The sequence below is a fragment of the Mauremys reevesii genome, linkage group 3 (assembly GCF_016161935.1).
Source record: "Mauremys reevesii isolate NIE-2019 linkage group 3, ASM1616193v1, whole genome shotgun sequence".
NCBI lineage: Eukaryota > Metazoa > Chordata > Testudines > Geoemydidae > Mauremys > Mauremys reevesii.
The window spans coordinates 188,187,481-188,475,838 of record NC_052625.1 but is presented as its reverse complement, the minus strand read 5'-3'; the positions used below and the strand labels follow the sequence as shown (position 1 = coordinate 188,475,838).

Sequence of the window (288,358 nt, the reverse complement as noted above, 5' to 3'; positions counted from 1 at the left end):
GCTTAGGAAAAAACACAGGCAAATCACCTGGTTTAAATTAAACTGAGAGACCACTTCAGACACACATTTTAGGTGCGGCCGCAACATCACTTTGTCTTTGGAGAATTGAATGTAAGGAGGCTCTGCCATCAAAGCCTGCAACTCACACTCTCTTCTCGCAAATGTTATTGCCACAAGAAATGCAGTTTTTGACATGAGAGGAAAGGGAGAGGAGAGGCCAGTGGCTCAAATGGAGGTCCCACCAGAGCCGCTCAGACCATATTAAGGTCCCACAAGGAAACTTGTTCTCTCACTGGTGGGCGGAGATGCGGGATTCCTTTTAAGAATCTCACCCCCATGGCATTGGAAAATACCAGTCTTCCATAAATGGGTAGATGAAAGGCTGAAATCACTGCTAGATGCACCCTCAACCAGCTAAGCATAAGACCCGATGACTGAAGGTGCAACAAACACTCTAAGATGTTTTAGATAGTGGCCATTGTCTGCTGAACTCCTCAAGCCAATGACCACATTGATAAACGCTTTCATTTTGCCAAATAGGCCATTTTGTTAAAGTGGTTTTTGCTACTGAGTAGGACTTGGTTTGAACAGCCACCAAACATTACTCTTCCCCCTCATTCTACCATGGAGCAGCCATGCCAATCTGATGAGGGCCTCAGTGCCGAAGCAGGCCACATGGCTTTTTCAAGCAGGTGCTGCTTTAGGCAATGGTCCCTAGCCACCTAGGTCTGTTTTGTGAATCATCTACAAATCGAACACCACTCCTTGACATGGCCTTAACCTAAGCAAAGCAAGCACTACATGTGGGGATCACTGTTGGGGATCGCTCCCCCACACGATGGACAATGTATGAATCCCAGTGAGGGCACCAGAGGGGAATATTTAACTACATGCAACTAAGATTAAATCTAACTAACACTAAGGGTACTAACTATATACAACTAGAAAAAACACAATAAAATAGTGAGAGATTGTGATACTAAGACCACATAGAGCTTTGACTCCAGCCATGAGACAGTAAGAAGGAAGTGAGGAGGTCAGGGCAGCGCCCAGTCATATAACCAGTTATGGGGCTATGGCCACAAGGCACAAGCATTGCCACTCTACAGGTACTGGTAGGTAAAATTCTCCAACTCCAGTGCATTGGGCTCACATACACCTAGGAGGATTACATGGCTGCATCTACTTGAAGAAGTAAAGGCTAATGTAAAAGGGGGGAAGGTTATTCAGAGGGTATCAGTGAATAGACCAACAATTGAAAAGAGAGAAATATATATGTGATACTGGATGGAGTTGGTTGATATTTTGTGTATGAAACTTTTTACATCAAAAAAGGCTTTTTGCAAAACGTTGACATTATCAAAACTTTCCATGACATTTTATCACAATTTTTATTGCAATTTTTTTAAAATCTTTATTGAAATTTTTCATTTACCAAATCCCTGGTTTTCCTTAAGTAAGTGGGAGAGAGGATGGTAATGGAGAATTGGTAAACAAAAGGCTTCTAAAATAATTTTTAAAACATGTTGATATAAATATCCTACAATTTCAATTTAAAAAATCAGCTAAATAATCACAAAAACCAGAAAATAGATAAATTTTGCATTTTCCCATTTTCACCCAGCTCTAATACTGGACTTGAGTCTCCTCTTAGTCTTGTTTTACATTGCTGTAACTCCAGTCATTTTGATGGACTTACTCGTTCATACCACTGGGAAGAAAATCAGAACCATTGCATTAAATTCTTTACTTTATGCAATTTGATTTTTTTTGCTTTGCCATGGTTGATCATTCCAAAGAGAGAGAGAGAAATTGTCTAATGTGTCCTTAATAATATGATAAAGGTTTTCTTTTTGGGAAGAGAGTCAATATTTGTCCTCTTTGGTTTGGTTTGTTTCACTTTAAAAATCAATATTTCTGGTTAAAATTGTTTGGAAATGATAAAGAACACAGTCAGGGGTTCTCTTCTTTGTTGGCATTAGTTTTGATTGGATTGTAAAAGATGGTACAAAAGATTTTGAGTTCATATAACTGAAAAAATACACTCCTACACTATGCTGTCTCGAAAAAAAATCTTTTTGAGAGGTTTCATTTATTTATTTTGGTTATTCGTGATTGAAAATCAAAAGAGGCACAATCATTAGTCATTCTATCAGTCATTCCAGTTTGCACTGGTCACAAATGAAGGTAAAAATGTAATCACAAAATAACACAAATTTGTTCCTCCATTTATTAAGCATCTCACAAACATCTGTTTGTCTTCCAGGCCTCTGAGAAAGGCTCATTTTTTATTTTAGCTTATCTAGCTAAGTCACTTGTAATAGTTTGTAAGCTATTTAACCTACTAATATTTTCGTAACAGCATGTCAAAGCTGGAGAAAATAAAATTGGTTGGTTTGGGGCTACAGACAAGAAGAAAATGAGGTTAGCCATTTTCAATATTTTATGTTGTGTTCCTTTTTCCTTTAAACAAAAGTAATTGTTCAGGCTGTTCATGCATTATGTGAACTAGTAGCTTATATTTATTACAAAACAAATGTAAAATAATCTGTTGCACCTATTGTTATGGAATTCAGTCCTTTGTGTTTGGAAAAGAAAGAGGAACTACAGCGCACAGACCCATATCCAATGCCCATTGAGAGCAGTGGGAATCTTTCCATTGACTTCAGTGGGTGTTGGATTGGATCTTATATTGGCACTGCAGCTGAGATTTTCAAAACCGCCTAAAGGAATCATTGGACACCCAATTCCCCATTAAAAGTTAAGGGAATTGGGTGTCCAAAACTTCTAAGTGGCTTTGAAAATCATAGCCTAAGTTTTTCTAAAGTCTTCTATAAATTAAGTCTGGGTGTGGTGCAGAGTGCAGTAAGGGGTGAACATTAATAGATCCTTGGCTCCAATCCACACGCACACACACTTGTTGGCCAGACTGAACGGGAGATCTAAACTGCATCATATCAAGGATGGCAGTGTCTTACTTTCTTTTCCCCACTAATAGTAAGAAGGGAATCACAATTCCTTCTCAAGGTCATTCTTGGGGTAGAACTGCTACACTAGCCCTTGTTCTGGGCTAGACTGTGCCTTAAAGGTCTGCCCTTAGTGTCCAATGAGTTAGATATTCTCCGACTAGTATAGTCAATGGAGTTTGTCCATCTGATAGCTCCAGAGCAAGCAGTTTGCAAGTTTTACCAGCCTTTTTTTCTTGTTTACTTAATTACCTCCCAGCCTCTTTTTTAACACTTTTTACTTTTTAAAAGATTAGGAAATTAAATGGAGAAAAATGCATTATTTAGCCAATAGACTCACACAGTTAAAAATCACAAACAATAGGGAAATGGAAGTGTTATGGTTCCAACAGTAACACTGACTTGGCTGAATTTTGCTAAACTTTGCATTAATTAAGTCTTTTGAATTTGACTAAAATAAATTAGCCTGCTCATTTAGAGCAGCATTTGCTTGCATCCAACCATTTGGAAATCCACGTAGAAGAAGAGATTCCAGCTTCCTAAAAGGATTGGGGGAAAGACAGGGTGAGAAAATTGTTACTGCCTGCCTCATTCTTTTCCTTGAAATTTCCTCCATATTTTTTAGCTATCCTGCAGTTTAAAAGCACTGATGATGTTACTCCCATCTGAACCCTGAATTCAAATTAGATCTAACACATTATTATTTTAGAAAGCACTTAATTATTTTACTAACTCTGGAAATAGCAGATAAACACCGTAGGTTACAGTTACTGATGCTTTATCCCCATAGTTTTGTTGGATCTTTGAGCAGCACCTTACACTCCAGATCAGAGGCTACTCTTTAAACTTTTGAAAAATCAGTTTATACAGGGTTTGATGTCAACCATACTAATCAAAGCTCTATCAGCCCATAACCATAACTTGTACTGGACTTATTCAGGTATGCATGGTAAACCCCTGCGGGACAGATAGGTCAATACTCTTCTACATTACTTTATTTTCTTGGCAATTTATTTGGAAAAAATATTAGTTCAGTTACTAGGTCTGTTTAGTTTTTCCTCCAAAAAAGAGATTGGTCAATTTCTGATAATGTGCATGTAACTCACTGTTCAGTATGTGTTACATTTCCCCCTCTATTCCTAATCCCCAGAGGAAATGATTCTGCTGTAGAAGCCAGTTAGGTGAGTTAGTCCTTTATCCCATTGTGCAGATACTCATGACCTCAACTCTGGAGGTATTCAGTTATGTGTACAGACGGGCTCTTTCGTAGTAGGGTATGCAGTCTTCGGAAACCATATTTTATGCTTAACTGATCCCTGTTTCTTATGCCACTTAGTAGTAACATGATTGTTTAGTCTTTTGAATCAGATGATCTAATTTCAAGGTTTTGTTTGTTACTTTGCAATGTGTCCTTTGCATCCCCAAATCACTTGCTGGGATTTCTACTTCAGCAATTTTAAAAGTTTGAGATCATTACTGCCTCAGCAGGAACTAGGGATCCTGGTTCTTGCCTCAACAGCAAGAGTAGATTGCCACAATCCTGTTTTATTTATAGGCCTCCTCTGCTAGACCTTTGTGAAGCCTTCAGAAAACACTAGGTTTAGCATCTATATCAGTGGTTCTCAAAGCCAGTCCGCCGCTTCTTCAGGGAAAGGACCTGCCGATGGCGGCTCCCACTGGCCGTGGTTCACCGCTCCGGGCCATTGGGGGCTGCAGGAAGTGGCGCAGTCCAAGGGATGTGCTGGCTGCCCTTCCCGCAGCCCCCATTGACCTGGAGCAATGAACCACGGCCAGTGGGAGCTGCCATTGGCTGAACCTGTGGATGCGGCAGGTAAACAAACCAGCCCAGCCCGGCAGGGGCTTTCCCTGAACAAGCTGCGGACCAGCTTTGAGAACCACTGATCTATATCATTCCCTACAGTTACAATGTTTTAACACATCGTGTCAGTAGTCAAGTATCTGTGGCACCTTATAGACTAACAGATGTATTGGAGCATAAGCTTTCATGGGTAAATACCCACTTCGTCAGACGCAACGGAGTGGGTATTCACCCATGAAAGCTTATGCTCCAATACATCTGTTAGTCTATAAGGTGCCAGAGGACTCTTTGTTGCTTTTTACATGACAGTGTGATATAAACATAATTGTGTGCCCTGTGTGTCTTGCCATTACTGAGGCCTGTGTATGAACACAGCCACATTCTACTCAATAAGATTTGACTGGATGTAACTTATTAGAATTTTGTTTGAAATACGAACCATGCAAACCCTACAGTCTCACTCATCTGTATTACGTTACGTGGTTGATAATTTGCTAAACAAAGAGGAAACATGGTCTTTGTCTGAAATTTAAAATGAGTCATCCTAGAAATACAATAGAGAACAAGATGGTTTTGTGCTCTCTGTTACATAGTCATAGAATTTTGTTTCCACACAATGTTTTCCATGTTGCATACAAAAAACTTGACAGTGGCCTAGGCTGCTAGTGAGGTGAGACCACTTCCTTTCATGCTGGCCAATGTTGTTTCACTATTTCCTTGCATTCCTCCATCTGGCTGGCTGGCCATCCGTTGTCTCTTGTCTTATACTTAGATTGTGTGCTCTTTGGGGAAGTGACTCTCCTTTGTTCTGTGTCTGTACAGTACAATGTGGTCCTGGCCTACATCTGGGACTCCTATGTGCTTAGATAATACAAACAAATCAATAAATATTGAGACTTCCCCTCATGTTCAGTATGATGGGATATATTACCAGACTCAGGGAAGAAAAACTATTACTGTAGATCATCTTTTCCATCCCATTTCTATACAGAATTGTTCCTTACAGTTCATAGAAGAACATAGAAATGGAAGGAACCTCCTGGGTCACCAAGTCCAGGCCCCTGCTATGGCAGACAACCATGTCATATAGTCCCATCCACAAACTTATTCAGTCCCATCTTAAAACTATTTAGATTTCGTTCCCCTACTACTCCTATTAAGAACCTCCCTCCTCTGGTAGTTAGAAACCACCTTCGAAATTCCATGCTAAATTAATTCATGGTCAATGTATACCCATTAGCTTTTGGGCCAACATTGCCCTTTAGCTTAAATAGCTCTTCTCCCTCCCTAATGTTTACTCCCCTGATTTATTTACATAGAGCAATCATATCTCCACTCAGCCTTTGTTTTGCTAAGGTAACCAAGCCAAGCTCTATAAAGGCCAGATTGCTTCTGGCCCTGGCATGAGGGTGCGGGGGTGATAGGGTGCAAGGAACGTTGTCCCACTCTTTTGCCTGCTGTGCAGAGCTCAAAACAGTAGTAGGCACTGCTCCCTCACTATGGGGCAGGGAGAAGGTGGGGCATGGCCCTTCCTACCTATTCTACACTGGTCCTAGCTTAGCTGTCACATAACAGTTTATTATTTCACCATATAAGAATGTCCATCTGAGAGAAAGTTTTAAAACATACATAGGTTGTATATAATGAGGCCACCCAGCTCAGAAAATACAGAAAAATACCACAGAGAATAGTCTGCCTTCTATGTGAGTCACATTAGTGGTTCCAAGAACTTGATTTTTAAAATGGCCCTCCTAAGTAATACAAAAGGGGAAACAACTGAAAAAAATCCTACCCCAGCGCTCCATTTCACTTTTGCTTCCCTATTTTCCCTCAGATTTTAGCCCATATGTTAAAAACCAAAATAGATTTCTTGAGTTATGCTGTTTAGATATAAACACATGGAAATAATAAATACCTAGGACATTAGCTTGCATACTTCCTTAATGTATGCATATTTCTCCCCAATTTTCCACATGAAATGAGACTAATTCACTTAATTTTCTTGGGATCCACCCTCTGTCAGATTTTCCACAACTTTCTATTAATTCAGCAGTTGATTAATACCTTCAAGAGAAATTGTGGACTCAGAAATCTCATAGGTCATCTGTTCATCTTACACAAACCAGCATATGTCCATGGAAGACAATGAAAATGTGCTGATTTACACCAGCTAGGGATCTGAAACCCTGGCTCTAATGGCATGTCTGTGAATGTTTATCTCTTCAAAGAAATATTTCATATATATAATATATAATGGCCCATATTCTAAACTCAGTAACACCTTTGTAAATGTAAAGTAACCCCATTGATGACAAAAGATTTTCTCTAGATTCACAACAGTAGCAGAATTTGGCCCAATATATATTGTCTTTCTTTTGGATTTATGGAGCAAAAGCCAATATGACCTTTCTGGTTGCCAAAACATGACCTGTGGTGGTTCAGTTCCTGCACAGCTTACTCCTGCAAAACTTCCACTGACTTGCAGTATTCTCTGTAAGTATTAGGCCTTCCGGGCCAGACCCAGCACATCACTGATAGCAGAATAGTGTTGGTAACAGGATTTGTTAAGCTGTGCTCATGTTGCTGCCCCAGTGGTTTCCTCTAGAAATGTAGGATGAAAATATTATAGGGTTATGCATTAAATTCTAGCTCCTGATATCATTACTTGTGTGAGAGCATCATTCACTTCTATGGCACTACTTGCATGAATTAATCAAGCAAGTTTGGTCCATGGAGTGGTCCAGGGTGGGAAACAGGTTTACTATCCCAAGAATATTTTAGAGTTCAAAAAATTTTACTATCCCGAATCAGGACAAAAATTCAAAATCTCAGAAATGCTGATGAATCAAAAACTGAAAAAAAAACCAATTCAGTTCTGGTCAATCAAACCATTTATTTCAATTTTGAATAGTTTTGTTTCTATTTCAACCTTTTTTAAACCTTTGTTTCAGTCTGATTGATTCATATTTTGAAACAACATTTTGAACCAGAAAACTGGAATTTTTTGTTTCAAAAATATCAAAACAAAACCTTTCAACAATTTCAAATCCTTTTTCTTCATATTTCTTTGATTTGGGAAATTCATCACAACTGACACTGTTTTCTTTTGACAAATCAGCACTTTTCTATGCAAAAATTATTCATCGAAAAATTCCCAACCATGTGATCGAGTATTCCTTCTTTGTTTGTTTTAGTTTTAATTTTTTAGCCCTGGTCTACACTACGAGTTTAGGTCAAATTTAGCAGCATTACATCGATTTAACCCTGCACCCGTCCACACGACAAAGCCCTTTTTTTTACTTAAAGGGCTCTTAAAATCGATTTCTGTACTCCTCCTTTAGCACTGAAATTGACCTTGCCAGGTTGAATTTGGGGTAGTGTGGGGTAGTGTGGTCGCAATTTGACAGTATTGGCCTCTGGGAGCTATCCCAGAGTGCTCCATTGTGACCGCTCTAGACAGCACTCTCAACTCCGATGCACTGGCCAGGTAGACAGGAAAAGCCCCGCGAACTTTTGAATCTTATTTCCTGTTTGGCCAGCGTGGCAATCTGCAGTTGAGTACAGATCTCATCAGTAAAGGTGACCATGATGGAGTCCCAGAAGCACAAAAGAGCCCCAACATGGACCGAATGGGAGGTACTGGATCTGATCAGAACTCCGTTCCAAAAGACGAAATGCCCAAACATTTGAAAAAATCTCCAAGGGCATGAAGGACAGATGCTATAACAGGGACCCACAGCAGTGCCGTGTGAAACAAGGAGCTGAGGAAAGCCTATTAAAAATCCAGAGAGGCAAACGGCAGCTTCTATGATGAGCTGCATGCCATTCTAGGAGGTGCCCCTACAACTACCTCATCCCTGTGCTTTGATTCCATCAATGGAGTTGCATGCAACAGGGATGTGGGTTTTGGGGATGAGGAAGATGAGGAGGAGGAGGTTGAAGATACCTCACAGCAAGCAAACGGAGAAACCATTTTCCCTGACAGCCAGGAACTGTTTCTCACCCTGGACCTGGAGTCAGTACCTCCCAAACCCACCCAAGGCTGCCTCCCGGAACCAACAGGTGGAGAAGGGACCTCTGGTGAGTGTACCTTTGTAAATATTATACATGGTTTAAAAGCAAGTGTGTTTAATTATTAATTTGCCCTGGAATTTGTGGCCAGTACAGCTACTGGAAAAGTTTGTTAATGTGTCTGGGGATGGAGCGGAAATCCTCCAGGGACATCTCCATAAAGCTCTCCTGGATATACTCCCAAAGCCTTTGCAAAAGGTTTTCTGGGGAGGGCAGCCTTATTCTGTCCTCCATGGTAGGACATTTTACCACGCCTGGCCAGTAGCACATAGTCTGGAATCATTGCATAACACAGCATATGGTCCCGGTGATTGCTGGCATTCAAACAACATCCGTTCTTTATCTCTCTGTGTTATCCTCAGGAGAGTGATATCATTCCTTGTCACCTGGTTGAAATAGGGTGATTTTATTAAGGGGACATTCAGAGATGCCCGTTCCCGCTGGGCTGTTTGCCTGTGGCTGAACAGAAGTGTTCCCCGCTATTAGCCACGCGGTGGGGGGAGGGGTGAAGCGATGATCCCAGAGAATTGGGTGTGGGGGGTTAGTTGGGTTTGTGCTGCATGTTAACCCGAAAACCGCAGCCCCTTCAAATTGCCAACCCATTTTAAATAAAGAGTCTACCCATTGTTCTCTAAAATGTGTCTTTTTAACTACCACTCTTCCTTTTTTTTCCTCCACCAGCTGCAAATGTTTCAACGCTCACACTATCTTCTCCTTCCCAGAAGCTAGCGAAGATTAGAAGGCGAAAAAAATGCACTCGCGATTAAATGTTCTCTGAGCTCATGCAGTCCTCCCACACTGAAAGACCCCAGCAGAATGTGTGGAAGCAGACAATGTCAGAGTCCATGAAAGCACAATATGAACGCAAGGACAGGTGGCGGGCTGATGATAATAAGGGGCGGGCTGAAGAGGATAGGTGGCGTCAGCTTGGTGACGGAAGGCAAGAGGCAATGCTGAGGCTACTGGAGGAACAAACTGATATGCTCCGGCGTATGGCTGAGGTTCAGGAAAGGCAGCTTGAGCACAGAGCGCCGCTACAGCCCCTGTGTAACCAACCGCCCTCCTCCCCAAGTTCCATAGCCTCCTCACCCAGACGCTCAAGAATGCGGTGGGGGGGGTCTCTGGGCACCCAACCACTCCACCCCAAGCAACAGAAGGCTGGCATTCAGTAAGTTTTGAAATGCAGTGTGGCCTTGTCTTTCCCTCCTCCCCCACCCCACCTGGTACTTCCCTCTTCTCCCACCCCTCCCGGGCTACCTTGACAGTTATCAATGTCCCCAATAGTTATTTCCTGGTCTGGGAAGATAGTCCCTTGTTGCAGCTTTTGAAACAGACCAGAGTTCCTGAATATGCGAGCGTCATGTACCTTTCCCGGCGATCCCAGGTTGATGTTGGTGAAACGTCCCTTGTGATCCACCAGTGCTTGCAGCACCATTGAAAAGTACCCCTTTCGATTTACGTTCTTGCTGGCTTGGTGCCAGATCATTGGTGCTTGGGAAAGCAAGTCACAAAGTTCCATGAAAGTGCCCTTACGCATGCGAAAGATTTGCAGCCACTGGGAATCGTCCCAAACATGCAACACTATGTGGTCCCACTAGTCTGTGCTTGTTTCCTGGGCCCAGAATCAGCATTCCACGGCATGAACCTGCCCCATTATCACCACGATGTCCACATTACCAGGGCCCGTGCTTTGAGAGAACTCTGTGTCCATGTCCTCATCACTCTCATCATCGCGCTGCCATTGCCTCCTCGCCTGCTTTTGCTTTTTGCAGGTTCTGGTTCTGCATATACTGTAGGATAATGCGCATGGTGTTTACAGTGCTCATAACTGCGGCAGTGATCTGAGCAGGCGCCATGCTTGCCGTGCTATGGCGTCTGTGCTGAAAAAAGTTGCAAAACAATTGTCTGCTGTTGCTCTGACGGAGGGAGGGGTGACTTGCACCGTCTGCTGCCAAAAGGCAATGAGCTGCTGCTGTGTAGCAATGCAGTGCCACATCTGCTAGCACCCAGGAGACGTATGGTGATGGTGAGCTGAGCAGGCTCCATGTTTGCCGTGGTATGGCATCTGCATGGGTAACCCAGGAAATAAGGCTCAAAATGATTGTCTGCCATTGCTTTCACAAAGGGAGGGAGGGAGGGGGGCCTGACGACATGTACCCAGAACCACCCATGACAATGTTTTTGACCCATCAGCAGGGGCGGCTCCAGGAACCCAGCACACCAAGCGCATGCTTGGGGCAGCAAGCCGCAGGGGGTGCTCTGCCAGTCCCCGCGAGGGTGGCAGGCAGGCTGCCTTCGGCAGCATGCCTGTGGAGGGTCCGCTGGTCCCGCGGCTTCGGCGGACCTCAAGCAGGCTGCCACCAAATTCGCGGGACCGGGGACCTCCTGCAGGAAAGCCGCCGAAGGCAGCCTGTCTGCCATGCTTGGGGCAGGAAAATGCCTAGAGCCGCCCCTGCCCATCAGGCATTGGGAGCTCAACCCAGAATTCCAGTGGGTGGCAGAGACTGCAGGAACTGTGGGATAGCTACCCACAGTGCAATGCTCCTGAAGTCAACGCTAGCCTCGGTACTCTGGATGCACTCCGCCAAGTTAATGGTCTTAATGATCTTGGAGTGGGGACACACACAATCAACTGTATAAAATAAATTTCTAAAAATCAACTTCTATAAATTTGACCTAATTTCATACTCTTAGTAACAAAGTAATAGATTTTTTTTAGTTGGGCTGGGGAAAGTGGGATCAATCAGAACCGGATGCAGAAGAGCGGGGAGGAATAAGGGGGAGGCCATGTGAATGAAGCACTATGTATTCCAGCTATCCTGGGCCAAGAGAGTAGCCCATAGGCAGCGTTGGGAAGCTACCATCAATTAGAGTAGTCTGACAGGCTACTCTAACTTATGCTGGGGATCAGGCAGATCCTCAGTAAAGTCCAGAATCTGGTAGATAAAAAAGTACCTTAAAGCCACCTTTGCCACACACACACACTCTGGGCTGTGCCTTCTAAGAAGCAGAGTTCAGAATTGCAGCCACAAGCCCTGATACCACTAAGCCGCTGCAGCTCTTTGCATTCAGCTTCCATTTTCAGTCATAGATTGTATGGAAAGCAGGGACCATTATGATCTTCTAGTCTGATCTCCTCCATAGCACAGGCCTTAGAATTTCACTCAGCAATTCCTACATTGGGCCTAGTAACATCGGAACTAGAACATATTCCCTTACTAACCTGTTTCATTTGTTAATTGCCTCATTGTTAAAAAAGTGAAATTTCCTGTTTTAATTTTCCCACCTTCAACATCCTCTCAGCAGCTCTTGTTATCCCTTTTTCTGCTAGATTAAAGAGCCCTGAAATATCAAATATTGTCCTACTTTGTATGTACTGATAGACTGTAATCAAATCACCTCTTAATCTAGTCTCTGAGAAGCTAATTAGAATGAATTCCTTTATTTGCTTACTCTCGGGCATATTTTCCAGAGCTTGAATCATTCTTATGGTGCTTTTTTGAGCTCGAATTTTTCACCGCCCTTTTTAAAGCGCAGATATCAGGACTGAACACAATATTCCAGCAGCGGTCTCATTAACACTAAAGTAATATCACCAAAACAAATAATATCCCTTTGGTGCTCCTACTTGATATTCACCTGTTTACACACCGAAACAGTTGGCACCAGTTCAATCCTGGAAGCTGCATCTGTTCAGCTTAGCTAGCCCTGCAGTATTTGGTGTTTGCCACCATGGATTCATCATTACGCATATTACTTTACTAGAGATTTTTCCATGTAGGAGATTCCCCTTGATGTTTGTTTTTAGGCATTTAGCTAGGTTTAAACTAGTATTTTCTTCATATGATACCTCCTTTTTTCTGTGATCAACTGCCAACGGTCCTCCCCTAGAGTCTTATCTCTCTTCCCCACCATAACCTTGAAGGTTGTTTCATGTAAAAGTCTATAAAAATGTTAGCATGGATTAGCTGCATCAAGGCCTTAAATAACCAATCAGTTACAAAGGACCTGCTTTCAGCTGAATGGCTTTCCAATTGCTTCAGTCTCTTCTCTCATTACATTTATTAAAAACAACACTGCACAGTCTGTTTGGCCACCATAAATTAATCACACAGGTAGTAGACAATGAATTAACAGATTGCCACTCGGGTGTTTTGACATCTTCCCTCCATATGTATATCTTTGGAATTATAGTTATGACTTGTAGGGCATCTGCGGCACAACCAAGTTGGTTGGATTATGTTTCTTCTGCTGCTGCTCAGCAATGGGAAAAGTGAATGGGAAAAGTGATTCTGGTCTACTTGATGTTCACTTACTGGATTTTAAGATGCACAGAAAGCAACTTTCAATAACTGTGATCCACAGGGACCTAGTAAGGACTTCCCAATAATATTTATGTGGCTGAAAACAAAGTGTTTTATTATTATTTTAACCCACTTCTGTGGAGCAACTACCTCAAACGGTAACATTTTCAAAAGTGACTTGGGCACTTAGTACTCCCAGCGCCCTCAAAGAGCCAGCTCACCCTATGAAAATACCCCTCCCAGCAAGTAAAACCTCAAGCCACACAAGTTCAAATGTGAAATAAGGCACCCTCTTTTTACCAGAGAGGGTGATTAATGATTTGGAAAAGAAACTAACAAGGAAAGTGATGGATTATCTTGAAGTCGTCAAATCAAGACTGGATGCTTTTCTGGAAGATGTACTTATCCAAACACAAGTTACTGGGCTCAATACAGGAGTAACTGTGAAAATGTAATGGTCTGTTATTTATAGGAGGTCAGGCTAGATGATATAATGGTGCCCTCAAGTCTTAAACTCTGTGACTAGGAGGGTAGGACAAATATATCCATCACCACTGGACAAGGGCATCAATTAGATATTATCAATGTAAAGATCAACAATGACGTGATGAACAACTTAAGCACTTTTAATTAGGTTTCATGGTTCACTTGGCCCATCCCCCTTTAAAATAAATAGGGGAAGTTTCCACCCCTCATGATTCTACTGCATGCATTCATGTACTACAGACAATAATTAACTACATAAATCAACACACAGAATTTAGGACTAGCATTCACAAGGCAGTGGTGTTTAACACGCCAAATGATTGTTAAATCTATGAACAAATTCCTCAAAAAGAGCAATTTACTTTATGCCGGTCCTGATTCTGCCATGCTTGAAGTAGAATGTGCATTCTGCATATGTATTCAGAGAAAGTCACTTATTTTGAGCCTTAGAAATATTTTGTACTTCACTAGACTCATGCCAATTGTAGCAGGGTGGACCCCTGCTCCTGCCCTGAAGGGGTTAAAAACAGCCCCGGGGAAGGGGCCGTGGCTGGAGAAAGCAGCTTTTAAGCTGGGATGATTGGGAAGTGGCTGCAGCTAAGCCATGCCCCAATCAGGCCCAGCTGGCCCCTATAAAAGAAGCTGTGAGCCAGAAGCCAAAGCAGACAGTCTTCCTCTGCCTGAAGAGGGAGAAGGGCCTGGCTGCAGGGAGCTACAGACAAAGTACCTGAGGGGAGCAGGGCTGGGGAAAGGCTGAGGAGCTGGGGAGCTCCAGCCTGGAAAGCCCCAGGCTGTGGCCTAGCATTGGGCTAACAGGTACTGGGGGTTCCAGAGGCAGCCATGGGGTAGGCCAAAGCAGCAGATCCAAACCCTCCTTGCCAGTGATGAGTAGGCTGATACTGCAGTCTGCCCCAGGGTGTGGGGCTAGACAATGACTGGCAGTGGCCATACACTGAGGCAAGGTGGGGATAGAGGGTGGGGGGTTCCCTGAGAGGGGAGACCCTGAGAGAAAGGGGTTACTGCCGGGGGGGCAGCACCCCATGTAAAAGGGCACCGGGGTCCAGGGAGGGACTCGGGGCCAGAGAACAGGTGGATCATTGGCCTGCAGAGGGCGCTCTGTGCTGGAAACCAAGCTAATTCCCCGGAGTCACCAGCAGGAGGCGCCGCAGGGGTGAGTCCGACCCATTACACCAATGAAAAATGTTTTGGAAGGTCAGGCACCTTTATTTTTATTTTATTTATTTATTTGTGTATTTTTGCATCAGAAATTTGAATCTCTTGACATAGCCTGATAATGTTCCACCAAAATTTTAACAAAGGTGCTCCCTCAAAACTTTTTATGTGGTCATCAGCGCACTCAACATTCTCAGAACCAACTATTCTTTCATTCTAAACTATTTTAAAAAGAATCCACCAATGACAACTTTCACCATTGGTTCTTACATTTTAAAAAAGTCAGTTTTATAGTCTTCTCCCAAAGTCCCCCAAATTCATTGATTACATATTCTTCCCCTCCCAAGTTTATCAGTCCTTCTGCTCCACCACCCAGTACCTCCTCATATCTCACTGAGCCTTATTTAGGTGGATCCTTTAGTTGGCAGATGCTCCTCAAAGCAGCAGCCAAAGTGGATGAGGAGTTGTCCTGGCCAGTACTGGTAATACTGGGAGCAGATGGGTTACTAGCTGAGAAGTGGTTGAGGGGATGGGGAGTAGGTCTCCTTTTGGTGGTTGGTTGGGTGGTCAGGTGGAGAATAGTACTCCTTTAATTCTTGTAGTGGGCATATCTCCCCTGACTGCTGGAGTTTGTGAGGGGGATTTGGGGACAGCAAGTCTCCCCTGACTGTTGGAAATAGGGCCCCAGGATTCCTAGCAATACCAGGTCTTCAGACACCAGGCTAGGGCAGGGTGAGGTGACAGACAAGCTACAATGGTTATAGAATTACTACTGGGAGACTCAGGCCCCTCCCCTCTCCTCCTTCTCATGTGTTAGAGCAGCTCATGAGGAGTCAGGAGGTGGGGAGGAATATATGGTGTATTTCTGTACACACCTGGAGGCAAAGGCAAAAAATATTCGGTGAAGGATGAAAATTTTAACAAGCAGAGCACTTAGGTTTGGACCGTGAAGTTAATTTTTTGCCACCTGCTCACAGATGTAATGGATTCCTGTTCAACATGGTTACAACACTGTGAACAGGGCCAGTCTAAGGATTGTGGGGAAGGTTACTTAGTTCTTGGTTGGACACCCCAAATTTAACCAACTCATTTTGCATGAAAAGCGTGTGAGCTGGGAGTATTGTTAGTTCTCACCATCCCAAATGCATGTTCCTTTCACTCTAGCAAAGAATCTTGCCTTAGTTTGGCTGAGAAGGATATATGACTAGGTTTTCATGGCTATCTTCACATTCATACACCCTTCAGTGTTCAGTAATACAACTGAATTCTTCAGACTTCCAGCATCTATCAAGTACCTGATCTTGCCAATATTTCATCAGAACTGCTAAAGAGTGGAGGCCCCAATTTCATTCACTGACTTCCCAGAGTTATCTTACAAGTTTGGGGAAACAGTCACATTCTAGAAACCTGGAAAAGGGCAACAACATCCCTTTTTTCAAAACAGGAGAACAATCACCTGGCTCAAATTATAGGGGAATAATGCTGCTGTCAGTCCCAGGGACCATTCTACTGAACCAACTGAAATACTGTCTCAATCCAAAAATGAGAAACAACCAGTTCTGCACAGATCAATCTACAATCATGCTACATATGCTCTGCAGAATGTCACTGAAAAATGACTAGATTGACAAAACAAAATTAACACAACATATATAAGGGGATAGAACTTACATCGCTCAGGGGTGTGAAAAAGTTGCCTCCCCCTCCCCTGAGAAACACAAGTTTTGCGCTGTCCACACCAGCCCTTTGTTGATGGAAGACTCTCTCCCGCCGACATAGCTTCCGCTTCTTGCCGAGGTAGAGTAATTATGCCGACAGAAGAGCGCTGTCCCATCGGCATAGCATGTCTTCACCACATGCGCTACAGAGGCGCAGCTGCATCGGTGGAGCGACACTGATAGCTCTATAGTGTAGACTTGCCCAAATGCTTTGCGGCTGCTGTTGTCTGAGTGCATCAATCAGTGTCGCGAGTACTGCTACACTGGTATGGGATGCCTGAGAACTTAGTGAGCCTAGCAGAGGAACTATACCATGGTACATTAGCTGTGTGAGGGTCAATGGTTGTATTACTGCCTGGTTATCACTAGAATCAGGAGTATCCGAGATTCAGTCTCTCGCCTATGTTATTCCATGTTCTAATAGACTATCTGATGACAAAGCTGATTGAGGCCAAAGTGGGAGGTGTGAAATTTAAAGATTTATCTTTAGAGCATCTCAAGCAGGGCCGGCTCTAGACCCCAGCGCGCCAAGCGTGTGCTTGGGGTGGCATGCCGCCAGGAGGGCAGCAGGCGGCTCCGGTGGACCTCCCGCAGGCGTGTCTGTGGAGGGTCCGGTCTGGCGGTTCTGGTGGAGCATCCGCAGGCGGAACGCCGCGGGGGGCGCTCTGCCGGTTGCCGGTCCCGTGGCTCTGGTGGACCTCCCGCAGACGTGCCTGCGGATGCTTCACCGGAGCCGCGGGACCAGCGGACCCTCCGCAGGCACGTCTGCAGGAGGTCCACCGGAGCCACGGGACTGGCGACCGCCAGAGCGCCCCCCGCGGCGTGCCGCCCTGCTTGGGGCGGCGCAATTGCTAGAGCTGCCCCTGATCTCAAGTATGCATATGAGAGACTACTGACCAACTAAAAAGACTACTGATCAACTAAAGCTAATGCTGGAAGAGACACAAAAAAGGCAGAATCTATGGGACTTCAGATCAATGGTTATAAAACCAAAGCTAAGCATGCCCCCTATAAAAACAAAACATGTAGATGGCAATGATATTGAATGGGAGAATAGTTTTAAGTATCTGGGCAATCTTTTGACAGCAGAAGGTTCTGTACGCGAAGAAGTCACACGTCAGATCAGTCTTGCATCAATGGCATTTCGGCATCTTCAAAGGCCTCAGTTTGGGCAGCAGGATATCTGTGTGACAGCTGACAGACAAGTGTTCAGCACGGTAGTGATGACTTTTCTGATACATGGAGCATAAACATGGCTGTTAAAAGCAGCTGAGGAGAGGAAAGTAAACAGTTTTCATTGCCAAAAGGTATAGCATATTTTTAACATCCATTGGTTTGATTTTGTCACAAAGGAGGAGATACTTGCATGATCCCAGCAAGTGGCAGTCTTGCATCAATTGAGAACAAAACGACTGAAATGGTGGGGTTATGTCCAATGTGCAGAAGAAGCTATGCTTTTACAGAAGGTTTCTAGAGCTGAGGTTGAAGGAAATAGAGCATGAATGAGGTTGGAACATGCAATTTTGAGGGATTTAAGAAACCCAAATCCTCCCATCCTGACTCTTGCCAAATGAATACTTGCAAGGGACTATTCAAGAAAGAAATCCATTCTACACACCACCAGAGCTACATCATAGCCATGTGAATTTGCTGCTGCTGCTGCAGCTGCTAGCGTCCAGCCATAACTATTCTCTCTCTGGAACAAGGCATGATGTATTCCCATTGGTGACTAAGGTCATTCAAATGGAAGCTAGGCTAAATCTGATCTATACTGAATAGTAATAATACTGGAACTCTCACCAAACATTTTTTCACCTCCAAACCACTGTGCAAACATTAAAACAAGTTGCTGAGGGCCTCCTTTAAGGTTCTGGGTGTCCCATGAACTTGGTGGGATTGCTCACTGACTTAAAGGAGCACTAGCTCTAATGATTTAAGCCCCAAAGTGCCCACTAGTTATGGGTGCCCAACTGGCAATATCTATCACTAAAATTTAAAAAATGGGCTTCAATCATGGGTGCCTTTTTTCCTTGAGACACCTAACGAATATAGAGCAAAATCTATAGGAAGCCAGATCAGTAGAATGCATGAATTTCCATATGTGCTGTTATGTTCAAGCACAACAGATCTGGGGCAACACCTGTCACTCAAACAGATCATCCTATCTTTGCTATAGATAAACCACTCAGATTTCTCTTATCTCTATCTGCAGTTCCTCCATTGTATTACAATGCAGTTGAATGGGTGCTATCCAGATAAATGCTCTGCTATTTTCATGTGACCCAGGACTTATTGATACCAGCCTGTTATCTGTAAGTAACATTATGTTTTTAAATTGGACATTATGGAAACCATGAATGTAACTCAAAAGATGATTAACAATTTAACAAAATATAAACAACTGACTTCTAGGCTAAATAGCTACAATCAGACATGGTTAATCAAAACCAGTTTGTAAACTTCATTTTTATTCAGGTCAGCCAGTCAACAGTACATGTAATGCATACTATAAAACTGATTTAGGGCTTTTGGACACCCATGCATCTACATAAACCAAGTAAGGATTAAACAGGTCTGTCTACTCATAAATTACAGCACATTGTTTTTAACTGAACAGGACAAAAAGCAACATGCCGTGAACCATCTACATCATGCTTTTCATCCTTTGACCGATTTCCCAGTTACTCTCTCAAATTATCACTCCAATTCCTTCTTTGTTCATCCTTGTATTGTTTCCATATTACTGTCCAAATCTGCCTCCAAAGCTACTAATCAAAAAAGGCTGAAGCAAGGAACATTGACCATTTGATAATTTGCCCAACATATTAAAAATATGAGTTTGACATCTTGCAGCGTGTTTTAACAATTGGTTTACAAAATTAAATTCATTCCGTTGTACACAATAACAGCTTAACATATGCTGTGAATCTTGTACACAGATCAGAACTTTGGACTGTTTTTTCTACAGCTGTTAGTTTGGAGTCTTACTGCTTTGTGTTACAATCCCATCAGATCTCATAAAATAAACAGGGATGGGCGAGGTCATTGCTTGGTTGGGATACTTACAAAATACACCTAGAAGTTTTAGGAAGTGATGATATAACATAGGTAGTAGTCTTCCTTTTTCAGCCAGTAGTGAAGATCAGCACACCAATATGGACATTATGATTTCAGAGATACTATCTTTCTGCTCCATCAACATGCTGTAAGTCCCAGAAAAACTGTTTAGCACGTATTGAATACTAAGCACCAGTAATTTTGTTGAAATCAGTGGGAGGGCTTAAGTGAATAACTTCTCACCTGCATAAGGGGTTCACAGTCTGACCCTATATCAGTAGCATACATTTTATATATTGAACTTGTACAAGATAATATATTCACTCACATGAACTAACATGAAAGTGGTCTCTCCCATATATTACATCACTTTACATAGGTACCATATATGAAGAGTGTGTGATATACAACTCTCTAGGTACATGAAACACATATGGATCTGATTTTCCACTTTGTTACATCAATGTTACACCACTGCAACTCTAATGAAGTTACACCAGCATAAAACTGGTGTAATGAAGTGGAGAATCAAGCCCATATGTCTTTTCCATATGTGCCAATTTATGGACCAAAGTGGTTTGAATAAGTTCACTAAATATCCAAACTCCTTCAGAGTTCTATGCATATTGTACCTCTGGAAGGACCTTCTCCTACTTCAGTACAACTTTTCTTCTTAAAGACAACAACTGTTATTTGTTAAAGACATGTCAATAAAAATCTATACTATTAAAAACAAAAGAAAGAGTGAGAACATTTGTGACCTACTGCACACTTGAAACAAAATGGAACTTCCCCAAACTTACTCAGCTGAGATTAAAACCCCTTTTGCCTGTCTAAATAAATGGCTCTTTATGTAATTAAAAGTGTGACCTATGGTCTTTTGTGAATTCTTTGTTATTTCACTGCACTAGGTTTCAATTATTTTTGCTGGCTTCTTTCCATCTAGTACACCTGTGTGTTAGCAGAACAATATTTTATTGCAATATGAAGTTAGTTAATTTTGTTTGATTTGGATCTGGTGTAAATTTCTGAAAACATATAAAGTGTATATTTATGTGCTGACCCAGATACATTGATTGAAGTAATTCCACTGGTGGATACAACATTTTCATCAGCTAAAGATAGGGCCTAATCTCTAAACCCTTTCTCACAAGGGTAGATCCACTGACCTCAGAGTTTTTGTATGAGTTAAGTTTCTGTGTGTGTCATATATGTGTAGGTTGTAAGATCAAGTCTTTATACAACCTACTGGAATATTTCACTAATAAAACACTTCAATGATGTTTGCTTTTCTGACAAGAGAAAACATTCAAGATGAAATTATGTTCACTTTGTGTCTTGTAGTTTTAGACTGTAACCCAATTCTAGCTATACTTTATACATTTATTCACTCATACTCTTTTTGGCACAGTTGCCTTTGAAAAAATCTTCGTTTGCTTTGATGAAATGTTGATTTCAAAAAGTGGAGGTTAAAATGTTTCCAAGTCATCTTTTTATATTCAAAATTAAAAGCCAGTGGATGAAAAATGAAAAATGCAGCCAGCTAGCAACTTTTATTTTGAAAAAGAGCTGTTTGGATTTTATATAGTTCCACAATCAGGAATAAATGGTCACAATTGCAAAGTAATTTAAAAATAAGTTTCATATATAACTATTTACATTTGTGATGGGAATACCTATGATTACCAAAAATTCATCTATAGAGCCACATTATCAGCTGATGTAAATTAATCTTACACCATGGGAGACAAAGAGCAATGCCAATTTAAACCAACAGAGAATCTGGGTCACAATGGCATCTCCTAGAAATTTTACTTATAAAGCAAACAAAACAAATCATGTTGAGGTTTCCCCCAAAGGAATACCTAAATACCAAAATTGCCATGACATGAAAGCAATAGGCCAAATCAGAGATTTTATGGAAAATTAATTTTCCGGTTGCATATGGCATGATCTTCAACTACTTACTAATAGACAAGGAAGAGTTTGCATGTAATCACCCGCATCCTCAAATCAGACATCCCACATGCCAAACTCTTTGGAGAAGGGATCACATCTGTCTCTGCATTTTTAAAGCACCTCACACTCTCAGCCTCATTTGGAGTCTCTGACACTTATAAACACTGCAGAACCCAAGCCAATTCTATGGGTGTAGCAGAAGGCAGGATTTGGCACATAATATATTCATCCTTCCTCATTACATTCAAGATTCTTGTCTTCACTTTCAAAGTTCTGCACAACTCTACCTTTGCCAACATCTTGGTCTCATACTCATAGATTCACAGATTCAAAGGCCAGAAGGGCCTTTCCTGTAACACAGGTCATAGAACTTCCCCAGAATAATTCCTCTTTGAATTAGAGCAGATCCTTTAGAAAAACATCTCATCTTGATTTAAAAATTGCTAGTGATGGAGAAAACACCACAATCCTTGGCAAATTTGTCCAACACCACATTTCACTCCCTGCTTGGAACCTGATTCAAAGCCCATCAATGAAAAGACTCCTATTGACTTCAGTGGGCTTTGGATCAAGCCACCAGTGGGGGCTTTGAAGTGAGGGGATATAGTCCACATATTTTATCACCGACCTCCCACACCGCAATGCTACCTTACTCATTGGGATTATTCATGTTTCTCACACAAGCAATCTTCCTCATGGCTCTGTGGGAGTTAAGTGAGCACTTCCAATATGTACAGAATATGATTCCAATATAAGGCCGGTTTTGCAATTTTATGTTGTTCTCATTTGAAGAGCCAAAGAGGAAAGAGTCTTAATACCAGTGCTTCTGGTAATAATAGGTTGCATTTACATAGCCCTGTACATTTTCAAAACATCCTACAAATACTAATTATTCTGGCCTCAGATTTTCCTCAACTATACAGGTGCCACCAAATATCTTATAAGATACTATTCAGTAACATAGCAAAATAACAAAAGCCTAACAAGAGGTCAGTGAATTAAATAAAGATGGCAGCCCACCCCGAAAGAACAAAGAAAATGGAAGGAAATATGACATACGCTTTGCAGAACACAGGATGTTTTGATTGAAGTAATTTTGATTTAATGGAGGCTCATGTTACATGTCATTTTAATAGTGCTGCATACAGCACAGACACTATACAATACAAAATATATCGTATGGTAATGGAAAGAATTCAGAATTTAAATAAGAGAAGTAACAGACATCTTTAAATTCATTCCTTTCTCTTTTCCTTTTAGTCACAGCTTGAGACTCATTGTCCAGATCCTCAGCTGGTATAAATCAGTATTGCTCCCTTTACTGGTGTAAATTAGCAGAACTTTGTCCAAGTCAATGTTTATGCTACCATATACAGTGTATATGCTACCATATACAAACTGAGAATCTGGCTTATTGTATAAAAACTGTAGCAACAACACCAGTTATGTCTAATAATGGATGTAGCAGATGTTTCCTTCCTACTTACAATTTTCACTTGACCATTTTTCTGATTTTTATTAATAAATTCAAATATGACATCAAATGTTATAAAAAACAGCATGGGAACGTGTCTTGTTTCCCTAAGACATTCTAATATCTCTTTCTTATTTTAATTTATTTCTGAGAAGTACACAACATCTTATTGTCATAAATAGGAGCAACATCTGTTCATTGGCTGGGATCACTGATGAAAGCCATTGGTGTTCACCAAAACACTTCACTGCAGTCAATTTAAAGCAAAAAACTACAAAAAAAAGTTTATTTTTTTAAGGAAATACTGGGAAAAATTTCCAAGGCAAATAGGCAAGAAAAATTTGTGACTAGATGTCATAGGATCTCAGTTAGATAATCCAAGCAATTTTGTTACATGAATAGATTCTGTATCACAGCCAGCAGAGACCCACTTGGTGTTCTAAAACATGGCCTTTAATTGCAGACCCCTGAGAAAGAAATAAGTTCTGCATAACATGACTTTTCCCACCAGGACACCTGTAGAGAAGAGGGATTACTTTCTACGCAAGAGAAGAGCATGTTTTTTTTAAAAAGTTACTGGTACCAGCCTCTTGTCCTGCATGGCTCAGCATGGTGCCCTGCCTGCTGTTAATTATTATAATTCATTATTTGGATGGCAGTAGCTTCTAGAGGCAGCAATTGGGGATTTTGTACTACTCCACTATCTGCTTCATCTAACCCCAATTCCTAGATCCTCATCATCTAGGCAATCCTCCCTCTCCCTTCTTGCAGAAAGCACCAAGCTGTTCATAATTCCTTTTAATTTTAGGCAACTCTCCCCCATCCCATCACTCCTCAAAGCCTTGTCTGATCCTATTGTACCTACTATTTGGCAACCACCGTTCTTCCATTGACCAAAGACTTAGACTGCTCTGGCTTGCATTTATGGGAACCCTCCTCAGTCCCTTTCCCCAAAGCATCAGTACAACCTCCACTATTATAGGCATATCGTATTTTCCAGGGCTAGACATTTTTCAGCCCTGGAGGCCATCAGGAAAGCAAATACAAGACAGCTAGTATGGGACACCTCCTCTGCATCCTCGCACTGTCTATCTCCACTACAATTTCTGCACCACTGTGCTGCACAGCTAGGCACAGGGGAGGTGAGGAAGCTTTGCTAGCATGGTGGGGCCGGGAGGTTGGCGGGTAGCACAGAAGGATAAGAAAAAAGCTTGGGCAACCTGCTCAGCAGCCCCTGGAGGCCAGGAGGAAGAACTGCAAGAGAAATCTTTTCCCCTCCCAACAGCACCACCTGGCTTATGAATTACATGTCAGCAGGGCTGAGTGATAGAGAAACAGCAAGGACATATATGAGAGAGTCGTCATCATCACAGATGAGTGACACTTAGCAAGGTGAGACCCTGTTAGACATTTCCCTGCTCCCAGATTTCATACATTTCTGTGTATCATTTTCATCTACTTAATGGTCCTTCAAACAGTTTTCTATCCACATTCTAAACACTGTTCATTTCCAGGCCAACTGAAATGAATTTTGAGAGTGAGATTAACAATTGTTCCTTCCCTTTAAATTAACCAGTCCTCTTGTCTACCCGCACTCATTCCTTTTTGTATTCTTCACGTTGCACTTCTTAATTGTCTTCTTTTTTAATGCACATAATTTCTTCTCTTTTCCTCTTCAGGTCTAACATTTCTTTCCTCCCTCCATGAAATTCAAGTCTCTCCATTTCCCTTTGTCCTCTTGTTCCCCTTCTGGAATTTTTCTCTCTCACATTCCCCCTACCCCTCGTTTGCCATTCTGCTGTGATTCTCTATTCCAGTCCTTTGCCCTCTCCATTCCTCATTCTCGCACTATTCTTTTATCTCTCTTCTTTATACTGTTTTCTCTCTAGCACCTACTACATTCATTTCCTTCTATTCTCCATTTCCTTTCATGTCTTCTTTTTTCCTCAGTGCCCATCCTCTCTCACTCTTTTTCTTATGTCTGAGCACAGCCCAATGTGGAATGAAATGAAGAATATTGGTCCAGGGGTTGGGGAAGTGATCATCTCTCATGCATTCCTTTCCCACTTTCTTCATTTACTTGTTATCCATCTGTATTACTCCTCCTCATCCTTCCCATTTTCTTTGTATCACACATTTTATTTGCTGCAGCTCAGTGCTGTTTATCTATCTCCACTCAAAGTGCTTCATCTCTGTATATACTCCCATTGAAGAGGCAGGAAATACACCCCAAGTATCAACCATAGCTGAGATGATAGGCTTAGCTTTGCCTTTTTTGTGCCAAATTTCATAATTCCAAGGTTCAGAGGTTTATGACTTGTTTCTTGTAGTTCCAGACTCACGGTCAGGATGCCCTAGCGTTGAGTTGGCAAGATCTATGGCTTTTTAAAATATTTTCCCATTTCTGCTATTTATTTCAGACAACTTCTGCAAAGTTCATATATATATCAATTACATGGGAAGCTGTTTCAATAAATCCATGGTGACCATCAAGAGCTTCTTTTTAACCTTTTATACTAAACTAAAGGTGCTAGCAGTCTCCTTCAAAAGGGCTGCAGAATAATGTATTTAGAAGGCTGCTAGAGAGGGAAAGCTAAGTGATTTGCAGTAGAGTCTTTAAAAGTCGTGGTTCACCAAGGTTAGTGGCTAATATTTTGTAGGTACTTCAGCTTGAGCTAGGGCTTTGACCAGCTTGTTAGCATGGGCAACATCAGAGCTTTCATGACAGAAATTTTAGGTGTGTGTGGTGTTTAGATGTTGCTTGTAATTATTAGAACTCGGAGCACTGGCTGTTGGGAGTCTGAAAGGACAGGAAACAGGAAGGAGGAGGGAGGAGTTGAGGAGGCAGAGTGAGAGTTACAGAGGGTGCAGCAGCAGCAGCTTGGTAAAGAGGTTTCCACTTTAAAAATAAAGTCCTGTTGAAGTTTGTTAGTACCTTGCCTGGTTGATACAACATTTTGACAATGAGGATGGATCTTCTGCCTCTGAACCCACCTGCGCTCTTCCTGCAAAGTCCAGGTGAGCCTCCAGTTGCTTTTAGTGCCTGGATCCATATGTTTGAGACTTATCTGCTTGCAATCAGTGCTACAGAGATTTCTGAAGTAAGAAAGCGTGCTCTGCTAATCCACCGCCTTGGAGCAGAAGGGCAGCGTATATTTTACACTTTTCCCCTTGCAGATGATAAATATGAGACTGCACTGACTGCATTAAAGAACTTTTTTGTGCCAAAAGTGAATGTAGTAGCTAATCGCTACAGATTTCACCAGCGTGAGCAGAAACCAGGGGAGACTATAATGCAGTATATTGCTTCCCTGAGGAGTCTGATTGTAACTTGTGACTTTGGGAATATGGCAGATGAGATTATTAGAGACCAGCTCATTGAGAAAACAACCATGCTTCGTGTAAGAAAACGCTTACTTCTAGAACCACAACTTACACTAGAAAAAGCAATAACCATTGCTACTCAGATTGAGTCAGGTACAGCTGAAGCCAAAATAATGAGCAAAGATACAGGAGGCACAGTCCAGGCTGTGACTCCTTTGCAGAAAAGTTCACTATCGCTGCAGACAAACAATTGCAGGAGGAAAACTAATGAAAAGCCACTGAATCAGCAAATTCAAAATAGAGTAAAAGCTTTCGCTGTGAATCCCACAACACCTTGCAAACTACACAGGATGTCCAGCAAAAGTAGCTCAGTGCAATCATTGCAAAAAGATTGGGCATTTTGCTAAAGTATGTTGCAGTAGCCAGTTCAATCAACAGGTGCATGCAGTTACAATACCAGATGTTACTGAGCTGAGCGTGGACAAAACCACTACTGCACATATTCCAGAACAGATAAAGTGCACTGTAAACATTTCCGCCATATCCTCAGGCAAATCACACTCTATTCAGCTAATGCTGGACACTGGCTCAGCAGTATCTATACTACCTGATTCCATCTATTTGCATTACTTTAAAGATGTGCCTCTTACTGAACCCAAACTTCAGTTGGTGCGCTATTTGAAAAACCATATTCCAGTACATGGCTGCCTGCCAGCAATAGTTACTTTTGGTGATTGCTGTGTAACTGCAGAGTTCTACATTGTCCACAAAGGCACTCCTATCCTTGGCAGAGATTTATTGGCTGCTTTAAATCTCAGGGTGGCTAATGGATGAATTGATCTTCCTCAGCAAAGCACTCTTGCATCACACACACCAGTTTCAGTTGGGACTCAGCACCAAGTTGAGGAGAAACTCGGCTGTGCTTATGGGTTTCTGCATAAAGTTAAAATGCGGAATAATATGATTCCTGTATGACAGAAATTACGGTGCTTACCATTTTCAGTCAGGGAAACTGTTTCAGAGGAACTTAGAAAACTTGTTCAAAAGGACATTATTATAGAGATTAACTCCTCAGAATGGGTTTCACCTATAGTAGTGACGCAGAAGAAGGGTAGAGGCATTTGCCTGTGTGTGGACTTAAGGGAGGCAAATAAAGCTATTGTGATTGACTGCCATCCTCTTCCTCACATAGAAGAAGTATTTGCAGAACTCTGTGTAGAAAAGATGTTTTCTACTCTTGATTTGCAGAGCACATACCACCAGGTTATGTTGCATGAAGATAGCAGAGACCTCACAGCATTTATTACACATGAGGGACTATTTTGTTTTAAACGTGTTCCATATGGTCTCGCATCAGCCCCAACTGCCTTCCAAAAAATGATGTCACTGATTCTGAAGAATCAACATGGAGTTCAGTGCTATTTGGATGATATTATCGTTTTTGGAAATACTACTGAAGAGCATGACAATAACCTGCAGTCTGTACTAAACTGCATCAGCAAAGCAGGCCTCAAACTCAATAGGTCCAAATGCAAATTTAGACAAACTGAACTCTCCTTTCTGGGGCATACAATTTCACAGGCTGGATTAAAACCTGATCCAGATCATATCCTGGCAATTTCAAATGCTCCTCCTCCAACAGATTTGCAAACCTTATGTTCCTTCTTGGGTCTTACCTCCTGGTATGCAAAATTCATTCCCAATTATGCTTCTGTCATTGAACTGTTATGAGAATTACTACAGAGAAGTTCAACCTTAGTGTGGACAGCGGATGCACAAGCTAGATTTGAAACGGTGAAAGACTTGATTGTACATAGTCCAGTACTGCACTATTCAGTCCTGCATTTCCCACAATTGTAACTACTGATGCTTCTGATTATGGACTTGGGGCTGTCCTCATACAACTCCATGAGAACAACACGGAGAGGACTGTTGCATTTGCTTCAAGGACACTAAGTAATGCTGAGAGAAAATATTCTACAGTAGAAAAAGAAGCACTTGCTTGTGTCTGGGCTACTGAAAAATGGAGCACTTACCTGTGTGGCCGCACGTTCAAGTTGAGCACAGACCACAGCCCTTTGACGACATTGCTCACCACGAAAGGACTGGGAAGAGCAGGATATTGTATTGCTAGATGGTCTGCAAGACTACTCTCTTTCAGTTATGAACTGAAATATAAGCCTGGAAACAAAAATGTGGTAGCTGATTGCCTTTCTCGCCTGCCTTTGCCTTCACCAGATGGTCCACCAGAGGATGAGGATGTAGTAGTTGTGCTTATTACAAGCATTCTTACTGCAGTTACAAGAGAACAATTTCAAGCTGCTTCTTCAGCGTGTCCAATTCAATAAAAACTACGGGAATTTCTGACAAAGAGATGGCCCAGTAACCCTAAAAACCTTGATCCAGTTTTGATTCCTTATTTTAGAGTTTGGGATGAACTTTCTTTGCTCGATGGCTGTGTGCTATGAGGTTCACACCAGCTACTTGTGCCAGAAGAATTACAGGCAAAACTCATACACCTGGCACATGATACTCATCAAGGAATTGTCAGAACCAAACAACGACTATGGGATCTGTATTGGTGGCCAGGGATGGACTCTCAAACTGAAGCATTCATAAAATCCTGCGTCACTTGCTAAATGCATAAGACAGCAGTAAGAAGAACAGGAGTACTTGTGGCACCTTAAGCTGTGGCTACACTTATCACTTCAAAGCGCTGCCGCGGTAGCGCTGCCGCGGCAGTGCTTTGAAGCGCTAAGTGTAGTCAAAGCACCAGCGCTGGGAGAAAGCTCTCCCAGCGCTGTCCATACTCCACCTCCCTGTGGGGAATAACGGACAGCACTGGGAGCCACGCTCCCAGCGCTGGGGCTTTGACCACACTGGCGCTTTGCAGCGCCGCAATTTGCAGCGCTGGAGAGGGTGTGTTTTCACACCCTGCTGCAGCGCTGCAAATTTGTAAGGGTAGCCAAGCCCTTAGAGACTAACAAATTTATTTCAGCATGAGCTTTCGTGAGCTATAGTTCACTTCTTCGGATGCATAGAATGGAACACACAGACAGGAGATATTTATACATACAGAGAACATGAAAAGGTGGAAGTATGCATACCAACAGGAAGAGTCTAATCAATTGAGATGTGCTATCATCAGCAGGAGAAAAAAAACCTTTTGAAGTGATAATTAAGATGACCCATAGAAGGTGTGAGGAGAACTTAACATAGGGAAATAGATTCAATTAGTGTAATGACCCAACCATTCCCAGTCTCTGTTTAAGCCTGAATTAATTGTATCTAATTGGCATATTAATTCGAGTTCAGCAGTCTCTCTTTGGAGTCTGTTTTTGAAGTTTTTTTGTTGCAAAATTGCCACCTTCAAGTCTGTCACTGAGTGGTTAGAGAGGTGACATGTACCCCTCCATTATAGCCTGTTCCTCTTTCTGAATCTGCATGAGAAAAAGTGGCGACTGACATTGTAGGACCCTTTGATACTGCTCCAATTGACTGTCGTTATGCCATCGCTTTAATAGACTAGTTCAGTAAATGGCCTGAGGTAGCGTTTACATCGCAAATCTCTTCTGCTACAGTAATTAAGTTCCTCTCTTCAGTTTTTAGCAGGGAAGGTAACCCCACAGAACTGGTTTCAGATAATGGTTGTCAATTTATTTCCCTGGAGTCTGAAACTTTTCTAGCAGAGAGGAACATTTTACAAAGAAGATCATCCCTATATTACCCTCAAGCCAATGGGGAAATCGAACGGTTTAACAGAAGTTTGAAAGAGAGTTTGCAAACGGCTAAACTGGAAGGGCGATTTTGGATACCCTTCATTACTGATTTCTTGCAAGCATACCGGGCTACATGACATGCCACAACGCAAAGATCACCTGCAGAGTTACTGCATGGGAAACAGATGAATACTAAACTGAACATTGCTGGATTGTTACAGGCACGACCTGAGGCCCCAACCGAGGATGATGTGGGAAAAACAGTTGAACAGAACCAAGCAAAGTATAAGGCTTTCACAGACAAGTGGTGGGGTGCTAAGGAACCAAAGTTTGAGTGTGGTTTCTTCATTAGAATATGAAAACCTGGAATTTTATGCAAAGGGGACCATAAATTCACAGCTCCTCTTAAAATCATAGAGAAGAAGGGACCTTCTGATGCGTGGGTATGGAATGCTTCTTGTCTTGCACCTGCCTATGCACCAAGAAGAGATTATGCCAACACCCAGTCTGCATTGGATGACTTCATCGTAGTATCAAAACAACAAGACATTGCATTGGAACCGGGGCTTAAGAGACGGCCTGTCAGACCCAGACGACCACCTGTCTGGACTAGATACTATGTTATGTAGTATCTACAGTGTTTTCAGTGTAATATTTCTGCCAATAGTATAGTGTCTTGTTTCCTATTTGCTCCTGTGGTTAGAACAACATTTATTTTAATTGGGAGCGTTTCTTAAGAGAGGAGGGAATGTGGTGTTTAGATGTTGCTTGTGGTTATTAGAACTGGGAGCACTGGCTGTTGGGAGTCTGAAAGGACAGGAAACAGGAAGAAGGGGGGAGGAGTTGAGGAGGCAGAGTGAGAGTTACAGAGGGTGCAGCAGCAGCTTGGTAAAGAGGTTTCCACTTTGAAAATAAAGTCCTGTTGAAGTTTGTTAGTACCTTGCCTGGTTGATACAACAGTGTGTTGGGGTCTTAGGTGGTACCAGGTTAGGCAGCAGCTGAATAACAATTTTCAGAATGACAATGGTTCCAAAATGGTGGAATTGGACACCTGAAGAGGTGGCTAGGCACCTAAATACCTTTGAGGATCTGGACATATATGCCTAAGTCACTTTTGAAAATAGGACTTAAGCACTTAAGCCAGTTAGGTGGTTTTGAAAGTTTCAGTCTAAATGTAGTTGTGATATAATGTGTGGGAAGGGAATAAATACTATGAAGGGAATGGAGTGAGGAATATGATAGTTATAGCAATAATATCATATGTTTGGTTTCTCTACTTCAGTTGTCAAGAGTAATTTATCATATCAAATGATGGGCATGTATTCTGAGATTTTTTGCTTTTGGTTGGAGTTTATACATACAAACTTTTAAAAATAAGTAGGTTTTTAAGAAAAATTTTAATAAATGAACATATTAAAACAAAGTACAAGCTTCACTCATAAGTACATTTTATAGGACATGTGTATATGTAAACATACATTGTCCTTATACCTTGTGCCCTGCAAAGATATTCTTTAGTATGGAGCAGTGAAAACATATAGAAAACAAAACCAGAAAAAGAAAGACCAGACAAGGAGAAGGAAGTGATACCAACTAAGACCAATGCAATCAGCAGTATATTAGTCTACCACCCATTATTCAACCTAGGAGCATATTCCACTATCGAGTTATAAATGGCTGGCATATTCTATGTCTAGGGTGATATGATTGGAATAAGTGGGTAGAACTCGGTCAGTGTATGTATAGAGGGCTAGTCATATGTATAAATATTTGCCTTGAAGAGTTCAGTGTGCAACATTTCCTGTTTTCAATAGCAAGCTATAATATTGTACTATGCTATAGGTTTTTAACCATAGATTTTATCCAGAATGTTGTGTTTAATGTTCCTCATGATAGGGAGAGCAATGTAGGTACAATATTTTAGCAATGTTTCAACTATTCTTTTTAAGGAAATACAGGTGCTGTTTCCTGTATTTAATATTCTTGCACCATAACATCTTCTGGAAAAAAATATGTCTCTCTTAGCTGTTAGCTTTCCCATTCCCAAGAAAATTATTGGTTTTTAAAGTCTGTCTGGCTTAAGTCACAAGACAAAGGAGGCTAAGTGCCCATGTCACTTTTGAAAATAGAATTCAGATGCATTTGCTGGTCTCAGTAGAGCCTCTGGTGGATGTTTTTTCACACCACAGAAACACTGTGCAGCTGCATCCTCTGCACAAGACAGTCCTGCCACTCTTTGTAGACCACGAGGGAAGCTCTATAGTCTGGGTCCAGCTAATAATTTTTATTTCTCCCTTCCATGAACACTTCAAATGTTATTCTCTATGTGGTACAATCTCCACGCACTGTGTACATGTACTCCTCTCCTGTTATCCAAGTATTGAAAGAATATGTCTTTGTCTTACATTTTAAGGTGTTGATAATGAACCTGGATCTTGTTCATGATAGATGTAGGAAGGAACCTTTGTTTTAGCATAACTATAGCTCTGCTAATATTTGGAATTATTTTTCTCACTTGTGAGAAGTCACATCCCAAGTCAGATAGCTAATTAAGGCTCCACTCCTGCAATGAGCTCTGAAGAAGTCAATATAAGTTGGGTGCCTGGTGCATCTTTAGACGGTGATATACATTGAAAAATCTGTCCCTTACTGTTTCCTATGGCTGTGGGTGATGGCCTTGAATAACCTTGTGAAAGTGAAAGTAAAGATTTGCAAGATTAGGTCTTTAAAATGTTTAGGGGATCCTTCTGGATGAAAAGAGTTTTATAAAAGTAAATAAATCTGCATCATTAGATGGTTTTCATAAAATACCTAGAAGTTTATAGCTAAGAATAATGATGAAATGTTGGTGTGTTGTGTTCTATTTGGTATTGTTGTGAGGTGGTGCAATTATATGCCAGATGCACAGAAAACCTTTTTTGGTTATTATATTCAATGAACAAAGTTTATTTTCTAAACTGTTCAATATATGTGAAAAGAATTAATTAATCCTTTCTTGCTATGAGTCAGATTTTCCTTAGCAGATATCTATTGCCAGCTGTGCATGCTCCAAAACTTCTTTCGTAAGAAGTCTTTCATACCTAAAAACAGAAGATTAATATGGTAATTTCTATTCTATTTTACTACCTCTTATTCTCTTTCATTCATCTGTAACTGGCCAGTCATGCAGTCTCTGCACAGGTAAAGGCAAGAGCATCTAGAAATCACGACAAGATCATGCTTGTAATTAGAAAATAAGAATTAGTGAGAATTCACTGGCAACTAAGAAAATACAGTCAATCATTTTTTGTTGAATACATTTTTGGCGGTTTTTTGTTTGTTTTTTTGTTTTGTTTTTGCATATCTACATTCTGGCATTTCAGCTCTAAATTTTTCTAAAATTCAAGCAACCTTTAAAACAAATAATTATGATTTTCAATACACTATTTATTTTACTTTGCATCATAATTAGGATCTTTTATTAATGATTGCACATTTACCAAGTGGAATTTTTTCCCATGCAAATCAACTGATGCAGATCCAAGCATCCCCTGCACAGAGCCTGCAGAAAATCTTTTGCACTTTATGTACAAGACCTACTCAAACTCAAAGTAACGTGTGCAATGCTGAATTCAAAGGCACAAATGCCAGGAACAACAACTGCACTTCATCAAACCCAGGAAGAAGTAATGAGACTAGAAAGGGAGATTTTCCAAAAAAGAGTTTTTATTTCATCTGTAATATTGTTGATAAATTGAAATGCTACCATGTGAAATCCCAAAACTTTTTTGGCTAGAAAGGCAATCATACTTATATAGCAAGCCTGGGTTATAGTGGCTTGCCAAGCTTAGATCTTGTACAGATTAGTAAGGATATCTTTTAATGTCCTAATGATCTCTTAATGAAATACGCTTATAATCTTATGATTTGGTAAGAACTCACTGAACATCTTTCATATCATAACATACTGTTTGAAGCATGTTTCTTAACAATAATTAGTGCATACACAGTGCTTTTCTTCTTCGAGGAACTTTACAAACATTAACCAGTTGGTTAACTATCTAAGCACCCATCTGATGGCATGTACTATTTGTCTGGGTTCCAAGACACCCCTGGCAGCTTAGCTGAGGCCTGCCAGATAGAGTCCAGAACAGAAAACTCATTTTACCTACACATTCTAGAGCATCTTACAACAAGGCAGGAAGGAGATGCCATGGAGTACATTACACCAAGGTTATGGCCACTTTGTACAAAGAATGTTTTACATGACATACAAAAATAGAATATACTTTTAAAACTTATCCAGAACTTTATACCTACATGAGTTCCTCTGCAGTGGGGGGAGATGGGGCAGCGTACCAAATAAGAACAAAACTAGAGATCATCCCTTCTTGACAAAGGCCCAGATCCACAAAAGCACTTAGGAGCCTACATTGCAGTTTTAGACTCCACTGCGATCCACAAACCCCACATTCAGCTGCCACCAAATCCTGTAGACACCTAAACTTGCTCAGAGACTAATTTTTTGCTGTTAAAGTTTCCTAGGTGTCTAAGTTTCTGCCTCTGGGCAAGTACACTGCTGTCTAATGCTAGGCACCTGGGCACTATTTCACGCCTAAACTGTAGTGTGATTCACAAACCAAGGGAAGATAGATGGACAAACTCCTATCTTCCCTGCAGGGACTGATCTAGGAGGTGGCCTGTGTGCACAACCTACTGGACTGGGGCCCATTCAAAATCCAGGAGGAGAAGTAGATGGTGGTGGTGTCACTGCCCATCTTATAACTTCTAGCCCAGTGGTTAGAGCATTCATCTGGGATGTGGGACACCTGTAGACCTCATTCCCCCTCTTCCTAAGAGGTGAAAGGCTTCCAACAGGTGTCTCTCCTCTCAGAAGAATGATCTAACCACTGAGCATTGGAATGTGGGGCTCCCTTAATCTCTTCCATTGAAACTGTTCCACTATGGATAAACAATTGAGAATCATTGGAGCAGGGGGGCTGGACCTCTGGTGGGTGCCCTAATCACTTGGCTATAGAGTCTCTCTCTCTCTCTTTCTCTCTCTGGAACAATGACTATTTATACACAGTGGAATAACTTCAACAGAAAAGACTGAGGATGCCCCACATCAGAATATTCCATAACTCAGCGGTGTTGGGGTACCCTTAAAATTAACTAAAAACCAAAGCCTGAAAACCAGAGCACCTCAAAATTTGTAACAGGAAAAGCATTGATCAAACCTGGCTATAGAAAATTACAAAGGTTTTGGACTTGAAGTAAAATAAAAATTCCCTGATAAATTTGTGTTTGCAGAAGATAAGAAATGTTGAGATTAATCATAGTGTGCTCTCCAAAATACCACTACTAATAGATGAAGGGGGAGGATAATATACACATAGTAATCTTTAGCATTAAAATGAAGGATTGCTAATGATAAGATTACAAGCTTTGTTAACTATATTTTTAATAAATTGTGGTTATGGATAGTGAGTAAGTGATTAGATAAGGTAACACACAGGCCAAGGCTTTGCCTTGCATGAGTGTATTTTTGTTAATTTCTCTTTGATATAATTTGTTGATTTGTTTAAAATGATATTGCTGGCAAGATAAGTAATGTGCCGTGTTGGAAGATTTAAGCAAGAGACACAAACATGCAATGGTGAACTGCAAATTCAGCAGGGAAAATGTGTACATTAGGTAATTGAAGCTTGCACAAGGGTAATGGATGGGTTATGTAAAAATCAATAGATAATGTGCTCAATGCTGATTGGAGGAAAATTGAGTAATGGCGAATGTGAAAATCTATGAGAATACAAATGAAAACAAGCCCAAAGCTGGCAATATGCTGGACCAGAAACTGCAGAACACGGCTGAAGTGCCAGACCATGAGATCAGGTGAAATGACAGCCATCAAGAAGGAAGGAAGGTCTTTTTGGTACCCCAGAATGTGGTAACTTGGGCCTATTTATCTGTTCTGTCTTGTCTGTTAGTACCTGTTTACCATAAATGTATGTCCAGTTACTGTAAGTGACAATTATTCTATCTGAAATTGTATTCAATGCAAAATCTGCTTAATCCTAAATTGGGTAAACTGTGACACAGTTTCCCACTCTACACTCCCCACAGTGGTTAAAGCACTCTCCTGAGAGGTATGGGGGAATCCCAGTTCCAACCCTTTCTTCCCATCAGGCAGAGGGAAACTGAACCTGGGTCTCCCACTCCTAGGTGAGTGTTCTAACCACTGGGCTAAAAGTTATGAGACACTATCACCTTCTGCCATTGTGGGTGGAGTGAAGCAGGTGCCTAACTTATTCTCATAAGAAACAACCTGACTCCAGGAGAGGGTTCCTGGTTGTGGTTTGCAAGCAGGGATAAGTGCCTCCCTCCAGCCTTCAGAACCTAGGTGACAAACTCAATGGGAGAGACAAGGCTTGGACACACCCCATCTCATCAGCATTTCCCATTGGCTAGCTTCAACAGCTTCCAGCCTAGCATGCAGGCTTTTGTGGATCCCATTTTTGGGTGCCTACCTCCGTGACTGTATAGAAGCCCAGGCTCCCACCCCAGACTTTGTGGATACCAGTGAATCCTAGTATTGTCCCAATGATCTTTTAGGTGTCTAAAAGTTAGGCATTGCAAAGCTCAGCGTCACAATGCCTAAGTCTCTTTGTGAATCTGGCCAAAAACCCTACTATTTTCATTTCTACCGGAACATCCAGAGTGAGGCCTTTTCTACTTGAAAGCAGAGCCAAAACTGCTCGCAGCTGAAACAAGTCCTCTCATTACTCCACACCAATGAGCCACTAGATCCCATTCTGTGACAGACATGCCACATCTCGATCAGATGCAGGTTTGAGCATTTATGACTGAAGGATCCCAGGAAAAGGGCTGAGCTGAATTGCTCTGCTTATGAAGTGAGACAAAGTCTGGGCCTGTATAAGAGAAGGAGAAAGGGCACAAGATGTTATCCATTACAGAGAGGACACTCTGCCAGCGTGAAAGTCTTGTGAAATCTCTTTGGACTGAACAGGTATGGCATGGACTGACCACTGGGTGAAAAACACCTTATTAGACAGGAAAGGAACTTATTAACAAGTATAACCTGTAGATTGTGTTTTATATTTTTTCTTTTATCTGTCGCTATGTTTCCATATCCCTATATTTGCTTTTATATGAATTTTTATCTGAAGCTTTGTTAAATAAACTTCAATTTTGTTTCACTAGAAACACATGTTAGTACCTCATGTTAATGAAAGCATTGAACTGAGATGAAAGCAGTTAATTGGGGTGCACTGCTTCGGTGTACATTGCAGGTGACCAGAAGCCAAGGCACTGGGCATTCGAGTGTAACAATGTTGGGTGTCTAAATCGCTAGCCTGTACATGGAAAAAGCAGGACTCACAATAGCCCAGTGTGGTTTGTTTGTGTTTCCTGCTGCTGGTAGTTCAGGGCAAGTTTCCCCTGGTAGGCAGACAGGACTCCTTCATGCTGTAAGCAGGTGGTAACAATTCACTCTAGATACCATAGATATCCCCAAAAAGTGGGGATACCCAAATAAAAATGGACACATATGCTCTTGTAGTTTCATTATAGTTGATACTTAGCCTTAGAGGGATGAAGAGAGGCTGTTGCTGGGGCTGGCTAATCCATTCGGCCTCATTGGCTGGCAGACATAAAACAGAAGGGGGCTGCTATAGCTTGGAAAAACTCAAGTTGAATCAGAGTGTACAGAGAATATATTCTGGAAAGGGAGGTTTTCAAAACTGGGACCTGTTTATACCAGAAAATGTGGAGAACTTTCTTTGTGTTGTGGAGTTACTCCTTGCCAACATAAGTCTGTGGTAGGAGGAAAGGCTAACTAACTCACAGGAAGGTGAGTTAAGGGACTTGGATTAGATTTCTGGCCATGCCACAAAATTTTTGTGACCTTGGATGAGTTGTCAAAGGTGGTAATTAATTTTGGAGGACTTGTGCCTTTAGTGTGTTTATAGGGAGGAAATAGCGAGCATTTAAAATAGGTGATATAAAATTTTTATATTCTAAACTTTGGCTAAAAAGCCCATCCTGGTTCTGTGATTTAAAAAAAGCAATTTAACAAATGGAAAAAAAGGGGAAATAGATAGCAATGAATATAAATGAGAAGTTATGAAGTGTGGAAAACCAATAAAGGAAGCAAAAACATCAGGATAAGATCCGTTGCTGGCAGGACTAAAGTGTAAAGGACCAGGGCGTAGGCAGTCTTGCCTAGTGGTCACAGCTGGGCTGGTGTCACTAAGCCAAGGACAGCCAGGAGTCCGTAGTCAGTGAGCAGGTATCAAAGCAATTGTAAGTACAGAGATTGAGAATCAGGGTCAGAGTCAGGCTGGAATTGAAGACTGGAAATCAGGAGTAGCTATCACACTGGTGTCAGGAGGCAAAAGTCTGGGCAGGGTCAGAGACTGGAAAGCAAAGTGAGGTTTGGTGCTGCAGCAAGCCAGAAGTCTGTGTGGTTGCCCAGACAGCTTCCCGGAGCACCATCAATGTTAAATAATTAGTGTGGGCCAAATCAGAGGGCTGCAGGATGCTGTCACTCTGGCTCCTTCAGGCAGTACCTCCTGTAGCACCTAACAGCCAGAGTGCTCTTTGGCTGTGGCTCTACATAGCTTCCCAGTGAGGATGTAAGGTGACCCAGGTTCTAGACCTATAGATCCTTAAATTATCCTCTTCCCTTCAGGTGCACCCTTCTTCTGGGTTGGCACCAAGCCCCACTGATCTTGATGAAATCCTTTTACTGAGTCAGAGGCATGGACATGGGGAGTAGGTTCCCAGGAGTACTCTTTGGGACCATAGCCTTTCCATTATATGAAGTAGGGCAGTTTCCCCCTCTACAATCTAGAGTAGAGGATAGCATGGACTATGTATCTCTCATGACCTTGGACCTGGACCAGTGGGGGCAGCTGTTGGGACCAGTTGGGAAAATGGTCCTTTGTGTAAAACTTCTAGAGTGATATGTGGAAAACAGGGTGTACCTTAAGGAAACAGGAAAGCTGTAATCTGAAAGTGATGGGACTGATTTCCTGACAAATCCAGAAAGGTCTGAAGAACTGATGGTCTAGCTTGTGGGACAACCTGTTCGTATGGAAATGCTTTGAGATGAACCAGACCTTTTGGCCCAGTGCAAAAGGTTGGCCTTCCTGGTGTCAATGGCTCACATATCATTTGTAGTCCTTTTTTTCATGTTCAACGTGGTCCTTAAACTCCTCCTGGACGCACTGAATCCACTGGATCCAGTCAGTGACTGTTGGGTTCAAGGAGGCTGCTGGTAAAGCCAGATGGAAACAAGGGTGGAACCTATGATTTGAAAAAAAGGGACTCTGCCCCATGAGGTGTGGTCAGCATTATACAAGAATACAGCACAGGGTAGGAGGGAGGACCTTAGGTATTGCTCCCTATTTGGTTCACCCTCTGAGTCTGCCCATCTGCCTAGAGATCATACACAGGGGAGGTAAAAGCATGAACGTGCACTGACCACAGCATTTTGTGCCAAAAGCCTCAGACAAACTGGGGGCCTCAGTAAAAGGTGATATGGTCCGGAAGCCCACGGAGACAGATAACATACACCACCAGGATTTGATTGTTTCAGAAGAGGGCAGGTGGTCTCAGGAGATAAAGTGCAGAATTTTCATCGATTGGTCTACAATGGTCAAGACCACTGTGTGGCTAGAGTCTGGGAGTTCCACTATGAAATCCAGGATAATCAAGGCCCAACGATACCAGAGTACAGAGGAGCTTAGCAAATGGCATCTTGGTGTGTACACATGGGTCACAAGTGTCAACATTGTCCTGGATTTTGCCTCACATACGAGATCACCAGAACAAACAGGAAGCTGTGCAGAAAGTGTTAAGTCAGCCAATGGAGTATCAAGGTAGAGGGGAAGCACCTCCAACCAGGGATGCCCCGATTGAACGTATATGCACCTGACAACATATGTGATTCCATCCTGTATGGAGCATTGCATTTTGGTTCTGGTTTGCTCAGGTTGTTCCATCACTTCCTGGGCTAAAGGGTCATCCCACCAGGTGGATCAGATTAGATCCATCAGCTCTTGGTGTACCATGGCACTAAGGAAGTTCCAAGGTTTTAGGAGATTGGGTGATTCTTGGTTAGGCTCCTCACTGTCTTGGTAGCATTCCCCCTTTTGGGATAAGGCATCACCTTTCCCATATTTGAGTGATAGGTGATGATGAAGTCAAACAGAGACGAACAATGCCCACCTCAGCTGTCTTTGCTTCAAGCCTTGAGCCTTACACAGACATTAAAGGTTTTTATGATCAGCCTTTAGTGAAGGGCTCCCCTGAGGTAATGGCACCACTTTTCTAGTATTTTATAATTCTATTCTGTGTGGATGAGTTTTCAAGAGTAGTACACTCAGGGTATGTCTACACTATGAAATTAGGTCTAATATATAGAAGTCGATTTTTTAGGAAGCAATTTTATACAGTCAATTGTGTGTGTCCCCACTAAGCACATTAAGTCGGCGGAGTACGTCCACAGTACTGTGGCTAGCGTCGACTTCCAGAGCGTTGCACTGTGGGTAGCTATCCCATAGTTCCCGCAGTCTCTGCCACCCATTGGAATTCTGGGTTGAGCTCGCAATGCCTGATGGGGCAAAAACATTGTCGCAGGTGGTTTTCGGTACATGTCGTCAGTCACCCTTCCCTCCGTGAAAGCAACGGCAGACAATTGTTTCATGCCTTTTTTCAGTGTGGGCGCTATTGCTTTCAGCAGACGGTCCAGTAGGACTGCTAACTGTCGTCATCGAATGACCACTTCCGCTGCCACTCTGCTCTCCTGCTCTGGCCGCACACGGAGCAATAAGTTGGAAAAACTGGCATTCCAACCACTGCTTCCACTGCCACTCTGCTCTCTTGTCTCGATCAATAGCAAATTTCTCCATGTTCGCTGTCATGGGCTCCCACTTCTGCTGCAACTCTGCTCTCCTCCTCTCATGAAACCACCTCGCAGGTCCTCTCATCGTTATCTATAAATATCTATTCTCGTGGCATCTCTCTATAAATATCTATTCCATCATCCACCGCTTCTACTGCAACTCTGCTCTCCTGCAGACGCCATACCACAGCAAGCATGGAGCCTGCTCAGATTACCGCGGCAGTTATCACCGTTGTAAACACCTCACGCATTATCCTGCAATATATGCAGAACCAGAACCTGCAAAAGCAGGTGAGGAGGCGATGGCAGCACGGTGATGAGAGTGATGAGGACATGGACACAGACTTCTCTCAAAGCACGGGCCCTGGCAATGTCAACAACATGGTGGTAATGGGGCAGGTTCATGCCGGCCAACACCAATTCTGGGCCCGGGAAACAAGCACAGACTGGTGGGACCGCATAGTTTTGCAGGTCTGGGATGATTCCCAGTGGCTGCGAAACTTTTGCATGCGTAACGACCCTTTCATGGAACTTTGTGACTTGCTTTCCCCTGCCCTGAAGCACCAGAATACCAAGATGAGAGCAGCCCTCACAGTTCACAAGCGAGTGGCGATAGCCCTCTGGAAGCTTGCAATGCCAGACAGCGACCAGTCAGTCAGGAATCAATTTGGAGTGGGCAAATATACTGTGGGGGCTGCTGTGATCCAAGTAGCCAATGCAATCACTGAGCTGCTGCTATCAAGGGTAGTGACTCTGGGAAATGTGCAGGCCATAGTGGATGGCTTTGCTGCAATGGGATTCCCTAACTGTGGTGGGGTGATAGACGGAACGCATATCCCTATCTTGGGGATGGAGCACCAAGGCAGCGAGTACATAAACCGAAAGGGGTACTTTTCAATGGTGCCGCAAGCACTGGTGGATCACAAGGGACGTTTCACCAACATCAACGTGGGATGGCCGGGAAAGGTACATGACGCTCGCATCTTCAGAAACTCTGATCTAACTGAACAACTGCAGCAAGAGACTTACCTTCCAGACCAGAAAATAACCATTGGGGATGTTGAAATGCCTATAGTTATCCTTGGGGACCCAACCTACCCCTTAATGCCATGGCTCATGAAGCCATACACAGGCACCCTGGACACTAGTCAGGAGCTGTTCAACTATAGCAAGTGCAGAATGGTGGTAGAATGTGCCTTTGGACGTTTAAAAGCACACTGGCGCATTTTACTGACTCGGTTTGACCTCAGCGAAACCAATATTCCCATCGTTATTACTGCTTGCTGTGTGCTCCACAATATCTGTGAGAGTAAGGGGGAGACATTTATGGCGGGGTGGGAGGTTGAGGCAAATTGCCTGGCCACTGATTATGCACAGCCAGACACCAGGGCAGTTAGAAGAGCACAGCAGGGTGCTCTGCACATCAGAGAAGCTTTGAAAACTAGTTTCATGACTGGCCAGGCTACGGTGTGAGAGTTCTGTTTGTTTCTCCTTGATGAAAACCCACTCCGTTGGTTCAATCTACTTCCCTGTAAAACAACTGCCCTCCTCTCCCCCTTTCGATCACCGCTTGCAGAGGCAAGAAAGTCATTGTTGCTTCACATTCATGCATTCTTTATTAATTCATCACACAAATAGGGGGATAACTGCCAAGGTAGCCTGGGAGGGGTTGGGGAGGAGGGAAGCACCGGGTGGGGTGGGGGAGGAGGGGAGGAGGGAAGGACAAGGTCAAACTGAACTTCACAACTTATTGAATGCCAGCCTTCTGTTGCTTAGGCAGTCCTTTGGGGTTGAGTGGTTGGGTGCCCGCAGGCCCCCTCCCCGCGTTCTTGGGCATCTGGGTGAGGAGGCTATGGAACTTGTGGAGGAGGGTGGTCAGTTACACGGGGATGAAGCGGCAGTCTATGCTCCTGCAGCCTTTCCTGCAGCTCAACCATACACCAAAGCATATCAGTTTGATCCTCCAGTAGCCTCAGCATTGCCTCCTGCCTCCTCTCATCATGCTGCCACCACCTCTCCTCTTGGTCCAGCCATCTATCCTCTCGCACGTCCCTCTTGTCCTTGTGTTCATTTTGTGCTTTCCTGGACTCTGACATTGTCTGCCTCCACGCATTTTGCTAGGCTCTTTCAGTGCAGGAGGACTGCATGAGCTCAGAAAACATTTCATCGCAAGTGAGTTTTTTTCGCCTTCTTATCTGCACTGGCCTCTGGGACGGAGATGATAGAGGGAGCATTGAAACATTTGCAGCTGCGGTAGGAAAAAAAAGGAAGAGTAGTATTTAAAAAGACACATTTTAGAGAATAAGGTCACATTTTGCCTCTTATATTGAGGGCCTGCTGGTTTGGTGTGAGAGATCACACACGCAGGGCCGGGCAACAGAATTAGGCTTGCAGGCAGCCATGGTAAGCCACAGGCTTTTGGTTTCTTTAAGTCTTCAGAGCAAATTAATCATTAAACACGCTTGCTTTTAAACCATGGATTATATTTACAAAGGTACACTCACCGGAGGTCCCTTCTCCACATTCAAGGTACAGGAGCCCGCCTTGGGAGGGTTGGGAGGGTATTGGCTCCACGGTGATAAACAGTTCCTGTCTGTAGGGGAAAACGGTTTCTCCGCTTTTTGCTTGCTGTGCACTATTTTCAACCTCCTCCACCTCATCATCATCCTCATCCCCAAAATCCTCATCCCTGTTGCGTGAGACTCCCCACTTGCAGGACTCCATGAACATGGGGTGTGTGGGGTGGTGGTGGGGCACCTAGAATGGCATCATCATCATAGCAGCAAGCAGGGGGGGGGGTGACCCACCACAGTCATTTGCCTCTTTGGTTTTTTGGTAGGCTTGCCTCAGCTCCTTAAGTTTCATGAGGCACTGCTGTGGGTTCCTGCTATAGCCTCTGTCCTTCATGCCCTTGGAGATTTTTTCAAATATTCCGGCATTTCATCTTTTGGAACAGAGTTTGGATAGCACGGATTCGTCTCTCCATAGGGCGATCAGAACCAGTAACACCTGTTCAGTCCATGCAGGAGCTCTTTTGCGATTCTGGGACTCCATGGTCACCTCTGCTGATGAGATCTGCATGGTCACCTGTGCTGATCAGCTTGCTACACTAACCAAACAGGAAATGAAATTCAAAAGTTCCCGGGGCTTTTCCTGTGTACCTGGCCAGTGCATCTGAGTTGAAAGTGCTGTCCAGAGTGGTCACAATGGAGCACTCTGGGATAGTTCCCGGAGGCCAATACCATCTAATTGCGTCCACACTACCCCAAATTCGACCCGGCGATGTTGATTTTAGCGCTAATCCTCTCATCAGGGAGGAGTACAGAAATCGATTTTAAGCACCCTTTAAGTCGACAAAAATGGCTTCGTCGTGTGGACGTGTGCAGGGATAAATCTATCTAAGGCTGCTAAATTTGACCTAAACTTGTAGTGTAGACCAGGGCTCAGGGTACTGCACTTGTTCTGGCCCATGCCTCTGAGAAAGTATAATCCCAATGGGTACATTGGATGCATCAGCTTCCGCTGTGAATGCCTGGCATTAAGGGTGTGCTTCCGTAGTCTTTCCAGGATGAAACAGACATGGTCACAATGCTGCTCGGGATTCTCTGAAAACACAAGAATGTCATCAAAATAAATGACTACATACAGGTCCAGGATGTCTCTAAACACATTGTTCACAAAGTGTTGAAAGGTTTCAGGGGCCTTGGTCAGACCAAATGACATTACTTAGTAGTCAACATGCACGTAGGGGGTTTGGAAGGCAGACTTCCATTTGTCTCCTGCACTAAAGGGCACTAAGTTGTAAGCCCGGAGAGAGCCAGTTTGGTAAAAATTCTAGCAGATAACGCATAATCTAGCAACTCCAAGGTTAGGCAGGGATACCGTGTTAGCAGTCCATTGTTTTTCTTAATGAAAAGGACCAGAGATCCTTCTGAGGGAAAGGAGCATCAGATAAAGCCTTTGGCCAGGTTTTCCTGGATGTATGCCACAAAGGGCTGCCAGGTATGGCGTGGACATTGCATAGATTAGTCCAGCGGTTCTAAAACTGGGGGTTGGGAGCCCAGAGTGAGTCAAAACCCCATTTTAAAGGGGTCGCCAGTGCTGGTTTAGACTTGCTGGGGCTCGGGGCCCAAGCCAAAGCCCACGGGATTCAGTCCTGAGCAGCGGGGCTCAGGTTACAGGCCCCCTGGTTGGGGCTGACGCCATTGGGCTTCAGTTTTGACCCCTTCCCCACTCGAGGCGGTGGGGCTGAGGCTTTGGCCCCCTACCCAGGGTGGTAGGACTCGCCTGGGCTCAAGCTTCGGTCTCCCCTTCTGGAGTCATGTAGTAATTTCTGGTGTCAGAAGGGGGCCGCAATGAAGTTTGAGAATCCCTGGATTAGTTCATAAGAGGCAGTGGTAGTGTTGGTACAGAGATAACATGTCCTCATTCCCCCCCACCCCCCCACCCCCCAGCATTCACATAATCCTGGTACTTATCAGGGAAATGGGGACTGACATGGGAATGGTTCCTTTTGGCTAGCTGCCGCCATCCAGGGTTCCCTCACAGGTGGTGCCATCTCTGATCAGGTGCAGGAGCTTGGGTCCGGAGGGCTGGGACCAGCAGCATGCATGCAGACCCTTTGGCAACATTCAGAGGGGAAGCCGATTCTCTTCTCGCTAGGAGATGCAAGGGTTGTGCAGGTGAAGTTGAGAATCAGGGGTGTAATGTAATGTTAAACCTAGTTCAGCCACTAGGTGGCGCTGTGGTTAAAAGATCTTATTTAAACAAACCTCAGTCATACCTAGTAGAGCATTAAAGGATCTTATGATGAACACATCTGGTATGTATAAGCAAGCTCTGTCGCCAATCCATATATCCATTTCTGCTGCAGAAGCACATAACCAGGGGAAAGTGTAGAGAACAAATCACACTGAATTGCAGCACTTCCCAGCATCCCTGGAGTATGGCCTCTAGGAGTACTGTTTCCCGTGTCACTAGCCCAGAGGATAGAACTGACCCATCTATCTTCTTCACAAGAACTGACATAGGCTTTAACCAGAGGGATTGGTTTTGGTGTCTATGAAATTATTGGTGGCCCCAGAATAGATCGTGGCCCACTGAGGAGGGAAAACCACTTGGCCCTATCCATGGTACATATAGCTCTGAATAGTGTTCAACACAATGAGACAACTGCTTGCTTTTATCTGTTATGATTTCACTGTTGTGTGATTTGAGAGGGCAACCTTGCTGACAGTGGGACCAAGAGCTTTCTTCAGGCCGTCATACATGACTTTGAGGTTTCCTGTGTCTGAGGCTGTTTGTATCTCTTCACAGAGATTGATCAAGTGACGACTTGCACAGCATCTGCTTGCTCACTGTACCTTGGTTTTTGTATGTCAAAGTCTCACATTGATACTCTCTGCTGGCTTCTTGTTGTGTTCCAGCTAGGCTGTGTTCTTAATGTTGATGAGAGGTAATAGTTCCGCTTCATTTTCTTCAAACCAGTCTTTTTTTGATGGTCTCTTTCCCCCAAATGTAGCTAAAGCTGTTTCATGGATTGTTGTTCTTAAATCTTCCCAAAATTCCTCTGCCTTCTCTGGTAACGACTTCCCATGCATGCTAAGTTCAAAAGCCTTCACAAACTCCGGGCATTTCCTCTGGTTTTCAGTGTTAATAACATTGATTTTGGGCTTGCTCGTAGGTTTTGTTCTATGTAGTTTCTTGGCTGGGATCATAGAATCATAGACTATCAGGTGTTGGAAGGGACCTCAAGAGGTCATCTAGTCCAACCTCCTGCTCAAAGCAGGACCAATTCCCAACTAAATCATCCCAGCCAGGGCTTTGTCAAGCCTGACCTTAAAAACCTCTAAGGAAGGGGCATTTCCAGCAGATCGAGGGAAGTGATCATTCCCCTCTATTCAGCACTGGTGAGGCCTCGTCTGGAGTACTGTGTCCAGTTTTGGGCCCCACACTGCAAGAAGGATGTGGATAAATTGGAGAGAGTCCAGCGGAGGGCAACAAAAATGATTAGGGGGCTGGAACACATGACTTATGAGGAGAGGCTGAGGGAACTGGGATTGTTTAGCCTGCAGAAGAGAAGAATGAGGGGGGATTTGATAGCTGCTTTCAACTACCTGAAAGGGGGTTCCAAAGAGGATGGATCTAGACTGTTCTCAGTGGTAGAAGATGACAGAACAAGGAGTAATGGTCTCAAGTTGCAGAGGGGGAGGTTTAGGTTGGATATTAGGAAAAACTTTTTCACTAGTAGGGTGGTGAAGAACTGGAATGGGTTACCTAGGGAGGTGGTGGAATCTCCTTCCTTAGAGGTTTTTAAGGTCAGGCTTGACAAAGCCCTGGCTGGGATGATTTAGTTGGGTTTGGTCCTGCTTTGAGCAGGGGGTTGGACTAGATGACCTCCTGAGGTCCCTTCCAACCCTGAGATTCTATGATTCTATGAAGGAGATTCCACCACCTCCCTAGGTAACCCATTCCAGTGCTTCACCACCCTCCTAGAGAAAAAGTTTTTCCTAATATCCATCCTAAACCTCCCCCACTGCAGCTTGAGACCATTACTCCTTTTTCTGTCATCTGCTACCACCGAGACCAGTCTAGATCCGTCCTCTTTGGAATCCCCTTTCAGGTAGCTGAAAGCAGCTATCAAATCCCCCCTTCATTTTTCTCTTCTACAGACAAAACAATCCCAGTTCCCTCAGCCTCTCCTCATAAATCATGTGCTCCAGCCCCCTAATCATTTTTGTTGCCCTCCACTGGACTCACTATCTGCCCTCCACTGGACTCTTTCCAATTTTTCCACATGACCCTGTTTGAGGGGCAGTAGCCCAACTTGAGCCTGGAGTACAACCTTCTCTTCCTGAGACCGTGCTAGCTGCTCACAAAGTGTCTGATTTTCTGCTAAGAGCTGCATCACTTGGGCCCACAGCATGTGGTTCTCAGTTTGGAATTGGGCTACTTGCTCCTGCAGATCCAGTACCCTAAAGGGTTCAGTGGGTGATGACAGACCCAACCCTTTCCATATCTCTGTTAAGGGGCTTCCACTGAGGGGATTGAAAAGGGTCTGGGCCAAACTGTAAGGAAAGGGGGCATAGGGGTCTGGTCTTGTGGTTACTGCTAGTCTGGTGTCACAGAGTTAAGGATAGTAAAGAGGCAGTAGTCAGCGAACAGGAATCAGAATAATTTCTAGAGCCGGGATGAAAAGACAAGGGTCAGGGTCAGAGTCGGGCCAGGGTCAGAGATTGGAGATCAGAAAACTAGGTCTAGACCAAGCCAGAAGTCACAGTTGCCCTGACAGCTTTCTGGGACACTCTCCAGGGTTAAACAGTAAACATGGGCCAAATTTGAGTGCAGGGTACTCCCCTTCAAGCAGGCATCCTGTGGCATCTAATCTCCAAAGTGCTCTTTAGCTGCAGCTCTGCATGGCCTCCTGGTGGTGATGTGGAGATGTAAGTTACCCCAGGTTTCACAAACTCAGATTCTAGTCCCATGGACCCTTACATAAGGACATCTACAAGGAGTTTTAGATCTGTTAGGAACAAAAAGAAATCCTAATAATGATATGGGCACATTACTAACTGCAGATGGTAAAATAATTAATGATAGAGAAAAGACAAAAATGTTCAAGGTAGTATTTCTGTTCTATATTTGGAAAGAAGCATGATGATGTACTTATATCGTATGAGAACAATGACATACATTCCAGTCTATTAGTAACAGAAGATGATGTTGGCCATCATATACTGAGGATAAATATTTTTAAATCAGCAGGCCTGGATAACTTGTACCCAAGAGTCCTAAAGAGTTGGCTGAGAAGCTCTCTGACCCGCTGATGTTAATTTTTAAATAAATCTTGGAATATTAGGGCAATTCCAGAAGACTGGAAGAGTGCTAATGTGCCAATATTCAGAAAAGGTTGGTGGAATGATTACCTGGTATGGGGTTCAACTGACAAAGAATCAAAGCATAAAAATATAATACATGCCAGTCAACATGGTTTTATGAAAAATAAGTCTTGTCATATAAAAATGATTTCATTCTTTGATGAGAGTACAAGTTTGGTTGATAAAGGTAACTGTATAGATGTAATCTTCTTCTACTTTAAGTTGTTTTGCATTTAGTATTGCAATATTGTCCATGGGAATCATTATCAAAAAGGGTATTACAGGTGGGGTTCTGCAGAGCCTAGTTCTAGGCTTGATGCTCTTCAACATTTTCAAATAATGATCTGGAAATAAATATAAAATCAGTGCTGATAAAATCTGTAGCGGACACAAAGATTGGCAAAATGGTAAATAAGGACAGGGCAGTCATAATGAGCTATCTGGATCACTTGGTAAACTGGGCCTATTCAAACAACATGTGATTTACTATAGCCAAATGAAGATTTAGGAACAAGGAGTAAGGGGCATGCCAACAGAATGGGAGATTGTATCCTGGAAAGCAATGACTCTGGAATGGATTTAAGGGTCATTGTGGACAAGCAACTCAAACTGAGCTCCCCATCTGATGCGGTCGCAAAAAAGGCTAATGAAATCCTTGGATGTATAAACAAGGGAAGTGATTTTACCTGTGTGTACAGCATTGGTGAGACCAATACTGGAATACTGAATCCACATTTTTAAAAGGAAGTTGAAAAATTGTAGAGGGGCTAGAAAAGAACCACAAAAATTTGAGTGCTGGAGATTCATAGATTCCAAAGCTAGAAGGAACCATTTTGATCATTTAGTCTGACCTGTTGTATACAGGCCATAGAACTTTTCCAAAATAATTCCTAGAGCATATCTTTTAGAAAAACAGCCAATCTTGATTTAAAAGTTGTCAGTGATGGAGAATCTACCATGACCCTTAGTGAATTGATCTAATGGCTAAATATGCTCAGTGTTAAAAACATATGCCTTGGTTCCAGTCTGAATTTGTCTAGATTCATGTTCTAGTGAATGGATCATGTTCTACCTTTTTCTGTTTGATTGAAGGGTTTGTTATTAAATATTTGTTCCTCATATAGCTCATTGGAGGGGAGGGATAGCTCAGTGGTTTGCGTATTGATCTGCTAAACCCCAGGGTTGTGAGTTCAATTGTTGAGGGGGGCCATCTAGAACAAAAATCAATACTTGGTCCTGCTTTTAAGGTGCCTTCCAGCTCTATAAGATAGGTATATCCCCTATTTTTTTTTTACTTATAGACTGTAATTAGGGCCAGCTCCAGGCACCATCTTAGCAAGCAGGTGCTTGGGGTGGCCTCTCTGGAGAGGGGTGGCACGTCCAGGTATTCAGCGGCAATTTGGCAGAGGGTCCCTTGCTCCTCAGAGTGAAGGTCCTCCCACTGAATTGCTGCAGACCGCGATCGTGGCTGCTTTTTTTTTTTTTTTTGGCTGCTTGGGGCAGCAAAACCCCTGGAGCCAGCCCTGACTGTAATCATGTCATCCCTTAACCTTTATGTTGTTAAGCTACATGATTGAGCTCCAAGTCTATCACTCTAAATCAGATGAATTAAGAAAATGCCTTAAAGTGAGAAACTCAGATTGTTTAGATTATCAAAAAAGATTGAGGTGACTTGATTAGTGTCTAAGTACATTCATAGTGTGAAAATACTGGGTACTAAAGGGCTCTGTAATATAACAAGAACCAGTAGTAGAAAGTTGAAGCCAGACAAATTCAAATTAGAAATTAGGTACTATATTTAGCAGTGAGGGTGATTAACCATTGGAACAAGCAATCAAGTGACTGGGTGGATTTTCCATCTCTTCAAGTCAAGATGGAAGATATTCTTTAGCTCAACGCAAGTTTTTGGCTCAGCACAGGAGTGCCTGGGTGAAACATAATGGCTTGGATATACTGGAAGTCAGATTAGATGATCTAATAATCCCCACAGGCCTTTAACTTTATAAACTATAGACCATTGACAACTCTGGACTTTGCTGCATCAGTTATTGGGCTCAATGAAGTTGGTGGCACTGGGATTGGAGAGTATTTAGGGACAAGAAAATGTGTAGGGGATGGAATTGGAGACACCATGTTTCTACCTAACTCTATTACATAATTATTTTAATGATTTGGGTAGTAAGATTTTGAATCCTTAAATGTTATCGCAATGCTCACGATGCTTCTGCACTGATGTCTAAAATGGATGAAAATAATCTTTGAAATCCTCTTAGACACTTCTCATTTTCCAACCAAAATAGCAAATCAGAGCGATTAAAAGTGGTTCCAGAAGAACCATGTTAAAAATAAGTCATTACTAATCTAGGGAAATATCTTGAGAAAGACTGGGCTTTTACGCAACATGTGATGATTTCTGGCAGGTCCGACCCTACTGGGAGGCAAAAGGAGCAGCTACACCCCCAAACAATCTTCAGGAGCCCCCAAATTATTTTTAGAGAGGCCAAAATATGTACAAACTTATCGAATATTAAGCTGTGGAAGTGACAATGATGGGGCTATATATACCCATCTGTCTGCTAAGTCATTTTTGCAATTGACAACTCCATGCTTTCATGTTTGTTTTTTAAATAGCAACATCCAGGACCCCCAAAATACCCACTTGCCAGCCCAATAAGGAGACTCTAGAACCAGTGCTAATACCCAATACAGAATAGATGATCAGCATCAAGAGAAAATTGCATCAGAGTCTCTCTACTGGCAAAATATTCTGAAAAGGCTCATTGCCATTGTGAGAATGCTTGCTACCCAAAACCTAGCACTCTTGGCACTTCAGATCAGCTATATGTGCCAAACAATGGAAACTTCCTTAAAATTGTGGCGCTGATGGCTGAGTTTGATGCTGTACTCCAAGAGCATCTAAGAAGAGTCACCACCCAAGAGATGTACACACACGACTATCTTGGAAAAACAATTCAAAATGAGATCATACAGTTACTGGCAACAAAAGTTAAACAGAAGATTGTGGCAGATCTGAAGTCAGCAAGATATTACTCTGTTATTCTAGACTGCACACCTGACATCAGCCATACGGAACAAATGACTTTAATGGTGCGTTTTGTAACAACAACAGAACCTAGTGAAAATGTCCCTGCAATGGTGACTGTCAGAGAGCATTTTCTAGAATTTATTGACATTGATGATACTACAGGAGCTGGTATGACAAATGTGCTGCTTAAAAATCTGAAAGATATGTGAATTGCGATAGTTGACATGGGAGGTCAGGGCTACGATAATGGTGCCAACTGAGAGGAAAGAACAGAGGAGTGCAGACATGGATCCAAGAGTTAAACCCTCAAGCTTTTTTTGTCCTATGCAGTTCTCATTCATTGAACTTGGTGGTCAGTTATGCAGCATCAGCTTCTAGTGAGGCTGCTGAATTTTTTTTATGTAATTCAAAGCATCTATGTATTTTTCTCTGCATTAACTCATCAATTACAAATTTTGAAGCAACATCTGGGAACATCCTCTCTGACACTGAAACCACTGAGTGCCACATGATGGGAAAGTTGAGTGGAGGCGATAAAGCCTATCAAACACCAAATTGGGAAAATAGATGGTGCAAGAGTTGCCATTATGGAGGATAATGCTATGACAGGAACTGTTCATGGGAGAACTGTGGCAGAGGGAAGAGGGAAATGGAATCAGCAGAAACATACATAACTTCAAATTTCTGCGTGACTTAGTGTTGTGGCATGACATACTGTTTGAAATAAATGTTGTAAGCAAGAAACTCCAAGGTGTTGACCTTGATATATCTGGAGCAATGGAACAACTGGACAAAGCAAAGTCATACCTACAGTCTTACCAGTCAGATGAGGGATTTCAAAACGTTCTGAAGAGTGCACAGAAGTTGGCAGAGGAACTTCACACTGAAGCTATTTTCCTACCCATTCAAGAATACAAGAGTCACCGAAGAAGAAGACATTTTGATTACGAGGCACAGGATAATCCCATAAGAGACCCCAAACAACAATTTAAAGTTGAATTCTTTAACCAGGTGCTAGATTGTGCAATACAGTCAGTTGAAGAACATTTCATGAAGCTCAAGGAACACAGCAATATATTTGGGATGTTGTATGATATTCCAAAACTCCTCACTATACCTGAAGAAGACCTACACCAGCAATGCAGGCCACTAGAGACAGTGTTGACACATAATGACATGCGCGATATTGATGCGAGTGATTTAGGTGATGAACTGAAAGCCCTTTCAAGATACATTTCAGCAGGATCAACTCCAAAGGCTGTTCTGGAATATATGTGCACAAATAAGATGACCACTCTCTTTCCAAACGCTTTTGCTGCTCTGCGCATACTTCTAACACTTCCTGTAACAGTTGCCAGTGGAGAACACAGCTTCTCCAAGCTGAAGTTAATAAAAACACATCTACGCTCCACAATGACACAGGAGAGGCTGGTCAACCTTGCAATCATCTCAACAGAGCATGAGCTGGCCCAGACTGTTGACCTTTAGGAAGTAGTTCGAATCTTTGCAACCAAGAAGGCACAGAAAGCACCACTTTGATTATTCAAACAGATAAAAATGCCAGTGTTTACTATGGAGACAAGAAAAGTTATATTTGCTGTTCAGGCATTTGAAAGTTAAGTGTTACTTGAAATTTTTGAACAAGGCATTTTAAGTTGTTAGTTATTCTTTATTGGGGTAAGTAGCAGAGCAGTACCATGAGAGGAGTAGAACAGGAAGAAGGCAGAATTGAGACCTTTCAAAGTTTTGGCCCAAGCGAGGGGGCATGAGGGCATCATTTGAGCTCCCTGCCTCAGGTGCCAAAATGTTGTGGGTCATCCCTGGCTAGATGGACCTTTGATCTGACCCAGTATGGCCATTGTTATGTCAAGCATACTGACAAGTGGATCTGGGAAGCATGTGTGATGGCTTTAAATATACTTCTTTCTGCCTCTGAAGATGGCAATTGTCTGCCCTGTATTCAGACAAAGTGTCTGTCCTAGGAGAAGTCTGCAAAAATCACACGTCTCCTAAACTGAATTCTTCAATATATGAAAATAGGGTAATGACAATATCTACCCACCAGATAGTTAAAGACTTGGAACTTCTGTATATTACGCCACGACCACTAGGAAAGGTTTGTTTCCTGTTCCTTGGGATTCAAATGACTAAGAAAAGCCCAGTAATCTATTAAGTTAATGGACCAAATTTATTCTTGCTGTTACATGATGTAATTGATGGAACTAGAAACAGAATGTTACTGTTATATTACATATTAGCTTTATATACACTTAAAACTGAAGATGTTATGATTAAAAACAATAGGTAAATTGCAACCAAATTACTTTTTTTGAATAGCTACACTGGTTATAAATTTTACACCTGCTTCCATAACTTCTTCACACAACTTCAAATTCTAGCTTTTCATTTTAGCTCAATCACCTCATTTATGTCAGCAATTGATCAACAGATTTTGATACCATTTTTTTAGAGACTGCTGGAAGGGTGTTTGTCTATTTTGTTTATCACTCCTGAAACCCAGCTATGATTCACTAGTTCAGCATTCTTTATATTGTATTAGACTTTTAAGACATTGCGCTAGGAATACATATGATGCTGAATGGTACAGTATACTCTTTATACTTCTATATAACAAGTGGATTAGTAATATATTTTAAGAGCAAGAGCAAGCAGCTCTCCAATTCCAATCCTGATTCACTCTGGCGTTGGTTAGCCCAATTTATCTTCTTGCCTCAGCTTTCTCAGACTGTAAAGTAACGGTAGTATCCTACTGGACAGCATTGTCCAGAGGATTTTATAGCTTGGTACAAAGAAGAAACATCTGCATAACTGCTAAATATGATAGCCAATATTTTCAAAAGTTAGTTATAAAGCTAATCTCCCAAATCCATCTGATAATGTGACTTGATTTTCAAAACTGCTTAGCACCAAACAGTTCTCATGGATCTCTGATGTTCCCCATTTTAAAAATTTTGTCTCATTCTGCTTACTGAGCAAACTTAGCTATCAGAAAATAAAACTCTGACATTGTTTACACAAACTGCACTTGCATTTATGAGCATCAAGAATGAACTGCAGCTGCACATTTTTCCTGTAAAAGGGAGACAACCCTTCTGAAAATTTACCCCTTACATTAAGGCATTGTTATATCACAGGGGTTGGCTACCTTCGGCATGCGGCCCATCAGGGTAATCCACTGGCGGGCCGTGATATATTTTGTTTACGTTGACTGTCCACAGGCACGGTCCCTCACAGCTCCCAGTGGCCGCAGTTCACCGTTCCCAGCCAATGAGAGCTGCAGGCAGCAGCAGCCAGCATGTCCCTGCATCCTGCACCACTTCCTGCAGCTCCCATTGGCCGGGAATGATAAACCAAAGCCACTGGGAGCTGCAGGAGCCGTGCCTGCGGACGGTGAATATAAACAAAATGCCTCGCGACCTGCCAGCGGACCCTGATGGTCCGCATGCCCAAGGTTGCTGACCCCTGTTATATGAAGACTAGTGCCACTTGCTATGATCAGAAAAGTGCTTACACTAAACCAGCACCTTTCTACTCTGATCTTCTCCATACGTGCTGGGTCATATGTATTTTGTTTACTGCTCTCTCCTATTAGTGTTAGTGTTGCTAATTCTTGTGATGTTTGGTGGTAGTCTCCAAGCTGCTGGAACTGTATAACTATATGAGAACTTCAGCTTTCTTTGAAAAATCAGAGTTTCTAACTCTCATGGTTGGAGAGAAACATTTAACTGTGAACGTTAGAAGACTTGAAAACTATAAGGAAAATACAAACCTATAGTTATTTATAATCTCATGATCTGGGGGGGCCTGACTCATTTTCAAATGCTTGGGGTTGGCAATGATGTAGTGTGCAAGAGAGGCAACACAGCTGTGAGAAAGGGAGAAATTATTTCCGGTCTTGTTCATCAGAAGAACTGTTGTCAACTGCCTGAATGCAAAATCTTTAGTGCTGGTGCTGAACGGCCCAAAAGAATTGGCTGTCAGATTGTAGGTCATTCTGCATCAAGCAAGGGGTGTGCTTAAGTTTACTACTGGTGTTCAGTGTTTTCCAAGATATTGTTAATGCCCTTGGGAGCCCTTGAGATTTGAGTTTATTTCCTGCTCTCTTTGGAAAGTTGCCAAGCACACCTATCTGCATCTTCTTTTCCTCTTATAATAAAAAAAAAATTAAACCCCTTAGTGTCTTGTCTTTGTTTCTCCACTTTGAAAAAAAAAAAAATGCTACACAGGACTGTAGCAGGGATAACTACATTAAAGAATAGGAGGCATTCACAGACTATGGTGATGGGAGTCATATCAGTACTCAAAATAAGCAGGTAGATTCATTGAACTGGAATCATGGAAGATGAGGTGGTGTGCTCATTAGTACTTTCACTTTCCACAAGCTAAAATAGTATGGAAGAGACCTGCTGCTGTATTACTTCCAGCATTTTAAATGGCTTCATGGAATTAGGTGGGTGGAAACTCAAGGGGGGGAAAAAACAGCCAAATAACCCAAGCCTCTTGGAATTTGTTAGCTGAGTTTTGTATGTAAATGCATGGTCCAAATAAAAAAGTTTAATATTAATTGATCCTACCTTTCTTGCCATTTTTCACCACTGCACAATGTTAAACACAAAGATTGCCAGTTCAGTTTATATAATGTTGTACAGATAAAATCTAAATCATAGTACTATGTTTTGAGTAAAGCAATTTTCCTCTCTCAGCTGACAAAATGAGGAGGTTGTGGTGGGTGGGGAATTGCATAGTCAAAAGAAAGGCACATCATATTTCAAATCTTCAATGAAGAATTGGTTGAAGCAAAAGGAAATGCCTCCAGCAAAGAGCACAAGCAGAAAACATGCTGATTTACACCTTGCATACCCCTGGACCCAGTGCTTAATTTGTGCCATGGCACCTCTAAGCTTGGCAGTTCACAGCCCTGGCTCCTGACCAGCAGCCACCAGTCTCCCGTCGCCCAGCTCTGCAGGCAGTGCCACCACCATGATGCCACCTTTACTTTTGCGCTGTTGGTGGCGGCGGCGGTGCTGCCTTCAAAGCTGGGTGGCTAGCCAGCAGCTGCTGCTCTCCAGCTGCCAGCTTGAGCCCTGGCACCTCTTTCATTACAAATTAAGCACGACCTGGGCCTCTTCCAGCCATGTGTTGGGACCTCGCTGTATTGTGCATTAAACTACAGGCAATATATAGTTTGATACCAATGAAGGACTGGGAAATCTGATAAAATTCTTGAATACCCACATTTTATTAATATACAAGTTGCATATCAAAAATGGTGGGGAAGGAGCGTCCAATGTGAGGTTACCCAATACGAAGCTGCTGATTTCTGAGTCTGAAGTAAGGAGTGCTCAGTTTCCATTCTTTTTCTTGGAAGCTTCAGCAGGGCAGAATTTCATAGAACTGACCCTGCCTTACTTTAGCCATCTCCCTCATGTCTGTTGAACGAGTCTCCCCAATGAAGTGAGCAATTCCAGGAGATCTGCTAGCAGGAAATTCCTTTCAGCAGAGTTGTCAGCAATGGAATGATTTGTCAAAATATCCTCCCAGAGGATTTCATGGGCAGGAACTCTGTATCAGTGGATTTGAGAAACTTCTGGGCTTGTACGTGCACAAGACCTGTAATCGCACCTCAGGTTATATACAGGGTCATCTTCAGACATTCATTCGTATGGAACCCTAAGTAGGCTCAACACATCAAATACAGGCCTTCCAGTTCAACAATACATACATATATTACATATAAGAATCAACTTTATCTATCAGACACATTCTAATTTGTAAATTGAATTAAATTCATTGTTAACCAAGGACATTCTCTTCTGTCGCATACTTACATAAACTTCTTATTCAAGTTGCAGAGCCTTTATTCAAATAAGCTGAATTTTTAGGATTATTTCCCTGTCACAAAACCCATTGTATCCTGAATCCAAATGGTAAAATTAGGGTTAAAAATAGAAAGTGATTTTTTTTTTAGCCTTCCACATGCAGCAGCCACAATCTCACCTAAGGGGTTCGCTGATGTTCTACTACATACTAGAAGCTCAGATCAGCAATGATTCCTGACAGCCAGCAACTTTGCAAATAAAAGGCCTTCAGACATGGAGGATAGGTCCATCATGGGCTATTGGTCAATGTGGTCAGGGATGCGACCCCATTCTCTGGGTGTCCCTAAACCTCCAGCTGCCAGAAGCTGGGACTGGATGACAGAGAATAGGTCACTCAAAATAGCCCTGTTCCTTTCACTCCTTCTAAAGTATCTGGCACTGGCCACCAGTGTTCCCTCTAATTTTTCGCACACGTGGGTGGAATGAATTTTGTTATGTGCACCAATATGGAGGAGATGTGTAACACATCACCTTCCTATTGTGCACATAACAAAATTCATGTGGTGAAGGTGGGGCCGAGGGATTCAGAGTGTGGGTGGGGGCTTATGGCTGAGGCAGAGGGTTGGGGTGCATGGCTGGGAGTGTGGGCTCTGAGGTGGGGCTGGGGATGAGAGGTTTGGGGTACAGAAGGGTGCTCCGTGGCTACAGCAGGGACAGAGAATGCCCCCCAGCTCTCTCTCCCCGCAGCAGCACCTGGGCTTGGGGGGAGAGGCACCTCTCCCCACCGCGGCAGCTCCAGGGCTGGAGATGCGGGATAGGTGCTCCTCCCCCAGCTGCGGCAGGTCTGGGCTGGGACTGGGTTTGGGCTGGGGGAAGGGGCACCCCCACCCCAGCTGCAGCAGATTGGGGGCTGGGCTAGGTTGGGGCTGGGGGAGGAGTGCCTCTCCCCCAGTCACAGCAGGTCCCTGTTCGCCTCTGTGGTGCTAAATAGGCTGCTGCACAGCTGCGCAACCGCGCAGCTTACAGGGAACTTAGCTGGCCACTGTCAGAGAGAAGTTACGGGGCTAGATGGACCACTGGCCTGACCCAATATGGCCATGTCATATTGTAAACACTGTTGTTGTTTTTTAAAAAATCACTGTGGATCTTAAATGAAGAAGCTTTTCAAAATGTTTGTGGAAGAAGGGTTCTCATAAAGGGATTCTGAAGTGAAGATCAAAGACTCCATAAGGTAGAATAGTATTGCTGAAATAGATTTTGTCTGCATCTGTCTCAGGGTGATTCCCAATACACTAGGACCCCATTTAGAGTGAGACCGATGTGGACCATAACAAGTACAGAGCTGTTAGGCTATTTTCTTAATTCTTAAAACTGAAACATATCTCTGGCGAGGGAGTATGCAATCAGAGTTCCAAAACTGAAAATTGCACCTGCCACTGAGTAGACCAGTAAGATCAGTTTACCTTAAAAAGAGAGCTCATCATGCTGGAGGGGCCATAACCCAGCTTCGAGGAAATGACTGGAGAAAGCCAGAGGGAAAGCCTACCATCTTCTGAAGTTTGTCCAGGACAAAGAAGGATAATGTTCTAATAAGATGGGGAACTTATGCTCCTCTGAAAAATACCTGCACAGAGAGAATTCTGAAGGAAGCCATGTAGCAAAAGTCAGTCAGCATTGCTAACCTGGAGGGAATACAAGAACCCCGATGAAATGAGAATGTCATACTGATCCTGTCAAAAGTTGGAGGCAGTACTGCAATCCAGAGGGAAAGACAGAAGTCCTGTGAAGTCAGACGACAAATAAAAGAAAAACGGTAGAAATCAGCTGGACAGAGCTAGACAAAGTGAACCAGTTAGTCTACATGTCCTAACTGACGCTATACAAGAACCAGAAGTTCCACATAAGAGCAAACTCTTAGAGAAGATCAAGAGACAGAATTAACCAGAGGGAGCACTTGCGACTCTTGTGGAAGAAAGCAGTTCAGTGCTCAGAGGAAGCAAATGACATACAAAGAGAAATTGAAAAAGCAAATTTACTGCTTTTCTGAGCTCTGCATGCCTAGGCACTTATACTGTGCCCATCACAGGGTCATGTAACTTCACTCAATATCTTTCTCATCTCTGAGTTGAATTCATGCTCTTAACAAACCTCTTTTCTGAATTGTTCCATTTCTTTGTGGACCCTTGACTAATATGGTCTGATTATTTAAGGTGAAAAATTGTTCCCTGTAACCATAGAAAAAAACAAATATTGGTTTTGGAAACAACACAAGGGGTTGCATGTTTTAATCACTGAAATCACATTGCAGTCTGGCAGTAAAAAAAGTCTGAATTCACAAGAGCAAGGACACACTGTGGTGGGTTATATAACCCCCAAACAGGCTGAGGAGGTTTAATAAGGCACCGTGGGTCCAATCAACCCCACCCGGCTACACCTGTCATGTAGCATGTGTCAGGAGTGGTGAGAACTAAAAAGAGAGGGCTTAGGTCAGTTGAGGGATCATCAGGAAACAGAGCAGACCTCTGCTTCTCCCTGTGTGCGGGAAGCCTGGTTGCAGCCAGGAATCTGAGACAGCTCACCTGCCTCTCTGACAAGGTGAAGATGACTAAGTGACCCGTTGTTCACAAGCTATGAAGAGAAAGGTGAGGTCCTGCTGAATGACCCTCTTGAGGTCCATATTCTTTCCTATTTTAGGACTTTGATACCCTGGAAGGAGTGGAAGTGGAACGTGTCTTAGCTGGAGGGCTAAGGCACTGGTCCTTGTGGTGGCTAATTATCAGAGACCCTGAGGTGGGGGTATAATGACATGTTGAACTACAATGGGGTGCTGCAGAAGCTGAGCTTGCCACCTACAGCCAAGCCTTTAGTCTATTTCTGATGGATGGGAGTGGCAAGAGCTAAAAATACATTTAAAGGGGTGAAATTTGGGTCCCAGTAGGAATATTAATAGGCTTATTCACATAAGAGAAGTCAATCTGCTGTCAATTTTGCATTAAATGCTGAAAGGTACAGTTTACAAATACCAAAATAAAGACTTGCTTCCTCCACATTTAAGCTGTTAAGATCAATGCTTATGTCCCATATCTCTGCATAAGGTAAATGGATGTTCAGTTCAACTTGACCTATTTTTTCTTATGTATGCCTAATCTTTGCATTTGTTTTGGCCAAAACTCACTAAAATAGCATCATTTCCCTAAATTATCATTTTCTAAATTAGAAAAGACAAGCCAAAAAAAATAAAATAAAAATCAAAGCTATCAATTCAGCACTGATAAACAATTGCATTGTAACAAACTAACATTAATATAACCAGAAAAAAACAATTATGCTATATCTGACTCATATAGCTCCTTTAATTATCAGATGCTTGAACTGAAAATTGTAGGACTAAACCTGCAGACCTTGTTCTAGCAGAACTCCCATTGGCTCAGACCTTATCTCTTCATCACTATTGAAATGCAGCCATCCTTGCCGTGAGAAAAGATTAAGTAGGGTACATCATAGGATAGAAGGGGTTTTGGCTGAAGAAGCTAGTGCAAACCCCCTTATTAGAAAAATGCTACTGTGATCATTGTGCCTGCTTCATACTTTATGAATAAGGCTGCAAATCTTCCACAGAGGTCACGGATTCCATGACTTTCTGGGACTTCTGGAGCGGCTGGTGTGGCTGACCTCAGGGCTGCCTGAACAGCTGGAGTACCAGGTGAGGTTACCACAACACTCCAACTCCTTTTAACCCCTTCTGGACCCAAGTGGGGTTAATACATCCCATCATACAAATAAAAAAATATAGAGAATACATTCATAAGTTTAAGACATGACTGGAAGAGAGAGAGGTTATTTTGACTTTAAGTCTACTGGGAAACTTGAACCAAAGTTTTATTACAGGAGGCCTTTGCTGCATATTTGTCAGGACCAGTGTAACGATGCGGTTCTGGCGGGACCCAACTGAGAGTGCCAGTTCAGGACAAATTGCTTAAAACACGGCAGTTACAGCCCAAGGCTGGGGTTTTTCCACCTCTAAGGCAAACCAAACCAGCCAGACAAAGGCTAACCACTGGCTAACCACAAGTCACACAAGCAATTCCCTTAGACACTCCAGTTTCCCAGTATCACCACCAGTGCCACTCGTTATGGATACAAATAGTTATGAAAACCAATACCCCAATAAAGAAAAAAAAGGGTTCTCTCGATCCCAAAGAATCAAAGCCCCAGGTCAATATACAAATCAGATCTTACCCACAAATCATGCTGTTACCAATCCTTTAGAATCTAAAATCTAAAGGTTTATTCATAAAAGGAAAAAGATATAAATGAGAGTTAGAATTGGTTAAATGGAAACAGTTACATACAGTAATGGCAAAGTTCTTGGATCAGGGTTGTAGCAGTGATAGAATAAACTGCAGGTTCAAATCAAGTCTCTGGAGTACATCCCCAGCTGGGATGGGTCATTCAGTCCTTTGGGTAGGGCAGGGGTCAGCAACCTTTCAGAAGTGCTGTGCCGAGTCTTCATTTATTCACTCTCATTTAAGGTTTTGCGTGCCAGTAATACATTTTAACGTTTTTAGAAGGTCTCTTTCTATAAGTCTATAATATATAACTAAACTATTGTAGTATGTAAAGTAAATAAGTTTTTTTAAATGTTTAAGAAGCTTCATTTAAAATTAAATTAAAATGCAGAGCCCCCCCAGACTAGTGGCCAGGACCCGGGCAGTGTGAGTGCCACTGAAAATCAGCTCGTGTGCTGCCTTTGGCACGTGTGCCAGAGGTTGCCTACCCCTGGTGTAGAGCTTCCATTTGTAGCAAAGTCCCTCCAGAGGTAAGAAGCAGGATTAAAGACCAGATGGAGATGAGGCATCAGCCTTTTATAGTCTTTTCCAGGGGTAAGAACACCTCTTTGTTCATACTGTGGGAAAATTACAGCAAAATGGAGTCTAGAGACACATGGACAAGTTTCTGCATACTTTGCTGAGTTACAAGGAGTATCTGCCTTCTCTCAATGGGTCAGTTGTATAGCTGATGGTCCTTAATGGGCCATCAAGCAAGCTAGGCAGAGCTAATACCAACTTGTCGGGGATGTCACCCAGAAGCATAGCATAAGTTTGAAGTACAGACAGTATAGAGCCAATATTCATAACTTCAACTACAAAAATGATACATGCATACAGGCATCATAACCAGCAACCTATAACCTGGTCTTAGACACCTCATTTGACCCCCTTTATACAAGATTTGGTGCCACTACAGGACTTTAGTTGCAACCATGTTCTATATGGTCCCAGATTATGTCAATAACGTCACAATCAGGATATAGGCTGCCTGTGTACACTGAGTTTTTGGCCTCAGGAGAGGAGTAGCAGGGTCAGAATCAAGCAGGATCAGGCTACCAGGAAGTCAGAGTCAAGCACCAAGTTGCAGGCAGCAGGCAAATAGAGTCAGGGACAAACCAGGATCAGAAGCCAGAGTCTAAGGTCTACTGCAAAGCAAGATCTGGAGTAGAAGCGAGCAAGCAGTCTGCATTATTGCTCAGACATGACCACTCTCTGGCTTCCTGGTTTATATACCAGCATAAGCGAATCAGTGGGCCATGCAAGCGCCACCACTGAGGCCCTGCTGGGTGGGACTTCCTGCAGAGCCTAGTTTCTCAGGGTCCTCCAGCAGAAATCCACTCTAGGCTTCCAGTGGTAATGCAGAAGTGTCCACTTCTCCTCCCCTCCTCATAGCTTAGGTTCTAGTCCTGAAGGGGTTTTACAATATTGATCTTAAGGGAAAAAATGTTGTCCTAGTCAATCACATGACTGATTGGGTTAATAGAAGTGTTTGGAACATATCTAGTTTTTCAGTAGTATAGAATTTCACTGTCACACAGGCAGGGATCAAGATTAGAGCCAGAATGGTTGCCAGGAGCTTTACCTTCCTGTGTCTATGCACAGTCACCACAATAACAGTCCGTGAATACAAAACTTTATAACATGAGCAAAGTTAAGCAGCACATGTTCTCAGGATGAACTCCATGGGTGAAATTCACCATTGTGCAGAGGTTCAACATAAAGCTTATTCAACACTTAAGCATTCAAAGTGTGACTTAAGCAATGCTTGGGTCTTGTGCTGGCCCTCCACATAGAGGTCATGTCAGCACCTGAGCTCAAACCTGCACTTAATCAGAACATCTCTGATGAGAACTCCTGATTGTGGGGAGCACTTCTGCCCACACCCGAATGTGATTTATGGTTTCAATCTCACAGTATGATCCTCATTGTTCAGTTTTAGATAACAATGTGTTGGGGCAGGGAAGAAAATAGATCACTATTTGGATAGTTCTCAAACCTGTTTAAAAGTAGAGTTGTTTTCAAGACATGCAGTAATTCAATGTCCTATTTCATTCTGTAGTTCTCAGTTATTAAATACAGAGCAGTTAAAGTGTGAGTTATTCCAGTGCATGCAGCTGCATGAACAGTCATCTCCAGATATGTTTTATGCTGCTGGGTGCTTTGAAGAACCAAATGTCTCTCCAGTAAGTTTTACCAGCTATTTTCTCATGTGTTTAGTCAGTTCTAGCTAATTCTGTCTGTTGCTCTCCATGTATGTGCACTTTTTTTCCTTGTCTATGCTGTTTTAAAACTTATTTCCACTCATCTATGGGGCAAGATTAACAAAGACACTGCCATCTGTTCCTAGACAGAGTTTTCTGTCATACAACTGTTGACATATAGAGGGTATTTTATATTTTAGTTGGACACTAATTGTGCTTTCTTTGGATTAAATATTTTAAACTGAACTATGAAAATAGAGTTAAATGTATAGGTCACAGCAATTATTGCATTATTTACATTGCTAAACTACAAACACGCAGCCTCTGGCCCCCAGGGCCCTGGCCAGAAGAACCCATCTCCCATAGATTTATTTGGTGCTTTGAGATACTACCAACAAACTTCTAAAACTTTTCTGTATGCCACTGTGCCTGTGGTTCATTGCCAGGAAAAATATTCAAGGCCTATTTGTTTGGACGCTAATATTTCTCATGCCTTCCTTGGTATCGGAGCACATAAAACGTACATATTTAGGGCCTGGTCCCAGTGAAGTCATGCAAAACACTTAGCAAACAGGATTGAACCCTTAAATAACTACACTGTTTTCATAGCATAAATTTTGTTCTATCGTTGTGCTAAATAAATGTGTTCATTTTGGAACCAATCCAACAAAGCACTTAAGCATGTGATTAACTTTAAGCATGTGAATAGTATTACTGGTTTCAATGGAACTATTCACACTTAGATGTAAGCTGTTTTGGCAAGGACCATCTTTTTGTTCTGTATTTGAGGAGCCCCTGTGGATCAGAGCTTTAAATATTTTAAAATGACAAGCAAATGAAAGTGATATTACGTATATTAAAGTTCAAAATCCCCTAACTTTCATTTCAAAAATTCCTGGAGCTAACTTTAACTTCATGTTAATGTAGAAAAACACACTAAAATATTGTTAGTGCCATTATTTGTATAAAATGAAATACTCATTTCAGTGCATACTTGTGGTGTACTCACGTATTGATATTGTGTAGAGAAAGCTAACGTCATTGCATCAAATTCTGTTTTCTCCACAATGATGTGGAATAAGAGGTCATTCCCACTTAATGTTTCCTTTTTTTATTTTAAATTTCTGAATTTTTGTCCTGTGAAGAGTTTTGGCCTTATATAATTCCTGCACGTTCCATCATTGGGACTGTCAGACTTGTGTTGGGAAATTGGGCAATACATTTTTGAATCTTTCCACTGCCTCTAAGACAGCATTGGCAACCTTTGGCACGCAGCCCATCAGGGAAATCCGCTGGCAGGCCGGGCCAGTCTGTTTACCTGCAGTGTTCACAGGTTTGGCTCCCACTGGCTGCAGTTCGCTGTTCCAGGCCAATGGGGGCTGCAAGAAGCAGCGTGGGCCGAGGAATGTGCTGGCCGCCACTTCCTACAGCCCCCATTGGCCTGGAACAGTGAACCACGGCCAGTGGAAGCTGCGATCGGCAGAACCTGCGGATGCTGCAGGTTAAATTTTGAGCAATGGTATGCACAGGTAGACTTTTTCAAATAGATTTGTGTTCTGTAACAGATGCCATTCATTTATCATTAGAGAGACAAGATGGGGTGAGGTAATATCTTTTACTGGATCAACTTCTGTTTTTGAGAGAGACAAGCTTTTGAGCTACAAGGAACTCTTCTTCAGGTCTCAGAAAACTACTCAGAGTGCCACACCTACATACAAGATTGAATAGATAGTTTAGCATAAGTAAGGAACATTCAAAGATGAAGTGGCCCTTTAACACCTCTGTAGTCATAAGACAAAAAGGAGGGTTTGCGGGTTACGGATTATGGATTGTTGTAATAAACCATAAATCCAGTGTCTTCATTAAGACCATGATTTTTAATGTCTAGCAAAGTCATGAATTTAAGCTTCCAGGATCATCTTTTGAAGGTGTTGAGCAGGTTTCCTTTGACAATGAGAACGGATAGGTCAGATATAGAGTGATCACTTTGTGAAAGGTTTTCACCCACAGGCGACATGGTGTTTTTGTCTTTGATCCTTTTTTGAGTTCATTCAAGAATATAGTGATTGTCTAATTTAACCCACATAGTTATGGGGCATTTAGTGCACTGGATGAGGTACACCACATGTTGTGATAGGCATGTGTAGGACCGATGAATCTTGAAAGGTGTGCACTACAAGTGCAGCCTGCTGGCTGTCACCCTTATATACAATTTCCAGCCTACCCAGTTGTCTCTGATTGGTCGCTTTTCAGTGGTGTGACTTTCTCTCAGCCTCTGATTGGTTGGTCTTTCAATGGGGTGATATTCTCTGAGCCAATCAGCTACCAGCTACCTAGCTCACATGTACCTACATGTGCTTGGTGACACATACTTACATGTGCCTTCACCTGTTATGATGCCATCTTGGCTTCTAGGAGTTTCTAGAAGGTCCTAGGAAGTTCTAGAAGATCCTTCCCCACTCCTATGTCATCCTTATATATGCCATTTTGATCCACTATATTGGATTTTCTAAATTTAAACTATCATCAATTTCTACCTAACCAAAGCCTCAATTTTACAGCCAATTACTGTTCCATACAAAACAAAGTGTCCTGATACTGTCATCATCTTAATTATTTCAAATTGAGATATGTATTTTATGATTTTTAAACCCTTTTGTGATGCTTTTCTCTGTAAGGTGCTGTAAGATTTTTCAAAGCATAGATTCATAGGACTGCAGGGGATTGCGAGAGGTCATCTAGCCCAGTCCCCTGCACTCATGGCAGGACTAAGTATTATCCAGACCACTAACAGGTGTTTTCTAACCTGCTCTTAAAAATCTCCAATGATAGAGATTCCACAACCCCCCTAGGCAATTTATTCCAGTGCCTAACCAGGCTGACAATTAGGAAGTTTTTCCTTATGTCCTACCTAAAGCTCCTTTGCAGCTATTTATGCCCATTCCTTCTTCTCCTATTCTCAAGGTTAAGAAGAACAATTCTTCTCCTTCCTCCTTGCAGCAACCTTTTATGTGCTTGAAAACTGTTATCACGTCCCCTCTGTCTTCTCCTTTCCATACTAAACAAACTCAATTTTTTCAATCTTCCCTCATGGGTCATGTTTTCTAGACCTCTAATCATTTTTGTTGCATTTCTCTGGACTTTCTCCAATTTGTCCACATCTTTCCTGAAATGTGGCACTCAGAACTGGACACAATACTCCAGCTGAGGACTAATCAGTGTGGAGTAAGCGGAAGAATTACTTCTTGTGTCTTGCTTACACAACTCCTAATACATCCCAGAATGATGTTCATTTTTTTTGCAATAGTCGTACATTATTGATTCATATTTAGCTTGTGGTCCACTATGACCCCCAGATCCCTTTCTGCAGTACTCTTTCCTAGGTAGTCATTTCCCATTTTGTATGTGTGCAACTGATTGTTCCTTCCTAAATGCAGTACTTTGCATTTGTCGTTATTGACTTTCATCCTATTTACTTCAATTTCTCCAGTTTGTCCAGAGCATTTTGAATTTTAATCCTATCCTCCAAAGCACTTGCAACTCCTCCCAGCTTGGAATGATCTAAAAACTTTGTGTACTCTCTATTAGCTAAATCGTTGATGAAGTTATAGAACAGAACTGGAACCAGAACTGATCCCTGTGGGACCCCACTCATTATGCCCTTCCCACATGACTGAAAACCACTGATAACCACTCTCTGGGAATGGTTTTCCAAACAGTCATGCACCCACCTTATAGTAGCTCCAACTAGGTTGCATTTCCCTATTTTTTTTATGAGAAGGTGATAAGAGACAGTATCAAAAGCTTCGCTAAATTCAAGATATACTATGTCTACCACTTCCCCCCATCCACAAGGCTTGTTACCATGTCAAAGAAAGCTATCAGATTGGTTTGACACAATTTGTTCTTGACAAATTCATGCTGACTGTTACTTATCACCTTATTATCTTCTAGATGTTCGGAAACTGATTAATCATTTGCTCCATTTTCTTTCCAGGTACAGAAGTTAAGATGACTGATCTGTAATTCCCCAGGTTGTCCTTATTTCCCTTTTTATAGATTGCCACTATGTTTGTCCTTTTCCAGTCTTCTGGAATTTCTCACGTCTTCCATGTCTTTTAAAAGATAATCGCTAACGGCTCAGATATCTCCTCAGTCAGCTCCTTGAGTATTCCAGGATGCATTTCATGAGGCCCTGGTGACTTGAAGACATTTAACTTGTCTAAGTAATTTTAACTTGTTCTTTCCCTATTTTAGCCTCTGATCCCACCTCATTTTCACTGGTATTCACTATGTCAAAATAGCAGAGACAGGGATGATGTAGTTTAGTTAGAATAGAAAATTCCAGAAGGTTCCAACAACGTATGTTTCTCTGACAGAATCTTTCATTTCTATTTCCCAGTAGAAAAAGTGTTATCTTAAATGAAAAACATATACTGTCTTGAAATGTGGCCACCGTATAACAGTGATTGGGCCATTATTTGGGCTGAGGGTGAAGAGGTAGATGGTGTGTGTGCGCTGGGGACTGAACTAGGGTGGCCAGAGATTTTGTTAAATTAAAAGCGCTATCATAGATTAATGTAATTGGCATCTACGTTTTAGGGTAACAATGCCATGCAATTTTAAAGTCCTGTACCATATTTACAAAGTACACCCATGCAATAGCACAGGCTTTTAACTGATAGTGTTTTCAATGTATATCACTGCATCTAGCTTTCTGATGACAGTCAAGATTTGTAACCCGGGGACTACAAGATAGTATTTTGATCAGCAATACACTAGGGCCCAGGCTGCCCTTTGAACTTTTTGATAAAAAAGGAAGCAAGGTAATGCCAGTCATCACACTATGGATTCCAGAAAGGGAAACTTTAGTCAATGCTGCTCATAATTCTCAAATCATTGAGCTATATTGAGAAATAATGATAAGAAGAAATAATCCCTCATTTGAAGGAATGTTATTAATTATAATCCCAAGATTACTCCAAATTTTGTGTCCACTCTCTTTTATTGCTAAAAATAATTAACAATGAATAACAAATTACGAAACTGAGGCTATAGAAAGAGGTCCTCATATTAAAGGAAGGAATCCCACAACATTTTAAGTTCCCTGCATGAATAATTTTTGTGTTCCTCTTTTTGAGTCTGTCACACAGCGTTTTTGGGCCTTGACAGCTTAAAAAGTACTGCCAGTCACCCTGGGGCAGGTCCCAGCCAGACCGGACACCTTCGTGCACTGCTAGTCACTGGAAAGGGGCATGCAGGTTGCCCCAGTGCGGTTTCTTTTCCCCTGTGAGGAGATGCAGGCAGTCAGGCCATGCTGCCAAGGGCTCTTTGCAGGGGGGCAGCAGGATCATGCCTTGGGGTGCCAGTGTCCCTGTGCGGGGTATGCAGGAGGGTGCCAGGTGCCTGCTGCTGTCCCCGAGGGCTACGCCAGCCACCCTGAGCGCAGCCTGCTGCCACCATGGGGGCCCTATCCCAGGGACCCAACTCCAGCTGGCACCAGGGCGCCCTGGTGGGGGGAGGGGGAGGCGCTGGCGCCATCATGTCCCTGGGCGCCGATCCCGCCCAAAGAGCCTCTGGAGACACGCTGCGCGCGCCAGGCTCCCCCGCCCCGGTCTCTGAGCTTCCGCTGCCGGGCGGAAGAAGCCGGGACGCACCCTCCTTCCGCCCGGCCTGGCAGACGCCGCTCGGCTGCCGGCGCGTGCAGCCCAATGACCGCGGACATGCGGGGCGCCGGGGAAGGTACGTGCCGGGGGGGTCCGGCCCGGGGCTTTCCATCCCCGCTCGGCGGCTGCTGCCCAGCGCTTTCCTACTAGGGCGGGGCCCTGACCCCGGCCTCCCGCGCCGTGCCTGGGGATAAGGCAATGGGAGGTGCCGTGCAGGAGGGGACCCTGCTGCCTGCAGGGTGGTCAGTGCAGGGCTCCGGAGCTGTGCCCGGGATAACGCTGCTGCTGCTCTCCTGATAGCGGATCAATTCCACTTCCAGATAATAGCCAAAGAACGGCGCGCGCAAAGCACTGCTCGTGCAAAGAGCAGCGCTTTTTTGCAGGCTGGTGCTGCAAGTAGACTATTATCATAGCGCCAGAAGCAACACTGCCTTACCGAATGATGTTGCATGCAGTGTATTCTCATACAACAATAGTACAAGAAAAAATATTAATTGTAGCAATGTATTGCGTGCAATAATAGTGCTGGAATAATACATTATAGAGTAATATTGTGTACAGTAATTCTTACACAATGATGATGCAGCTATACTAATTGTAGAATAACAGTGCATTAAATTTCTCATGTTATAACAATATTGCAAGAACTAATTTTATGCAGTTAGGCAAAATCAATGTAGTAATAATGTTACCAGTTGTAATATTTTTTCTGTTTATATTACTAATTCTAAAGGTAAAATCTCTCAGAATATTTGTTATGTAAGTAGTCTCTTAAATGTACATGATGCCTCTATAAAACAAGAAGAAAAACTCCATGGCCCAGGTCCCTGTAAACAAAAGGTGGGACTGACAAAGGGACTTAGGCGTTGCAGTGCTGAGCATCACCCAGCATTTTACTTTTAGATGCCTAGAAAATCACAGGATCAGCACTGGGATTCACTAAGCCGGGGGTCTCAAACATGTGGGCTGCGGCCTGCCATAGGTGCTGACTCCACCAGCAGCCAAGCTCTCCTCCCCTCCTCCACCTATCCTCCAGAGCTTCCTGCCACCAAACAGCTATTTGGCAGCACTTAGGACTTTCCAGGAGGGAGTGGGGAGGAGGTGGAGAAGGGGTGGGGCTGGGGCGGGGATTTGGGGAAGGGGTTGGAATAGGGGCAGAGAGGGCCTGGAGTTGGGGCAGGGCCTCATGGAAGGGGTGGAGTGGGGGCAGAGTGGGGGGCTTTAACCGAAGTAATTGTAAAAGAAAATGAATGTTTTGTCATTTGAGTGAGGTGCATTATTGAGTGTTTATATTTTATTAAACCCCCTCTTCACATTACACTTTTTAAAAAGTTAATACATTGACTTTTAATAGCATACTATATTATCTTCATTTTTTACTATACTTTTGTATCATTGTATGAAAAGCTTTTAGTGATGCAGCCCTCAGGCCAATGTGGTAGTCCTCATGTGGCCCTCGTGGTGATTTGAGTTTGAGATCCCTCCACTAAGCCAAGTCAGGAGCTCAGGCTCCCTATACAATGCTCAGGGAGAGAGAGGCAACTTAGAATGCAATGCACAAAAGCTTCCTCACTAGGTGTGGAGTCCTAAGCCAGTAGTTTTCAACCACGGGTATGTGTTCCCCTGGAGGCTACTCAGAGGTCTTCCAGGGGCTTTCAACTTATCTAGATATTTGCCTAGTTTTACAACAGGCTACATAAAAAGCATAGCTAAGATGATCTCCCTTGGCCCACACCGCTTCCCGCAGCCCCCATTGGCCTGGAACGGCGAACCGCGGCCAGTGGGAGCTGCGATCGGCCGAACCTGCGGACGCTGCAGGTAAACAAACCATCCCGGCCTGCCAGCAGATTTCCCTGATGGGCCACGTGCCAAAGGTTGCTGATCCCTGAATTAGTGCATGAATCCTGAAGCGGGGGTGAGTTTGTGCTCAAAGAGAAGGGCAGGGAGTGGAACGTGTAGTAAATGAGAGAGGGAGGAAGGCTTCAGCTATAGGATAATTTAGAGAGAAGGAATGAAAACTAAGGTTGAGAATGAGGGCCACATTCTCTTTTCCTGAGATAGGAGAGATTGATTTGCCACCAGGAAAATAATTGCTAATGAAGAGGGATGGAAGTTAGGCCCAAAGTATGAGTTAAATTGAAGCATCTATAACTCTTCAGTATGATAAATGCTTCCCCTCCTGATACTCCTTGTAAACCACCATCCCCTCTTAAGACAGAGTGAGAGAAGAATTGTCTTCTATCCTTTGTGCTCTGAACTTCCTCTGTTAAAGCATTGACCACTCTTTCACTCAGCTCTCTCCATCAAACACATTTTTCTTTGATAGAAACTTTCATTTCTGTTTCCCTGTAGAAAAAGTGTTATCTTAAATGAAAAACATGCACTGTCTTGAAATGTGGCCATCGTATGACGGTGATTGGGGCATTATTTGGGCCGAGGGTGAAGAGGTAGAGGTGTGTGCGTGCTGGGGACTGAACTGGGGTGGCCAGAGCTTTGTAGGGTCCCTGTAACGGGAGGAGCCCAGTGGTTGTGCCAAGAAATTGGTACTGAAAGGGCTCTCCATCAGTGCAGCTGGCTTGGTGTGCTGGGAAGTTGATCATCAGCTTCAAGTATGGATGCCTGGGCTTGAATATATCGCACCCAGGAGCAAAGTCCTAGGAGTTGAGAGTCTCGTTGCCAAGGTAGCGGCATGTCAACCACTCCCAGTGACATTACTGTCTTGAAGTGCGAAGGAAACCCTTCAAGCAACAGTACCTTAGTACAGAAGCACTGAACTACTCTCTACTTCAGGCCACCTGCTCAGCCTCAGTATTCCCACATACAGTCTCCCTTTACCCCCACCCATGGATCATCAGAGCAGATAACTTCTCTCCTCCACCTCTCATATACACCGCCCTCTTCAACTCATATCCCATTTTCCTCCCATCTCTGTCATGCACGTCCCTGTTTGTTATCTGTATAGTGGTAGTACCTAAAAGCTACAGTCATGGACCAAGACCCCATTGTGCTAGGTGCTGTGCGCCCTCACAGATCCACTTGCACATCATGTTTCCTCTTCCCATAATTCCAACACAGGTGGTTTCCATGCTTCTCTCAGGGCCCACAGCAACCCCACATGCTCCCTGTCACAGGGTGGCTGGCCCCTCTCTATGAAGTAGGTCCAGCATCCCTGTACCAGAACAGTTCTCCCATTTGGCCAGATAAGAGGGCGGGCTAGCACCTGGGGTCTATGGAGTATCAGAGACACAGCTAGTGAATAGAATCAGTGAGGAAAGGGCAGCTGAGAGCTTCCAGAGACTGTATGTTTGGGACCTAGGAAAAGGCTGAAGGTAGGAGAGCAGCAAGAGGGGTTTGCTGAGTGGTGGTCCCCAAGTCAGAGAACTAGAGATAGAAGGATGAAGGCAGGAGGACCAGTAGCCGAGGGAGGTGCCTGCTGGTTCTAAGCCAGAGAGCTGGAACCGAGGGCCAGAGAGGGCTGAATGCAGAGCAGCAGCAGAAGAGTTCACCTGCTGATCTCTTCAGGGGCGGAGAGCTGAATCCAGAGGAGCTATGAGAGGGCAAGGAGGCTCCCCAGCAGAGAGGCTGTGAGGGTTCTCACTGGGAAAAGTGAGGTTGCAGTCCAGTTGGAAGGGTGAGGGTGGCTGTTCTGGTACAAGGACAGAGGAGGATTGACAGAGAGTGTGAGCATGTTTGAAGATGCCAATGTGTGATGTATGGGGTGTTACTGGATGAGATGTTGGGTGATCTTAATGACTGTTTGCACTGGGGTGAGAAATGAACTATATGTGTTGAGACTTCATTCAGGATTAAATGAACTGTGTCTGGTAATAAACCGTGCTGATGGACTACTCGTGGATAAGCTTGCATGGAGTTATTGGGTTATCTGAGAAGGGAAACTGAGGCACAGATGCCTGTCGGGCTGTGTTCTGCCACAGAAGGGTGCTCCAGATGGGACTGCCAAGTCACACTCCTCTCCCATGTTTAGCACTTAGTACATACCAGAATCGATTGGTTTAAATGTTTAAGTCTGGGAGGGAAGTAGGAGGGGCATGGTAAGCAGCAAGAATATGCCCATGTTTGGGATGAGAGTGGAAATTTGTGGGTGGTGGAAGGGGAGTTATTTGAGGCTTATGAGAGGGGTGTTGGATGCGTTTACTGCTTATTTCCTTGCTTCTTATGGTGTATTTGGTTGATATGTGGGATACAACATAATTTGACACCACGCACAAACAAATACAATAAAAATGGTTAACTTTCAAGGCTTTCTTCATAAGTACAGCTCCTCTTGTAGTTGTGGGACTGAAAGATGTGCAGAAAGAAATCCCCTATTTGTCCACAGGCAGCAACAATGTGAGCTTTCCTGCTCTGCTTTGTCAAAGTGCTTTTGTGCTCATTCAAACATTGGCCTCTGCTGAGACTGCCCAAAGAGAACCACTGGTAGTTTTTTTTCACATGGACATTTGTTCACAAGAACTGGAGTGAGACCAGCTACTCATTATGGCCCTGATAGTAATGGCTTTATTTCATTCATCGCTGATCTTGGTTGGATGTGAACCAATAACTGAAAGGTGAAGAATCTGTATTTGGTTGAAAATCCTCTGAGTGATTCTTGCAAGTTAAGTCTGCAGCCAAGTAATGGCATTACATAGCAGCTTGACTGTAATTAGGGTGACCAGACACCAAGTGTGAAAAATCGGGATGGGGTGGGGAGGTAATAGGAACCTATATAAGAAAAAGACCCCAAAATTGGGACTGTCCCTATAAAATCGGGACATCTGGTTACCCTAACTGTAATACAGAAATGCCAGATAGAGGGGCAGTTACTATATGTGGAAAGGGAGATTGTTAGGGCATAATTCTTATTTCACTTACACTATTGTAATTTGGACTAGATTAAAGGTGCATCAGTGTAAATGGGAGAAAACTGGGTAGATAGTAAAAATGACAATCTCCTCCCAGTGGGTAACTGGATGCACTGATTCCCCTAAATACTATAATCTGTCATCTAGAGACAGTGGAGCAATCCTGATTTATGTCAGGTTTGTTTTTTGTTTTTGTTTTCTTTGTTACAGGACCAGGTTAAAAAAAAACACCCAAATTTCTTCGCTGACAATATTCAGCAGCCTGGAGCTAAAACCCTGGGCTCATGCAATATTATTACTGAGGATTGTTTCACAGGCAGTTTTTATTAGATACTAATTACAAGCGTTTGGTATACGTTCTTATCTGCTTCATTGTCTTTCCTTCTACCAGGAGTACCAGGAGTGGAAAATGGGAGGGATCAGCAAGGAAACCTACCTTATTGAGGTCAGAGGGTGCAGGGAAGCTGTGAGAAAGGCAAAGCGACGAGTGGAGATGGACCTAGCGAAGGGGATTAAAACCAATAGCAAACGGTTTTTTAGCCATATAAATAGGAAGAAAACCAAGAAAGAAGAAGTGGGACCGCTTAAAACTTTAAACGGAGTGGAGATTAGGGATAATCTTGGAATGGCACAATATCTGAACGAATACTTTGCCTCGGTCTTTAATGAGGCTAATGAAGGGCTAAGGAATAGTGATAGAGGGACCGATGGGAATGAAGATATGGGGGTAGACATTACGGTATCTGAGGTAGAAGCCAAACTTGAACAGCTTAACGGAAGTAAATCGGGGGGCCCAGATAATCTTCATCCTAGAATATTAAGGGAATTGGCGAGGGATATTGCTAGCCCGTTAGCGATAATCTTTAATAAATCACTAAATTCGGGGATTGTACCGACTGACTGGAGAGTAGCTAATGTAGTTCCTATATTCAAGAAGGGAAAAAAGTGACCCGGGAACTATAGGCCTGTTAGTCTAACATCTGTAGTATGCAAAGTCATGGAAAAATCTTAAAAGAGAGAGTGGTTCCGAGCATGAGGCGATGGCAACTGGGATAGATTACAGCATGGATTTACGAAAGGTAGATCGTGCCAAACCAACCTGATCTCCTTCTTTGAGAAAGTAACAGATTTTTTAGACAAGGGAAATGCGGTGGATCTAATATATCTGGATTTCAGTAAGGCGTTTGATACGGTACCGCATGAAGAATTACTGGTTAAATTGGAAAAGATGGGGATCGAAATGAAAATCCAGAGGTGGATAAGGAGCTGGTTAAAGGAGACTGCAGAGGGTAGTATGGAAGGGGGAACTGTCCGGTTGGAGGGGGGTTACCAGTGGAGTTCCTCAAGGCTCGGTTTTGGGTCCGATTTTATTCAATCTATTTATTGCTGATCTGGGAACCAAGAGTAGGAGTGGGCTGATAAAGTTTGCGGATGACACCAAGTTGGGGGGTATTGCCAATTTGGAAGAGGATCGGGATATTCTCCAGGGAGATTTAGATGACCTTGTAAACTGGAGTATTAGTAACAGGATGAAATTCAATAGTGAGAAGTGTAAGGTTATGCATTTAGGGATGTCTAACAAGAACTTTAGTTATAAGCTGGGGACGCACCAGTTGGAAGTAACGGAGGAGGAGAAGGACCTAGGAGTCCTGGTTGATCGAGGATGACTATGAGTAGGCAATGTGATGTGGCCGTAAAAGCTAATGCGGTCTTGGGTTGCATTAGGCGAGGTATTTCTAGTAGGGATAAGGAGGTGCTAGTCCCGTTATATAAGGCGTTGGTGAGACCTCATTTGGAGTATTGTGTGCAGTTTTGGTCTCCCATGTTTAAGAAGGATGAATTCAAACTGGAACGGGTACAAAGAAGGGCCACTAGAATGATCCGAGGAATGGAAGGCCTTTCGTATGAAAGGAGACTTGAGGAGCTCGGTTTGTTTTCCTTAACCAAAAGAAGGATAAGAGGAGATATGATTACACTCTTCAAATATATCAGAGGGATAAATACCAGGGAAGGAGAGGAATTATTTCAGCTCAGTGCTAATGTGGACACGAGGACAAACGGATATAAATTGTCAGTCAGGAAATTCAGGCTTGAAATTAGACGAAGGTTTCTAACCATCAGGGGAGTGCAATACTGGAACAGCCTACCGAGGGAAACAGTGGGGGCAAAGGACCTCCATGACTTTAAGATTAAGCTAGATAAGTTTATGGAGGGGATGGTATGATAGGATAACGGGCTTAGTCAATAGGTCAATTAAGTGCCACACTGGTAAATAGTACAATGGGTCAATGGTATGATATAACCTTTTCCAGAGGGTTTGGCTGGAGAGTCTTGCCCGCATGCTCGGGGTTCAGCTGACCGCCATATTTGGGGTCGGGAAGGAATTTTCCTCCAGGGAAGATTGGCAATGGCCCTGGAGGTTTTTCGCCTTCCTCCGAAGCATGGGGCAGGGGTCGCTTGCTAAGGAGTGGGTGGATCGGCTTATGTGGCCTGCATCTTGCAGGAGGTCAGACTAGATGATCATAATGGTCCCTTCTGATCTTGAATTCTATGATTCTATGAATTCTTCTAGCATCCATTTTTGCTTCCAAGCTGATACCACAGCACGCATGTGCTATAAAATCAAAGTCTTGCTGTATTAAAACTGTAGCAAAAAAAGGCACTGTAAGCAACAAGACATGTTTCTGGCATAACAATCCAAACTAAATTTGTTGCATTCCTTCATTTTTGGTCTGATTTATGGACTGATCCCTCAAATCCTGTTCATGTCAGTGGTCCTCATTCATGTCCCATTGGAGTTCTCAAGTGAAATTCCAGTCCCAGTGAAGTCAAAAGGAGTATTGCAATTGAATTCACTGGGTCCAGAATTTCACTGCTCCTGTGAGACTTGCTTCTGTGAATAAGATATTGTAGGATCAGATTATATGTAAACTCTTCAGAACAAGGCAGTTAGACCAGATTTTGAACTCTGTTGCCCAAGTGTAAAGCCCAGCTAATACCACTGACTCTCTAACAAAGCAACTACAATTTACTGAAGTTTGTAGATTTGTGAGTATTGAGCAATTTAATAAAGCAAGGGTAATGCATCCTTTATTTTGACAATCATTAGGTTTAATTATTTAGTTACTATTTCTATTTGCATATTTGCCAAATGTTGATTAGCAAGGGTCTGCTGTAATTAAAACATTTGTCAAAATAAATGAACAAAGTTATAGTGCAATATCCTTGTTCCACTTGCCCCATTTTTTCACAGATTTTGCAAAATTCAATAATTTGCAAAGGGACTTCCAATCATTACTGTGAATTTGTAAGATCTGTTTTATTTCTTAATGATTAAGTCAAACCCAGAAAGTTTTAAACTGAACCATTTTTTAAAACAAATAGTTTTTCTTCACTCAAACTCTTTTGGTCTTATGCAGTTGCTTATTGTGTCTTGCAACTTTATTTTAGAAAAATGTGTATTGACACAGTTGTTCATTTTAAAATAAGTACGTGCAAAGCATTGCATTAACTCTCACTATAGAGGAGATGTAAGAACATGACTGGGAAAATCAGGTTTTGGTCCTACCAAATCTGTTAGGGTTCCTTAAAGTAAACTGTGAAACAAAAACCAAAAAGTGTTGACTGTGCCTTTCACTGCACCTTGGATACTTAAAATCAACTTCATTATCTTTTGTGGGTAAATCAGGGCCTGGTGTTGGGAACTCTGGGTTCTATTTGTGTCTTTTAATGTAGGATTCTTCTGCCCTTTAGAAAGTCATGTCTGCCTTCTATTTTACAGAGAGAGAAACTAACACCACTCACCTCCTATGGTTCCTATGAGGCTTCATTCATTCATATTTGTAGAATGCTTTGAGATCCTAATATAGAAGATGCTGTATGAGAGTAAAATGTACAATGAATCTGTAACCCCTTGGGCCTTCATGCTTATCGCTGTGCTGCTTCACACACCCACACAGAAATTCAGGACAGCAGTGGGGAACAGAGCTCAGATGCTATTGCTGAAAAAGTATGCAGGCCATCCATACCCCTTGAGCTATCAGAAACTCTTGATTAATGCTATTTAAAAGAAAACATCGCATCCCCTCCCCCCATTCACTGCAATGAAAATTTAATTTGCTTACAGTCTAGTTCTGGTGGAACTCTGGACCTCATATGATCTGTATTGCTGACTCATTGTTTCAATTTAAATTGGAGCCTACAATCTGTTTTTCTACTTATTACCCTCATTTTCTTTTGATATTATGCTTTATATACAGTACTTAAGTACTCTAAAACAGCACTTTGTGAACATTTCAGTACGTTTACATTTCTGTATCACTTACACCTGAAAGTAGAAAAAAAAAGTATTTTTTTCCTCCATCCAGATCTTGGCCTTCTCTACACACAGTTTGAACTGTGATTTTAATTAAAATCCAGTTCAGAAATTGATGTAGTTAAATTGGTGCAATGCCCCTGGGTATAGATATTCTTATTTCAAATTAAAAGTGTCCATACAAAGGGCGGCTGCACCAATTTCACATAAATTGATTTAGTGCTCCAACTGTGTTTAGACCTGTCCTTAATGTTTTAAGAAAGGCCTGAGATCTGGATCTTAGACTGGAAGAATGGAAGGCCTAAACTAATGCCCATTGAAGCTAATGATAATTTGCTCATTGATTTTGGTGAAGCCTTGACTGGTTCTGTTGTATTTCAATGGAATGTATAGGACCAGCATTAAAGGTATTAACATGACTCTGTAACTGTCCAACATTAAACAGTTTTAACCAAGGTTCAGCATTTGGTATACAGAAACCTCAGCCTGCTCAGTGTCATGGCAAATACACCATTAAAAATATTTAAAACTCTTTATTAAGGTTACAAAAAAAAGAGGGAGGGGAGAGAAAAGGTTAAAGCAGTGATCCCCAAACTTTTCGTCTAGCGGAGGCCAGACGAAGGACCGTGGCGGCAGTGGAGCATCCGCCGAAATGCCGCAGAATTTCTGTGGCGTTTCGGTGGCGATGCCTCTCGGTGACGCCACTTGCCGCCGACAAGTGACGTCATCGAGAGGCATCGGTACCGAAACGCTGCAGAAATTCGGCGGCATTTCGGCAGATGCTCCACCGCCGGCCAGGATGCGGGAGCATTTAGATGCCCCTGTGGGCGCCGGGTTGGGGTCCCCTGGGTTAAAGCATTTGAAATACAGAGTATTAAAAGCAAAGCTTTTATTTTAACAACATCACTTGTTTCCTTTCTCTTTAGCTGGAGAGAGTCTTCAGATGGGAAAAAACCCTTAGCTGGTAATAACTGTCCTTTTTTGGGGAAAAAGAGAAAAAGTTAGTTGAGATGGGCTGAAACTGTTATCGCTATTGTTTAAAGTCTGATTCCATTTCCTAGAGGATAGAACAAGGCAAACACGCATAAGAGGGGAGAGAAAAGAGCAAAACAGCAAAGATAGAAAATGCAGCTTCTGCCTCTGGTGTTGACTTTTTGTAGCAGCGAAGGTGTAGTCAGATACAGGCACGGTGCAAGGTTTTATCAGCCATTCTGATACCTGGCAAACTTGTACCATTATCGAGCTATTTAAGACATTGCTTTTAACTGCCTCTTTGGTCATAGGCTTACAGCAATATTGCAAAATATACAGGCTGTTTTGGCTAAACCGGATTTCTGTTAAACAGGAGGCAAAAGGAGAGAGATAGGAAAGAGAAGAAATAAGGTGGGGAAGGAAAAGGACACAAGGGGGGAGGGTGGGGAGAGTGACTAAACCTCACATGTGAGATGGTGTTTGGGATTTAGCCAGAGCTGGTGATGTCAATTGAGTTCTCTCTTTATCTCGATCTGGTCAAGACATCTCCTGGGATTAGGATGATGAAGGCCCAATGATGTTATGTTGGATCCTGTGGTCCCAGGAAATGTTGAGGGGATGAGGTGGGCCGTCATAATGGAAAGCTCACTCCTTTCTGTTCTTTCAGTTGATAATAGTTGCATTCACCTCCCAAAGTCTCTCTTTTTTAAAGGACCCCAAAAGGGAGTGATGGCTGGAATTGCCCGTCCCTTCATTATTTTGTTCACCAGTTAGGCCTCATTTCCGACTCATCATATTTGGTTCCTGGATTTCCATTTCCACACTTCTTTTGTTTATCAGACATCATCTGAACACAGTCCTTGAGTTATCTCAATAGGCCTTTTCATTTGGATTAATTCAGTCTTTGTCTCACTTTTGCACCTTTTCCCATCAACATTCATTGTTATAAGTAATTGTGACACTTTATGAACTTTCACTTGTTTTTCACAGTTGAGCTTACGTTTAGGGTAAACTTGTAGGCCCATTTATCACAGTAGCCCCTGTGATGGTTCTCAGGGAACCCAAGATTCAGAGTCACCTTGTTACCCCTCTGCCTATAGTATAAGAAGGTCTTGCTTTTGCTTACCTGGGTGTTGGCTCCTTGACCCAAGCACACTCTTCTGAGCTATGCCAGCTCTTTCTTTGCCTTTTGGATTAACAGTGGGTGCACCCCAGTCCCTGAGTTCTTTTGAAGTGTTTCCCTGTAGTGTTCAGCCCTTTCTCCACTGAACAAAAATACCAGGTCTGCTGTCCCCAAAAGACCACTATACACACCAGCTTGTAGAATTCAACTCAGGATCAGCACCTTGCTTAATGTTACAGCACATAGATATATGAACGGGGAAAACAAGAATAGGTTTATTATCAAAGATTTAAATGTTAGTGAGTCAGAATATTGGCAGTAAAAGGTTGCATATGAAACAAAATCATAACATGCTTTCTAGAGACTAAACTTTAACAGGTTTAAAAGGAAGTATTTCTTCACACAACGCACAGTCAACCTGTGGAACTCCTTGCCAGAGGGTGTTGTGAAAGCCAAGACCATAAAAGTGTTCAAAAAAGAACTAGATAAATTCATGGAGGATAGGTCCATCAATGGCTATTAGCCAGGATGGGCACGGATGGTGTCCCTAGCCTCTGTTTGCCAGAAGCTGGGAATGGGCAACAGGGAATGATGGATCACTTGATGGTCACCTGTTCTGTTCATTCCCTCTGTGGCACTGGCATTGGCCACTGTCGGAAGACAGGATACTGGGCTAGATGGACCTTTGGTCTGACCCAGTAGGGCTGTTCTTATGTTAGGTTAACCTCCTATCTCAAGAAATTTATCTCACCCCCAAAAGTCCTCTGCAGCATTTCGACCAAGGTTGGCTGATATCCCATTTTCATCAATGTAAACGCATTACCTATGTAAGTGTAGGAAAAGAGCGTGTCTTCTTTGCCTTCTCCTTATACTCCCCAAAGTTTGTCTGTGCATAGAGACAGTATAACCCCCCAGGGCTTCTTTTTCCTGAGTGCTCCTTCTCTGTTGACTTCATCTGTAAATGGGTATCCATTATGTTAGTTTTCAGTGTTTGATTTACTTCTGACACAGAGAGAGGTGAATAAAGATCTCTTTTCTGACAGAAAACCTGTTTGTTTTTTTAATTCTTGTGGTGGCTCATACCTTGATACATTTAAGACCTCACATGGCATTCTTTGGTGAATCAGAATATACATACCAGAATCAGGACATTGCTGTAACCTCTTTGCCAGTTGGCATTAAGGGTTTCTTGGGTAACAGCCCCCAGTGATGATAGATGTATAAAATAACATTGAAACAGGGCCAAGCTTATGACTTTACAAGTCTTTTGGTTTGACAAATGCACCTGCCACTTCTTGATAAATGAACCTTCTGGCAAACATTCATGTGTGTCATAGTTCATGTTGATGACAATTTTATTCATCTTAATTATCACTTCAAAAGTTTTTTTTTCTCCTGCTGATGATAGCTCATCTCAATTGATTAGACTCTTCCTGTTGGTATGCATACTTCCACCTTTTCATGTTCTCTGTATGTATAAATATCTCCTGTCTGTGTGTTCCATTCTATGCATCCGAAGAAGTGAGCTGTAGCTCATGAAAGCTCATGCTGAAATAAATTTGTTAGTCTCTAAGGTGCCACAAGCACTCCTGTTCTTTTTGCGGATACAGACTAACACGGCTGCTACTCTGAAACTTATTCATAACTAGTGAGTTAATGAACACACACATCTTTTTAACTAATATTACAGATGTGTCTAGAGGTGAACAAAAGCTCCTGGTTAACAAAATTATCCAGTTCCCAGGTGACAGCCACTTGGATACTAGAAAGTGTCTAAATGATGAATATACATATTGGTTGTTATGTTTGTATGGCCCTTATATTTTCATATTATAGTGCATTGTTTTCTTTTCTATTGCTGTATTCAGACAATTAAAGAATTAAGAAAACACATTCAAATTAAATTTTGACACAGATATATAATTTGAACAAGCCAACGTAGCTTTAGATGATGAAGACCTTTCCTTGCATCCTATAAATATTCCCAGACAAAAACGACATTATAGTGGAAGTGAGGTTGAGGGTACACACAAGGGTGGGAGGCAGGGTACTGGACTGTGGCCTAAGAAATGTGGATTCTATTTCCAGTTTGACCACTGACTGGCTGTGATGTTGGGCAAGTAACTTCTTTGATGCTTTCCTCTGCCACCCGTTATCTGACTTGTCTATTTAGATCAGAAGGTCTTCAGGGTAGAGACTGTCTTTTACTATCTGTTTGGACAGCACCTACCACAACGAGGGCTCTGATCTCAGTTGGGCCTTACTTGAATACAAATTAGGGATGATGATGGTAACACACATCATTATATCATGCTGATATCCCCTCCCATTCCGTGTTTAGTAAAACTGGTATGTTAGTCTTGTTGAGCCTGTCATGGGTTCCACTCACTGCAGGTGGAGCGCTGGGGATTATCTCTTTGCAGATGTGAGGCCCCCCTTCTGTTGCTCACCGCACGCCTGGCTGCTGCTTTCTCTCTCACTCTCTGAGGCTCAGTGTGACTTGGCTCTGCAGTCACTTCACTGTGCATGTTTCCACCTTCTGGGGTCACAAAGCCTTTCCTTACCAGCTGTCTTCCCATTCACTGCCCCATGGTGCCGCTTCCCCAGCGGCTGGTAGGGCAACCCAGGCCCACCCTCTATTCCGGGTTCCAGCTCAAAGACCCTCTAATGAGCAACTGAGGTCTGTCCCATTCTGGACCTTACTGCCTTTCACCTGAGCCTTTTCTAACCTTCTGGCTTCCCTCCTTTCCTGCGTTTGCCAGACCCAAAACTCCCTCTTCCCTGTAGGCTACTTGTTTCTGTAGCCCCAAACAGACCTCCCTTCTCCCATGGAGTGATTGCAGAATACTTCCCTGCAGCCCCTCTGTGCTATCAGCTCCCTGGCTTTATAGAAGCCCTGACTGTTGCTGCACAGGTGAGCTTCCCCTAATTAGGGCCTTTCTCTTCACCTAAATTCTTCCAGTTTGTAGCCTAATAGGTTAATTGGCCTAACTGGCTTCCATGAACCCCATCAGGGTAAGTGTGGGGTGAGCACCCCATCTCAGAGATGCAGAGAGTAATTGTTATTCATACATAGTGAGATTAAAGGGGGGAACATAATTTTTACTACCTTACCATTGTTTCATGTAATGCCTAAGGGGGAAAATATTCTCTCTCCTTTTTTTTTTTCCTTCCAGTTTGTTTTTAGTGTGCAGTTGTGCCTAATCAATGCACTGTTTCTTTCCTTTTAGACAAGGATCTGCCCATTATAGCCACCTGGGTAGAACCTTGCTCCCACACAGAGCTCCCTGGATTTCCATGGCCTGCTTGCTTGGATCTGAATACAGGACCTGATTCTTAGCTAGTCAGTTTTCCACTGTTAGTTTTGTTTTGGGTCTTTGCATTCAGTTTCAGGGGAGAGGAAAACATTCTTTAAAAAGTTAGGAATATGTCATGTAAAATCCATAATAACTGACAAAGGGAACTCGGAGACAGAATCAGTAACTTAAAGTACTTAAGACCAGATTTGATGCTGACAGCTTCACTTAAACGGTGATGCTGTGTTACGTCTGTTCCTTGGTCAGTAGTGTCCACTTGCAGTGATGTCTTGTCTTGTCTTATACAACATGTAGCATCTTCAGTATTAGTGTCTTCCACTTGTGGCTCTCAAAGCACTTTATAAACATTGTCATTTGCCACAGCTCTCCTTAACTTTCCTTATCACCATTTTATGGTGTGAGAAACTGAGGCACAGAAGTTATTGAGTGATTTGTCCAAGAAGTCACACAGGAAGTTTGGAGCAAAGCATCTTTTGTGCATTAGCATAGAACCCAGTTGTCTTACTATGGCCACAGTTCAGCAAGGTACTTAAGCACATGCCTGGCTTTAAGCATCTGAGTCAGTGGGGTTACTCACATTGTTGAAAGTTTATCTTGTTGAATGAGGACCTCCTTGTCCTGTTTTAGTAAATATGAAGTAATCCTTCTCTGTTATGTTTCTCCTGCTATTGGACCAAAAGTAAAAACTGTAAATATATAGCTTTGGGGGTGATTTCTCCTTGTCCAGAACCCCCCCCTGTCAGTCTTTGCACTAGCAGCTTTACAATATGAGATGTATTGCAAGATGGAAGGACCCAGAGGTGTAGCAGGTGTAACAGCTGTACTGTGTTATAGCCTGATTGGGGGTGCATGACTCTAACATACACACTGATCAATTTAATGGCCTCTGTATCTTTATACAAATGTCTACAGTATACTAAAGCAGCTCTCACTGAATCAGGCCATTGTTTAGTTGAACACTGGACATGGGAACTGGGTTTCTTTGGTTATTTATGGTTTAATGATGGTGTATAGTGCTGTGGTGCTAATCATACATAGATAATTACTGATATGTTATAACAGCCTCTTGTTCTGTTTAGCAGAGAGCACAAGACCAGGATCAGAAGAGCAGGTCCCTCTGTATGAAGAATTTATTTACTGTTGTGGAGCTGCTACTCAGGTCTTAAAGTGTGGGCCCTGGAAAGACCTCTTGGAAACTGAAAGTAAAACTCTCCCCAGGCTCTTATTTCTGATTATTCCAGGTAAGTTTAGAAAAAATGCAAAGCTCTAATTAAAAGGACACTGTCAGGTTAAAATTAAATATGACAAAATTACTCAATTTGTCACACAGGGAGTTTGAGGTAGAGGCAGGAATAGAACCCAAACTCCTGATGCTTTAATCACAAAAACATCCTTCATCTGGTTTCTTATGATCTATATTACAAGTAGTGCTTTACATGAATAAAACTGAAAATTTACGAAGTCTGATGTGCTCCTTATGCTATTTATTTGCTTTCTGCATCATATTTATCTTGAACAGCTGAAGCAGGCAGGCCAGTTTTGCTTCTCTTCCTGGTCTTTTTCACTTTGCAGATCTTGTCCTTTAGGGTAATACTGCCTTGTCAGCCTTGCACACATGTCCAGTGGATGATTAAATTCACAGGGAAGAGTTTCAGTTGCAATTTAAAAGAAAATAATTGATTACAACTTCTTCTTATGTGAGCTTTGTAATATTTTTCTTTAAGAAATCCTAGATTTTGAGCCTAAACTACCCTTTAAATCAACTGATATAACAAATATCCAAGATTATTACTTAAATTACATTATTAAATTTTGTACAGACAAAACTGTTAACACTTGCCAGATTAAATAGAGTTAAGATTTAAGAGGCGAAAACTAGCTTCATTGAAACCAACGGGAGTTTTGCCATTGACTTCAGTGGAAGCAAGAGTTGTCCTCCAGTGATCCAGTATAGCACAACAATTATAATTATGTTGAGTGACTTCAATAAAGAGGATTTTAGTCAAACACATGAAAAGGAAACTGGAAAACCAGAAGGGTCATTCATTGCTTCACTGTTTCTCAGGCAATTGACATTATCTCTAAAATACAGTACTGTGATAGAGAGAAGAGAGTTAAAAGTACCAAAATAGTTGCCCCCTCAAGCCCAATATACGCAATCACTATCCTCCTGAATTCAACAGAAACCCTCTTTATCTGGTGCTATAAATAACTACTCAGGGGCAAGTCCAAAAAATTAATTGTTTGGGGTATGGTGTATTTGGAAACAAGTTGCATCATTAAAAATAGATGCTCTGATCTTACTTCAGTGGTAGTTGGCCTCTTAGCATCAGGCCTATAAATGTTAATTGTGTGAAAATACATTAAACGTGTATTAATTCTGGACTGTGATTGGCAAAACCCACCCAATGCCTTAAAAACATTGTGTCCATTTCTATAGCAAAAAAGCATGCTGTTTCCATTGTTGGATTCTTATGCAAGGTTTTGGAAGCCTCCCCAAAAGTTGTGTGTATTTGATATTTCTGGGCATATCTCTTTGGGACTTGGGCACTACATTTTGTGTGGTACCTACTGGCGTTGGATAATCATGTCATTTTAACACATCAGCTAATGTTAAAACTATCACTATTTAACTGATAGTTGAGAAATAATGCTCCTAATTAATTAATAAAAATCAGACAGCCACCTTTTCAAGGGTGAAGTAAGCACCAGCTAACACAAGTAAGGGTGGCAGAATCTGTTCCTGCAATGACCTCTGTATGGGCAGACCCCCACCGAAGTCAGCAGAGCTCTTCAAATGAGCAGGATTGGGACCAAAGTCTGTAGCATGCAGTCTGCTTTCAGTGGATATACTTCTGGAAGGCCAAAACAGATCTGCTGAATTAAATAAGTGTTGTCCCATCTTGTAGATGCTTTCCTGAACATTGCTCCTGCATTCAAGTGGTGAAGACGGGAAAAGAATTGTTATGTGTGAGGCAGTGGAGTGGCAGCAGTACATTGATATAGTTTCCGAGAGAACCATTCTGCAAAAACTTTGTAAACATCTTTTGGCCAAAGGAGCAGAAGTGAAATGTTCATAGCAACATTTGTCCTTGCGGTCTGGGAGGCTTTACTAACAGCTGATTCACGTTTTTACCATTTATTTTCAGTACAAATTGGAAGTTCCCCTGACTGTGAAAACAATTTTTTTTAAAAAGAAACAGGTTGCTAAACAAAATTTTGGACTAAGGAATAATGAATGATGGTGAGGGCATTTCCTGGCAGTCAGTAACCAGCTGGAGGAGCTGAGAGCCCTTGGCTCTCCCCCAGTCCCATAACCAGATGATTGTTTTTTCCGTTTTCACAGTTTATAGTAGCAATAATGACCTCCTGGTTCCTAGCAGTTAACAAAGTACCTTCTTACGTGTTAAAAAGTTAAAAATTGAATGACACTTTACCATGGATACAGTGATCTGTTTACAGGGCTAATCTTTGCTGTAGCAGTTAGCAGCTGTAGAGTAACCAACCAAGATTTGATTCTGATTAAGTATATACTGTATGTATTGTGGCAGAGCTCTGACCTTGCTCCCGTGGGTCCTGCGCTTTTAGGCAGTTTATGCTAGCGTCAGTGGCTTACTGTGACCTTCCACGTAGCCCTTCTCTCTCTAAGGCCAAGGTTACAGTCTACTGAGCCCTTTTCATCGTAGGCCTGCAAGGAGGTTGGTGAGAGAACTCCCACAGTCTCTGTTGTCCCTGGGAGCTTATTTCAGAACAGTTTAGCCTCCTGTCCTGACAGGGGCCTGACTTCCCCTCCCAGGAGATGTTCCTGTAGTGGTGGGTTGGGGGGAACTCGGGCCCGCCCTCTACTCCGGGTTCCAACCCAGGGACCCTAATGGTAGCAGCTGTTGGCAGCCAACCTTCCACTGCCAGAGTTGCTACATTTCCCTGGGCCACTTCCCCACAGCTCTCCTGCTTCTCCCTTCTTCACCCTTACCTTAGGGCTCCCTTAACGATGGTTTGAGGGTGTGTTCATTAACCAGCCCTTCAGCCGTACTCCCTCTCCCCTGCCTGACTGGAGTGAGCCCTTTTTATAGTATCAGCAGGGCCTTAATTAGAGTCAGGTGGTCACATTAACTTAATGGCCTCACCTGACTCTTTGCAGGTTAATTAGAGTTAGGTGTTCTCATTAGCCTGGAGCAGCCCCTGCTCTGGTCAGTCAGGGAGCAGAAAACTGTTAATCCAGTGGCCAGTATATCGGCCTTCTGCTATTCTGCTGTACCCAACTGGCCTGGGTCTATCACAGTATTAATTTCTCTTCAGGTGATTGCTAATATTTTTTTGACCTGAGATGTTAAATATTGACTGAAGCAAAGCAGATGTCGAGTTTTTCCTCCAAGCACTCAAAAGTTAGGAAATGCTGGAACTAAGGTTTCCTGTGTAACCTTCTTTTTGTCCTCTTGTGAGTAGTATTATGACAGTCTTTAATTATGTGTTAGATACTATTTTTCCAAGCCCCTTTTCACCCCTGCTTCTCCATTCCCCTTCAGCACTAGCCTTAGCCTGTCTCATGCACCCCTTGTTCCCATCCGTGTTCCTTGCCCTTTCCCAGCTCCTAGCTAGATCAGGAAAAAGTTTTCCCCTCCCATGAAATGTTTAGATTTTTCAGAAATGTTCCCATTCCACATCAGAATGAAACCAAGACCTTTCAATGTTTTTCATGAAAAACCAGAGAGAGATCTGCCCTAAAATAGCTGATAGCCAGTGGTTAGGGCACTCACCTGGGATGTGGGACATTTAGGCTGTGCTGCTCTCCTCCATCCCAGGCTATTCTGGGGTGGGTTTTAACCAGCAATTACATCCTGCATCCTGCCTTTCCCAATGGAAGTTTTTCGGTACATTCCCATGAAGAGTTTGGGGTTTTGACAAATTAGTATTTTATGACCCCCCCCCCACCCCCCCAAAAAAGCTTTGTCTGAAAATTTCCAACCAGCTCTATTCTTGACTCCTTTCCCCACCAACTCCAATTCTCCTCCTGTGCCATTCTCTCACCCCTCTGCATACAAGTCAAGGTGTTTCCTCTTCTCTGCCTGGGCACTAGCAGGGGGAGCACTGAGTGCACAGAGGAGACAGTCAGCCTGCGCTCAGTTCTGGCACCTAGCCCCACTCTGGCACACAGCAGCGGAGAGGAGCAATTGCAGGAGAAGCCCTGCTCAGTCTTGGGATGGGACATGTTCATTTGGTCTGTGGGGATGGTGCATGCACCGTCTGGTTAGTATATAGAGGCTGTGAGGGGGAGAGCGTATGCTTGATGCAGACAGAATCTTTAGAGAAACTGTCCTCCAGATTCTTAATACTGAGCATATGCAAAGTGCTTTTTTTTCAGAGATTTATAACTAGGAATGATTTGGGCTTTTTTTTTTTTGTAGGACAGAAAAAGGCACATCGCTAACACCGGCATGACCCTCCTGCCAAATTTTAAGTCCCTGCTGCAAAGCATGGAGGCTCTAGAGTTTCTTGCCAAAACAATTGTAAGGTAGTTTTAACATGGGCAAAACAACGCATTTCCCCCTCACCTCGTTCTCAGAAGCAGCTGAACTGTTTTAGCTGAAACTTTCCAAAAAGTGTGGAAAGTGCCTTAGGCCGATGACCAACATAAAACATTTCGGCCTCAACAGTTTGACAAAATTTTATATGTATACAACTGAAAACAGTCTTACAATTGAAAGTGTCTGGCAACTTTAACTATAGATATTGCTGCGTGAGGTGCCTATAATAGGACTCCGCATTATGTAGATTATTATATTCTGAATGTCTACCTGTTGACTCTTGTTTGTACCTCCGCTAGCACAGTGGCCCTTCATCCATGATTTACTGCAATACCAGACTTGCCAATCCCCAGTAATCAAAACTCATGTCAGCCCTCCTTCCCCCCCCCCCCCCAGGCCCTCAAATCATGAGATCAACTTAAAAAAAATAGATTTTTTTTTTAATGAGGTCTTTTGATTTGCCTTCTGATTCTTGGTCTTTGAGGTTTCACACTGTCAAGCATTTCTCTCCAACCATAAGATTATTTTTTTTAATGAGCTGAGATTCATCCCTCCAGGATCTAACACCAAACATTCTGAGAGACATGGTAAAAACATGAGAGTTGGTATAACTGCAGAAATAATAATCTGAAATATCTAGAAATCTTTCCATTATCGCTGTAAGCTTTTAAGAAATGTAACAGTTTTCCATTTGTAATTAACAGTAACAAGCTGGCATTGTTAGCATGAAATGTCCCAGTCTAGTAGCAGGGGCTGATACTGGGCTGACCTACTGAGGCATGTGAATTCCTTTTGGGATCCAGGAGGTGGGCGGGCTCTGGGACCTCCCCCCAGTCTAAAGGAAGGATCCACTGGGCCTGGAAACCGAATGATTCTGGGCGACAACTAATGAGATAACAGGGACAGGAGTGAGGTCAAAGGGTCAAATGAAGGGAGCCTGATGGGGACACCAAGCAGAGAACCCCGGACAGCGCCCACTGCTCCTCAAAGGCAAGGCATCAAGGGAGCCAATGGACGCCGCCCAGAGGAACTCTGCCCGGATGCGTGAATGGACAGAGGATCGGAAATAGGCCCCACAGTCATAGGAGACCCCATCGGCCAACCGCCTCTCCCTGGTTTTATAAATTGCCGTTTTAGCCAGGACCAGGAGGAGGTTGACCAGGAGGTCCCGTGGCAGTGTGGGGCCACGGATAGGGGTGCATATATAAATAGGTGAGGGGAAAAGTGCAACTAAAATCATAACAAATATTTGTGAGGAGCCGGAATAGGGGCTGCAGCCTGGCACACTCCACGTAAATGTGTGCCAGGGTTTTCCTCACGCCGCAAAAGGGGCAGGTGTCCAGGATAGGGGTAAACCGCGCTGGGGAGGACGAGACCTGAAGAGCCCGGAGAGCCTCATGCTCTGAGCGAGCGTCAGGGGATCTAGCCAGTCTCCCCGGTCGTAGTCCAGGAGGTCTCCAATTCTGGTGACTTCTGCCGGGACCAACCTCTGGCGCACCGCGGGGGACTCCGCCACCTGCACACAGAGCTGGGGGGTTGTATAGCAGGGGCTCTGCGAGGAGATCTGCCCCCTCGGTGGCCGCCACGGACCTGGTCTCTGAGCACAGCTTTCAGGTTCGGAGGAGGTCCTGGTAGAAGACCTGCAGCCCAGAGAGGTCTCGTGGAAGACCCCTTGGGTCGAGATAAAGGAGCTGCCAGTCGTATCGGAGCCCTCGGAAGCGGCGCAGGAAGGCGTGCGCCAATACTGTCCACACCAGACTTCCTGCACCATACAGGAACCTCTGCAGGACCTGGAGGCGGAAGACATGGGCCTGAGTGTGTAGACACTGCTTCCCACCCCCCCCAGGGGCAGGTGGAGGACACCTGCAGGGACCCAGTGCAGCCCTGGCCAAAAGAACTCCAGAATCACCATCCGGAGGTTGGCCAGGAAGGTCGGGTCCGGGACCAGGGTGTTGAGCCTGTACTAGAGCATGGACAGGACTAGTTGATTAAGCACCAGTGCCCTCCCTCGGAGGGAGAGGCGCCGTAGTAGTCCTGTCCACTTCCGGAGCAGCTCCGTCACCCTGCCCATTAAACCGTACCAGTTTTCCGGTGGAGACGGATGCGTGGCAGAAAGGTAAACGCCGAGATAGAGCAGTGGACCAGTGCTCCACTGGATGGCCTGAAGTGCAGGTGGGAGGGAGCTTGCCTGCCACCCATCCCCAACCACCAGGCTAGAGCTGTTGACCCAGGAGAAGGAGGCTGCCAAGTAGACGGCCTGGCAAACCTCCACTCGTGCCAAGTCGCTCGAGTCCTGGACTACGAGGAGCATTAATCAAATGCTAAAAGCATTAAGAATGGTAAGAAAATCTTATATAGTAGTCACAAGATTCAAAATAAATACTGATCTTCAAAAAAAAAAAAAAAAAAGTTGATTCCTCCTCCTTACAGCACGTGGGACCTGTATATGTATTTTGGACAAAACATGAAGTGTTCCACGGAACACAGAGCATTTGAGGTGTGGATGTCAGATAAGGTGGCTACATTCCATAGACGTTAAAGTAGTAACTCTTCGAAATCTAAAGGCATGTGAGTTGTTAGGCAGCTGTTTCTCTCTGGGGGAAGGAAGATCTAGGGCAGCGGTGGGCAAACTTTTTGCCTGAGGGCCGCATCGGGTTTTGTAAGTTGTATTGAGGGCAGGTTAGGAGATGGGGTCATGTCCCGGCCTATCTGCCGCCGCTCCCTCCCGGGACTCCTACCACTGACTGCCCCATCCAACCCCTCCTCTCATTCCTGATGGCCCTCCCGGACCCCTGCCCCATCCAACCACCCCTTCTCCCTGTCCCTTGAGTGCCCCTCGCTCCCTCATCCAACCCCCCCGTCCTTTCTGACTGCCCCCTGGGACCCCTGCCCCCATTCAACCCTCTATTCCCTCCCCTGACCGCCCCAACCCCTATCCACCCTCCCTCCCCATGACCACTACCCCGAACTCCCCTGCCCTCTAACCAACCCTCCTCTGCTCCCTGCCCCCTTACTGCACTGCTTGGAGAACTGGTGGATGACGACGCTACAGCCGCACCGCCCGGCTGGAGCCAGGCCACGCCGTCGCCGCTGCTGCCACGCAGCACAGAGACCGGGTCAGGCCGGGCTCCGCAGCTGCGCTGCCCCAGGATCTCAAAGCCCCGCCTCCCAGAGCATGCGCCGGTGGTGGAGCAAGCGAGCTCAGGCTGCGGGGGAGAGGCAACAGTGGGGGAGGGGCCAGGGCTAGCGTCCCGGGCCAGGAGCTCGGGGGCTGGGTAGGACGGTCCCGCGGGCCGGATGTGGTCCACAGGCCGTAGTTTGCCCACCTCTGATCTAGGTCTGAGTAGTCCTGAGAGAGGATCCCTGGGAAGAGAATTTATTGTTTTTTGTTTAATAAAGCAAAACCCCAGGAAAGGAGTGCTTAAGAACATAAGAACATAAGAAAGGCCGTACCGGGTCAGACCAAAGGTCCATCTAGCCCAGTATCTGTCTACCGACAGTGGCCAATGCCAGGTGCCCCTGAGGGAGTGAACCTAACAGGCAATGATCAAGTGATCTCTCTCCTGCCATCCATCTCCATCCTCTGACGAACAGAGGCTAGGGACACCATTCTTACCCATCCTGGCTAATAGCCATTTATGGACTTAGCCACCATGAATTTATCCAGTCCCCTTTTAAACATTGTTATAGTCCTAGCCTTCACAACCTCCTCAGGTAAGGAGTTCCACAAGTTGACTGTGCGTTGCGTGAAGAAGAACTTCCTTTTATTTGTTTTAAACCTGCTGCCTATTAATTTCATTTGGTGACCCCTAGTTCTTGTATTATGGGAATAAGTAAATAACTTTTCCTTATCCACTTTCTCAACATCACTCATGATTTTATATACCTCTATCATGTCCCCCCTTAGTCTTCTCTTTTCCAAACTGAAGAGTCCTAGCCTCTTTAATCTTTCCTCATATGGGACCCTCTCTAAACCCCTAATCATTTTAGTTGCTCTTTTCTGAACCTTTTCTAGTGTTAGAATATCTTTTTTGAGGTGAGGAGACCACATCTGTACACAGTATTCGAGATGTGGGCGTACCATGGATTTATATAAGGGCAATAATATATTCTCAGTCTTATTCTCTATCCCCTTTTAATGATTCCTAACATCCTGTTTGCTTTTTGACCGCCTCTGCACACTGCGTGACATCTTCAGAGAACTATCCACGATAACTCCAAGATCTTTTCCTGACTCATTGTAGCTAAATTAGCCCCCATCATGTTGTATGTATAGTTGGGGTTATTTTTTCCAATGTGCATTACTTTACATTTATCCACATTAAATTTCATTTGCCATTTTGTTGCCCAATCTCTTAGTTTTGTGAGCTCTTTGTGAAGGTCTTCACAGTCTGCTTTGGTCTTAACTAACTTGAGTAGATTAGAATCATCTGCAAACTTTGCCACCTCACTGTTTACCCTTTCTCAAGATCATTTATGAATAAATTGAATAGGATTGGTCCCAGGACAGACCCTAGGGGAACACCACTAGTTACCCTCTCCATTCTGAGAATTTACCATTTATTCCTACCCTTTGTTCCCTGTCCTTTAACCAGTTCTCAATCCATGAAAGGACCTTTTCTTTTATCCCATGACAGCTTAATTTACCTAAGAGCCTTTGGTGAGGGACCTTGTCAAAGGCTTTCTGGAAATCTAAGTACACTATGTCCACCGGATCCCCCTTGTCCACATGTTTGTTGACCCCTTCAAAGAACTCTAATAGATTAGTAAGACACGATTTCCCTTTACAGAAACCATGTTGACTATTGCTCAAGAGTTTATGTTTTTCTATGTGTCTGACAATTTTATTCTTTACTATTGTTTCAACTAATTTGCCCGGTACCGACGTTAGACTTACCGGTCTGTAATTGCCGGGATCACCCCTAGAGCCCTTTTTAAATATTGGCGTTACATTAGCTAACTTCCAGTCATTGGGTACCGAAGCCGATTTAAAGGACAGGTTACAAACCTTAGTTAATAGTTCCAAGACTCACATTTGAGTTCTTTCAGAACTCTTGGGTGAATGCCATCTGGTCCCGGTGACTTGTTAATGTTGAGTTTATCAATTAATTCCAAAACCTCCTCTAGTGACACTTCAATCTGTGACCGTTCCTCAGATTTGTCACCTACAAAAGCCAGCTCAGGTTTGGGAATCTCCCTAACATCCTCAGCCGTGAAGACTGAAGCAAAGAATCCATTTAGTTTCTCCGCAATGACTTTATCCTCTTTAAGCACTCCTTTTGTATTTTCATCGTCAAGGGGCCCCACTGGTTGTTTAGCAGGCTTCCTGCTTCTGATGTACTTAAAAAACATTTTGTTATTACCTTTGGAGTTTTTGGCTAGCCGTTCTTCAAACTCCTCTTTGGCTTTTCTTATTACACTCTTGCACTTAAGTTGGCAGTGTTTGTGCTCCTTTCTATTTGCCTCACTAGGATTTGACTTCCACTTTTTAAAGGAAGTCTTTTTATCTCTCACTGCTTCTTTTACATGGTTGTTAAGCCACGGTGGCTCTTTTTTAGTTCTTTTACTGTTTTTCTTAATTTGGGGTATACATTGAAGTTGGGCCTCTATTATGGTGTCTTTAAAAAGGGCCCACGCAACTTGCAGGGATTTCACTTTAGTCACTGTACCTTGCGGTACTTGCCCACACTGTTATTCCAAAGGAGAGCTCTTATCCTGCTGAACATGCAAATTGGATCAGGAAGGGTAGTCTGCTTTTTAAGGCATTTACCTGGGGTTTGGGAGACCTGGATTCAGTCCCCTGCTCTACTACAGACTTTCTGCATGATTTTGGCCAAGTCACTTAAATTGAGATCTTCAGAAGGTGGTTATGAGCCTAATTTCCATTGATTTCAATAGGCATTAGGCACCTAAATACCTTTGAGGATTTGGGCATTAGTCTTACTTATAACTTTTTCTTGTAGTTCACAGTACACTAATAATAGTAATTATTATTAGCCTCCATTCACCACCTGTAAAATGGGGATAAAGGCATTTCCCTGCCTCACAGGGCTCCAGTGAAGATACACTGAAGGCTGAGAAGTGCTAAGATGCTACAGTATTGGGATCATATGCATATCTGAGAGCAAGATGAGAATTCCCCTAAAGTTGGGAAAGCTTTACTTTGAATCTGAAATATAGCATGTGGTCCTATCTATGATTAATTTTTAGGATGGTTTTCATTCTTCGTTTCCATTAGCTACAGACTGGAGCAGGTCGAAAAATGAAAAAAATTGGCAGTATATGTTGAAATCATCTTTGTTCCATGGATTTAGAAATGGAATGATGTTTTGGTGCCTAAAACTTTTCTTGAAGATTTTTCTCAAAATGTTTATATCTTTTGATCTTTCAGTTTTGTTTTGTTTTATTTTATTTTTTTCAACTCCCCAATGCTTTTCCTCTTTCCTTCTTTTTAATTTTACTGTTGGATACAATAGAATAAATGATGTCCAGGGTTTTTTTCTTTCTTTTTTTAACAAGCTGCAGGTTGTCCAAAGTTGAAGAAACTTTCAAAAACTGCAAAGCTGCAAAAGGAAGAAAGAAAATGAAACAAACAAAATTCCCCAACATCATTCATTCTGTTGAATTCAGCAGGAAAACCAGAGGGTGGGGGGAAGGGCAGAGAGGAGAAAGGATGGGAGGAAAGAAAAAAAGTGTGCGTGCAGGGCAATGGGTACTGTAACAGTGTACTGGCCTAAGAGGCACTGAACCAGCCCCTGTTAGCTTAGAACCTGCTAGTACACCTGCCATCAAGGGGAACAGGAGGAGTGAGGAACTGCTGCTCCTAGCTAGCAGTAGGAACAAGCTGTCCCCTGGGTGGCTACTGAACTCCTATTGAATTGTACAGAGTTGTATATAGATGGTGGTGGGAATGAACACAGGGAAATAAAAGGACACTGGGGTTTGCAAAGTAAGAGGTCTCTGGCTGATTTGTACCGCGAGCGATGAAGCGCTCATCTACAGGTACATTTTTCATTTCCAATTTATTGAAAAAAATTTTTAATCTAAATTTTTTTTTTTGACCAGCTCTACTTATAACTTTTCCTCCTTGGATTATTTTCTTTACTTTGTAGTTTATAATGTTCCAATAGCAGTAATTTACAATTCTCTACCTTTCTTCCAAGGTTTTAAAAACATAAATTAACATCACAAAATTCCTGTGGGAAGTTTATAAAATGGTATTATATCCGTATCATAGATGGGTAAACCGAGACATGGAGAAGTAAGTCAGTGGCAAAGCCAAGAACAGGAGACACACCCCTTGCTCTGACCACCTGTTCAATGTAGTTTAGCTGATTTAATGTAATATCAATTTTATTTTTCATAATTCAACCTTTCTGTCACTGTAAGTTTTCTGCTTTAGTGTTGGCCTATGTATATAATTCAACAAAATCTCTATTAACTGTGGAACATCTAAGACACTGGAGCAGGCCTTGAAAAAATCTGGGATCTCTGATCACCTTGCAATATATTCACAGACATAAACATTCAGAATTAGGTGAGTTCCCCCGTCCACCCTGTTCTCCCACTAGCTTTTGTAAACTGTTTGAGCCACAAAATGATAAATAATTATTTCCCAGCACTGGAATTTTCACACTTGAAAGGTTTGTATTTATTGTTCGGTTCCTTTTATAGGGTGAGGCAGTGCAAGAAAGGGCAAAAGGGTGGCTGAGTAGTGGGTTGATGAAAGGAAAATCCAGGCAAGAGCTGAAGGGTGAGTCTCGCCCTAGAAGCAGAGGATGTGGAGCCAGGCACTCGCTGGTCTGAACCGAATATAGTTAGTTCTAATGTAGATGATGATTCATTGTTCTGCTTATTAGAATGATCTGGTGCATACTTTTCCAGTCTAATAAATTTCCAGCATATGACTTGTTTTATGTGTAATCAAATCAAACTGTTTTTAGAGTACAGAAAGGAAAGATACTAAAATGCTAAGGACCCTGCTCCTGCTCCCAATGGAGTCAATGGCAACTGGCCCAAGCTTTGCAGGGGATTTGGGAATATGTCCTGTATATTTATTTCCTTTTCATTGTTTAATCAAAACCATACATAAAGAGTCAAATTGCTCCCAGCTTTGACTTGTAAATATGGAAGGTGATTCAAAAATACTGCCTGATCCTGCACTCATTGAGGTTGATAGCGAAAGTTTCATTGACTTCAGTGTTGCAGGATTAAACCCATGGACAGTGTCTTACAGCCATTAAAATACATAGACTTTAGTGAAGTTAATCCTAATGTAACCATGACCAGCTGATGCATTTTTAAATAGGATTGTCCTTATCCACATTTGGTGCAAAATTTGTTTAACGTCGCGTTAGGTTAGTTAATGCATTCTCTAACTCAGTACTTTTCCCCACTGTAGGCAAAGCCCAGACTGATTTAGTATGAACACTTTTACTGCAGTATACTCTTCTGAAAAAAAGACACAATTAGACGTAGATTCTGCAGATGCTTATGCATATGTTCAATTGTACTACCATATACCTGTCCCATTGAAATCTGTGAGATTCACAGTAGTAAAGTTATGTATATTTGCTATTGCTCATTCTAGGGGATAGCATCAGACAAAGTCATGAAAAATTTATTTTGCGGAGTTGGTTTAGTGTAAAATTAGCAGTGGCATGTACCATCTACAATAGCAATATTTAACTCATTTGGCTTCATTGAACTGGGGCCCACGGAGTTTGATGGAAAGTTCTTGTTCTAAGAAAATCTGTCTATTTATGCATGTGTATTTATAAAACACGCAACTTAGTAAATAAATAGATTACAAACTTACATAACCTCTATGCTGTTTAGCTCAGTCTTCACAAAGCTTTCCTTACATTTCATTGCAGGAGTACTTTGTAATAGCTCCATTCCAAACATCCTAACTCTTGATTTCATTGATGTAAATAGGGCAGTTTTGTCATCTTTGTGGTTTTATACCAGGAAGTTTAATTCATGGTTGATAATGCGTAATGTAAATCATAACATTTTTTGTGGTAAGGTGTGCTTGCACAAGTTTAATGCATTAATATACAAGAATCTTTTCAGATGTTTATTCTTTGCTGTGCATGTAGAATTCTCTCTTACTTGCCAAGTTTCCTGATCTGCTTGTTTGCAGTTGGATTGCTCCTAGGTTATTGGATCATGATATTGTTTTACCAGTACATGCAGTGATTTGGTAGTATTAAATTTCTTTTTTCATTGTAAGATTTAGCCTTTTAGGGAGCTCTTCTTAATCCAAGATTGTCACATGACAGCTGCTTATGGTTTTCTGTGCAACAAAAGATTGACATGCACTGCAAAGATGTTTTGAGGGCTTAGATCCTCATTCTGCTAGCACTTAGGGATGTGTGTAATTCTACTCGTATTAGTAGCCAGTGGGAATATTCACCTGAGTAAATTTGTCTTTGCAGGATTGAGGGCTTTAGTCACTTGTCATCCTCAAAGTAAAATGTTTTTAATTTTAGTAAATTCTCATTTAAAGTGAAGTACTTTTTAAAGCCTTCACTTCCATTCGATAATGTACAAAAATGGAAATATATTTCAATACAATTTGAATAACCTTTTATTTTCGCTTGCTCCGGATTTCAACTTTTCAAAGAGGAAAGGGTAAGGAATATCAGAGATTGCTGGATAAAATCCAGTCAGCTGCTTTCACACATTATTCATTATATGCAGGGCTTTAGTGCACTTTGAATCAGGCCCCTGTCATCCCTGATTCAGCAAGACACTTAAGCACATGCCTAATCTTAAGCATATGAGGAGACCCATTGAAGTTAAAATGTTTTTTCTCACGTGATTAAAGTTAAGCATGTGCTTAAGTACTTTCATCAGCCAGGGCATAGAAAAGTGAATAATAATCAGGATGAGTAAGGGTGGCAGAATTGCCCCTTCATGCTATTTGGGAGTTATATCAATATTTTTTTCTTGAGCGCTTGTTGTTCTGACAACTGTCTGTACAATCAACCCTTGGTGTTGAGTGATGAAAGTGAAGTTTCTCTTTCCTTCCCTTCAGAGATTGCTACAGAAGCACTCACAGTCAGATGTTTATTGTTCACAGTTCTCACCATATGTTTTGCAGACACCGTTTATTACAAACCAAACAAAATTAACAACTGATAATAAGTGAGTCATGATTTTTGAATGTAGTGTTGAATGGATATGCCAGAAGATGGAGCTGTTTGAAAGATTAGCATAAATTTATGTATCGTTTTGGGAAACTTTTTTGCTGCAAACAAAGAGAAAATCATCTCTAGAATGCACTACACGAGGTGCAAGCAGTTACTGAAGGCATATATAAACTTAATCAAACTCTTTTTTTGTAATAGTTATACTTCATGAAAGTCTGTTTTCAGACATTACCAGTGGAGTGTAAGGAGGCTGAATGTAACAGAATGGTTGATCGGCTTCAGGCTATTTTATCATGCCAAATGGGCTCCTTCCTTTATTCAGATTGTGCCTTAAAAAAGTTTCTCTGCAAAGCATATCTATTGCCCAATTCTCAAGTGTGATATCTAAGTTGTAAATAATAATGTTCAGTGACATTATTAAGTAACAAATTAAAAATAAAAACATAATTCCCCCAGTACAATATAACAATAACACATCTCTCCCCTCCTCCAAAGGCATCTGCTCTGCTGATCCCAAGATTGGACTATCACCCATGTTCTCATGAAGCTGTTGTGTAGTGTATTGTCTGACTTTTTTTGTAGTAGTAGCAGAAGATCCTTGGATCTGTGAACAACACCAGATACGCTAAAGGCACTCAGTAAAAATAGCAGTAATCACAGTCCTTTTGTGCTTCAACTACTCAATCCATAAAATAGGGATAATAATTATCTGTGTGGCTGAGTTAAATAATGTTTGTAAAGTGATTTTGAGAGTCTCTGATGAAACCTACATAAGTGCAGTTGCTGTTGATGTTTAAATAACTTACGGATGCTTTGCATTTACAGGGTAAAATAATGTCCTGTTCTGTTCAGATTTTTATATCTTTGGCTGAGTAAATGTGAGGCCAAAGGAACCTGCTTGTTTTTATATGGACACGTGCTAACTGATCTCTCAGTACTGTGCTCTCTGTATTTACCCTAAGTATTGACCCCTCTTACTGTGATATCCGAGTGCCTCACAATCTTTAATGTATTTATTCTCACAGCAGCCCTCTGAGGAAGGGAAGTGCTATTATCCCCATTTTACAGAGGGGGAACTGAGGCACAGAGAGGCTAAATGAGTTGCTGAATGTTACTCAGGAAGTCTGTGGCAAAGAAAATAATTTAACCCAGGTCTCCCAGATTAGCACCCTAACTGCTGACTCATCCTTCCTGACTGGCTATACTGCTGAGACCGCTACATAGATATCCCATCATTAAACATGGCTGACTCGGCTCCTAAACCTCAGTTCTTTTAATATCCCTATGAAGCACCTGGCATTGGCCACTGTCGGAAGACAACATACTAGATGGACCTTTGGTCTGACCCAATATGGCCGTTCTTATGTTCTTTCCTTCTGGTACTTTTTTGGTGTTTACTGCGTACCCAGAGAATTATGTTGGGGACTGGCAAGGGGATTCTCCACACAGTAATGTTCAGGGCAGTTAGTATTTCTGCTGTGATTAATCTGCTGAGCAGTCATAGGTCAGCTGAAGGCAGTGTAATGACTCTGCCAAGAATTAATCTCTTCTGCTGTGCGGGGATGGATGGTGATTCTCCAGAAGAGAGGTTCCTTGCCATGTGGGGAGGAGTGTGTCACACAGGGTCTGGTGGCCCTGGGAGAAGTGTGGCATTTGGAAATAGTTGGCATAGTGGGGCCGAGCTGATGCTAGAGCCTAGAGATCCTAGAGCTTGGAGCACCTACAGTACTTGCCTTGGAACCTGTGGTGCAAAGACACACTACCAGACATCTAGAAGGGATGGAGGAGGCAGGGATGACACTATAGCACTCCAGCATCCCACAAGAGGGCAGTGATTGCTCCAGTTCTGGCATCCCTCGTGGCTTCTGCCAGAGAAAGTCAACTTTGGTTTGGTTTCCTCCAGGGCAGTTTTGCTAGTGGATGCTGCACCTAGTACATGACGCACTGTGGGGCACCAGAGAGGTTGAGACCATATTATGCAGCCCCAGTTGCCCCTTAGCAGGCTTCCTGATGTTTGTGGACCTTAAGAAAGTTGGGGTAAATTTAGTCCATTGGCTCTAGTGGTTTTGCTGATATCAGAATGTGGCTCTTCTTGTGTACTTTAAACATAACGTGCCATTACTAGTACTGCAGAGGAGCGACAGGAAGGGACTGATTGACAACGGGAAAAGAACCCCTACTGTTCTCTGGCATTTTGATATTTGTACTTAAATGAAACAACCAAAGGGAACGGATGACTCAGCACAGTTCAGTGCTTCAAGTTAATGACCAGAGAATTCATGCTGGTCAAATACCCCCTGGAGAGGAAAATAACTTCCTCCTCCTTCCCCCCGCCTTCCACAATTACAGTTGAGGGAAATAGATAGTTAAGTTATTAAGAACACAATTCTCTGCTACTGTGACATATACAGTACAGATAGCATCCTGCTGATTCCCATGCCAACTGAGAGGTATTGCAAATGATTGAATTTTGCAAACTTATAAATGAGGGGAAACAGACAACAACAAAAAGCCAGGGTAATTCTTCGTTCTGCCCCCAAGCAGCAACGCTTCATCATTTATAAAGATACACCATTAACATGGCGCATATTAAAGCTGGCTAACTGATAGCTCTCGAAATGTAATTGTGGACGAGGAATCACCATCGAACGGGTGTGTTTCTAGTGGGGTCCCACAGTGGTTCTTGGTCCTGTGCTATTTAACATTTTTATTACTTTCGTAAAAGAAAACATAAAATCATCACTGATAAAGTTTGCAGATGACACAAACATTTGGAAGGTGATAAATAATGAAGAATACAGGTCACTAATTCAGAGCTATCTGGATCACTTGGTAAGCTGGGCTCAAGCAAATAATATGCAGTTTAATATGGTGAAATGTTAAATGTATACCTCTAGGAAAAAGGAATGTAGGCCATGCTTACAGGATGGGGGACTCTATCCTGGGAAGCGGTAACGCCGAAAAAGATTTGGGGATCATGGAGGATAATCAGATGAACATGAGCTCCCAGATTGATGCTGTGGCCAAAAGAGCTAATGCAATCGTAGGATGCATAAACAGAGGAATCTCAAGTAGAATTAGAGAGGTTATTTTACCTCTGTATTTGGCACTGATGCAGTTGCTGCAGGAATACTATGTCCAGTTCTGGTGTCCACAATTCAAGAAGGATGTTGATAACTTGGAGAGGGTTCAGAGAGGAGCTAAATCTATGTAGCTTAACAAAGAGAAGGTTAAGGGGAGTCCTGATCACAGTCCCCAAGTACCTCCATTGGGAACTAATGTATAATAATGGGTTTTTCAATCTAGCAAAGAAAAGCTATAACATGATCCAAGGGCTGGAAGTTGACACTAGACAAATTCAGACTGGAAATAAGGTATAAATTTTTAACAGTGAAAGTAACTAACCATTGGAACAATTTACCGAAGGTCATGGTGGATTCCCAATCAGTGACAATTTTTAAATTAAGGTTGAATGTTTTTCTAAAGGATCTGCACTAGAAATTATGTCACATGCGTTTGACGAAGTGGGTATTCACCCACGAAAGCTTATGCTCCAATACAGCTGTTAGTCTAGCAGGTGCCACAGGACTCTGTTGCTTTTTACAGATTCAGACTAACATGGCTACCCCTCTGATATTAGGAGGGCAGTTCATGATCTTATACCTATTTTCTGTGCCAATTTATATTATTTTTAATCAAAACAATGTGCTTTCTTTGATCAGCCCTTCCACAGTACAACCGCGGGTAGACTTAATTTGCATAAATATAATGACACAATACTCACTTTGCAGAACTTTAATAAGCGTTGTGGACAGGTAATGGATTGAGAAACCTGGGTTATGTGCCTACTAATGCCATGACTTGTTATGAGGCCTTGGGCAAGTCACTTTACGTCTGTCCTCATGAGTAAAATGGGAATAATTACACTTATCCTCTTGTATTAAGTGCTTTGAGAGCTACACGTGACAAGCACTGTATGGGCTTCACTGGAAAGACTCCATTGAGTTCATTGGCTTTTGGATCAGGTCCTAAGAGTGCTAAATATTTGAGTAATACTGTATAATCTGACTGTTGCTGTGCTTTGTTTCAGCTGAGTCATCACACCAGCTTCCACTGCGTTTCAAGACAAGAAAAAAAATCTTTCATTAAAAATAGGCTATGCATATTCCATGTTTCCTTCTTCCTCGGGCAGAAAGAGGCCTCTGTCAACCTGAGTTCGGATGCTACTTTTGTTTCCTTCCCCAGTGCTGCAGAAATCCTTCTGATGGGGCCCTGCAGAGATTGGGCTTTGTCAAGTTTGAGAGGGTAGGGCAGTGACCAGAAGGGTGAGTGACATCTGTGCTTTGCTAGGTTCTCCCTCTACCAAATCTGAGGGATCCACATTTTGCATTGAAAACTTAATGCATTTTCTCCCTCTGCAGTTTGGATGGCCTCTGCCAATGGAGTGGGTCCTTGACTGTGGAACCTTTTGGAAGGATAGCTGCTGCAGGATTGGCTGGGCAACACATCAGAGACAGGAGAGGGAAAAGCCCCTTTATTATAATATAAAACTTTAAGAATTTTCGAGCCATCCTTAGCCAGGGAGATGTTTTTTAAACAATGGAATGTGTCCCATCAGTTGGCCCATGAAGCAGAAGGAAAGAGGAAACTACCTGCTGTTAGATCTGGCTGTGGAGGGAATTCAGTTTTGGTGGAGTCAACATCTTGCATACATAAGAAGTTTAAAATGTTAGTAACTGCAGTATCAGTATATAATGTAGTTCTTCCTTCCTGGTCACTGCTGCTGGAAGTGCCTGAGCTGATACAGATCTGAAGTGACATTTAATACTTTGACCTGCTGATCTCTTTAAGTCACAGAAAGTAAACATGTCTTCCACTCTCTGAATCTAATTAATGCATAGGCCAGCCCTCATTCATCCCCTGGTATAAGCCTGTAGGAGTCATGGAGTTATGCCTGGGATAAATCTGACCCATGATTTTTTTTTAAATGTTCAAATTGTGAAACACTGATTAAGCTAAAAATTCAAAGTCAAAGCTGCCAATCTATTCTTTCCTTCTCCTGTACCTGTGTGTTGCAGTGCTCCCCAATGAGTATGCTAGTATATATAATGGACAGCACTCCATAGTTATTCCTAAAGAAGTAAAAACTCATAATAAACAATAACTTGCATTTTCATCATGTCTTTCCATCGCTCAGTTTTAGGTTTTAGTACCCATTTCTAGTACCCGGGCTTCATCAGGTCAAAGGATTTCACAAGCACTAATAAAAGCAGCAAAGAATCCTGTGGCACCTTATAGACTAACAGACGTTTTGTAGCATGAGCTTTCGTGGGTGAATACCCACTTCTTCGGATGCAAGTGGTGGAAATTTCCTGGGGCAGGTATATATAAGCAAGCAAGAAGCAAGCTAGAGGTAACAAGGTTAGATCAATCAGGGAGGATGAGGCCCTGTTCTAGCAGTTGAAGTGTGAAAACCAAGGGAGGAGAAACTGGTTCTGTAATTGGCAAGCCATTCACAGTCTTTGTTTAGTCCTGAGCTGATGGTGTCAAATTTGCAGATGAACTGGAGCGCAGCAGTTTCTCTTTGAAGTCTGGTCCTAAAGTTTTTTTGCTGTCCCTCTGCTATGTACATCGGCCAAACTGGACAGTCTCTAAGGAAAAGGATAAATGGACACAAATCAGACATTAGGAATGGCAATATACAAAAACCTGTAGGAGAACACTTCAACCTCCCTGGCCACACAATAGCAGATCTTAAGGTGGCCATCCTACAGCAAAAAAACTTTAGGACCAGACTTCAAAGAGAAACTGCTGAGCTCCAGTTCATCTGCAAATTTGGTTTGAGCATTGGCCTGCTAAACCCAGGGTTGTTAGTTCAATCCTTGAGGGGGGTCATTTAGGGATCTGGGGCAAAAATCTATTTGGGAATTGGTCCTGCTTTGAGCAGGCGGTTGGACTAGATGACCTCCTGAGGTCCCTTCCATGCCCTTGTATGTGAAGATTGATTCCCCTTAGATCTGATTCGGCTTCATTAAAGCCAGTGGCAACGCTCCCACTGGCTTAGGACCCAACAAGTTTGGGAAGACTCCCATTGGCCTCAGTGGATTTTGGATCAGGCCGTTTGAAAGGAGTAGGATCTAGCCACATCCTAAGTAACACTCTACATCACATTTACTGGCCTCCTAATTTTATCTTTTGTGTGATGATTTTATTTTAAAAAACAAACAGATAAACTGAGTTCTAGCTTTGAAGTCAGTTATTGTGCTTTTTGGTCAGGGACTAGTAAACCTAGAAAAGATTATTTGGAAATGTTTAAAGGGCATTCACAATTAGTCATTTGGAATATTTTTCCAGAATGCTACAGTAGAACCTGAGCGTAACGGACACCAGAGTTACGAACTGACCAGTCAACAACACAAGTTCAGTGGTTTGAGCATTGGCCTGCTAAACCCAGGGTTGTTAGTTCAATCCTTGAGGGGGGTCATTTAGGGATCTGGGGCAAAAATCTATTTGGGAATTGGTCCTGCTTTGAGCAGGCGGTTGGACTAGATGACCTCCTGAGGTCCCTTCCATGCCCTTGTATGTGCATACAGGTAAGAAATGAAAGTTAATTGACAAGAGCTAATTATGATGATCATTTGCATAAATATAATATGCATTTGATATATTTTATTTGCAAGTCCTTTGCCCAGCATGTCATGGAAACCTCTGTTTCCCTTTAAGGCCTGATCCGTTTGTTTGAGGTTGTGTGGCAGCATTGCTATTGTTTATCAACGAAACATTGGGGCAGAACTCCAGATGGTGTAAATTGTCAGACCTCATAGCTAAATACCATGGGGAGAAAATACCAGATACTAAAGGGCTCTTTAATCTACCGGAGAATGACATAACAAGAACTCATGTCTGAAAGTTAAAGCCAGACAAATTTAAATTAAAAATAAAGCACACCTTTCTAACAATGCGAGTGATTAACAATTGGAACAAATTACCAAGGGAGGTGATGATTCTCCATCTCTTGAGATCTTTAAATCAAGACTGAATGTATGTCTGGATGATAGGCTTTAGCCATGCAAAAGTTTATTGAGCTAAATGCAGGGGTAAATGGGTGGAATTCTCTGGCCTGTCTTATACAGAAGGTCAGACTAGATGATATGATAGTTCCTTCTGGCCATAAATCCTATGAAAATGAGAGTTTATTTCTACTCCCCCAGTTTTTGTGCCATCTGCAAACTTTATCAATGGTTTTGTTTTCTTCCAGGTCACTAATAAAAATGTTCACTAGCGCAGGACCAAGAACTGATCCCTGCAGGACCCCACTAGAAACATCCATTAGATCAGTGTTTCCCAAACTCAGGATGCCGCTTGTGTAAGGAAAGCCCCTGGCAGGCCGGGCCAGTTTGTTTACCAGCCACGTCCGCAGGTCTGGCCAAGTGCAGCTCCCAGTGGCCGCAGTTCACTGCTCCAGGCCAGTGGGAGCTGCGGGAAGTGGTAGCCAGCACATCCTTCGGCCCGTGCCTCTTCCAGCAGCTCCCATTGGCCTGGAGCAGCAAACCGCGACCAGTGGGAGCTGCGATCGGCCGGACCTGCGGACGCAGCAGGTAAACAAACCATCCCGTCCCGCCAGGGGCTTTCCCTACACAAGCGGCATCCCAAGTTTGGGAAACACTGCATTAGATGATGATTCCCCATTTGCAATTACATTCTGAGGTCTATCAGTTAGCCAGCTCTTTATTCATTTAATGTGTGTCAATTTTATATCGTTCTATTTATTAATCAAAATGCTGTGCTATACCAAGTCAAACATCTGACGGAAGTCTAAGTATTCCCGTGAACAGTGGTACCTTTATCAATCAAACTTGTAATCTAATCCAAGAAAACAAAATCAAAATATTTGTTTCTGTTGTGTTCACTCCTTATCAATAATTGATTTGATATTTTTGAAAATATAAAAACCATAACAAAGAAAGCACAGTTGGGGACATCTGCTTAATATGTACTTCTTCCTATTGCTTAGTCTTTGGAACTTGAAACTACCACCATACATGAATGATTCAGTTGCCCTGAGGTGGTTGAGAAATGATGTGTTGCTTAAATAAACTTGAGTACCCCGCAAATGGTGAAAGTTGATACAGCATATTGCATTCACTCAGGGTTTCCATTTTTCAACTGTTACTTGCTGGGATAAAGAAATTGAGATATGCTGCATGGTTTTTGTTTTGATGCTATTGGAAAATCTGTGGAATGGACAAATGAGCAGTAGTGCATTGCTCCAGGAGCATTTATCGTAATAAACTTTGGCAATTCATCCCACAAAGTAAATAAAATTTAAATTGTTTAATTAGATAATATTTTGGTTGCAGCAGAAGAGCTCCTAAAACTACAATTTTGGTCACAAACCAATGCACAGACTAAAACTCATTGTCTTTCATTGATATGATCCTCCTGCCTAGGAAACATTTGTTACCTTGTAATTGTGATGCATGAAAATGTTTTGCTTAGATTCCTTTTGCACTAAAAACAACAACCCGGTCCCCAAAAAATCCTCCTTTACTAACAGACACCTGACTAGGTAAAGCTGCTGAACATTATGCTGGGGTGTAGAAGTTTGAAATACAATAGGTAGTAAACTCCACTGGCTTGGGGATTGCAAATGTTACCCTTAACTGGATGCTTAAATTTGTCTCCGGTGAAGCTGGGAGTGTGCTTCCCAGTGTGGGTAGACAGACACGTTAGCTCTGCTTGAGCTAGCATGCTGGATATAACGGTGTAGCTGGGGTGTCATAGGTGGCAGCTCAGGCTGGCCACCTGAGCATGAGCCCTCCTCAACCCCCTTGTTATGTACTTGAGCAGCTGGCCCAAGTTACTGCCTGTGCTACCCCAGTCATACTGCTATACTCAAGCATGCTAGCTTGAGCAGAGCTAGTGTGTGTCTGTCTACCCGGGCTCGGGCTGTAGACGTGCTCCGTGTGTGTCCGTCTACCCAGGTGCATTGTAGACATACTCTGAGAGGCTTCCATTTTGCACCACTTCTGAGGCTTCGGCATTGTGGCTTTTCGATCGTGAGTGAGGTGCTATTCTCTGCTGGCAGTTACACTGCTGCAAATCTGGAGCAACTCCATTGGAACTGAAAGCTCAGTAAGCATTTTGCTTATAACTATTCTTCAGTTCACTATGGAATTTCTCTACTACTAACTACTAGCTGCTAACTATTCTCAGTTTGCTTTTTGTTGGTTAAAACCTTGACATGCTGTTGATTTCTCTTATTAAGAAGCTCACTTTGTGGCAATGGTTCTCATTTCTACCCTTGCAAGACATTTTTAAGTATCAGTAGCTATTTTAACAATTGACTGCACAGTATTTCTTTTATCCTGAGCAGGTGCTTATAATGAGCGTTCGGGGTGGGGCGCAGTTGCCTGCTTTTTATGAGTCTTATCTCTCTTCTCTGTCTAAAATAAACTTCAGGTAGCAGCTCCATTTATCAGAGGATAGAAATCTCCTTTGTCTCAGAAAGGCATTAGTCACAGGTGCCATGAGCTATAGAGAGGATTTAACACAGCCTGACAACAACCCTATAAACACTTCAAACTTTCACTATTCTTCAGCGGGTGACTGAAGCATGAGAATACTTTCATACTAGCTGCCCTAGTTGATGATGGGAGAGAATGTGTAAAAGCTCTGGACATTGTAAGATTGTTTTTTTTCTCTTTAGTTGTTTTTGAGTTAATAAAGAAAATAGAAACGGGTTGAAAATGGATATTGGAAGCATTCGGAGAGGAAAATATCTGCTTTGAGGTTAACTGGATTCCTTGACCATAAAACACCTTAATGCATTGTATTTCAGAGTTGAAGTATAATGCAGGAACATTTCTCAGTGACCAGATACACTATATCTTTGGGTAGCTTCTTTCATCTTCCATCTTGCTGAAAGACAGGCTTCCTTTTTTGTAACATGAGTTCAAGATGTTTGTCAAGTGGTGCCTAGAGTCCTTTTCAATATCTTTCTACCTCTCTACATGAAGCATTTTTAAGGAGTGCTGTATAATTAAAGCATTTCGGTAGTATATATTTTTGCATCTTTTTTTATTTTCTCATAAATAATTGTTTAATCAAAAATCCTTTTTTTTGTTTTGTGTTTTTTTGTTTTATTTGACATGTATGATGTAGCTCAGTTGTATAGAATCGAGACATTTAGAAATGGACACATTTTTAACTTTTCCTAATCATTTTTTTCCAGATGCTAATATAAACCTAGTAGTGCTTCTTTGATTATACACACAATATTTTTATCGGTTTGCATTGTAATTTTGCTATTGAACATCATGGGCTTGAATACACAAAATCGTGTTGAGTGAAGTCTGTTTAGATCTGTACAGTTTAGTAACAATACATTTATTTTTAGAATAGTACTTCTATTAAACTTCAAACAGTCAGACCTAGCGCAAGCAATTAGCTAGAGATAAGTGAAAAAGAAAGTGCACATTCAACATATTTTCTAGGGAACACCTCTTTGCAGGGCAGTGTATTTACTGTATAATACTTGAAGAATAAAAGGGCTAAAGTGAGAGCTTTAAAATAAATGAAAATATGCAGCACAGAAAGAAAAGGAGATGGAATGAACTTAGATCTGATCTACACACAATTTTTGTACCTGTAAAACTATTTTGCTTAGGCGTGTGGGTATTTTTATCAGAATAATTGTACAGGCACAACCCTTAGTGTGCACGCAGTTATGCTGATATAAAGGAGCCTTATACCAGGATTATTTCCCTTCCGGCGCCTTTATACTAGCGTAACTGCATCTATGTAAATATGGCTGTACTGGTATAACTGTACTGGTGTAGTTACTGTTGTACAATTTTTGTCTGCAGAGAAGCTCTAAGTGGTGTTCTGCTGATAGCACCCACACTTTAAGTGCTATTGAAGGAAGACTTGCTGATATACCCTTAATGTCATGGTGCACTCTGCATTTTTAATGGGCTTTATTCTGAATTTCTCAGTCACCAAAGGCTGGAAGTTTAACCTGAGAAATGGAATTAGTGAACGTTGAGTTTGGGTTTCACGCTATGTCCCTAAAAACAATAAATATTGTGAATGGAATTTTCAAAGGCCCCTCAGGGAGATAGGCATCTAAATCCCATTCAGTTTCAATGGGAGTTAGTTCCGTGGAGTATTTGAAAATACCAGCCTGCATTTTTAAATAAGTATTGTGATATATAAAAAATATATATTACGGTGCTTCATCTTGAAATATACTTGAAAGCTGCTTCTAGTTTATAGGCATTGAGGTGCTGCATTGCCATCCCCAAGCAGCGACATTCATCTAAATAACATAACCCTTCGTGTGAAATAATTATGTTAATATAACACAAAAGTTGCAAAATTAATCACTGAAAAGGCAGGAAATACCAAAGTTGAGGTTGCATGCACAACAGATTTCATGCAATCTAATGAGCTGCCAGCGTGGGCATGATCTAAAAATGTCTCATTCTTCTACTGGACCAAGAAATACCTTCACATTCCCAATGTGACACATCAGCTTTTAAAGAGATAAAGGAATGTTATGACGTTTCAGAGAATGGAGTAGCAGAACGTCTAGTATCTACATCAGTGTGATATGGAGAAATCATTGTGATACTTTCATTCTGCACTCATCAGTGGGTTTCCCCAGAGCTAACTTTATATTGTCATTGGTATTTGTTAGTATATAAGGTAGTATAATTTATATGAGTTTTCAGACACAGTTAAACGAAATCAAGAGGATGGACAGGGAAAGTAGCTTGACCTTCAATGGAAATAGAGTTATTGCTTTCAGCGTGGGTAACAATGCACTTTTCACTGTGGTTACTCTCTCAACTTGTCAAAATATACGGTACCCATGGTCTGTAGAATTGAAGCAGTTTGGTACTGTAGTGAAATAAGGTGTACAGAAATATCAGAGGTACGAGACATAAGAAGACGCAACAAATGTTTGTTTTGTACAGAACTGCGTTGTCGTTTGTCAGTTGTTGTAAGATCAACATGAACACACTTGTGTGTTTTTCTTGTCAGGTAACCCAGGACTGGCAGGCTATTACAGGACCTTCATACGGGCATTATACCATGGACTAAACCGGCGGTACCCAGTTTGGGTTGTGAGCCATGCTGGGCACTGCAAGCCCCCTAATGGCATGGGAATGACAGAAGGTACTGTACTGTAATTTGTAACATACACAGATTTTACTATAGCAATGATTTGTCCTGCAAAACCTATGTTTATTGATATCACTTAACACTTCCATGGCACTATTCATCTTTGGAATGCCCTGCAGACATTCCCTCAGAACAACCTTGTGAGGGAGAAAGTACTGTGAGTGGTCTTATTATCATCTCTAGGCTCCGCTATATGAGAGAGCTGCTGTGGGTTCGCTGAAACTGATTTTAACTGATCTTAGTTTTATTGTCGCAAGGGATGTGGACACTCTTAGTTCAGTTTAAAGCAGATTTATTTTGGTTTAGCATAAATCAATTAAGGATGGATTTAAGGTAATTGGAAATATTTTGGTCAGAAACCAAAAAATTAAAATGTCTATACGGTGATTTGCACTGGTGCCACTAGATTTATCTTAAAACTGTTTTTAAATTGATCAGGGCAACTCCAGTGTGTAGACAAGACCTCTGTCTTATAGACGGAGGGAGGGATGAGAGAGAAGGAGCACAGTGAAACAGCCCTAGGCCATGGAAGTAGTATGGCCATATCCAAAACCAAGGACAAGGGTTCCTGTCTCCCAGGCCTACACCCTGACCAGTAAATGGTACTTCTCTGGTCTTAAATTACTTTCTTAACTCTTAGACAAACCTGAGCATTTGCTCTTTGTATTTACACCTGCACGAAGCAGTTTTCAGGATCAGGGACTTAACAGCGGAAATGTTTCAGGTCGCTTTCCTTACCATAGCATTTGCACCTGAGCTTTTGAGCCTTCGTATTTGCTTCTGTAATTTCAAGGTTGAAAGTGAAATCTGAAACCTAATGGTGTTTTTGTCAAATTGCTACTAATCATTCCGGTCAAATGTCAAACTCTAAGCCAAACATTAGCACTTTGGCAGTGGGAGATGAGAATTCCCCATGCTTCCAACTACTAGCCATACCATAATATATGTTAGGATCTGCACTTCCTGGTAAGCCTGCAGCACCATGGAGTTAATGAACGTATAGAAAATTGTTGAGGGATGGCTACAGTAAAAAATTAATGAAACGATGCAAGGTTTTAGTGTAGCTTCTTGTTTATTTTATTAGGAGCAGGAAGTTCAAATCTTATCAGTGTGAATTTAAAATTTATTTCAAAATATTCCTAAGGCAGCTTTTTCAAACTAGTCTTCTAGGAAATCTAAAAATGTTAATAATTTTTAAAAAATTTGTATTACTAAACTGATTTCTTGAGTAGGGCTGCAAGCTACACTCTGTGATAACACGTTAAGAATGTAACAACAAAAATTCAGTTAATTTCTTATTAACCCAAGGGAAAATGCTAAACAGCTAGAAGTCCTCGAGTTAATCTCATTATCATAATCATAAACTGAGTGCAAGTGGGGAAACAGATGTTGGTCAGTGTTGGGAGAAAGGAGGAGAAGAGGAAATAATAAAAAAGTAAATTTGGAGTTATTAGAAGCTGATCCCCTTTCCTGCATTTGTTTGTTGCAACAAATGCAGTGAACTAAATCATGAATTAATTGCAACTGCTTTATCTGAAAACTGCAAACTAAAGCCTCAAATGATGGATTAAGAAAAGAGGAAGCCAGAATGAATCTCTTAAAAAAAAAAAACAAAAACCATTTGCGAAATGTATCTATGAGGTGCTGCAGTGTGAATAACCCACCAAAGTGCCTTAAAGAGTCAGCACAAGGAAAATGCAGTCAGATCACACCTGCAAGTATACAGTGCAAAAATATAAAATACTCATATTACACAATACACTCATGTTACACAATACACAGTTGAAAACTGAGGGAGGTAGGAAACCTCAGAAGAATGAAAATTTCCTATTCATTTGTCAGGATGCCAAAAAAAAAAAAAAGTGTCTTCACTGCTGTGTAACACACACATGCAAGCACCATTCCTCTCTCAACACTAGGGTATGGGTGACTTTTCCAGTGATACTGAGTTTGACTTAAACATCCTTACTGTTTCTTCATTGTGTTCGTTCAGTTTTCAGAAAACAATATTTTATATTAAGTTTGCTCTTTTCCAAAGAGGTCTAAAAGCCCATTAGAAAATATGGGGCAAATCCTGACTTCCTGTGTAAGGCTCAAGTAGCAGGGTGCCTTGTTTGGCCAAGGGGAATGGAAGGCTCTCCATAGACTGTGGGTCAAAATGGCTGCAGTCTCCAATATGGTATCTAAATCTTTTCTGCCTCTCACAAAGGGGTTTGGTGGGTACAGGTGATGGACCTGTTTTCTATGACCCTCCCCCTCTCATGCCTCCTACGTCAGCCCCCAACATACATCTTGCAGCATTCTGGATAATAAAACCCCTGAGGAACACAAATCTATAGGCACAGGCGGAAAGGATCCTGCTCTCTGCTGCTGTTATCTATTGGGCCCTGAATTTCTGGAGAGTAGAGTGCTAGAAACACAATTTAAGCCTGCTGCAGGAGGATGGAAACCAGGTGTATAACTGACACACTACACAGCAATGGAGGAAAAGGAGAGTTTGCCCAAGAATACTAGGGCTTAGATCTTTTTTCTGTGGACTCTTTCACGTCCCCAATAAGCACCAACAACCTCTAGTTTTAAGTTCTCATTTGAAAGACCCACACAAAGAATTTCAGGAAACCCAATTTCAATACAGACGCTCCTCGGGTTACGCAAACCTGACTTCCAGAAATCCACAATTACAGAAAAAGTTCTGTAAGCTTTTTATATATATATATATGTGTGTGTGTGTGTGTGTGTGTGTGTGTGTGTGTGTCAGGGATACATTCCTGACATACAAAATTCAACTTACGCAAGGCATTCTGGAACAGAGCGCATGCGTAAGTCGGGGAGCGTCTGTGCTTGGGGAGGGTGAAAGGATAAACTGATTATGCTAGTAATTAAACATGTGGTTCAAGAGTCTTTCAAATCTGAGCCTTAGAGCAGTAAAACATGTGTTCTTTTCAAAACCTCACGCATCCTCAGAAGAAAGGAGGCGCCATCCCCTTGTTGCTCAGCCTTTTACACATAGAGGACAAAGTCTACCAGAGTATTTGTCGCCTTAGTGGAAAGATATTGTGGTCAATCTGTAGTCTCTTAAAGAATCTCAGAAAGGATCTAAGGCTGTATTTTGCTCTGCTGTCAGCTGTCTAATCTTTCTCCCTTTCATGGGGCAAGGCCCCATTCCACAAAAGTGCAAGCAACATCTATGGTATTGCTACAAGAAGTTCTACTTGATATCTTACATGTTTATAAAACGTTATGCTTTGGTGTAAGATTCCTCCGCTGATGTATCCTTTGAAATGGTGGTTCTTCATTCAGTTCTCCTCACACCCTCCTCCTACTTGACTGCTTGTCAGTCACCCATAGGGACTAGTACTTGAAGAAGAAGAGACCTTATAGTAACTGAAGGTTCTTTTGAGATCAAAGAACCTTGTGGTTCTTGTCTGTGTTCCGCTACCTATCCTCCTTCCCCTCTGCTTCGGACCATCTTTTGGATCGTGACAGAGAAGGAACTAAAGAGGCTGTTGGTCTGCCCCTTCCTGTATCTCCTAGGTCGGGGGCATGAGGTAGTGAGGACACATATGTGGCCCAATGGACACGGCTTGCAAAATTTCAAAATCCACATGCTCCCGGCATGTGGAGTGCCTGCGTATGCCCAATGGAATACAGATCGGGCCACGCATGTTGAAGAACCTCCAGTTACTATAAGGTAAGTAACTTTCTCTTCCCTTTTGTAAGTTTCATTCTCTGTGTTTGTTTTCCTAATAGTCTAAGGAGAGCTGACAGATGCACCAGCATCTGTACTTTCGAATAAGAGACACCGATGGTAACAAAATTGTTGTTAGCAGTGCATGTTGCTTAGCAATTTGATTGTGAATGAGATGTTAAATAACCCACCATTTGCTGCTATGGCTTCATGTAAAGCAGTAATCATATGGCATCTAGTAAAGGAGTCGTCTCCTGTCATCCTTGCCTCCTGATATGGATTGAAGCAAAGAGGCTTAGCACTGACCAATTTGCATGATGCTCCCAGTTCAGAGGTAGATATGTTGAGTTTTAACTGATTTAAGTTATATGTTTCTGAACGTTGAGTTTAATCAGTAATTCCGTATTATAATTCTACTTTTAGCAACCAGTTGTGCATAAATTATTCATAATTTTGACTTTCACTTAGCCAAAAATCAGTCTTCCCTCTTAGTCAAAAAGAGTGGCTCATCTTCCGGCTCAGCTGTTATAAAAATCCTTGTAGGCTGCACACTGCTGTGATTGTTCACTATATATAGCACCTGATGCTGAAGTGTTTAAAATTGCAAAAAGGAGAGCAGCTTATGAGCACTTTCTTGGACACACTGTTTAAAAATCAACATAATCTATATATGCTGTATAAACGTTTGCAGAATCTTAAAGGTGTTGCTTTTTCCTTTGCAGTGCCTAATATTGACACTTTGACTCATAGTTTTCCTAATGGTTAATGTGCTTGAGTCAGTCACACAGATGCTACCTATGAACGGCTTCTTTTATAATGTCATAAACACTGACTACTTATTTATCCTGGCAGTTTTGTCTGCTACGTGAAATGTATTATGATGCCTTTATGAGCTGTAAGTTTTTGGACATCAGTTGGTTAATTTCAATTTAAAATACAGGTTTGTAAGAAACAAAGGGGGGGAAAAGTATGAACCCAAACAGATCATAATTCAGATATAGCAATGTCTGCCTTTAATTTAAAATAAACAGTGAAAGTATACCCATAATTAGTTTATTTGTCCAAGTTTGTATGGCTTCTTTTAGCATGTCACTATTAAAAGGGATTTGCATTACTTTTCTTTGAGATTTCCCGTCACATTTTGATGAGAAATGTAATCTTCTACAGCTCACAGAGTAACATGTTAGGCATTGAGAAAGTTTATTTAAACTACAAGTTAGTGCTTTTCCTATAAGAGGCTTTTAAAAATACATTGCAGCTCAAAGCCCTGGCTGTCAAAACAGAGGCTACTGCCTGAGAATGGATGTCAGTTTGTATTTTCATAGGGATTAAATAGGTGGGCCTTTGAGTTACTAGCAAGACTAAATGCGGGTAATGATGGTGTATAACTGGCATTTAGGGAGCAAATAGAGTAAAAATGTGCAGTGCTTGATATATGGAAAATGTTTACTCTGAAAAAGAACAGTGGGTAATTAAGAAAAGAATGGAGGGAAATGGTTCTCCAGGAAACAGTTAATTACTGAAAGAGAATAGTACAGATAATTTAGCGTAACTTTGTAAACGATATGTAATTATTTTCAAATAACTTCTTTTTTAAAAATTTACAAAAGTTCACCAAAGATGCAAATGAGAATTGCTTGAGGAATGAGGTACCACTGCACATGAGTAAGTTGTGGCAGAAACTGGCTCTGTTTATACCTTGAAATGTCCATGCTGCTACCAAGAAATACAACCTGATTCTGATCTCACAGCATTGTAACTCGGGAGCATCTCCATAATGTAAAACCTATTTGGGATCAGAATCTGGCTTAAAATAGTCTTTGCAGTGAAATTCCTCCTCTATTATTTTTCTTAAAATGAATTCGTATTGTTTGGAAAATGAGAGATGAATCTATTTATTTAGAAATGGAATTCCCACCATCTTAAGTAGTTCAGTGGTCTTTTGTTTACTTCGTTATAATTTTCATCCACATTTTACAGGCCAGGATCTGGGGCACTGAGTCTTGTCCAAGTTCACGCTGGACGTCTGTGGAAGAGCTGGGAATTGAACCAGATCTCCATAGTCTCAGCCCATTGCCTCTGCCACTGTAGATCCTTTCTCCTGCATGCAAAGTGCCCATAGTGCTCCATAAATAATAACAAAAGGTGCAGACAGTATCAGGGTTGGTAGGAAAAAAGTCTCTTCTAAAGCATTCAAACTAAGTGCTTGTTCGTTCTTTTGAAACACTCCACTCTGCTTGGATTTTAACCCTGTCTTTATCTCCAGATACATTTGTATAAATAAAGTAGACACACATAAGCAGCCGTGCATTACAATTGCGTTCATCAAAGGTGTTTGATGACTTGATCAACAATAAGGAATACAATGTCCCAGGCCAGAATATGAATAAAAATCCAGTGTTTCTTCTGCCCAAAACCCCAAATGAAATTGTCTTCTGCAGATACTTTTCTGTGTTGCATTATAAGGTCAGAAAACTTCTATTTGAATTTTAAATCTTTAGCTTCTTTATTATTGGTTTATTAATGTATGGTAGTACCCATAATATGTTAGGTGCTATAGAAATATAAAGTAAGGTATGATCCCTGCCTTAACGAATTTATAATCTAAGACATAAAGTAGACAGATGGACAGGTGGTACACCAAAGAGGTAAAATGGGTAAAGGGTTATTGGTAAAACAATGTCTGATAACATAATGGTTTTATATATAGACTATCTCCTGTCAACTATTCTATTGAAAGATGAATCTAGGCAAATTCAGACTACAAATAATGTTTCTTTTTTTAACAGTGTGTAATTAGCCATTAGAACAGGGGTCGGCAGCCTTTCAGAAGTGGTGTGCAGAGTCTTCATTTATACACTCTAATTTAAGGCTTCACGTGCCAGTAATACATTTTAACGTTTTTTTTAGAAGGTCTCTCTGTAAGTCTATATATTATATAACCAAACTACTGTTATAGGTAAAGTAAACAAGGTTTTCAAAATGTTTCAGAAGCTTTATTTAAAATTAAATTAAAATGCAGATCTTATTAGTTTAGTGTGATCCTTGCCCTTGCTTTTCCTTGCTGAGTTTTCCAATGTCTGGCATGTATTTGGATACTTTAAGCTGCCCACAGGCTTCTGAGTGATCAGTTGTTAACCAGCTTCGAGAGGGATAGAGGGCAGATTTCATGTGTGAAAATACCTGTTCACACAGGTATGTGGATCCAAATGCTGAAAGCAGTTTTCTTCAAACAGTTAAATTTCATTGGCAGGGACGTCCAGCAGGTCAGAAGAGAGGCCCCATGATCTCTCTCGGTAGCTTCAAGTGCGCGCCGCAGATCCACAAACTTTGATGTCCACAATTCTGAGCTTTATAACTGAATGAGTTGCATTTCAAAATCTTCAACACCCATCCACTGAAATACAGACAAATCCAAGTCACTTTTTTTTTTTTTTTTAGAAAAAAAAAGAATTGGGCCAAATTGCTGAAAATCTTGAAATCTCTCAGAAAATTCTGATTCCAGTTCTTGCATGTACTTTCCAATCTCATCGACATTGACAGTGCAATGTGTCAATAGCTCTTTTATGAGTTGGAAGTAGCAGAAAGTAGAAGTTTGAATATCCCTGGAAAAAACTGCTAGTTTCACAACAAATGCTTCCAGGCTTCATAAAGATCCAGAACTGTTTGCCCTGCACCCTGGAGACAGAGGTTGAGTTTGTTTAGGTGAGCAGTGATATCAGTTAGAAACATGAGCTTACACAGCCATTTGTCATCATCCAGTTCGGGGTAGTTTTGTTCTTTTTCTGACAAAAAGGCCTTGATTGCATCAAAACAGTTTACAAAGCGCACCAAAACCTTGCCACAACCTAGTCACCGAATGTTGCTGTGAAGTGGGATGTTGTTATAAGCACTATCCATGTCTTCTAGCAGTGCTTGAAATTGTCTGAGAGTCAAAGCAGGTCGAGCAACAAGGAAATTCACAATTTGCACCACTGTATTCATCACATTATTAAGCTCTGAATTAGAAATTTTAGCACACAGGTTTTCTTGGTGGATGATACTGTGAAATTTGACTGTCAGATGGCCAATTTGATCTTCAAGTAACTTTACAAATCCCTTCTGTTTTCCGACCATGGCAGGAGCACCATCTGTTGTCTCACACAATATTTTTCTGATGTTAACTCCTCGTTCTTCAAAATGGTTTACAAAACTTTCCAGTATATCTTCCCCCTTTGTTGTGCCATGCAAAGGTTTTAGGCAGCAAAGTTCCTCTTGGATTTCATTGGAAGGACAATATCTTGCAACAACTGCCAAACGTGGTACGTCATTTATATCCACGCTCTCATCAACTGCAACACTAAACACTGCTGTGTCTTTCAATGCAGTCATCTGCTTTTCCTTAATGTTTTCTGCCATTTCACTTATGCGTCTCTCAAGTGTTCTGGCAGAGATGGGCAGTTCTTTTATTCTAGATATGATTTTATCGTTGTTTGGCAAATCATTGAACAAAATCTCTGAACTGCTGAGAAAAACTTCTTTTATATATTCCCTATCTGTAAATGGCTTTCCGTTTTTTGCAATGCACTGTGCAATCTTGTAACTTCCTTCTGTAGCCTGATTTTTACTTACACTTAAGCTTTTAAAAACACTGCTTTGCTTCTTGTAGGCTGCTACTGCCTTTTTGATTGATTCAGTCTTGTCTGCTTCGTCAAGAAAGGTTTTCTCGTGCTTCGTTTCAAAATGTCGAACACTTGATGTGTGACAAACAACACTTTCATAACAGAAAACACAAATAGCACAGTCCTTCTTTTCAATAAATCCAAATGTGTCTGTCCAAGCAGGTTGAAATGATTGGACATCTAGCTTCACTTTCTTAGGAGCTGCCATTTTGTCAGTTGTTCACTTAAATTCTCAGTGGGGAAAAAAATGGTGATAGAAGGCAGGCACAAGGTCAGATGCAGCGTGGTCTGAGATACCCAATTTTAAGATGGGGGTGCAGAGCTGCACCCCCTCTTGCCTTATGTGCAACCCTCACTGTCCCAGGCTGGGGACAGTACACCACAGCAGGGAGGTTGCAGAGCACTGATCCAAGGCCAGAAGCAGAGCCCAGGGTGGCCTGCTGGGACTCCAGGCCGGAAAGCAGGCTGAGCAAGGCTGGAGATCCAGACCCCGGCTGGCAGCAGGTCAGTGACTGGAACCCCAGATCTGCAGCTGAGGTGAGTGGAGCTGGCGGCTGGTAGGGCTGAGCAGGGCTGGAGGCCTGGACCCTGTCTGCCAGGGGGCCTGTGCTGGAACTCCAACTGAAGCAAAGTGAGTGGAGCTGCGGCGGGGACCCCGGCTGGCCAGGGGCCAGCAGCGGGAACCCCAGAGAGACGGCGGGCTGAGCGGCTTAGCCCACCTCCACTCTGGGGTTTCGGCTGCTAGCTCCTGCCAGCCGAGGTCTCAGCCAGCTGCCAGCGTGGGGTTCTTTCACCCAGGTGAGCAGCGGGCGCTGAGTGGGACCGGTGGCGGGACCCCGGCTGGCAAGGGGCCAGCAGCAGAAACCCCAGAGCGGCGGCGGGCTGAGCGGCTCAGCCCGCTGCCGCGTGCCATCAAAAATGGTCTTACGTGCCACAGGTTGCCGACCTCTGCATTAGAGCAATTTACCTAGAGATGTGCTGTATTATCCATCACTAGATATCTATTGTCAAGGGTTCCTTCCCCACTCTGAACTCTGGGGTACGGATGTGGGACCCACATGAAAGACCCCCCCAAAGCTTATTTTTACCAGCTTAAGTTAAAAAGTTCCCAAGGCACAAATTCCATCTTGTCTTGAACAGTATGCTGCCACCACCAAGTGATATAAACAAAGAATCAGGGAAAGGATCACTTGGAGTCCTATTCCCCCAAAATATTCTCCCAAGCCCTGCACCCGCCTTTCCTGGGGAAAGCTTGAAAATAATATCCTCACCAATTGGTACAGGCAAACACGGACCCAAACTCTTGGATCTTAAGAACAATGAAAAATCAATTGGGTTCTTAAAAGAAGAATTTTAATTAAAGAAAAGGTAAAAGAATCACCTCTGTAAAATCAGGATGGTAAGTACTTTACAGAATAACAAAACCACAGAGGATTTCCCCTTTAGGCAAAACTTTAAAGTTACAAAAACAGGGATAAACCTCCCTCTTAGCACAGGGAAAACTCACAAGCTAAAACAAAAGATAACCTAATGAATTTCTTTGCTATTACTTACTATTTCTGCAATATTAGATGCTTAGCTTAGATATGGCTTAGGGCAGGGAAAATACATCTCCCTGGTTTCTTGTTGACTCCAGGAGACACAGACAAAAAACCTTCCCCCACAGATCTGAAAGTATCTTCTCCCCTTATTGGTTCTTTTGGTCAGGTGCCACCCGGGTTATCTGACCTTTTTAACCCTTTACAGGTAAAAGAGGAATTAACCCTTTACAGGGTAAAGAGGGATTTTATGCTACCCTTAGCTGTATGTTTGACATCTATGAATCAAGATTGATTGACTTTCTTAACGATATGCTCTAATTCATCTAGATGTTATGGGTGAAATTCTTGATGCAGGAATTACTGGATGAAATTCCGTGGCCTCTGTTATGAGGGAAGACAGCTAAATGATCATGAGGGTTCCTTCTGGCCTTACAGTCTATGAATTGATAATCAGTCAGTTAATTTCATTTAAACTTCATGGTGGAAGAGCGTATTCATGAGCATGTTAAGGGCTGAGCCAAAGCCCTTGAAGGTTACTAGAAATCTCTTCATTGATTTCAGTAGGCTTTGGGTCAGACCCTTAATATGGATGGGGTAGTCCAACACATTCAGAAAGTAGGTTGCATGCTTAAGTGGCAGCATGGAAGAAGGCCCAGGAAAGGATAGTGGGAGAAGCAGACAAAAACAGCACCTGAAGATATGGAGAGCTTTAGGTTACATCCTCCAAAATGGTAACGTTCTGATCAGTGTAAAACAATGATAGTGAAATGGCTTTGTATGTTCTCTCTTGCTCTATGGGAACATTTGGAAACTCTGTGCTATGTTATTTCTTTGGTTAATTGCCTCTTGGCTCTGTTTTAGGATTTACTATCTGACAAAATGGAGTTTATGGTTCCATTTGTAAATCCTCTCTGTGTAACTAATATTGGAACAGATTCTGCCTTCGGTTACAATGATATAAATCCAGATCAACCCTAAATGAAGTCAACAGAGTTACTCTGGATTTACACTAGAGTAAATCAGGCGGAATCTGGCCTATTGTGTAATATGTTGGATCATTGTTTGTCTGCCAGATGACACAATATGAGGGTGTGCATGAATGACAGAGAAGGGCCATTCATTTGTATAATCCTATGATTAACTATTCTGCTAGGAAAATGGCTAAAATAGTAGTCTGAAGAAGACAAGGAACACTGTGTGCTATAATAAGGGAGTTGCATATTATTTTAGGACAGTGATTCCCAAACTGTGGTCTGTGGGCCACTGGTGGTTCCTAGGCACTTGCTGGTGGTCTGTGGAGAGCTGGTAGATCAGGCAGTGTTGGCTCTCACACTTGTTTCTACTTGCTGAGCTGTAGTAATGATAGCTAAGAATACATGCAGTACTTTTCTAATAATATTTTTGTGTGTGTAAGCAATTACCATGGTGGTCACTATGCCACCGCTAATGGGATTGTGGCCTGCACAATGGAAAATGTCAAGGGAAGTAATCCAATGGAAATGTCATATTACAGGAAAATCTAAATAGTAAATCAGTTGTAATAGTGACTAACTAACTTTGCTCTCGTTATTGTCTCTGTATAAGCAAGAAGGAGGGAGTTTATGTAAAAGGGTTTTAAGTCAGAATACATTGATGACTTTATGGTTTTTAACGTATTTGGAAGCATGTCAAATGTTTTTAATGCTGGCTTGTTTTGAAAAATACCATCTCTTTGGGGTGACTGGGTGCTATTGACAAATTGTGGGTCCAGTGTTGAAATAAGTCAGCTAGACAACTCCTGAAACTTTAGTGACTCCCCTTCTGTGCTTCAGCAAAGAGTATATTTGAGATGTTGGATAGCAAGTGCAGTATTAAAAACATGTGGTCAGATTCAAAGGCTAAATATAAGGTGGTGCAAGGTCCACAATTGGTAGGTAGGTATAAAAGAGTTTTAGGTGGGTGATTTGGGTACTTAGTAGGCAGAAGACAGGGAAGTAGCAGAAGAAGCAACTAAAAAGTGTAAAAGTGTAAGGCCTTGTCTACACTACACAGTTTTGTCGTCAAAAGTCAGCTTTCATCAACAAAACAGTGGAGGTGTACACACAAATGTTCCTTCCACCAATGTAACTCCCCTGCTAGGCTGACGTAATAAAACCACCTTGACGAGCGGCATAGAGCTTTTTGTGACGTAGTATCAGTGTAGACACTGTGCTTGGTTATGTCACCCTAATTGGCCTCCAGGAGGTGTCCCACAATGCCCATCCTGACCGCTCTGGTCAGCAGTTTGAAATCCACTGCCCTGAAGGTACACAAGTATGTGCTCCTCCCCCATTTAAAGGCCCTGGAATTCCTCTTCCTGCTTGGCATGCACAGTTCACATAGCATCTTTCCAGCCAGCTATGCTGGCTTTCTGCAGCAGATGCTCTCCTGCACAGAGCATACCGGAGCTGCTGAGTCTATGGGGAGAGGAGGCTGTGCAGTCACAGCTTCGCTCCAGCTGTAGGAAATTTGATACCTACAGGCTGATTGCTAGTGCCATGCAGGAGAAGGGGCACGAGTGGGACACACACAAGTGCCATGCTAAGATCAAGGATCTGAAGCAGGTGTACCAGAAGGCAAGGGAGGCCAACCATCACTGTGATGCAGCGCTGAAGACATGCTGCTTCTATAAGGAGCTGGATGCCATCCTCAGCAGTGACCCCACCTCCGCCCCCAAGAGCCTCGTTGATACTTCGGGGGGATTGGAGGCAGTGGCCAGCAGACTGAACCTCAGTGACGAAGTGGTGGATGAAGTGGAGCTTGAGGATGATATGGAGCAAACAGCAGGGTCATCTGGTGGTGTGGCGAGTCAGGACCTCTTTTCCAGCACTCTGGCTCTGGCACGCAGGATGCAGGACAGGGAGGTCCGGTAAGTGCTCACTTTGCTTTGATACTGAACGGTGAAAGGAGTTTGAGCTCTCCTGTACTTTGTTGTATGGTAGAAGAGGAATAAGGGACTGAAATTAACAATGGACCCTGTGCATCTTCGCAGTGGGTCCATGGGGGAAAAGTTTGTTAATAATGTACACAGGGATGTTCCTTTAATCCTCCATAGGGATCTCTAGGAAACTTTCCTGTAGGTATTCTACAATCCTCTGCTGAAGAAGGTTCATTGGTAGAGCGGCCTTGTTTCTCCCTCCTGCAGTAGGAAACTTTGCTGCACCACCCGGCAATTAATTCTGCAAGGACCAGAGCAGCACACAGGCGAGCAGCGTACGGAGCCGGTCTGGAGCCACTCGCATGCAGGAGATGCCCCCTTGCATCCTGGGTTACCTTTAGGAGATGCAATCCCACCATTCAGTGCTTGTTTCCCTAGCCTATTACCAACAGTCCACTGTGGCAAGCTGCTCCATGAATGCCAGCAGTAATCTTGAACTCTTTGTTTCCATGGCACACAACAGGGCAGGCATCACCCATTCAAACTCTTGTTTCACAGCTCATGAAGTACTGCAAGACCAGCCATGTTGTGTTCATAGCGCTCATCACCATACTGGTCAGCAGCTCAGCATCCATGCTGTTAGGCAGAGATGGTTGGCACACAGTTCACAAGGACAGTTGAAAAATGATGCAAAACAAAGTAGGAAGCCCATGGAGTGATGGGATGGGAAGAACTGCATCACGGGACAGCGAGCACATCCTAATGATGTACTGTGACACAGGGTGTTGAGTTGCACAGAGGGGTAGCTACCGACAATGCAACACTCTCGATGCTAGAGCACCAACTGTGGACGCTGTCCACCAACACAAAGAGCATTGTGTGGACGTGCACAACCAATGTTACTAAAGCAACTTATGATCGTCAACATAACTTAAGTCAACTTAACTCTGTAGTGTAGACATGGCCTAAATTAAACTACAGTGCCTAGACACACACACTTAATTTATGCCTGTTTACAACAACTTCTGCCCCCTAGGCATGCAAATTACATCAGTTGAGACCCAGATAGACTCCCTTACACCAAGATATATATCTGCAACTTAATTTATTGCTCAATTTAGCCTCCAAAATTTGTTCCCCAAGTTTATATTAGGACAGTTTTTTCTTTTCTGATGTTGGTCATCATGAAAGCTGCTTATTCCTAGAATTGTGGATAGCATTGTGTACAAAGAAATGCAGCCAGGACCGAATTCTCGAATAATGGCATTTTTTGGCTGTGTTAAAGAAAACCAAATCATGAACCTGTTATCCAGGCAGAGTTAGGCAGGCTTCATTTGTGAGCATGGATTTTAAATATAGGTAGATGTTGAGCTTCCTGTTTATGTAGCTAGCTACTGATGATTCACTTTGAGCCCCTCACATGGGATTCATCACCAGTGAGCTATCCCACATCAATGCCCGTGCAGAGGAACTGGTGGTTTTCTCAGGACAGGGCAGGAACTGCCTCAACACAGACTAGTCATGCTGCCTATCTTGATGCTGCAATCTCTGTTGCTCAAAAAGCTTGTACTTCTCAGCCTTTTGAGGACTGGTTAAATCCTAAATGTACATCATGAATCATTAGAATTGATATAAATGTTGACATTTTTGTCATTGCTTGGCAATACTTATATTTCACTTTGTGGTTTTATTACTGGATGCTTATTTTAGGGAAACAAATGTACATTTCATTTTATGAACCCACTGGAATGTATTAAATTGAAATGTGTGAAAAGCAAATAGCCCTAGAGATGCTGCAAGGTTTTATTTACTGTGACTTTTTTCCCTTTGAGCCGCATGCAGTAAATTATTAATAAAGACCCAGATTGAGCAAGATACTTAAGCACATACTGAACGACAATCATGTGAGTAGACCTAATGGTGATTCCTGGCACCCAATTAAAGTCAATGGCAAAACTCCCATTGACATCCACAGAACCCCTTAGATGCTTAAAGCTCGGCAAGGGCTTAAGATCCTTGCTCAATCATGGTCAAAATGAATGAAATGGAATTTTGCAGCATTCATCAAGGAAATGTGTATCTGCATTTTCCTGTTTATTTTCTTAGCATCCCACCCAAACATTTAGTAACTTTAATGATAAAGCCAGATCTTACAATGTTGCGTATGTAGTTATTTACTTACTTGAACTGAAAGGCTACAGACTTGATTCAGATATTATTTGATATTGCGTGGACTTCAATGGAGTTATGCCCAATTTGTACTGGTGTGAGAAAAGACTCTGACTGTCTTCACTTGTATTGCTGCCATGTGAAAGATTTGCATTCTTGAGCTGTCTGTATCAAGGTTTTCTCCAGTGTCCATCACCATAGTATCTTAGGGCTTATTTCTTAAAGAACGTCAGCTGGTACATTTCTAACGCATTATTCAATATTTCACTATTTGTTAAAATAAACCTGCACTATTCATCCCAAATTACACATGAGCTTAGTATGTTTATATTTTTAAAGAATTGTTTGAAAGTGACAATTCCTGAATCCCTAAAATACTCTTTGAGAGTCTTGTGTAGAAAATAAGAGGCATGTTAAAATTTGTTGATATCCATCCACTGTGGAGTTTAAACCCTTCACTGACTGCATTCCATGGAGCTTTGGAGCTAAGTTTTAGGATTGTTTATGGATCGTTTTCAGCCTTTCACCCCATGACACAGGTATGTTCTCCAGCTGATACCATCATCTCTAATTAGATGCAGATGGCTGTTTGTGCATGCACAAAAAAGTTTGAACCCTAAGGAACCCCATGAAAAGGTAACATTTGTGTCTTTGGTGTCCTGCCTTAGAAAATATGCCACAGTTCACTGAGTTGAGCAACAGCGTGATGTTTCAGTATATTTTGTTTGTGCCTTTACTGGCTTATTGTTGTTTGTAAATGGATTAAGAATGAAATTTTGTTTAAATATAGTAAACAAGAGATTGGGGTTGGTGCGAAAGCATGTTGTTTCATTTTGATTTTGAGAACTTTCTCCCGGAAATCCAAGGCAGTTTGGACAATATATTTTACATCTGTAAGCAGAATGAGCTTGGACTATCCCCATTGCTCCAGGTGACTGAGATACACTGTATCTGCTTTTGTTGTGACTATTGTCTGTTCGTTCCCTACACAGGCTAGGTTTAAAATAAGAATCATTCATCAAGAACTCTGACTTATTAGCGTAAAGTTTCTATTTCGTGACTAGGACATTTAGATTTTTTTTTCTGTTACCTGGTAGGTTGGGCACTGGGAATAAATAATGTTATAGAGACTTGATGGCATCAGTTCAACAACTGCTAATGGTGGTTTTCTTTTTATTTCACCTGATCTACAGTGTCAAGAACCATTACAATATGAATTTGGAAATCTCCGTCTGTTAGTGCAAGAAACATTGCTTGATATATAATTGTTTGGTAGTTATGTCTCTGAATATAAACCCATAACCTGTTTGGGGGGGGCTGTTGGGGGTCATGGAGTTGCAAATTAAATTCAAATCTGGACCAATGCAAAGGAATGCACGCTGGAAGGAGTAACTCCAAGTAACAGAGAGTTTATTGCATCCCTTGGTCGTCTCTTCAATGATTAATTACTCTTACTACTAAAAACTAATTAGATAAACTACTAAAGGGGATTCTTTTAGAGCAGAGTTGTGACATATTGGCAGCAGGGCTGCTGTCAGAGAATGCAGGAGGACAAATGGAAACAATGTCCCAGGCTCAGACTGAGCAGGTTGATATTGCGGCTGTTCTGCCTGAGCTTTTATTTATTTTTTTTCTTTCTGATGCTTGACGGAACTACTACTAACCTGCCTGAAGTTACTTGCTTATGTGTTTTGCTGAAGAAAGGAGTCTGGGTGTCATAGTAGATCACAACTTATCATGAGTCAACAGTGTAACACTGTTGCAAAAAAAGCAAACCTCATTCTGGGATGTATTAGCAGGAATGTTGTAAGCAAGACACGAGAAGTACCGTATATACTTGTTCATAAACCGAATATTTTTGGTAAAAAAGTGATGCATCAAAGAGCGGGCGTCAGCTTATAAAGGGGTCCATACCAAAATTTGATGATTTTAAACTCTATGGGAATCATTGAATTGAATATCTAATACATTGTCGTTTTGTTTACCTGGAGCGTCTGCAGGCATGGAGCCCCTCATCTCTCTGTGGTTGCGGTTTGCCATTCCCATCCAATGAGGGGCTCCATGCCTGCAGACGCTCCAAGTAAACAAAACGTCCCAACCTGCCAGCAGCTTACCCTGACAGCTGGGAGCCAAAGTTTGCCAACCTCTGAAATACAGGGTTGGCTTATGAAAGGGTCATACAGTTTTTGCTATTTTTACCTAACCATGTTGGGGGGTCGTCTTATAAACGAATGGGCTAATGAATGAGTATATACGGTAATTCTGCTCTATTCTGCACTGATTACGCCTCATCTGGGGTATTGTGTCCAGTTCTGGGAGCCGCATTTCAGGAAAGATGTGGAAAAATTGACGAAAGTCCAGAGAAGGGCAACAAAAATGATTAAAGGTCTAGAAAGCATGATCTATGAGAGAAGATTGAAAAAAATTGGGTTTGTTTAGTCTGGAGAAGAGAAGACCGAGAGGGCACATGATAACACTTTTCAAGTACATAAAAAGTTGTTACAAGACGGAGGGAGAAATATTGTTCTCTTTAACCTCTGAAGGTAGGAGAAGAAGCAGTGGGCTTAAATAGAGACAAGGGTGATTTAGGTTGGACATTAGGAAAAACTTGCTAACTCTCGGGTTGGTTAAGCACTGGAATAAATTGTCAGGGATGGTCTAGATAATAGTTAATCCTGCCATGAGACTGGATTAGATGACCTCTCAAGGTCCCTTCCAGCGCTATGATTCTATGATTAATGTACTAGAAGCACCTCAGAATCTTTAAAGATTGTGAGGTGCTCATATGCTACTGTATTGGGGGGTTGAGGGTGGGGGGAGCGTCAGCTAAACAGGAGGAATTGTCAGAGGTGCTCAATATTCACCTAATTTTTTGCTCCCAGTGAAGCGATGGTAAAACTCTCAGTTAGTTGGGCCTATGCTGAGCCCTTTTGAAAATCCTACCCGAAGCTTTACCTGTTTAAAATTGCAGACAACTGAATAGCGGACATAACTGAATTTTTAAAGTAGCCGTGAAAGCCCTGAAGTGATGTAAATGAAACTAAGTGTAGCTAACTAGCTACTGTAATACAGTTACTACGGTAACTGATTTAGTTAAGTTAGTTAAGTATATGTTTAATTCCTTTAAATACTAAACTTGGACAATATTATATTAATAAAAGCATACAGAAAAAAGGCTAGTGGTGTAGTGCCCTCATTCATCTACATGTATTTGCTATTAAGACACTAGTTTGTTAATCCTGTCTTTTAAGAAGATGCCTCCAGTAATAATAATGGATCATGCAAAAATTATTAATTATACAGTATTGTATCTGTTCCTTTTTTATCGGGGGACCATCACCTGCCCTTGCAGGCGATGCATTTTTCCCCTCTCTCTCATTGCAATTATTCAGCACTGGTGGGATGGTAAAGGAGTCTCTAAATGCCATAGCTCAGATCCTCAGTTCGTGTAACTTGATGTTGCACCATTGACCTCAGTGGATCTATGTCAGTTTGTACTCGCTCACAGTAATGATTTTAGCTATGACCTTTTAAAAAAGTTTAACCCCGGTCTCTGCTATGACTAAGTGATGCACATAGTGTAGCGTGTCAGACAATGGGAGCCAGCTGGGACTCCCTGATTGCTGGCCACTGCTCCCCTAAGGTGCCTGCTCTAATGCTCACTGTTGGCATAAGTGGCACAAAATGAATTGAGCAGACTACAGAATCTGGCTCTCAGGGTCCAATCTCCCCTGCTTTATACTTTGTGTAGTCATTGGTACATGTGCAAAGTGAGTGGAAAAACCACTGTTTTGATTTGGTAGCATTTTACACTCACTTTGTACTCACTTTGCATGGGTTCAAATCAGGGTGGATTTGATTTAAATCACTAGTCAGGAAGACTCCATTTAATCATGGATTTCTACATAAAAGTGCATTCTTGTTGGTTGTTATATCCTTAATACATATTCTTCACAACTCAGAGATAGATGTAGGTTGCATTTTTAGAAGGTAAACACTATACATTTTTAAGTGATTTATTTTGAAAACTTTTCAGATTAGTTTTATAGCTATATTGGAAAATGAGTGATTGTTTGGTTATTTCATTGAACCAAAGGTAATTGAAGCAGATATTTATGAAGTTATTGGGAGATGAACTATCTCCAATTCAACAGGTTAATCATTAATATTTGGAGGAATTTCTTGCCATGCTGTAGTAGGAGGAGAACATCACCAGACAGACATTTAAATTGTTTATTTACCATATATACTAGATCATAAGCCCATTCATTTATAAGCCGACCACCGCCCCCAAGATGGATAAGTAAAAATGGAATTTTTTTATGATCCATTCATAAGACAACCTTATAATTCAGGGGTCGGCAAACTTTGGCTTCCGGGCCATCACAATAAGCCGCTGGCGGGCTGAAACGCTTTGTTTACCTTGAGCGTCTGCAGGCACGGAGGTAAACCTAAGTAAACAAAGAGTCCTGGCCCGCCAGCAGCTTACCCTGACGGACCGCGACAGCAACTGGTGGGGGGAGAGAAGCTGGGCGTCAGGGGAGTAACCCCTGTGACCACCCCCCACATGACCCCACTCCTAGCCTGGGACCCCCACACTTTCCCCATCCCATTCCTTCCCACCTTAGCTGGGGCGGGCCAGGGGAGGATGTCTCTGGCCTGGCCAGAGCTGCTCCAGCAGGCTGGGCAGCGCAGCCACAGCCTGCTCCGGCAGGCCAGAGCAGGCGGCATGGCTGCAACCTGCTCTGGCGGGCAGGACCAGGCGACGTGGCCGCAGCGCGCTCTGGCGGGGCCAGGTGACTTGGCCGCAGGCTGCCAGCCCTGGAGCTGCAGCTGCTTCGGAGGCTGGGGGGAGAGCAGCGTGGCCAGAAGCGGAGAGAGACTGGCCCCGCCTCTTCCCTTCTGGCTCTGCTGCCTCTCCTTGTCCCCTCTGTTGGGGGGATGGGCTGAGACCCACCTCTCCCTCTCTATACCCATTCATAAGCCGACCCCCTTCTCTGGTGCTTCCCTTTTTTACTAAAATAATTCGGCTTATGAACGAGCATATATGGTAACTAAAACAACGTTATGTATTCTGGATTTTTTTCTTCAACAGCAAATATATAATATTTTAACAAAACAAGCATATGAATTTTTGAATTTAGTTAAACATTCAGGTTTTTTAAAATCAGTTTTGTTTTTGTTAAAATTGTTTTTAACTAAAATAGTTAAATGAAATATTTTAAAAAAAAATTTAATCGACTGTCAGCCAGTTCAACATGAGAAACTTAAAATATTGGCAGCAAAGAATCCTGTGGCACCTTATAGACTAACAGACGTTTTGGAGCATGAGCTTTCGTGGGTGAATACCCACTTCGTCGGATGCAAGTAGTGGAAATTTCCAGGGGCAGGTATATATATGCAAGCAAGAAGCAAGCTAGAGATAACGAGGTTAGTTCAATCAGGGAGGATGAGGCCCTGTTCTAGCAGTTGAGGTGTGAAAACCAAGAGAGGAGAAACTGGTTCTGTAGTTGGCAAGCCATTCACAGTCTTTGTTTAATCCTGAGCTGATGGTGTCAAATTTGCAGATGAACTGGAGCTCAGCAGTTTCTCTTTGAAGTCTGGTCCTGAAGTTTTTTTGCTGCAGGATGGCCACCTTAAGATCTGCTATTGTGTGGCCAGGGAGGTTGAAGTGTTCTCCTACAGGTTTTTGTATATTGCCATTCCTAATATCTGATTTGTGTCCATTTATCCTTTTCCGTAGAGACTGTCCAGTTTGGCTACCCCTCTAATACTTAAAATATTGGCTTCTGCAGCTAACTCAGTCGTCTTCACCTTCATTTTGCTGTTTGTCCATAATCTGGAAAAGAAAAATAAGCTTTCCTGCTTTTTCAGGTCCCAAACAATTTCTCAATTTGGAATGAATTAGTCCAAAGGAAGAAAATATTCTTGCTACACTGGCAGAAGAAGCTACTGCTGTTAAAAGTGAGATTATCACTTCAACAATCTCTGAATCCAAGTGCTTAAGTGACTTCCACCAGTTCACTGGTGTGATTTTCTTTAAAACATCATCAGCAAACATATTTCTTGAATGGTTCTTATTCCCAAACTGGGTCTCTTTTATGGCCTGCTGCCATTATAGATTTTCCCGTCTAGTGAGAGAATGATATGGTAGATCTCAAATCAATGAAGGCTACACTCACAGAGCCCTCAAGACTTCTGGAATATGCTGCTCAAACAGTTTCACTTTTGTTTGTACTGCCTGTCCCTCCCTTCTCATATTTATCTCCAGACTTCTTCTCCTTGTAAATCTATTCCACCCCAACAATCTTTCATTCATTGCACTATTTGAAACTTTGCACTTTTAGAGAGAGGTAAGGGATTGACACTGTGTACACAAATTTGCAGAGGGACAATAGGGTTAAGGTCTGTTATTTCTCATCTCTATATATTTATTATTTATTTATTTAAAAACATTTTTGCTGTTAACAAGCATGTTATCTCTGGAGACACAAATCCACAGTTTGAGAACTGCAAAACTAAGCATCTCTGATGGTATCTTCTAGACTAAGCACTGAGTCCCATTGGGTAGATAGAAAGATTAACCTAAATAATCTATACAGAAGCCCCTGGAACCCCATAAAATTGGGTCCCTAATCCATGAACTATGGGAACTTGTTTACAAAACTTTTCTTAAACATTAAATGAATATACTGTCTCATACTATGGAATTAGAATGAATAATCCCTATTCCAGCTTACTTTGAGCTATAATGTATCTTAATTAAAACTATCTTTTTTCCTCAAAAAGCATTTTATCAAAAAAATCCAATTTTAAATTAAAAAAATTCAAAAAAAAATTTAAATCATTGATTTTTATCCACCCTGGTTTAAGTGGCTACACATAGTGCAAGGCAGTGGATAATTGGAGTCTGTGGGTGAAATCCTGGCTCCATCAAAATCGAAGTCAGAATTCCCATTTATATCAGTGGGGCTCGGGTTCCAGCCTGTAGCTTATTTAAACAATGTAGGCTTATTTATTGATGTTTTATCAGCCTCTGTGTATGCCATTTAAAACAAGGAAGCATTCCAACCTTCAAATTATTATATAGCTTAGGGAAACAAAGCAATTTGTGTTAACAACCAGGACAGTGCAATATACATTCTTCTACTGCCAATAGTTTTAAAATAAGGTGGCAGTGTAATCAAGAAGATTGCCATCCTGTTACCAAGAATCCAGTTCTTCTTTCATCATTCATGAAGAAAGAGCTGGTGGCTTTCAAGTGTCTGCAAAGATTCTTAGTCCTCTATCTAAGCTATAATGCTGCAGGTATGGCAATGCGCCAAAGACATTAGGATGGATTTATTTTTCTTGGAATTCTGCATTATGGCTGAAAGAGAGACCTAAGTGCTACTGTTGCAAAGTTGATCTTTCGTTATACTTAACTAAGGGCTTTTGTTTTCATTCTACCAAGGTGAGGTATGCTACACAGAGCTCAGTTGAATTCACCTATGAATCACAAACGGTAAATCTGTAACAGGTTTGTGTTTGTACAAATGCAGATTGTTTTATTCATTCACATAAGCACACACTTCCATGGTCATGCAAACTCCTAGGCATTCCCTGTGGTCTTGCAGAATCACAGTCTATTATATTGACAGAGCATTACTGATTCTGATCTTTGTTGTCCATGTCACAGGTCCAAAGATGAGCATATTGTTAGAGTTCTATGAAACACTAATAAAAGAGAGCTGTCAGCAGTAGCTATCCTGGCCTTGAATCGACTTCCTCTCAGTTCGTTGCTAGTTTCCTGTCTATCTTGTTTAAAGAATTTAAAGTTCAAATTCTGTGTCTTCCCTTTATAGGCACTGCACAGTTCAGCTCTACCTGAATCTCCTCTCCTTCATCCCCGCCATTACTCCTGTGCTCTCATCTTCTCACAGTGTTGCTGTCCTTGCCGCTTTTTCCCATTCTCTCCATGGCTGCTCCTATTCCACGCCCTCACGATGGAGACTCGTCTTTTTTTCTCACCTCTCCTCCTGTCTTGTTTTTTTCATTCAAATCCAACCTGCAACTTTTCTCTTCACTTTCTGCTCTGGGGCTCTCTACCCCTCTTCCCTACTTCCATCTATTCAAACATATCAAAGCTTATAAGCTTTGTTCTTTATGGTCAGATTCTGCTAGTCTTATTTATGTTTGCCTGGTACCTTATTTACTGAGTAACCCCATTGACTCTGTCCTAAGTAATGCCACTCATGTTACTTTTTTTTGTTTTAACCTTTATCCGATTACCCCCCTTCTTTCCTTTACGTGTTGTCCTCATGTACTGTCTGCCTAATTTAGGTTACAAATCCCTTGGGTGCAGGGATAGCCTCTGTTTTATTCTCTGTAAAGACAGTGCAGAAAATTTTAGAATTAATATCAGAGGGGTAGCCGTGTTAGTCTGGATCTGTAAAAAGCAACAGAGAGTCCTGTGGCACCTTATAGACTAACGGACGTATTGGAGCATAAGCTTTTCGAACTAACCTCATCATCTCTAGACTGATTCTTGCCTGCATATTTATACCTGCCTCTGGAAATTTCCACCACCTGCATCTGACGAAGTGGGTATTCACCCACGAAAGCTCATGTTTAGTCTATAAGGTGCCACAGGACTGTTTTGTCGCTTTTTAGAATTAATAATAGCTCTTGGATGGAAGTCACTATGGAAATACAGTACAAGGTGTTATTAAAACTGAAGTTTTTCTGCCTTTCCCCCAGTGAGTGATCAAACTTTGCCTGAATCTGATGGCAGAAATTTCCCTTTGTAAAACTGGAAGATATTTATGTCTGGCCAAATATTAAATGTTGATTTTACCACTATACAGAAGGAACACACCATTTTGTACGCCTCTGTCCAGGAATGCTACGTTACACCTCAGGCTGGTGACCCAACAGACTCAGATATCAGTGAAACAGTTTTCTCCTTTAAAACTGGACAGTACTTATGTTGTCCAAATACACAATAAAAATAAGACAATTCCTAAAGGCATAAGGTAAGAAATGTACTAGATTGCTTCCTGCCAGAGTCCAACTCAGGAGCTAGGGCTGGGAGGACTTTTGGGAAGGGCCTTTTACAGCACAATCAGATTGCTGAGCTGAAACATGGCCTTTCTCTGTGAGAAACCAAATAAAGATGGCTTCCGCCAAGCAGGTGGATCCTCCTCATCACATGGAGTAGACTCAGTGAGTTAGTGATGCCAGAAAATTGCAAGATTTCCACCATGTGACTTCCTCATTATTATTATTATTGTAATATATTATTTGTATTGTGATAGTCCTGAGAGACCCAGCTGAAGTCAGAGCCCTATTGTGCTGGGTGCGGTGTACCCATAAGAAGAGACAGTTCCCCTCTTGATGGTCTTGCTGCCTTCATCACTGACTTGGTTACATCTTTAAACAAGCATTTTCCTGCTTTCTCTCTTGCTGCCACTCATGTTTGAGAAGAGCTCTCTGTAAACATCCACAAAGCTACTTCCTTCTCTTCCTTTAAATCGCTACTTACCGCTCACTTTTTCCATGATGCCTCTAAAGAAACACGATGACAGTCAGGCAGCTGGTGTATTGAGACCACTGTATATTATGGTGACCAATATTGTCTTCTTATGCTCCTGTTTGTCCGTGTCTCCACCTATTGTCTCTTGTCTTATATTCTTAGGGTGTAAATTCTTTGGGGCAAAGACTGCAGTGGGTTGTTTTTGTCCAGTTTGTACAGCAGGGACCTGATCCGTGACTGATGCCCCTAAGCGGTATGAAGAAAAAGTCAGGATGAAATGAAGTATGATTGTCTCCATTTTCAAGATGAAGAATTGGTGCACACATAGGTCAAGTGACTAGCTCATGATCACACAGGAAGTCTGGCAGACCCAGGAATTGAACCCAAATCTCGTGTGTCTCAGTCCAGGCTCTAGAACCACAAACTGACTATCTGAGTTTTCCCTCCTCTATACCAGTTAACCTTCTGAGGTCAGCATGAGCTGCAACTTGATACAGTTTACAGGCATCTAAAATCAAAATCATAACTGGCGTCTGTGGAGAGTTTGCAGAGAACGACATTCACTCAAAATGCCATCGGTTCATGTACATGGTTGGAACTCAAAGCAGCATCCGTTAGCAGCTAGTGCAGACCAAAATGTTCCAAGAGCAGACCTCGGTCTTCACCCACTGGAGGCCACTGTGCTGAGTAGGCAGAAGGCTTCCTCTGGTGTCCATGTAAAACAGAGAGAAGCTCTGGCAAGGGAACACAGGCAGTAAGCAGTGAATTGGCAATTTTCCAGCAACAGCATCTGTTCCCTTTGTCCTCCTCTATTGCTGCAACAACAACTGGAAGGTGATTTGTGGGAGGGGACTGACTCATGATCAGTTGAAGCCAAACCAAGAGATGGGTGGAAACAAAAATGCCCAGCCGCATGTATGCTGTACAAAGAAAACATGGGGCAAAATCCCATACCTCTAAGAACCAGAGGGAAAGGTAGAGGCATCCTAAAATTGTTGGAGAAGGGGCAAATACAGATCTGTTGTCCTCCTCAGAGTTGCATAAAGGCATCAGTGGGGAGTATCAGCCTGGTGTTCTTTTGTGAGATGGCAGAGAAGATGGCAAGCCACTGGGCCTTCTCCCAGGAAGACTCACTGGTAGGAGGAAGCTTGTTTGGAGGTGGGGAGTTGTATATGAGTGTAGGATTGACTGAGGGACTTCATGTGATCCTTCATTGGAATTCTGACAAGTGTCCATGCCTCCTACTTCTAATTGGCTCAGGCCTCATTGGCCTGCTCAGTACTCTTTGAGGTAATTTTATATTAGCAGTTTGGTTTTATGTATACACTTCAGCTCCTCTTATAGTGCCAATGCTTGCCTGCCCTTCTCCCCACCAATGTTTATTTTATGGCCTTCAAAGCTCTAATAAATTATTAGGGCCTGGCTCCTCACTCTCCTACACCTTATGTAGTCCTATAACTGTTATAAAATTGGTTATAGTTATATGTTAGCTTTTTATACCCATATCACACTTACTTTACATGAGGGTAAGTGATTATGCAAGGTGTAGGGAAGCACAGAATTGGACCACCAGAACATATGTAACAATACCTGTACTGACTTCCCATTTGGGCAGTCATGGAGATTTAGTGCTCCAGAGGTCTGTGTTTTTCTCTCTTAGGTCTTGATGTTCATCTCGGCAAAAATAGCTCTCTGCTGATTATTAATTAGAGACGTTTTAAGTATGCAGAGCAAAATAGACACTAATGTGTATGCCTAGTTAATTTATTTTGCTATAATGAATTTTATTTTAAAAACAAATCTTTTTTTACTGCATTTGTTGTGATCACACAAATATGATTTATTTTTAATACAAGACCTGCTGAAAAACAAATTAGACAATAAAGAATATTATTGCAGATATGGAAAGCAAATATTTGGGAACAAAATGGAGATAGTCAATTTTATAAATTAAGATTCATATTATTTTTCTAATAAAGAAAATAAAGCATATAAATCAATCCTGAGAAAATGGAAATTTATTTGTGGAGGATACTTTTACAAAAAGTAATTACTCCAATAAACACTAATGAATGGTACGTTTATCTTAAATGTCTCATGAACAGTTCCCTGGGGGAGGAGGGCCCCGATTAAGATCTAAAGGTCAATCTAAAACACAATGCTTTAAGAACTTGTTCCTGGTGTCAATAGGGTTTTTTTAAATATTTATTGAACATTCTTTCATGCTTCCCCCCGCCGTTACTTTGGCATTTTACAGTTTGCTAATATAAATTAGCTAGGGTTCAGTAATTGAATTGGGCTGGGTAAAGTGTGCAGGCTTTAAGCAGTAGATCTATGGGGGATATGTTTTCCAAAAATGTGCCTGTATTTCACGTGCAAAGCAAAAACTGGTAGTTCAGTTTCTGAGTGCACAGTTCCATGGCTTTTAACATTTTTATTTTGGGTTTCTCAGTGGCAAAAGATAAATAAATAAATAAATTCCTAGATTCCACGGCCAGAAGGGATCAGTTTGATCATCTTGTCTGACCTCCTGTGTAACACAGACCACAGATCTTTCCCCGAGTAATTCCTCGAGCACATCTTTTAGGAAAACATCCAATCTGGATTTCAAAATTGTCAGTGATGGGGAAGTCACCATGACCCTTGGTAAATTGTAATTGTATGACTAAATAAGAGCAAGAGCAGTGGGGTAGGTTGATGAGAAGGGAAAAGTTTAGGGTCAGCGAACTTGGCATCTAATTATGCAGCCAAACAGTGCTGATGTATTTCCCCATGTAATTCATATTTACGGCTCCTATGGGGGGACCAAAACTTAACCCCTCACATACATTTCTGTTCCATAGCCAGTCATCACAATCCCTGCCCTCTTAGCATCCTTGGGTTTCACATTATCCCAACAGGGGCAAAGGAAAGGCAGGCTCAAAGTTATATTCTCCTCACGCTGGACTGGTTAATAAAGCATGGAAAGGGGAACACACGGTAACATTCAAAGAGAGTGGAGCTGACATATATCCCTCTGAACTAGATAAATTGTCCCTCTCTGAAACTCAGTGGCTCTTGGAGCAACTTTAGCTCCTCCCACATGTTGTAGCACAGCCCTCCATTACTTTAGCATAGTTGCAAATAGATGAGTCTCTACTTGTGCTATAAGAGGACCTATTTCCAAGTTCTTTTTTCCCTTCTTACAGTGATGCATTAACCCTTTTTCACCTTTCAAAAGTAGTACATTTTTTCCTACGTGATTTGTTAGCCCTTCATCACAGCTATGTTCTCCTGGATCCATGCTACCGTTGACCTATAGGGGTAGGCTTGTGACTGTGGGAGATAGACCCTTCACCAGAGCCAGACAAAGAATATGGAAGTCACTGCTAGATGAAACATGTCAATGTGTTCAAAGCCAAATATAAACTCCACCTATTTGCCCACAATAGTATCCTACATTTCCAGAGTCATTCATTAAACAAAAGCCAAAGCAAAAATAAAACCAAAGCCTGCTTGATAGGAGGGAAGGAAACGAGAGACACTCATCATCTTTGGGAAAATGGGAAGTGCTCAGTGACGAAGGCCATATACATAGACTCATAACTGAATAACATAACTGAATGGGTGGCTGAACTGTTTGATTATCTTAAAAGCAAAGTAGCTGATAGTATCTGCTTTTGTAGATATCTGACACTCTTTACTCTTCTATTTAAAAAAAATGAAAAGATAACTTTTCTCACAAGTGGCTGCCTCTATCACTCCCCTAGATTATCTTCTCTTTATTTCAAAGAAAATCTATATTGTGTCTTAGCAGACCATGACTAAAATTTGGGGGTTATGGAATTACTGTATGAAGTCTTCAACTATGAATAAACATCCTGGGCCAGATTTCAAAGTTTGACCCTGGCAACTGCACAGAGATATTCATAGGTACCCAACTTAAGCGTTCAAAATCCTGTTGCCTAACTGGCCATGTGTGCATGAAAGTCCCTTATTTGCATGCACACTTCAGGGATTTACATGCAGAAATTAGGCATGTACAAAGGTAAGTGTACGATTTCATCCCTGCAAATCTTGCCTGCAGTGTCTTTTATGAACAACTAGTTTAAAAGAGATCCAGGATCTTGTAGACTTTGTAATGATATGCCCCTGTTTATGGTCTCTGTGTCAGTCTCATGGGAGTTGTTACTGTATGCTCATATGGCTGTATCAATTTTCTTCTCATCTAATTTCACTCACATACAACACCACCCCTCTTTCCCCCTCCAAAAAGGCTATTTCAAACCCAGAGTCCCATTCTTCTTAGCAAGGTTAACCAGACAACTAATCTCTGAACAAACACTTGAATTTAATCTATCATTATTTTCTGACTCTGGGTTTAATAGAGGTCAGAAAAAGAGATTCTTTAAAGCAATCACAAGCTTATTTTTCCAAAAGCACATCAGTAGATTAACATTTTGCCAAAGAAAATGCAGAAATACAGTATTTCTTTTAATACATTTCAGCTAAATAAAGTCTTAAGACTACATAGCTTGGCTCAGATAGGGTGTATTCAGCATAAGGTACAACTCATGTAACTTCTGCTATCTAAAAATTCAGCTTAAATGAGCTCCACTTCAGCCGTGCAATTTATTCCACACCTGAGGTGAAGTAGCTCGTCCTTTGCTCTCTTCTCTGATGTAAGGCCATTAGAGAGGGAACTGCCAATGTGTTTGTGCAAATCTCTTTGCTTATATAAAGATCCCATTTAAACATCACCACCCAAGAAATTCATGTTGATTTTGGACAATCCCTGGATGATTTTATTCTATAAAAATAAATAAATAATCATATAAACCAATGACATGACCCTGCTCCCATAGATTTCATTCCATTATAAAGGTAATGTTTGCACTGGAGAGACATTTTGAGATAACATGAGACAAACACAATTTTACGTGGGGCCAAAAAAATAAAAATAAATATAAATATATATGGGGATACATGATGATGTGGGATGGTTTAGAAGTCTTGGAGTTTGGAATGTGTGGATTATTCATGATTGGCAAAGCCGTGAGTGATTTCAGCATCTGCCAATAGGGGTTTTATGGGTCCAATCCAGTAAATTTCTTATTTGTTCAAATACTATTAACCGTTGATTTTTTCTTATTCAACTGTGAAAACAGCTATTGAAATCAGCAGGATTCCACACTGGCGCACATCTGCTTGTGGGATCAGGGCCATAGTTATTTTCCATGATGAAAGCAGTTTCATATTTCTCCCTTGTACTATTATGTTTAGAGATGAAAGTTACTAGAATAATCACTGCTGTTAAACAAGGGAAGAAAATCTCATAGAAAAAATAGAAAATTTCAAACTGGTTTGTTCTATAGGTCACAGTCCTGCCGTCCTTAGTCCGATTTTCTATTGAAATTAATAGGTGTTTTACCTGAGTAAAGTGCAGGATCAGGGTATAATCTGTAATTTATGGAAAGTTAGCATATGGATCCTAGAAAACTCCAGTACATGCTTATCCTCCCATGCTGTGTTTGTCATTCTTGTGTAATTTGGCTTCACAATATACCCGTGTTTTGAAAAGAAAAGAACATCCTTGCTGCCTAAAATTAGGCATCTAAATAAGTGGCTATCCTTTCAGTGGTTCTGAGCAGCCACAGCGCCTACTGAAATTAATGAGAGCTGTGGGTACCGTAGCATCTTATAGGTCAATTATTTGGGTGACTAAATATGGATTTAGGTGCCTATCTTCAGGAAGGCTAGTTTGAAAATGGTGGCACTATGTTTGCCCATAGTTATTGATGTTGTGTGTATTACACAACTGTTTTAGTATGTCCATTGTATCAGGTAATGTACATATGCATGGTGAGCAACTTTCCCTGACCTGAAGTTTGTAATGTAGAAAGACACAGTATCTGAACCCCAAATGCTCAAAAATCATGACTCATGCTCCACAGAAAATCATGAGATAAATGTATTATTATTATTTATGCATGTTTTCTATTTGCCATCTGGTGTTTTGAGCTTTGTGGTACATATTTTTGAGCTTTTCTCTACAATACCGAGAGTTACAGATTTATTTTTATTTTATTTTATTTTTTAAAATGAAAGCTGAGATTCACATAAAATCACTTCTTTCTAGGTACCGGGCCTTTAAGTAAAGCATCCGATATTACAAGACTCTCAATAAAATCTACAGAGCGAGCAACACAAGACAAATAAAGGATGGGATCAGAAACAGGCTTATAGAGAGAAACTGATTTGCTTAAGGTCCCACAGTAGGTTAGTGGAAGAGCCTGGAATAGAACTCAGGTCTACTGAGTTCTAGTGAAATGTCACGCCCTACCCATGAACCACGCTGCTATTCTGAATCTGACATGTACTGTCTGTACTTTTACTGAGATGAGTGAGGTGGCCAACTATCTCCTACATGAAGTTAGGCTGCCGAATAAACAAAAAGTAGTAAAGACAATTTTTTTGCTAAAAACAATGTTTTGGCCTTAGGCCCTTATTTGAAGTTTTGGAAAACAGAACAAGCTTTTTCATTTTCCATTACCTGCAGAAAGCCTCATTGGCAAAACATTGCTTCTCATCTAATTTTCTGTCCCTCACATGTGTTTTAATAAAACCTTTTTTTCTTTTTTCATTTAAAGCAACCTAATATAAATCATACCAGGACAAGACCAATAACAGTTTTACTAGGAGTATTAGTTTGGTTGAACAAAGCCCTTTCTGTGGCAAACTCTCTGGTAATTTGCTTGAGGTTTGGGGCGGGGAGATATTAGTATACAATATTTTCTTTTAACAATTATCATTTTGCATCAAAAGGTCATTTTATATAGGCAACCAAAAAGGTAGTCTAGTACAGTACCAGCTCATTCCATCTAGGCAAGTGGCTACTGCATGCACAGTAGCTACAGTACTTTAATGTGAAAAAAATATAGTATTTAAAACTGCTGACTGTGATTGACAAGAAATTGACTGTATGTGGATTTAAAACTTTGATGGCAGCATTAGATGGACTATATTCTCTTTTATGCTAAGCCCCCTTTATATTGTGGAAAGGGCCTTTAAAGAGGATATAAATGTCATTTATTCTATGTATATTATTGTAAATGAATATTTGGCCCTGTTTACATTTTTCTCTTGCCCTCTTTCTCTCTCTCTTTGGTAGTTAAATATATCTGAGTGCCTCACAGTCTTTAATGTATCTATCCTCACAAAACCCCTTAATGGTAGGGAGTTGCTACTATCCCAGTTTTACAGGTGGGGAACTGAGGCACTGAGACACTTGCCTGGGGTTACACAGAGTCTTTGGCAGAGCAGAGAATTAGCAGTCATTGGTGAAGTCTAAGAACTTGTGTAAATTTATTTACAAGTTTATTAAAGTGGACTTAAAGCAGTGTGTGTGTCTGTGTGTGTGCGCGCGTGTGCATGCCTCTGTTTTTAAATGTGAGATTTTGGTAGGGTTATTTTGAAGGTGGGAAGCGTGGAGTTGAAGAAGTGGATTATATTATATTATGCACTGAAGGCCCTAAGGTTCATGGTCATTCTGACCTTTTCTGGAAAAAAAGTTCCACAGCTGTGGTCTGTTTGGAGAAAAAGTACTATCTTGAGTGTGTTAGTTTTGATCCTTAGGTTGCTGGTTCTATTGTTCATGTGGTACACCGCTGTTGTGGTAGGTCATGATCATACAAGGTAAATTGTCCCTGAGGAACCTGAGTCAGTCCATAGAGTACTTTGAAGATCAGGACCGAAGCCTTGAATTTGATCTTGAATTGAATGAAAAGCCATTGAAGAGAGAGGAACTGGGCTGGGGTGTTGTGCTCTCAGCTCCTGAGGTTGCTGAGTCCTTCCCTTTCCTCAGTTAGACGCAACATTTCACATCCTGTGGAGGTCATAATGAAGGTCTAAGTTTATCAGTGGGTGATCACTCAAAATTACAAATTATTTTCATTTCAGAGATGAGTTAGTGGAAATGCCCTTAAATAAAAGAATGTGTATTTGTTTTATTTTTCAGACACGGATATTAAGGAACTAGAGGATGTCTTTGGACTTCACGGACAAATTGAGCACAAGTTGGACTTCCTCAGAAAGAACGTGCCAAAAGATATGAAGCTTGTGCTGATTGGTCATTCAATCGGTTGCTACATCACCCTTGAAATGATGAAGAGGGCATCAGAACTTCAGGTATGTCAGCCTTGGGGAAGGGAAGCTGTATCGCTCAGCAGAGCATCCCCCACGCTTAGCATTTGATTGATCAACAAAGACGATAGTCGGATTCCACATCCTTTGTGTAGAAGCAGCATCCCCCCTACTTTCAGACAAAATTCTTATTGAAGTAAATGATGTTCAGTTACTTTTCGTGAGTGTCTGACTCCAGAAGAGAGGAGAGTGATACAGAAATATATAATCTGATTTTTCCACTGTAAAGCGCCGTGCTTAGCAATTTACACCCCTGCAAAAGCAGTATGGAGAACTGCTGCCAACTCAGAATAGTAGTAATTCCCTATTTGTGAGATGAAAGGTAGGTATTTGTGCAGGACTGATCTGTCTCAAAGGATGCTGTGAACGTTAATTAACTTGAGTAGTCCGGTTTAGTAATTCATTAGTAAATGTCATTATTGGCAATGATGCAATTTGATATGTTTACATTTTAATAACATTATGCAATATATAATTTGAAGGGAAGATCACATAATATATTATGCGGCTGCATGTCATGGATAAGGTGTTTTTTTTATTAAAAGGGATACTGCTAGCCAGTTTCAGGATCAACAGGCACCTAATTAATGTGTAAGGTAATATGTGTCAAAATGTTTTCATAATTTTTTAAAATTTCCTTGAACATTTATTTAATATTTAAACATCCGCTATCAGTGCCATGAATTCAAATAATAACCAATAGAATAATAGCCTAGTAAAATGAGGGCCTGATTCAGTCTCTAATTGCTACTGTAATACAAATGTTTAAGAATAAGAATACTTAGGGCTTCCATGGTGCTTTCATAACTTCAGAGCAATTTGCAAACATTAAACCTCACAAAATCCTAGTAAGCCAGAAAAGTAAATATTTCCATTTTACAGAAAGAGAAACGAAGGCCCAACAGTTAACTGGTTTGCACAAGGTTAGAAGGAGGTAGTGATGGTGCTAGGGTTAAAATTCCAGAGTTCCTTGCTAATAATCCTGTGCTGAGACCACTAGATATTTGACATCTGCATTGTGTTATTGCATGAGAACCCAAAACTGAAACTAGCTAATAACAAAAACTGACATTTTTTTTAAGGAAACTATTACGGATTAATCTGCTCTTACTGTCTGAAGATGAGTAAAATGCTAAATGTAAATGAAAAAAACATAAATTGTGAAAAATGAATTAGAGATTTAAAAATGTTTAATTATATCAAGTGTTAGTAGTAGTAGTAGTAGTAGAGTTAAGGACATTCTTTCTTTTTAAATGAAATACAAATGTACTAAAATTCTTGCTTTTGTGGCTTAGACCCAGGGTATGTCTACACTACAAAATTAGGTCGATTTACTAGAAGTCAATTTTTTAGAAATCGATTTGATACAGTCGATTGTGTGTCCCCCCACTAATCGCATTAAGTCGGCAGTGTGTGTCCACAGTACCGAGGCTAGCGTCGACCTTCGGAGTGTTGCACTGTGGGTAGCTATCCCGTAGTTCCCGCAGTCTCCGCCGCCCATTGGAATTCTGGATTGAGCTCCCAGTGCCTGATGGGGCAAAAACATTTTTGCGGGTGGTTCTGGATACGTCGCCAGGCCCCCCTCCCTTCCTCCCTCCCTCCTTCCGTGAAAGCAACGGTAGACAATCATTTTGAGCCTTATTTCCTCGGTTACCCGTGCAGACGACATACCACAGCAAGCATGGAGCCCGCACAGCTCACTGTCACCGTATGTCTCCTGGGTGCTGCTGGAAGATGCGGTACTGCAGTGCTACACAGCAGCATTGCCTTGCCTTGCCTTGCGGACAGCAGATGGTACAATACGACTGCTAGCCGTCGTCGTCGTCCCATGGGTTCTCCTGGCCGGCCTTGGTGAGGTCGGTCAGGGGCTCCTGGACAAAAATGGGAGTGACTCCAGGTCATTCTCTTCTTTAAGCTTCATCTCATGGAGATTCAGTCCTGCCTGGAATATCATGCCAGCTGGAGGCTTCTGCCTCAGGCTGCTCTCCCAGTCGGCAGCACCATGCGGTCGCACCTACCCCAGCCTACCCCTTGCTCCCATGGCTTATGAAGCCTGGACAGTAGTAAGGAGCAGTTCAACTATAGGCTGAGCAAGTGCAGAATGGTGGTAGAATGTGCATTTGGACGTTTAAAAGTGCACTGGCACAGTTTACTGACTCGGTTAGACCTCAGCGAAACCAATATTCCCATCATTATTACTGCTTGCTGTGTGCTTCACAATATCTGTGAGAGTAAGGGGGAGACGTTCATGGCAGGGTGGGAGGTTGAGGCAAATCTGGCCGCTGATTACGCACAGCCAGACCCTAGGGGAGTTAGAAGAGCACAGCAGGGTGCGCTGCACATCAGAGAAGCTTTGAAAACCAGTTTCACGACTAGCCAGGCTACGGTATGAACAGGGGCGGCTCTATGTTTTTCGCCACCTCAAGCACGGCAGGCAGGCAGGCAGCTTTCGGCGGCGTGCCTGCAGGAGGTCCGCCGGTGCAGTGCCATCAGTGTCCCCGAAGCCGTGGGACCGGCGGACCGCCCACTGACGCACCTCCAAAAGCCGCCTGCCTGCCGCCCTCACAGCGACTGGCAGGGCCCCCCCCCACCTCCGCTTGCCGCCCCAGGCACGCACTTTCTGCGCTGGTGCCTGGAGCTGCCTCTGGGTATGAAAGTTCTGTTTGTTTCTCCTCAATGAAAACCCGCCCCCTTGGTTTACTCTACTTCCCTGTAAGCCAACCACCCTCCCCTCCCTCCTTTGATCTCCGCTTGCAGAGGCAATAACGTCGTTGTTTCAAATTCATGCATTCTTTATTACTTCATCACACAAATAGGGGAGTAACTGCCAAGGTAGCCCGGGAGGGGTGGGGGAAGAGGGAAGCACTGGTTCTTTGGTAGGCTTCACGCAGCACTGCTGCGGGTCCATGTTATAACCTCTATCCTTCATGCCCTTGGAGATTTTTTCAAATATTCCGGCATTTCATCTTTTGGAACGGAGTTCTGATAGCACGGATTCGTCTCCCCATACAGCGATCAGATCCCATACCTCCCGTTCGGTCCATGCTGGTGCTCTTCTGCAATTCTGGGACTCTGTGTTCACCTCTGCTGATGAGATCTGCACAGTCACCTGTGCTGATCAGCTCGCTACGCTGGCCAAACAGGAAATGAAATTCAAAAGTTCGCAGGCCTTTTCCTGTCTACCTGGCCAGTGCATTGGAGTTGAGAGTGCTGTCCAGTGTTGTCACAATGGAGCACTCTGGGATAGCTCCTGGAGGCCAATACCGTCGAATTGCGTCCACACTACCCCAAATTCAACCCAGCAGCGTCTATTTCAGTGCTAATCCCATTGTCAGGGAGGAGTACAGAGATTGATTTTAAGAGCGCTTTAAGTCGACAAAAATGGCTTTGTCATGTGGACGGGTGCAGGGTTAAATCGATCTAACGCTGCTAAATTCAACCTAAACTCATATTGTAGACCCAGGGCCTAGTTTAGGCAGAGAAGTTTATATGTGTGAGGGGGGGAAGGTCTCATATCTGATGTTGACTTTTTCCTTTATATCACAACATTTGCAGTGAGCTCCTTTGTGTCTAATGTTTTCTAGATAGCAAGTGACTTCAGGCAGGGACAGTGTCCTTCCTTTGAATGTGAGTGCCTTAGCACACTGTCAACACTTAGCAATATATCATAAGAATTAATAATAGTGAGATTCTTTACTTCCCCTCCTCCCAAATATTCACCTCTTCTTTTATATTAACTCCCTACCAGGACAGGAGAGGGAATACAATGCTCATATATATATATATATATATATATATATATATATATATAAAATCCATTCACTTCTTCATAACCATTTCCCCTGCCATTCAAGATTTTTCCCCCTCTAAAAGAAACAGCAATTTTTTTCAAAAAATGAAACATTAACTTAACCTGATCTGTTTCCACAGGCTTAACTCATTCTGTGATTATAAACAAAGTTTTCTGAAGGCACTTGTGTAACTGTTTTTTTCTTTTCAAGAAGGGAGTGTTCTAGAAAATATCATCATGTGCAGTAATTTTTCCAAAAATATCAACTTTTCTTTGGTCTCCATATGTATGATTTTTTTTTTTTACTCAAATTGTTTTATCTGGTTTCCATTAACTATGAATTGTTGAGTAATTTTTGTTACACCTGGCCCAGTGGATACTGGCAGCATGATATTTGTCAGTGTGTTGAAACTTTGGTATCTTTAGGACACTCTGAAATGGCACTGTGCAATGTGTGCTTGAAGTTAATATATGACACGCTACATTTAAGATGCATTTAACAATAGAAAAATATTTGTGTAAGCCAGAGTGTTGTGCAACCTTTGTCTTTTTGCCAAAAATAAGTTAACTGTTGTGTTTTATAACGTATGAAGTGTGATAATAAGAAACTTGTGTTTCCATCTCCCTTTTTATTTTTACTGGAATATTTGATTCCCACAAGATTTCAAGCACATATGTGTAGTTTAGTAGCTAGATCATTTGGTTTTATTTTTGTATAGTTCTTTTGTGATATTCCTTTATTATATAAATTTTTGGTTTGGTCTTAAATTCACTGCTTTTTATGAACCTTTCATTGCTCATGTTTTACTGTTCTGATCTGGAGCTTAACATGTTGTATATGTTCTAGCAGTTCACTAGTTTTTATATCCTTAGTGAATATTTAGCAGGTTTAATTTTTGGTACTTAGTTTAAAACACTCATAATCTAACCCAATATTGTCCTCTTTATGAACAGTGATGAGAGAAACCTGATAGAATATGCTGGCAGGCATGAAAGGGAAGAAGTGAAATCTCTGTAGCATTGCCCTTCTGCCTCTCTTGCACTCCATGGTTCCTCGTCATCCAGAACTCTGGAGGCTTTAAGCTGTTCTAGAGTTTAACATCAGAGCTAGGAATAGGTTGGGGGTATTGTCAGAGATCACCCTATCGCCAGAGCAGCATCCCCTGCTGGCCTCAGTCCTCCTTGTCAGAATTCCAAGTAGGAGTTTCTCTCTGTGTCCTCTGTGTGATTGTTACTGTGTAGTACAGGAGACTCTACCAATGGTACCTCCAGTGAGAAAAGGGGCAATGCAGGGGTGGGAATGACCCTCCAAAGGACTGCATTTTTCCCTTTTCTCCAGATGCTGAGTATCAATATAAATGGACAGACAGTTAGATGAATGGCCTGGTTAATGGATATGTATTTAAGACTAGTCAAAGAGTACCCAAAGCAAGGAATAGGCTTTCCTTGTTAATGGATGGCTGTATAAGTCTAAACAAATAAATATTTTTTTTGAATCCTGCTAATCTCTCAGCCTCAGTGATACTTTGTGATGGTGAGTTCCACAGGTTAATTGTGCACTGGGTAAAAAGAAAACTGTGATTCCTTTTAGCAGTTTGTTCTGCTGCCTCTTCTTTTTTTTTATTTGGATGTCCCTATATTCTTGCATTAGGGGAGAGACAGAAAATGAGACAAGCCAATTTACCTTCACTGTGCCAGTCATTCCTTTGTGTTCATAGATTCTAAGGCCAGAAGGAACCACTGTGATCATTTATTCTGACCTTCATGACACGGGCAATAGAACTTCTCTTTGAACTAGAGCAAATGCCTTTAGCGTGACCCTTCTTGGTAGTATTCTCCAAACAAAACAGACCGTGTGTGTGTGTGTGTGTGTGTGTGTGTGAGATGACCAGAACTGAACACAAGTTTGAAGGCATCATTGACTGAAAACACTGTTATCCCATTCCATGTGCAAATTACCCTCAGCTCTTTATCCTGAGTGGTTACAGCTCATTTAGAATCCAGCAGCGTGTCTGAGTATTTCAAATTCTTCCTTCCAATGTATCTTGCGTTACATTAGTCAACACTGAATTCACCCACCCTGATGCAGTCCAATAACCCTGCTTTGTTGAGTCTCTCTGAAATTTATCATCATGACTAACTTAAATAATTTTGTGCCATATGCAAATTTTATTGCAGTTCATCCCCTTTTTCAGAGCATTAATAAATATATCAAACATGGCTAATATGGATCGTTGGGCACCTCACTGTTAACCTTTTGCCATGTTGAAAATTGATCATTTTGCCCATTCTTTGTTTGCTCTTTCTTATCTAGTTTCCAATGCATGAGTGAATTTTGCCTCTCACCTCATTATTAGTTACGTTTCTTCACAGTCTTAGGGACTTAATAGTCACAGAGTGAGGGATTTTATCTAAGACTTTGAAAATCCATATGCATCATTTCAACCAAATCTCCTGTGTCCATTCTTTATGTATGTATTTTATTTATTTTTTAACGCATCCAGAAAAATCGAGTAGATAAGAGAGACACAATTTTCCTTTACAGAAGTCACTCTCTGATTATTTAGGATCATATTGTGCTCATGTAGATATTTTATCATTCCCTTTAATTTACCTGGTACTGAAAGAAGGCTTATTGGCCTACAATTCCAAGGTTGTTACTATCTTCTTTTTTTCTTTTTCTTTTTTTTAATAACAGGATATATATTACCCTCCATTCTTCCACTTTAGGATCTGCCTTTAACCCCAAGAAATCCAGCAATTCTTAAAGTTCTTGAGAGCATTTAGGATTAAAATCAAATTTGGGCAACCAACATGAATTCTTTCAAGTGGAATCTTCTGTATCCAAAGATTGGCCAGTCCAGCTGCCATGCAAAACAGAATGCATAGTGTCAGCTACATTCCCTTCAAATCTCAGTCTCTCCTTGATGTATCTTTTCCTCTTGTATGTGCCTGCCTTTTTGTGACACGTTTCATTGAAAGAGGACACCTTTGCCCATGCCCCTTCTGATGAGACCTCCAGAACCTCCTTAGCCTTTGCCACTCTCTTTAACAGTGTAGGGTTTTGCACACTTTTACCTGTACAAGAAACTTTATTTAAAAATACGGAGAAAATTATAGTAAAAGAAAATAAATGGTTCGCATAACAATATATATAGATTTGCACTCATAAACTAAGTGAAAGCATCAATTAGAAATAAAAGAAGCAGATGGGGAAAAGGGGGAAAAGCAATTACCGGTAATTTAAATTAGAAACTATAAAGTATAGAAAATTGGGAAGCTGAAGATATCAGAGAAGAATGAGTGGCTGGGAAGGCTAAAGCCAATGAAGAGGAATTTTAGTGTATTAGAAACAACAGAAATCTTAGCAATGGTTTAGGCCCGTTATTAGATGGAGACGGTAAAAAGACGCAGAAAAGGCAGAAATGTTCAGTAAATATTTCTCTTTTGTAATTGGAAAAGCAGAATGATGTGCTTGTATCATGTGAGGATGATGTACTTTCCAGTCCATCAGTAACCAAGAAGGGTGCTAAATATAATCTACTAGGGATAAATATTTCCAGTCCATCAGTAACCAAGAAGGGTGCTAAACATAATCTACTAGGAATAAATATTTTAAATATGAGGCCCCTGGTAACTTGCACCCAAGAATCTTAAAAGAGATGGCTTAGGATCTCTTATCTGCTGATACTAATTTTTTAATAAATTTTGAAATAACAAGGAAATTCCAGAAGACTGGAAGAGTGCTAATGTTAAATCAGTATTTTAAGAATCTGAAGGGCCTTCCAAAATCTGAGAGGATCGAGGTGTGGAGCATGCTTTCAGAAATCTTAAAAGAGTAACACTCCGATGCAGAAACTACAGAACCTGATCCACCACCAAAAAAAAAATCAACCTTCTGCTGGTGACATCTGACTCACATAATGAAAATGAGCATGCGTTGGTCCACACTGCTTTGGATTGTTATCGAGCAGAACCCATCATCATCATGGACGCATGTCCCCTGGAATGGTGGTTGAAGCATGATGGGACATATGACTCTTTTTAGCGCATCTAGCATGTAAATATCGTGCAACACAGGCTACAATAGTGCCATGAGAATGCCTGTTCTCACTTTCAGGTGACATTGTGAATAAGAAGCGGGCAGCATTGTTTCCTGGAAATGTAAACAAACTTGTTTGTCTGAGCGATTGGCTGAATAATAAGTAGGACTGAGTGGATTTGTAGGCTCTAAAATTTTACACTGTTTTATTTTTGAATGCAGTTTTTTTGTACATAATTCTACATTTGTAAATTCAACTTTCATGATAAAGAGATTGCACTTGTATTAGGTGAATTGAAAAATATTATTTCTGTTTTTTTACAGTGCAAATACTTGTAATCAAAAATCAATATAAAGTGAGCACTGTACACTTTGTATTATGTGTTGTAATTGAAATCAATATATTTGAAACTGTAGAAAACATCCAAAAATATTTTAATAAATGGTATTCTATTATTGTTTAACGGTGCGATTAGTCGGAATTAATTTTTTTAGTTGTGCGATTAATCACGATTAATATTTTTAATTACTTGACAGCCCTATAATGTACTACTTAAATGTACTATGCTTGCACTTTTGTAAGGCATTTGACTTAGTACTGCATGAGATTCTGATTTTAAAAATTAGCCCTACACAGTATCACGGCACACATTACATGAATTAAGAACTAGTTAACCGACAGTTCTTAAAAAGCAGCCGTCAGTGCAGGGAATCATCATCAAATGGGGATTGTTGTGGGGTGTGCCTGTCCTGTAGAGCCCCCCTGTTGACTTAATGGAGTGCTTGTCACAGAGCCCTTTAAGAACTCTATATAATCCAGATGGTTGTAAAACAAAATTTCCCTGCTGGGGTTCTACTTCATTAAATCCGCAAATAACCCCTCACCCCCCCTTGGGCTTAGGGATCACACAGCCCTCTTCCTTGGGGCCTGTGGTCTCTGGGAAGAGTTCTCTCCCAGGAGAGCTTGTCCGTCTCTCTGAGCACCCTCCCTGCAACTGAGCCCTGGTGGCTTTTTTCAGGCCCAGATGGTCATTGTTTAATTCAAGTAGGAGTAGAGAGGTTATTTTACCTCTGTATTTGGCATTGGTGTAACCACTGCTGGAATACTGTGTCCAGATATGGTATCCACAATTCAAAAAGGATGTTGATAAATTGGAGCGGGTTCAGAGAAGAGCCATGAGAATAATTAATAGATTGAAAAACTTGCCTTATAGTTATAGACTCAAGGAGCTTAATCTGTTTAGTTTAACAAAGAGAAGGTTGTGGGGTGAGTTGATTAGTGTCTGTAAATACCTACACTGGGAACAAATATTTAATAATGGGCTTTTCAGTCTAGCAAACAAAGGTGTAAGATGATACAGTGGCGGGAAATTGAAGCTAGACAAATTTAGACTAGAAATAAGATGTAGATTTTTAACGGTGAGAGTAATTAACCATTGGAACAATTTACCATGGGTTGTGGTTATTCTCCATTACTGACCATTTTGAAATCAAGATCAGATGTTTTTTTCTAAAAGATAAGCCCTAGGAATTATTTTGGGAATGTTCTATGGCCTCTCTTAGACAGGAGGTCATACCCACAGAATGGAGAACTGTACCCTGGGAAGCAATGAGTCTTGAAAGAATTTAGGAGACATGGTGGACATTAACTCAACATGAGCTCCCACAGTTGTGCTGTGGCAAAAAGGAATAATGTGATCCCTGGATGTATAAAAAGGAGTAGGAAAAGGGAGATGATTTCACCTCTGTATATGTCACTGATGAGACAATACAGGACAACTGTGTACTGTTTCAGTGTCCACATTTTAAAAAGGATGTTGAAAAACTGGAGAGGATGCAGAAAAGAGCCGCAAAATTAATCAAGGGCTGCAGAAAATGTCTTACAGTGATAGAGCTCATTGTGTTTAATTTCTCAAAAAGAAGATTGAGAGGTGAATTGATTGCACGCTGTCATACCTATTTCTGTCTCCACACACAGAACTGCTCCTTTTGTTCCTCAGTAACAGCCTGTGGCAAACTTCCCTTTGATTTCAGTGGGAGCAGGGTTGGGTCATAAGAGAGGTAAATAACAAGTTAGTCACAATTTCTTTGCCAAGGTGTGATGCATTATGATACAAAATTCAATCCACTGACCCCTTGAGTTAATAATTTAGATTCAATTGTGTTGAAAGCCTGATTATGAAGTTGGGAAGTATTTTCATAATGACAGGAAAGAAAGAAGTCACCAAAATATTAAATAAGGGCCTCTTAGAGAAAACAAAATTCTTTAGTATAGAATTGCTGGAAATCCAAGAGGGATGATGGGATCAAAAGAGGGAAATTTATTAACAATACATGAACTGCTAGAACTATCCTTATGTGAGTGTCTGACCTTCGAAATAATGAGAGACTGTTATCAGCAACATGGAAGGATAGGCGGAAAGAGTGTAAGGGTCATGAGGTTTTTATTTTTCTGATGAGATTATGACCCGTGAACATAAGCCAACAGGCACGTGGTGCCATCATTATAGAAAACACTTTCTGAAAGGAAACTTTAACTTAGCCGGTGTAAGAGTTTTGAATGAATTATGTAGTTAGAGAAGTAGACGGCAGATGAAAACCTGTGAAAGAAGCAAAGCAACGTCATGACTGACAGAAAACACGAACACGGGTTTTGATCCCACTTCTGAGGTTTTCACTTCATACAAGGGGTTTGTAGTCACTGCATAGAGTCTAATTCAGTTATGGTGATCATCGCTTACAGTAGTCAGTTGTAATGATCACTTTCAGGAATCTTAGACTGCATTGACAGGTTTGCTTTTGATTGACAGTTACAAAGCCTCTATTGCACTCACGGAACACATCTATCTCTGCCCGATTTTCTGCCTTTTGAACAGTGTCTCTGCCAGGAGTAGGCCAGTCGCAGACTTAAAGCATGGCAAAGAGTTCTGAGTAAGCATTTCCCTCAAAAGAAGCATCTCCTCTTATGCTGGGGGAACATGCCGGCTGTGATGTGTGGATCTGTGCGTCATGTGCTGGAACACTGGCACGGGAGAAACAAATTAATAGATTTTCTTGGCTTACACAGATTTGTTGTATTTGATTTATACCTAAATGAGAAGTGGTAGACTCCTAACCAAGGACCATAGCGGATAGGTAAGAAAGAAACTTGACCATTGGTGCTCAGATACTATTGTGAAAGGCGTGGTCTGAAAATATAGGGTGAATAGATAAGGAGACTGTAGTTTCATATTGATTGTTACTGGAATATTACAAAAAAAACAAATTAAGGAAAATGAACGGGGGGAAAGAAAGCATCAAATGAAAAGGAAAAACAGAAAACAATAAGGAATAGTTTAACACAAAGCCAGTGACAGCAGGCACAGAACTGTTGCACAGATCAAAGTAGAAATAATATTGAACAAAAACAGTTCAAGAGGGGGGATTGTATAAAATAGCAAATAAAATTGCAATTGGAAAAACCCTAATAAAACATAGTGTAAAGCTAGACAAAGGAAAGGAGCATTTTTATAATCCTTCTCTCCATCATGCCAGATAAATTCAACATATTTTAAACCATTAATGTTTGGCTGCTATATACCCATCCCCTTCCCATTATCAGCAGCCAGTAGGAAAATGAATGAGGAAAAAGGGGGAGAAACTAACATAATTTGGCCCTGCTTCAACAAAGCACTTACGCAGAGACTTAGGCACATGCTTAAGTATGTTGCTGAATTGGAAACTTTTTGTATTATAGCTGTTACTTTTCAGCAAAACCCGTTATCAAGTCTGTGTAAATGACAAATCTTTGAGAATCCTTGAACGTAGGCACAGGTGGACTGAGTCTGTCATTACACTAAAACTTAGTAGTTTGCGACCAACTATCACATCTGCAGATGCTGCAAAATCTACTTTGACAAAGGTATGAGGAGTATATTCTCCCACAGAATTCGGTTTGTTTATTTTGCCCATAAGCAGCAGAATAGCTGTGCTGAGAGGAACAGACATTCAACCAAGCTATAAGATCCTAGCGCAATCCTTCATCTATCTGGAAATAGCAAGAACTAATGTTAGATGATTTATTAAATCTGCCCAAATATAACAAATAAAATGTTAAGATCCTTGAAGCATCTAGGGAGTAAAAGCTCCTGCAAAAGTTTGTGGAGGAATTTGGACAAAAATTATGGAAGATGAGGGAAAATTCGGGGCAAACCTAAAGTTATCCTATTTGGGGAAAAAGCCGAAAGCAAGAACAAGCTATAGAGAGCTCACAACCAGCAAAGACTTCTTAGAGAGAGAGCACCTGCTGACCAAAATGGATAAATGTCTGAGATCTCTTTCAATGGTATTAGATTGCAGATCCTGGAACCTTAAAGGCCTCAATCCTACTCCCTTCAACTAAAAAATGTGTCAGGGAATTTGGTGTGTTTTCTCATATTTCACAGTCAGCAGTCATGCAGGGCTAGTTATGTAAGCGTCAGTGAATACAGATTCTCTCTCTGGGTGAATATGCATAATCTGAACTCATCCAAATTACTACATTCTCTATATAGCTCTCTCCATGAAAAGACTCTCTCTGTTACAAAGGAATGAAAAAATTGCAGTCAGATGACAGAAGAATGTGAAGTCAGTGAACTCCTTCGAGTATATGAAATAATTTCAGAGGACTCCAAATGTGGCAAGAGATACACAGACCTGTTAGAAGAGAAATGAATACATACTGATACTGTACATTAGGTAATATGCCTAAGGATGGAGTCAGAGAGCCAAATGTATCCCTAGTGCTTTCATTAGGGAGAGGTGTGGCTCCAACTCCTGAGACTCCTAAGAATAACACCCAGGGCTGAAATTTCTGTCCTCGAAATCAGAGTCACATGATCCATTGTCAGTCAGGAAATTAAGCCTATTGAGAACAGTTCCCACCTGTTCCCTATGGAGGTGTAAGAACATTGCATAGCAGCTCATTGGTGTCCTTAATGCTCTCAAATTCTATCTCTAGGGGAGAGGAGAGACTTCTCTAGGGGAGGGGAGAGAAGACTTCATTCTGATATATAATGCAAGCATTAGTCGCTAAACGTAGCACAGGCAAGAGTTCACAAATAAACTGGCCAATTGTATTTAACTCCCTATTATTTCAGTTATGCACACTGGTATATTATCTGATTTCTTCTAAAATGGGACAGGAGGATGTTTGCTTTAAAATTTCTAAAGAATTTAAACCAATGCTGTTGCCTAAAGATTTGCACTTTCTGCTGTGGCAAACTGTAGCTCAGAGAGCTTTAAAGGCATAGGTCTCCTTTCTATTTGAGTACTGCATTAAAATGCTAATTTGGGGCTTGTTCTCAGGAAGTGGTGCTCTGCCAGTGCAAAGAGAACTACTGTGTAGCTCCATCCACTTGCTTCTGGAGGCAGGAATACACAGATTTTGGCCTGGTAAAACCCAGTTTTGTCATCCCAACTCCCAGGCTTCCTGTTTTAAGCTGCTTCTACAAGGTTGGAGTTTCCTTCAGTCTTTGGATTTTCCATCTTTCCTTCCTCTCCCATGATGAAGGGACTGCTGGGTCACGGAATGGTTAGAGTATCCTCCACAGGGTGGCTCTAAAACCCAACAAGATAATTTTTTCCCTCTATGTCTGCACTAAGTTTGCCCAGCTCTCAGTCAGGTTACTCAGACTGGGCACTAGGCAGCGAGTTCATCCTTCATGCTATCCATACAGCTGACTGGAACTCAATGGCTGTTTGTTGAGTGGCGGTAGTACGTAGTTTTCTTAGGTTCAAACAGTTCTCTGTAGAGACCTTAGTATGCATAGGTATCTACTATCTAAATCTGTTCATGCCTGGAACTGAGTGTTGGCTAGAAGCAGTGGAACGTAAGGGTCAAGTGACCATGTAATAAATTTCAGTATAGTTTAGAAATACAAACCATTAAGACTAGGAGTATCTAGAACTCTTAAAGCCTCATATTAAGAAGGGATTAGCTGCTTCAACTGTCCCTTTGTTGTACGTCCTCTGGGTCTTGGCTGACAAGATCTTAAACTTCTAACCCGAATCTCACTGTCCCCCCAAACATAAAGTAAAGAGTTGAGGTAATCTTTGGGGTTCTTCAGGCTACTTGTCAGCCGTTCCTTCCTGATTCTGTGTTCCAAAGAGAGGTTTCTTAAAATTAATCTTGACTCAGAATGATTTGTTTTATTCTCCTCACTAATATTTCAAGCTGTGTTTCCATTACACATCACCAGAACACAATTGCTCTGATTATGCTGTCCACATGGAAGCTGCAGTTCATCATGTTGTCAACACTTGAGATGAGCAATTTAGTCCTGTATTTGCTTGGTTGTGTTTAGTACCAGAACAAAAGAAATTTAGATAGAAAAGCAATGAGGATGAAGATGGCAAAATGATTGTAAATGAGTGGACAGAAAAGAGAGAGATATAGTTTTAAAAAGTAAAATAGACACCCCTCATGTTAAATCCATTCCTCTTGCAATGCTCCGACAGAAGCAGCTCAAGAACTACAACTATATGTCTTATCACCTAGTTCCTGCCCACTCTGTTGAAAACCAAGAAGGTAGTCCAGGGGAAGGTTACAGTAATGTGGAATTAGGGTTGAAAGGATATGGGTGTTTTAAATAAATTTTGAAATGCTAAGTGACTAGTTCCTGGATATTGCTCTATGCCTACAGTTGAAGACAGTAACTGCTTTCTAACCTACGCTGCCAAACATCTCTTCTTGAATGTTTTTTAAATTGGTGAAACAGCTTTTCAATCTGTACCCTGTCCTGCCAAGGTAGTGAACACCTCCTACAGTGTTGAGTGTCCTCGAATCCCAGTGAGTACTACTCTGAACCTTGCAAGTTAGGAAAATGTATAGCTAACAAGTCTTGAAGACGAAATTAAACTGATATCTGACAGGGTGATAATAAAAGACGAAGCTTGATGTGTTAGCTAAAGGTGATGCTAAATGCCAGGAATAAATGTGTAAAACAGATTAACAGAAAGCTACAGTTGTATCCATTAGAAGATAACTAGGATGGGAGTACAAGGTTTTGTTTTATCCCTCATAACATTTTTAAGAGTTAATGTGCAAGGTTCTGAGTAGTAATCTATTTATTAATTTACATCATCAGGCTGCCTTTGGTAAGAAACCTTGGAAAAAATAGAGAGAGGTTTCTTTAAAAGGACTTTCATGGGCATTGTCTTAGATTCATTAGGGTGACCAGATGTCCCGATTTTATAGGGACAGTCCCGATTTTGGGGTCTTTTTCTCATATAGGCTCCTATTACCCCCCACCCTCGTCCTGATTTTTCACATTTGCTGTCTGGTCACCCTATAGATTCATAGACTTTAAGGTCAGAAAGGACCATCATGATCATCTAGACTGACCTCCTATACATTGTAGGCCACAAAACTTCACCTATCCACTCCTATAATAGACTCTGGCTGAGTTACTGAAGTCCTCAAATCATGGTTTAAAGTCTTCGTTACAGAGAATCCTCCTAAGCCTGCAAGTGACCCATGACCCATGCTGTAGAGAAAGGCAACCCCCCCCCCCCATATATAGCAGTCAGTTAGACCCTGAGCATGTGGGCAAGACCCACCAGCCAGACACCTGGGAAAGACTTCTCTGTAATAACTCAGAACCCTCCCCATCTCTTCATCCTGTCCACTTTAAATTACAACCTGTACCACTTTCTGTAATCATGGCTATGGCTCACTTCTTTGTGTGTAGAAGCAATGTGATGAGCAAGATTTATGTGTGTGTAGAAACATTGGAACAATACTGCTAAGAGCCTCTTAAAATCTAATTTTTGAAAACATTTATGTTTGTTGCATTGCTAAGGGAAACATCTGATTTCAAATAAATCTAAAAAACCAATTCTGGAATGTTACAAGACACTGAAATAACCAAACATAAAAACAGAAAAGGAGTAAAAATAGGAACTGAAAAGCAGAATCTGTGATCACTCATCGAAAATCCAGCTTAAACCTAATAGTGAAGGGGAAATGAAGAACTGAAAATAAAAAGAGGTCGAGAAGGGAAAATGAGAGAACAGGATTTATAAGGCCTGTAGATTTGTACAGGTCTGTTCATTTTTGATCTCCCAATATTTGGATCCATATTTTAATAACTAAATCAGATAGTTCCACAAAAAATGAAGGTGTCCTAAACACAGAGCACGAGGGGAAAAATGTGACAGACAATTAGAACTTTATGGCCAAGATTTTCAAAAGAGCACAGCACCCAAAATTGCAGCCAAATTTCCGAAAGAGCCGCTTATCCTGGGGTACTGAGCCTTTTTGAGAAGTGTCACAATGGGAGCTGCTGGGTGTTGAGCTCTTTTGAAAATCTGGCCCTATGTCTAGTAAATGCTCAAAATTCAGTGTTGAGACATGCTACCTATGTCTGGGAATTGTTGTTTTTCTGCATTTAGTATGTTTTCATAGAAATCTAACAGAGCCAGCATTCTGCACTTTTTATATGAACTTGATTTAAAGAGAAGGGGGGAAAGGCAATTAAGACAAAATTCTCCCAGGCACTAAAACTCACACACACACAGGCACTTTATTTTAATGCTCCTAGAGCATAGCCTCTGAGCATATAGGGCGTGGCCATTTCAGCGTGGCCAGTGAATCCCCAGGCCAGAACCTGTACCTAGAAGCCACACATGAAACCACGATTGCTTCTGTAGCCCTGAGTCAGGACCAAAAAGGTGGCACTGGTGCATCATGCTCTGCCCTTAGTTCCATTTCACACAACCCATTTACTTAAGCTGTGCACAGGGACCTGGACAGAATCTTCTAGCCAGTAGGGATCTTTAGGATGGGCATAATACTGTAGATAATTCTCTCAAGGTGTGCTAGGATGTTGCACTAGCAGTACTGTAAGACAGGAATCTGAGAAAAAAATATTAACATTGTCCACATCTGCTTATTACTGAACATGCTTCTTTGATTAGGAAGAAAACAAACATGGAATCAATTCTTTGTGTTCTTCGCTATGCCAAGATTGAATGATATGAAGTGTCAGGACACATTTAATTGTATTAATCTCTGTACTATTGAAGAAACACTTCCTTGTGTTTAAAGAGTTTTCTGTCAGTGTTTCTGAGGTTCTGCCATGGAGGCCGGCATGTTCCCACTTACCAGTAGGAAGCAAAGGAAACTCGGGAACAAACTCATTCTTCATAGAAATCAGTGAGAAAAGCTCTGGACTTTGAATGTTGCATTTAGGCAAATTTTAATATATGTTACTGAAAATTTTTCAGGTAAATGTAATTTTGTTTTAAATTAACTTGTATTTTTTTCCCTTTATTGGTACCTGATTTCCAGGAATTTCTGATGACTTTGACCTCTTTCTCTTATAGATCTTAAGGCCACAGGGATAATTAGGACTCTGTAGTCTGACAGTTTGCATAATGCAGGCCATAGAATTTCACCCAGTAATTCCTGTATTTATCTATGATACTAAAATGGCCCCACAGTATCTGAGTACCTCTCAGTTTTTCACGTACCTCCTGTGAGGTAGGTGAATACCATTATCCCCATTAACACATGTGGTGCTCAAGCACAAAAAGTACTAGGACCCCTAGAGAATCCTGGAAACATTGCAATTCACAAAGCCTTGATTAGGCACTCAGGCTCCTATGCAATGAATGGGGAGAGAGAGAGAGACTGCGATTCACAAAAGCCAGCACGCTTGTCTGCCCCACCCCTCTCTCTGAGTTAGGTGCCTAAGTCCAGGCTGCACGAAGGTGCCTATCTCTGTTAGCCAGAATCCCTCTTGGGAATTAGGTGCCCATGTCGTTTTTCAGAAGAGGACGCGAACCGTCTCCCTCATATCTTTTACCCCCATGGTGAGGGTATTCACCTGCAATGTGGGAGTCATCTGAGAGATCGAAGAGAGAGAGCAAGAGCACAAGCATGAGAGTGACTCTGTAGCCTGGTGATGAGAGCATGCACCTAGGATGTGGGAGACTGAGGATTTACTCCCCCTGCTTCAATGACTCTTTCATTGTTTATCCACAATGGAGCAGGTTCAACAAGGTAGACTGAGAGAGATGTGCATCAGAATATCCCATGATTCAGTGGTTAGGGCACTCACCTGAGAGGTGGCTGATCCCAGTTCAAATCTCTTCTCTTCCTTAGCTGAAGGAGCGACTTGGAATGAGGATCTCCCACATCCCAGCTGAGTTCTGTAACCAGTGGGCTAAAAGTTATGAGGGAAGTCATCCTCCTCTTCTCCCCGACCTTGGCTGTTTTGTGACTATTTGCTTGAGGGGCCACCTCTGGTAGGTAGCCTCTGAGCACAACTACTAGATCAGGCCCCGCACATGATGTAGGCGGCCAAACGCCTATTTTTCCCTGGTTTGTGACTTGAGCTAGGGATTAGGTGGGAGAAAGGTGTCCCAGGCGTCTAGGGGGAAGCAGCAGTATGCATCCTGGGAGGCAGAAACAAAGGCGCTGAAGGAACTTTTGGCAGCTAAGATTTTGCAGTAAAGTTTGTTTAGACGCTAGTCCTAAATGACTTGTTTAAAGTCACTCAAGAAGTCTGTCACAACAGGAAATTGAACCCTGACTTCTCGAGACCTAGATTAAAATCTTAACCGCTTCACGATACTTCCTTCTATCAAATCATATAACTTGTGATTGAAATAGAGCATATTGCGACGTTGCACTCCATAATGTTTTATGGAAATATGCTTATGAGTGTAAATATGATGTAACTGGAATATGCTTTATGCAAAAGGTCTCTCGTAAGGTATCATTTACAAAGCTTATGATCTACTGAGTGTGTTCATCCTACTTGTATGAATGTTTCATTCTTGTATCTGAAACTAGGAATATGAAGTATAACTCTGAGATTCTATTGTAATTATGCAAAGTGTGGGCCATTCATGGTGGTTTAGAATCTTGATGGCTCCATTGACTAGGACAACTGGTTGTAAATGGTCTGTTTACTTGCAAACCTTCCTGGGTACATGGGGCCCAGCCCTGGAAGAATGGAGGGGGTCTCACAGGACATGTGAACATGTCACTTGACATGAGAATCCATCTTAAACCTGGTGCTTTTCCATTTAGAAGGAGGGGTGGGAACCCAGAGAGACAAAACATTCCTGCCTTGTGCCAAAGCTATAAAAGGGGGTGGAACAGAACAAAGGGAGTCCCAGACATGAGAGAGCCCCTGCTTTTCACCTAACATGCCTGTTGGAACTAACAAGGACTGTACCAGGGGAAAGGATTGGGCCCAGGCTGGAAAGGAGTTTGGTCTGTGAAAAAAACCTATTGAAACATTTCTGAGGGTGAAATTTTCCTGTAATCAGTTACTTAATGTATTAGGCTTAGACTTGCATGTTTTGTTTTATTTTTCTTGGTAACTTACTTTGTTCTGTCTGTTATTACTTGGAACCACTTAAATCCTATTTTTTATATTTAATAAAATCACTTTTGTTTATTGATAAACCCAGAGTAAGTGATTAATACCTAGGGAAGCAAATAGCTGTGCCTCTCTCTCTATCAGTGTTATAGAGGTCGGACAATTTATGAGTTTACCCTGTATAAGCTTTATACAGAGCAAAACGGATTTATTTGGGGTTTGGATCCCATTGGGAACTGGGTGTCTGGGTGCTGGAGATAGGTGACCTGCTGAGCAGTTTTTGGTTAAAGCCTGCAGCTTTGGGGGCGTGGACCAGACCTGGGTCTCCGTTGCAGCAGACTAGCATGTCTGGCTCCACAAGGCAGGATTGTGTAGTCCCAAACTGGCAGGGAAAACGGGCTCTGAGGTAATCTCAGCACATCAGGTGACAGTCCCAAGTGGGTCTCTGTGACTGAACCCATCACACACATGTTTTAGAACGATATTCAATCACTGCAGGCGACTAGGGACAATGTTGTAAATTCTGCCACAGGCAGGATTTTCCACAGGCAGGGGTCATTGAAGCCGATATCTCACTACTGAGGGTAAGCAAGGGTGCATCTCCTGCATGCATGCAGCTTCAGAGCTTAGTCCCTCTGCTCCTCACCTATGTGACACTTTGGTCCCTGCACAAGTGATTGCTGACTGGCTCGAGAAAGTTTCCTACAATGGGGGGAGGAACCAATCAGCTCTGCCAAGGAACCTTTGGCAGAGGATTGCCGAGTACGTCCAGGAAAGTTTCCTAAAGATTTCTCTGGAGGATTCCCGTGAAATCTCTGTGTGCATTAACACACTGTTCTGCTGCACTGCTTAGCTACACAGGGGAATGTGAAGCACACGCAAACACAGCTAGTCTTATACATTTCTATCCCTTCACGCACTTCTAGAATGCACAAAGCAAAGGCCAGCTGTACCTCATATAACCGAGCAGCATCAACTCAAAAAGGTCACTTATCTGGTCTCTCCTCTCCCATATCATGTGCCCCAGAGATGGAATACCGGGACTGGCTAGACCTCTCCAGAGTGGAAATGAGGTTCTGACTCGCTGTGCCACCGGACGACCCTGCCATGGGCTCCACGTCATCCTCCAACTCGACCTCCTCATCCATGACTTCATCCTCGGGGCTGAGTCCACTGTCCACCATCTCCAGCCCTGCAGAAGTATCCATGGTGCTCTTGGTGGTGGCCGAGGATGGCATCCAACTCCTTATAGAAGAGTCAGGTCTTTGATGCAGCACCAGAGCAACGGTTTGACTCCCTTGCCTTCTCATATGCCTGCCTCATAGCCTTTATCTTCAGATGGCACTGATGTATGTCCCATAAGTAGCCCTTATCCAGCATATCACGAGAAATCTGACCATAGATATTGAAGTTCCTACAGCTGGAGTGGAGCTGGGATTGCACAGCCTCCTCTCCCCACAGTGTCAGCAGATCCAGCGACTCAGGTGTGCTCCAAGCGAGGGAGCGTTTGCTGCGTGGAGCCACCATGGTCAGCTGGGAAGATGCGACATGAGCTCTCCACGCCAAGCAAACAGGAAGTGGAATTTCAAAAATTCCTGGTCCTTTAAAGGAACAGATGCCTGTATACCTTGGTGTAAGGCAGCGGAGTTCAAACCGCTGACCAGAGCAGTCAGGATGGGCATTATGGGACACCTCCTGGAGGCCATATGTAGCGACATAACCAAGTGCAGTGTCTACACTGACACTTTATCGATATAACTTTGCTGCAAAAAGCTCTACGCCTCTCATCAAGTTGATTTTATTTTGTCGGCCAAGCAGGAGAGTTTTGTCGGCAGAAGGAGCATGGCAGTGCGTACATTTCCACTGTTTTGTCAATGAAACCTGACTTGTGTAGACAATACTGTATAGTGTAGACAAGGTTTTAGTGTCTAGCAGAGTTATGAATTTAAGCTCCCAGGCTTGTCTTTTGAAAATGTTATGCAGGTTTCCTTTGAGGATGACGACTGATAGGTCGGACAGAGTGAGCGCTTTGTGAAAAGCGTTCATCCACATGTGATACGGTGTTTTGGTCTTTTATCATTTTCCTTTGTGGGTTCATTTGCGAGTGTAGTGATTGTCTGGTTTAACCCACATAGTTGTTGTCGGAACGTATAGTGCACTGGAGGTGGTAACACAACCTGTTCATGATAGCAGTGAAGATATGTCGACAGGTTTTGCATCAGGCAGGATCTGGTGCCACTTCCATATTTAGCCATAAAATAAGAAAATAAAAGTTAAAAGAGAAATGTATTTACCTTCAAAATAATTTAAAATACATGTTGAACCTTGCCACAAAAATGGCAATATAAGTCCAATGTTTTTCCCTTTGATTCCAATGTAGTAGTAGTTAATTTTTAGCACCCCGTGGTTTGCTAGGTACTTAACTGTAAGCTCTTTCGGTCAGGTTCCAATTGTACTGTCATATGAAAACAACAGAATGTCAATGTGCAATGCATTTCTTCCTCTGCCAACTTCTCTTAATTCCTGCCTGGTAGCAGGAAAATAGAAGCCTCTGAGTAAGTGCTTTATTTTTTTCTCTTTAAGTGTACTATTACTTTGTTTTGCTTTGTTTCAAATGACAATTCCTATTGTTCGGACACAAGTCTAGTTAACTCTGACATTTTGAAAAACGCTAGCATTTTCCCTTAATGTGGAATACAGCCTGAAATATTCTTTTAAGTGGAAATCCAGAAACCACAAATGTATTTAATGAACTTGTTAACTTTGGAATCATGTGTGAAAGTTCAATTAACACTAATGAAAATATGCTTCTAATAACAGTCATAGCATTTCTAGTCACTGGAAAATTTCTAAGCACACTCCATTTAATTTCAGCTTCTGCAATGAAGCATCACCCTTTATAGAAGTGGAATGCACTGAATCCTAATTGTTCTTGAAAGCATTAGCATGAATGTCTCCCCTTTAATAGAATTTAAAGAGCCTTCTGGTGCCTAGTCAAAGTAGGTATTTTCCTGAAAAAGAAAGTACAAAATCAAGGTTTTGATAAATCTTAAAAGTTAAACAGTGGATTTTTACATTGGAACGTATAGAGCTCAAACCTTTTAGTAGGTTATTCTTGTTTTCCTAGCTTGGGCAGCAAAAAGTGAATTCAGCACAAAACCTTTGTACGGCTGACTGTGATTTTAATTCAAACAGTGAATTTAGATGTGCTGTTTTAGCCTGTGCTGCACCTTTTCCATTTAACCTGATAATTTAAGGTTTGAGTAGTCTGTAAACTTCCTTAGGAAACAAGCTTATATTTCCCCCTCTCATGCATGCAATGCCTGCAGTCCTGGGAAAGTCAATGGAGGGGTGGAAAAGGCAACTTAAAGAGCTCCACGGTGCAGCCCCTCCTTTTTCTCTCTCTTTCAAGTGCTGGCAATATTTAGGGTGTAAACTTTGTCTTAGGCCACAGTCCATGCTCTTGTTTTCTTTCTCCCTAGAACGAACTGCTTGAAAAACAGAAAACAGCACAAAGTTTTAGTTTTTACCCCCTTTAATTCTCTGTGCACACTTCCTCCCTCTCTCTCTCCCTCTCTCTCTCTCTCTCTCTCATCTGAGCATAGCACAGATTTCACTAGTCAGGACTTGTTTTGCCGTTTGACTGGAGAATAAAACCCCATGTCGGTTAAATTTTAAAAATGTCTTAATGTACTAAGCTTGTTCTTCTGAAAGATGTCAGCTAATGTTTTCTCATAAGCTTGTTAAACTCTATGGCTGAAAGAAACTACTGATTTTGGTGACCAACCTCAACTGGGCCTGATCTTCCAGAAGTGCGGAGCACCTGCTGTCTGGAAATCAGGTCCTTTTAAAGTGCATCAGTGTGGGCATCTAAAAACAGAGGCATCAGAATCACTGCTCATTTATGGAAAATCTTGGTTTACATTTCTTAGCTGCTTCAGGAGATTCAAATTATAGGGCAGTCGTCCCCAAGCTTTTTACGTTGCATCCCCCCCCATCCTTGTCCATGCCCTCCACTTCCCTGCCCCACACCCCCAGGAGCTGCAGCCGGGAGTGGGGCTACAGTCAGAACCGAGGCTGGGGATGCAGCTGCGGGTGGGCAAGGAACCAGGGCTGCCGCTGGGAGTGGGACTGGGAGCGGAGCCACAGCCGGGGGGCTTGGCAGTGGCCAGGGCCAGAGCTGGCGGCAGAGTGGGGCTGGGTGGCACTCCCTCCCCACCCCCCCTTGGGGCTGGCCTGGACCCCACCACGCCCCACCCCCTGAAAGTTCTTCTACACCCCACGATTTGGAGAACATTGTCCCTAACTGTGTATTCATTTACAGCAGTATAAAGTAAATACATTGCCATTGTGATTTAGTAGCCTTTTACACTCTCTGCTCTACGCCTGGTACTGGGCAACAAAGAATGTTTTCTTCATGTGGAGCCATCTCTCCATTTGTGAGCATTAAGGACACACTGTAGGGTCATCCCAAACAATAAGTCTACCAGAATATGGGTTGCAAGGATTGAATTTACCAGTGCATATACCTTATAGGTGCCTTGCAAACACAATGAAGTGATTTTGTGGGAGTGCTACACTATCCTACCCCACATTTTCAAAATGAAAATGGAAAGAATGTCTCCTGGAAAGTGGCAGCTGCTTTTTGACATTCATGGAATGGGAGAAGTGAAAGCTTTATGGTGTGTAACTGTGACACTGCATTCCAACATAAGCTTCTCCCTGTCCTTCTTCCAACCAATAAACCAATCTTCCTCCCTTTTCACTCTCTCCCCTCCTAAACTACTGCTGTTTATGTGTTTTAATCATAATAGCAACAAATCCTTCCCTGCCGGCATTATCATACCGTTACAAATTTTGGCTGTCGCCTCTGGCACTTTCTTCAGAGTCAGGATGATATTGCCCGCTTTGATGGGACTTAATTCTGAGTGTAAAATACTGCTCTGTCAATGAATATTTTCTACAAAACTTTTCGGTCCAACAATAAGATACAGATTTTTGGGAGAACAGTTTTCTCATTATTACCAAAACCCATAAAAAGCTTTTTTAAAATGTTTTTAGGCGAGTCTTCACAGTTACCCAAATATTTATAGTACAGAATAATTTGCATTTCAGCCCTGCAAGACTTATAAATGTAATGCACAGTCTGTGAGTTTAATATTTGTAAAATACATACTTTAATAATTCACAAATAGTTCTGTATATAGTGTTAGCCCATAGAGTATTAACCAAAGGAGAAATATTTTGTACTGTCTATAAATTGCATTAAGGCTAGAACTCAAAATTGCATAGTGCAATTCCACATTCCATATGGCAAAGTTCTTGTTATGAGTACTTGCTTTTGGGGGGAAAAAATCAACCAATTTTAAAATACAGATGACCATTTTTTTTCCTGTTAAATTTCCCAATAGAATATTTTACTTAAATCATATTATTTTCCTCCAGATTGACAGCAAATCAGATTGAAGTCAGTGGGGACTAATCATTTGAGTAAGGTTTTTCATTTGCATAAGTAGGTTTTCACTCTTTGTCAGTGCAATTTCCTACCCTCAGGTAATTGGTATTGGGATACAAGTTCTTTCCCTTGGGCTACAGAATCCAGCCCTCATCCATTGTAACCAAAGTCTTTGTCCTGTGATGTCCTATGGTGACCCATGTGAAATGAGTTGATGGTCGCAGTTCACTTTCCATTAGACAGGTGTCCACATTGCAAAACCATTGCCATAGTTGGCACTGACAGCCTTGTCGGGAGCTGCATCTGAGGCCCATGGACTCAGAAACTGATTCAAATCCCACTGACATCAGCACAGACTGAAGTAGTCACACCTCTACAAGAGGTGGTAATTGAGTGTGGGCAAAACCTGGTTTGCTGTTGCCCCTTCTGTACCGGTTCTGTGGTGCAAGAGAAGATCTTTGCCTCTGGTGCTGTCAGCCTCTTGACTTGGGTGAGCTCTGTATTGACAATAAAATATCCTAGATGGTAAGTCCTGTATTATCTTGGTAAATTATTCTTTTAAATATACTTTATTCATATTGGTCTTGATTCTGCCCCATTGGAGGCAATGGGAGTTTTGCCGTTGATATCAATGGAAGCAGGATCACACCCATAACCACCATACGAAGAGTTGTGTAGCATCGGAAGCATCCCACGGAACCGTAAAGTCTCCAGTGTCCTGATTGCAACTCAGCCATGTAAAGTCAATACACATTTATACTTATTCTGTTGTGATTAGAAATATTGGCAACAAGTAGTTCTCTGCTGTCAGAAGCCAAAATGAGACACAGCATAAGATTTCTCTGCCTCTGGCTTGCTTGCCCCGAAAGGTACATTGTTACTGATGCTCATTTAATCTTGGATCTTCTGTGAGATGACTGAGCTACACAAAATTGATGTTTCATAAAGTATTAGAAATTCCATGATAATGTAAGCAGAAAAGTCTGATGGTATTCAACAGATCTGGTGCAAAACACCACTGTACAAAAATATTACCCTGGTGTTTGGGGCAGTTAGTGTGGCTATTGTCGTATGTTTTTAATAATGGTATGAAAAACAGCATCAGAGCTAAAACGCCAGAGGCCTGATTCACATTTACCCTCAGGCCTCTTAACACTGTCAGAACAATAAATAAGAATCAGGACCCAGGCTTCCAGCCTTCTTGACCAGATTCACGTTTACACTAAGGCAGCAGAAAGCGACATTAAAATGGACATGAGAATCAAGAATTAAGAACTGGTTTTCTACCTTAGCATGTAGTCATTGTGCGCTGCACAATATTCATCGTTATACTGAAGAGCTGCAGTCTAAAATACAAATACCTTTAAAAAAAAATGTTTGCCCCTGAGGTTTGTTTCTATCCAGGTGGAACTGCCAGGAAGTACTGTAGGCATAAGGCGTGAACGACATACTTCAAATAATATTGAATAATCTAGTGGTGATCTTCTTTGTGTGTCCTCTGCATAGTGCCAATCTTGGTGTTGTGCCAACCAGTTCATTCTGAACAATAGAATTCTAGCTTGCTCACATGCCTCCCTCGCCCCTCCCCTCAGTGAGCATCAACCGTTCCAGGGCGAGAGTATAAAAAGGGTGTTGAGCTCCAGCCAGCTCAGTTCCTTCTGGCCATAACCATCTGAATGGATTAGGAACCACTCTGGGGTATTCCTGGGCCTATAGCTGGTTTGGTTTTAGTTTGATAGTTAAATAGTTTTAATATTAATATTAGATCAGAGTAATTATAAGTTTTTTGGTGAAAGGAGGGTGGAACCAAAGAATAAAGCCCAGATTTAAAAGGTGCATGTCATACCTGTCTGTGTTCCCAGTGTCTGACAGACATGCCAGATCCCTGGCATGTTTGTGTGAGGGACACTCACTGCTGAAATGCTTAATTTGCTCAACCTTCAAAATATGAGCAAATCAGGAGAGGCAGGACAGGCTTCAAGCAATTTTACCACAAGAGGCTCAGTCAGCAAAACTGGCTGGAACCATGTGAGTGCAAGGTTCAGAAAAATCTGAGAGACCAGCTTCAGCTCTGTGAAGTTTTAGGGTTCAACTCAGACCAGTAAGGGGCTGTGTTACCACTTGACCTGTAACCCTGGGTGTGTTAAATGCTCTGCTGCTGCAGCTCACAGCCTGGATACCAACAGCCAGAACACAAGCATGCAGTTCCAACGTGTCTGTGTGCTGTGCAGCCCTGGCTTAACACTCTGACCCCAGCCAACACAACAGTCTGGGTTATTACTTGCAGGATGAGCCCAACACACTCCCAATCCCAAATTTCCCCAAAATCATCTGCCCTGAAGTGTCCAGGCCTCTCTTCGAACATTCAGAGACACAATGAGGTTTGTTGCTCCTTTAAAGAGACAAAAGTGCAGCTAATTATTTTAACTGCAGTTAATAATCTCTTCAATTCAAACACAGCGCCGGGTGGTTTAGAGTAAATGTAAAACAAGTTTATAAACAAAAAGAGGGGTTTTAAGTGACTTCAAATAAAAGGGATAATGACAAAAATGGTTACAAGCAAATAAAAGTAAACTGCTTTCTAGTGGTTAGGACTTAACAAGCTACCGTCTATGTTCAAGGTAGATCGGTGAGAATTTTTTCTTCTTTCCTGCCCTGGCTCACATTGTCTCAGTCAGGACCTTCCACAGAAGTATAAGGTGCTAGTTTCCCCTTTCTTCCTAGTGAAGGATAATGTAGGGGCATGCTGCCCCTCTCTTTGTAGTCCAGTAAACCTTTGAAAAGTATCTCTCTCAAAGTTCATTGACCCTGCTTCAATAGGCAGGCTGATCTCAGACTGTTTTCCCCTTCCTGTAGATTTCCCAGCCCCCTGCTGATTCATATGTAAATGAGGCTTCCAGTGTTTTGATTCCATAATGCTTGCTTTACAGTGGAGACAGGTAGATAGCTCCCTTCCCTCTTGTCTGGTGAAAAACCTGTTTTCCTCTGTGTCTGGTCACAGACTTTAAAGCATAATATTAATGAGTATCCATAATTCCTCATATAGTGTTAATGCATACATTTCATAATGATATTCATCACTAGGGTGTCAGAAGCTTTCATAGAAGATGTTACTCAATACACTTTTATAATACAGTAATATTGCATACAATCTGTTGATTCATTTATTTAGCAAATGAGGTTCAGACCTCAGCAAGAGGCTATCTCCCCCACTTACTAGGTTGATAGCTTTGTTTACCATTTATGTATATGTACCTTCATTGTCTCTGCCTGATGACCAGGGTGGTCAAACAAGCATATACACATTCCTTTGTCTAGGGGAGACTATGCGTATGCCTTGTCCTGGAAAGTGTAGGGGACAATTTCCTGGTGTAAGTGCTGGAGGAACCAACTAGGGGAAAAGCTCTTCTTGACCTGCTGCTCACAAACAGGGAAGAAATAGTAGAGGAAGCAATAGTGGATGGGAACCTGGGAGGCAATGACCATGAGATGGTCGAGTTCAGGATCCTGACACAAGGAAGGAAAGGAGAGCAGTAGAACAGAGACCCTGGACTTCAGAAAAGCAGACTTCGACTCCCTCAGGGAACTGATGGGCAAGGTCCCCTGGGAGAATAACATGACGGGGAAAGGAGTCGAGGAAAGCTGGCTGTATTTTAAAGAATCCTTATTGAGGTTGCAGGAACAAACCATCCCGATGTGTAGGAAGAAAAGTAAATATGGCAGGCGACCAGCTTGGCTTAACAGTGAAATCCTTGCTCGTCTTAAACACAAAAAAACAGCTTACAAGAAGTGGAAGATTGGACAAATAACCAGGGAGGAGTATAAAAGTATTGCTCAGGCATGCAGGAGTGAAATTAGGAAGGCCAAATCACACTTGGAGTTGCAGCTAGCCAGAGATGTTAAGAGTAACAAGAAAGGTTTCTTCAGGTATGTTAGCAACAAGAAGAAAGTCAAGGAAAATGTGGGCCCCTTGCTGAATGAGGGAGGGAACCTAGTGACAGAGGATGTGGAGAAAGCTAGTGTACTCAATGCTTTTTTTGCCTCTGTCTTCACAGACAAGGTCAGCTCCCAGACAGCTGCACTCTGCAGCACCGTATTGGGAGGAGGTGACCAGCTCTCTGTGGAGAAAGTAGTAGTTCAGGACTATTTAGAAAAGCTGGACGAGCACAAGTCCATGGGGCTGGATGCACTGCATCCGAGGGTGCTAAAGGAGTTGGCCGATGAGATTGCAGAGCCATTGGCCATTATCTGTGAAAAATCATGATGATCGGGGGAGGTCCCGGATGACTGGAAAAAAGCTAATGTAGTGCCCATCTTTAAAAAAGGGAAGAAGGAAGATCCAGGGAACTACAGGCCAGTCAGTCTCACCTCAGTCCCTGGAAAAATCATGGAACAGGTCCTCAAGGAATCAATCCTGAACCACTTAAAGGAGGGGAAAGTGATCAGGAACAGTCAGCATGGATTCACCAAGGGCAAGTCATGCCTGACTAACCTAATTGCCTTCTATGATGAGATAACCGGCTCTGTGGATGAGGGGAAAGCAGTGGATGTGCTATTTCTGGACTTTAGCAAAGCTTTTGATACAGTCTCCCACAGTATTCTTGCCAGCAAGTTAAAGAAGTCTGGGCTGGATGAATGGACGGTAAGGTGGATAGAAAACTGGCTAGATGGTCGGGCTCAACGGGTAGTGATCAATGGTACCATGTCTAGTTGGCAGCTGGTATCAAGTGGAGTGCCCCAAGGATCGGTGCTGGGGCCGGTTTTGTTCAATATCTTCATTAACGATCTGGAGGATGGTGTGGACTGCACCCTTAGCAAGTTTGCAGATGACACTAAACTGGGAGGAGTGGTTGATACGCTGGAGGGTAGGGATAGGATACAGAGGGACCTAGACAAATTAGAGGATTGGGCCAAAAGAAATATGATGAGGTTCAACAAGGACAAGTGCAGAGTCCTGCACTTAGGACGGAAGAATCCCATGCACTGCTACAGACTAGGGACTGAATGGCTGGGCAGCAGTTCTGCAGAAAAGGACCTAGGGGTTACGGTGGACAAAAAGCTGAATATGAGTCAACAGTGTGTCCTTGTTGCCAAGAAGGCTAATGGCATTTTGGGTTGTATAAGTAAGGGCATTTCCAGCAGATCGAGGGATGTGATCATTCCCCTCTATTCAGCACTGGTGAGGCCTCATTTGGAGTACTGTGTCCAGTTTTGGGCCCCACACTACAAGAAGGATGTGGATAAATTGGAGAGAGTCCAGCGGAGGGCAACAAAAATGATTAGGGGGCTGGAGCACATGACTTATGAGGAGAGGCTGAGGGAACTGGGATTGTTTAGTCTGCAGAAGAGAAGAATCAGGGGGGATTTGATAGCTGTTTTCAACTACCTGAAAGGGGGTTCCAAAAAGGATGGATCTAGACTGTTCTCAGTGGTAGAAGATGACAGAACAAGGAGTAATGGTCTCAAGATGCAGAGGGGAAGGTTTAGGTTGGACATTAGGAAAAACTTTTTCACTAGTAGGGTGGTGAAGAACTGGAATGGGTTACCTAGGGAGGTGGTGGAATCTCCTTCCTTAGAGGTTTTTAAGGTCAGGCTTGACAAAGCCCTGGCTGGGATGATTTAGTTGGGGATTGGTCCTGCTTTGAGCAGGGGGTTGGACTAGATGACCTCCTGAGGTCCCTTCCAACCCTGAGATTCTATGATTCTATGAACCAAACACATTTTAAGAATATAATTCTGGCACATATTCATAACTCTTTGTACAAACCTTGAAAATAAATTACTTAAGAATATTAATGATTAGTGAGTTATTAGTTTTCAGTGGTATGTTACATGCCACCTTTGGAGTATATATTATGACAACAATGTGTCAGGTGTAGTGTGTGTGTCAGGCCTGAAAAGATATGCTGACACAATAGTGGACCAGCAATGGGCCTCTGTGGCATAGGCTCCATGCAAACTCACATGGAAAGAAAGATAAAGCCTCTCCCTTGATGTGCAGCACCAAAGGGTCCAATAGCAGGATGGATCCAAAGAGGAAAGCCTCTTCTACTGTTGTGTCAGCCTCTGTTTCTAGCACCAATCCTTTTCTCACGGACTCAGATATTATGGGGAACATGAATGCTCCATTCTTGTTGGTGTTGACCTCTTTGAAAAGTGCCGATCCACAAGAGGAGGATCTACCTGGCTAGAGGGTCTTCAGGGAACCCACTGTGAGACCAGTGTCTCATGGTAGAGGCAGGAAACATTCTTCTTCATGTTGGATCCAGTTTCTGAAAATTAAAACTAAGGAACTAATGGTTTGAGGGAAAGATAAAGATCCAACAACAGATATTGACATGAAACTGCAACAAATAGCAGTTAGGGCACAGGTACTTAGATTGGCTCTGTCTCAGACTCTGTTGGTGATTACCCCAGGAACCGTAATTGAGCATCTCAATTGGATACTTCCCCGAGAAGAGAAGGAGACTTGAGGAAGTCAGGATTTTTCCATTATTCCCACCCTCCAACACTCCTGGATCTCCAGAAAAGAATTTTTCTCTATTCTGCTTTATTCAGCTTTGAAGATTGATATCTCCAGTTCCATCCGAACTGATCTGGCTCAGATCGCAGAATGGGCCTGGATGAGAGGTCAGATCTGGAAAAAAACTGTTACAAGCAATCTCATACATCTGCATCAGATCTGTATGGACAAAGATATTTCCATCTGGCTTCAAATATGGGCTTTTGGCACCTTGAGTTCAATGGTCTCTTTGACCATCTCCTGCTCCTTATCAAGTACCGGAATAGAATTTACCGATGCAGTACTGAGAGGGGTCACACTCCCTTTACTGGAAGGATTGCTGTTGCTGGTTGGGACAACCTGGAATGCCCCCTCAGCCTTTCAGCCTGCATCCGAAAAGACTGACAAATTGTACCAATTTCTTCAGGAAGGCTTTACATACTCATCCCTCTACTTCATTAGTAGAAGGAGCTGCATTACATAAGTCAAAGGATAGGCAAGTTCACTCTACTTCTGATAAAGAAGGGGAAAGACTGGATGTCTTTGTGAGAAAATATTTTCTTCAGCTTCTTTATTAAGCATGTGAATAGCAAAGTATGAAGCTGTCATGGCTAGTTATCAATATCATTTATAGGGGGAAATGGTAACATTCCTGAATGCTCTGCCAGAGGAAATAAAATAAATAAATTAATGGAGATATCCTATCTCCTAGAGCTGGAAAAGACCTTGAAAGGTCATCAAGTCTGGCCCCCTGCCTTCACTAGCAGGACCAAGTACTGATTTTGCCCCAGATCCCTAAGTGGCCCCCTCAAGGATTGAACTCACAACCCTTAGTTTAGTAGGTCAATGCTCAAACCAAGCTATCCTTCTCCCCCTGAAAAGATTAGCAACTGCTCTTTTAGAAGAGGGGCAAAATGAGGCTAAATACTAATTGAGAGTAGCATTTAACTCTTCAGATGCATCAGGTAGAGCAATAGCTTCAGCTATTGCATTAAGAAGACATGCTTGGCTGAGATCAGTGGGCCTTAAGAGACAAGGATGAGAATTCAGAAAGTTCCTTTTGAAGGAAATGGTTTATTTAACATACAGGCAGATGATGTGCTAGAGAAAATGAAGAATGTCAGATCTACAGCTAGATCTTTGGGGGAATTTAATCCAGCAAGAAGATCATCTTCAGTTCCATTTTTTCCTGTATCAGAGACAATACCCACTTTCTTCATTGTTGGTTCCTTGCTTTTATCACCAGCCTCAGCAACATTCCTCCCAAGAACACCAGAAAAGGTAATTTAAACCTCACAGTAATAAAGAGAAATCTCACTCCTCCAAGATATCAGATTCAATATAATGACATCGAGCTACCAGCCAGTCTTGTTATCCCTCTGTTTAGGGACCACCTGCCTATTTTTGCCATCAATGGGCATTAATAACATAGGAAAGGTAATTATTGCATGTGGTTATTTACTAGAGGTCAAATCCCTTTCTCCCACCAACCCCTCCCTTCCCGCCATCCTCATTTTATCATCAAGCAAGGACCTGGTTCATTTGGTTTTGCTCAGAGAGGAAGTTCAGTCCCTATTATAATTGGGGTGATAGAGGGACTGGGAGGGATTTCCATTCATGTTGTTTTCTAATAAAAAAAAAAAGATGGAGGCTGTCACCCTCTTTTGGATCTCAGGAGATTAAACACATTTACAAAACATTTTTGTTTCCTCACGTCATCTCTAACTTCTATAATCCCTTCCCTTTCCCTTCAGGATTGGTTTGCAGCTCTGGATTTAAAAGATGTGCATTTCCACATTGAATTATGGCCACATCATTGAAAATATCTCTCTTTCATGGTAGGAGAAAACCATTTTCAGTACAAGTTCCTCCCTTTTGATTTAGCTACAGCCCTGAAAGTGTTTACAAAATGCCTCTCTGTCATAGCGCCTATTTGAGAAAACAGGAGATTTATGTATATCCTTGCCTAGATGACTGGTTAATAAAAATGTCATCTAAGGAAGAGATCCTGTTACGTATAAAACAAATATGTTTAATTTTTGCCAAAATGGGATTATGCATAGATTTGGAAAAATCACTCTTAAATCCAACTCAAAGGATCCCTTTCATAGGGGCCAAATTGGACTTAACTGTAGCAAATTTCTTTCTCCTGGAAAAAGGTTTATAAAAACAAAATAGTCTTTACAGTTTCCTCAGCAGTAAATACTCTTCCTCCCCCTCCCCCTCTCTGGTTAACGGGTCTCTTTACATCAGTCTCTGAATGTGAGGTCTGCAACACTAATTAGCAAGAAATTACAAACCAGGCTTAGATAATATGCATTGTAAATTGGTAATTCTACAGTATGTGTTAACAACACTGATGTGGTGGACAAACATTCTAAATGTGATGAAGGGTATGCCATTCAATTTGCCTCTGCCACCAGTCATACATCTGATGCATCTGCTCTGAGATGAGGAGTCCACTTAAACAACAATCTTGTGGTCAGGCAGCACTGGTCACCAGGAGAAATGAAATTTCTTATCAGTGGGTTAGAACTGAGAGCAAACAGGCTGGCTCTCAAATCATTCCTACTTCAGGTCAGACAATGAGTTGATCAGGTGCCAACAGACCATATGACAGCATTATATACTCCAAACAAACAAGCTGGGGCTCATTCTCTATAATTGTCCAAAAAGGCAAGGAATCTTTGGTGTGTAGAACAAAGTGTTCGCTCAGTAGTGATTTGCATATCAGCAGCAGGAAAAAACTTTGCAAATCATCTGAGCAGATCAACTTCTCAAATGCACAAATGGTCTATAAAAGACAACATGGTAACACACCTCTTCATGTGGTGAGGAAAGCCTGTAATGGATCTTTTTGTATCCAGCAGCAACAGAAGTGTCCAAAATTTTGCTCGTGTGCAGGCAAAGATAGAGACCCAATAGCAGATGTGTTTCTGATAAGTTGGGGTCAAGGCTTCATGTATGCATTTCCCCTCATTCAGGGAGTGATAACCAAGACAGAGCCAGGGTAATCTGAATAGCAACAGCTTAGACCAGATAAAAGTAGTACCTGGACTTGATTCACATGTCCAGAGGGTTAATCAAACCTCTAGCATTAGTACTTGTTGACATAATAGGGGAAGGTCTATCATCTGGATCTTCAGTCTCTTCATTTAATAGCATGGGGAATAAAACTCTGGGATTGTTAGCAAAGTCTTGCTCATTAGAGGTGGAAAATGTGCTGATAAATTCAAGGAAAGAATCCACATAAATATGTGATGGTCATAAATAGAAAAAGGTTTTGTTCTGGCTGTCCATGTATGATATAGATCCTTTTACGGCACCACTTAGTTACATACTTATTGTACCTTGAGAGTGGGTACTTGATTATCTTCAGAGAAGGCTCACCTTTCAGCTATCGCAGCATACCATGACCTGTGGTCGCTAAATCGGTCTTTTCTCCTGATGTTGTCAAGAGGTTCTTAAACAGTCCTAATAATTTCAATCAGGCATCCTACAGCATTTTTGGATTTGAACATAGTGCTTTCACAATTGATGACACCTCACTTTGAGCCTAGGAAAACCTGTACATTTTCCATCTGGTCTATTAGGATAGTTTTTTTGATAACTGTTACTTCAGCAAGACACACAAATGAATTGCATGGCTGATCCACCATTAACTGTTTTTCATAAACTAATTCTTTGTACATGTCCAATGTTTTTACCAAAAGTGGTTTCAGATTTTCACCTAACCTCTATCTAGATGGGTTAGACTGTGTATTAATGAATTTTTTAAATCGCTAGGTTTACCTCACCCTGAGGGAATTAGGGCATAGTCTACTAGGTCAAAAGCAGCCTACTAGATCAGAAGCTTTTTCTGGACATATCCCTTTAATAGAGATATGCAGAGTAGCAGGGTGGAGTTCAGTCCTCACTTTCACTAAACACTACTCTTTAGATTTGGAACCTGATGCAAAATTTGACAAGAAGTGTTACAGTCCTTATTCAGTTAGGACTCTCTGATCCCAGCATCCTGGATCTAAATTACTGCTTGTTAATCTATCCCAAGAGTGGGAATATGCAGAGGATACTCAAAGAAGAAATGAAGATTACTTACATGTAACAGTTCTTTGCTATGAACTCTGCAATGAACTCTGCATGTTCACACTCCCTGCCAACCTTTCCCCATTGCTTCGGAGTCCTACTTCCAAAGTACCTGGGCCATATCTTTTTTTTTCTACCAAAACCACTGATACAGATTCCATATTCAAAATCTGAGAGTTTTGTTGATGGTAAAAGTTGATGCTGAAACTGAATCTATCTCTTTCTTCTGTACGTGAACTGGCTGCACAGTCTTAACAGAAGCAAAATGTTGCTCCTTTTCAATAAGGTAACAAGTATGGCTTGAAGACAATAGAGGAAGGATGAATGCTGCATAAGAACAAATATTTGTACACAGTCATATTAACTATTATCATTACATATTAAATACCCTGTTTGAGTTTTCTGCCGGGCCTCCACGTCTGTGTGTGCAAAACTGTGGAACTACATACATATGCCTGTACTTTGTGCAAATACATGTGGGGTTTGTGGGTGCAAAATCTAACACTCTTGTAGGTGACAGAACTGTTCAATCAGGAGTGTTGGTGTTTACACCTGTGAATTATGTGTGTAGATATGTGCATGACAATTTTACATGCACATAAACGGAGGCTAAAAATAAAGTTATAAGGCATTTTGACTGTGTGTGTAGCATGGTCTCAAAAGAGGTGGGCACTAATTCTTCACGCCACTACTTTGGTTTTATTGCCAGTGCATGTCAGTCTCACCGAGGCTACAGTGCAAACTGAGAACCATGGACATAGAGGATGGAAAGCAACATTGTCCAGCACTTCCACATTCTTGCAATTGTATATAATAGTGTGGGAAACACCCACCCAAGTGTTAAAGAACAGTCCCTAATGAGCGCTCCAGCGCATGGAAAAATCTGTGCTATTATCTTCAACAAAATGTCATAAGGAAAATTTCTTCCTGTACCCCACTTTTGGCCATCAGCTTAATCCTGTGCAAATAAGCAAAACTTACTGAGGTTAAGTTTTTAACTGGCGCTTTACCTTGAGCTATTACTATCTAATGAATTGTCTGTTCTTTTTCTCTGGAGTGCCAATGATGTGGATTCCCTGGAGAAGAGAATAATAAGCAATAATTTTCTCTCTGAGGGAAAAAGCCCTTCTTGTTGATGCTAAACTATGATAACAGTAAAGTATAAACAGCATTTTTACTTTCGGAGTTTGTCGTTTTACACTGTTACCACGATAGCGTATAATTGTTGTCTTTCAAATACTTTTGCTTTCTCAAAGGAAGAGACTTAAAATAAGGAGTTTACAGACCTGTTTTAAGTGTACAAAACCACCTCTCTGAGTCCTGATCTTAACTGTGGCAATATGGCCTGAGGAGAGTTGCAGTTTTTCAGGTAAATAGGTCTCTTAGTTCTGCTAGTGCCAGAAAATCCCCTGGGCTAATGGCCACGAGGATAGATCTCAAGATTCCCATTGTAAATTTCTTGAATCAAATGGCTTAGTTTTAGCCACTTGCTGTCCAGGATTTGTCTTGCTCCTTCTGTTTTCTTGAAAACTACAAATAAATGTGAGCCAACCCAAAGGAAGCTTGTGAACTGAGGGGCCTGTTTCATTGCTTAGTCACAAGATCATTCTTAGTATGATGAAAACCCCTGTCTTAAGTTACCTTATGTGTCATTGAGCCTGAGAGCTTAGTAATGTTCAGAAAAGGATTACACAGATTGATATGGCTAATGAGAACATCCACAGTTACAGCAGACAGGTTTTAAAAATAGGGATATAAACTCTCATGTCTGAGGCCAGAAGACAGTAAATAATTGACAGACGTTAGAAAGAAACTTCACCTGGAAGCAAACTATTCCATCATTGTCCATTGGGAAGCTTCTTGTACCTTCCTCTGAAACTTTTCGTACTGGCCACTGTCTGAGATTGGAGACTGGACAAGAGGAGTCACTGGCCTGATCCCCTGTGATTTGTCGACAACAGAGCCCAAAGTTCCAAAACAAAATGTCTCAAAGCATTCTATGGATCCAAGGAAACTACTTTTTTTTAAGTTTATAATTAGAGATGGACCCAAACCAGATCTTCAATTCCAAACCACCTGTTAATTTATTTTATTTATATTAATAAATCCATAGATCTGTATAATTGTTTATAATTTAATATCTAGGTCCAATCCAAAATCAGGAAGAGCCTGTTTTCTGGTTCCACTTCAGATGTGACCAACATCTGACCATGACTCTGTCTTGAAGGTGTACCCTAGCCTCAGCCCAACTAGATTCAAATATTCTCATCAGTGATAGGAGTACTGACTGTGACAGCCTAAGTCCCTTACACAATGAATAACTGTATACAAGAAGAAAAGTGGCATATATGGTTGATCTCGATAGAAAATATATTTGGGAATTTATTTGGAGACCTTTTCCAGTTGGGAGACCTGCCTCTTACCTCGGTGTTATAAATCTTAGCTATCTTATACGGTTAGACTAATGGAAACTTTTCAGGTTGTCTTTGAGAGTTGGATGTAGAGGGGAAGTAGAGAGTGGGGCTAAGGTTCAGCTGTGGTAGTGTAGAGAAGTTGTAGTAATGTTATGAGACCTCTTAATTGCAGATGTGTGTATATACCCCAATGATATCCCAAGAGATACAATAATGGTCTCCCTTCTGTACAAAGAGGGAAGTTGAAATGAAACCAAACAGTATTACCTTCCAGAGGAACAAGAAGAGAGACTGGGTGTACGATTGGGAATGAGTACTTCTTATAGAGTCATAGAGTTTAAGGCCAGAAGGGACCCCCAGATCATTTAGTCAGACTGCCTGTTTATCACAGGCCACTGACACCACCCAGCACCTGCTCACTAAACCCAACAACCAGAATTAGGCCAAAGTATTTAAGCCCATTCCATTTTGATGGTTTTGTAACCCCTTGGATTATTTAACTAGTAAATGTTTTTTTGTTTTATTGAAACCTTTACTGATTGATTTTGAAAAACAAACAAACTGCCTGTAGTTGGATGAAAATGGTCCGAACAGATTTACTTTTGGATCAGTTGTCATCAGAGTACAGTTTTGTTGATCTGTTACCATGTAGTGATAACTAAATATGATTGTAGGATGCTGGTGGTTTTATTTATTTGCATAGTGGTAGAAGTATACTGGATGTTTCACGTAGGCCTGGAAGGGATCTCCTGGGTCATTGAGTTCAGTCCCCTTCTATTGCAGGCAATCCCATCTTATAATCAAACACATAAAAGAAGGCACCTGCAAAAAGAATTTGCGGTCTAGATAATTTGGGCTCCCATCTTGCAAACACACATGCTTAATGTTATTCATACAAGTAATCTCCTTGACTTCAACTAGACTACTTACGTATAGAACATGCATCCATGTTTGTAGGATTGGGCCTAAGTTGCCAGATACTAATAATACTTAGTACTTGAATAGTGTTTACATTTTAAAATTAATTACAAACATTAATTAGCTCTCAGCACTCTTATGATGTTGGTTATTATTATGAGTGGCACAAGTAGCAACACACAGTTTGCCCTACACTTCCCATTATATTAACTGTTTTCATTTTCTTATAATGTCACTTAACTTTAATCATTCAGGCTGAAATTTTTGCTACTGAGTGTCTATCTGAGGCTGATTTTTTATTTTTTATTTCAGCAAAAATGGTTCAGCCATTTCTGAGAATGAGATTAGGCAAAACATAGTTTTGTCCTTGTTAACAAAGTGGTTGTAAGAATTTTTTAAACTCTGCCACGACCAAGCTTTCTAGCAGGGACTTGAAATTTGGCTGTGGGGTTGCCCTATTGTCAGAGACATGCCTTTTGCTCTTCCTGTGAAAAATTATTTGGATTTGGCCAAATTATGAACCTTTGGTGCTGGTGGTGGGGAATCTCAGTTTATACATGCTCAGTAGAGGCTTGTATGCAGTGTTTTTGTAGCCATGTTGGTCCCATGATATTAGAGACTTGTTAGTCTAGCTGCTAAATTCTCTGAAGATTCCATCTGCACAGAGCATGCTTATGTCCTTTGCTATGTATATCAGTCTGTATGTATACCATCTGCGCGGAGCAACTGAGCACGCTCCATCTCGGGACTTCAGGGACTGAGCAGGACTTTACCTGCAATTGCTGCTCTAGGCTACTGTCGCTCAGAACTGATAGCTGCAAGACCATCTCTCCTGTGCTCTGTGTGCCCACCAAGGAGCAGGGGTAGAGGACAGCGAGGAGGAGGAGGAGGAGGAAAGCGGCCTGATTTAGAATGAAGAGGGGTGAGGAAATTGGGATGGGTGGCAATGTGTGATGGTACCCAGAGTTGTGAGGAACCTTGCTACTACCTGCCCTCAGCGTGAGGGAGCCTTGTCTAGGCCTGCCAGGGATCAGCTCCCTGACTACACCAGCCATAGGCAACACAAGCACTCCCCTCTCAGCATGCACAGGCTCTGCTGTCCCTCTGCAGGGATAAGCACACTCCAACCCCCACCGCCTCAGAGCATCCCCCTGGAGTGTCCAGCTCCTGTTCCACTGGACTTCACAGATCTGCTGTTCCCCAATGGGACACCACACCCGCTGTCCAGTTTCACCTCAGGAGCAGCACTTCGCCCCACTCACAGCACTTCAATGTGTTTATAGTGAAAACAAGCAACAGTTTATTGAGTAAAGAGCAGAGATTTGAGAAGAAGCAAGTAGAATTAATGGGAAACAGTTACATTTATATATGATTTGTAGAGCCTAAACTTAACTAACAAGACATTCCCCTGGCTTATAAAGATCGGCTCACCTGAAGTGTCTCTCCCAGCATTAAACAGCCAGCCCAGCTGTATTCTTCTGTTCATAAGATATGACAGCTGGCAACTTGTCCCCTCAGTGAAGGATAACCTGTGCACCCCCAGATGTAGATCTGACCAGCCACGGTCTTCACTTGTTTTTTCCTGTATAGACTCTGACCTAGAGTCTTTGCAATCACTTGATTAGCATTTTGCTTAGATTTAAACAGAAGTTCGTTGTGAATATACAATACTCAGTCTACATGTAGCCAGACAGGTAGATAAGACCTGAAAGAAACTGGTTTGTCACCTTCTGGTAACCAGACCCAACTCACAGACCTTAAAACAATGGTCACCAAACTGTGGGGCACACCTCCCCCAGTGGAGCCCAGAATGAGGTGCAGGGAAGAAGCGCCACCCAGTCCCGCTCTTCCCCCACTTCCACTCTGGCCAAGCCCCAGCTCTGGCCTCGGCCCTCACCTCCAGGCCCCAGGCCCTGCTCCCTGCCACAGCCCCAGGTGCAGCTCCGGCCTTGGCTCCTGGCCCTGGCTACGTGCTCAGCCCAGCTCCTGACTGCGAGTCTACTCCCACCCCAGCTCCCACCCACAGCTCCTTGAGGGCATGGATAGATTTCATTACCAGTAAGGGTGGACATGACAGAGAAAGTTTGGGGACTACTTCCTTAAGAGCATAATTTTCAGTATATATACACAACTCCTTAAATATTATCTGTATATAGAGTTTTGCAATGATTATGATGACCAGTGTGACACATTCTTACAGGACACTCTTTGATGAACATTATGTAGAGACCGGATCCAGGGGATCCCTATAGCACTGTGCCCTCTGCCAGTTGGTTCCTGGGTCACACTAGGGACATGGGGAGAGTGAGAACCCACTAGAGGATACAGAAAAGCAGGAGATGGATAGTAACAAGAAGGGGAAGGGAGACAGGAGCTGCTGAAGACAGGAGCTGCTGAGGACAGGAGGCAGAGGGCTGGATAAAGGCAGAGGAAGGGGAGAGGTCTGGTGGGTATATAGTCAAAATATGGGGGGCGGGGGGAATACGAGCAGACATTGGGAGCTCCAACAAGGGCAGAACAGGAGCAGAAGGAGATGGAGGCAGATGTGGGTGGGGAGGCAGGGACAAAAGCTTCTGATCACTAGACCATGCTCCCCCCCCCCGCCCCCGCCAGGTCCTAGAATGGAACCAAGGAGTTCTGAGTTCCTCTGTTGTCAGCAAATAACTGAGAAGGCTACTAGCAAAGTGTGTATCTTATTCTTCTCTTGTGCTTGAGCCTCATATTATTGCTGCCAGTTATTCCATTAGCTGAAGTGGCAGAAGTCTCTTCTCTGGCTCTAAAAGTCCAAACTCTGCTGATGACTCATGTTAACATGCTTCCAGGTGATGGAATTTCTGATTTTTCAGTTAATTTCCTATGTTTTTTAAAGAAAACAATGTTAAAAGAATATTATGCTTACAAAGTTAAGTACTAAAAAGATAGAAAATATCAAACTTAAAGTTGCCTGTGCAAATAATAGCTGGTAAAATTTGCAGATGACACATAAATTGCTGAGGAAGAAAATAATAAGGGGGAAAGGCCAATTATACGGACTGACCTGGATCACTTGGGCTCATTTGAACAATATGATGGTTCTTGGGGTGCCCAGGACTGCAAGGTACCTTATTACCCTGTGATTGTGCTTAACTGGGTGTCAGCTCCATGACACCTCCAATCTGTTAGCCACCCAAACAATTGCAGGTTAACTATAGATGTACCCCAAGCCTCTTTGAAGCATTTCCCTGTAGTGTCCAGCCCTTTCTCTGGTGAACACTCACACACTTACCAGGTCACCTGTTCCCAGAGGGACTGCATCCACATCAACTTGTATGATTCAACTCAGGATTACTGTTTTGCTTAACACCACAGCACTTAGATATATTTGTAGTGAAGAATAAGTTTATTAACAAAGAGCAGAAATTGAAAGATTCAAGTGGCCAGTGAATAAGTGTATTGGAAACAAAAATAGTTACATACAAAACAAAATCAATAGAGACTAAACTTAACTGGCTAACCTCCTGTCGTGAGCATTCTTATCTCATCCAAAGCCTTTTGCAGCATTTCCAACCAAGGCTGATTGTTGTATGGTTTTCATTAATGTAAAAGTGCTGTCCATTTATTTCCTAGGCACAGGATAAGGGGGTATCTTCCTGGTCTCCTATATATACCCCCAAAAGTTCATTCATTGTCTTTGCACACAGCCAGGCTAACCTCCACGGCTCGTTTTTTTCCTGTATACTCCTTTCCTGTTGACTCCGTATGTGAACTGGGTTTCCACTAAGTTGACTTAACAATGCTTAATTTACATACAGACAGAATGATACACACATTACCTCCTGTCTGGAAGAAAATCTGTTTTCCTCTTTGGTTGGTGACAGACTTTAAAACACCTTTTCAGTACCTATGAACAACTCCTTAAATATCATCTGTACATGCATCTTGCAATGATTACAAGGATTGGTGTGACATAAGCTTTTGTTAGAGACTTCACATGACCCTTTTTGGCAAACTAGAATGAACATGCCAGACCTGGTACATACCTGTAACCTCTATGCCCTGCCTTCTGTGCCCCTTTGACAGCTGGCATTAAGAGGTTCCTGGGTCACACATGCATTTTAATACAGCCAAATATAAGGTCCTATTTCAAGGAACACATGATCATGGGTAACAGTAGATTTTTTTTAAAAGAGAAAAACTTGAAATTTGTAATTTAAATTAAATACAGGTTTATTTAAATAAATGTATTTAAAATTAAATTTGAATTTGACAGCTTATGTTAAGCCATGAACTTATCATATATTAAAATCATTTAAATGAAATACATAAAGTAATTTTAAGCAGTAAGGTCTGAGGCTTTAAAGAAAGTCACAGCTCTGACTAAGCCCCTGGAATCAGTTTTTTAACGTGCTAAACCAGCTTTTGGCAGCAGTAGCCTCTTCTACAGGTGCAGAGAAAATATTTTCTTCCTTTCAGTTTATTCAGCTAATTCAGTTCAATGACTAATTCAAACTTAAGAAACAAGCTGGGAGTTGAAAAGCCAGAAAAGCTTGTTTTCCTCTTCCAGTTATAAAAATTAAGTGTGAGAGGATGACCTCTTCTAGTTCTAAAATCTTGCAGAACGTGGTAAAATGAGTTTAGTTCACTAGCTTCAGATAAAACTTTAATGTATCAGTAACTTTTAAATGCAAAACATATTTTGATAAACTTTTTAGTAAACTTTTTTTACGTATCTACCACATTTGTATTAGTTTTATTTAATAAAAAATAAAATGCTGTTCTTGTACATTTTTAATTGAACTTCCATCTGAAAGGAGTTTGACATAAATCACAAGTAAAAATTAATCTAGTAAATAAAAAATGCATCATTCACCATGTTGTAACATAATACAAGTGTAAAAATTAAGAATCTGAATAAATATAAGTAGGGCTGTCAAATGATTTTTAAAATCACAATTAATCATGAGATAAAAATAGTCATGATTAATCGCAGTTTTAATCACACTGTAAAACAATAATAGAATACCAATTAAAATTTATTTAGGGCTGTCAATTAAAAATTTGTGATTAATTGCACGATTAAAAAATTAATCATGGTTAATTGCACGATTAATTGTGCTGTTAAATAATAAAAGAATAACACTTAAATATTTTGCATGTTTTCTACATTTTCAAATATATTGATTTCAATTACAACACAGAATACAAAATGTAGAGTGCTCACTTTATATTTTTTTTTACAAATATTTGCAATGTAAAAAACAAAACAAATAGTATTTTTCAATTCACGTAATACAAGTACTGTAGTGCAATCTCTTTATCGTGAAAGTTGAACTCACAAATGTAGAATTATGTTAAAAAAAACCCTGCATTCAAAAATAAAACAATGTAAAACTTTAGAGCCTACAAGTCCAATCAGTCCTACTTTTTGTTTAGCCAATCGCTCAGACAAACAAGTTTGTTTACATTTGCAGAAGATAATGCTGCCTGCCTCATGTTTACAATGTCACCTGAAAGTGAGAAGAGGCATTTGCTTGGCGCTGTTGTAGCCAGCATCTCAAGATATTTACTGCCAGATGCGCTAAAGTCATACGTCCCTTGATGCTTCAACCACCATTCCAGAGGACATGCATCCATGCTGATGACAGGTTCTGCTTGATAACGATCCAAAGCAGTGTGGACCGATGCCTGTTCATTTTCATCATGTGAGTCAGATGCCACCAGCAGAAGGTTGATTTTCTTTTTTGATGGTTTGGTTTCTGTAGTTTCAGCATCAGAGTGCTACTCTTTTAAGACTTCTGAAAGCATGCTCCATACCTCATCCCTCTCAGACTTTAGAAGGCACTTCAGATTCTTAAATCTTGGGTCAAGTGCTATAGCTATCTTTAGAAATGTCACATTGGTATCTTCTTTGCATTTTGTCAGATTTGCAGTGAAAGAGTTCTTAAAATGAACAACATGTGCTGGGTCATCATCTGAGGCTGCTGTAACATGAAATATATGGCAGAATGTGAGTAAAACAGAGCAGGAGACATACAATTCTTCCCCAAGAAGTTCAGTCAGAAATGTAATTAACGCATTTTTTTTAATGAGCGTCGTCAGCATGGAATGATGGCCGAAGCATGAAGTGGCATATGAATCTTTAGTGCATCTAGCACATAAATATCTTGCAACACCAGCTACAACATTGCTATGCAAATGCCTGTTCTCACTTTCGGGTGACATTGTAATTAAGAAATGGGCAGAATTATCTCCCGTAAATGTAAACAAACTTGTTTCTGTAATTGAAATTGATATATATTTGAAAATGTAGAAAAACATCCAAAAATATTTAATAAATTTCAAGTAGAATTCCACTGTTTAACAGTGTGATTAATTGCAATTAATTTTTTTAATCGTGATTTTTTTGTTAATCGCGTAAGTTAACTGCGATTAATCAACAGCCCTAATTTTATTATAAATAATTTTGGATGTTTTTCAACATTTTCAAATATATTGATTTCAGTTATAACACAGAATACAAAGTATACAGTGCTCACTTTATATATTTTTATTACAAATATTTGCACTGTAAAAAAAGATAAAAGTAGTATCAGAGGGGTAGCCGTGTTAGTCTGGTTCTGTAGAAGCAGCAAAGAATCCTGTGGCACCTTATAGACTAAAAGATGTTTTAGTCTATAAGTTAGTTATAGACTAACATCTGTTAGTCTATAAGGTGCCACAGGATTCTTTGCTGATAAAAGTAGTAGTATTTTTTAGTTTGCCTCATAGAAGTACTATAGTGCAATTTTTTTAACATGAAAGTGCTTTACAAATGTAGAAATTTTTTTACATAACTGCACTCAAAAATAAAACAATGTAAAACTTGAGCCTACAAGTTCACTCAGTCCTCCTTCTTGTTCAGCCAATTGCTAAGACAAACAAGTTTGTTTACATTTACGGGAGATAAATGTGCCCGCTTCTTATTTACAATGTCACCTGAAAGTGAGAACAGGTATGCGCATGGCACTGTTGTAACTGGTGTTGCAAGGTATTTACATGCCAGATATGTTAAACATTCGTATGTCCCTTCATGCTTCGACGCACCTTCATTTTCATCATCTGAGTCAGATGCTACCAACAGAAGGTTGATTTTCTTTTTTGGAGCTTCGCATTCTGTAGTTTCCGCATCATAGTGTTGCTCTTTTAAGACTTCTGTAAGCATGTTCCACACCTCGTCCCTCTCAGATTTTAGAAGGCACTTCAGAGTGTTAAATCACCCTAAGTGCTGTAACTATCTTTAGAAATCTGATATTGGTACCTTCTTTGTGTTTTGTCAAATCTGCAGTGAAAGTGTTCTTAAATCAAACAACATATGCTGGGTTGCCATCTGAGACTGCCATAACACAAAATATATGGCAGAATGCGGGTAAAACCATGCAGCAGCAGACATACAATTCTTCCCCAGGGAGTTCAGTCACAAATCTGCAGGGCTCAAGTAGCGTTTCTAGCTTTTGCAGTTTTTCAAAATCACTACCTGTTGGCACTGATAGATTGTGCTTTTGAAGAGCTAATGTGGCTGTGATAGTGACTTTATTTCTAAGCAGGCAGTGAACCATACCCAATGTGGAGTTCCATCTGGTTGAAATATCTTGTACAAGAGGTTCTTGTTTCTGCCTATTTGCAGCTTGTTGTATTTCTAACTCTGTACTGTTAGCTGGACTGTATTTGAAATGACCCACGTTTTCTACATTTTGCCAGCACATTTTCAAAGTCACTATCACTGAGCGCTACTATAATGTCTCTCTTCAGTATGTGTTACTGTTAAAACAAACTGCAGTGTCCATGCAGCATCAGTCAGGTATGCCATGACTCCAAGATAGCTTTGATTGCTCAAGGATGTCCAGTGATCACCAGTCAAAGCAACAGCTAGTGCATTTTTCAGAAGCTCTAAATTTGTAGTCTGCTCAATGTGATATAGGTCATGTATTTGCGTTGCAATGGGTCCTCAGGAAGGCAAGGTGTATGACTAATTGGAAGATGCAATTTGAATAACATCTCTCAGCCTTCTATCATTTACAATGTTAAGTGGTCTGCAGTCCATAGCTATCCACTTTGCAGTAGCATTGGTTAAGCTGCTGTACTTTGCTTGCTCCATGGGCTTGCAGCGATCCTGAAACTCTGTAAACGTACGCTGTCACGACTGGTGGGATTCATTTGCTGTCAGTGGGTTATCTGTAACACAAGAACTGGAGGCAAAAGCATATTTAGCACATAGCTGGTACTGCAGACTTGAAGTACTTTGATGGTATTGGAACTCAGCTACAGATAACCGTCTTTTTATCCAGAGAACCTTCCAGAAGTTTTTTAAAAATAAATTTCCCATTCAAAGGACCTGAACGTTTGCTGCTTTTCTCCATTAACTTTTTCTGATATTTAATCACTCTAAATCATGAGAAAACAGTAGAACTATGCCAATGTCCATCAAGCAATGAAGTACAGTAAGTGAAGATGGTCAAAACAGAGGCGTGTGATTAATGCTTGTTAAAAAGAAGCATTAATTTGTTTTGTGTTAATCATGTATGTTAACTGCAATTAATGACTGCTCTAAAAAAAAAATTCTACATTTGGAAGTTGTACTTTCACGATAAAGGGATTGCACTACAAGTACTTGTATGAGGTGAATTGAAAAATACTATTTCTTTTCTTTATCTTTTTTACAGTGCAAATATTTGTAATAAAAAATAATATAAAATGAGCACTGTACACTTTGTATTCTGTATTGTAATTGAAATCAATATATTTGAAAATGTAGAAAAACATCCAAAAATATTTATAACAACTTTAAATTGGTATTCTATTATTGTTCAACAGTGTGATTAAACTGCAAATAATTGATTTTTTAAATCTAATTAATTTGTTTTGCTTTAATCACTTGAGTTAACTGATTAATTGACAGCCCTAAATATAAGTTAAGCTATATATAAGAACGGCCATGCTTGGTCAGAGTAGTGGTTCACCTAACCCTGTATCCCGTTGCCTGACAGTGGCCAGATGCTTCAGAAGGAATGAATAAAATAGGGCAATTTCAAATGATCCATCTCCTGTCATCTAGTCCCCACTTCTGACTGTCAGAGGTTTAGGGATACCTGGAGCATGGGGTTGTGTCCCTGACCACCTTGGCTAATTGCCATTGATGGACCTATCCTCCATGAACTTATCTAATTCTTTTTTAACCCAGTTGTAATTTTGGCCTTCACAACAACTTATGGCAATAAATGCCAGAGATTGACTGTGTGTTGTGTGAAGAATTATTTCTTTTTGTTTGTTTTAAACCTTCTGCCTATTAATTTCATTGGGTGATCCCTCATTCTTGTGTTGTGTAAAGGGGTAAATAACACTTCCCTACTCACTATGTCAATACCATTCCTGGTTTTATAGACCGCTATCATATCCCCCGTTAGTCATCTCTTTTCCGCACTGAACAGTCCCAGTCTTTTTAATCTCTCCTCATATGGAAGCTGATCCCTATCCCTAATGTTTTTTGTTGCATTTCTCTATGCCTTTTCCGATTCTAATATATCTTTTTTGAGATGAGATGACTAGTACTGCACTCAGTATTCAAGGTGTAGGCATATTATGGGGTTATATAGCATCATTATATTTTCTGGTGGATTTTAATAGATTGATGAGGCATTATTTCCCTTCACAAAAGCCATGTTGACTTTTCCCCAACATAGTGTGTTTGCACATCTGATAATTCTGTTCTTTATTGTAGTTTCAACAAATTTGCCTGGTACTGAAGTTAGGCCTACCAACATGTAATTGCCAGGATCACATCTGGAGCCTTTTTAAAAATAAGTGTTACATTAGCTGTCCTCCAGTCATCTGGTCCAGAGGCTAATTTAAGCAATAGGTTACATACCACAGTTAATAGTTCTGCAGTTTCATATCTGAGTTCCTTCAGAACTCTTGGGTAAATACCATCTGGTCCTGGTGACTTGTTCCAAAACCTCCTCTACTGAAACCTCAGTCTGGGACAGTTCCTCAGATTTATCACCTGAAAAGAATGGATCGGGTGTGGGGCTCTATCCCCTACATCTTCTGCAGTGAAGACTGATGTAAAGAATTAATTTAGTTTCTTCTCAGTGGCCTTGTCTTCCTTGAGTGCTCCCTTACCGATGCCACACTGACTGGTAGACTTCTTGTTTCTGATGTATTTTTTTTTAAATTGCTGTTAGTTTGTGTGTTTTTATCTGGTTACTCTTCAGATTCTTTCTTGGCCTGTCTTATTATACTTTTACACTTGACTTGCCAGAGTTCATACTCCTTTCTATTTTCTTAACTAGGATTTAGCTTCCAATTTTTAAAGGATGCCTTTTTTCCTCTAACCACCTCTTTTACTCTGCTGTTTAGCCATGGTGGAATTTTTTTGATCCTCTTTCTGTTATTTTTTTTATTTGGGGCATACATTTAGTTTGAACCTCAATTATGGTGTTTTTAAATAGCCTTTGTGCAGTTTACAGGTATTTCACCCTTGTAACTTTTCCTCTTAATTTCCATTTAACTAGCTTCCTCATTTTTGGGTAGTTCCTCTTTTTGAAGTTAAATGGTACTGTGGTGGGTTTCTTTGGCACCCCTCCCCACATAGGAATGTTAAATTTAATTACAGTATGACTGCTATTACTGAGCAGTTCAGCTATATTCACCCCTTGGACCAAATCCTGTGCTCCATTTAAGACAAAATCAGGAATTGTCTCTCCCCTTGTGAGTTCCAGGACAGGCTGCTCCCGGGGAGCAGTCATTCATGCTTTCTTGCTATTTTATCTCTGTATACCTTCCTGAGGTAATATATACCCAGTCAGTATGAGGATAGTTGAAATCCCCCATTATTATTGAGATTTTTGCATTTGTAGTTTCTCTAATCTCCCTGAGCATTTCACAGACACCGTCACCATCTTGGTGAGGTGGTCAGTAGTATATTCCTACTGCTTATTGTTCAAGTAGAATTTCTGTCCACAGAGATTCTATAGTACTGTTTGATCCCTTTATGATTTCTACTAGGGCTGTCAAGCAATTAAAAAAATTAATCATGAATAATCGTACAATGTTAAACAATAATAGAATAGAATATATGTTTTCTACATTTTCAAATATTGATTTCAATTAGAATACAGAATACAAAGTGTACAGTGCTCACTTTATATTTATTTTTTTTATTACAAATATTTGCACTGTAAAAAAGAAACAAAAGAAATAGTATTTCAATTCACCTCATGCATGTACTGTAGTGCAATCCCATTATTGTGCCATGACCATCGCCCCCTCCTCAGCACTGCACATAAGCCTGTCTGGATGTCTCGAGAAGTCTGCTACCTTTGCACCCGGAAAGCAATTTACCATGCAGTTCTCCCAGTCATCACAAACCCCATTATCTATATTTCTAATAATCGAATCTCCCAATGTTATTACCGTGCTCTTCCTAGTAACTGGCCTCGGGAGGGCTATCCTCACTGTGAGAAGATAGCATGACATCCGTCTGCTTCAGCTTGATGGTCTCCTTCTGAGAGAGATTTTCATCCTCCTTAATAGCATAGAGGCAGTCAGACTGGGGGTGGAACTGCTCTATTGCATTCTGGAAAGTCTCTTCTGTGCAACTCTTTGCCTCCCATAGCTCCACCAGTTCAGCTACTCTATCCTCAAGAGCCTGTACTTGGTCTCTCAGGGCTATGAGCTGCTTGCACTGTGTGCACTCTTACACCACCTGCCCACAAGGCAGGTAATCGCACATGCAGCATTCAGTGCAATAAACTGGGTAGCCCCCACCCTGTGGTCGGACTTCTGCCTGCATTATTTTTACTCTTGCAGGGATTTTTGTGGGGGAGGGGTGTTTATTGGCCTATAATTAGAGTGTTTGTTAGGTTTATTGGGGTTCCCCCACCATGTTTTTTTTCCGAGTGGGCTTTTCTGGCACCCTTCTAGTAGTTAGGTTCTAGTCCCTCAGCCTCCTCCCCCTGCGACTGAACTCTCTCACTGCAGCCAAACTGTCCTTACCTTGGTAGCTCACTCTGTCTTGTGCTCTCTCACTGTGTCGTGGGGCGCGCTCTGCTCGAGAGCTGGACCTGCAAGGAATGGCCCTCTTAACTCCCCTGTTTGCTGCTCCTGGGCGCCAGCGCCTCTGGTCGCTGAGGAGCTGGCTTTTTAACCCCCTGTTCTCCCTGCGTTAGCTCCGTCCCCTCGTCAAGGGATCCTAAAGGGGTTGGGATTCAGGGATTCAAGGATAGCAGGCTAGAGCCTGGTTAGTAAGGTGTCAGCCTAGCCTAGCAGGCTGCTTGGCTCAGCCCCCAGCCCCCAAAAATGACCACGCTATAATCTTCAAGCAGGCAAGCACACGGCAAGCAAGCACACAACAGACAAACTCACCTAGGGTGAGCAGGTGTCCAGTTTTTGACTGGAACACCTGGTCAAAAAGGGATCCAGGTGGCTCCAGTCAGCATTGCTGACCGGACTGTTGACTGTCCGGTTGATGGTGCCACGCAGCGGGGCTGCCAAGCTTCCCTGCTAGCCTCTGTGCCGTGCCACACCGCTCCCGGGAAGCAGCTGGTATATCCTGCCTCCGGCTCCTATGTGTAGGGGCAGCCAAGGGACTCCACACAGACCCCACCCTAAGCACCACCCCCGCAGCTCCCATTGGCTGGGAACCATGGCCAGTGGGAGCTGTGGGGGCAGCACCTGCAGACAGGGCAGCGTTCAGAGCTGTCCGGCCATACTTCAGTGAGGGGGGACATGGTGGTGCTTCCGGGAGCTGTTTGAGGTAAGCGCTGCCCGGAGACTGCACCCCAACCCCCTCCTGGGCCCCCAGCCCCAGTCCTGATACTCCTCCCACCCTCTGAACCCCTCAGTCCCAGCCTGGAGCAGCCTCCTGCACCCCAAATCCCTCGTCCCCAGCCCCACATCAGAGCCCACACCCCCAGCCAGAGCCCTCAGCCCCTCCCGCACCCCAGCCCCCTGACCCAGCCCAGTGAAAATGACTGAGTGAGGGTGGGGAGAACAAGCGACAGAGGCGGGGAGGGTAGAGTGAGAGGGGGCAGGGCCTTGGAGGAGGGATAGGGCAGGGAGTGGGGCAAGAGTGTTCAGTTTTGTGTGAGTAGAAGGTTGGCAACCCTAAACTAACCCCAAGGTTCACGTAGTCTCTCCTCCTTCACCTGGAGAACTCCCTTGCAGAACTCCCGTTTGTTGCTCCTATTTGCTGTATAGTTGCATAAATGTGTATAGATATAATATATTATCCTGGTTAGCAAAAAAAAAAAAAAGCACCAAATGTAATGTAAACATTATATATAGTTGCAAATCAACATATTTTAGTGGTTACCAACCAATTAGAATCAACTTTTCTTTAGGAAACTAACTAAAAAGTACAAATACAAAATACAATTAAAATCAATTATTTAAATCCAGGTTTCCTGCTTGCTGATTTAATTCATGATTAAAATAGGTGATTTAAATTGCTTTGATTTAAATCAGTCCACTCTCTAAGGTAGGGCACTTATAAGATAGGGTGAAGGGGTATCCTGCAATATAGTGACACTGAAAAGGATTTAGGAGTCATGATAGAATAACTTAATCTGGGGACGTTATGGATTCTTCATCACTTGAAGTCTTTCAGTTGCAACTGAGTATGTTTCTAAAATATCTGCTATAGTTCAAACAGAAGTTGCAGAAAATACTGAGTAATGTTCTATGACCCTTGTTCTGCAGGAGGTCTGACTAGCTGATCACAATGGTCCCTTCTGGCTTTAGACATCTATGAGTCTCTAGATCAGTAGTTCAATTCCAGCTGAGATTGATAACAACCAAAACTCTTGATCATATTATAGCTGTTTTTTGGGTGCCTTCCCCTAAGGTATTTGGAGGTGAGGTGTGGAGTGTGGGATCTAGGTAGATCACTCTTCTCCCTTCAATTTCCTTTGGGCAGTGATGTGGTGCTGCTATAGAACATTTCCCCTACCTGTGTAGTTGCTGGGGGTGACAGTTGCATCAGTGTCTCTAGCAGTAAATCAAAAATGCATTCTGCTCCTATTGTCAGCTAATTCTAATGAGCATTGGTATTGAGAAGGGTGCATTCTGTCCATTAAGAATTAGCCCCCAGATCTCACTGCAAAGAGGAAGAAGTAGTCACCTTCAGCCCCCTTTTAACACTCTCTGCCAAAGGCCTGTGTCTGGCATTGGAGGAGGTCAACCAGGCTCTCGGAGAAAGCAGTTGAGATGAACTCTCTTCCTGATCATGTCTAAGGTTAGAAGGATGGTCTTGGGGCTTGTTGAGGGGAATGCAGAGAAGGGGACTCACTGGTTTCCAAGTTTCACAGAAAACCTTAGCACATGCCCACTTGTTCACATATAGGGGCTGAGGTTCACCCCACACATTGAACCTTGAATCCAAGGCTAGATGTCACATAGCTCTGCATTGGGATCAGTTGCCCATGTTAAATCTAGCCAGCAAAGAATTGTAAGTTTGCATCTGGGTTTGGGGTGAATCAACTGGGGCCCAGGAACATCCCTAGGCCTAATGCCATATGGCACACATCTCAGAAATTATTAAGTGTTTTTACATCCAAAGTTTACCTGGTAAACTGGGATTATAAGCAATTTGTATGTCAACCACTCTTTATCCTCACCTAAGGGTGGCTGGCTTTTATGCCTTGGTGTTGTGCCTTGGGCACAGTTGTTTCAATTAATGTATATATGTACATTTTTAAAAAATTACTGTCCAGAACTTGTAAATACATTTTCATCTTTGTCTAAGCACTTTACTGTATGCTGCTGTACTGCTGCCTTCACACCACTGCTCCCAAGCAGAGTACGGATTTGCTTGTGGGGAGGGAATTTCTTAAAAATGCATTCAGACAATTAATTGTTGTCTTTTTACTAAACTCCCCAGATGTTAGGAGATAAATTCTGCTTTTGAGAGTGTTTGTGTGTCTCCTGTTGGAGCTGTGTATGGGTGACTTGCAGGGCTCAGAGCATTTTCACTCTGATCCTGCCAATAATTATCACTGAGCATAGGGATCACTACCCTGAGAATTCCTTAGTCTCTGCGTTCTGAAAACTGAGTAACGGCGGCAGACTCTTTACTCAAGTGGCACTGGCAAGCATTGTCATCAAACAGTTAAATACATACAAAGAAGTTTACATTTTCTGGGGAGCAAAAATTCCTTAATCCCATTAGAAGAGAGTCAAGTGTATAATTTACAGTTTTGACACTTGCTTCCTAACAGTATATTTCCTGAGAATTGCATAGACTAGCCAGTTAAGGCTCACTTGTGAAACAATTTATGCTCTGCATGAGGTCGCTATTCATGTGCCAATGACTTCCATGGAAAATTCGTGCAATGTGCCTCTTTCTGTCACTTACACTAAACCGTTACTCATTAACATAGGTTGCATGCTGTACAATGAGACATTTGGGAGGGGGAGAATAATGAAAACGAGGAGGATCTGGTACCAAGATGGAAACTGGGCTATTAATAAATGCAAAATATAGGAAATTAAAGTTGGATGTATAAAAAAACATGTGTCTTAAGTGGGAAATTGTCTTGCCCCATGTAACAGCACGTACAGACGGGTTACATTTGGTAACATATGAATCTATTTGAACTAACCAACTACAAGAATATACACTGGCACTCCTGCACAGTACAACCCTCTTTCCCTCCAAAGTTTGGATTAATTACACAAACATGCTTTTTCTCCTTCAAATTGTTTGCTGACTTTGTACTCCAGCAGTTCCACTTCTTCAGGAGTGTGATCTGGTGGTTACAGCAGAGGACTGGGAGCTAGGATGCCTGTGTTTGTATTCCTGGCTCTTTCATTTATACAGAATCCTCGAGCAAGTTGCTAAACTTCCCTGTACTTCAGTTTATCCATCTGTAAAATAGGTATAATGAGTAAGGATAGGATTCTGTCATGGAGGTCATGGATTCTGGGACTTTCCGGGACTTTTCTGGAGCAGGACAGGAGCAGCTGTCAGCACCGGGGCTGCTGGAGGAGCAACCCCCAGGCTGCCAGAACAGCTGGCCAGCAGTCAGCCCTGGGGCCACCAGAGCAGTGGCCGATGGCCAGCCCTGGGGCCACCGGAGAAGCAGTTCCAGAGCTGAAGCAGCAGCAGAGTTAGGTCAGCAGCGCTGCTGGAGCAGTGGCAGGTCTGAAGCAGCTGCCTGTGGGCAGCCCTGTTGCTGCCGGAGCAGGAGCCACCAGAACAGCAGCCAGCGGTCAGCCTCGGGGCCACTAGAGCACTGGCCAGTGGCCAACCCTGGGCCGCCAGGAAAGCGGCCACCAGACTAGCGGCTGGGGTTAGGTCAGCTCCATAGGGGCTGGAGCAGCAGTGCTCAGCCCCTGCCACGAGCAGCGGTGGAGCCCTTGTAGTGAAATAATTTTTAGATATTTGTATCTTTGTTCACATACTTTCCTGGCATCTTTTTTTTGTCCTAATTCTATTGTTCCCTGCCACACAATACTGTGGTTGTACTTATCTAATGTGAAGGTAAATGGCTAGCTAATATAACTAAAAAAATACTGACTTTAAATGTACAGTGCAAGGAAAACTCATTTAGAGCATTAAAAATCTTTTTATATTCAGAGAAAATTACAGTATCTCAACAGTTCTTGTGTGTAGATTTCAAATGAGATTGCAAGTGTTTAAAACATTGACAGAGAGAGCAAACTGCATTGGTGAGTCTAGAAAGTCTTGCTTTGATGAGAGAGAAAAATAAGAAAATGTCTGTTTTGTCATGTGCTTTAACTTGGATACCTTCTCTGCACAGCTGTGTTAATAAAGTAGGGTATATTTCCATGACCCTAGGGATTTTGCTTGCAGGTTCCTACATGCTGAGTAAAAGAAATGTTGATTAATGTGACACTCTCAAGTCAAATGTGGACTGTAGATTACCATTAAGTACATCATTATGCTATCTTTGAAAAATGTAGTAGGTTTCACCTGACAGATAATGGCTTTTCCTCTGCCACGGCAACAGATGAATAATAAACTAATACATGGGATGAACTAAAATATATCAAAATAAGTGTTATTTTTGACAGACAAACAGCCTTTGGTTTCCACAAATTCTTGAAGGAGTCAGTGATCTATTAAGAATGCTTTGTGAAACTTCCTTACTGTATTTCTTTCCAGTCCTGTGATTTCAAAGTATGCCTTATTTCTACATGCTAATGTTTTTTTTTAATATGGATCGATGGTGTGTGACTGCAGAATCTGCATGTGAGTTTTAGTATCATACGTGGATGCAGCTTTACTGAACGTGGGTCACTGTAATGGATCAGTTATAAAAAGTAATGAATTGCTTCCTGTTTCTGCCAGCTGATTTGATCTCTAAGTTCATTGTAAACTGTGAGTTACATAACTGGTATGGAATCTGAGTCCTACATTCTTATGGTTAATGGTGATTACATTAACTGTTTGTACACCCCAAATAATTTAAAACAGGTTCTTCAGCAAGAGCCAAACAAGCTACAGAATATTTCTGCCTTAGAAGTGGAAGTGAACCGCAACCGCTATTGATTCTGTCACTAACATAGCGTGAGCCAGCAAGTCATTTCCAAGCCAGTTCCAGTTTCTGACAGGATGGGAACCACAGTTTTGTCAATGGACTAGAACACTGCTGTTTTAAAACTGCAGTATCTCTGTGAAATGATATACACGGAGATAACTTGTCCATTTACAGCCAAGATACACAACTGATGAAACCTGATGGGCTTAAAACAGAATTCACCTACTGTGGCAAGTCAGGTTTTTTCTTCGGGAGAAAAAAAAGTGTCACAATCCTTTTTATCACTTCAGTATCTGTGCATGTGCTCTCACACTCTTCTCTCTGCCCTCCCTTCTTTTTATATACAATTTTTACCTGGGTGACTGAATTTGCCACCTAAATAAGTGGCTGGATTTCAGATGAGCTGAGCATTCCTAGTTACCATTGGCTCCCATGGGAGGTATGGGAACTGCGCACCTCTGAAGACCATGTCATTTGTTTTGGTGCCTAAAGTTAAGTGTTACTCAAGTTTTAAAACACTGGTGTAACCTATCAGTTCTGCAACTTACCCCTCTGTAAAACATAAATAAATAAAGCTCAACTTCTGATCTCCTCCCCATATCTCTAGAAATTGTAGACACATCAGTAAAATAAGCCTTTGCACGTGCATGCATGTGTGATACTAACCCAGCTAGTGTAACTGTGTCTCTCAACACCAAGCGGGGTATTGTTGACCTCGCCTAATTTCTGTTGCAGTAAAACTAGAGTGCCTTGTTTTCACTGTGGTTTTCACAGGATAGCTCATGCATGTTAGTTACCCCGAAGTAAAAAATACATCTTCTTTAGCAGTGAAGAGAAGCCCAAAGTCTGTTTGTTTCTCTCTCTGGACCAAAAACCTTTTAGATAAAATTCTGTCAATACAGAAACTCCTTAAAACATTTTGGCTTAGGTGAAATGAAGGTTCCAACCAGCTCTGTTTTTTAAGTTGGCATCATCCGTGGTAATTTTTGAAGCTGTTTGCACTTTTCCCTCTCCCAGGTAGATTGTGCCGTTTGCATTTGACTCTCTCTTGGAAAGTCAAGCTATAGGAAAAGAGAAGCATTATTTTGTTTATACATAGTTTACAGGCAGGATCAGTTTTCATTGTTTTAGACCAGTAACCAAACACTGAGGATAGCAATTAATACTGAATGATCACATGAAGCCAATTGTAGCATTCAAAATAGTGCATTTATAGACCTTGCCTGAAAAAAAACTTGAAATTATTCTGGCTGTGTGATATGAAAAAGATTTACTGTGCTCTGCCCTGAGGGGTCACTCTTGCCCTTTCATATCTAGTTTCCCTATAATCTGTTTTATAAAATCTCCTATTGACCATGTGTCTGAGCTCAGGGATTACATAGTGACCGATAGCATCACTATATTCACACCCTACACATTATTGTAATAATCTTAGTGTGAAACATGCCTGGTGAGGTATCATTTAAAAGGAATAACTCACTGATCATTAATATTCTTACATAATGTATGTACGATATGTGTATTAAGAGTTATGAACATAAGCTGAAATGATGACTTAAAAATGTTTACCAGACAAGTCTGGGAAGGGGGTAAATCGGTTTCTCAAATACAAAGGACAAGCTGGTGCCTCTAACCTGGTGCCATCAAAGTTGATTGGACACTTGACAGGTTATTGCCATTCTTTGGCAACAAAGCAGGACAGGAACAGATTGCTCTGCGTTCTAGCAAACAACATGGAACCTCTTTCACCACGAGACTTCATGTCTCTGTCCTCAAAGCTGGAATGAACTTTATTTAGGGGTAACCCCCAGGAAAATGCATTTCAGAAGGGTGAGTGGACTATAAAACTGAGGGGGCAAAAGCACCCCAATCTCTCTTTCTCTCATTCACTCAATGCACGTGCCTGGGGCGGCAAGCCGCGGGGGGTGGCCTGCTGGTCCCTGCGAGGGCGGCAGTCAGGCAGCCTTCAGCGGCTTGCCTGTGTGAGGTCCGCCAGACCCGCGGATTTGGCAGCAATTCGGCAGCGGGTACACCGAAGCGGCGGCACCGGCGAACCTCCCACAGGAAAGCTGCCAAAGGCAGCCTGCCTGCCGTGCTTGGGGTGGCTAAAAAGTTAGAGCCGCCCCTGCATTCACTCACTCACCTGAGAAGACAAAGGAACCAGCCCTTTGACTCTGGGGGGAGATCCTGACCTGAGAATTTGGTCAGCCATGTTGCTGGGAACCTATGGTAAGGATTTTACCTTGAACCAAGTCTAGCTTGTTAAAACGCATTGTAGTAGCTAAAAATTATTTTTATTTCTCTTGTAACCCTTTCTGATACTTGAATTTAATATCTGATACTTGAATTCACTTAACATCTTAGCTTCTTTTGTTAATAAACTTGTTTTATATTTTAATCTAAACCAATCCTGTGTTTAAAGTGAACTGTTTGGGAACTCCAGTTAAAGTAGCAAGCTGTTGAATATTGACCCTTTATAGGCACAACAGACCTTTAATATCTGAACAGCTCAGGAGAGGGCTGGATAGTGCAGAACACATATTCTTGGGGAAAATTTGGGACTGGGAGTGTGTTGGAACCACCCTGTAAGTAATAACCCAGGCTGGTGGAAGTCAGAGTATGACTGGAGTGTTGCTGACAGGTTCTGGGGCAGAACTGCTAGGCCAGGACTGTAGCTATACACAGACACTCAGGATGTGACCAGCACACAGTCTGGTTGTTTATGAGTGGCCCAGCTTGGGATATACCACAGAAAACCATTATCAGGCACCCAAGGTTACGGGACATATGGTGACATAGCCTCCCACTGGTCTGGATTGCATCCTGGAATGTGACATATATGTACCTGAAAAGCTATGGACTGATAGTATTAGACACCAGATCTCATAGGCAGTGGCATTGGAAACCTCCCTACACTTCCCTGCTAATGTCAGTCTGTTTTGGAGGGTGCAATATAATCAGGTTCTATGCCAGTTCATTCCTTGGCCTCCCAGTTCATGCTACCAGCAAGTTTGCCAGTTGCTTCTATTAGTGATATGCACACCACTCAGTTAGGAACTGGACTAGGAAATCAGTCCATTTCATATATACCATAAAAGAGCTGACAGATGGCAAAAACTTGCAGTTGCTGTGAAGATTTATATTGGACACCAAAAGGTGAAAGGGTCTGCATCCTATTATCAATCTGATGAACCATCCAGGTCTTTGAGCCTTGGATATTTAAGTGAGAAGTTGATGGTGATCGCACACAGCAAGCTGGCTGGGGACAAAACCAGAGAGGAAAAATTTGTATTTAAAATTTCACATAACTTACTTTTAATCGCAAGTGCATGTGCCATCTCCAGTGTTGAAACAATGCACCTTCACAAAATCTTTCAACTGAGGACCATAAAACACTTTGTATTTTATTATCATCACGCTTCAATAATGTGTGAGACTATAATGACCATTTTACATATAGGCAAACAGGCATGAAGGGTTAAGTGGCTTGACCAAGGAGATTCACAGAGTCACTGTCACAGTCTAGAATAGACTAGAACATAGGAGCCCAAAATATTTGTCCCCTGCTCTAACCACTAGACTTACTACCTCTTTATGTAATAATATTTTCTGTGTGTCTTGGTTGATTTGGTACCATGAAAAATCTGTTTCCCAAAATATGAAGAATTATTTCCGTACACGAGGGACAAGTAAACCTATATGCTTTAGTTAATACTGATAATAGTAATTATAATACTTAGCACTTACACAGTGCTTTACATTGTCAAACTGCCTGGCTGCCATTTAAAAGCTGGCTCTGCAACTTTAGTTATTTTAGTAGCATAAAACATATTCATATCTTTGGGTCTTCTAAGTGGATTCTACTAGTGTAAATGGCGTATTCTGTATATAGTGTGAGATGTGTTCTTGACACTTCAAAATATTAATAAAATATAAGTGCAGTAGATGTTAGTGCATTCTGATTAGTAGCAGTAAGTATGCATTCAAAATAAAGGTAAATGTATACTCCAGTGCAGATTCTGCATGGAACAGAAGCAACATATTTCTCCTATGAATATTTGTACCAACACAATAAGAATTTAAATCATCATTTATATTTTTGTCAGTTTTATCCTCAGGTTATCTGCAAGTAAGTTAAAATTGAACTGTCTTCAAACAAATCTGGGACTCTGGATGCTGGCAGAGAGCTAATAAACAGTTGATGAGTGGTTGAGAAATACGTATATTTTAAAGCTTTCTTTGTATTATGTGCAGAACACACACAAAAAGAAAAAGGAATTTGCCCTTAAATCCCTCATAGCTCCACCTTTTAAACTTGATACAGTACAATTTTTTTTAAAATATACATATATATCAATAACAGCACAGTACAGGAGAGGAAGGGGCATAACTGCTTTCTAGGTTTTTCCTTCTCTTGCCTCTAAGCTTTAGCAACTTCTCTCAAAGCAGCTAATCCTGTATCTATAAACTGTAATGTCATAGGATTAATGTGTGGCTGAGAACATGGGTCAAATCTGCTTTAGATCACAGAGTTTGAGTTCAGCGCCTAGCTGAAATATCACAAAACTACCACATAATTTAGTACAAGTTACATTCCTATACACCAGCTGTTGGTTGCCTTTAATAAAAAGAGGCCCAGGATTGATTTTCACTGAGAGTATATTTTTCTTTGTCTGAAATTAAGGTAGTCTCAGCTGGTAGACTGTAGGGAGTTCTTAAAATGTTTGTGCCTTCGACATAAATAACCCTTTCAAAGTCCTATCTTAAATATAGGATAGAAAATATACTGTGACCTATTATTGGCATTTTCCATATTTCTTTTGTTACCTTATAAGGTCCTGATCCTGCAAGTTACTCTGCATGGCTGGGCCACCAAACCATAACTGAAGTCAGTGGGGCTCCACGGAGGCTGGGCATCCGCCCTTGCAGAGCAGTTTGCAGGATGTAGGTCTAATAGGCTGGGAAGAGAATTTAAAAACAAAATCCCACCCTAAATCGTACAATATATGGAATAATTAAAAGAATCCTTGGAGATCTGAACAGTCTGATAACTGGGCAGAGGTAACTGCTTGCCTCTTCTACATTTATGCAGAGTACGTTGTGAAAGGCAGCAAGTCTCCCATAATTACCTAGCGCTACAACGTCCATAATATCTTTGGCTTAGTCTGCCTCCTTCATACTACTACCAGCTATTGCGGTTGTGTATCTTTACAGGTGTTTCCTAAACGAAAGCTCGTGTGATAGTCCAAGGTACTTGAAAAGGGAGTAACATCCCACAATAGATTTCTATAATATATTCTATAAGAATATTTATCTCCTCAATAAAATATAAATGAAAAATAGGCATCCGTTAAATGTTTCCTCTTAATGGTTGGTTCATATTATTTTTCTTTTTAGTCTGAGATCAGAGTGTTTTCAGTCCTTACGAGCTAAAATCACCATCCAGCTTAAAGATACATATGTTATAGAACAATATTGTGGGCTGTATTATGCAACATTAGACTAGCCCCAGTAAATGTGTTATGTCCTAGCACAGCGGAGTCCCGGTCCATGACCATGGCTCATAGGTCCTCTTTATTGGTAATACTAATAAATAACGATAATAATCTTGTTTTAACTGTAGTTACAGCCCCACTTTACTATGGTTTGATGAAGCTTTCGATAGTTGCACTAACCACTGAAAAGGCCAGGATGTGACAGCTATCATTTTGAAAAATCAGTTTTCTCCTGCAGGAAATAATTAATCAAATAAAATCATTAGAATAAAAAAACCTGCAAAGACACACAAAAAAATGACTTTTCCTTTGTACTGCCCTCTTGTGGTATCACTGTCATCTCTACATAACAATTGATTATGTTCAAAGCATTGGGCACTTGCTTCTAAATTGTACTTCGAGCCCAGTCTGGCACTGTGCTGAGCACCTCCAACTCCCACTAAAGTCAATAGGAGTTGAGGCCTCTCAGTATCTTGCAGAATCAGGCCCTTATTTGCTCCCTCCAAAAAAACTGGCATTCCATGTAGCACACAAATAACTTTGCAAATTAATAGTGCATCTGACAAACTTCATTTCACTTAAAAAGGAGCCTCATTAAAAAAAAAAATCTCTCTTCCAGAACTTGATATGGTGCTAGAGGACTTTCCTGACAGTCTCTTTCTCATGGCTGTACAGGTTCTCCGCTCTGTGCTGCTGTTTCCAACAATAGAACGCATGGCTCAGTCCCCACAAGGCAAGCTCCTGACACCTGTGCTGTGCAAGCTTCGGTACGTTCTGTACATGCCAGTCTACCTGCTGTCATTTCTCCCGGAAAGAGTCAAAACTTCCATGGTGCAGTTTGTGCTGCGAGGATTGAAATATCCTGATGAAGCTTCAATAGTTACCTCCCTAAATCTCTTCAGTGTGGATTGTGTTGGTGAGCAGAATATTTTTTTTTTTACTATATCTACTTTTTATCCTACTGCTTCAACAAACGAGTGACCTAGCATGCTGTACAGGGCATGAGTCTTTAAAAACGAACTTGATGTTAAAACAGGAACAAATCTGGGGGGAGAGGGATAGCTCAGTGGTTTGAGCATTGGCCTGCTAAACCCAGGGTTGTGAGTTCAATCCTTGAGGAGGCCACCTAGGGATCTGGGGCAAAAATTGGTCCTGCTAGTGAAGGCAGGGGGCTGGACTCAATGACCTTTCAAGGTCCCTTCCAGTTCTAGGAGATTGGTATATCTCCAGTTATTACCTTATATTTATTATTCTATCTCTGATCAAATTTTAAAGAGAGGCAGGATTTGTATGTGTCCTGAAGTCCTTTTCTCTTGTCAAGTTAAGAATTCTGGAAAGGATACAGGGAAATTTGAACCTGGTCATAAAATAGTGCTCTGAATAGATCCATAAAATGATCCACAATATTTGGAGTTTTAAGAACCTTATCAGAACCGGGGAGTGAATTAAGTGGTTGAATGTCTTCAAAAATCCTTTTTTTAAACGGACACTGTTAGGTTAAAAATTATATTTTCCCAAAAATATATTGAAAAAGAAAATCTTTACCTGTACTATTAACACCTTAAATTATTAAAAAGAATGCATTTTAAAATATAATTTACTTTACATCTTTGGAGTTTTTGTTTACCTTTTTCACTTCACCCAGTTTGGACAATGAAAATTTGGAAATTTGATACTGATGTTTGTTATAGTCAATTTTTTTCTTTCTGTCTGTAATTAACATTACAAAGTCCTTAGCGGGATGCTAGTAAATGCAGAAAAGAAAATCCTGCTGACATTTACACACACGAGTAACTACACCCATGAGGAATTTCATTGATGCTTTACACGTATGAATTTTAAAATTCTCCAAAGAAAGGCAGAAAATCAAAATTCTTCATATGTTGTGGCGTACTGTAAAATAAAATAAAATGCATATATAAACTTTGTACATCTTCTACGGACAAAAGCAGCTTTTAGGTAGGGAATTATTCACCCAAATTCTGCTGAGCATTCCAAAATGAAAATCAAAGCATATTGTGGTGTTTTACACATTATTTCAATAAATTAACACTTGAAAACACTTTGATATAGAAACTGACATGCGGTGATCAAAAGAAGTGAATCTTTCAGAGACATTCTTATCTGACACCTAGACTTTCCAGTGTGTCCTGCCTTCTAAGAGATTGTTTAGACCCTAGTGCTGTAACGAGCTGTGCCAGGGTAGACCAAGTCACACTGACTTCAGTGCAACTCTGTGCAGGTGGAAGAGTCTGCACTCGATCATCATTCGCAGGATGAAGGCCTTAGATCGTAAAGTATCTGGACAGGGAATCTCTCTGTCTGTTCTGGACAGTGCCAAATGCATTGTCTTCAACAACAAATTGTAATATATAGTTCCAAGTAAGCAGTTAAGTAAATGAAGTTATAGGGGAATGGGAGTACTTGGAACCTCACAGAATTAGGCTCAGAGTTACTAAACATTGTTCTCTAGGTAAGGGGCATGTCATCTTTTACAGGATGTCATCTATACAAGAACTAGGGGTCACCAAATGAAATTAATAGGCAGCAGGTTTAAAACAAATAAAAGGAAGTTCTTCTTCACGCAGCACACAGTCAACTTGTGGAACTCCTTACCTGGGAAGGTCCTTTCATGGATTGAGAACTGGTTAAAGGACAGGGAACAAAGGGTAGGAATTAATGGTAAATTCTCAGAATGGAGAGGGGTAACTAGTGGTGTTCCCCAAGGGTCAGTCCTAGGACCAATCCTATTCAATTTATTCATAAATGATCTAGAGAAAGGGGTAAACAGTGAGGTGGCAAAGTTTGCAGATGACACTAAACTACTCAAGATAGTTAAGACCAAAGCAGATTGTGAAGAACTTCAAAAAGATCTCACAAAACTAAGTGATTGGGCAACAAAATGGCAAATGAAATTTAATGTGGATAAATGTAAAGTAATGCACATTGGAAAAAATAACCCCAACTATACATACAACATGATGGGGGCTAATTTAGCTACAACGAGTCAGGAAAAAGATCTTGGAGTTATCGTGGATAGTTCTCTGAAGATGTCCACGCAGTGTGCAGAGGCGGTCAAAAAAGCAAACAGGATGTTAGGAATAATTAAAAAGGGGATAGAGAATAAGACTGAGAATATATTATTGCCCTTATATAAATCCATGGTACACCCACATCTCGAATACTGTGTACAGATGTGGTCTCCTCACCTCAAAAAAGATATTCTAGCACTAGAAAAGGTTCAGAAAAGAGCAACTAAAATGATTAGGGGTTTAGAGAGGGTCCCATATGAGGAAAGATTAAAGAGGCTAGGACTCTTCAGTTTGGAAAAGAGGAGACTAAGGGGGGACATGATAGAGGTATATAAAATCATGAGTGATGTTGAGAAAGTGGATAAGGAAAAGTTATTTACTTATTCCCATAATACAAGAACTAGGGGTCACCAAATGAAATTAATAGGCAGCAGGTTTAAAACAAATAAAAGGAAGTTCTTCTTCACGCAGCGCACAGTCAACTTGTGGAACTCCTTACCTGAGGAGGTTGTGAAGGCTAGGACTATAACAATGTTTAAAAGGGGACTGGATAAATTCATGGTGGCTAAGTCCATAAATGGCTATTAGCCAGGATGGGTAAGAATGGTGTCCCTAGCCTCTGTTCGTCAGAGGATGGAGATGGATGGCAGGAGAGAGATCACTTGATCATTGCCTGTTAGGTTCACTCCCTCAGGGGCACCTGGCATTGGCCACTGTCGGTAGACAGATACTGGGCTAGATGGACCTTTGGTCTGACCCGGTACGGCCTTTCTTATGTTCTTATGAGTTATCATCAACTTAGGAAGTAAATATAAGATCACAGTATGTTTTGTGTTCCTTCCCTCAGTACCCCAGCCGTGGCAGGATCTCAATTCTAGGATGCGAACATCTCTGTATTACAGTAGTTTACATCGTGCTAAGATGTTAGCTAAATTAAAGCAACTACTTTAATTTAGCTAACATCTTCCCATGCAAAGAGACTATTCAGATATAAGCAGCAAGGGATGTCCAACCTTATACCTTTAGGACATGCTCCTCAGCTGGTGTAAAATTGGTGTCGCTCCATTTACTTTGAGTTAAACCAGGTGAGGGTCTGGCCCTCTGAAGCCAGTCTTGCAAACCCTTACGTAAGTGGGTCTTATTGATGTGACTGTTCATTGGGCCACATCATACCATCTGTTTTTAAGCAGAATTCCCCATTGATTTCAGCAAAGAGTACTGTGTGGAAACTGATGGCACTATGTGGCCCATTGACTTCAAAGGAGCTATATGCATGGGTTACCACTACCCGAGCAAGTTCGGTTTTACAGGATCAAACCCATAGGTCTTTTTTGTAGGGTCACAAACGGAAGAAAGAAGGATCATAGCATGGTCATCAGTTCAGCAAAAATATATTTAGCTCAGCAATCTGGCCTATTTAAATCTTGTTATATGTAACTACTCATCTGTAAACTAGTATAGCATATGAAACTGTCATAAATGTTGTTCTGATCAACTCCTCTGTCCTTTTAATAGCTATTAAATATGATTCAAAAATGTTCTGAAAATGAATTTGTTTCTCCTCTCCAGGAAGTTTGTGTTGACTCATTAAAAATACACATATTACCTTTGGCACATACGTCTGTTGAATTACTGCAATTGCAATAAAAGCTATGATTAAGGGCAAGAGAAAATGGTCAAAGTTTCCTTAAAAGTAGTATGTCCATTAAAACAAACTAACCTGCCAGGGATTTGTTACCACATCCAAAGCTTAGTCACAACAATGTGTTTTCTCTCCGCTGAAAGGAAATGAGATTTATAAAACTTAATTATAACAAGACTTTGAGTTCCTATCCTGTTTTCACTAAAGTCAAGAGTAAATCTCCTTTCAGAGGGAGCAGAAAGAGGTCCTTAATGAGAATTGTCAACCAAAAAGATGAGTTTATGGAGATAGGAAGGTTGCATTCCTTTTTGCCCACCCCACTACTGATTGAAAATATATTTGCTTCTACATGTGATCTAAAATAACATTTTGTTATTATTATGTATTTATTATTTAGAAACCCCAGTCAAAGATCAGGGCCCTTTTGTATTAGGCATTGTACTGACATACAGGGATAACAAAACAATAGTCCCTGCCCCAGGGCACTTACAATGTCCGTGCACACAGGAGGCAGCAAGAGGACAAACAGACAAATGGGGGAGGGTGGAAGAACAAGATAAAATAATGTACCTATAAAGATGCCATCTACAGTCCTGAAAGCGGTTTGCTAAAGGCTGACGCCAAATAATCAAAGACTTACAATGAAGTATTTTTGAGGAAAGCCATTTGAAGCGAAAATGTTATAAACTGCAAACTAATTTTAGGATTTGGAACCAAGTGTTTTGCACTAATGAAGAGACAGAAAAAATGTTACAGTATGAGTATGGGACTTTATTGGCCTTGCCATTATCTGAAACATAGACAATCATTAGGTTAGCAAGTGAAAATTAATTTGTAAATTCTCATACCTAATAAAAATAATGATAATATAAAACTGTCACTGTAATGTTTTGAAATCTGAAAATATTTCTTCTGTGACATGGAAGCATGGGGTTTATGGTGACAGTAAACCACTCTATCTACATAGGACAGGATTTATTGTCCACTAGTTTGACTGGCAAACTTCCTCCATTTGTTTCTGTAAAATTTCCACAAAAGCACAGACATTACATAATGGGTAAACACTGCAAGGCTTTTTAGAGAGGCAGGCTTGTAGGTCAGAGGTTAACGTCTGGATGACAGCGAAGATACAGATAAGCACAATAGCAAGAAAAACCTCCAAATGGCCCATATGCTCGGTCATCCTTTGTGATCTTGAACCTGTGACTTCTCTTGAGGAATCTCCCTGTTTGTTTAACCTGTTTACAGGCCAGGAGAGTAGCTAAAATCTGTGGAGGGGATAGTTTGCTTTATGGGGTTTGGAAAGGATGGGGAGGAGTGAAAAAATCATAACTTGGAAAACAGCATTTGAAATTGTTTTAAAAGATCATAAAGAGTGGAGACAATAATCTTCCTTTCGCTATATTTGCTATATTCTAGAGGGCTGTGAGAGGATATAAAATGACATCTAAATATACTGAGCCACAGAGTTTGGATCCAAATCAAAACTTCTCCAAAGTTTGGACCTTTTTGGATCCAGGATTTGGGTTTGGCTCATTATAAAGTAAAATTTGTCAAAAGTGTCATAGGCACTTGAAGGTAGTTAGGCAATTAGGTTGTTTTGAGACTTTTACCTCTCGGGGCAATTGGGACGTTTGAGTCTGGATCTGGGAAAGTTTGGGAATGCTCAGATCCCAGGATTTGTTTTTGATCCATCTATCTCTTTAAAACAAAGAGACATTAAATAATGGCATATTATCTACAGATGGTTCATTTTGTTGCATTCAGCAGAAAACAACAAGATGTGAGTATTCGAGGTAAGCTTTACCTTTATTGCCCGTTAGGAAAGCAGAACGTTTAGTGGTTAGTGAGGACTAGCTGTCAGGACTCCTGGGTTCTAACTGCAGCTCTGACACTGACTTGCTGTCTTATCTGAGGCCTGGTCTACACTAGGCGTTTAAACCGGTTTTAGGAGTGTAAAACCGATTTAACGCCACACCCGTCCACACTGAGAGGCCCTTTATATCGGTATAAAGGGCTCGTTAAACCGGTTTGTGTACTCCTCCCTAACGAGAGGAGTAGCGCTAGTATCGGAATTACCATATCGGATTAGGGTTAGTGTGGCCGCAGATCGACGGTATTGGCCTCCGGGCGGTATCCCACAGTGCACCACTGTCCGCTCTGGACAGCAATCTGAACTCGGATGCAGTGGCCAGGTAGACAGGAAAAGCCCCGCGAACTTTTGAATATTTCCTGTTTGCCCAGCGTGGAGCTCTGATCAGCACGGGTGGCGATGCAGTTAAAAATCAAAATAAAGAAAGAGCTCCTGCATGGACCATGCGGATGTGATCGCTGTAAGGGCAGGCAAATCTGTTCTATCAGCGCTCCGTTACAGAAGACGAAATTCAAAATCATTTTTAAAAAATCTCCAGACAGACGCCATAGCAGGGGCTCAGCGCACTGCTGCGTGACAAACGTAACGGAAAGCCAAAGAATCAAATGGACGCTCATGGACTGGAGGACTCAAGCTATCCCACAGTTCCTGCAGTCTCCGAAAAGTATTTGCATTCTTGGCTGAGCAACAAATGCTTCTAGGGTCAAACACAGTGTCCGCGGTGGGTCAGGGCATAGCTCGGCAATTTACACACACCCCCACCAACCCCCAGAAGTGAAAGGGAAAACAATCCTCTCTTGACTCTTTAACATGTCACCCTATCTTTACTGAATGCTGCAGATAGACCCGATGCTGCAGCACTCAACACCAACATCCTTGCTCCCCCCCGCCATGGGTGGCTGATGGTGCAATATGACTGGTATCCGTCCTCGTCATCAGCCTATTGGCACATGGGGCAGTGCAAAAGGACTGGTAACCATGCAGACTAGCATCGGTGAGGTCTATCAAGGGTGCCTGGCCCTAATTTTTCCTGGTAGATGGTGCAGTATGGCTGATAACCATCATCGTCATAGCAACAGGGGGCTGAGCTCTGTCAGCCCCCACCCTTCATGTGTAAAAAAAAGATTCAATTGCCCCTGGACTAGCAGAGGGATGCTGGGCTCCTCTCCTCCACACTCCTTACTGTCCTGTCTGGACTATCGTAGCAGCTGGAGGCTGCCTTCCACTCATTTCTCACTAACAAGTCGGTGTGTCTTATTCCTGCATTCTTTATTACTTCATCACACAAGTGGGGGGACAATGCTACAGTAGCCCAGGAAGGCTGGGGGAAGAACGGAATCAACAGGTGGGGTTATTGCAGGAGCACTCCCTGTGAATAGCATACAGCTCATAATTTCTGCAGGATCTGACACAGAGCAGCTGTGCTCTCTGATACAGTGGTTCTCTAGTACACTTGCCCGTATTCTAGGCAGGACTGATTCTATTTTTAGATACCAAAAAGGAGGGATTGACTCTGGAAGTCATTCCCAATTTTGGCTTTTGCGCCCCTGGCTAAGAGCAGCCAGGGGCACTTATGACAGCAGCAAATGGTGCAAAACGACTGGTAGCCATGATCATCTTTTTACCAATTTATGGATTGGTAGATGGTGCAGTATGGCTGGTAACCATCGCTGCTGTCATGCAAAAGCAAAAGCATGCTGCTGTGTAGCGCTGCTGAATCGCCTCTGTCAGCGGCATCTAGTACACATATGGTGGCAGTCACAAAAGGCAAAACAGGCTCCATGATTGCCATGCTATGGCATCTGCCAGGGCAATCCAGGGAAAAAAGGCGTGAAATGCTTGTCTGCCGTTGCTTTCCCAGAGGAAGGAGTGACTGACGACATTTACCGAGAACCACCCGCGACAATGATTTTTGCCCCATCAGGCACTGGGATCTCAACCCGGAAATTCCAAGGGACGGGGGAGGCTGCGGGAACTATGGGATAGCTATGGAATAGCTACCCACAGTGCAACGCTCCAGAAGTCGATGCTAGCCTCGGACCGTGGACGCACACCACCGATTTAATGTGTTTAGTGTGGCCGCGCGCACTCGAAATTTATACAATCTGTTTTACAAAACCGGTTTATGCAAATTCGGAATAGTCCCGTAGTGTAGACGTACCCTGAATGAGTCATTTCCCCTCTCTGCCTCAGTTTTCTTATATATAAAATGGGAAGCTTCCTTGCTGGTAATGTTGTTGGAGCACTTTGAGATGAAAACATTACAGAAGTGCTAATTGAATGACAGCATCCAGTTCAGCCTGCCACACAAGAGCATTGTGAAAACTATTCAAAACTATTTAACATCCAGCTTTCCCAGACCTTTTTTTAATTTTAAATGTTTTTAAAAATATACTAGGTAGTTAGTTTACAAGTCTGTCATTTTAAATGATGAAATACAAATACTTTCCCCTTCAATGCTTAATGACAGTTTTCAGACTTAGGAACCTAAAATTAGGCACCTAAATTATCTTACTTTTAAGCTTTATCTTTGCTTTGAAATGAAGACAGTATCATTTCCAGAATGTATTTGCTTGCATTGAAAAGACAGTCTTAACTCCTAAAAGACTACAGGCCAAATCATTAGCTTGTGTAAATGGGCACAGCTCCGCTGAAGTGCACTGATCTGCCCGTAACAACCTGGAAACTAAAATCCTCTGTACAGTTACAAGGGTGTTGCCTACAGTGTTCTGCTAATGCCTTTCCCCTTGATTCAAGGAAATAGTTTTCCTGTGGTGATAATGGTGGTGATGGTGTTATTGTTCATTACACTAGGGCCTAGAGCCCTGATCATGATCAAGGTCCGATTGTGCTAGGCTCTGTACAAACACAGTAAGAAACCATCCTGGCCACAAACAGACAAGACAAAGAATAAGGAGGGGAATCAGAAGCACAGAGAAGTATAGTGAGACACCCAAGGTCACACAGCAGGGCAGTTTCTTTGGATAATACTGTAAGCCTTAAATAACCTATTCCGGTATTATAGGAGAAACCTTTCCAAACTGTGGATTGTTACAGTTCATAGAATCATAGAATCTCAGGGTTGGAAGGGACCTCAGGAGGTCATCTAGTCCAACCCCCTGCTCAAAGCAGGACCAAACCCAACTAAATCATCCCAGCCAGGGCATTGTCAAGCCTGACATTAAAAATCTCTAAGGAAGGAGATTCCACCACCTCCCTAGGTAACCCATTCCAGTGCTTCACCACCCTACTAGTGAAAAAGTTTTTCCTAATGTCCAACCTAAACCTCCCCCTCTGCAACTTGAGACCATTACTCCTTATTCTGTCATCTTCTACCACTGAGAACAGTCTAGATCCATCCTCTTTGGAACCCCCTTTCAGGTAGTTGTACAGTAGGAACCAGTGTGGCCATGGAGAGAGGTCTCCTCCCTCTTTCCCTTCCACCCTAGTGCACTCACGCAAGTGCTAGTCACGGTGGCAACCCTTAGGCTTCTCTAAGGGCAGGTCTACACTTGCAGTGGTGTGTAGACTACAGACACTGCACATCCAGCTAGCATAGGTATAAATAGCAGTGTAGAGTAGGTGAGTAGAGTACAGATACACCAGCACCCTGTGCGTATATTCCCTAAACAGCTCTGTGGGTGTCCAAGCAGTGCCTTCCACATCTACCCTGCTATTTTTCACAGAGTACAGTCCCACTGCCTCCCTGCTGCCAGAGCCTTTCCCTGCCACGGGAATCTTTCACTGCTGTCTCAGAGTGGCACAGCATCTGATCTCCCTCTCTTCTTACCTTCTGACTAATGGGGGTTAGGAAAGGACTTTCCCTCGGAGCAGGTCATTCCATACCTGCCTCCTGCAAGGTGTCTTAAATTTTCTCCCTAAATCTGCTGCTACCGACTACTGTCAAGAGACAGGACACTGGACTAGGCGGTCCACTGGGCTGACCCAGAATGGCAAATCCTATTCTCCTTCGCTCCTGCAGTCACAGAGCCTCCACAGGCCCTTCTGTGCGACCACAGTTGAGCCTTATACGGCATGACATTTTAAATTATGATTGTAATATGTATTTTTGCGAGGCACTTAAGAGAGTGTTTCCTTACCTGTGGAAATACAGTAATATTTTATCACCTGCCTTCCAGGAAAAGGGGCCAAAGAATAACAGCCTTTCATATTTTCATGCTTCCTCTGCTACTGTTTATTTTCCTGTGCGATGCCTGACTAAAATGTTTGCTTAATGTTGTCAGACAACTCACCTTCCCCAGACAGCACTTAAACACGGACGGAAAAATCCCACATCTGCTTTATTCTCTCTGTGAGTGAACTAAAGTTTTCCCAATTTAGGAGTAGGATGCTCATATTAAATTATTGGAGGAAGGTGAATGACTTTTATATATTTACAGTCCTATTTATTTTTTAAGTCACTCTGCTTTCTAAATGTACCCCACTTCCAAAAGAAAGAGAGATCAAAGTTTAACAAGGGCATTTTATTACTTGTAAAAGCTTTTATTTTCCTACAGATGCCCTGTGCATGCATATAGGAAAAATAATACTAAGTCTGGAAAATGAACCAAATGGGCATATATATATATTATTTTCCAGATTTAGTATTCATTTTCTTTTTCAAAGAAAAAATATATTAAATACTGTCAGTTTTAGTCTCATCATAAATATTACTCATAGGTCTTGAATGTTTTGATAATGGGCCTGTTGATAATGTCCAAGAAGTACACAGCACCGTTTGGGATTTGTCTGGGGGCTTGTGTATTCGCCGTTGCTGAGGTGTCATCCCTGGGAACTGAGTTAATTTGACAAACTGGTGATGAGTCGGGCGATACACTGCTACCAGACTGGAAGTGGGAGAAGAAAACCCTGCAGCATGGAGGAGGTGTTGAAAATAGGTCTCTGCTGGTTAAATGGCAGCAGCTGTGGTCACTTTGTATGTTAGGCAGTAGCAATAGTGACAGTCATCTCCATAGTGGGGCTTTGTTTGTTTTGAGTGTGACCCAAAGCCCACAGAATTCAGTGGAGAAACTCACATTGATTTCAACAGGCTTTGGAACAGACCTTTTCCTGTGCCTCTCTCAGTTCCACGAGGGTACGTCTAGAATAGAGTTTGTGGTCGTGTTGTTAATTGATTGGCAATTAACTTGATTTAGGTAGCAGCTTTGACAGTAGACACCCCACAAATGTTTTCTCCGGGGCACAAACATGTACCGCTTACTTTAGGGTACAATGGTTCCAACAAAGCTAACCACACTCAGGGGTAAACCTCAAACATTTGTGTCCTGGAGTAAACATTCGTGGGTGTATCTGGATGAGCATTTAGAAAGGCGCTAACTCACTTGGTTAAATACTGGTCCTTTGCAACAGGCTCCCAGATTCTAGCCTAGATGCATAGTGACATGTTAAGAGTATTTAAGCCAGCCTTGCCATGTATCATGAGTGTAGTGTTGGAAGGGTGATTTCAGTTACTGCTAATTGCAACAATCAGGTGGACAGGTATTTGAAGACAGCAGTACCAAGCCATCACTAGAATTGTGTTGTATGTATGGCGATCGGGGGTGGGAGTTCAACACTACAGAACATGGGAGTGAAATCAGCCCAAGCTGACTCAGGGAGGTGTAGGTTCACCTTCCCATGCTAATTAAAGCCAATGTGCCTGAGTAGGAATTCACCTCCTTCGAAAGCAAATGGTAGTCCAAGTGGTGCCCTCCATCATGGTTCCGCGAGGAAGGGTCAGCTTTAGGCCCTGATCCACAAAAACATTGAGATTGACTTCAGTGGAGCTACTCACATGCTGAAATACTTGGCTAGAAATGGGCTTTGATTCTAGGGTGTCCAGATGTCCCAATTCTATAGGGACACTCCCGATTTTTGGGTCTTTTTCTTATATAGGCTCCTATTAGCCCCCACCCCCATCCCGATTTTTCACACTTGCTGTCTGATCATCCTACTTGATTCCCATCAGAGCTCTGGCAGGAGCTTCTGCATGGAGCTGCTAAATTGGAATATCCGCTGCCCATTCTACTTTGTAGCCAGCCCTACCTCCTTTTGAGGTCCTTTCTGTGCCCTTCCTACACAATCAGTGAGGTTGTAGTTGGTTTCCACCATTAAAACCTAGACCCTCTACCAGAATTTCCATCACCAGGGCCGCCTTGCAGAGTATGCGAGAGTTTAAACTGGAGGTGAGTCTGATTGGTTAAGACTCAGTTCTCTCCATCAGTTGAAGTCAATGGGAGTTGACTCCAAGTAACTCAGAGCAGGAATAAGTGCACAGATATTTCAATTTCCGTCACGCACCCCACCTAGGCTGTGCATGCTGCAGTGCACAAAGCAAATGAATATTTTTCTCACTCCCTGACAAGGCATCCATTGTTTGTTAAAGCACCTGGATATAGTTGTTGAATAATGTTTTGTTTATTGTTGCCTTCAGCCCTGCTGTGCTTTTTTCAAGTGCTCCCGGCTAAATTTCATGTATAGTTGTGGTCTTGCTGTAACTTTAATATCAAGCAGATTGGAGAAGACGTTTATATTAAATGCAGCTATTATGCATGTTGGGGGGGAGTTATTATTATTATTATTCTACACTAATTAAACTGTTTTCATTTGAGACCCATGTGTAAACCAGCAAGGAAGCCAAAGCAAACGTTTACATCATGTAAATCTCCAAACACCAACATTTTTTTTTACTTTTTTTTTTTTTTTCATATTCCTACTTCAGTCATCCCTGGTACTAAACAGTTCCTTCTGTTTGATGCTTTAAACAGTAAATTATACAAAATTTCCAAGATTGCTGTTGGCAATAATTACAGATAGAAAATATGTTTTCCCCTTAGGAAATTACACTGCTGTTTGGTATTATTATTTCTTACCACCGTGTTCTGAGCTTTTCTAAGGAATGACAGAGATTGCTTCCTTGGGAGCAAAGGATAAACTGGAAAGGAAACTAGTGTTACACTCCTCTGAAGAACCTTACAATAAGGTGGGCAACTTACCAGGAAAAAATGTGACCAGATGGTAGTATATTCCCTGAGGAAAACATATTTTCAAAGGCTAAATCTACTCCTTTCGGGTCATTTCAATTTGACATGGAACTCAACCTAAATTTGATTAATTACATTGCAATTTGGCTAATAGTGTCTCAGTAGTGAGAGGACGTTTAAGAGACAGGCAAACCATAATATGCAAATAAGCTACAGAGTACAGATGAGTGAGGGGGCTTGTAGTTCCACCCCTTCGGAAATATTTTTCATATGTCGGACTCTAATCATTTTTTTCCTTTCTGAGGGAAAGTGTGGCCAACAATCCAGTGCTTCTGAGCAACTTGGTGTTACACAGTTATAGAATCAAGAGACAAACTGTAAACTCTTTGGGGCAGGGATTGGATTTAGCACAGTGGGGCCAGAATCCAAGTCATTGCAGGATTTTCCGCTCTCGTACATTTTCTAGCATATTGTTCATTCTACCTTTAAATATGCCAGATGTTGGGAAGCACACTTTCAAGAACTTACTTATTTAAACATATTTCTTGTAGAGTTTGCAACAATGTGGTACTATGAAATGATCACATTGCCAGTCAACCTTAGTAAGGGAGGCTTCCGAGAAGCATCATGAGGGAGGGAGGCTAAGAACTTTTGAGAAGGCTCTGCAGGCATCCCCTTTATGACATTGGACTTGAATAAGAATGTATCATTGCAGACTTCCATGTACATAGTACTGCCAGCACCTAGGACTGTGGGGCCCTGATCCTGATTGGTGCCCTTGTACACTACCTTAACACACAAAAATAATACATATGAATGAAGTAACTCGTCCCACCATACAAAATCAATTATTCTCAACTTCATGTCAGCCCTTCCCCTCTCCCTAGTTCTTATTGGCTTCTGCAGAAAGCCGTTCAGTCCGTGCTGATCACTACCTGTCTCTAAGGCGATACCGCACATTTGTATTGTTTCTGTTACTGTAGCGCCTGGGAGCCCCAGTTATGGGCCAGGACCCCATTGTGCTAAGCACTGTACAAACGGAACAGCTGCAGAGAATAGCTGCTAAACATCAAGAGGTGATTACGTTGACCCAATAGGTTTAGACCCAGAAAACTAGCTGTAGCCACTCTTGTAAATCTTTACCTGGTGGGATAGAAATTATATTCTTCTGCCCCCCACGCCAGTTGGGTCTCTTGTAGCTCCATAGGCTGGCCCAGGAAAGACGGGGACTCTCATTTTGTCTAGGTTGCTGGAACATACAATGCCTGACAAGATATTGCTGAAAAATTATTTCAGAGTGCGTTGGTCATGGAATTTCTCATGCTAACTGGTACAGTATTGAGTTGCTAGGAACAGGGAAATTGCCAGACTGGATCAGACCAGAGGTCCATCTTGTCAAGTATTTGCCTCTAGCAAAGGCCAGGTGCATTTGAGGAAGCTGCAAGAAGCCCATGGAAGGCGGATGTGGGATAATCCTCCCCTCAGCATAGATCTCAAAGGGTTTGCCTACACAGCCCACAGCAGTGAGCCTGAGAGCCTGGGTCAACAGACTCGGACTCGCACTACGTTGCTAAAAATAGCTGTGTAGATGTTCAGGCTGAAGCTGGAACTCTGAAGCCTAAGGACAGAGGTGGGCTTCAGAACTTGAGTGGCCTGAGCTGTAGCATCTACACAGCTATCTTCAGTGCTCCATGAGCCCACATCAGTTGACCCAGGCTCTGAGATACTACCTGTATAGACATATCCTAATAGTTAGAGATTGGCTTATGCCCTGAAACACAAGTTTTAATATCCCTTCCAAAATTGTTGTTGCCGTTAATTACGATATCACTGGATGTTCTTTGATATCCATATACACATCCAATCCCTTTTTAAAGCTTGTTAAATTCTTGGCCTCAACAACTTCCTGTGGCAACAAGTTCTACAGTTTAATCACACATTGTGTGAAAAATATTTCCTTTGATTGGTTTTGAATTTTCCACCGTTTAGCGTCATTGAATGTCCTCTTGTTTTGTGTTAGAAATGAGTTGGCAGACGATTACTGGAGCTTACTGAAGGAAGCTCTGCTAAGGCCTGGTGGTATTTCAGATCGTTATTCAGAGGTAGAGATGATACTGAAAGGGGAGGCACTGCAAATGCCAGTGAGGACAGCGGCATAATAGAAAAGCCTAGAAATGCAGGCAGCAAACAATGAAATACGATTCAGGCTGGAAAAATGCAGGCTAATAAAGTACATCTGTGGAAGAAAAAAAAAAGCCTAAACACACATACTGTGTGGAAGGAGGCGGGTATCTGGAAAGCAGGAGTGCCAGAACTGATTGGGAGTGATAGTGGGCAGCAATCTGATAAGAGGTTGCCATGTGATACGGTGTCAAAATACCCCAATGCAAAGACACCATGTCATGGAGCAGGCAAAAGATTGGAGAGTAGAGTACAGGGAGCAGGAGCTCGGTATGCCAATTTCCATGAGCTGGATTGGGCCTGGATTGGGCAGGTGTGTAAATGAGAAGGGTCAGGGATGAAGTGGCACAAGAAGCCTTCCCTCACCTCTGCTCCTCTGCATACGTAGTGTCTGAACCTGTCTGGCGAGCAGTAGCACTAGCCTCTCAGCAAGGAGCGGGGGGAGGGGAGGGCCGTGGCCCTTTTCCCCCTCCTCCTGAACCTGTGGGTGGGTGCTAGAACCGCTGCTGTGGGGGCCTGCTGCCACACTCCCCCTGAGGAGGAACTTTGGCTGAGTCCAACAACATTTTTCCTGATGCCCCTGCTGGAGCGTAGCTCTTCTTTGTACTCCCTTGCCTGGCTCCCACCAAATGCAGCCGGGAGGTCACACACACAATTGGATCCAAAGATTTCATGTGCCCATTAAAAAAAAACAAAAACTTTCAGGCATAGCGTGGGCTGTCCCCTCACTCTCGCTATCGGTTAGTACAAGCAGAAGCTCAAACTAAGGAACTTCCAACCGGAGTGGCTGAGCAGATTAGGCCTTTCATCAAGCCTGTTTCTGAGCCACCTCCAGGTTTGCGAGCAGCATTTGCTTCCCAGGCACCAATAAATTGCCTATCAAAATTGCTTTATTCTCCCTCATTACTGACCGATACCATAACTTTGAGCCACCTTTAATGAGCAGAATTCATGGGCTCAGTCAGTCCTGTTGGCGGGAGGATAGGCTGAGCGGAGCCAACAAGCGTGGGGGGAATGAAGTGCTCTCTAGAGCATGGGTAGCTCTGCGTATTCCCACATTTGCTGTAGCCTTAAGAACAAATGATGGGGCACCTGGTGTTAAAGTAGAAGGCCGGGGCTGTCTTCATGGCCGCTCATTTTTTGTTGGACAAGGAGTCTTCATATTTATTTCCTTAATTGCTTGGTCAACCAAGTGGAAAATATTTTTTCTTTGGATCTTCTCTATTGTTCCACTAGTGTGACATTGCTTTGTATCTATTTTTTTATGTTACAGAGGACCCCAGATGCTTGGGCAACTAAGAGAACACTGTATTGTTTTTACATTTCTTTATTTACGTTGCTAAGTGTTTACCACATAGTGAGACAATGGGGACATGAGCTAAAGTCATGGCATCTCAAAGCACTGTTGCTTTTTACCTAATTCAGGGCTTACGTCCATCTCAAAATGTAACCACGTCTAAGTCTGAAGTGCTGCACTCTTGTATTCATAAATTGGTTTGACATGACTCGACCACATTTGTTTAGATTGTTTTTTGTAACAGACATGTTTCCAACTTGCCCTGCATCACCACAAGAAACACAATGTGGCTCTTCAGTTTCCAACTGGAGTTTGCAATTAACTATTCCTGCTAATACAATGTTCCTGTTGCAAATCAGCAACCTAGTGGTATTTGCAGATTGCAACATTCAGTCACCAAGCAAAAAGCTAGGGGATTTCAAGAAAACACGCACATTCTGTTCAAACTATGGCAGTGAAGTAGAACGAAATCACATCTAAACTTAGCCGAGCTGAGTAGCATCATGTGTCCTGCCTGAAAACTTGTACAGGTTTTAAAGTTTTAGGGCCATATCTTCAGTGCAGCTCCATTGACTACTATAGAGCTGCACTACAGATACACCAGCAGAGGATCTAGCTCTTGAACCTGAGAAATAAATACGGCAACTGGACATCTTGTGCCATCAAAGCAGGGGAAATCTTTTATTTTGTACTTTACTTGCCTTACTGTATATTGGGGTAAATGAGGGGCGTTTGAACTTCAGCTCAGTAGATACAAAAAGAACAGGAGTACTTGTGGCACCTTAAAGACTAACAAATTTATTGTAGCATGAGCTTTCGTGAGCTACAGCTCACTTCTTCAGATGCATAGAATGGAACACACAGACAGGAGATATTTATACATACAGAGAACATGAAAAGGTGGAAGTATGCATACCAACAGGAAAAGTCTAATCAATTGAGATGAGCTATCATCAGCAGGAGGAAAAAAAAATTTTTGAAGTGATATTAAGATGGCCAATAGAAGGTGTGAGAAGAACTTAACATAGGGAAATAGATTCAATTAGTCTAATGACCCAACCATTCCCAGTCTTTGTTTAGGCCAGAGTTAATTGTATCTAATTTGCATATTAATTCGAGTTCAGCAGTTTCTCTTTGGAGTCTGTTTGTGAAGTTTTTTTGTTGCAAAATTGCCACCTTCAAGTCTGTCACTGAGTGGTTAGAGAGGTTGAAGTGTTCTCCCACTGGTTTTTGAATGTTATGATTCCTGATGTCAGATTTGTGTCCATTTATTCTTTTGCGTAGAGACTGTCTGGTTTGGCCAATGTACATGGCAGAGGGGCATTGCTGGCACATGATGGCATATATCACGTTGGTAGATGTGCAGGTGTACGAGCACCGTGATTTTAACAATTTCCATCCCACCATCAACCTCAGCCTAGACCAATCCACACAAGCGGTCCATTTCCTAGACACTACTGTACTAATAAGCGATGGTCACATAAATACTACCCTATACTGGAAACCCACTGACCGCTATACTTACTTACATGCCTCCAGCTTCCATCCCGGACACACCAAACGATCCATTGTCTACAGCCAAGCTCTAAGATACAACCGTATTTGCTCCAAACCCTCAGACAGAGATAAACACCTACAAGATCTCTATCAAGCATTCTTAAAACTACAGTACCCACCTGCTGAAGTGAAAAAACAGATTGACAGAGCCAGAAGAGTACCCAGAAGTCACCTACTACAGGACAGGCCTAAAAAAGAAAATAACAGAACGCCACTAGCCATCACCTACAGCCCCCAACTAAAACCTCTCCAGCGCATCATCAAAGATTTACAACCTATCCTTAAAGATGATCCCTCACTCTCACAGATCTTGGGAGACAGGCCAGTCCTCGCTTACAGACAGCCTTCCAACCTGAAGCAAATACTCACCAGCAACCGCACACCATACAACATAAACACTAACCCAGGAACCTATCCTTGCAACAAAGCCCGATGCCAGCTCTGTCCACATATCCATTCAAGTGACACCATCATAGGACCTAATCACATCAGACATGCCATCAGGGGCTCGTACACCTGCACATCTACCAACGTGATATATGCCATCATGTGCCAGCAATGCCCCTCTGCCATGTACATTGGCCAAACCGGACAGTCTCTACGCAAAAGAATAAATGGACACAAATCTGACATCAGGAATCATAACATTCAAAAACCAGTGGGAGAACACTTCAACCTCTCTAACCACTCAGTGACAGACTTGAAGGTGGCAATTTTGCAACAAAAAAACTTCAAAAACAGACTCCAAAGAGAAACTGCTGAACTCGAATTAATATGCAAATTAGATACAATTAACTCTGGCCTAAACAAAGACTGGGAATGGTTGGGTCATTAGACTAATTGAATCTATTTCCCTATGTTAAGTTCTCCTTACACCTTCTATGGGTCATCTTAATTATCACTTCAAAAAGTTTTTTTCCTCCTGCTGATAAGAGCTCATCTCAATTGATTAGACTTTTCCTGTTGGTATGCATACTTCCACCTTTTCATGTTCTCTGTATGTATAAATATGTCCTGTCTGTGTGTTCCATTCTATGCATCCGAAGAAGTGAGCTGTAGCTCACGAAAGCTCATGCTACAATAAATTTGTTAGTCTTTAAGGTGCCACAAGTACTCCTGTTCTTTTTGCGGATACAGACTAACAGGGCTGCTACTCTGAAACCTGTCAGTAGATACAGATATTCATCTGACAATTGGTTAATTGAATCAGCATTAAATAGCCCGAAAGACTGAAAAGCTTGATTGATTTCAGTCACTGTGGTTTGTGAAAACTATTAATTTAGCCGATAGATATTAAGCCCTTGCGGTGACACTTTGGGTTAAAGAACTACCAATGATATAAAGCAGTCTTTTCTTTTCTGGGTCCTTGATTTGAATCTAATCAGTGTTCCTGTGTCACAAAACCACCAGGAATAAATCAAACACATTTTGGCACAGTTAGCTGTCTCTGCTTAGCAAAGGCCTGAGACTAAATTGACACTGATGCTTAATCACCTCTAATTCATGGAGAGAGAGTGATCCTTCCAGTTCAGGAGAAGGGTCATTGGCAGGATCATGTGGAGAAACTTGCGCTGCAGTTAACTGCACTATACCTGACCTGCGAATAAATGAAGGACTTCCATTTTCACTCCCACCATTGCCTTCACCTTTGCAGTATGATGTATATAAAGGCTATACATACCAAACTTTTTTTAAAAAAAAAAGAAAATAGACAGGATTTACCAGCTCAAAATGGCTTTACATTTTAAAAGTGAAATGTGATTTTTAATGATAACTTTATTATTAGCTTTGGGGAGGGGGTTAATTAAACCCTAAAGTTTTGGTTCTGAATATAAAGGGACACCAACAACTTGCAAAGTAATCAGTTTAATAAAATATATTAAAAATTATTTCAGATACTATTACAGCTGTCTCCGATTACCCCCTGCCAATTTCTGGGAGTTTGTAACTACGTTGTCCTGTTTTTCGCTCTGATTGCTCTGTGAAAAACCCACATCATCAGAGGAAATTGACAGAGGTCCTGATCCTGCAAAGACTGATATATTCTTAACTTTATACTCTGTGAGTTGTCTCATTGAAGCCGGACTACTTACAGTGTGTCAAGATAAGCTTGTGCGCACATTTTTGTAGGATCATGGCCTAACCGATTATGCAGAAGAAACAATGAAACTGGCTGTGCACAGATCACTGTCATGTACACAAAATAAGCAAACTGGACAAGTAGAAATATAGTTTGGGGGAGGGCATTGGAGGGGTTGCTAACTTTTTTCTTTTTTAGTACTCTTAGATGTTACTTATAACCAGTGTAGGTAGAACAAATATCAGACATAAGTGTGTTTTTTAATTTTACAGTGCGCCCCTTTAATGTCTGTAGAATATGTAGGAGACCAAGAGCCTCAATTTCAAAAAAGCTTATCTCCCATTTAGGCACTAAAATAACTGTTCCGAGTTTCAAAAGAGCCTGGTATGTTTCATGTTGATCTTGTTTGAAAATCTGGTTGTACGAGTGCCACAAAGGGAACTGCTGAGTGCTGAGCACTTTGGTAAATCTGACTTTGTTTAAATCACTAAATCTCAGCCGAGGCCTTGTCTACATGAGAAAGTTGCACCAGTTAAACTGAAATCCGTTTTTTAACCAGTGGAGTTACGCTGGTGCAAACCCTTGTGTAGACACTTTTATTTCAGAGTAAGAGTGGCTTATTTCAGTTCAACTTACATCAATTTCTAATCAATTTAAGATAAACCAAACTAATCCTGATGTAAACCAAAATGAGGCCCTGATCTTGAAAACACACAGGTTCTTAACGTAATGACTGTGAGAAGTCTTAAGGCTTCTAATGATAGCAGAGTTAAGCACTTGTATCAGGATATGCAGGAATCAGGGTCTAACAGTATCCACACAGCCTGTTGCAGCAGTTTCACTAAATCCATTTAAAATGGCACTTTAATTAAACCAATGCAACTTTTCCATGTAGATGAGCCTAGACTTTGGCTGCTGTTGAGCACTTGAAAATTTTGCCCTTAGACCTGCTATTGCAGGGCTTTTTAGTATTCAGGACAGCCGTTTATATTGAGTCCTCTTGTACGGGTTCTCTGTAATGTGCAGTATGTGAGGCAGTAGTGGAAATTTTTAAAGGGACGTGGTCAAGTTTACGAACTTTGTTACTGTTTTTTTAAATTATCTTTTATAAATCCTAATTGATGGTAATCTGTGCTTATATAATGCTCTCCCAACTATTTCAAGGCTTTTTACAAACATTAACAAATTAATTCTCACACCACCCCCATCAAGCAACCCTGTATTATTATCAAATGGTGTAACTGTGGCACAAGGATTTTGTGACTGTTCCAAAGCCACAGAGGAATTCTGTGGCAGAGATGGGGAGATAATCCCGACCTCTTGATTCCTCATCCAACTCTTTATCTAAAAGATAATTATTATCTTTCACATTACTAAAAGATGTAAGGATTTTTAAAAAACACGTTGTTTTTAACTTTAGTTCGCCCTTAATAAACCAAATGTACCTGAACTCAGACATGCAATTTATTTCTGAGTGGCACTGCTCGCTCAGTGTTTCAAACTGCAACTTGGGTGCAAAGGTCAAAACCCCGATGTAACTTGGACACAGTCCTAAATTAGCAGCATAGTTCAGGGGATTACCCCAGGCTCCGATCCTGCAAAGACTTATGCACATGCTTAACTTTGCACACTGTGAGTAATCCCATTGATTTCTATGAAATTACTCACAGTACATAAAGTTAAGCATGTGCATATGTCCACATGACGTGGGCCCTGCTTTGAACAAAAGAGGTACACTACACTGTGCTTGTTTACATCATACCAGAAGTCGGGACAAACAGTAAGTATTGTTCCAGGTTACAGGACTCTAATAATGATTCTAGGCAGTTTCATAGACATTTTCAGACAAAATAAGACATTTGGCTCTTGTCTCACACCGTCCTAGCTGCAGAAATGGGTGACAAGCACCTAGGATGTGACCTCAATGGGGAGCCTCTCAGTGACCAATTTGACAGACATGTTTGTTAATTTTGTGTGCCTCAGATTCTGGGTGTCCAACTCGCAGTCAGATTTTCAGAAGAGCCAAGCTTTCCACTCCCATAGACTTTGGTTAGGGCTGGATATTCTCAGAAGAACCTGTTGAAAATCAGGCATAAAGTTGGGCACAAAATTTAGTGGATACTTTTGAATAATTTTCTTTGAAAACAAAGCTCAGTGTTCTCCAAGTAAGGAAACAGCACAACATGTCAAGGTTAGCAGAGTGCGGAACTAGGAAGCGGTGGCAGAGGGAGATTTCTCCCTGAACTGTATGACTTTGTTTTTGAGAAAAATATCACTGTGAAGGAGCCCAATTTGTCATATTGTAACAGCAAAAGGGAAAGAAAGCCGCTGATCCTGCCATAAAACAATATATCTGTAAACCAATTTTATTCATTCAGTAGCCACTTCCCAATATACATATTTAATAAATAGAGTGCAGTATTGATGGTACATTATTTTAAAATGTTGGGATTTTCCGTTTGATTTAACCAGTTAATGGAAGTATGATCTAGCTCACAACATTCTTTAAGGCTTTGATGCTACTCTTTGTTTAAGCACATCTTAATTTTATGTCCACGTGTGGACCAGTTCACTTCAATGGGACTACTTGCATGCATAAGCCTTTTCAGGATCAGGCCTTAGATTGTTCCAGGGTAGTAAGCTGTTATGAAAGATGTCCGTGTCTGTTGTACATCTGTGCTGTGCATGTATTTTATTGCTGCAGTATATATTTATACCTGTACTTTTGCATTTAAACTACTAAATAGAATATTAATTATAAAAATATAAAAAAAAGTTGTATTCCGTTATTACATTGGTCACCAAAGAAATAGCGGTAGGAAGGTGTGGTCAGTTTTTACTATCACAAGAAGTTAAGGGGCTGATTTTCACAAATGCTGAGCACCTACAGTTCCAATTGAAATCAGTCAACTTGTAGCTACTCAGTATCTTTGAAAGTCCAAGCCCCAGGCATTTTTACTTGGTTGGCCCCTTGTAGAGAGGGGTGGGTTGGGATAGGGATGTGTGTGGTGGGGTGTTTTTAAATAAATGATGAATATTCATCATTCACCCAGTACACTGATGTTTTCTGTACCCTTTCCTTTTCGGTTGAGCATTTGAGTTATTTTCAGGTTAGATTTTTACATAAATATCTGGAGAAGTTGCTTTTTAAAATATCACCACTGGCCCTGATAAAATAATAATTAGGAAGAGGAGTAAATTCCACAATGTACTCCAAAAGCATTGGGTTTAAGAATTTAGGAATTGCCAGACTAGATCAGATCTGAGGCCCATCTTGTCCACTGTTCTGTCTCTGCCATTGGCCAGTGCCAGATGTTTCAGATTAAGGTGTAAGAACCCCTCAGTCTGCAGATGCGGGATGATCTTCCCTCTACATTAAGTCTCTTCCAGATTTCTAATAGTTAGAGACCGACTTAAACCCTTATGCATGAGATTTAACATCCCTGGCACCAAAAAAAAAAATGGTTATATGTTTTCCATATAAATGTGCAATCCCATTTTGAATCTTGTTAAGTTCTTCGCCTCAACAACTTCCTGTGGCACTGAGTTCCAAGGTTTAATCACACTGTGTGTGGGAAAAGTATTTTTTTTTAATTTTCCACCTTTTAATTGCACTGACTGCCCTCTTGTTCTTGTGTTATGAGACAGCAAAACCAGACGTTCCCAATCTTCCTTCTCTATACCATATTTCATATATTGGTATCATGTCCTCTCTCATTCATCGCCTTATGTAAGTGAACAATCCCAGTCTTCTCAGTCTCTCTTTGTATGATTTTTTTTATGCCTTAGATTATTCTCGCCACCTTTCTCCGAATCCACCTAGTTCTGCAATACCCTGTATCAGATGGGGTGACCAATACCGCACACAGTATTCCAGATGAGGCTGCATCATTGATTTTATATAAAGACATTTCAGTATTCTCTGTATTATTCACCATCCCATTCCTTGTGCAACCTAACATCTTGTTTGCTTTTTTAACTGCAGCTGCACACTGAGCAGAGGTTTTCATTGAACTGTCTACAGTGCTATCCAGGTCCCTTATTTGAGCTGATACTATTCAGTTAGAACCCTGTAAGAGGTGTCCAAATAGTTAAAAATTTTCCTCCTCACATGGTACTGTGTATTTATTGACACTGAATTTCATTTGCCGTTGCGTTGCCCTTTCACCTAACTTGTTTAGGTCTGTCTGAAGTGCCTCACAGTCTTGTCTGATCCTGACTAACCTAAATGACTTTTTGTCATCTGCAAATGTTGCTACCTCACTACTCAGTCCCCTTTCCAGGTCATTAATAAATTTATGAAACAACACAGGACCTAATATGGAATCTTGAAGCAACTGCTGTTAACCTTTTGCCATTTAAGCTTACCCTTTGTTTTCTGTCTCGTCGCCAGTTTTTGATCCAGGCAACACTTTGCCTCTCATGCTGTTACTACTTATCTTCTTTATTAGCCTTTTCTGTGGAACTTTATCAAAGGCCTTTTGGGAGTCTATATAAATTATGTCAACTGGTTTTCCTTTATCCACTACTTCATTGACACATTCAAGAATTATAAGAGATTAGTGAAACATGATTTTCCTTTTCAGACTCCCCGTTAGACAGACACCTTCCAGGTGTTTTGTTGTTCAGTTTTCAGTTATCATTTCAATCAATTTACCAGGTGCAGATGTAAGGCTTACCAGTCGATAATTCCCTGGTTCACCCCAGGGTCTTTTTAAAATATAGATACAACACTTGCTACTCTCTCAATTTCTGGAACAGTGGCTATGTTTAATGAGATTACAATTTTTTTGTTAGCAGTTCAGCCATAAGCTCCTTTAGAACTCTTGGATACACTATCTGGGCCTGGTGACTTATGCTTTCTAAATGATCAGTTTGCTCCAGCAGTAATTTTTCTGGCACCTCAGACTCAGGGAATCTCATCCTTATTACAAGAAAAGAGCAGGTCCAAAGTAAGTATCTCCCCAACATTCTAATTGATAAAGACCAGGCAAAGAAATCATTTGGCTTCTCAGCAATATCCTTATCTTCCTTATTTGTTCCCTTTAGCCCTGATGACCCTGCAGGCTCCCCAAGTCTATTGTAAGCTTCCTTCCTCTGATATACTTAAAGAATCTCTTGTTCTTTTTTTTTTTTTTTACATCTTGAGCTAGTTATGTTGTGGTCACTGTTACCTAGGTCTTGGCTACACTTGCGAGTTACAGTGCAGTAAAGCCGCCCACAGCGCTGTACCTCACTCCCCATTCACACTGGCAAGGCACGTACAGCGCTGTATCTCCGCGGCCACAACGCTGCTGGTACTCCACCTCCCTGAGAGGAATAGAGATTATTGCACCACTGCTGCTGCACTGCAGCGCCAGTGTGGCCACCCAATGCACTCTGATTGGCCTCCAGAAGTATTCGGCAGTATTCCACAATGCCTGTTCTAGCCACTCTGGTCATCAGTTCGAACTCTACTGCCTTGGCCTCAGGTGACCAACTGTCAGACCTGCCCTTTATATTCCCCGGGAATTTTAAAAATCTCCTTCCTGTTTGCTCAGCCAGGCATGGAGTTTCCAGGTGACCATGTCTCCACGTGTCAAGCAAGCTCCAATATAGAGCAATGGCGAGTTGCTGGACCTCATCAGTCATCGGCTAATAAGCTTCCTGGAGCACCAAGCGGACTCTATCCAGGAGCTCGTAGCCATGCAGGCAGATCACTACTGTGCCCGCACCCCCCCTGCAGCCCTTGTCCCAAAACTCTTTCCCTTGTGCCCCCATGTCACCTCCAACCCACTTTCCCCAAAATCCAGGTTCTTACCACCAGCAGCTGCCTCCAATATCTGTATCTTCAGCACCCAGTCCTGAAAACTACGACCCTTACCCTCTGCACTCAACCCCCTCACCATGCAGTATAGCCATCCTGAAGTGCAGCACTCATTGCACAGCACTCCAGCCAGGACATACGCAAATCTGTGATTGTACCATTCCCCACCCCACCCCCTTTGCCCTTTCTGATTCCCAAGAAGTTGTGTTTCTTTTCAAGACATGAATTTTCTTTTCAATAAATGGATTCTTTGGCTTTGAAAAAATTCTTTATTATTGCATAAACTAAAAGATACCTTAGCCCAGAAAAGAAACAGGCACTGCAAATCAGCTTAGCAAACACAGATTCCTACTAACATTGTAAGCACTGCACTTCACTCCCGTGCAGGGCACCAGACATTACTGCTGGTTTTCAGCCTCAAATTCAGCCTCAAATTGCTCCCTCAAGGCATCCCTAATCCTTGCAGCCCTGTGCTGTCCCCCCCTAGCCTCTCCTCTGCTCTGTGCAAATCTCCAGGTGTGTTTGAACTCGGGAGTCCCCATGCTGACCTGAAGCTCACCCCCTTCCCTTCACAAATATTATGGAGGGTACAGCACGCAGATATAACCGTGGGATGCTGTGTTCGGCCAAGTCCAGCTTCCCATACAGAGATTGCCAGCGGCCCTTTAAACGGCCAAAAGCACACTCCACGGTCATTCGGCACCGGCTCAGCCTGTAGTTGAACTGTTCCTTGCTGCTGTCAAGGCTCCCTGTGTAGGGTTTCATGAGCCACGGCATTAACAGGTAAGCCAGGTCTCCAAGGATCACAATGGGCATTTCGACTTCCCCTACTGTGATCTTCCGCTCTGGGAAAAAAGTCCCAGCCTGCAGCTTCCTGAACAGGCCAGTGTTCCAAAAGATGTGTGCGTCATGCACCTTTCCGGGCCAGTCTGCGTTAATGTCAGTGAAACGCCCACAGTGATCCACAAGCGCCTGGAGAACCATAGAGAAATACCCCTTCCGATTAACGTACTCGGAGGCTAGGCGGGCTGGTGCCAGAATAGAAATATGCGTCCCATCTATCGCCCCTCCACAGTTAGGGAAACCCATTTGTGCAAACCCATCCACAATGTCCTGCACGTTACCCAGAGTCACGGTTCTTCTGAGCACGATGCGATTAATGGCCCTGCAAACTTGCATCCATACGATTCCAACGGTCGACTTCCAGATTGCAATAGCCACCCGCTTCTCCACTGGCAGGGCAGCTCTCAATCTCATGTCCTTGCGACGCAGGGTGGGGGAGAGCTCCTCACATGGTCTCATGAAAGTGGCTTTTCTCATCCGAAAGTTCTGCAGCCACTGCTCGTCATCCCAGACTTGCATGACGATGTGATCCCACCACTCAGTGCTTGTTTCTCGAGCCCAAAAGTGGCATTCCACGGTGCTGAGCATGTCCGTGAATGCCACAAGCAATTTTGTGTCGTACGCGTTACGCAACTCGATATCATCGTCGGACTCCTCACTGTCATTCTGGATCTTAAGGAATAGCTCGACTGCCAAACGTGACGTGCTTGCAAAACTCGTCAGCATACTCCTCAGCAGTTCGGGCTCCATTTCCTGCAGACCGAAATGGAACACAGATCGCGCTGCACAGAAACCGTTGAAAGATGGCGCCAAATGTGGACGGAAACACAGGGATTGCTGGGATGCAAAGCAATGCATCACGGGGCGTTGGGACAGGACCCAGAATGCCCCGCACCCCCCACCCCCTTCCCACAACCCACAGCGCCAGAATGAGAAGAGGTGCTCTGTGGGATAGCTGTGAGATAGCTGCCCATAATGCACTGCTCCCAATGCCACAAATGTGGCCATGACAGTGCGCTGGTAGCTGTCAGTATGGACAGACTGCAACACTTTTCCTACTCAGCTGTACAAAGACAGGTTTAACTCACAGCGCTGTACAGCTGCAAGTGTAGCCATACCCCTAGTGGCACAGCCATTGTCACTTCTTGATTAGCTCCTATGTATTTCCTAAGACGTCAAAAATAACCTCTCCTCTTGTGTGCTCTAGAACTGGCTATTCCAAGCAGTCACTGAAAGTGTCTAGTGTTAAAGTGTCAAGAAGTTGTTTCTCTAAACTTTGTCTTGTTGTGCTGTTTAACCCATTTATGCGGGCAGTTGAATTCCACCTTTATTACCATTTTGCTAGATTTTGCTGCCTCTTTGTAATCCTTCACTGCTGTGCACTCAGTTTCTTTTTCTTGATCCAGAGGCCGGTAGTATATAGCCCTACTGCTATATAGACATTCTCACAGCTCGGGGTTTGTACCCATATTGATTCTACTACATTTCCTATTTTTCTGTGCACGTTAAAGCCAATGTTTTCAAAAATAGCCTCTGATCTGAGATGCCTTCAGCCTGATTTTCAGAGGTGCTGAGCAGCTACTACTCCACTGGAAGCCAGCCGAATCTGCAGGTGCTCAGCACTTCTGAAAGCCATGGTCCATGTGTCTACGGTTACCGCACGTCCTGGTTTTCCTGGCTACGACCTCTTTTTTGATCCTCCGCCCTCTCGCCAGGGGGACTTTTCAAATAAGAGGCAATGTCCGGAATTTTTGCAAGCAGATGTTGCAGCTCAGAAAGAGCTGTCTCCGTGTCCCGACTGGTCCCTTTCCTGCAGTCGTAGCTGATTGGTTCCTTCCTTGCAGCCACAGCTGCCCGATCCTGCCCACTCAGGCCCTGGCTCCCAGCCCTGGGGATGGGGAGAGGCAGGGAGGCTTTGACTGACAGCTGGCACTGCGTCCCGGGCCTGCACCAGCCACTTTATCACTGTGACAGGAAGTGACACTGCCCCCCACCTCAAGAGTGAGGCCTCAGGTACCTGCTCCAGTACCACCACAGTACCCTTCCCAGTACTCACACACCCCTGCAGCGGCCCCCCAAATACTCCTTCCCAGTACACACACTCCTCCAGCACCCCTCAAGCCCCATCCCAGTACATGCACCCCTCCAGCACCCCCAAATATCCCTCGCAATACACACATACATCCCTCCAGCTCCCTCACCAGCACCCCCCTGTCCCAGCAGTGTCCTCTGTTTGGGAACCTGAAATATGGTAACCCTAAAGGTGTCTCATTTTATGCACCCAAAATCATCAGTCGCATGTGAAAATTGTAGCCCAAGGCTCGGATTTTTGCAGGAGCCTATGGGAGTTTGGTTCTTAACTCCCACTGAATTTCGGTGGGAACTGGGCAGCCCCTGACTCTTTTCTTTTTGTTATGCAAGTGGTTGCTTCTGCATGTTTCTGCACTCCCTGAAGAGGAAAAACACTCTTTGTGGGCAAATACTGCAACAGCAACCCAGTATGTCTCAACAGAACCCATCAGTGAGCAATCTGTCACCTCCTGAAGCAGAGATGGGAGAGAGGTTTGGCTAAAGTGGGAAGAGGACAGACAGGAGACTCTAAATAGGCTGCAGGCAGAAGACTTTTTAGATGTCTGCCCTTGCCCTAACTCAGTTTTGCTGTCGCTGTTGGACTGAGCCGAGAACAGGAAATTGCGTGCGGTATCCCTAGCAAGATTGGCAAGTTCCACGTTGGTGGTCAGTAATATTTTTAATGTATATAGCCCCATTCATCCCAATCCCAACAGGCTGGCTTCTGGTGCTCTTGAAAATTAGTGGCAAAACTCCCATGGACTTCAACTGAAGCCAGATCAAACTATACTCAAAGCACTGCTAGCAACCAGCCACCCTGGGAATGGCTGCCAGGAAGACATGGTTGGGAGGAGGGGCCATGGCCAGGTACGCCATCCACAGAGAGCCTCATGGGGTCTTTTATGTCCATAGTAAGCAGACAGGACCCTGTTTTTAGAAAGTCTCTTCTGAAAAACCAGCAGCCAGCATAGTACTAGCCTTCATGGGTACCTGACCATTCCCTCCTCTGGTGAGGATTGCTTCTGACAGCCAGATAGCTTACAGTCTGTGCTAGTGCAGTACCTAGCACAAAGAGGTCCTGGGTTGTGATTGGAACCTCTAGGCACTACCACAATCCATAGAATAATCATAATAATAATTAACATTAACTCAGAATTACCTAACTTACAGAAGTATTGAGAAAATAAATTACTGTATATATTTGCAAAGTCCTGTGAAAATGAAAAAATGCTGTCTGAGTGCTGAGAATTCCATCCATTCCTTCTGATTATTCCAAAAGAGCGTACTAAAGATCACACCGAAGAATATAATAATAATTAAGGAATACATTGCACCTTTTTCTTCACTAATACTTTGTCAGGTAACCCTCTCAGAAAGTCGATAGCAAAGTGGCTGTGTCATATGAATAGTGAAAAGTGAATTTCACTGAAAATTATCTGATATGTTCCTTGATATTTTAGAGCACAAGGCCCAGTCCTGCGAATGCTTTCTATCAGCTGTGATGCTTTCTGTGGATTTTGCAGGATAATAAGTGTACAGCCAGTAGCATTTGTTTGCAGGATTGGGTCCATAGCTTGCTGTAAGTGTAAGAGATTTGCTTTCTAATTGCATTATTGTGCATTTCTTTTTCTGCAGCGAATGTCCTGTATATGGCAAGCCAAGAAATGATGAAGGTTGTGGAGAGAGACAGTACAACTATAAAACAAAATTTAAAGAAGGTACCGTTTAATCTTCAGATTTTGTGAGATGCCTAATCACTTGGGGACAACTTCTGTGTTCAGTTACACCAATGTAAATCCAGAGGAATCCCACTGGGCCTGATTTTGATTTCAGACCACTTTTACACCAGTGTAACTCCATTGACTTCAGAGGGGTTACTTCTGATGTACTCCAATAAGAAGACTCAGACCTGTTGACTCTAATTACTCTGGCTTTACACCACTGTAACTGAGAGCAGAATCTGGTCCATGATATTTTCTACTTAAGATCAACTATTATTATTAGCTGAAAATGCCTGAGAACTTAAAAATTGGACAGTAACAGACCACAAATCCCAATGATGATTGAACCTGATGATATGCTGAACAAAAAGAGCTCTCCAACATACTTGTAGCTTTATTTGTCATTTCACAGTAACTCAAGAGACATTCTAGGCTTCAGAGTGATGTTTGGGGTTGTTGTGTCAGTGGTTATGTTGATTTGTGTGTCAGTTGCATTGTGCTGGGAGAATTGTGTAGATTTGTGTGGGTGACAAAGCAAGGGGTGTGTGGTGAGGAGCTACATATTTGGGTTATTGTGTGTACTGGTTGTGGTGGTGTTTATGGGTATAGGTGGTTGTGTTGATTTGTGTCTGAGGAATTGTTCTGGAGGGTTTATGTTGATTTGTGGGTTGCAGTTTGGTGCATGGGAGTGGGCAGTTAAACCAAGTAGTCCACCATCTGAGCAGTCTCCCTCACAGAACCAATGAATTTGTTCCATGCAAATAAGCTGTAGAGTAAGTGTGGTGATTGGTTGGCATTCACCCAAGCGATCTGAAAGAACTCAAATGTGAAATTGCGGAACTATTAACTATGATTTGTAACCTGTCCTTTAAATCAGCTTCTGTACCCAGTGACTGGAAGATAGCTAATGTAACGCCAATATTTAAAAAGGGTTCTAGAGGTGATCCCGGCAATTACAGACCGGTAAGTCTAATGTCAGTACCAGGCAAATTAGTTGAAACAATAGTAAAGAATAAAATTGTCAGACACATAGAAGAACATAAATTGTTAGGAAAAAATTCAACATGGTTTCTGTAAAGGGAAATCGTGTCTTACTAATCTATTAGAGTTCTTTGACGGGGTCACCAAACATGTGGACAAGGGGAATCCAGTGGACATTGTGCATTTAGATATCCAGAAAGCCTTTGAAAAGGTCCCTCACCAAAGGCTCTTACGTAAATTAAGTTGTCATGGGATAAGAGGGAAGATCCTTTCATGGATTGAGGACTGGTTAAAAGACAGGGAACAAAGGGTAGGAATAAATGGTAAATTTTCAGAATGGAGAGGGGTAACTAGTGGTGTTCCCCAAGATTCAGTCCTAGGACCAATCCTATTCAACTTGTTAATAAATGATCTGGAGAAACGGGTAAACAGAGAGGTGGCAAAGTTTTCAGACAATACTAAACTGCTCAAGATAGTTAAGACCAAAGCAGACTGTGAAGAACTTCAAAAAGATCTCACAAAATTAAGTGATTGGGCAACAAAATGGCAAATGAAATTTAACGTGGATAAATGTAAAGTAATGCACATTGGAAAAAATAACTATACATACAATATGATGGGGGCTAATTTAGCTACAACTAATCAGGAAAGAGATCTTGGAGTCATCGTGGATAGTTCTCTGAAGACATCCACACAGTGTGCAGTGGCAGTCAAAAAAGCAAAGAGGATGTTAGGAATCATTAAAAAGGGGATAGAGAATAAGACGGAGAATATCTTATTGCCCTTATGTAAATCCGTGGTGCGCTCACATCTTGAATACTGCGTACAGATGTGGTCTTCTCATCTGAAAAAAGATATACTGGCATTAGAAAAGGTTCAGAGAAGGGCAACTAAAATGATTAGGGGGTTGGAACAGGTCCCATATGAGGAGAGATTAAAGAGGCTAGGACTTTTCAGCTTGGAAAAGAGGACACTAAGAGGGGATATGATAGAGGTATATAAAATCATGAGTGGTGTGGAGAACGTGAATAAGGAAAAGTTATGTACTCGTTCCCATAATGAAATTAATGGGCAGCAGGTTTAAAACAAATAAAAGGAAGTTCTTCTCCACGCAGCGCACAGTCAACCTGTGGAACTCCTTGCCTGAGGTGGTTGTGAAGGCTAGGACCATAACATGGTTTAAAAGAGAACTAGATAAATTCATGGAGTTTAAGTCCATTAATGGCTATTAGCCAGGATGGGTAAGGAATGGTGTCCCTAGCCTCTGTTGTCAGAGGGTGGAGATGGATGGCAGGAGAGAGATCACTTGATCATTACCTGTTAGGTTCACTCCCTCTGGGGCACCTGGCATTGGCCACTGTCGGCAGACAGGAAACTGGGCTGGATGGACCTTTGGTCTGACCCAGTATGGCCATTCTTATGTTGAGTTACGTCTGACATCACAATTGTCTCAAACTCTTTGCATGACATAGATACATGCCCTGCTGTCTCTCAGGCAGTGGTGCTGGAACAATTTTCATAGTGGGGGATGCTGAAGGCAGAAACCATGTATGTGGGTTGTTATTACTACTTCAAGCCAGGGGGTGTGGCCAGGGGCGGCTCTAGACACCAGCGCGCCAAGCAGGCGCTTGGGGCGGCCGTTTCCCGGGGGGGGGCGGCATTTGGCTCCGGTGGAGCTCCTGCCGGCATGCCTGCGGCAGGTCCACCGGAGCCCGGGACGAGCGGACCTGCCGCAGGCATGACTGCGGCGGGTCCCGTCTTCCCGCGGCTCCGGTTGAGCTCCCGCAGGCATGACTGCGGCAGGTCCGCTGGTCCCGGGCTCCGGTGGACCTGCCGCAGGCATGCCGGCAGGAGCTCAACTGGAGCCGCGGGAAGAGGGGACCCGCCGCGGGACCGGGGAAGGGCGGCGCAGCGCTCCGCGCTGCTTGGGGCAGCCCGATTTCTAGAGCCGCCCCTGGGTGTGGCAGCCCCCTAGTTCCAGCACGTCTGCACTCAGATGTAATTTGTAAAGTCAAAATGGCAGAGAACTTAAAAATTGGATAGTGACAGACTGCAAAATCCAATGATAATTGAACCTGGTGATATTCTGACTAAAAAGAGCTCTCAGCCTTTTTTGTAGCTGTTTCCAGTGCTTCACACTGACTCAACAGACACAGTAGGCTCCAGAATGCCAATCCTGGAAACTTATATAGAATCAGATTCTGTGGGCTTGATTTTCCACTGCACCTGAAACAGCCCAGGCACATTGCAGTGGGGTCAGGGAGACAATAGTGACTCCCTGATCTTCAGCTGCTTGGCTCTGGTATAAGTTAAGGCCGGATGGGGCAACTTTGACTTACTCTGCTGAGGGACCTTACACCAATGGAGAATCAGGAGTAGCAAAGACTCGCTCAGCCACGCCCCCTCCCTTCCCCATGCTTTTCACACTCTCCCTCCCTGGACCTGCAAGAGTGGTTTCCAGCACTTGACACTGGCAGGGATTCCCTCTCAACAGGGGGGAATTCTCCAGTGTAAATCTCCAGCTACTGTCGCCCACTGTGTGCCATGCAATGTAAGCAGGGCAAGGTGAACTTGGCAGATCATAGAATCCAACCATGTGCATTTTCTGTCAGTTGGTTAAGGTTAGATTTTGATTTTATGAGTCCCTTTTCTGCTGTGCGCTTCTAAATGCATTTTAACATTTTGCGCACTGGAAATAAAATACTGCTAGTTGGGGCCAGGTAACCAAAAATCTCCACTCACAGTCAGCAGTGCCCTATCAATGCTGTCTGTCATTCCTTTCAACGCAATTATTCCCTTAAACTGCCAGACAGGCTTGGTGTGGATGCAGATAGAGAAAGTACAAGCTGCAATCTCAATGAATGCTGCAGAAGAGTATGCACCAGTTCTGATGTTCAAAAAAAAGTTGTCATGACACTCTCATGCAGCACTGGGCTTTATTTTATTTAACTCGGCCTTTGTGGGAAGGACAATTCTCCTGGCTCCCTTAGAGAGATTCTTAAAGAAGAAACCCAAGGCCTGATCCTTGCAGGTAGTCTCATTGACTTAAATAGAACTAATCATATGCTTGAGCCAAAAGTCATTAAAGCCACTGGAGACTCGCACTCATTTCAGTGTGCTTTGGATCACCCCACATGTAAGTGAAGCTTTGCAGGTTACAATGGGACAGCTCCTGCTAATAAAGGTAAGTAATTATTTGCAAGACTGGACCTTAGGCACTTTTGGAAATTTTACCTTAATCACATGCTTAACTTTAAGCACGAGTAGACCCACTGACTTCAATGAGATCATCGATGTGCATTATGTGCTTTGCTGGGTCAGAGCCACAGTGCTTATCGCTAGCTCCCTACCAAATTCGCGGGCCATTTTGGTCAATTTCACAGTCCTAGGATTTTTTAAATCGTACATTTCATGATTTCAGCTATTTGAATCTGAAATTTCACAGTCTTGTAATTGTAGGGGTCCTGACCCAAAAAGGGGTCGCAAGATTATTGTTGGGGGAGTTGTGGTATTGCTACCCTTACTGCCGCACTGCTGCTGGTATACTGCCGCACTGTCTTCAGAGCTGGGCAGCTGGAGAGCGGCTCTGTTGGCAGGAAGCCCACCTCTGAAGGCAGCACCTCCTCCCCCACCACCAGCAGCAGCACAGAAGTAAGCATGGCAATACTATACCATGCCACCCTTGCTTCTGTGCTGCTGCCTGCAGAGCTGGGACCTCAGTCAGCAGCTGCCACTCTCCAGCCACCCTGCTCTGAAGGCAGCAGCGCAGAAACAAGGGTGGCATGGTATAGTATTGCCATGCTTACTTCTGTGCTGCTGCTGGAGGGTGGGAGGGTGCTGCCTTCAGAGCTGGGCGCCTGGCCAACAGCCGCTGCTCTCCAGCTGCTCAGCTCTGAAGGCAGTGCAGAAGTAAGGGTGGCAATACAGTGATCCCCCTGCAACTCCCTTTTGGGTCAGGACCCCCAAAATGCTGGTCTCCCCTGTGAAAGCTGTATCGTATAAGGTAAAAGCAAACAAAAGACCAGATTTCACAGGGGCAGACCAGATTTCACGGTCTATGACGTGTTTTTTCATGGCCATGAATTTGGTAGGACCCTACTTATAGCTATGTAGTTCCATTGAATTCAGTGGGACTGCTCACATGCTTCAGGTTACACACATGCTTATTTCCCTTGCTGAATCAGAACCTATGATAGTTTGCAGGTGCCTTTGTCTGCTTTAGTAAGTGTTTCTCTTGACACTGTCAACCTATGCAATGCCTTGGCATGCAGGAACCTTTGAAAACCTGTGTTAACTTTGTTTTATTGATTCCACTGTGTCGTCACATTTCTAAAATGGCAAATGTACCCAAGAAAATGAAATGTTGAGGCGAGGTTATAGGCAGCTGGCAAGCCGAAGAAGAAGCAGAAACAAATGTGAGGTTAAATACCTCTCTTTTTTTATTCTTCCTTCTAGTAATTTCTGGGAATGTGAGAATTAGGGGAAAAATCTGAGTTGGCCTTAAGTTAAATTGGAAGTATATTGACAGTAAAAGTGGGTTTAATTTATAAAGGTTGGAAGTTTATAAAAATAGGAACTATAGTCCAAGTTGCTATAGAGTTGGCAAGTTGTCGCTTTACAAAATTTATACTATTTAGCAGTCAGTGTGATCATAAGTTAAAAGCCAACCTTAACACCTGACTGTGCCAGCTTCTGTGAAATAGAAAAGTTATTTCTGGATCATATTTTCATGTTGTGTTCTGAAGGAGAGGGAAGAAGAGACACTAAATTATTCCAGTCTCTCTCAGTCCAGATTTAAGTATAATTCTTACTAGTTGGGGAGCAATAGAAAATATGTCTCTCTTCAGAACTAGGATTCCCAATCTAACAATGCTAATTGGTCAGATGTGTGTTTTGTGGGGGTTGGAACATTATTTGGGTCATTAGTTGAAGCATTTCACTTGCAGACTTCTAAAGAGGGAAAATATGCACATTCAATAGCAGTGGCAATGGAATTGTATGCAGAAAATGGAGATGTGCCTTTTTCCCATGTAATTATGGTGGGATTTTTTTTAAAATAGGGGCATGAACGTTGTTAATGAAAACCAGGCAGAGAGTGAATCTCCAATAGGCTCGGTATTGAAGCACTGTCAAGAGTTATGTTAAATTACAAAAGCCAGACAAAAATGGGTAGGGTTTAGTGATGCAAGACTAACTTAGCTATGAGGGTTAATTATTGTTAGCTGATTATTCTTGAGCCAGCTGAACTGAGTTCCTTCACTGTAATAACACCTACTCCCTTTCCTAACAGAAACTGGAAGCACAGATACTGTACTAGAGGAAGTTTATTGTGATTTTTACAAAAAAGGAAGTGTGCTGTAATTCAATATTGGTAAAAGACGAATCAACACTGAACATCACAATCTTTGCAAGTGTAAGGAGAAGTCAGAAGAAAGGGTAAATGGCTATAGCAGATTTTCCACAAGGTAGCTGTGATAAGCAGTACTATTACTGCATAGTGTCCCCAAATGATATTTAATTCCTTTAAGTATATTCCTGGGCTTGTTTTGAGGCCTGGGCTTGTAAGTCTGACTTGTGACTTATCTTTATTCACATGAGCAGTCCTGTGGCCATCAATGGGAATGCACTCTTAAGAAAGGACTAATATTGCTCTTCTAGGACTTCCAAGAGAAGGCATTTAGTAAATTCTTGCACTCTGTTTTTATAGAAATTCTCCCAATTTTTCTCCCATTTTGTCACACCCAACGTGCAGTGGTTTATGGCTATTTTTTTCTGTGGGGCCTGACCCAGAGCCCACCCCTGCCCCTAGGCTTCTGATCTTGAGCTGCAGCCCAAGCCCAAACATCTACACAGCTATTTTTAGCACCATAGTATGTAAACCCAGGCTCTGAGACTAGCTGCCACAGGAACCTGCTTGCTGTGTAGACATACCCATAGTCCTAGATGAAGAACAATAGAGCCCAGTGTTATGAGCTGAGAACCAGGTCAGTTTCAGCTTTGCTCTGCCTAGCCTGGCCTTTGTCACTGGGGGTCACAGTGAGCTAGATGCTGCTGCCCTCACTCATCTTTCCCCTTCAATTGTCATGTTGAAGTCAGTGGAACTGCTCGCGATGGACCAGACTTTGATATCCTTACTCAAGCTGAGTAGCACCCAACTCCGTGGCAATCCCAATGACAGACGGGAGGTAAGGTCCTGTTGAATGTGAGTAAGGGTATCAGAATCTGGTCTGGAGTGACCAAGGGCAGCAGAATCTGATCATATATTGCTGAAACTTCAACCGCGGTTTTCAAATCCTCGGTTTTTTATTTTGAAGTTTAGACAAACTTTCCTTATGAGATTGCATGTTACTGACACAGCTAAATATATATTGCAAAGCATTTTATTTAAGCTTTTAAAAATAATCTGTATTATGTAAAGGGTTGTTCCAGTCTCCCTTATTTATGGACAAATCCTATACATCCTTTATTAAAAGGATATTTTTTACCCCATAGCCTTTGAGTCTCAAGCTCTGTAAGTAAATAGTTTTCTGTGTAATCTTTGGTCCACATGCATAGCTGCCTTTAGCATTATTAACAGATATTTTTGCATGAGGTTGCACTGAAGCAAAGAGAGAGCGAACAAACTTCCCTGTTGTCCAGACATATACATTCCATAACCCCTGATGGGAATTAGGCATGAACACCAAGGAGTCTACTACGCAGTGTATTCCATAGCATGAAACATATCGCAAATGCGAGGAAACACATGGCCTACAGAATCATGTGCTAAATAGCCACGTATACAGAACCCACTTTTCAGAACTCAGTACTTTCATCACACTGAAATCTGGGTTTCAGTTGCCTTTCAGCTCTCCGTTTTTACAGAGGAGCTGATTTTATTTATTTAGGTTTCACAAAATCTAGTGCTTTCCTTAATGGTTTTTAAAAAAAACAAAACACCACCACCACACAAATAATTAAGATCTGTTCCTTACAATTTTACCACAAGCCAGATGAGTAAGTATTACAAATAATGTCCTGTGCTGCAGATTGACAACCAGCCCATCTGCAAAGTCCCAGCAAACAAACAAAAATTGCTTTACAATCTGCCTGGAAAGTTAACAAATCTGGGCTCTGGCAAAGCTAGCTAGGCTGCAAGGTCCAAAGGCTTTGCCATCACACCCGTTGATCTCAACCGCAGCAATATCGCAGGGGGAGAGAGGCGATGTCGCATAGACCAGCTCCCAAAATGTTTAGAGTATTATAGGTTAAAGCCAACACTTTGAATTCCACCCAGAAACGGATTGGTGAAGCCAAAACACTGCTGAGGCAAATCCAAAACTGGAAAAGAGCATCCCAGACCAATCCATTTCTGTCTCATTTATATGATGCTCTTGGCAGGAGAAGGAGGCACTTCCACAAATCCGTTTTGATGCATCTTGACTGAGACAAAAATTGATCCTGGGCTGAAGTCTTTTAAACCAAGTCCCACCCAAGAGCAAATTAGACTATTGACTAGTTACTATGGAGAGACCCTTCAGCGAGGAACGCTGCTGCCTCACCCAATGAATGCATGCAAGAGTAATAATAGAGTTAGCGTTTCTGACATCAGGATTTTACAATGAGGATACTGATCCTAGCTTGATTGCAGTGGCAATGTGCCGCCAATTTGTATCCACTCAGAGCCAATCCTTTGTTCCGTGCCATCAGCTGCAGTGCTTGCCCAAGGAGCAGGGTTCTAAAGTTGTACTCTGTGTTGTGTACCAAATTCCAAAAAGATAAAGGAAACTGTGTTTAATCCAATCGGTATTTTTAACTGGTTTTGTTTGTTTGTTTTCGGTATTGACCTATCAGAGTCAGAGAAGAGGCATAAGGAAATTCGACCCTCGATAATTTATACTTTTTTTGAACTGTCATACATACTAAAATAAATGCCAATAGAGTCAACTGCAGGAAATCTTTACTGTTTTCTTAGACACTCTTTAAGATGTAAACATCCTGTTGATATCAGTCTCAGATTCTGCTAGTGTTTACACAGCAGCTGCTATCATTGTGCCAGGTCTGGCAGAGGAGCTGATAATACTGTGTGCAGACAACATTTAAGGAGTTAAGGTTAAAAATACTTAAGAGTAAAACCGCTTACAAGAACATTGTCGTTACTACTATATGAAACTCGAAAAATTCAACGTTAAGATTAAACTTAAACCCCAAAACTTTAAAATATTGAAATACCCAGTTAAAACCTTAACTCTGTCCCTATAGAGAAATTCAGAGAAAAACCAGACAGCTCTGTTCATTCACAAGCAACAGGTGCCTCTCATGAGGGATCACATAAGCTAAAACGCCTTACCCACAAGATTACCAACTCTCACAACTTTATCATGTCTTGTGATATTTGAGGGCTTTTCTTAAAGCCCAATTACAGTAACTCCTCACTTAAAGTCGTCCCGGTTAATGTTGTTTCGTTGTTATGTTGTTGATCAATTAAGGAACATGCTCGTTTAAAGTTGTGCATTGCTCCCTTCTAATGTCGTTTGGCAGCCGCCTGCTTTGTCCACTGCTTGCAGGAAGAGCAGCCCGGTGGAGCTAGCTGGTGGGGGCTTGGAACCAGGGTGGACCAGCAGCCCCTCTACCAGCTCCCCGTTCTCCTAAGTTCCCTGTGCAGCAGCTGCCCAGCAGGCTAGCAATTGCAGCTATCCCTACCCCCACTGCCATGTGCTGCTCCTGCCCTCTGCCTTGGAGCTGCTCCCCGAGACTCCTGATCCTGGGGAGAAGCGGAGTGGCAGTGGCATGGTCAGGGGAGCAGGTGGAGCGGAGGTGAGCTGCGGTGGTGGGGGCGCAGGGAGGGCCACAGGAAGTAATCCTGGGGAGGGGGCAGAGGAACCGCTCCCCCCCCCCAGCTCACCTCCGCCTCCTCCCCCAAGCGTGCCGCCACTCCGCTTCTCCCCCCTCCCTCCCAGACTTTGCTGGGAGGGAGGGGGGGTAGGAGGGGATATGCGGTGCATCCAGGGGAGGAGGCGGGGCCGGGGACTTGGGGAAGGGGTTGGAATGGGGCGGGGAAGGGGTGGAGTTGGGGTGGGGCCAAGGGGGCGCAGGAAAAATTTTTTGCTTGGGGCGGCAAAAAACTTGGAGCTGGCCCTGCCTGGAGGTAAAGAAAGTCTTTTCCACAAAGTGCTAGCTGCAATGGAGAACGTTCGTCACCAAATTGTACAGCGAGACAGAGTAGCCGCAGGCTCTGTAAGCAAAAGAATTGGGGAAAGGAGTAAAGGGCCATGAAGTGGGCCAGAGCCAGGTGATTGATCTTAAAAGGAAGGAGGGCATGTTTGAGTTGTGGAGGTCTGAGTGAGCTGGGATTAATGGCAAAGTTCATCTACAGTTTTCTTGGCAATGTAGTGTGGAGGTGAAGAGTTCCACTGTTTTACCCTTTACGGAGAGAATTTTAAAGCTATAAATGATCATTAGATCCCGAACTCCCATTGACTTTTCTAAGTTGGTGCCTTAATTCCATGTGTGCCTTTGAAAATCTCCCCCCACGATTGTGACCCACGATTGTATGGCACAATCCATTCAACACCGGGATTCAGGTAGCAGAACTGACTATCAGAAAACAAATTTGGATTCTAACAAAGTTCAGGAATTTCTAATTAGAATATTTATGAATATAAATGTTTTTATATTAAAGTGCCATGGCTGGTAATCCCACCTATTGTTAAAATTACATTACACTGCCCATTGCGAGATTCTGTGTTCAGTAGCTTAGTTGTGTTTATGTTAAACACGTGCACACGCACCTAGATGTATAGCTTGTGTTAGTTATGTGTCCATTAAAGACTGGCTGATACAGCCACTATTCCACTGTATCCAACATTTGGGTTGGTGAGCTTCAGTGAGAGGAAAACAAATGCGACACAAACGTAACATTTTGTGAAATGCCATCCATAATGAAATGCTGGCCCTTTGCCCGCCTCTACTCCAGTATACAATGAGGTGCATTTATTTCTATTTCAAATTGTTGCCGAATCATTTAAAATTAAAACAATTGAAGCTTTTTTGTGATTGAAAACAATCTTGTTTGTCTCCTGATTTGTTTGTGTTGCTCAGTTATGCGCTGAAGCTCAGAAATGAAATATGCAACAAATGTAATTAATGTAATTGGACCAAGCTGTACATGTGACCCATTGAGAAATCAACATATTTTTCGTACTTGCATTCAGACATTTTAGCACAAAGCATCAGTTTTTGACCCATTCTTGCACATTTTCAAAATCTTACGACTTTGGCGTCTGTAATACCTTGAAAAAGCAGTTATGAAAATTTGAGACGATACTGGAAGGGCTGTGAAATGATTTCTAAGAAAGAGACATTTTCACTTTCCTAGTAGAGAGGAAGATGCTCCATTGGTTACAGCATTAACTTAGGACTTTGGAGCCCTGGCTTCAGATTCCTGCTCTGCCAGAGACATCCTTTGTGACCTTGGACAACTCATTTACCGTCTCTTAGCCTTGGTTCCCCATCTGTAAATGGGGATAATACCTCACAGGGGTGTTGTGAAGATAAATACATTAAAGATTGTGAGGTACTCAGATACTATGATAATAGGTACGGGATAAGTAGATAAAATAGACAGACAACATGTAGCATGTTTTGTACCAATTACCAGGTCCAATTCCAACCTGATGATGATGAGGTAACCCAGCAACACATAAGAGCTAAAAGCAAAATCTCCTATCATTTTAGACAAAACCCTGGGCTGCAAGGCAGCTGGGATGGGCTGCCAAGTCAGTATATATGTACCACACAGAGATATGCCAGTACCTATGCAGTACAGTGATTGGCACCCTCTAAATACCTAAATTAAATATAATAGGATAGATCCTTTGATTTCTGGACCTCTATAAGCAGAAACTCCTAATCTAGAAATGAATTAACTCCAGACACACAACTGGTTACTACACCACAGTCTAATGGGCTTAAGATGCATATTAAGTGAGATTGAATCCAATATATCTATTTTTCTTGTTCGTATTGGGCTAGGTAAGTGATGAACAGACCCTGCCGTTTTAGCCTCTGGCTGTACATGTTAAAAAATGTAATGCTTTTTAAGGCTCAATCCTGTAAAGGGACAACTCGTGCAACTAAAATTAAGCGCAGGCCTCAGTGTTTGCCACCCAGGACTTAAATTACATTGATGTTTTTGGTGTGTAACTGTTGCGGCATTAGTGAGTGATGGGACCCAAAAAAGTCTAACCAAGTGTTTTCTTCTGTTAGAGATCTCATAATTGGGGGAACTTTTCTGGTCAGTTCTTTGCATATGCAATTGCCCTGACAGTTGCAGCAGATGTTGGATAACGGCATCTTGACAGTTACTGAAGCACTTTAGCAAAGAATCACGGCAATTTACCTTTTCTAGATCAGCTCCAGTATTTTTTAGAGCCCGTCCCCATAGTTCCCTCCTCTCATAGCTTTGTTAAGAGCATGCAGAGAAGACAGGAGGATAAAATAATGGGCTCTGCCATTTTCATTTTCCTAACAGAGCGTAGCTCATTTTCTTTACCACATGTATAAGCATCTATCCTCTCGTAACATGTCATAGTTGTTGACTTGTGAACATTGTCCTATGATGATCCCACTGTACATTTAAATATAGAATGGCAGGATGAAAAAATATGCCTTTTTAAATTCCTTTTCCTTCTTACACTTCCTTTTAAACAATGAAGAACCTGTACAGTGTCTGATTAGGGATCGTTATGTCTTCATCACCACTGTGATGCCTGGAACAACGTTATCTGGTGGTTCAACATATTTCTTGGTGTATGGGAGAAAGAAGGTGGTATGTTTATATGTAAATTGTATCAGGCCAGGTCCTGAGCTGGTGTAAATTGATTTCAATGGAGCTGTGCCAGCAGAGGATCCGGCCTTTAGATTTAATTTTTCTTTATATATGGTAGTGTTAAAGAATATTTAATATGTGTATCCAGTCCCAACCTAACTTGTCATATCTCATTAGACAGAATCATTGGAAAACTCTCCCTTAATAACATAGATTCTGTTGCCCTGGTGAGGCATGGACTCGATGATCTAATGGGTTTAACAGGGTTTTCAATTTCAAATAATAATGAAAATCTTCACCCTTACTGAGTACTCGTCCAGATGATTTCAGAACACTTCACAAAGTATCATTATCCCTAGTTTTGCAGATGGGGAAACAGAGACATAGCGAGGTGAAGTGATTTTATCATGATCAGTAGCAGGACTGCTGGATCATGCCATTTCCCCTAATTTCTAGGATTCTGTGTTGTTCCTTTATTTGACTGGTGCTCCCTCCTTCCCTTTTCAAATGAATGTTTTCTCTGTGCTTTGATTTCTAGCTGATTTTTTATTATGGAGTTGCAGACAACTGGTGCCCACAACAGTATTTTGAAGAGATCAAGATGGATTTTCCGGATGGGGACATTCGGCTCTGTGAGAAGGGAATCCGCCATGCTTTTGTCCTAGATGCCAGCAGAGAGGTGGCAGCCATGATCACAGACTGGTTACAAGACATTCTGACCAGATTATAAACACTCATTTATTGAATAATGACAAGAAAAAAAAAAGTTACCCTTTGGTGAATGTGTAGTTCTCTGTCAGAGTCTGACCCTAATTTTTCTGTGCATTATAGATTATGGCTTGTTTTCTACTGAGACATCTTACAGAAGGATAAAGTCCCACTGACTGGTCTAAAGTATAGCTCCATCAGCACAATAATATTGGATCCCCATGCTGTACCAGCAGGGCTCTACGAGGCATTTCAGGGATTCTATCAATTCTAGAGAAGGACTTTACAGAGTATGGAATAATTATCAGCTGATAGCACTGTCCACAAAATTGGTATGAAAACCACCAAGACATCTCTCTGGACACATGGCTGGTAAGTGCTAGAAGAGCTAGATGTGAGAGCAGGGAAAGGACAGGCCTACGGTCAGAAGTGTCAAAGTGGAATGTCTCAAGTTAAATAGCTACATCCATATTCATCCACTTACATAAGTGGTGTGGTTCTCAGAGGTACTGCACACCCACTGCAGTCAATGGGAACTTCAGGTGTTCAGCACCTTTGAAAAATCAAGCCACTGTTGTCATGTGCCTAAATATAGATTTAAGTCCCTAACTCTAGAGGGATGCAAGATTAAAACTTTTGACCCAAATGCACAAGTTGAATGAATTCACAATAAGAAAATGGCCAACATTTCCATCACAACTGGATGTGCATATGAAATGTCATGAACCATTTTAAAACATATAGGCCCAGGTCCTCAGGTGGTGTAAATAAGCTCCATCAGTTTGTACCAGCTGAGGATCTGGTCCTTAGTCTAATACATTACTGATAAATACACTACATCATCCTCATGCACACTCCTTCACCCTTTTATTTCACGTCAATCTAGATTGCAAAAAAAAATCTATCATTTGTGAAAATGACTCAAAGCTAAGAATGAAAACTCTGTAGGCATTGGGAGCATAAATTGCCAAGAGAGACAGGTGGAATCAGGAAAAACGTCCTAACAGTGAGATTGTGAAATAGTCTCTCAAAGGAAAAGATATAAGCCCAGTCCCCAGAGACACGTAAAAATAGAAAAAGCACTGGATAATATAGTGTAAGGAGCAATCTTTCCCTGGCAGGGAGATAGGTGACCTAATATGTCTTTTACTTCTCTGACTTGTATGATCCATTAAGAATTTAAATAAGGCACTAGGGGAGATGATAGGGAAGTCCTGTATGATGCAGGAGGTCAGACTGGATAACCCAAGAATTCTCTTCTTGCTGTTCCTTTATATGATTACACACACAGTCATTTCTGTTTAAGTTCCTTTGTTACTTTCTGGTATTTAAAGGCAAACTGCAGCAGAATCCAATTTCCAGTTTTTTGTGCACTTGTCTTCAGAACTCCAGGGCTGTATAACAGCTGGTACACCAATGAATTTATGGATGATGTTTGTGAATGATGTTAAATGAAACAGAAGATGATGCTTAAGGTTGAAATGTTAGACAATCTGTAGTGGCATAAGCTGAATGTGTGTGAGGCAATTGTCCAAGACTGTTCTGTGAAACTAAGATGGTTATTACAGGCTCATAGAAGCCGCCTTCCCTCAGCAGGACCACAGTGGCACAATAGAATATATGTTGTTGCCTTATATGGTCATAACAACTGCAACACCAAAAATCACTGTGCTCATCTTTGAAATCTACAGTTATATGTGTGGTCAAACAGCCCCCAGATGCTGATATGCAGTCATTTTAGATGTTCTTTCTGCTGCAGCTTCTGAACCCATGTTCTGGCATAGATACTCCATGTGCAGGGTGAAGCATATATATGTATGTTAGCAGCAAATGTCAGCATTGAGTTCAGTAGATTCTTCTGTAATTACGTGTTGATATGATTGAATAAATTGTTTGTTCCTTGCAGTATATTGAATTGAATAGCTGGGTATGGAATCAGTTTGTAAATATTCAGCTGTTTTAAGTGGCCCTTCCATAGGTAGAAAATCTTGCCGTAACAAGAGACTACAAGCAACCACCGAAGCCTGGAAACTGAAAACCTGTGGTGTACTCTTGTTCACAGTGTATTATTCATATACAGAAGATGGGGAACTGACTTCACAATACATGAACTTTGTGTATTCTTTTTATATTGTTCCTCTCTTGTGCCCTGTTAAACGATGATAGTAAATCCCACTGAATGCACTGAGACCTATGATGTGGGTAGAGATGGTCAGTAACAGCCAGATCTGCTGCTGAGTAATCCCTTATGACTTTATTAAATCTGTTTGCTCTAAAGCTAATGAGAATTTTATGAATCAATCAAGTCCTTCCTCTTGGGAGCTGATTCCGCATGGCTGAAGTCTGGAAATACGCTACTCTGCTCAGTGCTAACAAGAAGGGGCCTAGTTTTCAGACGTGCTGACCCCCCTCTCCGCCCCGCACCTCTTGTTGAAGCCAATGGGAACTAATCAGCACCTCTGAAAATCAAGCTTATGTGTTGTGCTGACTGATCTGATCTGCAGTATGAGAAATATTATTCTTTTCACGCTGAGAGCAGCAGGCTTTTCACCAAGAAAATCCAACTCCTCTGATGCTTAGAGGTTAGCCAAGATCCGAGGCACAGAACTTCAAAAGAGAGCATGGGTCAAACATGCCCGTTTACTGTAAGAATACAGTAAAACCTTGCTAATTTGCAGTAATGACTGGTGACCGATTGTAAATGAATTAATTTTGTGAATTAGGCCCTGATCCAGTCAAGCACTAAAGCTCATGTTTAACTCGTGAATAGCCCCATTAACTTCAACCCGGGACTTCAGCTGATGTTTAAGTGCTTTGCTGAGTAAGTATGAGATGTTGCATATCTAAAGGGAAACATAAGGCAAGTGTTTTGCTCAACTGGGGCCTTTTGGAGAAAGTGAGCAAACACAGTCAGAAAAGTACAAACATTTCTAGCAAAATGTACTTGCTTGTATTTTGACATCAATTATTTGGTTTTAATTATTCTACTTCATAACCTAGTGCCTGCAGAATTTTCAAAAACTACTACCTCACTTAGGAGCCGAATTCCCATTTTCAAAAGTGACTTAGGCACATAGGAGCCTACATCCCAGTGAAAGTAAATGGATTTAAGCTCCTGAATCACCTAGACTATTTAATCTTTGCTGCCGACGGCACCTCTTTGTATGTGTTATAGTATCGGTGGTTTAGTGAGATTCCGCTATATAGGAGAAGTTTGCCTGATATGTGTACAGCAGTGATGGTGGAGATTTTGCACTGGGACATGAAGCTAAACAGGGAGGACAGTGTAGGTACACACACAGCAGAATCTGTCCTCTGCAGTTGTGCACATTTACATATTTAATCTTTTAGCGAATCAGTTCATATTGGCATCTTTTCTTCATCCCCCCTTTCATCACCCCCAAAGCCTAGCTAGCATGCGAACAAACACTCTGAACAAGAGACAAAGTTTTATTGTTAGCACAGTTGCTCAAAACATTATTGGATTTGCGTAAACCTGCTGGACCCAGGAGACTGTCATGTAACTCTCCTTGTCACAGGTCACGCTCAGGCTCACAATTACAGCGAGATTCTGCGTCTCTTCGCTCACAGCAAAACGTTCTCTTTCTCAGCGTTTAGCCAAAATAAGAATCCAGGGAGAGCTTGCGAGTGACCAGGCACCATTAAAGCAGTATATATCGCTAGAACAACTGATGGGATTTTAGTAAAAGCAAAAACTGTAGCGGCAGGAAATACAATCCGGTTGCCAGAAGTGATTGTTGCTCAAGGCGGCATCACGCAGAAGTTATGAAACAGGACAGTTCTCAAGCACAAGTGGGGCAGAGGCAGAAAAAGCCACTGCCTTTGCCTTGAGAGAGCCTCAATTAGAGATTATTTTCAAGTGTTCAAGCTGATGCTAAGTGAACTGGATTTTTCCATTTCGTATATTGCACAAAAGTACTTGCAAGAAAATAATTGTGCTGCGGTTTCCTACCAGTTTGCAGAGGCTAATAAATATAGCATGTTGTTTAAAACATGACTCATTTTTCAATGTGTAGTTTGTTGTTCAAATCCTTGCGGAAAAGTTCTCCACCACCCTCTATGAAGAAACTCAGAGTGTAAATGACAGCTGGGGAATGCTCCTTATTTTTCCTATTCACTAAAATCTCGATCTAATGTCCTTTAAAGCCCCCAGCCTCTCAAATACACAACGCTGTAGCCAATCTTCACAAAAATCCTTCGGTATGCAGGCCACATGGAATGGAGTTTGGCAGGGGAAAGGGCAATAGAGGCATTCCCAATGCCAGTGCTCAGTTTCTCGTTTTTATTGAAGGGAGAAACCTTTTAAAATTGCCAACAATGTTTTTGTGCCAACTACACTTGTTGTTAGGAGGAATAATGTTCACAATTTGGGCTGTCCTATATACTTCATTTATTGTTCCTTCTGTATGGGTCCCTTTTCACTAGCAAAACAGGTGAGTCTATACATAAGAGACCAGACAAGTGTGAAAGTCAAAGGGATATCAAATGCAGATTATTGGTCAAGGACCCAATACAGCAAATCACTTAAGCATGTGCCTAACTTTAAGCATATGAATAGCCTCCTGGAAATCAATGAGATCATTCAAGTGCTTAAAGTTACACACGGGCTTAAGTGCTTTCCTGAAGTGGGGCCCAGGATAGGGGGCACCGTGTAAAAGTCATTTTACATGCTAATCTTTCTTATCTCGAACTTACAGCAGACGTGAGTGAAGATTTTAAGAGAAAAGGAAAACAAGGTCTGTGGCTCACCAGATGGGGGTTTCCTTCTGTTATCATAACCCTATGGGCTTGCACCAGGCAATTTCCAAAACAACACAGCGACATTCCTTTGGAAATTTCCACTTTGTGGGAGAGAAAATTGAAGTACTTGCATAAACGAAACAATGCCCAGGTAATATTTAACTAGTGAACACAGACTGAGCCATATCTCCTGTGCTATACTTTATACAAAAGCCCTCCCAAATCATCTCCCCAGACATCTCTTGGAGTTCACTAAAATGTATAGAACTGCATGGGGTATGACAGGAAACACTCCAGTTAAGTCTCTACATGGGTATAAGAGCCTGATCCAAAGCCCATTAAAATAAGCTGCAGTCTGGAAAATGCCAGCATTGTAAGAGTTAAATACTTCAGGCAAACTTCTAGAGTCTGATCTGCATATGTTTCTCTCTGGCTTTGAAAAGTGATGTTGGTCTGTTGTGAATGAAACACATATCTGATGCCTTTCAGGATTTTTCCATGCTCCCAAATGTGACTTACTCCAGATAAACACTCTTACAATATTGTAGATGGTAAAGTTCAAGTAGGAGGCATTCTTAATAATACACCACTCTTTCATCTTGTGTAAATCACTTAGCGGGTGTCCACTTTATGAACACAGGTGAGAGCAATTCATTCTCTACACCTTGATTTTTCTGGCAATTGTGTTTATGCGACTATTACATCAAATATAAATGTCCCACTGAAAATACATGCAGCAAAGATTCTCACATAGATATTGGACAATCCCATAATGAATGTAGTCCCCAGAAAGGAAAAAAATACTACGAAAACCTTTCCTAACTCATGCATCCCATGAAATTAAAAGTTAACCTAAAAAGGATTTTTGAAAGGGCTTTGCCAAAATAGCTTTTTTGTTATGTATAAAAGGAGCCTGACATTTCAAAAAAAAATGAAGAAAGAAGAAATAATGAAGGAAGACCAAAATCCAAAGGATGCTTAATTATAAAAATCACTTAATACAAAATTTGCTGCCTAAATACTATGTGATCTAATATCTACAAACTATCACTAGAGCTGATCAAAAAATTCCCAAAGCAATTCATTAAAAAAAAAATTCTAAAATGTTTCCTTTTTTCTCCAAATTTTGAATTCAAAATTTCATCCACATTTTCAAATTCAGTTTGTTTTGATCAGATATTAAATCATGCATATTTGTCACCTGGATATCACTGGCATCATATGTGTGTGAGAAATAAATTACAGAGCCATGTGATGGATGCAGTTGTCAGTCACGTTTTACTGTGTCACCTGCACTCTGCCCCCTCCTTTGGGACAGCTGTTAACATTTCTAGACTCTGAGCAGTCTCCGAGAGTTGCCTTTTGTCAATCAGCCATAAAGACATTTCCTTCTTTCCCCCTTCCTACTCTTAACAGGTGTTAAGGCTTGATACTGTGAGGTAATAATCATCCTAGACCTGATACATCTAGGCACATAACTTCATACCAGGGGGACTACTTGTGCTTAAAAGTAAGCACGTACTTGGTCATTTGCTCCATAGGAGCCAATGTGATTGGCACCTTGCAGGATCAAGCCTTCAGTGAGAGCATGGCTTGGCCTAAGGTTGGGAATGGGCAACAGGGAAAAATTCAGTTTTACTCTCCGGGCCTTATTTTCACTGACACTTGTGTAAATCAAGAGTAACTGCAATGAAATCACAAGAGTTACTCTGGTGGAAAACTCCTGTAAGTGGGAGGAGTATCCAGGTGCGTAGAGTCCAGTTCAAGGGTTGGAAGAGCATTAGATGCCCAACTCCCATTGAAAGACAATGGAGTTGGGCCCTTAATTCTTTTTTGGCCACCCTTTCTCATACCTGGCTAGCGTGTGCTCTCCCATCTGCCCTGAGTAAGAGGTGGGGGGTAACTACACCACCCAGAGCACACAAGATGACCCCTCATGTGGGTCATCAGGGTTTGAACAGGTGACATTCAGCACCACAGCACAACCATCAACTGTTTGAACGAAAGGAGTAATCCCTTTAGACCCTGAGACACTTCCCACTAAAGTCAGTGGAGAAGCTTCTATTGATTAATTGTGAGTTGCCACCAAAGTAGGTGGGCCATTATTAGTCGCAGACCAGACAGCAGGGATGTGACACACCCTCCTTGCTCTGCCCCTTGATCTAGACCAGAGTGTGGATTAGAAAGGAAAAAGTAGTTCATTTTACACTGCATTTGGTTTTGCTTTTAATATCCCAGATAAACCAGGAAGTGCAGACGCTTTCAAGCTACAACCAGAGCAGTGAAGGATGTTCATAACCAACTGTGTTCCATTTTTCAACACACAAAAATCCTCCAAAGGAAGAAAAATTTCCAGAAAAAACATATCCATAAAATATTTAATAAACTTAGCTGTACAAAATATTAAAAAGGTTAATGAAGCGTATACAAGAATGCTTATTTAACAAATATATACTGCTATAAAATATATTCAAGAAAATATAGATTGCTGTTTACAGTTCATTTACAGTTCAATATGTACAATTCTATTTAAACTTTAGAATACATACACACAATGCATTTACACCATCAGTTACAGAACTGTCTTCGGTAGAAACATATCGCAGAGTCAGACCTGGAAAAGGTGAGCAAGATGAAGGTATAGTTTTGGAGGCATATACAGGGGTATGAGAGAAAATACTGTTTTCAGACCCGAGTTATATGAGAGGTACATACTGGAACAAGGACCCTCAGATTCTTTTCTAGGCCTTCTTTAATCAGAGAGAAAAACATATAAATAAAGCTATGGCTGATCAAAACAGAGTCTTATTTTGCTGCAAATATTGTGTTCTTACTTGAAAGAATGCAATTGCAATGATAGTAAATTCGGTAATGGAGCAGGCTTGGACGAACATTTCTCTTGGGGTCATTAGGAATATGGAGCATGTGGAGGGGTGTTTTCTGCACACAAAAAATGCATCAAATTCTTGCTCAGGGAAAAAGTCCAGAATTTCAAATATGTAACAGTATGAAATTTGCCCCAAAATTTTCAGCTGAAGTTAACAAACAGACTTCAGTCCCTTTTATTCCAAATGAAGAGTGTCCACACACAGACCCGCACCAAAAATAGCTAAATTGGTTTTAGGAAACAGATTTAGTTAAATGAGGGAAGGCTTGTGAATAAACCAGCCCTAAGTGTATGCTTGGAAATTTTGGTCTTTATTCTTTTTAAGTTAAGAGGGAGAAAATGAATGATGCATTGGAGAATCTCACCTGACTTTCCAAATGTATAGGGTGTATAGGCTTTTTTGAAGTTCATGGCAAAACTCCCAGTAGGGCCAGGATTTTAACCCATGATCTGATTCTGATCATTCTTACATTGGTATAAATCAGGAGTAACTGCTGAGGTTAATGGAGATACACCAGGTTACAAATGATGTCAGATCCGAGTGAGGCACTTTGGCTTCCGTTCAGCAGAGCATCCCTATTCAGCAAAGCACTTAAGCGTATGATTAATTTTCAGAACACATTTAAATCCCACTGATGTCAGATTGCTTCAAAGTTAAGCATGTGCTTGAGAGCTTTGCTGCTCAGGGTCATAGTGTTCCTGTTTAGCATGCTCTGTGAGGTCTAATGCACCCTCTGTCTTTGGTTATGAGAAGCCTTCCAGGCCTTGAAAAACCAGGCCCCCCAAAATATAAAAATAGGCTAGAAAGTAATGATGAAGAAAGACAAGGCGCAAATCCAAAACATTGAAAGTGAAATGCCGTTCGTGACTTTGGGCCATTACTGAGATCAAGGTTTGGTTTACAACATTCAAAACCAAACTATTTAAAGACCATCTAGACTTGCAATACTATTTTTAATTCCCAAATTTCTACCCTATTCCATCTGGTCATAGTTTCAGTATAATTGTGAGCCTGATTCTGACCTCCTTTGCACCAGTCTGAGTCAGGCCTGCCTCCAATAAAGTAAATAAATTTACACTGGTGGAAAACCACTGCAGGTAAGGAGCAAATCAACCCTAGTACCCATAAATAGTCTTTAAGTATTAGGGCAGCGAGTTCTAATAATGGCTGAGTGCTCCCAAAGCTTTGTAAAATGCCAAGTTCTGCCTTTCCACTCGGCCAGCCTGACTGTCTTTAATCCCCAATACTGAAAAGGTGACCATCAACCCTTTGGGCCAAACGCTTTTCTGGTGTAAATCAGCGTAGCTCCATTGAAGTCAAGGGAACCATTCTGGCTACAGCAGCTGAAGATCTGGCCCCAGTGATTTACCTGAAGAGGAAACAGCTGCTAAGGGTCCCAAGCTGCAGAACATGTCATCATATTACTAGCAACTGATGATGTAAACTATGGAAAAATACATGGAGGGAAGGGGAAAAACAAATATCCCCCCGATGGGACATTACTGACTGTTCAGAGCCAATGAAATGGGGGGGGGGGGTTTAGCTTCCCTCTCTTCAAATAAATCACTGATAAAAACCTAGGATAGTACAGCAGGATTGACGTGTGTCACACGTTACACTGTAGCTTAAGCAGTTTTATGTTTTCTATGACACAATCTGAATCCAACCTCTTTTATCCATAATACGGTGCATTACTAAGCACAAGTCAAGGCGCATTATGCAAAGCTAGCTATGTCCTATGCAAGTCTGCCTGTTTGGGATCTTAAAAAAATTAAGAGTCAGATCTTCCACTGGTGTAAGTCACCAGTTGAGGATCTAGCTCTACATTGCTCAGCCATTATTAGCACTCGATGTCCTAGTGCAAAGCAAACAATTAAACCCATTCCAACCTCAGGTATACAAATGGCATGGGGATATTGACTAATTTGGTATATTTGGCCTTTGTGGGTCTGAGTCAAAGCCAATGGAAGTCAAGTGGAGTCCTTCCATGGGCTTTCAGATCAGCCCCTTGGGTAGCTAGTGGGAGCTGGGGAACACGACCCTATTTTGAAGGACAAGGAGGTTTGAACAGTACAGAATTCAGATTGTCATTGTTTTCTCCTTTGCTCAGATGTTTTTTTTCTCCTCAGCACAGCCACATTGCCCCTATGGAAATAAAAATAGCCGCTGTTGTTACAGTGCTGGCTACAAGGACAACAGGAAGCCACCATGTTTCCAGATGGACTCTCTCCAAAGTAGGTACATACCCTTCATCACTGCCACAGCTCTTAGCATTTATGATGCTTGTGTCAGGGAGGCATACTAGAAGTGGAGTTAGGTCTTTTGTGTATGAATTTTAGTGATTTTAAATGAAAGGTAGATGCCTCACCTCGTTCAATATTACACATGAAAGTGTGAAACCGATCCTACTTCTATTGAACTCAATGGCAAAACTCCCATTAGCTTCAGCGGGCAGAAGCAACCCCTAATTCATCACATCCGTTCTCAGGGCTGATTCACCACTGTGTTAGTCCAATTGCAACTCCATGAAATGACATGCAAGTGGAGCAAGAGACTGGTGAATCAGACCCCCTTATCTCTGAATACCTGTAAGGCCTCAGTCCTGCAAATATTTATGCATGTGCCAAACTTTATGCATGAGGATCTCAGTGGGATCACTCAGGTACAAAAATTAAGCATGTGCCCAAGAGCTTTCAGGCTTGGGGCCTAAAGCTGTAAAGGGAAAGATGATTTGTTTGCTTTGGAAAGAGAAAGTGAAGAATACAGCAAAATATGAACATTACAGACTATCCAGTCCCGGTCCCGCGGATTCAGTGGCACGCCTGCGGGAGGTCCGCCGAAGCCATGGGAGCAGCGGACCCTCTGCAGGCATGCCGCCAAAGGCAACCTTCGCGGCGACCAGCAGAGCGCCCCCCGTGGCTTGCCGCACCAGGCACGTGCTTGGCGTGCTGGTGCCTGGAGCCGCCCCTGTACAAACTACCACTTATGTCTGTATAACTTATGTCACTCAAAGGTGTGAATAAGTCACCTCCTGAGCGATGTTAGTTACACCGACCTCAGCGCCAGTGTGGACATAGCTACTGCCGCTCGCGGGGGCTGGAGTAATTAGGTCAACAGAAGAGCTTTCTTCCGTCGGCTTAGAACATCTGTACTAGCAGTGCTGCAGCTGCTCCACTGTAAGCTCTGTAATGTAGCCATAGCCTCTGTGTTTTGTTATTATTGTGCATCTGTCCATTTCTGGTTCTGGTCATTAAGAGAATTCCAGGCATCATAGCTCTAGTCAAGAAATACATTTTGGGCCTGAATCTGATCCACTTACCCCACTGTCAGCTAGGAATAATTTAGCTGAAGTCCATACAGCTCTATCAGCGCAAAACTGCTGTAAGATAAGAATCTGTCACTACAGATTTTTCTTTGTCTATGTCAGTGATTACACCTTTTCCTTCTATGCTTGTCTCTTCTATTTCACATAAAACGTTTTTATTATAGCCTTGTTTCTTTAAGAACATTTTAAAAAAAATCTGTGCGAGGAAGAAAGAAGGTTTAAACGTACTGGAAAAAGTGATTTTTGCCAGTAATCAGCTTAGACATCATAATGATTAGCAAGTTAACTTTGGCACAAACCCATTTTGCCTTCAACGATCCTGCCCTGCCATTCCGTAGAACACATGTGCCTGTGTACACAACAATACTCTTGAGGTTTTAAGACCCCATTCAGGAATGTACTTAAGCACATGCTTAAGTTCCGTTGGTTTCAATGTGCTTAAAGCTAGGCACATGCGTCAGCATTTTCCTGAATGCAGAGGCTTCCCTGAATTTGAGCATTAGTGCCTCCAAATCAAATGGTAACAATTTGCAAGTTTCCTTTCGCCTTTGTGAACTATATCCCATGGAGGGGAGAATGGAGCCAACAAATTGTAAATACACAGTTCTTTTCAAATGCTTAATATTTCTAGCTTAGCTGTAATTATATTCTGCAGATAAAAACAGTGCTGAAGGTCAAATAAATCCTGCTGTAGAATATTCTCTGCATGGAAACTGTGGCTTTTTTATTGGAAAGGTTGTATAAACACTGCAGATTGAGAACCTGTAATTATCCATTGAAATCACTCTAAACCTACTGAATTCACATTTGTTCATGTTCATACTCCACTATCCTATTTATAATGCTTAGACGTGCCCAAAAAGTTAGCCCGGGCAAGAAGTATCTGATCAAAAAGACCTTCTTAGCTGACTGTTTTTATTACTTCAAATGTTATTGTTGTGGCTTTGATTAAAAGGAAAATGAGAGGACCAGTGGTTAGCACATTGGCCGCAGACTTGGGAAACATGGTTTCAATTCCTGGCTCTGCCACACACTCCCTCCATGACCTTGGGCAAGGCACTTAGTCTCTCTCTGTGCACCAGTTCTCCACCTGTACAATGGGGATAATATCACTGCCCTACCAGGCAGGGGTACTGGGAGAATAACTACATTAATGACTGTGAGGTGCTCAGATACTACAGTGGTAAGGACCACATCAGTACCAGAGATAGTGATTCTTCCTAGCGCACTGCTTGCCTTGATGTATGTCGTTAGCTGTTGTAGCGATAAACACTGAGTGGAAGCCAGGCCGTACAGTATTTAAGTCCTGCTAAAGGCCTGAAGAAATTGAAACCTCAGGACTTGGGTGGGACATACGTGACACAGAGGCCGTGTGCAGGCTCTCTGCACCAGGGGAATTTCACCCACCACTTTAGAGTGATGGGGGCAGGATCAGCACGGGCATGTCATTTTATCTTCAAATATTGCCAGGGAAGGATTGTTAGGGCTCTGGGGATAAAATGGGGTTTAGGTCCCTATTTTCCAGAAGCGATCAGCAGATTTTCCCTGGCTACTTCCAGTATTTTGCAGCTGCTTTGGAGTGATGTTGTAAAATTCTACACACAGAGACGGTTGGCAACAGATTGCAAACAGGTGAACTAAGGGAACAGAACTCATGGCCTTTGGCTCCAAAATCAGCATCTACAGGAATAATGCGGAGCAATGCTCCCTCCACTAGAAGACAGTTGTGTGCTTATACACACAGAACGTATCCCAGCTCCACTTCATCCTATTTCCGCCTTCCCTGCCTTCTTTCTGGACTTACACCTGGGATACATTTGACCCCAAGGACCTGATTTCTATCTCACTTACACCCGTCTTTTGCTGATTAACTGCAATGGAGTTCATCCTGGCTTATTCATGTGAGTGAAAGAAATATTAGGCCCCAAAGGGGAAATCCTGCCCCCCTCAAAGTCAGTGAGAGTTTTGCAATTGACTTCAATAGAGCCAGGATTTCACCTTTGGTGTTTAAATCCTGCATCTATAGAGCAGGCGTATGGAGAACAGTCACAAGGAGCTGTGGCCTCATGTACTTGCAGATCTTACGGTAATTTGCAAGAATATGTATTTCACTCTCTCTTTACACCTCTGTGTTGCAATAAGAGATATTCCTGTTGAGAACAGAAATAATTACCCTGTGCAAAATAGTCAGGTGCCAATCCAGATTAATGCCATTACCTGCAGTGAAATCACTCAGGATTTACTCTGGTACAACAGAGAACCACCTCTAGCCTGTTGAACAAAAAGATTAACTCTTTTCTTGCTCCATGCTTAGAACATGAGCATTTTTGCAGATCTCGTCTTAATGAACAGATCCAGTCCTGGCCTTCAGTGAGGAATACAACAATAAATGTCTTGTTGCCAAAACGCACTAAAAGCTCCTCTGCCACTGCAGAAAGTCAAGGTGAATTTCAGAGCAGCAACACTTTCAAATAAAAAGATAAATGTGTTTTTGTTCCCCACTTTTTCTTGCCCAGTGATTGCTATTCCAGTGAAATTCTCCTTTTTGCAGGCAAAAAAAGAGGGCAGAAAAGCTTCTTTTCTGAAGGATGTGCAGCTGTAGTTTTCTCTGTCTAAAACCAAATGCACCTACCTAACAGGCAGCCACAGACAGCAAATTGGAGACTGGTTCTAATATAAACGAACAATGGATATCATCACAGCCTCTCTCACTGTGCCTTAAACTCACCCCCATTTTTTTTAAATGTCGTGATCATGAAAGATGCCAGACAGAACTCAAGAGACTAAATTCTACTGTTTATCCACAAACTAGGCAAAGTATTCACTACGGGCAGAACAATGCAGGTTTTCACTACACTGTCCTGCCAATGCATGTCAGTTTATTTTAGTGTATGTCTACACTGCACAGTAAGCCTGGGCTTTGATTCGGGTTTGAGCCCAAGCCCTCCTTCTGTTCATACACAAATCAGTCCAGCTCGGGTCAGCAGAGTCCAAGTCCCACTGTGACTCAAGTCCAAGTCCTACCATTTTGCAGTGTGGACACAGGTCAAGCCACAGACCCGAGTCAGAGGGTCTGAGTAGTTCAGTACAGCTGTGAGACCTAAGTCCAGCATCTGTCAACCTGGGTTTATAATACAGTGTGGATGCTCAAGCATGGGCTTGGAAATACTAAGTCCGCAAGCCCAAGCCCCACAGACCCAGCCTTAGTGTGCAGTGTAGCCATATCATTAGATTTTTCTACACTTGTCTAACCTTGTTCTGGAGGGACCATCTCTAGCACTGAGAAGTGAGTTCAGGGCCTATTCTTTCCTTGCCAACAGGAAATGTCAATTAATGTCACTTGTGGCAGTGGCCTTTGGCAATACAGACCCTTGTCTGTTTAGAAATTGGTTAGAGGCTACCAGCGTCTTTGACAAGGTAGCCATCAGCTGGCAATGACTTCCTGCATCTGTATATAGAGCTCAGCTAGGTTTGAACCAGCTTTGAACTGCCACCACTAATATTTTTGGAAAATAGAGAAGTGGGGTTGGGGGGGAGTGTTTGAGCAGGGGAAAAAATATCGAGCAGCCAATAGTGTTTGAAAAATTAGGCACTTAAGAGTCTCAGCAACATTGTAAATTACATGATATTTCTAGGACAAATTGCTTCAGACAAGTTCATGTCAGCCTCCTTGCTTTTAATAACTTCTAACTTTTATCGTTAATAACACTGAAACTGGAAACAAACCCGTGAACTCTCCAGCTGACCTTTACTGAAGCACTTGCTATGGCTTATCCTCATGAAATTCATGTCACCTGGCTAGCGTTATTTACAAGCCTCAAACCACTGAGAGTCAGGTCCAGCTGAAAAAAACATGAAATCCAAAATAGGAAACACACACCACACACCACTGGCAAGGAGTCAAGTCTTCCTTTACACTGTTAACCTCTGTGTCTTGAAGTAATCCCAGTGTAATAATATGCCAGACTTAGCACTTGTTTACATTCATTCTGATGTATGGAGCTGGTGTAAATCCAGAGTAGCCCCATTGAAGTCAATGGAGTTAAACTAGATTTACATGGAGCAGAATTTGCCCCACTGAATCTCAGCTTTGCAGACTTAAAGGCCTAGATCTTCAGGTGATGTAATGACAGACCTATGCAAACTTATACCAGCTGAGGATCTAGCCCAGAGTCTGTTTTGTTATTATTAATATTGCCTGGTTTAGTCTCTATAACTGTATTGTCTTCTCAGGGTATTTGTTATAATTAGAACTGACCCCAAACCAATCTTGTAGATCCAAACTCTTCTGAACTTTGAAATAGTTTGGATCCCAACCTAGTTCTTTGAGGTTACTCCCTCTCTCTACAATAGCACAAATCAAATTGGATACAAGCACCCCTGAGCTTTGGGAAAGTTTGACTTCAGATCTAGACCCAAACTTTGCCACTTAAACCCATATATAGTTACAAAATTGATTTAACTCCTACAGAAGCAAACTACTGTAGCTACCAGGCATTGCTATTAATTTGGCAATATTTTAGCTAGTACTAGAAAACATATTGTATTTTCTCAAAAACCTATTAAATTGCCACCAAGATGTGCAAATAAGATTCTAATCTCAGCCAACAGAGCTAAGAAATCCAGAATTTGTGGCCAACTGCTGCCCTCTTTTGCATAGATGTAATAGAGGCCAACAGTCAGGTCCATGGTGTCAGTTTCTGCCCTGTCATTGAGGCATGAGTATCTCAGACTTAAGACCATAAGTGCTATTCAGGTCTGGGTTGCTTACATTACTTTGGGGTAGTACAAAGTGCTTCTATTTAACTATATATAGAGAGAGAGAGAGAGAGAGAGAGAGAGAGTAAGGGGGGGGGGAGGGGATTAGGCTGTGGTTTAGTCTTCTACAAACCTATATGTAGCCACAAGCAAACTGTTCACCTTTTATGGTCAGAGTGTAAATATTAGTGAATGTTTCACTCAAGTACTTTTTGGCCCCAGAGTGAGTATGTAAAAATGGGACTCAAACTGTTTATAAATCATTATAAAGTCATTGGCGGGGTGGGGGGAGCCTAATTAAATGGTTGAATTTTCTCTGAGGAACTCCAGAATTTGTTTTAATTCTGTCAAAAAAATTAAAAACGGGTATTTTAAGTCTTTGGCCCTGATTGTGCTCTCATGTTGGTGTCAATCGGAAGCAACTCATTAAAGTCAATGGAGTTTCATAGATTCATATATGTTAAGGAACCATTATGATAATCTAGTCAGAATTCCTGTATAAGAGACCAGAGAACATCGTGCACTAATATCTCCATCTAGCCCAGACCTTGTGAGTTATAGCAGCTTTTTAGAAAGATATTCAGTCTTGATTTAAATACTTCAGCCGATGTAGAAACCATCACTTCACGAGGTAAATTGTTCCAATGGTTAATTACGGTAAATTACCTTTACTGTTAAAAATGTGAACCTTCTTTCTAGTCTGCATTTGTCTAGCTTCAGCTTCCAAACATTGGATCTCATTGTGCCTTTTTCTGCTAGTTTAAAGAGCCTTCTCCTTTGGGAAATCTCTTCCCCTGGTAGGTACTTGTAGCCCATGATGAAGTTACATCTTAACTTTCTCTTGAATGAACTAAATAGATTGAGCTCTTACAGTGAGAGACTTAAGGGAGGCTTTCCAAACCTTGAATCATTCTTGCAACTTTTTTCTGAATCCTCTCCAATTTTTTCAACAAGTGTAATTTACACAAATGTAAAACCAGACTCAAACCCTGGGAATTTATCCTTAGCCCTCCCAGTGCCCTATAAAGTCAAGATGTGATTGAAGCTTAATGGGAGCTTTGCCTGCAAAAGGGCAGCAGGATGAGGCCTGAAGTCTAGTTTCTGTCCCCTTAACCCAACAAGCAGGTTCTCAATAGTTAAAATTCTTCAGGGGCTCCTTGGCAATTTGTCATTTTTGTTCCTGAATATGTGTCCACTATTCATCACTTAATTGAGAACGAATAGTATAATAGCAAAAAGGTGCTTACTGACATGAGTATCTCCATTTAAACTGAAGAGACTGGGTAAATTTTGTCCCATTGCAGACAAATCATTTGCAAAGTTACATAGTTTGGAAATTGTTGCAATGTTAAGAGCTTATAGAAAGCATCTCAAGCCAGTCAATGTATATTTCTTTTACATTCCTAACACTTCTGTCAGTTTCACCTCACCTGCACCATTGTTTGATTCACCTATCACTTACATCAACTTTACACCGGTTTAACTCAATTAAGTTACTCCTGATGTACACTGGAGTGAGAGCAAAGTACTACTAGCCTTTCTCCATTCTATAGCATCATATGACAGATACTCGGGACCAAAATCTGCTCTTATTTAAATGGGTGAAAATCTGGAGGAACTCCATCCACTTCCATGGAGTGACTCCATATTATCATTTGTACAAGAGACATTGTACATTGGTGGTCGTACATTGCAGTGCGGGGGTTAAAAATGATTGAAACCTAATAACAGAGTATATAGAAAAATGTTTCAAGGGTAAGAACTGGCGTTCCTTTTCCCCAAGGTAAATGTGTACAGCCATGTTACAAAATCTTAAAGAAGGGAGTTTAAATTCACACTGACTAATCAAAGCGGATTGTAGGGGCGCCCTGGCCCTAGAATGTTGGTATAATCTAGGGGAGGGGAGGGGGGAGCAAAACCTGTAGTTTGTGTCAACAGAGAAGTGTCAAAACCTAATGTCAACAAGCAACGTGAACAGACGCTGGGGCAGTTTCAACAAGGAAGAAAGAGAGCGAGCGAGCCTGTATTATTACCATAAGGGATTCTCCTCAGCTGACCTTCTAGACTGGGCGGGACAGCAAATGTTTGGGTAAATATATTAGAGCTTGATTGTAATTCCAGGAAAAACAGTCACGGATTTTTTTCCCCTTTTAAAGTGCCCATTTGTGTGATGTTTCAGCACAATATTTAGGATCAAGTTGGGATGCAACTATACCGTGTCTGGGGACAGCCAGTCGCACCCAGGCAATGATCCTGCTTCCAATGTCCCATCTTTTCCATGCACGTTAGATACTGTATGCAGAGTGTTAAGTAGCAGACCCAGGCTGCTTAGACACAGCAGACCGTGCGTCTCCAGGAGGACTGTAATTCATCCTCCGTTACAGGTACACACACACACACATATATATAAAATAGGGCTGGCTGCTGGGATAATGGGGCTGCAGAAATTGCTACCTGCAGCCACATGTTTCGACCACCATGTCCTCGTATTGTTTGTAAACCACGTTGTTTCCGGAGTCTATGTAGAGGATGCTGATGGGGCTGAGTTTGGAAGGCACGCAGCAGCTGGGAGGCGTGGACTCGGGGTCCATGGAGTTCATCAGCGTCTGGATGATGGCGTGGTTGGTAGGCTCCAGGTGGGACCTCAAGGGGAAATCGCAGATCCCCTCGCAGTGGTACGCCTCGTAATCCAGAGGGGCGATTATCCAGTCATCCCAGCCCAGCTCCTTGAAATTAACATGCAGGGCCTTCCTGCTGCACCGTGTCTTTGCCTTCTTGCCCCCACCTCTCCCCCCAGCCCGGGCGGCGATTGTGGTCCTGCGCCTCCTCCTGGGTTTAGAGGGCGTTTCCTGGCCAGGATCGGGGGGCTCCAAGAACGGCGGGCTGCCCAGGGCTTTCACCTGATCCCTGATCTCCTTGAAGAGATTCTCCTTCCTCTTGCTGTGCGAAAAAGCCACCAGGAGGGCTCTCTCGTGGGGCTGGGGCTGGGGCTTGCTGAAGCCCAGCTGCCCGGGGGGCAGAGGTCTCCCGGACTGATCCGACACGATCCTCAGCACGAAGCACAGCCGCTGGCCCGAGCCGGGTTTCTCTCTCCAGTCCCTCATGGCTTCCCACACGTCAAACACCTCCCAGCGGGGCGAGCCCGAGTCGAGAATGTCCGCAGCCCGGGAGTCCCACAGCCGGGGCGGCCGGTCTGCGCCGGGGCAGGCGGAGAGCAGCAGGCGGTGAAGGGCTCCCTCTCGGGACAGGGCTAAACTCCGGTTCGCGGGGGGCTTCCGGAGGACGCGGAGCTCAGCGCCCACCACCTCGTCCGTCTCCGGCAGGCTGGAGACATCGAAGAGGTACATCTGGCCGGCCTCTGCCGCAGAGTCATCTGGAAGAGAGAAAACAAAGGCAAACTGAGGCAGGGCTGAGGAGGGAGAGAGATCCCGGATTACAGAGGCAGCGGGCGTTAGCTCCAGCAAGGGCCTGCCAGGGAAACGACCCCTCGCTGCTGCAGTGTCCATCCCGGCTGGGCACGGGGTGGATGGAGCCTCCTGATTTCAAAGGAGGGTTTGTATGTTCCTTCCGCCCGGCTCCTTTCCAGCGCCTCCGCGATCGCGGAGTCCTTGCGCGAGGGTGGATTTTTTGAGAACGGGATTAACAATCTACCGGGCTTCCCGGGTGCTGCAGGGCCCCCGGGGAGCCCCCGGCAGCCTTGCCTCGGGAGTGGGACACTGGCTGTGAAACGAGCAGGCTCCGCAATACCCATAAAAAGCCTGGAGCGAAAGCCACAATCTGTAATTCGATGCCCATTTAGCAGGTTCTCAAGGATTTAGTTTCTCTCTCTCTCTCCCTCTCCCCCCCCCCCCCCTTCCCAAGTTAAACATTTTGAAATCTGTCAGGGCAATTTAACTCATATCTAGCTAGCTAGAAAAAAAGGATATAACTTGAATTTTGTGTGTGTGTGTGTGTGTGTGTGTGAATGGAATCCCTTGTGAGTCAGATTGAAACCCAAACTCCTGTTCCGAGCCATACTTGAATATTTATTGGGAGTAATTAAAGGAGCTAGATGTGAAGAAAACAAAATTAAAAGGAAGGGCGAGAAAAAGAAGGAGATGGTTGTGAACCCCTAAAGCTACCCCCTCCCCCCGAAATCTGATCCTCAGATGTTGCAAGCTCTGAACCTCGCCTCACACAGCACAGCAGCCACTTGCTGGGGAAGTGAATATTGTCCCAGCAACGAGGTTAATTGTGTGAAGTATTTGTACATTTATATCTTCTCTTACACTGAGGACGACTGAGTCGAAAGCCATTGTCCCTGGTAGCCGACAGAAAATCTGAGTGTTGCTTTGATTCACCATTGAAGAGGAGGAGAATCCCTGGTTCTTTACTCCAAAGAGGGAAATCAACCCATTTTGGTGCGTTCTCTGATATAGTATTTTTTTTCTCATCGTCATTTTTAAAACAGATTTAAAATTCCTGCGAAAGGCAGATAAGGAGATCCCTTTGAAGAGCTCATCTGGTTTCGTTTTGCTCTGAAACTCCCAGATACTGTGCAGACTTTCCTCAGCATTAAGCGATTTGCGCTCACACGACGGCTGAGCTGCAGAAAAGTTTGCTCGATAAATATCAGATCGGAGGCTTAAGGGGTCTTTTGTTGCGCGTGATACGGGGACGGATTGTTCATTTAAGCACGATCGCTGAGTGTTTCAAAGGGTTGAGCCAGCGGGTTTCAAGTAGAAATCCCGATTTCCGTTTAAAAGCTGATAGCGCGCCATAGCCTATTGACATACGTATTTCAATGATAATAATTGATTAATAATTAAGAACAGAACGGTGAAATTTATTTTTAAGCTAAACCTCCCAATGATTTAACCGAAACAGATACAAAAACAGGGGTGTCTATTTATGCGTATTCAAGTGCCTTCTAGTCCTATAGCTAGGGGAGCCTAAAATGCGTATTTTAGTTAATGTTAAATAATATTCAAGATTATATTAATATTGTTATATTTTATGTATATAATAAACCAGATTGTGTCTTTTTTTTCAAGCAGAACTCACGACAATAGCAACGGGAAATCTATGGCACTGTCTTGTCCAGTAATAAATCATAATAGATACACATCCTGAATTCTATTTAACAGGAGCTAATGTGTACATTTTAGGCTCCCTAAGGAGACTTGGCCACCTCAGAATATAGAGTTGTACAGTTTTGTGTCTGTATGTCAGAATATAACGTAAATAAAATAACCTGTTTGTCAGAATAAAACAAGGCGTTTTAATTTGGCCATTGACTCTCCTCTTTTGGACTATAATTCGAGCGATTTAGCTGCTTTCATTTGACAGTTTTCATTTGACAGTCACTCTCCAGCAGATCTGTCTTCATTAGGGAAAATTGCATTTGCTAGATACCAACTAAGTCCAGGCAGCAATTCCGGAGCTATCTTTACAGTTTTGCTGTGTTGAGCGCTTTAACTGGCCACGATTTTTAATCTAATCTAGCTAGCTAACTATCCACAAACTTTCATCCTGATCTAAATCTATTTTTACAGCCCAGCTTGTCCGTTTCAAACTTCCCAGACCAGTCAAAACTGTAATTTCGTTACATCATAAATAAAAATTAAAGCGCGCTCATTTTTATTGGCAGGGGAAGGCGTTTAGCTGCCCTGCTCGGTGTTTATGGAGCCCACCCCAGAGCAATAGATTCGCGTGTAATATTCCGGGACGAAAACTGTACCGCCGTTTGGGGCGAGCAGAGATCATTTGACAACGCTGTCTACGGCATTTAGCGACCAACTCCTCGGTGCAAACAGGGAGCTGCTCATTCGAGCCCGAAGCATCAGCGATTGCAATCGGTTGTGACTTGTCGGTTTCAGTCCCCAGCCATGCTGGTGCTCTGCTAAGGAGGACCCAGGCTCTGCCCCGGCACCACCCCCATGCCACTGCCCAGGGCATGACGCTCCAAACGGCTTATGCCTTTCCAGCTTCAGTGAGTTACATTCGTCTCCATCTCCGCTGCGATGACCGCAGCGGAGATTAACACAAACCAGATGACAAATGCGCCAAACCCAGCAACCCAAAGGTCTGCTGAGGTCCCCGCCTTTCCGAGCTCGCCCCTGGAATCAGAGATGCCAGTAAGAATAAGAATAATTAATAATCAAGGGGAGAGAGCAAAAACCGGCCAGATACTCACCCACGGGCCAACTGGGCGCCCGCTGGAGAGAAAGGTGGCCAGGCACCCGCACACCGGGGCTGCCTGAGCGCCAGCCCCAAGCGATGGCACCGCGGGGCGAGTCGCTGCGGAAGGCGCGGAGAGGTCTGTGGCTGTGCACGGTGCTGGAGGAGGGGTCCCACCCGGGAAGGCCGCGGCTGGAGCTGGGTAGCAGGTCAGTCTGGGAGTGGGATGGGAGGGGGGCTAACCACGGGGGAGTCTGGGAGACCCTGGGCCCTTTCCCCGCACAGCCCGGAGGAGAGGAGACAGTGCCCCCTTTTACTCCCCTCCTCCCGCGGCCCCCCGCCTTCCTCCCAGAAGGGGAGCAGCAGGACAGGACCCCCGGGATCTTTGACGCCTCTCCTTCCTGCCTCCGCCTCTTTCTCCGCCACACCTGCCTCCTCCAGCCCAGGAGCCGGCCACCCTGCAGCGTTCCCACTCTCCTGCCCAGGCTGGCAGCGCGTCCGCGGCCCTCCAGTGCGCCCACCCCGCGACACGGCAGGGCCCCTTCCCTCTACAAGCCGTGTCCACTCGCCGGTTTACACTGATGAGCTGGGAAAGTGGGGCAGGGAGTGGATGGAGGGAGAGGAGGGAGGATTGATTTTCTTGACACCCCCCCGCCCCCCACCGACCCAGAGTATGCGGGTGGAGATGGAGGGCAATCGGTGGGACACAGGAAACCCTGAAAAAATCTTTTCATTTCAATAGCTATTTAAATAGCCGTGCTGGTTATTCTGGGGGTTGTGTTTGAAACACCTTGTCCTGGAAATAAAGCCTGAAAGGAAACAGATCTAAATATGGTAGGCTTCACGAATTTGAGTGTCATCCTTACGCAGGGGCCATGCTAATCTTCTCTGTATCCTTCCAATTTTAGTATGGAAACAGATCTAGGAAGGCAGATACAGCTGTTAGACTAGGATGAGATAGATTGGGTTAGGATTAGGATTACATAAATCTATAGATTAGGGTAAAGTAGATCAGGATGCCATTAGATGGCTCGTATTAGGAGCATATATTTTAGGATTAGCGTGTGCTATTAGACTAGGATGAGAGATCTCAGGATTCGCTCATCTATTAGATTAGGAGCAGGGAGCTCGGGAGGAGCTCGATCTATTAGATTAGGGACGGAGAGCCGGAGATTAGCTCCAGATGTTAGATTAGGACTACAAGGCTCCGGATTAAATGATATGCGGATTAACCCGTTCCGTGGCCTGACACAGCCACGTCCCTTGCCCTCCCCTCTCCTGTGAGACCCCAGCTGTCCCACTGCGCGCACCCCGAGTTTCATTCGCTTGCTCGGTGAGCAGAGGAGCGGCCCCGGGCCAGGGGAGCCCGCCTTGCTCCCTCCCTCCCTCCCCCAGGGACCCTGCCTCTGCCCGGGCCAAGCGCACAGGTGCCTGCGCCGCTGCTCCAGCTGTTCCTCCGCGACTCACCTCCGGCCGCCAGGTCCGCGAAGCCCGTGACCGTATCGGCGCGGCTCCTGCCGCTGCTGGCGGCCGCCCCGGGCGGCTCGGGGGCGGCCAGGCTCCGGTAGAGGGACACCATGTACTGGTGGGGCACCACCGTGCCGTTCCGCAGAGCCCCTCCGCCGCGGCGTCCAGCCTCCCTCTGCCTCGGGAGCCTCCCCTGCGAGGCGGCTGCGAGTGGCCCTGGGCCGCCGGCTCCTGGCGAGTCCCTCACCGCAGCCGCCTCCAGCCCGTCCCGGGGGCGGCAGGCGCTCAGCACCCACAGGCAAAGGGCCGCAGCCGCCCTCAGATCCATGCTGTCAGCGGGCTCCGCTCGGCGAGGAGAGCCTTGTGCAGGGGCTTTGATGGCTTTGGAAACTCCCCGGTTGCTTTTTAACATTGTGTTAATCAGCGAGCGAGAGCCTTAGCCCCTGCACAGCGCCCCCTGCCGAGCTCTCTGGGGTTAGCGCCCCCCCTCACACACACACCTTCCAGCTCTCCTACCGCCCACCCTGCTGCTCCACGGTATATTGGCAAACGCCAGAAGAGAGACCCAAACATTTAATCATTTATTTTTCTTTTCAAATTCCTTCCCTTCCCCCCCCACTTTTCCTTTGGAATCCGTCGGAAATACCGCGACTCTGTTATGCCCCGGGCTAATGCCTTGTTTCCAGGTAGGCAATTTTTTTTTTCACAGTTGGCATTAATCCTTAAAACTAGTCAGATACCAAAAATTCAGGCGAGAGGACTGTGAAATGAACAGAAATGTGAAGAAGGGGTTTCACCCAGGATCTGGAGAAAACCATGTTTCCCCAAAGGGTGACACGTATTAACCAAGGGTGGGAGAAAAATAGTATGTATTTGATTTATAAATAGTGGACGAATTAATTTTAATCTGCCTTTAACGTGGTTTCTTATTTTTACTTTTCTACTTTAATCCTGATTTTGGAAAAGACTATTTTTTTTAAATAAGGCAATATAACTGGAGATAGAACTGTTATAATAGCAGCAAACAGGCTGCGTGTTTAGAAGAGAGGTAGAAATGTCCTATTTAAAAACCCAGCCTATGAAAGAATAGGAAAGAAAGTAGCAGAAACTCTTGACAATAATGTACTTTTTACAAATTGAAAAGTAGAGCAGTGCGGTGTTCTAAATACAGAATTGCAACGCAGTGTAATTAATTTATGTTTATTTTTACTAATATTGGAGATCGTGTAGTTTTTTAGAAAGCACGTTAAACAACACGAGAAGGGGGTCATTAAATTAGCATCTTGCCGTTTTCATTTAGCGTGAGACTTGAAACGAGCCCAAATGCAAAGTAGAGGTTGTGATTATTTAAAGTGGAGATAGTTTATCTTCGTTTATAATTCTTTCTTGAAAGACAAAAATAAAGCAAAACAAAACTTAAGTCTGCCTGAGTGTGAATGTTTTCCCTTGTACCGAGGGTTTCCTTGGTAAAATTCAGATGTTTCCTTGGATCCTGATTAAAATAACAAACTGCGATATTTACTAGGATGTTATTTCAAGTTTTCTTCAGCGGCTTTCTGGTTATGTCTGTTGCGATTTCTCAACAAATACAAAAACAAGCGCTGCGATGATTTATTTAAGGAATGTAGGTGTTTAGCCAAACCAAACATTTTTCTCCCCCCAAACAATCATTTATCAAGAGCATTTGTCACTAAAGTATTTAGGATTTAGAAAAAAAATTACAGGTGCTTTGTCACTATATTAAAAGCAAATTTTTATGTCAGGCAGCTAGATTTGTTCTGTACTTACAAGTAGCATGATGCAACAGAAACAGTTCCAGTGACAACCTCCCGATGAAATTATAGTCCATGCTAAATAAAGTACAACATCTCCTGAAAACGGGACTATTTATACACTACTCTGGTTCTGCATTGCTCTCTGCATCGCTCGCTGTGTAATTCAGCAGCCACTGAGAATAATAGTCCAAAAGGGGGGGAGGGGGAAGAGAGACTTGATTAACTGTTTTTCTTCTCTGAGATACTTATTATAACGGGATTGCAGCGGTTTCAGAAGCGAAAGGTCACTTTAAAAAGCATCTGTCAACATCCTTCATTGGTTGGCATAATCTCTCTGGGGTTTGGGTCGAAAGCTTTGTGTCTCCCCCTCCCCCTGGGTGTGTTACACTTTGTCTTACTGTACTTTACAAAGTCAGGATAAAGGGTTGATTTGGAAGTCGGGGAAAGTCCCCCTCCCATCTCTCTCGAAGTCTCCAGCTCTGCGGAGTTCTGTGGGGATGTGCCCGCCTGTTGCAATGCCAGGGTGCGCTTTGTCCAGACCAACAGAACAGAAATGCCTTAGAGCAGTACATAGTTTTGGTTCAGTGTTTCTGGGTCTGCCAAGAGGATTGCAACGGCTCTTCCATAACGTCAAGAGGATTGTGTGTCTGTAGGGGGAGAAGGTTATTGGGTGGGGGGGAGGGCTCACTGCTAAAATATTGCGATGTATTGAAATCCTCCTAGCTCAGCTCGGGAAGGCGGCGCCGACCTTTGCGGGCATTCACTACGGTAGAACAATGTGCACATCAGACACACCCGGAGGAGCCCGTAGTTAAGTCCCTGAGTAACTTCGGCGCGTGTCCTGCCTCCCCAGCAGCAGGTTAGAGGCTGAGCTGAGCGATCGGTGTTTTGGGTGGCCCGGGGTGTCAGGGGAAGCTCGTTTAAATCCAACCCCCCCTCGGAGTGCAACCCCCGGGTGCCTGCCGGCGCCCAGCCTCGCACATGCTTTCCGCCTCCCAAGGTGTTTCATTATCCCAGCGCTTCTGGCTTTCGGTGAGACCCACCCCCCGCCCCATTCCCGTGCCTTGGCTGGGCAGCGGGGGCGCAGCTCAGCCCCTCCGGCGTGCGGATCACACGCCTAACCCTCGCACAGAGACAGCCTGGACGCCGAGGTCAGAGGGCCACGCAGGCAAATCGCGCTGTGTCGGAGTGTGGGGACGGGTGGTGGGGAGGTGGGACCCCCTAGGACGCGTTTCTAATACAAGGAAAACAGGGATCACAGCTCCAGTCATTTAGTCTAAGGGATCTCCTGGGTCCAGAGACAATCCCTCTCCTCCAGGAGGCGGGGTCCTCCTCTTTCCTTCTGCTCCCTGGGCTGCAGAGGGCGCCCGGCTAGTCCTATGGGACCTACTTCCGGGGGGACAAAGCTGCTCCTTGTCCTTTCAGCCCCACGGTGAGGGAGCGGGACTTACCACGCGTGGGAACTTAGCGCTTTTGCTCCATTCATGCCGGTAACACCCCACCCACCTGCCCATTCAACAGTTCCCACCGGCCGCCTGATGTAGCAAAGTTCTAAGGATCCACGTCAGAGGCTGTCTAATTGCTGGAAGGATTCACGTGAGAACTGCAGGAGAACCCACCGTTTTTCAGAAAAGAGCCACAGTACAAAACCAGCGGTCAGACAAACGCAGTTACTGATGTTTCTAATCTGTTTGAAGTCTCAGAGTTAAAACAGAAACAATATTAACCTCACTCACTGTCATTGGAGTAACTTGCCCTGGCAAGGTTTATTGAGAGATTTCACTGTTTATATTTGCCTGAGTTCATCATCTGCCTTGTTGTGCTGCTGCCACATTACTGTAACCAAAGAGCCCCAGACTTTAACCACCATAGTAAATAAAAACAACGGAAGCCAGATTTGTTCTTGGGGGGAGGGAGCGATTTGAGCAACAGACAGATAGGGTCAGTTCCCCAGATGGTGTAAATCTGCATGGCTGCACAAGGGACCTATGCTGATATGCACCGGCTGGAGATCTGACCCGAGTAGTTTAATTCTCCAATCGCAACTGCAGTGCAAATCTGGAGTGACTCCACTGAGTTCGATGGAACTGTTCTGCTATAAAGCCAGTGAAAATAAGAATCAACCCCCCCACACACACAAATCCTGACTGCCCAAAGCTAAGGGATGCACATTATAAATCCAACATTCTGTCCTCTCTATCAATTTGCATCTAGCAGAGGAGCAAAAGTGCAGAGTTTCCCATCTGTTCTGCATTGCAGCGTTGGCTAAATCCTTTTGGGCTTTCTTGAATTTCCATCAGCCCAGCCCAGTCCAGCTGCAGGACCTTCCAGAGCTGCAGTGGCCCAGAGGGTCCTGAAGTGCAGCCTCTCACCCTCTAGCTCTTTCCTGCTCCTTGGACAGATCTGCTTTCCTTCCTTTACTAGGAGTGCAAACTTTTTGCGCATAACTTTGTGCTGGCAGGTGGCCACCCCCACCAACCCCCTTCCAAAGCCCAAATTAACACACGGCAGCAGCAGAAATTGGAGAGGAAAGGCCACGGTTTTATTTTACAACTCAATTAGCGAGTTTATACAGAGAAAACACCCTTACAAGCAGGAGAGATTTTATATCCATTGGCCCTTGCCAGCAAACAGATCTGTTCCAATAGAGAATAACATCCCTTTCCACTTGAGGGCACTCTCACTTGCCACTCATACAAGGATCTGTCCCTCCCCTTAGCCCTTCACAGATCGAAGTTAAAGATAATGGACCAAATCCTACCCTGATGCAAGCTAGAATGATTGCGTCATTATTTAGCTTCAATAAATGGCCACAATCTGGAGGGTGTAAACCAAGATGTTCTGAGGTATTGCCTCATGCTTAACAGGGTAACCCCTCCTCTCTTCATCAAACTACCAAGTGATTTAGCTGGAGTGAGGGTAAGGAATTCTTGTCGAGCCTGGATTTATTTTTATAAACATTATATGCAATTGATTCTCTTTCCTCTAACTGTCCTTGTTTCCCATAGATTTGGCCAATCTGCAGCCTCTCCCACCCAAACTCATGACCATTCCTCAGAGGAAACATCTCCTGTTCTGACCTCACTCTCACCTGTGCTGGCAACTCTCCAACTGATTGAACATTGGCTCCACCACTCCATCACAATCTCAGTGCACTCTCTAGCACCTCCATCTCACTTGATTGATTTGTTCTACTGAGCCCTCCTTTGCTGACTCAGCTCCCACAACCCTGTGTTCTTGAGCCCCAAAATGCTACTCTGGTCCCTGCCTTTAATCAATTTGCCCCTATCAACACACATACTGTAGTGAAGCAGATGTTTGAGGCAGGAGCAGATGGCTGCTCCATTACTTAGGGCCTTAGGACTGGAGCCCAGAGGAGGGAAAAGGCGTCATCTCCCCTGTACCACAGTATTTCCTGGATGGGGACAATCCTGAGACACAGGGTGGAGGATTATTTGCAGATCCCAGTGAGAGGTCTGCACTGATGGAAGAGCTGTCTCTAGAGACTCTGTCCCAAGGGGAGAAAGCTTGGCTTTTGGTTAACCCCAGAAAAGGAGGTTTTTTATGTGCCAACAGGGCCAAATAATAAAATCACCCTACCAGCCCAAGAAAGACCATCTCCTAAGGAGAGAAACTGAGGCACCAATGCAAAACTGCAAGGCAGCAGCTGCACATCTGTCATCGGAGTGGTAAGCCACATCCTCACAGCTCTATATCTCCCTCCATGCTGGAATTTCCTGCCCTTAGCAGCTATTAATGCAATAAACATAAACAGAATTGACACTACCCTTCAAACCTCATAAGCCAAGATGATTACCACCAGCTAAGCATCTACTTCCAAATTACTGCATGGACAGCTCTGCTGGCAATGGAGCAGCGTCATCATTTTGTGTCTAAAATTTGCCAGTGCCTCTTTTCATCACTTGTTTCAACTAAAAGCTGAGCTGAGCTGTTTTCTTAGAAAAAAATAGACCTTCCAATTAGCTACTAATTACTAGATAAAAATAGGCTGGGGGCTGAACACCTTACTAGATTGCACAAGGCACTGTGTTCCCCCTGTGAGCATGTCGAACTGATGAATAAGCACCAATAAAACATCACAAGTAAACTTCTTGGTGAAGGCTGCCAATTTACAAATCCTTCGTTCACAGAACAATCAGAGTAAAGGCACGTCTTCATGGGGGAAAAAATATTTTTACATCAAGATGGTGAACTCAAGGTAGCTGTCTCCCCAAGGCAGTGTCATTTGTACCTCGATGCAGCTAGTCAAGGTAACCCCAGGTTGGGGTTCAGCGTAAATTACACTGCCTTGTCTCCATTAGGATTTTACAAAGATAGCTACCTTGAGTTCTCCATCTTGATGTAAAGACTCATCTATTTTTTGCAATAAAGACATAGCTGTGACCCTAAGCTCCCCTGTGTTCACACCTCATATGTTACTGCAATGAGGTTTGCACTAAATATGCCTTGTCCCAAGGTAGCCTTTGAAAACTAATAGGCCATTGGTCCTTAATATCATTGTAAAATACACACGTTAACCTTATAAGTGATGTTATGAATTCCCTTTGTATAATGAGACCCCATATAAGGAGACAGCCTAGCCTATAGAGGTGATAAACTGGTCTCTCTTAGATAAAGGAATGTGGGTTTACCTCAATTTACAAATTAGTCATAAACAAAGCTATCAAGCAAACAAGCAGGGGATGTCTTGAGCTTGAACTCAAGAGACAGAACATTTACCTGGCTTCTGCACCCCAGAGAGACAAAGGAGGCCAAGGAGGCCTTCCTAACTTTGAGAACAAAGACAATTCTGTGGGACTATAAGGGACAGAGAGAGGATCCATCTTTATCTGTCACCTAAGAAGACAAGAGAGACCAGCACCTTGTACATCTGTGGAAGGTCCTGAATGAGCCTGCCCGCCATGCTGGACAAAGAATAATTGGTGAGATAAACCATCTTAAACAAAGACTGTATCTTGCTAGATTACGTTTTAGACGTGTGTTTTCACTTGTATTTCCTTGTAACCATCCCTACCTTTATTTCTTGTACAGTAACGCCTCACTTAAAGTCGTCCCGGTTAACGTTTCATTGCTACGTTGCTGATCAATTAGGGAAGTTGTGCAATGCTCCCTTATAATGTTGTTTGGCAGCCACCTGCTTTGTCCACTGCTTGCAGAAAGAGCAGCCCGCTGCAGCTAGTGGAGAGGCTTGGAACTAGGGTAGACTGTGAGCTCCCGCTATCAGTTCCCTGTGTGGCAACGGCCTAGCAGGCTATCAATTGCCGGGCAGTTCAGCTGTCCCTCCCCCCACTGCTCCTGCCCTCTGCCCTGGAGCTGATCCTGGGTGCATCCTGCTTGCTGTGCAGGGGGGTGGGAGAAAGGGTTGCTAATAGCAGGGTATCCCCTTCCCCCTCTCCTGTACCTTATCTCCACAGAGAAGTGGGGGGGGGGGACGACACAACAGGGCTCAGGACGGAGGGAGCATGCTGGCAGCAGCTGCTGTCTCAACTTGCAGATCTACTTAAAAAGGCAGTGTACTTAGAGTGGGGTCAGCGTATGTAAAGGGGCAATGTGCATCTCCTTTTCTCACACACACACAGTGTGTGTCTCTGTCTCTCTCTCTGCCATGTTGTCTCCTCTCCCTCCATTCGTGCTGCCTTGTAGAGTGTGAGGCTACATTAACAGCAATGTGTTACCCCTTGAGGGCTCAGCCGAGTGCTAGTTCATCATTTAGCAGTAAGGCATTCCCTGGGAAATATCCCACCCTCTTCCACCCTCTAACTTCACCACCTCAGCCAAGCTTCACAATCATCATTGCTGGGTACAGTAGTAAATTGTTTGTTTAAAACTTATACTGTGTGTATATATATATATATATATAGTCTTTTGTTTGGTGAACAAAAATTCCCTGGAACCTAACTTTCCCTATTTACATTAATTCTTATGGGGAAATTGGATTCGCTTAACAAGTAGCATTTTTCAGGAACATAACTACAACATTAAGTGAAGAGTTACTGTACTTGCCACCATTTAACTCATGTCCTTTTGCTAATAAACTTGTTTCACTTTGAATCTAAACTAACTCAGTGCTGTGTTTGAGTGGAAGTAATTGTTAACTCCAGTTAATGTAGCAAGCTGCTGGGCATGGGCTCTTTAAAGGAGCGAACAAACATTATTATTTATCTGAGTGGTCCAGGAGAGGGCTGGACACTTCAAGGAACACCACTCTGGGGAAATTCGGGGCTGGGCATGTGTTGGGGTCACTTGGCTAGTAGTAAGCAAGGCTTGAGGAGACCAGAACATGGCTGAGGTGTGACAAGCAGGCTGCTGGAGGCAGAATTGCTTATCACACAGACACTCAGTGTGTGCTTGTACACTGATAGTGAGCTACAGCAGCAGAGCATCTCAAGGCACTTCAGGGTTACAGGAGTAGAGCTGACACAACCTCTCACTGGGCTGGGTTGTGGCCTCAAATGTGACAACAGCCAGCAGAAAAAAATTTCAAAGGATTTTCTAGAACATCTAAACGTTACCCTACGTCTTGCTCTGTTCTCCAGCCATCATAGCTGGTTCTTGCAAACTTTCAACAATTTTCTGACTAAGGGGTTTGGTTGGGTTCTACCCCATTTAACTTGGCAAAGAATGGCACTTCTACTAACTGTGAAAAATAGCCACTAAAAAGGTGTGAGTAGCACCCCTAAGCTACTGTAGCTCTAGAACAAAAGACTCATGGATGTGGTTTGTTGGGATAGTACAAACCTTGTGAACACCTATAAATCAAAAGAAATTGTAGAAGGTCCTTGGAATAAACTTTCTTTGTCTTAAGGACAACCTGGACCTGAATCAGGACTATTATTCAGAGGCTGTTCTTCAACATCTGGCACCAGCAGCCTGAAACAAGGTGAGTGGAAATAATGAGAGTTCATAATTTGACTGAGTGCCCATCTCATTTTAAAAGAAACACCTTCAGCTGATTGTTCTTTCACTAAACTGCCACCAAGCTGTCTGAACAGAAGATGCCCTGTCAGCATTTCAGCTGTTTCTGTCCAAAATCACTATTTCCAAAACTATCGGAAATGACTCAAGGAACATGATATTATGAGGTTTGTCTAGACTACAATTTCTAGTCAGATCGTAAGTAACACGATTGCAAATGTTAATATAGACCCCTGCAAATCTTTATTCACAAACATTTTTTTCCTTTTCATGGCTCACCCTAGGACTCAGCCATGATAAGGTACAGATGTTGGGGAGTGTCTACATTATAATCATGTTAGTTAACTTGAGTTAACTAGAAATCAGATAACTCGAATTATCATCCCAAAAAATCCTCCTTTCCTTAACAATTATTGTTATACTTCAGCTCACTGTGCACCGTGGAAATGAGCACCAAAACATTAACACATGGATCTAAGGGAGGGAACAATCATTCTGCGTTGGCCAGAAGAAGCCGCTACTGTACTCTGCTGCAGCCCTCTAAACTGATTGGCAGCATCTGCCTTTCAAGGTCTTGGCAAAATGATTTGTTCTAACATACTATGAAGCACAGAGGCACCATCAGAAAACTCACTCTGACTAAGTTTAGCTCACGTATTGATGACTGCATTCATTTCACATATACCTTATTGGCCTTACGTCCTTTTACAGGCAACTTAACCTTTTGAAGATTATTAACAAGAAACAAAGATAGAGCTCACCATTTCAAATGTAATTAAGTGGTCTATAATGAAGTTCTAGCAGCTCTGAGGAATATATGAACCACGACCTGTGAAGCAGACCTATGCCTCTCCCAGCTTGGGAAAGCCAGGAAAGAATAACTGTGTCCACTGCTAATGGAAATTATCAACCCCTCTTCCAGGGAGGTTACCCTGACAACTCCATTGACAGCACAATAGTCTGCTCTATCCTCTAAAAGCTAATGTAACACAGAAAACGTATTCAGCTACCCTCCCATCTTCAACCTCCCGTTCCTAGACATAATCATTGGGAATGCAATGCAACCAAGCTCCAGCATGTGACACCTGCTGATGTCCTGGGTCCCTCACCAGCATCCTTCAGTCTGGGATAGAATTAACGCCTCATGGCAACAGACAGAGGACATAGCTCAGTGCTCATATTGGCTGGCCCCTTTGACACAATCAGCCACAAGCTATTGCCGACTCATTTACGTTACTTAGCTGTAGCAGACAGCACAGCACTGCTCTGGCTCCACTAATTCCTCCTCTGGTCTTTCAAAATCTGAGTCCCCACCCTTCAACCACCATCTCATCTCTTTCAGATACCCTAGCTCTCTGTCACAGGGGGGCTGGCCCCTTTATGAGGTGGTAAGGCCCCATTTTCTTTTTCTTCTTGTGTTTTATGATGAAGCAGATTCACTTGCTGAGTCTATGACGCAGGCACTGGACACTGTAGATAATTCAAGTCTTTCACCTTTCCCAGTATTCTTAAAAAATTGCAAGTTGACTTTTTTATCGGGCCCCATTTGCCTGGGGCTCTTACTAGGTATTGCCGTGAAAATGTTTAAACTTTATATTTTTCATATATACCCCCTTTCGACGGTATACATTGGCACCTCCCAGGAGATAATCTGGCTGTTTCTTGGACTCTGCACGTCCCATGTAATCCATCTTTATGTTTGTTTATTAGAAACAAATGACTATTTAAACCACACTGGCCAGCTAAAATTTTCAATAGAGCCACTTCATTTTTTCTGTCGGGGCCTTGGAGTATATCAGCATTTTCAACTCAGGCATATTTCACCGAATCTTTCTCCTGTTGTTTCTTTTGCCCATATTTCCTGCCATTCCTCTCTTAACTCATTTTTAATTAGATTTTAAAACTCCACTTTACTTAAAGGGATCTCTACGTCAACTTGCTCATGTTTGACAGCATTTTCCCCATTTTGTCTGCCAGCTCATTGCCTGCTACCCCTGCATATGCTGGGATCCATGCTGTTCCAATGATTACACCCAATTGCGTTAATTCTGTTGGTAACACTAATATTTCATTCAGCACATCATTGCTGCTTGCTGAAATGCAAGGCCCTGTCTACCTGCAATCGGCTTTTTTAAGGCGAATGAGCCCATTTCAGCCCACCGGTAAGTGACTAACTGCCTAGGTGGCTGGTTGGCAACCAATTGCTTAACAAGCCCGTGGACCGGCTAAAAGGCTACCAGAGTGCACTTGGAGAAAGGTGTGCTGAGGGAGTGGAGCTCCCAGGGAAAGGGGCTTAGGGAGGGACCTTGCGGCAGGAGCCCCAGTCAGAGAGGAGCTGTGTAGTGCTGGGGGAAGAGCTGCAGTCAGGAGGAAGGCCCTGAAGAAGGCCTGGCTCTAGGGAAGGAATCAAGGCTGTGTGTGTGAGGCGGGTAAGGGCCTGGGCATGGGATTGATAGACTCAGGTGGGACTGATAAACACAGCTGGAGCCTGCTTCCCTGCTAAGATGCCAGGGTGAAAGGCTGTCTTGTGTTTCTGGTGAACTTTATTAGTAAGTCAGATGCTCAGAAGGGGGCTCTGTTCAATGCATGAAAGTCCTGGTGAACTTACTGATGACCCACTTTGGGCAAACTAAGGGGAGGGCACAGCTGCAGCACCACAAGGGGCACATAGGGATGGAATGTGCCTCTTACACTCCTCCGCCATGCCGCCTTCCCATGGTCTCCAGTCCATCCACATCTGTGACCTCTCAGTTCCCTCCTCCCAGCCATCTCCTCAGTCGCCTCTGCTAAGCTAGTTGATGAATGGCTCCATTCCACTATCAAGCCCTTTTCCCCCTGCCTCAAGGCGAAGTCTGTCCCACTAACCCCCACCTCTGGCTCACTCCTAACATCTAGTTCCTATGCTCTTGCTCTGCGTATCCCCTCCGTCGGCCCTGCTGTGTTCCTTGCCACAGAGCAGTGCTTTTCTGCTCTCATTCACTCCCATGCTCACAACCCCGATCAGCAGTTTTCAGCCTGTAGACTAGCAGTTCTCAGCCCCATTGTAATGGGGTCGCCAGGGCTGGCGTTAGACTCGCTGGGGCCCAGGGCCAAAGCCCAAGCCCCACTGCCTGGGGCTGAAGCCCAAGCCTGACGACTTTAGCCCTTGGTGGTGGGCTCAGGGTTACAGACCCCCTGTCTGAGGCTGAAGCCTTTGGGCTATGGCTTTGCCCTCCTCCGCCCAGAGTTGTGGGGCTTTGACTCTGACCCCCCTGCCCAGGGCGGTGGAGTTGGGTTGACTCAGGCTTCGGTTCCCCCATCTTGGGGTCATGTAGTAATTTTTGTTGTCAGAAAGGGGTCACGGTGCAGTGAAGTTTGAGAACCCCTGAACTAGACAGATAAGGTCATCACTTAGTTAGGCAAGTTTTCCCCACTGCTAAAGAAACTCTAACATCCCTGTCAACTTTCCCAAAGGCCATTAACAAATCATTCCCACCTTTGAGAGAGTTTTAATGGCAGCCACACAGAAACGAAAATCCTTTGATAAAGGGTTGATTCTACCCATTATCTGTATCATCATCCCACGCATGAAATGTAGCCAGTCTCAAAGAAAGACCAAGTCCCCACGCAACCTAGGGACTTGCCCTTAACTGTGAAAAACGAGTGATATTGACTTGATTGAAGCTATGAAAAGCTCACAGAACAAACAGAAAAAGACTGAGCGAAGTAGCAAACTTCCTTCTTTCTCACTGGGACATCTTGTGGGATTCCCTACAGCTCAGTATTTTAATATGGAAGGTCACTCTTTGGGGACTTCTGTTTTCCTGTGTTGTTTTCTGTCCTGACCTCTCATTTCCCTTTGCTAGTGTCTTTATCCATGGGCAAACCCCATATTATCTGTCTCATGCCCTGGGCCTCTGCCTGTTTCAAAGGGTGAGTTACAGGAGAGGATGAGGAAAGGGAAAAGATCCCTTCTCCACATAAGATGAGGAAATATCCCACCCCCAAGAAATAGCATCTGGAATATAATTAGAGGAATGTTTGCCATTGCTGTCTGTTTCCTTTATTGTAGCATAACCTTAGCTCATGCACAGGAAAATAGCACCACCTGCTGGTCAATGAATTTATAGGGGTTAAACTTTTAAGGACAGGTATCAGAGGGGTAGCCATGTTAGTCTGGATCTTTAAAAGCAGCAAAGAGTCCTGTGGCACCTTATAGGCTAACAGACATATTGGAGCATGAGCTTTCGTGGGTGAATACCCACTTCGTCAGATGCATGTCACAAAGTGGGTATTCACCCAGGAAAGCTCATGCTCCAATGTGTCTGTTAGTCTATAAGGTGCCACAGGACTCTTTGCTGCTTTTAAGGACAGGTTATCTTCCTTCAGCTGCTTTGCAGATTCATGAATATGGAAGGTCCAAGCAGGATGCAAAGTGTACTTTTGTTTACTGGCCTCATTTGTATTGTGAAACTGCTTAACCAGCCCTGTGGTATGTGCGAGAGATCAATCAGTGATTGGGTCATGAAATGATTATGCAGCAAAGATTGATCTTTAATGTGTCGTGTTGGCACATTTTTTGCATTCTTGTCAGACTGTCAATGGGAGCTTTGAGTGTGCAAGGAATGCAGGCCCAGGCCCATTTGATATATCCAGTCTATATAGATATGGAGATAGAAAATGGGCCTGATCCTGCATTACACTCTATGGCTATGTATAGGCGTCCTAAAGTGGATATACATGTGATTTACACCCACTTCAAGGCTCCGTTGCATTGTCAGAACTGTATAAAGTCATCTTAGTGTAAATCAGAATCAGGTTCTTTATCTCTCTTTCTGTCTCTATCTGGAGACGTAGTGTGTGTGAAACATTGATGTGTAAAACAGGCCCAGTTCTGCATTCCTTGCACGTGCAGAGCTCCCATGCACAAGCCAATGGCTGATATATCTGGACAGACGGATATATACTCATACATACAGACGTGCATTTGGGTATGTGATGCTTTATTAACAATGACTGATCTCTCTCCTTTTAGAAATATATCCACACACGTACATACACTTCTGGATACGGGATGTCACTGGGAGTGGCTGCAAGCTGAGGGT

General features: G+C 42.4%; 2 protein-coding genes and 1 pseudogene across 5 annotated transcripts; 1 reads left to right on the top strand and 2 right to left on the bottom strand.

Moving 5' to 3' along the window:
* The first annotated feature begins 60,262 nt into the window (after positions 1-60,262).
* On the top strand, positions 60,263-253,493 carry LDAH (lipid droplet associated hydrolase). Of its 4 annotated transcripts, XR_005597012.1 has the most exons (8): positions 69,797-70,016; positions 85,609-85,770; positions 112,260-112,394; positions 144,866-145,035; positions 207,298-207,538; positions 237,622-237,704; positions 243,979-244,124; positions 251,036-251,138. XR_005597012.1 is itself a non-coding variant. In XM_039532565.1 (7 exons), exons 3-7 carry the CDS (start codon positions 112,379-112,381, stop codon positions 251,225-251,227), a joined length of 702 nt encoding a protein of 233 aa, XP_039388499.1. In that variant the 5' UTR covers positions 60,263-60,384; positions 85,612-85,770; positions 112,260-112,378; the 3' UTR covers positions 251,228-253,493. The 4 variants fall into 4 exon arrangements, 3 of the variants coding, with proteins under 3 accessions (XP_039388499.1, XP_039388497.1, XP_039388498.1); XM_039532565.1 differs by lacking the exons at positions 69,797-70,016; positions 243,979-244,124 and adding an exon at positions 60,263-60,384 and having other exon boundaries at positions 85,612-85,770; positions 251,036-253,493; XM_039532563.1 differs by lacking the exon at positions 243,979-244,124 and having other exon boundaries at positions 69,796-70,016; positions 251,036-253,493.
* A 15,864-nt stretch (positions 253,494-269,357) lies between these two features.
* GDF7 (growth differentiation factor 7) lies at positions 269,358-274,891 on the bottom strand. Its single transcript, XM_039532073.1, has 2 exons — positions 274,564-274,891; positions 269,358-270,310 (listed from the first exon to the last, which is right to left on the bottom strand). Exons 1-2 carry the CDS (start codon positions 274,889-274,891, stop codon positions 269,388-269,390), a joined length of 1,251 nt encoding a protein of 416 aa, XP_039388007.1. The 3' UTR covers positions 269,358-269,387.
* Positions 273,922-274,019, bottom strand: LOC120402464 (annotated as a pseudogene).
* Positions 274,892-288,358: the final 13,467 nt, after the last annotated feature.

What these genes read in the sequence shown, in the direction of transcription:
- LDAH (XM_039532563.1), top strand. Translation starts at nt 69,986, where the DNA reads ATGACCGCGGACATGCGGGGCGCCGGGGAAG. An exon ending in CATGCGGGGCGCCGGGGAAG is followed by an intron (nt 70,017 to 85,608) that starts GTACGTGCCGGG and finishes TGTTCTGTTTAG; the next exon opens with CAGAGAGCACAAGACCAGGA. An exon ending in AGAGGGCATCAGAACTTCAG is followed by an intron (nt 145,036 to 207,297) that starts GTATGTCAGCCT and finishes ATGGCTGTACAG; the next exon opens with GTTCTCCGCTCTGTGCTGCT.
- GDF7 (XM_039532073.1), bottom strand. Translation starts at nt 274,891, where the DNA reads ATGGATCTGAGGGCGGCTGCGGCCCTTTGCCTGTGGGTGCTGAGCGCC. An exon ending in CGCGGACCTGGCGGCCGGAG is followed by an intron (nt 270,311 to 274,563) that starts GTGAGTCGCGGA and finishes TCTCTCTTCCAG; the next exon opens with ATGACTCTGCGGCAGAGGCC.